Below are 279,229 nucleotides of genomic sequence, written 5' to 3'. Positions count from 1 at the left end.
ATGACTTTTTTTTCGACATACTACTATGACCTTTTTATGACTTTTTTCGACATGATGACTTTTTTTTCGACATACTACTATGACCTTTTTATGACTTTTTTCGACATACTATTCTATGACTTTTTTCGACATACTATACTAGGACTTTTTTATGACTTTTTTTGACATACTATACCATTACTTTTTTTGAAATACTATAACTTTTTTTTATTTTTTCGACATATAAGTTGACTTTTTTCGACATACTTAACTATGACTATTACTTTTTTTGACATACTATAACTTTTTTTTTTTTTTTCAACATAATTAACTGAATTTTTTATGACTTTTCAGCATATGACTTTTTTCGACATACTTAACTGACTTTTTTGACTTTTTAGGACATATTATACTATGACTTTTTTTTAACTTTTCGACGTACTATACAATTACTTTTTTAATGACTTTTTTCGACATACTATACTGTGACTTCTTTCGACATAATACACTGACTTTTTTGACATACTATGACTATTTTTGACATTCTTTACAACATAAATAATATGACTTATTAATGAGATTCTGACATTCATTAATGACTATCTGCCCTTCTATATGGTGCTGAGTGCTGGAGAATGACTGAAAGACACGTAGGCAAGCTTTCCAGCTTTCACAATACCCGCCTCAGAAAGATCATGAGGATATTCTGGCCGAGGATGATTACAAACCATGAACTACACAAAACGACAGGGTGCTTGGACATGGAAACAATATTGATAAGAAGATGGAGATGGCTTGGACATGTATTAAAGAAACCATCTGATGACATAGATACAGCTGGAACAGCATTGAGAAGAACGCAAACAACAGATGAGTGGAGATCCTTAGTCCTTGCCCTATGTGCCACCAGGCGCAATAAGGACTAAGTAAGTAATTAATAACATTCAGATACTGAGACCAACTTTTTCAACAAGTTTTATTATTTGTTGCCAAAATGTTTTCAAAAATGATCCAAAACTAACGGCACTTAAATGGTTTAACTCACTTGCCTGCAGTCTCAACACTGATACAACAGATACAGTAACATTTTGTTTTTCTAGTGAGGTATTCTTTACACCAACTTTGGTATTAAGTACAGTTTTTAGTACAACGCTGAGCTGAGCTGATCAGCTGGAAAATAAATCAATAAATATGTCCAGTCATTGTGTAGTGACATCTGCAGAGAGGAGCTCTGCGGCTTCATGCTCTGAAATTCATGTCTGAGAACTCTGCAGACAGTTTGTCATACAGGCAGAAAAGCCCGAAACACAGAGCAAGTCTATTTGCTTTTTTCACAAGAGATGCCAAGAGTGCATCTCAGAGCTTGAAACCAGAATGAAGAGCCACGATTCCACCGGTGAGGTTGTGGTACTTCACACAGTAGAAACCTGCGTCCTCAATCATAAATTTAAAGTCCTCCTGCAGAAGACAAAGAGCAAAGGAAATGTCTCAGTGACACTGAATCCGCAAAGCGACACTAGTGCATAGTGTTTGGCATCAAATAATTAAAACTAATGAAAATGTACAAGTTTGGCAATGTGGGAAATAGCAATGAAACAATTAGTTAATTAATCAAAATAATAATCTGCAAAGATTTTGATAATCAATTAACATTCACATCATTTATCACATTGGAAAAAAAAAACTATTCTGATTCCAGTTTTAACTGATGATTTGTCGCTTTTGTCTGTATTAATTCATTATTAAATAAATTATTATAAATTGAATATCTGCTGATCAGACAAAACAACACTTGATGACGTCTTGGACTCTTGGTGAACTTTTCTGACTATTTTTAAGAATTAATTATTAAAAAGAAAATCAATTAATAGAATCATTAAATTGTCATTAGTTACAGTCGCAGAAGTAAAATGAAAAATAAAACATCTGGGAAAGTTTTTTTTTTTTTTTTTTTTTAAAGCCTATATGTCTAATGAAATCATCTCTAAAAAAAAAATATGATGAGCAAAAATATCAAACTTAATTGACAGAATTTGTGTTTTCTGTGGGGAAGCGTAACTCCCTTTGGCGGTGACTATACAACACACTAAAGGAAAGGGAAAAAAGCACAAAAGCATAATAGGTCCCCTTTAACTTCAGGATTCCTACATATACCCTGAATTAGATCTATATGATCAAAAGGGAGATACAAAATAATTGAAAATAGCCCTAACTTGAGGTGAATCATCAGAATTGAGAGTAGCCACTGATAGAAATGTGGAGTAAGAAATAAAAGAATACTGTTTTTTCTCACCTGGTCCGGGAACTTGCGGATGCTTTCTACCAGATACTGGTACGACTTCCAGTCTCCAGCAATCACCTCTCCCAGAACTGGGATCATCTGGAAACTGTATGCGTCATAAAGCCTGAAAAATAAAAACAGAATACAGGGGAGTCAAAAGCTGCTTTCTCAGAGCTGAAACCTGTTGCTAACCCACCAAGTTTCCCACTAATCAAACATGGACTTACAACTAAATCTATGTTTGTAAGTCAAACATCTGCAGATTAAAGATTCAGTCAGTAACTTTGAGCAAATATGAAAAAAAACGTATTTTTATAAAACGGTCACTATATCCCCACAGTACAAGAGAGGTAGTTCACCAACAGTCTGCAGGTTTGAACTCAAACTGATCAACAGGTGATTTCACTCATGAATTCTTTCCCGCCATTTGAAGGAGTGCTAATCAGAGGTAGGAAACTATTGACCCTCCATGGCACACGTTTGGCCCTCCATGCTCTCTACAGTACTGTGCAGCCAGGTCATTTATGGCATTTATCAGGTAATCTGATGAAGTGCTTTGAGGTACAAAACCAGAAGAGGGCGGTGTTCGTCCAAACCACACAATGCAAACGTTTGTTGAGTTTCTAAAATTTGAGAAGCACGCAAAATCCACTCAGATATTTATATCTATATATATATCTATATATTTATAGATATATATATCTCAATCCGACTGTCAATTAACTATTGTCCATAGTTAATCGCGATTAATCACACATTTTTTATCTGTTCAAAATGTACCTTAAAGGGAGATTTGTCAAGTATTTAATACTCTTATCATCATGGGAGTGGACAGATATGCTGCTTCATGCAAATGTATGTATATATTTATTATTGTAAATCAATTAACAACACAAAATAATGAGAAATATTATCCAGAAACCCTCACAGGTACTGCATTTAGCATAAAAAATATGCTCAAATCATAACATGGCAAGCTCAAGCCCAACAGGCAACAACAGCTGTCAGTGTGTCAGTGTGCTGACTTGACTGACTTGCCCCAAGCTGCATATGATTATCATAAAGTGGGCATGTCTGTAAAGGGGAGACTCGTGGGTACCCAGAGAACCCATTTTCATCGCCGAAATTTAGTGCAAATTTGGAGCGTTATTTAACCTCCTTTGTGACGAGCTAGTATGACATGATTGGTACCAATGGATTCCTTCGGTTTTGTAGTTTCATATGATGCCACGATCTTCACTCTAGCTCTAAAACTGAGCCCGCTACAACCTAAAAATCACAAATTGCATTAATGCGTTAAATAAATTTGTTGCGTTAAAACTAATTTGCGTTAACCTTGACAGCACTAATATATATACATATATATATATATATTAACATTTGTGTTCAATAAAGTCGAGCATTTATGGGAAATGTCTCAATTTAGCAGGATATCCATTATAAAATAAAAATCCCTTCTCCTAGAAAAAGGTGAGACAGAAAAACTCTTAATTTGTTCTGTTATGCATTCATTTCCGCAGCAGCTTGGAGAAACACTCGGCACAGCTTGTCCATTAGCACACAACAAACCTCCAGGAGCAAAAACAAGCAGCAGCAGTTAAAATGTGTTGCTGGATTTGTGATGGCAGTAATTAATCTACAGAGACTTTCTGAGATTCACAAGGTTGATTCATTTTCACACCAAGTCATCCATCTGGAGTGAACACTCCTCCTCACCTTGCCAATACAGGATTTGTCACTTTGCTGAACTCTAAGCACATGAACCTGCCACCAGGCTTCAGGACCCGGAAAGCCTCCGTCAGTGCCTAAAGAAAAAAATGAATTCACGCTGACATGATTAACAGCAAATTTAATTATCATTTTAAGGCATTTATCTAGCAACATATCTGTTGGTTACAGCTTCTTAAATGTGAGGATTTGCTGCTTTTTCATGTTCAGTGTCATTGTAAATTGAGTGTCATTGGATTTTGGACAACTCAAAGACATCACCCCGGACTTTGCATAAGTGTGAAGGCAAAATACATGTTTTGTTTATCTCTGTGGAAGATATCTGACGTTTAGTTCCCACTTCTAAAAACAACGTTGGTATTACACAGTATCTCTGGGTCGTCAGTTAGTGTGGAAAAAAACGGATAAATGGCTGAGATTGACGGTAAGTGCCTGGCAACGGCTTGTGAAGTGAATGCAACAGAACGGGTGGAAGGAGAATGTGACATCTAGTGACTGAGTGTTATCAACAGCACCTTTAATCAAACAGATCACAATAAAACAGTTGTCAGTACTGGTGTCTATAAAGCAGGTAGCAGCTCAGTGTCCCTAATGAGTGACACACTGGCTGTTAACCCCGTTTTACTAACTGGCTGATAAGTGCAGAGCTGTAGCACAAACTGTCTTTATGGGATCATAGAGAAAAGCTGTAGTAACGGTCGGGTCAGTTACCTGATCTATACGGGTGACGTTTCGAATGCCAAAGGCGATGGTATAAATGTCAAACTGGTCATCATCAAAGGGCAGCTCCTCTGCGTCGCCCACCACCCACGACAGACCTGAAGCACAGAGGCGCAGACACTCGAGTCAAAAACTGTCTACATTTCAACTTTGCTTTCTACTCAGATTCAAAGCGCTGCTGGTTGATCGCAGCTTTAAAAAGAGCAAAATTATGATTTAACGTATCTGATCAAATAATAACTAAATAAGACCAAGATATCAATGCCAGCTTACACCACTGGACAGTATTTGATACTCTGTGTGTACCCGTGTATCGATACTGCAGAAAATGAGTATTGAAACCATTTCAAATATTCAGTATCGATATGTATCGATACTTCGGTATTTTTGACAACACTACCTTGACGTCATCCATTGGTTTGAGAGAACTGATACAGCGTTGTAGGCGGGCTCCCGTTCATTCCTATGAGAGTTGCTCAGCGGCGCATGAAGCCAAAATGGCTCGACTGCTGAGTGATAAAGCCTCTCAGCCCTCAGTCTGGGTCTCATTCACATGAACGGAGGAAGGAAAATAACTCTGGATTTGGCTGTTAGTGTGTTTTACAACTTTTAGGACCTAATGATTTAAATAAGGGCAATTCAAGTGTTCATACTGGGAAGTTGATTCACCTAAAAAAAAAATATCTGCCGAGTTACAGATGTCTCTTTCCCAATGTAAATCTATCTTCCTGGGAGCTTGGTCGCCATCTTGGTTATTTGCAACCAGAAGTGACATGAGAGCTAAGTACAACCAAACGCTGAATATGACATTTTTAGGCGACCAAAAAGGTTAGAATTCACTTTCATGAACTGAAAAAACACCGTGAAAGGTTTAAAGTTCCAAGACAAAAACACAGACAACTCCCAGACCGGACAACGCCGTGGTAGCGACCTGTCAATCACAAGGTAGCCACGCCCTAAAGCATCCCCTGCTTTATGGTCTATTTGACTCTAAATGGGACCATAATTTACTAAATGAACATCATGCTGTATTGAAGAAGACTTGAAACTAGTGATTGAGACCATAAACTCATGTTTATAATGTTTACTGAGGTAATAAATCAAGTGAGAAGTAGGGTCATTTTCTCATAGACTTCTATACATCAGACTTCTTTTTGCAACCAGAGGAGTCGCCCCCTGCTGGCTGTTAGAAAGAATGCAAGTTTAAAGTATTCCCACATTGACTTCACTTCTCAGACCCGGAGTTGCCCACTGGGGAAAATGCAGAGATTAGATGTTTTGCAGTTTTAAAGTCAAAAGCTCACCAGCACTGATGCCCATGTTGTCGGCCCTCTGCTTGCCCACTTTCAGCATCTCCTTGTTGATGTCACAGACCACAGCCCTGGATACCTGAGGCTCGCCCTCGTCCTCTGTGGAGTAGTTGTTGGTAATGTCCTGCCACGACGGTGTCTGCATGGACCGCGCCGCCCGCCGCTTCTGCCGCTCTTGCTGAGAGCGAACGTACTCCAGGAAACGGAAGGAAATGTCACCTGCAGGGGCGGATCATCACAAACAGAACAGATGTGTGACACCAGTCAGGGTTTCAGTTTGATGTTTTGCAGAGGTGCACACAAGCTGCTTTACCTGTTCCGCCCGCCACGTCCAGGAGACGCACCCCGGGCTGTGGGTGCATGACGTGCAGCAGCACGTCCTTCCACAGTCGATGAATCCCCAGACTCATGGCATCGTTCATATTATCATACTTCTGCGCCACATTCTCAAATACCTTATACACTGAAAAAGCAAAGAGAGAGATCATCTGTCAATATACTTGAGAGGTTTTATGTTTTTCTTTTGATGCTTTCACATTTTGTGTTTCAGGGAAATGTTTTTTTTATTTAACTTTTTTTTTTTTAAATTTATTTATGAGGTTTATGGTATTTTTTTTACATTTGAAGTGACAAATAAACTTGAACATGATGTCGATAGTGTGTTCAGTTTACTGCACCATTGCATATGGTTTACAGGGTTAAAGTCTTTATTATAAGTAAAGAAAATGGTTTTATATTCCTAAATGATGACACGCACCACTTTGATGGAAGGAACTTGTTTGAATGTTCCTGACTATGATGTTCAGTAAATATTCGGTATAACCAAAACACACAAGTGAGGAACTGTTCTTTATTTGTGAGGGGTGAAAGATGCCAACCTGTTATCAGCATTGTGTGTTTTAAACTGTGGAAAACAAGATGTGCCATTGTGATCAAACATATCCTTGCTGAGGAGAACTTTGGACTTCCCTGGCACATACTAGACTTTTGAGATTAAATAAAACAGTGTTTCCCAAATGTTTTCATCTCAAGGACCCTAAACTGACACAAATTAGACCACGGACCCCCATTTGAGAAGATTTTGTCCCGGGGTTTCCCATCTGATCGGATTTTTGCTTTTAGATGTATTATTACAGACAGCGTATGAAACCCATTACAAAAATAGTCATAGATTCTGATTAGATGTATTACTTATGAGGAATTATAGTGAAATTAAATTATTTCTCATTTTGCTGGGGACCCCCCGGAACCCTGTGAAGGACCTCTAGGGGTCCCCGGACCCCACTTTGAAACCCATGAGCTAAAACCCGGATGGTTGTAAGGCCTATTCTCTTGGACTGTTTTTGTTGTTATTGGCCTATGTAACATATTGAATGTGAATTTTTTTTAATTATCCTTTTAAGTAAAAAATTAAAAAAATAAAATAAAATATCAATAAAGGTTTTTAAAATAAAAAAATACCAAGTTTAGTGAGTCTCATCACCACACAATTGTAAAAAAACAACATATTAATAATTATATAAATAAATATATAATGCAAAACCATTCATAGTTGTGTGTCGCTCAAACAGTACCTAAACAACAGATGTTATTTAAAATTCCAGAAAACATTAGACTGAAAATAATACACATAATATGCTGCGTGCAAAATTATATTATCTTCCTTTATATTCTGCACGTACAATATGATTTAAAACGTTAGATAAATTACTTGTTGGCCTATGTAACATATTGAATGTGAATTTATCTTAATTATCCTTTGAAGTAAAAAAAATAACAAATAAATAATACAAAATTTCAATAAAAGGTTTTTAAATTAAAAAAAGTTTAGTGAGTCCAATCACCATACAGCTGTAAAATTAATAATTCTGTACGTACAATATGATTTAAAACGTTAGACGAATAACTTGTTGGCCTATGTAACATATTGAATGTGAATTTATCTTAATTATCCTTTTAAGTAAAAACATAATTAAATTAAATTAAATTTCAATAACGTTTTTTAAAATAAAAAAATATCAAGTTTAGTGAGTCCCATCACCATACAGCTGTAAAATTAATAATTATATAAAATAAATACAAAATACCACCATTCATAACTGTATGTCCCTCAAACAGTCCCTGAACAAAAGATGTTATTTAAAATTCCAGAAAAAATCAGACTGAAAATAATACACATAATATACTGCGTGCAAAATTATATTATCTTCCTTACTTCTGCATGTACAATATGATGTAAAACGTTAGACGAATTACTGCATGCCACTTTTAAATTCGGCCTACATATAATAAAGCATACATCAGACATTTCACTGCAAATTGGAGTGAATTTAAAACGTTTAGAAGTTTTTATTGGTACATAAGTGTTTCACTTCATGGTTCAAATGTATGTCGAATAGTCCAGCAAATCCTCACGATCACAAAAACATCTAAAACCCCGTCCCTCAAGGTTTGTACATTTAAAGAGAGGCAAATAGCTGTTAAATAGCAGGATGTTTTTAATGGAGTTCGTTAAAGGTCCCATATTATAAAAAAGTCAGATTTTCATGTTTTTTTTATTATAAAGCAGGCTTAAGACCTATATAAATACTGTGAAAGTATCGAAACACTCAATCCATAGGGAAATACACACAGCCCGTATGAAGAAACTCTGCATTTGAAACAAGCTGTGAGGATTTCTGCCCATTCGTGATGTCACAAATATACAATATTTATACCCTTGACACAATTTTAAACGTAAACGTTCTAAATGTGTCCCAGTTTATTCCTGGTTGCAGTGTATGTGAATGTCATCAGCTGACAGGAAGTACACATGGACCCAAGCTGTTGTCTAACAACACAATTCTGTTGCAATTTTGTCGCAATTCCGTCGAAATGCACTAAAACGGAGCGTTTCAGACAGAGGGTAAATACAGGTATATTCAGGCAGACAGTATGAAGAAAATAAAGTTGTTTTTTTAACATTACAGCATGTAAACATGTTCTACTAGAAACACTAAATACAAGTATGAATCTGAAAATGAGCATGCTATGGGACCTTTAAATAGCATGATTTGTGAATGTTCGTTATGCTACAGAAGGAACCTGAGAGTATCTTTGCTGCAGCTCACCTCTCTTCGCCTTCTCCGTCTCTGGCACCGTTTCAAACCCAAAATGTGTCGTTTTGTCTCCGGCTGCATGGCTGAAACAGCGACAGGTGGACGGTGCCCAGCAGCAGCCTGACCGGCCTGAAACCCCTCCAGCAGCAGCAGCAGCAGCGGCGGTGATGTTCCTGTGAGAGAGACGGAGCACCCTCCGGACCAGCAGTCTCATGGATGCAGACATGTTGGCTGATTAGATAACTAAGCGACAGTGTGTCGTAATCCACAGGCGACGGTACCATTCAGACTTCTTCTTCCTCTTCTTTGGTGTTTATTGGCTTTTGGCAAACAACGATTTGGTGCATTACCGCCACCAGCTGGTCTGGAGTGTAGATCAGACTGGCTAATAATTACTATATCCCAAAAAAAAATAGGAAAGAAAAGAAAAGAAAAAAGAAAAAAGAAAACAAACAACCTCATATTTTTCCAATCATATTAATTTGTCTAAGATACTGAAATAATATTCTATAACACTCATTTAGTGAGTTCTTTTGTAGAATATCTATTAAATCAAAGTGTACTTTAATCTCTTTGAGGCCTTGACTCAAATCTTTCTTCCTCATATCTCTCACAATGCAATATGACATCCTCCACCGTCTCCTCTTGTCCACAGTAATTACATTTACACTGTGTCATGTTTACCTATTTTAAATAGTGTGCTGTTTAGTCCAGTGTGTCCAAATCTAAGTCTTGATATGATTATCTCATCTCTCCGGTTCCTTCCTATTACACCTCATTTCTCCCACTTTCCTCTGAACTCTGTAAAACCACCGTCCTTTCCTCTCTTCCTCTCATTGCTTCTGCCATTTTTCCCTCAGTCTCTGGCTACGTTCCATAACGCATACTTTTTCTTTTTACTTCTAGTACGTACTGCAGCTGCCCTTACAAAGTACGTACTGTTGCATGCAGTATATGCATACAACTGGGACATACTACTTCTTCATAACATTGCACCTTGAACTTTGACCCTCTTGCTCATGTATCCCCATGCACAGAGGATTGTGGGTCAGAATAGCCAGAAAAACATGCTGGCTTGCATACTGAAAAAATGCGACTGGATGTAGTAGGACATCCTGGTATTTTTGGCATACTGCGTTTGACATATTATGTATTGGGACATACTAAATCTTTTTCTGGCATACTAAATAGTAGGGTAGTATGGGGTATTGGAACGCACAGTACGTACTAAAGGCACACTGTTATGCATACTGCATGCAACACTACGCAGCTGCAGTATGTACTAATAGTAAAAAGAAAAAGTATGCGATTTGGAACGTAGCCTCTGTTTAATAATGCTCTTCATTTCTGTTTCGCTGAAGCTAACTGTCAAATCAATGTCGTTATTTTTTGTAGCCTCCTTTGCAACCTTATCCACCATTTAATTTCCTTTGACCCCTTAATGTGTGCTGGTATCCATAAAATTATTACTGTAAGCCCCATCATTTGAATTCTGTATAATGTTTGTTGTATTTCAATTAAAATGTCTGGTCTGCTGTCTGAATGACTGAACTGTAAACTAACTAGTCTCTGGACTTCTTTTTGGTTTAATTTACAGAAGAACTTCGCAAAACATTTTGAAAAAGATATCATACTAACAAAGATTGAGTTATTACTCAATTTTAACAATCCCAGTTTTTCAGCTGATGAGATTTACATAATTAATTTGATTATTATTTTAGCAAAATATGATATACATAAAATGATAAAAGAATATCCTCATTTTATATTTTTAAAGATACTGATTTTAAAACATATTTGACTATGATTGATAATTTACAACTCAAAAATTCCTAATTGGGAAAAACGATTAAACTGTTAAGACATTTCAAATTTATTCCAATTGTTTTAACAGACCCCATTTGTTTTTTGTTTGTTTGTTTTTATTCATCTTACATTTTATTTGTTGTATAATTTATTTTATTTTTTACATCATTTTTATACTGTAAAATATATTTGCAGAATTGTAATAAAAAATTAAAAAAACATGTTTATGAATATACTGTATTGAACTTTTAGTTCTTTTAGAAATAAAGTCTTGACAGTTTGCAGGAATCCTGTAGGTTGTTTCAAGTTTCAGGTTATTTATTGTCATATATATGCACAACAATAACAGAGAAGCAGTCATTGGCAATGAAAATCTTGGATCTCAGGCTCCCCTCTAACAATGCTCAAACAAATATGCATCTATAAAAATAAATAAATAATGAGAATCTAAGACAAAAAAAATAGTGCATACGTTAAAATATAGTGATAAAATATAACATACTGTATGTAAAATATAAAGTAAGATAATGAATAGGCCTATTTCTGATTTATTGACAAAATGATAATATAGCCTACAAAGAATTCAGATAAATAGAAGCAGCACAGAACATATTAGAGTGGTAAAATACAAATAGACATGAGAAGTATAAAATAACTTTGAAGGTCTTATTGATAACATTTTTATGTAGAAACATGTTATGATTTTTGATAAAGTTTTCTTTTTTGCTTTATGATATGCTTTATGTTATGTTATGTTATGTTATGTTATGTTATGTTATGTTATGTTATGTTCTGTTCTGTTATGTGTCTTATCTTCTCTCATCTTATCTTATCTTGTCTTATCTTATCTTATCTTATCTTTACAATGACATAAAAGCTACAAATCCTCATGTTTGACAAGTTGGAGCCAGTGAATATTTAACATTTTTGCAGGGTAAATGATTTTTCTCCTGCAGGCGGAGGTGAAAAGGCAGTGTACATAAACAGCTTTCAGCAGCATAAAGCTACAATAATAGAAGATAAATCTCAAGCATCAAACAGGCCAATGCACGTACTGTAAACCACTGAAGGGCATGAGAGTGCCTTAATTGCACCAGGGTCACAGACGAGTTTGCAGAGCGAGGCGGATCAAAACAGACAAGTTCCTGCACAGCCAGTAAACCTCTTTCACACAGTTCTTTTCCAAATCCATCAAGGGAGACCTGCTCCTTTTCCCCCGAACAGTCTCTCTCTCCTAATCTACCTGACTTCAGTACCCTGAGTGCAGAAAGTGGCAGGTATTGTCTTCCATTCTTCTCACTTTCTCGTTCTGACAGTAACCAGACACTGCCCCGTATTGTCCCATTGTTGCCTTAATTACTGGTCGAGTCGGGTTCAGAGGGTTCAGCTTACATCGCTCTTTTCCTTGGCTATGGGAAGGTTGACTGGAAGGGGGGTGGGGGGGGTCTGCAGGCCAAGGCCTTTTCACAGGGACCCAGAGGAGTGATGATAAAGCTCAGAGTCTGGCTGAGGATTAATGTTACAGCTTCACAATTGCTTTTGAGGAAAAAAGAACATTTTCAGGTCAATGGGAGGGTGCGTAGAAGGCCACTAAGATTTGATATCTTACTGTGGTTGTATGGATGTCTGAACTTTTGCAGGAAGTCCTACTAAACCTCAGCTAAGAAGAAATATTCATCTTTTTGTAACATGCAGGTTGTTTGTGGCTAATACAGTTTCCTTTATTACCCATAGCAAGCAAAAAAAAAAAAGTATACCATTAGTACCAAGCATCATTATTGGGGTACTTTTGAGGAAATGTGCTCAAACATCATATCACCAGTAGAGGGAGGAAGAGAGTCGTTTTCAATTTTCTGTTTCCTGTACTGGAATGTGTGTGTTTCTGATAGAAGATGAAACTATTTCGTCTCCAAATGACCTGAAGCCAATAGCAGGTTTTATGTTGAGGCTCGCCCCCTCCTGCTGCCCCCATGTTTGGAAAAAACGCAGCAAAAGTGCCCTCTTGGATGCCCCTATGGTAGATAAAATGTGATAAAGTGCCCTCCAGGGTGCCCTTCCAGAGGAGGAAACATGATGCAGTACCATATAGGCATGCTAGAAAAACGGGTTGGAACTATTTTACCATAAATGCATCATCACTTCCTGCGCACTGGTGCCCCACAGTCTGCTACAGTTTGGGTTTAACTTTGGTAAGTTATCAAAAAAACGGAGAAACTAGTTTAGTGGATTTGCGGCTGCAAAACTGTTCTGCTAATCTTAGTGTTGATGGATAAACTAAATAATACAGCTGATTTTATTTGTTTGTGTTTTGGGTTAAAATAACTACAAACACAAAGACAACTACACATTGTTGGTTTCACACGGGATGCGTACTCCGGTGTTCTGGGTGAAAACTCTGTGTTTTGCGTCACCTACTTCCAGCCCTTACAGAGTTTCACGCTGTCCATACTACAGCGCCTGACTTCCACTTCTGCTCCTGTCATAATTACTACGGTCGCTTGAGGTCGCTGTCTTGTCGATAAAACATACTAGTGGGTGTAGTAGGCCCCTACTGACCCACATCTATGGGGCTTATAGCGACCGATAACGCCTATTTATTAGCCTGACAACAGTCAGCTGGATTTCTGAATGACTTTTCAATGTAGCATTAAGAAGTTCGGCACAAGGTTCTGAAGCATCAGAGGCTCACTGGTAATGTGATTTGGGATTTTTGGAAGCCTTACAGCCAAGACACTTTTCAGGAAACCTAGAAAGTTTCACCTCCGTGTTTTTGACAAATTGTGAGGTCTCGTTATTGCACATGCACTTCCATATGAGCCTGTTTGGACGCACTTGCAAAACATTTTAGAGAAACATTTTGCTGCTCCGTGGAGTTGCCAACAAATAGCGAGCGCACGCTGCTGCCCAGTTTCTCAGAAACAAAACCAGCTCTTAAACAGTTTGCGAGTGAGCACTTGATGAAAGAAACACCTTTCACGGATTAAGAAATCATCATTGCAAACATCCCAAGTGTTCCAGCTTATTACACGTCCTCCCATGTTTGTTTTTTTCACGGTGTTCCAGTTGTAAAGCCGAACTCCTGCTGTTACCCTCTAAAATGTGCAGGTTGCATGCATGACCTCATCCCGGAGAGGGGAACCAATGGGTTACACATGGCACTGCAAATCCTCCCTCCGTGTTTGTGCATCTCCAAACAGTCTGGGAGTCATTTCGCATATCTGATAAGTATTTAGCTCCACAGAAAAAAAAAAAAAAGAGGGTGCAGATGTCCCGCCACGCAAACAACACAGGCTTTTTCAAATGGAATGGTTTCAAATGGAAAAGTGAATGGGATTAGCTTGATCCAGTCTTTGTGGCCCATGTGCTTCTCAGCCACTTCGGTACGTAATATTGTGTGCGATTAAGAAATAAATGGAGTTTTATTAACAAAACAAAAGAAGAAGCACAACACAAGCTTAAGAAACATGCATACAGTGTTTATTTTGCAACCAGGACACATTAAATAAAACTACAAAGATACTTCACTTATACAAAAGATAGATTATATCCCATTCACATACAAAATAACAATAATTTACTGTATAAATTAAACATTTCACTATTTTTGCTATTTACAATTTCATGAAAACAATGATTTTGGCCCCTCCAGATCATTTCCCACATCATTTCACGTCTACAAGCTCTCCAGGATATTCACATCAACGACAGTTTGCACCGCTCAGAAGATGGCGAGGAATTTTCCGATCGACTGGAAGACGGGACAGAAAATGGGAGTTTGCATAATTCACCGGGCTATCCAAACAAATATGCCCTTGTTAGATTTTAACTGTCAGATTTCGTTAGCTTGTGTTTGATTTGAACGCACATTAATTTCCCATCGCTCTCACATCTTTGCTCTTTTTTTTTTTTTTCCTCCCTCTCTCTACGCATGGTCTGCCCTGAACATCACAGACCCAGGGGCATGTGCTCTTGTCTTGCAATAATTAACATGAGTTACAGTCGAGCAGACAGGCAGAACACACACATTTTTACAATCTTCTGATTGGGGAAAGAACGGTTCTTTCTTGTTTTATGCGCCTCAAATTCTGCTCTGATTCTTGGAAAGCTATTTGACTTGAATGTCACTGTGATGCTGCATCGTGTATAAAATGTGACCTTTTGTCTCAAGTGCTCAGGTTGCTGCACAAAGTACTTTTTCAATCTTTTCACTGAATGCAACAGTGAGTAAGTACTATTTCATCTTGTAAGTAGAAGCAAATTTAAGTGCATTGATGTTTCGAACCTCTCCTTTATATATCCTGTCACTGATTCGAAGAGTTTTTGCGGTGACCATCTGCAGAAACATCCACTCCCAAGACAGGAAAGGCCAATTACTATGCCAATGGCGGACTAGTAGATTTTGACCTTTCACAAGTAGTTTAAATGTCACAGCAATGCACAGAAACCATCACAGCTATAAACCAGCTGACGGCTTGTGCATCGTGCCATTGAGTGGTTATATTTCTGTCTGGGTATATTGTTTGCGCTCAACCTTATGGCCTGAAATCAAGGTGACAAGTAAAACCTTCCAGGTCTGCAGCATCTTGTAGAATTTAAGCAATTTACTGCCGTCTACAGAGAGAGAAAATGCATTCCACCTTTGAGCTAAGTTGACGAGGAAGTACTTTGACGGGTCTCTCAAATGCTTTGCCGAGGCACAAAATGAAAGAGCGGACATAAATATCATCATTCCCACACTGAATTACATAATATACAACATTATTCACCCCCCCCTGTAATCAAAAGACAACTTAATGTGAACAATATGTTCAGTAAATGTCCAAGACTACACACACAGAAATTAGAAACAAAGATTTCTTTTAAAGCCTCGACTACATGAAGAGTTCTATCCCAAAAGGCTGTGTGTTCATTTTGGAAAACAAACAAAAAAATCATCTAATGTCCATCATGTAATAAAAATGTAAAATATCTAGTCTGGAGAGGTGTTCAGTTGAGTGTACTATGTTTAAAATATTTTTAATGCTTTCAATCGCTGTACAAGATCATTTTTTTTTACTTTACATTTAAGTGGTGGAAATCCTATTTTGGAATGAAACTCTTCAAATCCACGCTGATTTTAAAGAAGTGCAGACTCTTGTGAGGGAGACCCATGAAAGAAACAGATGTGATGCAGCTGAGACAAGAGAAGAGGAGATCCTTAAGGCACTTGGACACCATCAAACCGGAAAGACTCCCTCCCACAACCGAGCAGGAAAAAAGCCCTCAGATCTTCCCAAGCCTCCCTAAATGGCAGTTTTTCTGCAAACTGCATCACCCAATCCCCCCCCCCAACCCTCCTTCAGTGAACAACGCTACTTATCTCTCCACCCAAATCCACATGAGCGCTGAGGGACCGAGTGGGCGAGTGCGCTCTCTCTCTCTCTGATCTTTTCATTTTATGGCGAGTGATTCATCCCCAAAGTGCTGTGATATCTACGTTGCGTTTCACGTTTTCCATGTCCTGTTTCCTTCTCCTCAGAAAGCTGGTTGTCACGTAGAACACATCAAAAAGAAACATTAGCACTTTGCATATGGAATCAAGAAGACAAATAAATATATAACTCTTTGGATGGGAGGATTCTGGTTTTTGGCTGCAGGTGTTCATCGTCCATATGAGGCAGTTAGAAGAGTTATACAAAACTGTTAAGTGTTACACCATACGTGTATCTTCATCCTTTCCTTGATGCTGATGAAGATTCGGTTGCCGCTGTGACTCTGAAGCACCAGGAAGAGGTAAACCTCTCTGTTTCGTAAAGTGAACAGCGAAGTTAGCTGTTATTCTGCACCCGGCTATGTTTGAGGTGATTCTGCAGTCTGGAAGGGTTTTTTGGAGGTATGTTGATTGACAGGGACATCCGTGGGTGATGGAAATGGAGCCTCGCTGAACCAGAGGCGCTTCCCGCATGTTAAAAGCGTCCTTGTGTCTTTGTCAGAGCTGCAGATCGTCCTCCATCTACTCCTTCACTCTCCTCTCCCACACTGAGGTCACTGACAGCCCTGCCTGACCCCCTCCTCTTTGGTGCTGAGCAGGATGGGAGGGCCCAGCCACTTCGGCCCACGGGCCACTTAGTAGCATTTAGTCAGTTGTCGTTAGCCACTCAGTTGTTGGCTTGTTGGCGTGGCGCCTCGTATAGTTTCATCGTCCGAGGGCATGGCATCTGACGGCCCTTGTACAGAGTGGTTGTGGGTGGCGGTAGCGTTTGGTTAACGATGGGGCGCAGCAGTGGCGCTAGTTGCCCACCAGGGGGCTGAGGTCGCCGTGGTGGTTCTTTAGCTTCTTCTTGAAGAGGGAGATGGTGGAGGGTCGGTACAGGATGATCCAAGGCTCGGAGGACGCCGTGCTTTGGCTGCAGCTGTCTGAACCGCTGACCGTTGGGATGTTCGGAGACCTGAGAGGGAAAATGAGGAGGAGATAAAAAGAGACAGAGAAGATGTAGAGAGAGAGAGAGAGAGAGGGGAAGCAGAGGAATTAGAAAAGAGAATCATGGACAGACAGTGATTTACAAAGGGGGTCATACTGATACTGATTTGAACAGCACCCACCAGCCCTTTTTTCTTTTGTAGTCTGCCTCACGCTTTTATTGTTATATTAATTGTCTGTTTATTTAACACATCCGGTTTTATGTTGCTTCCCTTTCCCGTAACAAGCTGGGTCTTCTTTCTAATTTGTTTATTCTTTTGTATTTCCTGTGTTGCTACAATGACGGGAATCTGTGAATTTTCCCTTTATAGCTGTAACTTCTTCAATTATGAGTCACTGACAGGAAACAAAACAAGCGTCACATAGTCTAACTTCTGTGTGTGATCATAGGAAGTCCCTCTGGGCCGAAGCTTGGCTCTCATTTTGTATGTTCCTAAGATGCTATAATCGTGGAAAAATGCAACAAATGTGTGAATGTCATCCTGTTCTTTCATCTTTTCCCAATATGACATGAATGAAGCATAACACTACAGATTACAGAATGCTTTGGCATCTTATGCTTGGTTGGTCATGCACACCTCGAACATCCTCGTACTTACTTGACCGTGATGTGCAGCAGCAGCTTCGCCACCATGGCTATGACTGTCAGAATGAGCAGAGCAGCCAGAGCGTAAATGGTCCACACTACAGAGAGGGAGCAACGCAGCAACAAGACATCAGATATCGAATCACGGTAATAAAAACAAACTGAAGCAGACTGAAGGGATTAGCAAGCGAAGGATTATTCGAGCACCGCTGGCGCACCTGTTAGCAGTGTTCAGCCAGCAAATTGTCAAGAAATGATGATGCATTCTCGATGCACATCTGTTCTCTTCGGGGTTGAGAAACACATCAGATCTCCCTTTGAGACAGAGCGCTCCGAGTTTGGAAAGAGTAATATTTGACGAAAGTAGGAAAGCACAGAACACGTCAGTCCACCCTGCACAGCTTTGACAAGAGGCCTGATTGTGATCAGCAGGGAGACCCAAAGTAACTTCAGTTATGAATCACTGACAGGAAAAAACAAGCGTCAAGCAGCATTACTTCAGTGTGTGATCACAGGAAGTCACTCTGGGCCAAAGCTTCCAGAAGCCTCTCATCAAACTAAGATGATTTTAATACTTTCAGAGAAACCAGGTCATGCAAAAACGGGAGCTCTAGCTCCGAGAAACCTCCCACAGCATCCCTGCAGAGGTAGAGAGAGGTGCAGTAGGTGCAGTGTATCATGGGTGTAAACATACTAGCGCTGTGGCCGGTGGTCTCGCCGCGTCCAGCCCACTGACCTGGCATGTTGTGCTCCGGTTTACCGGGGCTGGACGTGATCACGTAGAGGATTTGGGTGGAACGTCCGTTAGAAGTGCTGTTCGATCTCTCGGTGACGCCGCCAACTAGCCGGGGCCCCGCCGTGCTGGAGACGTTCCCTCCTTCATCCTCACCAGCTCCCTCAGCCTCCATTGTTCTGGTGTCTTGGCTTCTCAGTGCTGAGGAGACAAGAATAAGAGCAGATTTAGACAGGTTCATAGACAGTTGGATGTTGTTCCTTACTTATTTATTATATATTCGGGCTGTAAATCGATTTAATCGCGATTAATCGTATGGTTGTCCATAGTTAGTAGTTAGTTAGTAGTTCTATCTGTCCAAAATGCACCTTAAAGGGAGATTACTCTCTTTTCAACATGGGAATGGACAAATACGCTTGCCTTGTGCAAATGTATGTATTCATTTATTATTGGAAATCAATTAACAACACAAAACAATGACAAATATTGTACAGAAACCCCAACCATGTCATACTAGCTTGTCGCGAATGAGGCTAAATAATGCTCTAAACTTACGCTAAATTTTGGTGAGGAAAAACTGGCATGGCCATTTTTAAAGGGGTCCCTTGACCTCTGACCTCAAGATATGTGATGAAAATGGGTTCTATGGGTACCCACGAGTCTCCCCTTTACAGACATGCCCACTTTATGATAATCACACACTGACAGTTGTTGTTGTCTGTTGGGCTGCAGTTTGCCATGTTATGATTTGAGCATATTGTTTATGCTGAATGCAGTACCTGTGAGGGTTTCTGGACAATATTTGTCATTGTTTTGTGTTGTTAATTGATTTCCAATAATAATATATACATACATTTGCATAAAGCAGCATATTTGCCCACTCCCATGTTGATTAATTCTCTCCCAATTAATCACTATTAAATATTTTAATCGATTGACAGCCCTATCCTTTACACACCAAGTAGATACGAAGCAACATTATCAATCATTTGGAGTCGTGTTTTGGCCATCTATCTAATGCACATACAATATTCACTCTCATTATAGGTCTGTTTTTGGTCTCTACCAACTCTTGCGGGAAAAATCTGTCTCTTTAGCAGCTAAATGCTCCACGAAGTTCACTAGCTAATTTCTAACTTTGTCAGTCTACTGTTTGGTGTTAGACAGGTAGCATACAGTGAGTTGTTAGAGCTGCTGTGGCCAAAAACAATGCAGATGAGAGTGGTGAGCCAAAACTGTAAAGTTGCTGCTTTAAAGTACTTTTACATTTGTCAATAACAACAAAACAAACATCAACGCTGTTGCTAAGCGCCATCACTTTTACTTATATTGCAATCACTGACAATTGTGAAGAGTGAGTCTTTATTTAGCTCTATGTAATTTGCATATAATTATTCATGATCGGTAAAGCAGACAACAAAAGGAAAAGGGTGGATGGAAGAGGCAAACAAGCTGACATTTTCATCACTGAAGAAAATACATTATTCAATTTGTACATCTTGTAACGTCTGAATCGTTTCTCAGCCGTAAGTAATAAAGTTAGTCTTTCTATCTTCTTATTAATCTTGATAATATACTTAATTCCAGCCATATTGCCCAGCTCTAATTGGACTACTGTTGCCGTTCTCTGCAATGTGACATATCACCTCTTCAAAATGTGACTATTTCTATGTGTTACAGGCTTTCACAGCTCCGACGGAGAGGAGTGGTGAGCGGTGCATGTTGTGCCAGAGACACAGAAGAGGAAAAGCTCTGCCATGTAATTTCTACAAGCTGAGGACACATATCACTTAACGCCCCTTTAATTATCCCCGTGGGCAAACTGGGCTGTTGCAGCGAGCACGCAGTAATAGGATACATCATGTTGTTAAAAGAGTATACAGTGGAGTCACGAGTGAATATTTAATACTAACTGTGTTTGTTAAGAAACAGATTGACTCATGCGTGCTGTAAACATGTGGTGTTCAGAGCTTTTCTGTCATCAGTTAAAGAGTGTTTGCAATAAATTCAGTTTGTTTTAACCTGCTCACAGCACCAGATGTGGCAGCGTTTGCTTCATAAAACAACTGTGCCAGAGAGCGTGGACTATTTCAACTCATTTATGTGTTCCCAGAAGGAAACAACATCCCAAATAAGATCTCCTCTGCCTTTCATTTACTTCTCCCAAACATAGACACGATTTATTTAAAAATCACTGTGTGATTTTGAGAGTTTTTCTTCTTGCTCCTGAGAAACAAACAGTAGCATTGATTTGCCGTGTGGTTTGGTGAAGAGAAACATCTCAGAAATCTCTCAGCAGTCTGTGATTGTAGTCATCTCTAAATAAGATCAGCTTTTCTTATTTGCCTCAAACACATCTCGCAAAGAGGTCTCTTTCCTTTGCTCCGAAGTGGGAAGGAAGCAGGAATAATTTCAGATATTGGTGATTCCAAATGAATATAACTATTATTCTAAACTTGACACAACATCCTAAGGTTAAAAGTAGCTCGTAATCAGCCTAGTTAGCAGAGACAGTCAGTCCTAACTTTAAGACGGCTATGTGTTTTGTTTTAGAGTAATAGATCACTCAAAGCCTTTTAGCACTGAAACTAGCCCCTCAGAGAAGTTAGAGGTCGTCCAGAGGACTCACATGGACCTGCTCCCAATCAGTCATGTCTTTGAAAAATACGAGGATAATAAACTTTTAAAAGCATAGTTGGATGGTGGGAGAGTTAATAAAGATCCAGTCAGCTCACCGACAGATCAGAAACAGTCCAATAACACTGGAGATGATGGTTTACACAAATCAAACCAAACATATGCTTTTCAGACCTCAATGTGTACAATAAATAATCAACAGCTGCAATAAAATCAATCAAACCACCTACCTACGTATCTACCTATCTATCTATCTATCTATCTATCTATCTATCTATCTATCTATCTATCTATCGATCTATCTACCTACCTACCTAACTAACTATCTACCTTCCTTCCTTCCTACCTTCCTACCTACCTACCTACCTTCCTAGCTATCTATCTACCTACCTTCCTTCCTTCCTTCCTTCCTTCCTACTTACCTACCTACCTACCTACCTTCCTTCCTTCCTTCCTACATACCTTCCTAACTATCTATCTATCTATCTACCTTCCTTCCTTCCTTCCTTCCTTCCTTCCTTCCTTCCTTCCTTCCTTCCTTCCTTCCTTCCTTCCTTCCTTCCTTCCTACCTACCTTCCTAACTATCTAACTACCTACCTACATTCCTTCCTTCCTACCTACCTACCTACCTACCTACCTACCTACCTACCTACCTACCTACCTACCTACCTACCTACCTACCTACCTACCTACCTACCTACCTACCTATCTACCTACCTACCTACCTTCCTTGTCTTATTTCATTTGGTTAATATGTTATTTCACATTCGCTGCAGACATAGTGAGTAAGTTCATTCATGAAACATGATGTCATCCATAGCAACAGGGTCAACCCCACCTCTCCTCTTGTCTTAAAAGTAAAAGTTGCTATCAACATCGACTTCAGAGGTCTCCTAGTGGTGAGATGAGATACCCTCCAAACTAAATGTTCAACCCCACCCATCCTGTGTCCGATGTAAGTTAAATCAAACACCCAGAACTAATTCTAAATGCTGCTTGATCCAGGCCGGTTCCACTCATCCATGAATGGTGGTCGGATGTTAAAGCAGCGTGGGATTTTTTCTTTTCTTTTCACATAATAGTTCAACGTAACTGTGATGTTCCCAGAACTTCCCACATGTTCCCCATTTGCAAACAAAATACCATGCTTCAAACCCGGGCTCAGCTGAAATGCTCCACCGTCGACCGCCATCTGAGAGCGTTTATTCTGAAATTACCGCTTCGACTGCTCGGCGTGACACAGAGGAGATATTAGATGTATTATTCAGTGCCGACTCTTCGACTTTAACTTTGTTTAACTGTTGTCTTTCTGTTTCTTTTATTCGTCTCTGAACGCCAGTCACTGTGTATTTCTCTCTATCTTTCTGTAAAAAAAACCCTATTACTCCAGGAGGTGACCTTTTCTCATATTATGTCTCAGATTCCATTTCTTGGCTACATGATGCCTAACACAAAACAAGCACCAAGACGTGAGCAGAAAGGATCGTGCCTGTCCAGAGGTCAGAGGATTTTGACCTCCCGATATTGTTTTTACTGTAACGCCACCGGCGAGAAAAAAATGACAGGGGATTACAAATAGAGGCAGAGAGGAGGGGAGGAGCGGCGACAGATTGCCTCACAGTGAAGCGAGCTGTGAGCGTGAATGTCACCTACACTATCAGGGTGTGATCCTCTCATGCCTCCAGAAATTAAGCTATTAATTTTGTTTTTTCAGAGTTTTTATGCAGCTACTTTGAGAGAATGTACAGCAATATGAACATTTCGTTTTCCACATTAGTCTTTCTACAAGGGCTGTCAAGGTCAACGAGATAATAACGCATTAATGCAAATTTGTTTTTAACGCCACTAATTTCTTTAACGCATTAACGCAACTTGCGATTTTTAGTTTGTAGCGGGCTCAGTTTTAAAGCTAGAGTGAAGATACTGGTATCATATGAAACTAGAAAAACCTAATAAATACATTGATACCAATCATGTCATACTAGCTTGTTTCGAAAGAGGTTAAATAACGCTCCAAACTTACGCTTAATTTTAGCAAGGAAAAACTGGCATGGCCATTTTCAAAAGGGGTCCCTTGACCTCTGACCTCAAGATTTGTGAATGAAATGAAGTCATAGTCAAGTCAGCACACTGACACACTGACAGCTGTTGTTGCCTGTTGGGCTTCAGTTTGTCATTTTATGATTTGAGCATATTTTTATGCTAAATGCAGTACTTGTGAGGGTTTCATTTGTCATTGTTTTGTGTTGTTAACTGATTTCCAATAATTAATATATACATATATTTGCATAAAACAAGCATATTTGCCCACTCCCATGTTGATAAGAGTATTAAATACTTAACAAATCTCCCTTTAAGGTGATTAATTTGTGATTAATCGCGATTAACTATGGACAATCATGCGATTAATTGCACTATTTTAATCGCCTCCCAGCCCTAGTTTCTACATTTTCCACATTAGTCTGGAGAGAGAGATAAAAAATATTTGCTGTGAGGTCTTCGACTTTCTGTGAGCCATAGCTCCCCAGCTGTATGTCTGCTCTACAGCGAATTCAAGCTATCAGAAGGCGCGATGCATCACAGTATTTTGTATGTAGGTGGCATAAAAACTCGCAGTGCAATTCACCAAGGAACACTCTGGAGAAGCAAAGCAGCCTGCCGCGGCTTGATAAGAGAGCGAGTTCCTAGAAAAACAAAACATTATTTAAATATGCAGTATCACCCGGGGCTGTGAGACATTGACTAGCAAATGAAAAGAGAAAAGGGCCCTGCCAGTGGCGAGACAACTGCCTCACCACAGCTAAAAGGCATTAAACCAGGGCTGCAATGCAAAACTCCATCATGGAGCCAACAAGTCAGCACGCACCTGATCATGCAAATATAGCTCTCGGTGGGTTTGAGGGTGGGGATTGTAGTCAAACCAAACATGAGAAGGGATACGAGGCTTTGACACATTTTACAAAACTCTTCAAATTCTTCATTTGACGCAACGCTTCTCAGCAGGAATACTAAAAAGCAAGCGAAATCCTACCTTGGTAAAGCAGAGCAAATCCCTGGGCCTGGTTGGTGCGGTCTGAGTAGAAGTACAGGATGACATAGTCGCCTGTGACGTTCACCAGCTCCCTCGGCGGGCTGCGCCAGTCGAAGCGCGCCAACACCTTGTTGGTGTAGCCGTCCAGGAGCTCCACCATGTCCGTCTGGTCGGAGATCTCAAAGAAGGTGAAGTTGAAGAGGATGGCGTAGGATCCAGGAATACGGACAGTCCAGTAGCAAACGCGGCCAGCATTGTACTTGTCGGGGAAGTCAGGGGAGTAGATCACCCCTGATGGGTCGGAGTAGTTTCCACCACACGCCCCCACTCGGGCTGCAAGGAAGAAGAGAAAAAAATAGTCAGTGATGCTCTTAAAGCTTACAAGCGGTTGAGATTGTTAAGATTGTTCAGCCTATTAGCTGATTACTGGCTTATCTTTGGTCTCATGAGTACCTTGGTAACAGACATCATGTCTCAGGATTTCATGGCACTGAATGAGGATGCATCAATCTGATACACCAGATTGGTATCAGCCCCATTACTGACTTTAGTAAAGTAGCAGTGGGTAGAATTGGAGCAAATAGGATTAAAAAAAGTTATTTTAATAAAACGGTCACTAAATCCTGACAGTGGTGCATGAGACAGGTAATCTGAAAAAAATCATGTGCCTCTGTGTCCTCCGGTGCTCCTAATGGCATCTGCAAGATTTCACAGACCGGAGGAAAACAACCAATCAGAGCTGATCTGGAGCCTGCCGTCTCTGAGCAGCTGTCAATCACTCACTAACTCCGATCTAACGGTTAAACTAGGGAGCGCTGTTCAAATATGAATCAATATTCTGTTACTGTAATGCCTATTTCTCTCCTCACATGTTTTCAGAAACATCTTGTAGTGTACTGTTTCAGTCAAGTTTGAATGAAGTGTCTTTTACGACGATTAGCGAGGTAAAATGACTGTTTCCTGACTGGAGTCTGGTGTCTTTGAGGAGAGCATAGTAATTGTTGTTTTGTACGTTAATAAATTATAATAACTGTCCAAATCGCTGTTGATTTTATTTAATATATATTCTCTTCAACGCACATCACACAGCATCGCACCGGAAAAGGGGTGAATATAAGCGTGTCCACCCGGGTGTCACGTTTCCATCACTGCCGATCGGAGCTGGAGCCGATAAATACCTGTGACTACTGCAGAGCCATTTATCCCAGGAATCAATGACGATTGTAACCTTTACCAGATGTTAGTGGCTGTAAGTAGGTTTTTTGTCCAGTGGTAAAGGGGCTCAAGAGCACTAAGGGTTAATATTGTATAAGGGATTTACCTTATATTACTTTGGAAATCTTAAAATTAAAGTTGGTTGTATTCCCCCCCCCCCCGAATTCATTAGAATTCATACTAATAGATCACAGAGTCAGACCCAGAGCGACACTCACTGTCGAAGATGATGACCCAGCCGTCTCCACCGCAGGGCTGGGTGTGATCGCCGAAGCAAACATGGTTACACTCCATGCTAGGCGACTCGCCGTGGTCACGCTGGTCCACTTCGTTGCCACAGAAACAGGCATATCCTGACTCCATGCCGGCGAGCTGCAAAACACAAAAGGAGTTATGCAAATTATTGCATCAGCAATTCAAAACAAACTTCGGGCAACACTTCCCATTATGCTATTCATTTTAAATCCATTTGGCGTGGGTGCCGGCGGGGAAAGCAGAGAGCAAACTTTGCGGAGGAAACATGAAGATTGTGGATATTCAAAATGGCATTTTCCCCATAAAATTCGACACGATTACATGACAACTTTGCATCAAAATAAAATAAGTTTGCAAATACATAACACATTCAAATAAAAGTAGTTTTATAGGTTGTGTTTTTCATAACAGCTTTATGTGTGTTCACACTTAGTAAACAGTTCACTGCATGGAGCTCCTTCTCTCTTTGAAATGAAAGCGACTTCAGTCTGAAATGCCCTAATTGCTCTTTTTCTCATGATTACATGATGCTGTAATCTGAGTCTGGATAACCACAACCTCTCAGCTGATTAGAAGCCTTCTTTCAAACACACAGCTGCACACAGAGAATAAACCTTACAGAAATAGCACCTATCTATCTTTCAAACCACAACTGTTAGTTAAACTGTCCCTGAAAGCGTCGGAGCAGGAATGCGAAACGTCAAAAACCTTCACACATCTTGACCTCGCCACCACTGGCTGCTTGTTCTCAAAAGAGCTATTGTCCTTCATTCAAAAGGACACCATTGTCCAATTTTCAGGCCCTAAATGAATTCACACAACTGAAGGTACTGCATCATTTCCCACTCTGCGTCGTTTCTCATGGAATAGGAATTTATGGAGCCCCTGCTCTCGCCAAGATGTTCCAAGCTACGTCCTTTGTTGCATTATTCTATCTGATGAAGTAACACCAACGTGAATACTTCTGGCAGAGCGAAACAAGCGATGGATTGCTGTCTAACTCATCAGGCATGCTCTTTGTCAAAAAGTCACGCGGGATGCGTACTTCCGAGCACCGACGTCTCACATGCGCATTAAGGACGGTGACAGTCCAAGGGTAGGCAGACGATGCCAATCTGCCACCACATCCTGTAACATCTGCTGAATTTAGAGGGGAGGGGGGGGCTGTCAGTATCTGTCAATGCAGACGGAGCTGAACCGGATCTGCTGAGACAGAAAATGAACACCTGGCACTGTTTATAGCTGGGACAATGGCATGCCAGATACAGAGATGAGAAATATGTATTGAAGAGGAGGTGCCCACTGGGCTAATAACCATTCATTTCCAGCTGTCAGCCTTGATTGCTGTGATGATTTGTCATCTGCTGGTTGGTTTGAAACAGGATGTTTGATGGCTGAATAAAGAGGGTATAGACCGCACTGGGCACCATGGAGATAACTGTCAGGAAATTGCTCGTAAACGCAGATGATTTACATAAAAGCTTGATTATTGCTAGAGCCAGGTCGAGTCCATTTTAGACAGGACAAAGGCAACTGACTGGACACTTTCTCATCCGATGAGAAGACACATTTGAACTTTCCAGTACGAATGCCAGGATAAAGGACTCAGTAATTTGAGTCTTTTTTTTTAAATCTCTTTTAGTTTTTAATGTTTTGTTCCTGAACATCTCTTAGGTTAAAGACAGCGGGCAACATCCGGGTCTGAATTGTGAAGCCAATGTGGAAGTGCCTTAAACTTGCATTCTTTCTAATAGCCAGCAGGGGGTGTCTCCTCTGGTTGCAAAAAGAAGTCTGATTGTATAGAAGTCTATGATAAAATGAGCCTACTTCTCACTTGATTTATTACCTCAGTAAACATTGTAAACATGAGTTTATGGTCTCAATCACTAGTTTCAAGTCTTCTTCAATACAGCATGATGTTCATTTAATAAATCAAGACGGTGACGAACAAAATGCCGAACTCGAGGCTTCAAAACGGCAGTCCACAAACCAATGTGTGACATCCCGGGGACCGTGTCCACTTCTTAGATACAGTCTATGATTACAGGTTTCTACTTTAGGTTTAAATCTCACCTTGTATCTCTGCTTCCTACAGAAGCTAATACAGTTCTGGATGGTGAGTTTGTTGGAGGTCTCACTGGTGCCGGACAGAGTGGGCGGGTCACCACTGTCTTTGAAGCAGCCCAAGTTCCCTGGCACTGTAGGGAGACAAGAAGAGGGTGAAAAAAAAGATCAGTTACACACAACTTAGAGGCAATCTGTATCAAACGCTGATTATTAGCATATTAAGGGTTTCCTCTTTGATTCATTGCAGGGATCAGTCCCTGGTTTGTATTTTATGAAACACATCATCATACGCTGCATGCCTTGAACCCTCTTGTGCCTCGTCCAAGTTTTTTGACTCTAATAATCATGTTTGTGATTAACATTTTGCGTCATCATCCCGCCCCCAAAGAACAATCTATGGTGACACACTCTATAAAATATTCAGGCCTCTGTTTGAATGTTTTGGTGTGAATTGCCAACTGCCAAGCCAACAATTTGGCCTCTGAGGAAAAGAGAAGAGGAGGAGGAGGAAGAGAGCGGGAGGGAAGACGGGTGAAGGGGACAGGGATGTTTATGTCATAGCGAGAGAGAGCTGGAATCTAGAAAATGTACCCCGTCAGATGTGAGCGCAAGTTGCATCAGATTAGGAATACAATAACGTTTTCTACATGTGTGATATTGCGTGTGTGGTGTGTGCCAAGAAATGGAAAAAAAAATGTTATATAGCGCCTTTCCAGATGGTATTTGACATAATGGCAACATCTGGAAGGAGGCCAAGTCCAACACCATATGTCTGCATTAAAAGCAGGTTTAAAAAGCAATATTGGCGCGTGAGCAAATATTAATGCTGCAAAGTTTTCGGTTTCATTGCTGCTACCTGAGATAAACTTTCATACAACAATGCAAGCAGCAACTACATACAACTCCTACATCTCAGATTTACTTTTTTATACCCTCTTGGTTTTGACCGTTGTTGCAGCCCGTCACATCAATAACTATTGAACATTAAAATGTTTGTTAGGCAAGGCCTGGGGATGTATGACACAAATAGGCCAACAATCGCAGATGGATCACAGACCATACAGATGGAAGATGGATGCTGACACCTTTCCAGATCAAATTCAAGTCAGACAAATCAGCCCGCCTCCCTTAATCCGTTGTGTATTCATCAAATACTATGCAATCTTTCAAAATCCAGTGCAGTGATTAAACACTCCAAAGCCTTTAAATTCAAGGTAATGGCTCAGGAAGTGCCAACAAAGCCTCCAGCAGTCTATATCTCCCTTATGATTTGTTTTTCATTGCGATGCAAACAGGCTTACTCTTGTTTCATTTCAATGTTCTGTGGTGAAATGAATTTGACAAACAGAAGTAAATGCACAATCTCAAAGTCATTTCGACTGCAAGTACGAAAAGTCTGCCCCTAAAGCTCTTCAGTCTTATTGGAATTGGTGTCATCCGACAACCGTAGAGTACAAACAAACTCATTAGGAGAAGACAGAAAAGACGAGAGAAAAACGACAAAATAGCTCTCAGTGCTGCTCTGAGACACAATGCGGATGCAAAAATCAAAAGCATGTGACATTACAAAACGCCCTTGTTCTTTATCAAGCCTCTACGATTTCCAAATTCATTTTGATTTCCAAGTGCAAGTTAACTGACCCACAAACCAGCTTTAAAGGGGACATATCATGAAAAACTAACTTTTTCAGTCCATGTGCACATCCCACATGCCAAGCAGCACTGACCAAGCGGCGGTATTTGACGAGTTGGGAGTGAGAATGTGTTGCGCCCACAGCTTGAGAGCTACCTTTGCAAAAGTGCACCATATTTTTTCAAGCAAGCCAATCAGAGCAGACTGGGCACTTTCAGGAGGGGTTCTTAAAGAGACAGGCGCTAAAACGGAGCGGTGAATACGGGTATATTCAGACAGACTGTATGAGAAAAATAATGTTTTTTTTAACATTAAAGCGTGTAAACATGTTCTAGTAGAAACCCTAAATACAAATATGAACCTGAAAATGAGCATAACATGTCCCCTTTAATACTGAGCTCAAACTGATGGATGCTTCTTTAATATAATTTCTTGCGGTCTTGTAAACTCAAAATGACTTTCTGAAGCTGGAAAACAAATCATCAAAAAGAAAAAATCAGATATTTAAATTTTGTACTGCCTCTACAATAATAGAATCAGCAAAAATAACAGCATTGCACCTGTTGAGTTTTGAACATACGGCAACAAAAGATGATGAAATTCTTCCAGTAGGCCCAAGACAGGAGAGTTAATCGCATCTGTGTTGAGTTACTTTGAGCAATTTAAACATGAATGCAAATGCAGTTTAGCAGAGAACTCAGCAATGCCATTTCCTCACATATTGGTAAAAGACAACATTTGATCATGAGTTGGATATTACACAGGAGCATGTCCTGTCTATCTGTTTGCAACAACAGGCTTGCTTTGTGACAAGAAGCTCAGAGACTGTGGAGCAGTTTGTCCCCTGGTTCTGTGTACCAAAACTATCCTAGAACTGAATTTCTCTGGAGCTTTTCAGTTGTTGAGTGTGTCTTCGCTTCTCAAACATTTGCATATTGAAAGCTGCTTGTCTGATGACAGCCAGTTCCACCAGTGAACAACTGGCACACAGTTTTTGGCAGTAAGAGACAGAAAAACACTTGATTCATTTTTACAAGCTTGTCATGATTACATTTTGGAATATATTGGTATTCTGCGAAAGAAAAAGAAAAAAGTTATGCATACGTATAACATTATTGTAGAAGGGCCTTCATAAACTGAAATAACCTTGATAAAGACCACACATGTGCATTGTTTTTGGGGTGCCAGTTGTTGCCAATGTTAACTTTTTGGCTGGCACGAAAGCTCCTCTACTTGCACAACAGATGCTGCAGATTCTTTCTGTTTATGTAAGAATGAGGCACAAAGGTTTTTGGGGGAAAAGTGTGACATGTTTGAGATTCCACAAGAATGTCCACCACAGACTGGAAATGTGAAGGAGTGGGGGAGTTGGGGGGGTGTGAAGTGAAACAGACTGGCAGAGAGAGGGCCGCTCCCCGTTTCACCCACGTTTGCTGACCGTAAAGTGACCGGCGCGATTTTTGGCTGCAGCCACGATTCGCTGCTGCACGGAACTGTGTTTGACAGATGACTCAACACTAGAAGACAAAGTCCTCAGATTCTCTCAGACCAGCAATAAATCATGTGCAATATTCCTCTTTCAGTCACAACCATGCCAAAGCTTTATAAATGGATTAATATGGTTGTTTGAATCATTTAGCGAGACTCCACGGCGCACACTTGCAGAATGAAGGGCTGGATTATATGACAGGTTAAAGGCAAACATGACAGTAATAAGAATCTTCAATACGTCATATTTTTAGGGTGAGACGGGACAGTGCTGACAGCAGTTTCTTTTATATCCGCGACTTAAGTATACACTGGATTAACCCAAGTGAAGTGTGCAGGAAGGGAGATGAGAGGAGAGGAGAGATAAACACCTGGTTGGGAACCAGCAACCTCCCTCCGAGCAAGGCAGGCTGCCAGGTACTACTTCAATGGAGCTTTTGAAAAGCGGAGGAGAAAAATGCCACTGCAGGGCTTGACTACCAGATTAAAGGCAGCAGTGCTCCTTTTTCATTTTGCTTTGACAAGAAGATTGCAGACTGCAGTCAATTTGATCAGTCTTTGTCCTCTTCTCGTCCCAGGGGCTGTGAAGCGCTGGCTGAGGAGCAGCAGGTGGTGGGATCGTATCACACCAAAGCACTGGAGGTTTGCGTGGAACCGGAGACGAAGACGGCGGCAGCGTTTATAAAAAAGAAAATGTGTAAAATTGTATGAAAACTCCTGAGCTCAGCATTGTTCCTTAAAAACATCTGCTTTGCAGGCGCAACAAGTGCAAATATCTCCACGTACAATAAAAGAAAAAAAACACACAAACACACTTCAAAGCTGTCGGTGGAATTTAGACTTTAACGAGCCAGAGGGGAGAAACGGAGGAAACACAAGGTGCATAAATGCTCCAGTCAGCCCAGACCAGACCTCTGAAAACCTCAGGAGATCACAGCGGGAGGGGAGACTCCCACAAAGTAAAAAAAGAAAACAGACACAGAGAGCTAAACAAGGCTTGACTGCAGCCAGATCCCTCACAAGCCTGGCAGCACGCTGCCTGAGCTCGGAAAAGAGCAGTTAGTTAGCCTTCCCACAATGCAACACAGTGCAATGCAGACAGGGGGCAGCCGGCGAAACAACAAAGTTCATGGGTGTCTGTCTAGTAGTGAAAATGAGACACCTCCGTTGACACAGCAGACACAACAACAGGGCCGACCCAAAACACACAGGAGAGAGAGAAAACACTGAGGGATATAACAAACAGGGAGAGGGCAAACATGTTATTGAGGAAACATAATTACAGTTATAAATTGCTATGACATCTAGAGAATAAAGAGCAAAATAAATCCAAGAAAAAAAATTAGAAAGACACGGAGAGCGAGTTAAAGAAAGGTTTTTTCTTTTTAATGGGACTCTGTGTGTCTGCTTGCTTGCACCTCCCAGCACAGCGTGCCACATATTTTCACTTAAAAGACGAGGCAAGACACAGATAGAGAGAGAATATGAAGCCTTAAGGAACAATGAACCTTTAAAGTCTCTGCTTTATGAGCACAGTTGAAACACCGGAGGACTTCAGACTAGAAAAGCTATTCTCAGTCGGTTCTGATCTTATAATATACAAGAGAAGCCACGATGACACTGAAAAAAATATGGATATGTGTCTGGCTCTGGCTGGTGGGCAGTGCTTGGTATTTCCTCAACTGATCTCAATATGGCTGGGTCACAAACTTTCCCATTTTACAGCTAAACAGTACACTACAAGATGTTTCTGAAAACATCTGAGGAAAGAAATAGGCAATACAGTAACAGAATATTGATTCATATTTGATCAGTGCTGCCTAGTTTGACCGTTTGATCGGAGTTTGCGAGTGATTGACAGCTGCTCAGAGACGGCAGGCTCCAGCTCAGCTCTGATTGGTTGTTTTCCTCCGATCTGTGAAATCCTGCAGATGCCATTAGGAGCACCGGAGGACACCGGAGGACACAGAGCCACATGATTTTTTTCAGATTACCTGTCTCATACACTACTGTCAGGATATAGCGACTGTTTTATATAAATATTTTTTTTAATCATGTTTGCTCCAATATGCCTACTCCAGCTTTAAGCAGCACCATTGCTTCATTTACATCCAATTAAACTGTAACCAGAGACAGTTACAAAACAAAACAAAAAGTCATTAGTGCTACCACATTAGAGAAGGGATGTTAAAACCGCGAGGTTAAAAGAGGAGAAGTGGGATTTTATAAGCACAGTGCTAAAAGGCTTGATGTGAGTCATTTAAAACACAGGTATGTTGAAGACTTGGAAACACTCCCACCAACCCATTAATGCACCGCCAGCAGGTTAACCATCCAAATCTGATGCACACTTACACACACACTTCTTGGAACATACACTGCCTTCCCAGGAATGCTAAAAGCAACAAATCAAGGAAACAAACAACACTTATCACGGTCAGTGTTTATGTGATTTTTTTTCTCCCCTCCATCACGGTCTTTCTCTCTGCCTTTATTCCTCGCTCTGTCTCCCTTTCATTGTGTCTCGGCTCCATTTATTACGTACAGTATATCCAATACATAAACAAATACAGCTGCTGCGTTTCATCTAGCCTGTGATTAGTCTTGTCGACTGCACCACAGCCTGCGAGAACACAAGAGAAACGGAGAAATATGCCACTAACTCCCCCAGGACGAGCATTTCTGGAAACTCTGTATTGTTTGTGAGGAGGGTGGGAGTTGCTATTATGTGTTTCTGTTGGGGTTCATGCTTTGCTTTTCTATGGAGATCATAAATTATACAGCCTGTAAATGGGAACAGTTTACAGTTGGACAATAAGGGGCTTATTATTGGACCGAATGAGAGAAGTATTTGTATCCAGCGGACTGACTTTGCTAGTGGGATGTTCAAAACACGCTGCTGGGCTGTGAGTGTGTGAGAGAGAGAGAGAGAGCCTCCACTGTATGTTGTATACCACGTGCATGTTTACTGTATCTGCATGTCCTCTTTTATCCCGTTTAAACATTTGTACGTGTGTGCATGTGTGTGTGGAGGCCGTGTTTCAACAAGATAGAGATGGTGGAGATCAATGCCCCAGCCCGGGGCCCTGAGAGAGTGACTAACCATCTAATTAGAGGGAAGAGGGACGAGCCGGAGCTTTGAATGAATAATTAGTGCCTCCTCAGAGACCGGGCCGAACAATGCGGGGAAGAGATGAAAAATGTCCGCCACACTGCATCACTGACAAACCAAATAGTCTGTGTCCCGAGAAGTCCCGGGGGACACGATACCGAGGCGACTGGGAGATGAAAAGATGAGCAGACACTTTGTGACCACCTCAGGCGTTTGGATACGCACAGCGGTGCACTTCCATTCATCATCATTCACTTTCAAAGAGATCGACTTCTTGTGTGTCTGCTGTGGCAGGTTGTCCTGGTTATCTGGATGTCATTGACGGTGGCGAAGACCCCGGGAATGTGTAAAAAACAGTTTGCCAGATGTAGAAAATGTGTTACGATTAACACGGCAGCCATAAAAGTCCCTCACATGTGACATGAGGTTTTCTTTTCGGTGTGAACAGACTGCATTCAGATTAGGGCTGTCAATCGATTCAAATATTTAATCGCGATTAATCGCATGACTGTCCATAGTTAATCTGATTAATCGCATATTCAATTTTGAATCTGTTCAAAATGTACCTTAAAGGGAGATTTGTCAAGTATTTAATACTCAACATGGGAGTGGGCTAGTATGCTTGCTTTATGCAAATGTATGTATATATTTATTATATATATTAGTTATTTGATGCTATAAAAAGGGGGTCAGACGTCATGATTGACAGCTGCTCTGAGTGAAGTAGTCGCGCAGCCGGAGGCTCAGGAATTGTACGAGAGAGGACATGTAACTTTAACTTTCCATAACTGTCACGAGTCTGTGTAATAGAACATTGTGTCAATTTGATCATGAATGTAGTCGTGTAGAGATATTACGGTTAGTTGTTGTGTCTTTCTAGACAAACAGCTACCGTGGTGCTAACGTAGCAGCTAGGGATCATCAGTCAGTCAGCCCACCACTTTGATGCACACAGTATCTCAATTTTGTGTCCTGGATGGATTGAAAAAAAGGTAAAACACACACAACATGCACTGTGAGCTCCAATTACACTAGCTGAACAATATCCAGTAATAAAATGACATTTATTGCACCTGCTCAGTCAGAACCATGCCGGTCCGTCTACATTTGGCTGTGAGCCCTCGTTCCTGAGAGCTAAATTGGATGACCCGCTATTCATCTCCTCCTCTTTCAAAGGACAAGCACTAAACAATGGCCATCTACTTGTTCTCATTAGCAAACATTCTACACAACGGGCTCGCCTCGTAATCAATACCTTTAATTCCCTAATGGCCCCGGCTGATTTAACCCCAGCCATGTTGAGAGAGGGAAGGAGCCAGAGAGAGAGAGAGGCTGAGAGATTAAATCTACCTGATGTCCTACGGTTTGTTTTTGTAAGAGTCTCTACTTTCTAGTTTCTGTCTGAGAGTTTCCTCACATCACTGCAGGCAGGTATTTCCCCTGAGGGCAGGTGTGGGTGGAACTATGAGGAGGTCAGAGGTCAGATAACAATGAGCGTGTTCAAAGCTCCCCAACCCTCTTTACCAGGTAGAGCTGCAACTAATGATTATTTTCATGGTTGATTAATCTATTGATTATTTTCTCAATGAATCAATTAGTTGTTTGGTCTATAAAATGTCAGAAAATGCTGGAAAATGATGATCAGTGTTTCCCAAAGGGGACTCCCTAATAACTTGGTATTTCACCCTGGCGGTGCCTGACGTCCTGCGTCACACAGAGTGTTGTGTGCCTGATGCACGTTGTCATCGGCTCGCAGTGGGTTGTCTCGTCAGTTTTTGGATAAGATAGCAAAACTGTAACCTAAAAAGTTGTTTATTAACCTAATCTTTGCCGTAACGCCAAGATTAAACCTTACGTTACTGATCTCACTGATTTTACTTGACTCCCTCTCTCTCACACACACACACACACACACACACACACGCACCCACACACACATACATACACATACACACACCCACGCATGCACACACACACACACACACACACACACACACACACACACAATTCAACTCTCATACACTCACCAAGCGATTCACTTTAAATTTCTTGACATGATATGATTTTAGGGTTATATAATCTAACGTTAGGATTAACCAATTTAACATTAACAGTAGACTAGGGTGACTTGATTCTTAACGTTAATGTTACCAAGCGGAGGCCCTCCGGGTGAAATACCAATTTTTTAGGGAGTTTCATTTCCCAAAACCCAAGATGACATCCTCAAATGTCTTGTTTTGTCCACAACTCAAAGATATTCAGTTTATTGTCATAGAGGAATAAAGATTCAATCGATTATCAAAATAGTTGGCGATTAATTTAATAGTTGACAACTAACCGATTAATCGTTGCAGCTCTATCCAGGTAAGAACAGGCCTTATACAGGTGAAAGGGGACACATCAAACTGACAGATATTCAAAAATGAATACCCGTCAAGTGCCAAATAAGGGTAAAATTTGCATGATCATTATTTACTGAGAAATCAAACTCTAGTGGCAATATGGCTCCGTCAACAAGTCTAATATTAGCAGAAAGTTAACTTCATCCCCATGTGGATGTGGAGGCCAGCGGCAAGAAAAAAATGAAGAAAAAAACTTCCATTGTATGAGTGTGCAGGTTTTAAATTAAACCTCTGAATCTACTCGCACAGCACCTGTGGTAATTCTATACATAAAATATCTCTAAAAAGAAGGAGGTTGGATGAAAAATGTATGATAATTAATTTGGTTGGTAGGAAATAATCTCGCTAGGTAATTTTTTAATTTACATGCCTGGGGTGTTGAGGCCAAAAAGCTAATTATGGACACTGGTTGCATGCGAGTGCACACACATACTTTCCATTAAACACATTAGCTTTTTATGAATGTAATTATTTTATGAGGAGCCATATGATAAGCTTAGTAAAGTTAGAAATCTTTCTTTTTTTAACTTTTTTTTCCCCATTTTGAACTATACGATTGCCAACAGTCTCTTAAAGAGGTAAGGAATGGCCAAAATGAGCTCACTTCACAAAAATGTCCTCACTTTGAAGGTCTCAATCTCTGACCGGTTTTAACCCTGTCAAAAGAACAGGAACAAACACACACAGTAACACACAGTAAGACACAGACACACACACCCTTCTCCACAGTGATGCCTGAACCTGCCTCAGTATGCTGGTTGGGAGGGTTGGTTGTGGTGAAAGCTGGTATAAGACCACCTAGGGGAAATATTCTGCCTCTGAAAACAATGACAGAGAGTGAGATAAATACTGAAATAACAGAACCTGAAAGCATCCCTGGTTCAGGCAACCACAACGGCCACGAGGCAGGGCTGTGGTGCTTCAGTCTGGGCTCGGTTTCCAGACCACATGTCCGACATGTTCGGCTTGTCTCGGCCTCTCGCTTATTTTGACTCGCACTTGTTCTCGTCTCAGGCATTCAGTCAGCCGATTCCCTTTTCCTGCCTATCATTAAGTCTTCAAGGTTTTTTTTCTCAACCTGGTCCACATTCTCTTATTTTGGATGCACCTAGCTGGTGCAGAGACAGGTACACGTCTTCCTCTTTAAGAGGCTCATAAATCAATCTTTTTACACACAATTGTGTGTCCATTTTGGTCTTTAATATCTACTGATTTTGCTGTGCTTCAGTCTGACCATGGATGTTCATTCCTATGAGAGTTGCTCAGTGGCGCATGAAGCCAAAATGGCTCGACTGCCGAGTAATAAATTAACAGAATCATTCGGCGATCTTCCGCAGCCATTAGGCCCATAGAGCAGGGGCAGCAGCGTTTCCTTTAACTCCGCCTCCCAGCCCTCGGTCCAGCCTCAGTCTGGGTCTCATTCACATGAAAATAACTCTGGATTTGGCTATTAGTGCATTTTTTACAGCTTTTAGGACGAATGATTTAAATATGGGTTATTCGAGTGTTCATACTGGTGAGTTGATTTTCCTAAAAAAAAAAATGATACGCTGAGTTACAGATGTTTCTTTCCCAATGTAAGTCTACGGGAAAAAGTCTTTTTGGGCCCAATGGCATCACGTGACGTACATGGACGTTGTAGTACCACTGTATGGCCACTACGAACATTTGCTTCAAAGCCTGGCTCTCTTACTAGGGGCTTGGTCTTGACCCCTATCAGTCCCCTTCTTGTCTCAAACTCCACTATGCCTGGCCCTGGAACTGATCTGGACTCGGCTAACATAGCTTTGACTTACTGCAGAAACCACTAATCAATTGAATGAAAATAACTAAACAACAATTTCGACAATTGATTAATCATTTAAGTAATTTATCAAGACTAAACTCTCAACCCTCTGGCAACCAAAGATGTTTGTCCCAAATGTCATGGCAATCAGTTAAACAGTTGTGGAGACACTTCACTAAACATCAAAAATGTAAACCTCAAGGTGGCGCTGGAGGAGAAGTTCAGGGATTACCAAAGTCCGTAGCAACCAACCGACAGACCATCCAGAGAAATAATCCAACCAATAAATGAAATAATCCTTAATTGCAGCCCTATTTCGACTACAGCCCTGCTACCTGGTGTTTCTGTGTCAGGTATTCATACATTCACAAGAAGTGGTGGTATTTTTTGCATTTCATAAAACTGTAAATTTAACAGCTTGTACTTGAGCAAAGAAGACGGACATTTACAGCAATTGAGGCAGAGTTTAAAAAAAAAAAAAGACTTGAGAAATCTTGTAAACCCCTGAACCACGGACTACTACTCAGTTTCATCCAAAAGGTTGAGCAAGAACAACTTAGACAGATTCAATCAAGACTAGCTGTCGTTCTACTCAGGTGTCCCACACCTTCAAAGTGCCATTTAGTGGCTTCATAAATCACTCTTAATGAAGGCAATATCTCAACACCGCATATTTTCTTCAACGTTAGGTAATAAAACCTTGGGCCAAACACATAACTACTTTGCTTTAATGTCTTCAAGGTGTGGCTGGTTAGCTTGCCAGATGAATGTGGTGCCTCCGGTATTGGGACTATTGTTCCGTGGTGACAGACAAGGTTAATCAGATGTTCCCTCAATTGTTCAACTAGATGACAGCATTACATTTAAGTGAGGAATTCAAGTCATCACGTCTCTTAAATGTTCAGCTGCAAACACATTGATAGCTCTATAACAAAGACACATCTTAAAAATACCACAGAGTAGCTTACGGGAATTGGTGTACAGTTAATGAGACTCATTACCCAACACAGTAGGTATTGTCAGCCGCAATGATGATGTGTGAAATAAAGAGATACTGTAAACATACAGTACGGTACCACACTCTATTTATAGAAAATATATAACTTCAAGGTAATGTTTATTTTTTTATCTTTATGTCTAAATCAGTGGTGGAAGAAGTACTCAGATCTTTTACTGAAGTAAAAGTAGCAATATTAATGTGTTAAAATACTGTTTCAAGAAAAAGTTCTGCTTACTTAAAGTTACTATGAGGAACTATTAACCCTATCTGACCTACACGAGTAAACAAGACCATCAGCGAGCAGATTGGCTATTTCTATATAGTTATTCTTAATGCTTGTCATCGGCGCCACCGGGTCGGATCCGGCTTCACTGCCGCCTTTGACCTGCAGTCAAAGCTCCAGCGGGAGGTGGAGAACTCCACGCCCGGCAGGAGCAGCTCCTCCTCCGGCCAGGAGCAGAGCTTCGCCTCGTTGCTCCGCCGGTCCCCGCTGGGAGCCAACACCGACACCACACTGCTGTAGGCCCAGGCCGTATTGCTGGGCCCGCTGGAGGGAAGGGAGGCACGGGAGAACCAGAACCAGGACCGCGTGGGGAAGACTGTCAGACCCTGCTGCTACAGTAAAATGAGAGGTTTTCTAAAAGGACTCTGGTGCTCGGAAACACTACCGCTTTTGTCCACAGGGACCCGCCAAAATCAACACAAAATGAACGTTCTCTAGTAGCTTTCAGTAAAAGTGCAAAAGTGTGCAACAAAATACACCTAAAGTATTCCAAATAAAAGCACTCATTATGCAGAATGGCCCATTTTTAGAATAATATTAATTACTGGATTGTAATTATTGATGCATTAATGCGTTCATCACTTTAATGTAGGGCGGATAGCTGACTTATAATTACACATCATAACTCATCAGTTGATTTATGTTTTGTATCAATTATCTAAATCTGCAAAGTAACCTGTAATTAAAGCTGTCAAATAATTGTAGTGGTGTAAAAAGTACAATATTTGCCTTCAAAATGTAGTGAAGTACAGAAATATAAAATACTATGGCAGTTTCTCCCCATTTGACATGATATGAAGTGTGAATTAAACCTTTATAGCACAGATATTATAGGGAGTTTGGAGGTATTTACTTGGTCAGGTAAAAGGTTAAAAATGATCTTTATCGAACTCCTTAAATGTTCGTGTTGTGATCTTGCTTTAAAGCCATAAACATTGATGTTGAAAAGGTGGATAAACTTGATTCCTGCAAAGTAAAAGGAGATGTGGGAGTTTAAATGGCTTTGTTACCCAACATTATTCCTGGTTTCTTATCATTATCCTCCACATGCAGTATATTCCAAATGAGCATTTTCCTAAAAGGGCCGGTCCCATTAGGGGAAAGCCTCACAGCTGCTGCAAGTCTAAATTCTGTTGGAAAACACAGTGGAACAACAAGTTTTTCTTGGTTCTACAGTATGCTGTTGAGAGATGAGCTCCCGGCGTGCAGATCAAAGTGTCTTTGTCTTGGCAAACGCTCGAGGACTTCACCCTGACAGTTTCACTGTGTCAATCAAATTCAGCCGAGGCACATCGTGAAGCCAATACAATTTAGCTTAAAGGAGCCACACCAAAACAAAATGTCCTTCCAGTGTTCCAAGGAACACTCTGAAGAAGGAGAGGCTCAACAGGAACTTTTACATTGCCAGAGGTCAAATAAACAATTACTTTTTACATCCGCAGTGAGACATACAGTACAGCTATGGTTTAAATTTGGTTTTATTAACGTTATCTGAATCATTTTTAACCGGATTTTCTTTAAAATCTCATTTGCAAATCCTTTTCCATCTTGTCAGGCAGTAATATGAATGGATCTTTTATCACAAGGCAGTAAAATCTACTTTCAAGTTGAGCTAATTTGAAAAGAAACTGGCCTCAACACAAGTAACAAGAAAACTGATTTTCCAGACATTAATGGAATCATCTGGCTCTTGAACTTGTGTAAAACTAAAGTCCCTTAATAATGAATTGAGCTGTCAACTCTAGTTTTCATCTAGTGAACCTATGGTGTGTAGAAGCAGAGTCGGGATTTCCGGCACAATGACCCCGATGAAAGCCGAAACGCGTCGGCCTTACAATAAAGTTGTTCCGTAAACTACAAGTGTTGCTGGAGTTTAACCTCTTCGAACGTACTACTTTAGCCAGAGGCTCCACTGCAAAACTCTTCACACCTCATAAGAATCAGCACTGAGTCAGACAACATTAAGTCTTCTCTGCCATACGCACTGAGGCTTGATATAAATAAATGAGTATTGAAGTGACCTACAGTACAGGGAAATTTCACAATGAAAGTGTCTGAAAAAAGTCATGCTTCGCTGAGCATTTAGTGGCCTGGGAATGAGAAGAGCCTCAAAACCGGCGTCCACCGTGACACGCTGTGGAAATGTCAAATTGTACAGTAGTCGATGTGCCTCAACAGCGCGCCTTTTTGAAATGTTTAGATAATTCCACCACATGATAACTGCTGCCATGAGGGATTACTAGGATCAACAAATGTCGTGACCTACACTGTAATCCACCCTGTCCAACTATGTGCTTCTGGCCTCAAGTGACCTGCCTAACAGTGTGCACTCCAGCAGGGTGTGTCACCCTCACCAGGGTGGCATGACCCTAGATGACAGGGAACCCAGCTGGATAACAGACCGACCGCTGGCAGGCTCCAGGTGCCACCAACTACCAACCACGCGACATCAAACATAAGCAAAAAAACTTAGACAAAACTAAGGCGCAGACAAAACACAAGCCAGACTAAATGAAAACAAAGAGCACTGTTGCCCTTTCTCTGGCACACCGCTGTGTTTTTCAGCCTTCTATTGCCGGCCGCAGACTGAGAACACTGACACTGAGAGAGCATCGGCATTCTCTCACTTAGCAGCTGAAGCTTTCAAATGCAGCAGATTGAGAACAGGCACCGCCGGAAGGTGAGGCACCACGTGTCGATTGTCGTTTCACAATAGACGAGACAGAGCATTCGTGTCTGAAAGCTCCCTGGTTGCCCTGCAGGGAGAAACCGTCTCCGCTGAGCAGACATGTTTTCATGACACTGGATGCCTGGCTCACAGCAAAGCTCATCTCCTTTTCTTACATTACAGGGCTCTGGATAACTTTAATTGCCCCAAACAGAAAGAAAGGACGTTCATGTAAGACAGCATATGATACGGGCGAAGCTCTCTGCCATTGGATGGGTTACACGCTGCACAGCACTGGATCCTAGACAAAAACAAGGCTGACAGCACATGGTAAACCCATCTGGAACAAAAGCTGGCCTAATTTCACCAAAGATAAGGGACGAGCCCGGCTCCGCACAGAGTCGATGTGGGCTGCTCTCCTCTTTCCTCCCAAACCACAAAGGTTCGGGATATCGGCCTAGTAAAATGGAGCTAAATGGACAGTTGTCTGAAATAGGTCAGTCAAAAGTCTAATAGGATGCACGCAAGCTCCTATACACATAAACACGCGAGCCATTCAAACAGCAGGCTTTAGTCAAGCAGAATAATGGCGGGATAGCTAGAGGGGTTCTTGAGGCCTGGTGGTACCTACTGCAATGAAAAGTCACAACATCTCTAAAGGCCTTTACATACTGGCAGCTTTTTTTGTGTGTGATTAATTCGCAAGTCAATAATATTATTCGTCAAAAAAGCAAAGTACCTTTTAGGGCTGTTGCAATAACTGCAATATTGCAATGCTGCGCTATTTACAAGCCAACTGCAGGGGATGGCAAGTAACCGCCACAACTGCTATGTTTGCGTTTTTTCTTTTTTTAATTCTTTGCAATGGGAGCAATGGGAAACTGGGTAAAACGCTGTGCTCGTCACTGTCATGCATGACCCCATTTCAAGGCTATTTATATAGCATTAAAATCAGGATACAAGAATAAGTTTACAAAAAAGAGACAATAATATCACGCTGTTAAGCCGATAATTATCACCACAGGGGAAATTCTTCACGGCAACAGCACTAGTACCTTTTTTCGGAACGAGGTTGATTTTTCCTGAGCTTTTGCAATGCGAATAAAGGCATCAACAAATCACATTGTGCATAGTTATGAAACAACAACACAGAGGCTCTGTAGTTCAAAACAAGACGGCAAACATTATTACTCCTTTAAAACTTTGAGAAAAGCAAGGCAGACCAGATCCACTCTGTCTGTTCTTACCTTTCACAATAAAAGCCCTAGACATATAATATTCGCAGGCGAGTATTCCGTGTTGTTTATTCGTCACGCTCCCGGTGTGTAAAGACCTTAAGTCTCAGCTTTGGCCCTCCACTGTCTGATCACTACTGTCCACCAGATTACCTCAAGTTCAAACACATGCTGCATTTAATCTCTTTATCTGTTGTATTACAACAAAACTCCTGCAACACATAAAAATGCAGACGGATAAAGACGGGGGAGGAATGTTTAACCTCAGAGAACAATAGCAAAAACAAAAAAAGTAGCGATTGATTACATAAGAAAGGGGAATGTAATTCATGTTTGAATAGATAAATGAAATATTGATTTTAGTCAAACAGAATATTTGAGTTCTGCTTGGCAAAACTTGTGTGCAGTCACCAGATTCTTTTAGTTAAGTAAGAAAGTATGCAATAACACTTCTGACCTAATCGGCTTTGCAAAGTGAAGAACACATGGGAAATGTTGGAATAACATTAAGTTGCTTTGGAAATATAAGCTTGTGTGACAGTTAAAAAGAAAAAAACATGCTCGCAGCAAATCACTATATCTGAACCTCCTCTGCAGGAATTCTGATCTTTGGCATCAAAAACTGTTTTGGTTGATCTGGTTTTCAACAGCCGTGATTAAAAAGGTGGAGGGAATGAAAGTAATGGGATTAAAGACAGGCAGCTCTTTGTAAATGTGTGCCAAACCGGTAGATGAGACAGAAGCCCAAAATCTCCCAGTTTACATCACACACATTCACCCAGGAAATATTGGACAGGTACACTCTCACACCCTCGTGTGCACAAAACATACAAATTTATCCACAAACAGGTAGATGCTCATAATCACTCGCATCAAAAAAACGTGTCAAAACAAGCTACAAAGCCAAAGGGGAAACACACATATGTGCACACACACACAGAGGCGGTGTTTGACAGCTCGCATTAAAGTAAGGGCAGGTCCGGGCATGGCATGAGGAGGGGTGACGGGAGGCAATTAGAGACATTTTTTAGATGATAATAGATGTGTACAAGCCAACAGTCTATAAAAGCTATTCATAGCAGGCGAGCAGATGAGCATAGCAATGAAAATGGTTGGTGTCTATGATATGTCCCTGAGGGCATGGAAGGGTAGAACAGAGAGAGCAAGACAGATGAAGGAGTGGCAATAATCTCTTACTCTGGCAGGTAGGGATGTCGCAGTATCTCCAGTAGATCCCGTCGTCGTGATCTGCGATGTAGCACCACGGCTGAACGTCCCCATCAGGATTCCTGCAGACACACAGGGGTCAAAGTTAGATCATGTCCACACTAAGCTGGTTAAATCTGATTACTGTATCTTTTCTCTGCATTTTGGCTTCTGGTTGAAAGTCAGCAGAGTTTGTTTCGGACCAAGGTTATAATAGTTTTGAATTTTCAGTTAGTTTTTATTTTATTTTAGTTTTGACTTTAGTTTTGACTTTAGTTTTTAGTTAGTTTTCAGAGAGAGCTGAGGACTGAGCGGAGTAACAGGGTTGTGTCTGTCCCACTCTTCACCAGATGTTGGCTGAGATGCACGTTTTTTGTTTTCTGCTCATCAAAAAAGGTAACAAGGACGAGATTTAGATATTGTTTTGGAGTTTCAGAGTGGACAGAGATCTTAACAAATATGACAGTAGGTGCACATCATCGCTTTTACACTGCATTTTCAGATTTGTCTGTCTCAGTGTGGAGGCAGAGGTGTGTTGAGGTCGTGGTGAAAGGAGAGAGAAGGTAGAGAAAGGTAAAGTGGGAGAAGGGAGGGTAAACGGGGTGATGGCAGAGATATGAGGGCAAAACAACAACACAAAGACCAACTGAAAAGCTCGCTGCAGAGGGCTGAATACTCAATAATGTTTCAGAGGGAGATTATCTTGGCTGTGTCAATCATCCCCGGTAGCACCCCTTGGCGCTTGTTGGTTTAGCCTCTTCCTCTGGAGGCTTGACCATGCATGTCAGTCAAGGGCCAGACCAATGGGTCTTTGATGGGTGGAGATGGTTGGAGGTCGGGGAGGGGGAAGGCTCTTTGTTCCGGGGCCAGACGCAGACCTGAAAAAGGGGATGGGTGATGGGGCAACGCTTTTGTCTGAGGCTGCGGCCTCTTTTGAACCTCATCAAGGCACTTTTAACCCATCATAATAAGCCTGACAGGCCCCTCGGTGCTTTTGCTTTTCAGTTTCACTGACAAAAGCAATGAGAGGTGGGATTGAAGATGGAAAAGCTTTGAGCAGGCTCCATATCTCCTGGGTGATCATGCGACTTTGTACATCATGACCCTCACGGCAACTTCCAGATTGCTGATAAATGATATCAAAGTATGCAGAGGGAGCTCAGCTTGGTGCTGTTTCAGCTCTTTAAGCTCTATTTCAGGATTAGTGTGAACTGTAAAAAGTAGGGCTGTCAATCGATTCAAATATCTAATTGCGATTAATCGCATGGTTGTCCATGATTAATCGTGATTAATCGCAAATTCATTTTTAATCTGTTCAAAATGTCCCTTAAAGGAGGATTTTTCAAGTATTTAATACTCTTATCAACATGGGAGAGGGCAAATATGCTGCTTTATGCAAATGTATGTATATATTTGTTATTTGAAATCAGTTAACAACACAAAACAATGACAAATATTGTCCAGAAACCCTCACAGGTACTACATTTACTATAAAAAATATGCTCAAATCATAACATGGCAAACTCAAGCCCAACAGGCAACAACAGCTGTCAGTGTGTCAGTGTGCTGACTTGACTATGACTTGCCCCAAAACTGCATGTGATTATCATAAAGTGGGCATGTCTCTAAAGGGGAGACTCGTGGGTACACATAAAACCCATTTTCATTCACATATCTGGAGGTCAGAGGTCAAGGGACCCCTTTGAAAATGGCCATGCCAGTTTTTCCTCACCAAAATTTAGCGTAAGTTTGGAGCGTTATTTAACCTTCTTGGCGACAAGCAAGTTAGTATGACATTGGATTCACTGTAGCTTTAAGACTAGGCCCGCTACAACCTCCGAAAGATCAATTGCGTTAATGCGTTAAAGAAATTAGTGGCAAATTTGCGATAACGTGTTATTATCACATTAACTTTGACAGCCCTAGTAAAAATACACACACTGTCGACTAAAAATGCTCTCCAAGATGACATTGTTATTTTTTTTTCAGACCTGACTATAATTGCCAGAGACCTTTTCTCTTCTCTTTTGACACACCTCATTGTAGCATCTTGAAAAAGCCCTGGGGCGCTGCACTATCCCGTTTCGCCTTTTGTGAGCGAAGTTGTGAAGGGCGTTTCCATTTCTTTTCTTCTCCTATCAAAAACACTATCCTGAGTTTCCTCCTCTCTTTTCACACTCATAATGAGGTATTGACAAAGATGTCGTTGTAAAGACTTTTTCTGGGTTGAACTCAAGTTTAAGTGCCTTAAAGCTTTTCACTCTCAATATCTGGCAGTTATCTCTCTCTTTCTTGCTCATCGATGGGAATGTGTGAAGAAAGAGCTCATCTAGTCACATTTATTCTTTAGTTTAGCATTCTGCCATCAAAACAACTCAGAACTTCTCTTAACCTGAAATTTCCCCATGTTCACAGTTTTGTTTTCCAGTAAATTTCGACTCTTTATCATGACCCTAGATCTTTTCGTTGCTCCACCCAGTTTGGAAGCAGACACCTGTTTGTTTGGCCTGAGGCTACTGCTGAAATGAGAGCAAAACCATGGGTCCAACCATCAAAACATTGGATTATATACAGTTTCTCTATTTCTCTCCCCCCTTCTCTTTTTCATGCCTGTCAACGTGTAATAGCCCCATTTGAAATAAGACTCCCAAGAGCTCATCTATAGCCACTTATGTAATTTACTGCACTTTCTTAATCACCCCCTAAGGAGACAGAAATGAATTACAACCATCAGCATTAAAAAAAAAAAAAAAAAAAGATCCTCAGTAGCCAACCCATCCCATGTCTGACCCACCGGCATCTTTGATCATTAGATGACGTGGTGAGCCTCTCCAAGCTCTCTCTCCTAAACCCCTCGTCCCCAAATAGTGTTTCATCCCTCTCTTTCACACACACACACACACACACACACACACACACACACACACACACACACACACACACACACACACACACACACACACACACACACACACCTGCAAATACCCTTTTAGCAGAAGCATGGGAACATCATCCACAGGGCTGAGGTGAACAGGCCAGCCCACATGACAGAGAAACATAATCAATCCTGCCCCGAGGTGCCAGTGTGTGTGTGAGCGGAGGGAGGGTGGAAAGCAGACAGTGTCAGATTAGCCGAGGTGCCACCGTGCAGATAAGAGCAGACCTCAATGGACGAAAATCCATTCATTTAACCCGGCAGCACAGAGAAAGACTTTGGTCCTTGTGGTGTCACTCTGATAAAAGTTGCTGCCAGTGTGTGTGTGTATATATATATATATATATATATATATATATATATACATACACATACACATACAGTATATATATATATATACATATATATATATATGTATATATATATATATACAGCGGGTAAAATAAGTATTGAACACGTCACCATTTTTCGCAGTAAATATATTTCCAAAGCTGCCTTTGACATGAAATGTTCACCAGATGTTGGTAACAACCCAAGTGATCCATACATACAAAGAAACCAAAACAAATAAGTTCAGAAATTAAGTAATGTGTAATGATGTGAAATGACACAGGGAAAAAGTATTGAACACATGAAGAAAGGGAGGTGCAAAAAGGCATGGAAAGCCAAGACAACAGCTGAAATCTATCAGTAATTAGAAAGCAATCCGGCCCCTTATCAGTGCAAATTAATATCAGCTGGTTCAGTCCCAACTGATGGCCTATAAAAAGGTGTCTCAATACCAAGGTGTCAAGACCTTCGCAACCTTATTGTTGCAAAACATACTGATGACATTGGTTACAGGCACATTTCTAAACTTCTGAATGTTCCAGTAAGCACTGTTGGGGCCATAATCCAGATGTGGAAAGAACATCATTTCACCATAAACTGGCCACAACCAGGTACTCCTCGCAAGATTTCTGACAAAGGAGTGAAAATAATTATCAGAAGAGTTGTCCAAGAGTCAAGGACCACTTGTGGAGAGTTTCAGAAAGACCTGGAATTAGCAGGTACAATTGAAATCATAAAAATCTGCTGCCATCTACCAGGATGGTGATGATGATCATCCTGGTAGATGGCAGCAGATTTTTATCAAGAATGTCTCGGTACATTTTTCCATTCATCCTTCCTTCAATTATGTTAAGTTTGCCAGTACCGTATGCTGAAAAGCAGCCCCACACCATGATGTTCCCACCTCCAAACTTCACTGTTGGTATGGTGTTTTTAGGGTGATGTGCAGTGCCATTTGACCTCCAAACATGGTGTGTATTATGGCATCCAAAGAGTTAAACTTTGCTCTCATCTGAACAGACTATATTCTCCCAGTATTCCACAGGCTTGTCCAAATGTTGTGCAGCAAACTTTAAACGAGCTTCAACGTGCTTTTTCTTCAGCAATGGAGTCTTGCGTGGTGAGCGTGCATACAGGCCATGGCGGTTGAGTGCATTACTTATTGATTTCTTTGGAACAATTGTACCTGCTAATTCCAGGTCTTTCTGAAGCTCTCCACAAGTGGTCCTTGGCTCTTGGACAACTCTTCTGATAATTCTTTTCACTCCTCTGTCAGAAATCTTGCAAGGAGCACCTGGTCGTGGCCAGTTTATGGCGAAATGATGTTCTTTCCGAATTATGGCCCCAACAGTGCTTACTGGAACATTCAGAAGTTTAGAAATGCATCCGTAACCAATGTCATCACTATGTTTTGCAACAATAAGGTTGCGAAGGTCTTGAGAGAGCTCTTTGCTTTTACCCATCATGAGATTTTTCTTGTGTGACACCTTGGTAATGAGACACCTTTTTATAGGCCAAGGAGGCTAAATAACGCTCAAAAGTTTGCCATGTTATGATTTGAGCACATTATTTTTTTACACTAAATGCAGTACCTGTGAGGGTTTCTGGACAATATTATTCATTGTTTTGTGTTGTGAATTGATTTCCAGTAATAAATATATACATAGACTTACATAAAGCAGCATATTTGCCCACTCTCATGTTGATAAGAGTATTAAATACTTGACAAATGGTTCTTTAAGGTACATTAATTAATTAACCGTGATTAATCATTGAGAATCATATGATTAATCGGGATTAAATCTTTTTAATGATAGACTGCCCTAATATACAGTATAAAGGTATATATAAAGTATCATATATAAGGTTGCATTCACCTCCATGTTCGTCAGAGATGGCCCGCCAATTGTCTCTGAGCAGAAGGGCTTGTTGAAACACTCCCATACCCAGAGGTAGATCACAGAAGATGTTTGGACACTTAATTGGCACAATTACGCTTATTGACTCATTTAGCTCGGAGTGAGCCACACACTTTGGTACGGAGCCAATTATAGACACGTTGCATTTTGCCTCACAGGCTCTGTACACTTGAATGCAAGAGCGACTCACATCTGAACACAGAGAAAAACAGCTGTTCTTGGCTGGCTGCTGTTCAAAAGGTTTCCTTTAATAACCATTTTCCACGTACCTTAATCAGTAAATTTATGATCACCTTTAAAGTGCCTGGCACTGTGAAACTACATATAAAAATCTCAAAATCATTTACATCAAACTATGTGTGCAAATGCTGGGAATAACATGCTTCTAGTTGTTTCTCACAAGTTAAACTTTAAAGGAACAGTGTGTAGCATTTAGGGGGATCTATTGGCAGAAATGGAATATAATATTAAGACGTATGTTTTCTTTAGTATCCATTAGACGACTTTGTTGAATACTCGATTCTGATTGGTCAATCACGGCATTCTACGGTCTGTTATTTCTTTATAGCAGACCGTTACTATGTATAACAGACTGTTGCTATGGATGCGGATCTGACGTCAGACTCTGGTGGACCGTTTTTGTGTCAAATTATTGATTTCTTAAGCAAGTATCCGTGTAATAAGCGGGATAATGTACAGCTAGCCAGTCATTGTTGTGAAATAAACCCCTTCAGGGTGCCGCATTGCCCTGTCAAGGTTTATTTCACAACAATGACCGGCTAGCTGCACATTATCCCTTACTTAATCACCTGAAAATAAGAATTGTTGTTTTTTCGTTAGCTTAGAATGAGCCGTTTATATCTAGATAGGGCCATTTACATTTTCACGTCGGTAATCGTAGTTCTCCTACATGCTTTGCACACGAGAGAAGTTTCAGTTGGTTGCAATCTGCAACCTCACCGCTAGATGCTGCCAAATCCTACACACTGCACCTTTAAGTGAGACTCTAGAGGGACTTTTATTTAGTTAAAGGGTAACTTCTGCAACCCATTTTCCCATGTTTTTGTGTCTAATGTGGACAGCAATTTTGGAAATTGGTCCAGTATTGAGGGAAAGCGCTGCAGACGGCATCTGCAAAACGGGCTGCAATATAGGGGCAATTCCCCACCGTCAATGTGCACACAGCAGCCTGTCAGTGGCAAAAAAAAACACTTTTAGAGGACGTACATTGACGAGCGATTACATTGCAGCCTGTTAAAGAGTCTGCAGCGTTCTCCCTCAATACTGAACCAATTTCAAAAATTGCTATCCCCATTAGTAATTTAGACACAAAAAACATGGGTTGAAAAACATTGAAGTTACCCTTTAAACTAGTAGACACGTAAAACAAGATGAAAGCTAATTTTGCAGAATTGGAGAGAGGAGAATTGTTGATTGGAAAGTGGTGGTGAAAGGCTTGTCTGGATTGGGATTTGAGGTCAACAGCAGATCATAGTCTGGCAATTTACTGCCTGAGAGAAGAGACTCTTTAATTGACTTGGATGATTTAGCATGCAAACTGCTGCCTGCTGCTGTGCCGCATGAATGCATGTATTGAAGACGAGGGCTTGTCGGTTGTGGGCCGATATGTATAGTCTACTGTTGTTCTCTCACGGTCCACTTGTGCTAAATATGAGGTTGTGATGTTACAGTGTCATGTGTGGCCGGTAAACACATCAATATGTTTCTTGACTGATGTCTTTGAAGGGGCGATGCACCTAAATTACGAAAGGAACTTTTTCTCACTATTAGTATCTAGCCATGTAGATACTTTTGGTTTTATTTGCCCAGGATTTTAAGATATTTGTTTCTGAGATTTCTGCCTCCACCTTCATTCGAAGTGCTCACAACATTGAGGAATTGTCCTACTTTGGATAATCTACACATCTCACTGCCAACATTATATTTCTCAATAACATATAGTTGATTGAGTTCATTTATTCTGTGGGACCACTGCAGCAGCTAGACAGAGCCTTTAGCCCACTAACGTTAGCTACGCGAGCTAAGCAGGGTTAACTTAGCTGACTTGCTTGTTTCACCATAATAGGCTAACATTACGCAGCTGACAAATGCTCAGGTTCTTCACGGACTCTTAGACATCATCGTCAAAAGGAACATTACATAGAAAGTAAAGGTAAAAGTATAAAATTGTACACTTCTTTTAGGAAAGATTGCATTCAAACGTGCACGTATTGTAGGGAGACGCCACCGCAGTAATAGGGACCTGGTTATTTCCGGTACTTCCCCGGATTTGAGTATATCTATATGATTGCTACATAATTCGGGAGACTCTTTTGATTCTATGTTCAGTAACACAGTATAATGTCAAAGAAGCCTCCCTCTAACTATTATTTGGAGACAGAAATGTCTGAAAGTGATATCTCAAAACCCTGAGCAAATAAAACCAAAATTATCTGCATGGCGAAAAACCAAGTTCGAAAACACGTTTGTTTGTAATTAGGGTGAAGTGACCCTTCAAAGATGGGGTACGTTTTATTGCATGAAATTGGTCCCTATAGTTCTGAGATTTCTATGATGTTGATGGCTGATGCTTTAGCGCCACATAGTACATCTTCTTACAGGACACTTCTATTAACTTCCTCAATTTAACAAAGCAGCGCACTGGGATCGTAATGTAGTCATAAAAACGGTGGACAACTTGGCTGCAGTTTGCCTGACCTCCGATTTGCACCTGACATCCCGGAGATTCAATTACAATCAACTAAGGGAACACTATTCACTCTGGCATTTCCATTATCTCATCTGTGTAAGGGAAAAGCATTAGAAGCCATAGTGGACACTCATAAATTGTACAGTACACACACACACCTGCATATAAATAGCCAGGAAATGGCTGGCAAAGCTATTCAACCACCCACTGAACCGTCATGCACTTCACACCCTCATACTAATGCACCGGTGGGAGAGTCCAATATCAGCCTGTGGGAACAATAGATTGGAAGGAACAATAAATGAAATATAAATCAGGACTTTGATTTGTGCGATGGTCTTCGTATGAATGTTGTGAAGTATTCAGAAAAGGTTAAAGAAGTACTTAAGAAGTGAAAAAAAGCTTCTTGTTTAAGAGTAGGATTGCGAAATGACTGCAAAGCAACGCCTGAGCTCAATACCAGACTTAAGAATGGATCATTCACTTCCACTCAAAGATATGAATTGTGAATCGAACCACGCTGATGATAAGTGGTGTGATATCCGCTGGTGAAATGAGTCTCGCTAAGTCTCAGCTTAGACACGAGAGCTGTTGTCCCTTTCCTGAGGCTTTGTGCTCCCTTTTTTTTTGCAGGGGAACAATGTGACATTTCCCCTCTGCCCAGTTTCTCCCTGTTTTCACTGTTTTTTTTTATAGCAGGCTATAAAGATGAAATGTGGGGGCTGTTAGGGCTCTTTCTCCAGCACCACTGTGGTGCCCTCTCGACTGAATCACCACCGGGAAAACGCCAGTGATGGGACAAGAAGTGAGTTTGTAATCCTCTCTGCTTCTCAACATCTGATACGAGCTTAGAGCTGTGTGTTAAAGCTAAAACATGCAGCTTCACATTATCCACCTGTGCTTTGGCCTCAGCTCTCATCTCATAAAACCCCAATTGGCCTCAGGGTCAGACATGCCAAAACTGCCCTGGCTCTGCTTTTTTTTTTTTTTTTTTTTTTACCCCTCCTTCTCGCTTTCATTCTGCTACCTCCCCCTTTTGTCCAAGAATTACCACCTATTGTGTTCCAGCCAGAAACGACCACAAAAAAGTAAGCCTCGCATGAAAGACGGACAAAGCTATAAGAGTAGGAAGATGAGAAAGAGTTTGAAGGTTAAAGAAATCTAGGGAAACAGAATTTGAATTGCAAGTTGCGCTTCATGCAAATAAGGCGATTTGCAATTCAAATTGAGGGACAACGTCCAAGACATCTCACTTTCTGTGTTAAAACAAATCAAACATCCTGCTTTGCAGTGGGATAACCCTCTCCTCTGTACACGCTGTGTGCACACACACCAACACACACACGTGGGTGGACGATTGCACAAATACTTGACCCTGTGCAGACATGCCATAAATGCCCTCCCTCATCTTTTCACAATGAAGTGGCCACTTTGGTCCCCATAGCCCCGCTGATGGGTGCCTCTTTACAAGGAGGATGTCTGAGAGAGACTGAGAGTAGTTGTAGCTTCAGCCCTAAGTGACAGAAATCCCTCTGTCAGGAAGAAACAAAGCAATGAGCTGTCAGTGAGTCAGGAAAGCTGCTAACTGCATCCGCGGCCAAGAAAACAGCCAAATCCAAACAGTGAAGATGTCCATTTTGGATCGCTTGTTGGACATAATACACTCCTAATGTGCAGGGAAAGCCTTCTGCTATTCTCTGCTTGTATCCTTCTCATAAATCTTCCAAATTCCCATCCAGTTCAAGTAAAAACAAATCTGCCCAATGCCACTTCAAAGCATTGCTGCGTTATGAGTTTACAACCATGACTTAGAGAAATGTTTCAGAGGCTTTGGGCCGAGGAGGAGGGGGGGGGTGTTCTGTTTCTTACGGCTTGGCGATCTGGGCCAAGCCACTGTTCTGGACGTCTCGGTGAATTTGAACTGACTCACGAAAGAGTGTGGCTCCCTGCAAGTACACTAGTTTGACAGTCGTGCATACGACGCTGACAGTCGTACTTGGAGTGTGACTGACGGAGAGAAAGGGTTTTCTAGACACCCAAAGCCACCGTGTCCCTTCACATTCCAGGGATGAGGGATGGAGATCTGTTTACACAAACTCTTCAAGCGTGTTTTGCGTCCTTGTGATGACAGGGCTAAACGTTCTGCTTGGGTACCACCTATAAAATATTCAGTGGCGAATGTCTGAGCAGGTCCCCTTGTGCTCAAACCTCTTTGCAAAAACGACCTGGTTTTAAATTATTCAGAAAGTCAAATGCTTTGTCTAGGAAGTTCAAAGCACTGTCAAACATCGTCTGAGTTTGACATCAATAACATCAATCATGATTGTTATAACTGCTAAAAAAGATGGCAGTCTTACACTGTGAGCCAGTGTTTAGGATTGTGTGGTAAATCTGATGGATTTCCAGCATAAAAGGAGATTCAAATAAAAAAACGAGAGGGGACAGTTATTCTTCCAGTGCAGAGCGAGCTAAAGCTTACTTGAAATGCCTGGTGGTGAAATGAGTGAAAAGGCTTTCAGAATAATGTCTTACTAAACTTTTACCATTTGCTTTATGTGTAGCCTCTCTAAAACAAAGGGACATGGAGCGACAGCAGGTATGGTCTTCATTTCAGAATATACGTACAATCTGCGTGAGATAGGGACGAGCATTTGCATACAGGAAACATACCAACACAGTCTAATCAATTAATAATAAATACAACTGATGTTTAAAATGCTACATGTAACCCTCTGAGATGAGTGTGACCTCTGATGTTGCATTGTAAATACCATCAGACATTACAAAAGGTTTCAATTAGGCATCTTTTTTTCCATTGATCTCCACTTTTTCCTACTTTTTTCCAACTTTTCTCTATTCTGTGACTGTTTTCTTCTTAGTTTATTATTTAACTGAACTTATCTTACTTTTATTGTTATTCTATAAGGTACTGGTGTTTGTATTAGTTCTTGTACACTTTATATTTTTACTCATGTTTCTACGTATTCTTATGTTGTTGTAATTTACTTTTCTATTTTAGTTTACGTATATTACTAAATTTATCTTACACTTATTGCTATTCTATTTTGTACTGGTGTTAATATATTCGTACCCTTTATATTTATTACTCTGTTGTGTTTTTAAATTTCTTATGTTGTTGTAATTTTTGAGCAATCTCCTTGTCTGTGTGCACCTCCATGTACATATATTACTTCTCATCATGCATTTATATACTACATCCTGTTTACATTCAGTTTTCCCATCTGAAATACTGTCTTCAACAAAATTACAAATTTACATTTACATTACTATTTTGTATTTACTTACGTTTATATTTAAGCCTTATATTTTATTTTAACTGCACTATTTTATGCCTTAGATTATCATTTCGCTTTTACATTTATTTGTGTGATTTCCCCTTTTATATATACATATTTTATGAGGATTATTGAAGGTACCTGAGACCAAAGATTTTCATTGCCATGACTGCTTTGCTGGATTTAACATGTGACAAATAAAGAACCTTGAACCTTGAATTTCCTTCAGGATTATAAAGTGAACTCTTTATGTTGGTTAAACTTCCAGATGAAGAAAACGGACTGACCTGCAGTAGTTGTGGCTGCCCAAACCACCCTCTCCGTTGGGGTATTTGAGGGTGTTGTAAGGGTGCTGGAAGGTCTCGTTCCAGAAGAGGCAGGGTTTACCACCATGCAGGTTGGTCTGGTTCTGGAAGCCCCTGTAGTCCTCTCCGTTGGCAGTGTAACACTCTGAAAAGAGAGAAATGGGATGGAGAGAGTGAGAGAAATCACTGGTGTCTGCACTAAGGGATAAGATGGAAATCTAAAGCTTGGCGAGAGCTTTTAAATTGGCATGTATAAAAGACAGCCACATATGTGACCTGCTTTATTGAGAATCTGGATTCACTGAAATACTCTCGTGCTTATTTAAATGTTTTAATGTGTTTGGAATGATCATAGACAATAAGTTTGGAATAATTGTATTCTTTGCACACTTCATTTCAGCTCTGGCCAAACGTGGTAAAGCAAGATCAATCACTGTAATAATGTCAACGCATGACCATTGAAAAAGAAATTGCCCAGAGATATACAACAAAAGCAAACATGGCTTGAATTTCCAGGAAGTGTATGACAACCATATGGCTAAGTCAGAGAGAGAGTGAGAAAGAGAGAGAGCTGGTTTCCCAAGGCAAAACAATGGCTGATGGGAAGGCTTTTCTTCCCTGTAAGAGGGAATTCAAATAAACAATGGCTGATGGGAGCGTGATGAGCCTTCAACGCTCATCGCTCTCAGCCTCAGGAGGGGGGTTCCCGTCAAAGAGTTTTAACGGCTACAACTGAATTCCTCTTTTGATTGCATTAGGATGGAAAATATTAATCTATTATGTGACTGTTATGATTACTCCAGCCCTGTCTCCTAATAATTATATCCCCATACAACTAAACTGCATTCTCAATCACTTCTGAAGGGAAATGTATTTAAATCGCAGATTATGTTTATCTTTGACGTATCACATATATGTTTGTAATGATAGACCGTGGAAGGCTGCAGCAAGCGACGTAGTACAACTAAACCTCCAGGAAGAGTGCTGGCCTTTGAAGCAACTTTTCGTCAAATGGTGGAATTGAGCACTGAGCAACTCTCATAGGAATGAACGGGAGCTGCCACAAACGCTGTATCCAGTCCTCTTTATACATTCATGAGTACAACGAGCGACGCACAGAGCAGGTGACACAGTTTATCGAGCGATCGTTAATGGAAGTTTCGTTGTATAATATCTAGGGCTGTCAATTGATTAAAATATTTAATTGTGATTAATTGTATGATTGTCCATAGTTAATCCCGATTATTCGCAAATTAATCACACATTTTGTATCTGTTCAAAATGTACCTTAAAGGGAGATTTTTCAAGTATTTAATACTCTTATCATCATGGGAGTGGATAAATATGAGTGCTTTATGCAAACGTATGTATATATGTATATTTTGAAATCAGTTAACAACACAAAATAATGACTATTATTGTCCATAAGCCCTCACAGGTACTGCATTTAGCATAAAGAATATGCTCAAATCATAACATGGCAAACTGCAGCCCAACAGGCAACAACAGCTGTCAGTGTGTCAGTGTGCTGACTTGACTATGACTTACCCCAAACTGCATGGGATTATCATAAAGTGGGCATGTCTGTAAAGGGGAGACTCGTGGGTACCCATAGAACCCATTTTCATTCACATATCTTGAGGTCAGAGGTCAAGGGACCCCTTAGGAAATGGATTCCTTAGGTTTTCTAGTGTCATATGATACCAGTATCTTCACTCTAGCTTTAAAACTGAGCCCGCTACATCCTAAAATTCACACGTTGTGTTAAAGAAATTAGGGGCGTTAAAAAAATTTTTGTGGATGGGTCAAACAAACACAGGACTTTCCCCCAGGAGACCGCTGAAAATAAAAGTGTTGCGTTTTTGTTTTGTTTTGTTTCAAAGTCGTGGTCATTTTAAGCCAGGTCATGATGTTTTTTTACTTAACGTAACCCAGAAGTTTTGATGCCTAATCCTAACCAAGTACTTTTGTTGCATTTTTTGTTTTGTTTTGTTTCAATTTACAACTCAAACCAAATGTTTAAAATTGCTTAAAACCGCAACCGTAATCATGGAGAAAATACGTTTCTCTCTAAACGTAATTGAAGAATGCAGTTTAGTTGTACGGGAGTGCAATTTTGTAGGACACAGGGTTGTAAGATACTCCTTCAGTGTAGACAGTGGGGATTAAAACTTTCTTTTCACTGTCTATATACAGTATTTATTCATTAAGTTGCAAAGAGTAGATGCAAACGATGCTACAAGGGCAACAGTTTGACGTTCTAATATACAGTATACGCATTGACACTTTCTAGTGTTGGCTTATCTACTTTTCAAAATGTCAAGCAAAAGCACATGGAACTATTTCACCTCAGGCCTGTCAATCAAATACTACTAAGAAAAAGAACAATACTCGCTTGTTTGGCTCGTCTCCATGGGGTCTTGTTGCTATGTATGCGGTTTGTCAATGACCGGCCCCTTTCATCAAGTCAAGCTGTCTGGGCTATGAGTATGAGCTAATGCATTGCAATATGACAGTCATTACACCCCTTGGTGAACCAGCTGTGCTCCAAGGCTCTTTCTCATTCTCTTTCGAGTGCAAGGTTTCCCAACTTCCTCTCTCTCCCATCTTATCATATGTTCTCCTCTCTCACCACCCTCTACTCGTTTCTCCTCTGCTGCTTTGGCTTTTTCTGTCATCCCCTTTCAACTCTTTTACAGACAAACATATCTTTGGGGATCGCTTAGTCTCACAGCTAATGCAATTTCTGTAGTCTGTTGCCAGGTCCATCGTTAGATGGCAACCTCTAGATGCCATTCCCCAGGTTTAGAGGAGCCAGGTAGCGTCAGTAATGACAGTTAAATAGAGACCCTACAGGTAAAAACATTGTTTTTATGCAGTGGTCAATTTTGCGATTTTAATGTCTTCTTTCAGACTAGTGGAAAGAAAAACATACAAAATACACATTTAGGTGTTTATTTTACTACTTTGTCTAGCTGCGTGGGTAGATTTCTCCTAAATTTACCAAAAGTTAGCAGTAGATCAGGGGTCATTTGCAAATTTAAACATAAAATTTTAAAAAACTTGTAATGCAAAAAATAATTGTCTTAATGTAAGTAATCAACTGGGAAAGTTTCATGGTGATATCTCTTAGTTAAAAAGTTTTACCCTATTCACCTGTAGTGTGTTTACAATCCATATCTTTAAAGGCCGTTTTCTCACAACAAGTGTTTTCTCAGACGTTGAGCCAGAAATCTCCACTTCAGTAGCACTTACATACACCAAACTTTCCAGTTTCATTCCTATCTATATTCTGAAGGTTTTTACAGACGGGTTTGTTCTTATATCATTCACAGCCTGATTTATACAAAATTATATTATATTATATTAATACCTAAAAACATGGCGAAAATTGATTTCTTTTACGGCTGTTGACAGTTTTTTTCTGATTTATGGAGCGATAAAAATACATATCCAAAAAATCCCTTGTGTAAAAAAAATTTGACTCAAATATGTCAACAAAGTAAAACCAGAATTTTGAAACTGGTTTTATCCAATGTTTACATTTCGTCCTGGAAATGTATGCGCATATTTAATAAGATAACGCCTCATTTGCATGATTAAACATAGAATTTCAGAAAACTTGTAATACAAAAAACAATTGCCTTAATGTAAGTAATCAACTGGGGAAGTTTCATGGTGATATCTATTAGTTACACATTTTACCAGATTCACCTGTAGCTTCTCCCCTTAAAAGACCTAGAAAGGATTAGTCTTTTTGGGAGATCAATAAACTCCCAAATCAAACGTCTGTGTGTCGATTAAATTAGAAGATGTTCAGAAAGTGTATAATGCAGAATTAACAGAGACAAGAAATAGATGTTGTGAAAGTTTCCTGTGTTTAGTAATTAGCTCCCCATACTTTCGACCACGCTTTGCAATATTTACAGCAGTTAGCTTGCACGCAAACACGCATTCCAGGCTCGTGCATCCACCACAAAAGTGCTGCACTTAATTTTAGAGTAAATCAAAGGCCCCGGCTGTTCTCAGTGTGTCAGCCATACTTGCTTTTAATTAAAGTTGTTTCGGCTGAGCTGTTCAGTCAAGCTCGTCAGCCATCCATCGTCTGTTTGACAGGAGTTCAACAGCAGCAAGGAGCTGCAGGGTGTCAGGTTGCAATTATGATGCCACTCTATTGTCTGTAAATGGCTCTCTTAGTAAATTAATACCACCTCGGCATGCAAGGATATCAACCACCCGATCGTAAATCCACTTGTGTCTGAAGCGGAACACGACTCCATAAAATTAGAAAAACAGCTTAATGGTGTAACAACGGGGGTCGTGCTCTTGCTAGCCTTACACGAGGGAGCGATGAGAGTGGTGGAGGACACAAGTTATTGTTGGGTTTGACACCCAGAGGACAGGGGAGGCGTGTTAAATAATGCACGTTTGCAAGGTCTCAATTGTTGCATGTGCAAAGGAGGCAGATGGTAGCTTTGGAGAACTTAGTGTCAGCTGCCCTGGTATAGTTCAAGAATGATGGCATTCATTGTATAATATGATATATACATTACTAATTTGTAGGGCTGGGATGATTCACCTATCTCCTGATTCGATACTATCACGATTCGATATGTATTGCAATCGTTAAGTATTGCGATTGTTTGATTTTCAGCACGTTTGTAGTCAGAAATGTCCTAAAGGAATTATTTATTAATACATTTCCCTAACAACTTAGTGGTATTTTCTTTTTAATATATGAGACATGTTATGTTTTAAACTATTGGTGAATATAATCCATCAATCTTATTTCCATATATGTATTTTGTATATACAGTTCCCTTTGTCAACACCTTATTTTGGAAACCGCACGTAGTCAAACGTGTATACTTCTTCTAACTTCGCCAAGTTCGTTGCTAGCTCGCCCGTCAGCTCCATTTTCTTGAAACATCCATGGTCAGCTCCGTTTGACTGTATTTAACATAAATGTCAGTATATGGGTGCTCTACAGTTGTAGCGTCGGCTTCTTTGACCACGGAGATGAGACCGGCTTGACCGCACGTTACCACAATACGATAACGTTTCCTGTCCATGACAGAGGTAGCATGCAGCTCTAGCCGTGGTGTCTAGCTGTGTTTTTCCTGCAATGTGTGAAACCCAAAGTGTTTCCATACTTTACTGTATGTGTAGTATTTACCACGTTGGATTTAACATGTGAGGGTGCAGGTCGTATCCACGCGGACCCTCCGCCGTTTTCTACTTTTTGGTTTGTGTTGGTTGACAGATACAGAACGTCAGGTTACACTGACTACAACAATAAAAGCGGTAACTTCCTTCTACCTCCGTATAGACTCCAATGAAGCAAATACTGTATATCGATCCTGGCATTAAAAGAATCGATTTCAAAATCATAAAAAATAAATAAATAAATTGCTATACATAGGTGAATCGATTTTTTTCCCCACCCCCTACTAATTTGGGAGGACAGGAATCAGATTGCACATGGACATTGGACATGGATTTTCATTGCATTTACATTTTTCTGGATGCCGGCAGCCACGGCAACAGAAAGACAGAGAAGGAAACACTGCTATTGAGAGTTTGGCAGCGGCACAAGCACAATCATGAGTCACTGCTCCCCAAGAGCAATCACGACTGTTAGTGCCCCAGTCAGAGAGGATACCATCAGGCAGGGACAGGGCAGCCGGCTGCATCCCAAATGAGCTCACGTCCTTCAAATATCTTCTCCTCGAAAAGAGCGGGCATTAAAATGACTGAACTTGGCTGCATGCAGCGCTTCTCAACACACTGTATCAAAGAAGAAAGAGCCAAATGACTTTGTGAATGCCTCCTCTCCTCCTTCAGGAAACTTTACTCTGGTGTTTCAGGATGAAGCAGAGCCCGTCTGCACATGGTCCGCCTGGAACGAGCTGCTGCTGGCAATCATCCCACCCTGCTGTGGCCAAGTCGGCTTTCCAGGACGAGATGGTAAATATGGCAGCGTTTTGCCACCGGGAGGGAGATGGGGAGGCGGGGGGCTGTGGGGTTGTTCCAGGTGGTTTCGAGGCACCATTTGTTTGTGGTGGGAATGGGAAGTAGCGGCTCTGCAAGGACTCAGAGATAAGTGAGGCCATCGTTAAAGATGAATGGTCCGATTAAGAGCCCTGCGGACGGCCACACATCTATCAAGCTTAAGAGGAAAGGACAATTTTACTTTGGAGCGGCGTGGATATGAGCATTTTATCCTTGCCCTGGAGGAAATGAAGAGCTCATCCGCTGATTGGACCGTCACCACTCCAGGCCCACTCCCCTCCGAACACGGCCAGTCCCCATCTCACACCCCTTTCCTTGTCACCAAGCAACTGTTGCGCCCTCGTCACATGGGCCTGGGCTTTCTTGTGGTTTCATCATAGGCCGTGATGGGAAACAGAACCACCACCGCATGAAAGACGGAGAGAAGGGGGGGGAAAAAGCCTCCTATAAAATACATGCAGATCTACAAATAGAAAAAGTCCGGGAAAGGGAAGAGGCGGACTCGCCCTTGACCAAGCCCTGCGCTCACAGAACACTGCACCACCCCGGCGACGGGAGAAAAAGAAAAAAGGAAAACAGCAGAGGATCACTGGGAGAGAGAGAGAGAGAGAGAGAGAGAGCTAATCGCCCTGTTATTATATTGGTTGGGATTTGTGGCTAATGACTTCCACATTGCAACTTCAAATGCACTTGATGCTCCGGGAAAAGAGGGGGGGGAGAGAAAGAGAGAGAGAGAGAAATGAGTATGGGGCTTTGGTCATGTGATCTCAAGAACAAAAACAAACAAGCTTACAAACAAACGGTTTCTCTGAGCTCCGTTGCCAGGTCACACAAGAGCACTTATTTGTTGCTACGAGGGATGAAAAGCAGCGATAATTACAGACGACTGCTTCCTCACAGAGGGCTGACATAAAGAGCTTCCTTCCATCTTTATTATATGCTTCGAGCTCTGGGGACAGCAAAACAGGCTTAGTGCATGAGCAATATTTCCACTATAATAAAATTACACCGAATGAGTCTATAATAGAAACATGCGTGTGCAGTATTAAGCACAAAAAAAGCTAATTTGTACAGGCACTAACATCACCAAATACTGGAGGCTGCTCAGTGGGGATTCCGAGAGCGTCCAAAGTCTACAAACAAAGATGACAGAAACGGCAGATTATCAATGCACAACCTGCCACAATATGTTTCCCCTCCACTGTGTCCTGGTAGCCATTACTGTTGTGGGCCTCATTAATGTCAGTGTAGTAAGAACAGAGGGCAGGGCCGGGCCAAACCAGGCCAGATGTAGCGGGTTAGAGATTTCTTTTCAGGGGGGGGGGGGACGACGACACAGCTGGCTGCAACACAAGTCTGGTTCCCCTTTTCCCCAGCAGCATCCATTTCCACATCAAAACCACATCAGACTTCAGAGGACGCAGGAGGACTGCTTCGCATTTATTATCCAGGTTTCACAGATAGTCTCAGATTCAGTGAGGCTCTTTTAATGAAGTCGGATGTTGCTGAGGAGAAGTCAGTGATTTCTCAGAGGGGGGGTGTCTGCAGTTAATGGACCACACTACGCCTCCCTGCTCCTCTGATCTCTCCTCTCCTGTAAGAGTTTTTTTTTTTTTTTTTAAAAGTGCCCTCATGCAAGAGGGTCAATGAAAGTGCAATAAAAAAACAGGAGATGAGAACAGATGCCTCTAACTAGTTAAACGTGCAGACAATGACTCCTCAATGGGATTTTAAAGTCCTTATGCTTTTGTCATAGGTTGCAGCCCCAGATAACCAGGCCATAAACCAAGACCTCATTCAGTCCCAAAATAGCCTCCATCGCCACCATTCTTCCTCTGCAAAAACCCTCCGCTGCACCACCTCCTGAGTTCACTACCACAGTAGCCACAGACCCACAGGACTCCCTGCCAAAGTTGCTGGGTAGCACCTATAAAACATGGCCCCATCTCGTTCTAGTGCGGCCCCTATTATTTAGCTCCGTAATGGAAAGAGTCTAATCTGCTGGAGCCAGCGGTGGGCTGAACGCGCTGCCAAAAAAACCCTCTGTTTGAAGTTGCTTGTCACAAAAATGGAAAGCATAAAAGGATTTTTTTTTTTTTTTTTGCCGCAAGCTCTCTGGCCCTAAATTTAAGTGTTATGTCTCAAGGGATTTTGAAAAATCAATCAGGAAATATAGCAAAGCATATAAGACATCCACCTTTGTAGGATTTCCCATAGCGGCCGGGATGATCTCTGACAGCGCACAGCGCAGACTGACCAAAGGTTGGCTCTGTGAGCGGACAAGAATGGAACGAGGAGGGACGATTTTGAGTTTTACTTGGCAGACGTTCAGGGAGTGACTGATGGGCTGCAGACTCTGACAGTGACGTAAAGGACATTCAGGGACTTCCTGAAACCCTGGGGAAAAAAGCTGCTGCAGAATGTCGACATCAGAGACCCGCCAGCCAACCTGACACGAGGGCGGACGAGGTGTCGCGTTCAATTACCTCCCTCTGGCACCTCCTTACCGTTTCCGCAAGTCATAATCCACATCTGCTGCTAAAAAGAGGCTATATTTCCAAACATGATTAAAAGCGTCTTCACCTCTAACGCCGTCCTTGTTTTTTCTGCAGTTTGTCACACACCGACGCATACACACGATCACACACCTCGTACAATAAGAAGACAGCGGTTAAGCAAATAGAAGAGGGAATCTCCTGCCACTGAACCTGCCAACTAAACCAACTCTGACACCAGAGTAAACAAGACGTGTGCAGCCAGGAGAAAGCATAAGTGACGGAAGGAGGGAGGGTGCAGAGATAGAGAAGCCGAGGTGGGCTGAGGGTGTTCGGTTCAGAGCTTTCAAAAGGTGCACAATTAGTGCGTCTGGGATCGATCCATCCTAAATTAAACCAAACTGCAAATTAGAGCGGAGCAGTGAGACTGAAGGCAGGGTTGTGAAAGACAGAGCGGTGGCAGGGGAAGCAAAATGAAGCATAAAAGAAAGAAGAAAACAGAGAGGCAAACACAGAATGAGTCAGGGTGGGACAAAGACCGTTTTTATGATCCCGCAGATTGTTAACCCAGGCTCTAATTTTCTCCTTCTTGTGCACAGCACCAATGAAGTGAACACTGGGTTTATTTTACATTTCCCCCGTGTTATAGACAAGGTCGACAAAGAGCAGGATAGTAAAATTAACAGCAAACACAGAGCTAGCGTCTCCAACGCCACTTTGAAGGTACAAATCTCATTCCAGAGGAGCTCTGTGGCACAGCTGCGTGCTGGGGCCTTCTTACCAGCGAATAAACAACCGACGCAGGGCTTAAGGGAGAGAAAAAATATCTCGCTAATGCGTGTCTTCTGTGAAGAAAATAACACAACCCCATATGGGTTCCTCATCGCATGCAGCCTTTGATAACCGGAGGATCTACGGCTTGTGATACAAGTCATGAAGGCTCACTGTTGCTAATGGCTGTGCGTGCCTTGCATGGGGGTGTTTTAAGCTTGTCTTTTTTGTTTTTGCCTGTAAATGGATGGTAAAATGATCTCTCAGTCAACTTGCACTGTCAGATCCCCCCGATAAACATATGCAGCGACAAAACATGCGTTAATATGCACTCCTGCCCACATCATTCCAGCTCGTTTTTTTCCTCCCTCTCCCCCCCTCATACCCATACTCCCCCCCAGATGCACTTACAGTAAGAATGAAAGGGAGCAATTTTCATCAGTGGAGCAGCCGCAGTATTTTAAGATGGATCCGATGTGGAGGGAGAGGAGAACACACTCGCACACACACATTAACATGCACACAGGCTCCTTTGTTCCCTCGGTGGTAGGGGCCAGTGTCATTGTGGTGATGCCATTCTCACCCCCTCGTCTCTGTACTGTAGATATCACCCACTGAATGTGTGTGTGTGTGTGTCAATTCCCTAACTCCTGTCCTCACAGTGGGCCAACCTCTCGAAGGCAGTAATCAATTTGCGGTAACAGTATGTAAGCTGTGGGGCCGGTACGGCTTCGCCTGGCCTCCCGTCCGCTCTCTCGTAGGATGATTTCACGTTGCTCCGATGATAACATTTTGATTCACACACAGTGATGGACCCCAGATCCATACGTAGGCCCTTCGCCCCCTGTGTTAAGCCACTATAAGCTATAACATAAAAGCCAGATAGCACCTCAAAGAAAGGTGAACCATGAAAGAAAAAGGGTTGTCGCTAAACACACCTGTTTTCGATCGTCCTGTTTGTGCTCAGGTTAGCTGCTATCTGAGGAATGTAAATTATATGTGGTTTGGGCTGAAGGTCTGTCAGTACTGTTGCAAGGGATTGAGTGCAACCATTACAGCGCGCACACACACACACACCACCTCTTCTGTCTCTTCTATCCTGAGGTCCTGTGTGAATACAGGGTAGCGGGGAAGATGAGGTCTGACTCGGATAAATAAAGGCCTCGGGGCGAGGGGGAGGGAGCGATGTGACCTGCCCCGCTAATGCAAACTACAAAAAAAAAAACACATTGCTGCAAGAGATCAAAAGCTCAGCTCGTTTTCCTGTTTATTCTTAACAGACATTATTATTAAAACAGAATGATGCCTCCTGAGTGAATCACATCAAGACTTGAGGCAAGAGAAGCTCAAGCCATTGTGTAAAGCAGCAGAGGAGATTTAAAGGATCTGATAATCAAAGTAGTTTTGCCGATGGCAGCTTTTTGTTTGGTTCTGAGGATATAAACAGTTGACTGCTCACTTCCCATGTTCAATGCTGTAGCTGATGAGAGTGCAGGTGTTGCTGAAAATCCTTTTAGAAGAGCGTTCAAACAGGATCCTTTCTGGTTTCCCCTTTGCTGCTGTTTAGAGGCGATTCTGCTCTCCAGCTTTGATTAGTTATTTCCTGTTGTGGAGATTCCCTGCCAGCTGTCACATGTGACACCATAATAGTATAATCTGGGGAATGAGAAAATCTGGGGCATTTCATCTAGGGGAGGAGCTGCAACCATTTAAAATTTTTTAATTATGCTTTAAAAACTGACTAAATTAGTGAGTATCAAAATAGTTGCTGATTAATTTTCTGTGGTTTTTTACCCCCTAACGTCTATGTTTTATTGCAGCCCGTTCTCATTCCCAGGGCATAAAATACAGACGCTTTGTCACGGCTTTCAAGTAACTACAATGTAAACCTATCCCGGGCAATATTAAACGCTCAAAGAAAGTGCTCCGGGAGTGTGGTGACGTAGTTTAAAGAGCAAAAAGACACACATAGGGGGGGCGGGAGGGGAGGAGGACGGGTCCAACGAACACAAGGCTTTCATCCAGGAGACCGCTGTTCGTGTTACGTGCGGTAAGTGTCACTTTCACGTCACAATCAGCTGTTCTAATAGGGCTGTCAATCGATTAGAATATATAATCGTGATTAATCGCATGATTTTCCATGATTAACCGTGATTAATCGCAAATTACTTGCACGTTTTATTGGTTCAAAATGTACTTTAAAGTGAGATTTGTCAAGTATTTAATACTCTTATCAACATGGGAGTGGGCAAATATGCCTGCTTTATGCAAATGTATGTATATATTAATTATTGGAAATCAATTAACAACACAAAACAATGACAAATATTGTCCAGAAACCCTCACAGGTACTGCATTTAGCATAAAATATATGCTCAAATCATAACATGGCAAACTGCAGCCCAACAGGCAACAACAGCTGTCAGTGTGTCAGTGTGCTGACTTGACTATGACTTAATTTCATTCACATATCTTGAGGTCAAAGGTGAAAAGACCCCTTTGACCCCTTTACTCGCCAAAATTTAGCGCAAGTTTGGAGCGTATTTAACCTCCGTCGTGACAACAAACATGATTGGTACCAATGGATTCTTTAGGTTTTCTAGTTTCATATGATGCCAGTATCTTCACTCTGGCTTTAAAACTGAGCCCGCTACAACCTCCGGCGGCCCGTCGGACTTTTAAGAGGTTAATTAAAAATTGCAAGTTGTTAATGCGTTAAAGAAATTAGTGGCGTTAAAATGAATTTGCGTTAACGCCTTATTATCACGTTAACTTTTACAGCCCTAGTTCGTTCGTTTCCCTTGTTCACAATGTTCAGTTTCATTTTCACTTTACAAACATAGTAATTTTAAGCCAAACCATGATGTTTTATTCCTAAACCTAACTAAGTGGTTTTGTTGCCACAACCTAAGCAAATGTTCTTGTTTGAATTCACAACGTCTAGTTTACTGCGACCGTAAAGTGACACCACGGGGTCTCACAAAAACTCAGTACAGTATGTGACGAGTTGGGATGAGAACGTGTTGTTTATTGCTGTACAAATTGACAAAAAAAATAGAAAAACCTAAATTAGACCTCACTCAATCTGTCTTGATATTCTCTAGAATCCACCAAAGCCAAGTGTCATGTCAGCCTGGGAATCCTGAGCTTTACAGGAAGCTTTGAGAACAACACGGTTACTGGAAATTGTGCTTAAGTTGATCAAATGTCGGAGTGAGGCTTAGAGCCATGTGTTGTGATTAAATGTAACTGAAGCTGACCAGTGGTGGATTTCAGTCACCCTTTGGGCAGCGCAGAGAAATAGATGGACGGGAGGCAACATGGAAAGAACAGTAATAGATGATATTGAATGCTGTGGTTTAACTCAACTTTTACTTGTTGCTTGCAGTGGTGGAGGAACAGGCCCAATGTGTGGAGCACAAACACGCTCCCATCTGCATCCAATGAATCCCCAACGTGCTCGCTTGGAGAGAGCGGCAAACACATCAGAATAAAAAGGCACCAGTGTGTTTGTTTTGTCTAACTTTGTAAACTACAGATGGAGGTCTGTTCCTTCAGCATTCTTTGGCTTGTTTAGATTTTTTTAACACTTTAAATCCATGTACGTTGTGGAGAAAATCTCCTTTTGTGTCAAGACATTTTGCCTTAATCTCTCGCTACACTGAACCGCCGGTTGTTGGCTTTAGAACAATCGCCAATCATAATCGCTAAAGTACACATCTCAATTTGTGGATTGCACTCTATTATGTTTAAACCTTCCTTTTTTAATTATCTTGTCTGACTGACCTGGTCAGAGTATGAACGGAGCACACATTTCCACTGTATCAAATCACAAAAGGTTGTCAGATAAACCGCAACAGAGTGCACTTCTAAGGACACAATAACAGCGGCACAATAGGCTGCTGCAGAGGGGACCACAGCGCTCAACATTCAGACCCCTTTTAACCAGCCACGTCTCCAGTTCCTGATCTTGATTGTGAAAGCGATCCTTTTTCACTGTGGTTTTGTGCGGCTGTGGGAAGAGCAGCAGTACTGGGAACCAGATGGCTCTGGTAAAAAAGACAGGGGGCATCCCACTGGCCTCCCTGAGAAGGGGATCCATTACGGTGGATCTATTGAGGGCGGGCAGATTCTGTTTCATGGCATCGGCCGAGTGTGACCACCCCTCGGTTGGCGTTGGTCGTGGGCTGGTGCCGCGTAGGCTGCTGCAGACCCAGCCCTTTTTGTGTTCACCTAGGGGAGCTGTATTCACCTTCGATGCAGGACAGACAACTAAATCAGGGCCTCTTGGTGACTTGGGTTTCACCCCTTTTGAGTTCAGAACTCTTTCAAAGGGCCTCGCGTTGCAAGGGGATATCACTGGCTCCGTAGCTTGAGGGACAATGGTTGTTTGTGAAAACGGTTGACTGAGATGTTCCTGTTTGTGAGGTAGGGTCCATGAACTGTTTAAGCTCAGTCAACTGTCGCCGGGGTATCACAGCTCGGGTTAATTCACGTTTATTTCCATATTCTTTCAAAAACGACCACACTGAAACACGTTGTCCAACCTCTGTTCTGCGCTCTCTGATCCACTTCACATTTCCCCGTCACGGCTTCTTAGCTCTGCCCGCTACTGGCTTTGTTCCTTTGTTTGCTGTCCACTTAGCTACGTCTGCTCCCTTCACTTGTCCAAATGTTTGCTCTGTCCACTTAGCCATGTCCACTTGCTTGGCCTTGTCAAATCAGTGCCGTCTGTGGGCGTTTCCTGCAAGGAGGAAAGGCGACAATTTGCCTCTTCGGCCACAAACTGCTTCAGCTGGACACAAACCAGACCCCGGGGCTCAGCTTCGAAATTACTCTCCATTTATTTAAAGTGGTTGCCATTACTCTACCGCAGTAGAGCGCAGACCTCAGTGGCCCTGGCCCAACCATAACTACAGTATAAAAAGAACTAGGTTCGCCGGACAGGTCACGTCTCACACAGTAGCAATTCAATATCCTCCCGTTATGTTCTTGGTTACGCTTCTCAAAACTCAGAATTGAATGTGACACCACAAAAATACATGGTTGCTTTGAAACTCAGTCTGTGGAGATTCGTGTAAAAAAACAGCCAACCAATCACTGGCGGGATGTTTGGAACATGTTACATGTTTGAATCAAAGAAAGAATAACAGCTAATTTGCCTTAATCATACTATGTCAAAAGATTTATTAATAGTATGTTCAAAAAGAGAAATACAGAGACAGGAAGCCAGGGTGGTTTGGAGCTTGTACCAAAACAAATCAAACCAAAGTCTAATCGTTTTTTTCCTGTTCTCTTCGAAATGCAGAAATAAACGAGCGCTGTTAGGGAACAGCAAAGCTGCACTTCCTTCTATCAAGACGCCCAAAGCCGATAACGCTCTATTTTTATTTCACCTCAGTATATAACTCCAGCGATGAAGAAGAACGTTTTATTTTGTGTAATGTTTTCATGCATCAGCTACTTCCTGCCCGGGGCCTTAAAACCTTTAAAATTCCACTCTCCGTGAATTAAATTGAGTTTTGATAATGACAACAATTGTTTGTTTGAGAGTTAATAGAATTCATAGAAGAACATAAGGCTCTATGGTATTTCATTACTGTTCTCTCACTATTTGATTTACCCCCGTCACCCTGGAGTGTGTTCCAGCTGATGGGCTCCGACTGCTGCAGAGAGCACCAGCGAAGCTGAGAGAGAGAATGTCATTTGGCATTGACTGGAGTGGGCCTCCTCATGCATACGCAAATGTCAAGGTACACGAAGAGGCCAGGGAACACAGCTAATGCATAATAGTATTAAAATGTGCAAACGAGGGAAAGGGAAGAGAGAGGTGAATCGGTTGCGAGAGAGGGAGGAAGAAAACTTGGAGAACAATCTAGAGATGAAAAGAGTTGTGATAGAATAAGTAATGAGGTTACATTGCTTTACGGAGCTCCATCCAAAACCAACATGTCACAGCACATTCAGAAAAATACTCTGACTGGTCTTGACTGACCTTCGAGCAACAAAACCTCACAAACCACTATTCTGGCCACATGTGTGCGCTCTCCCACCTCAACATTGTTTATCTCTTTCAAGCCTGACAGTTTTGCACAGCCAGCAGCGGCTTGACAGCTTAATTCCATGTTGTCTCACGAGACCGCCTCCGTGGGTCAGGGACCGGACCGGAGCGACACACTCAACCTCGCACCACTTTGTTTGGGGACGCCCGTTTCTCTCTCCGCTCTGCAGCTTTACATGACTATCGCATCGGTCACGCCTCGTCACCTCTGAGGGGTGCTGCCCAGGCGCCACCATCGCCACCACAGATCCTGAAGCCTGGCTGCTTTGCATGCTGGGTCGCCCGACCAACCGCCTGAGCAGGTGGTGATTTGCACAAGGTGAGAGGAAAAAAAAAAAAAGAGTTGCGCTCAGCGGAAGTTCAAAGAGTGAATGGAGAGAGCGGGGAACGACACAGAGAGAGGCACTTTGATAAAACAAATGTAAGCCTTTGAACACGACAGGACGCGAAGCACAGTGGCACGATAATAAGCATGATTGTGTTTATAATAACAAGGTCTGTTTCTCCGTCTTAGTGGTTGGTGGTTTGGTGGGCGGTCCAATGCCTTGGCATGGAAGAACAAGGGCGTTGCCTGCAACTTGACCTTCCGAGGGCACCACCCAGAGGTCAACAGGAAGTAAATGGGCAGCAGCTTGACACAGCAGCACACATTTCTGACCTAGAGCTTTTTTTTCCTCTTCTTCTTTTGCCAACTGTGAGCCTGATTCAACTTTACTTTCGGCCAAGTAAATGAGGGAATTCTTCAAAACTTTGGCCTGTCTTCACAAGTCAAGACACGCTGAGTATCATGAGTGTCGGAATATGCAAAGAAGGAAAATACTCTGGTCTATTTTCTTCCATTTCAGCCTTTTTACTCTCGATGTCTGGTTTCTCAATGAGCGCAATTCTCTCTGTCTCCTCATCTATCACTACTAGGAAGCTACTGTGAGCTGGTGTTACTGTCAGACCTGGAGGTTTGTATGATCATGGCTTAGTTTATAATCTACCTTTGGGTGATGCTCAGAGGTAGAGAGTCTTCCTAGTCTGTTATTCCTCCGCCACGTAAACCTGGTAGCATTATTTTTCAAGGTGTTTTTAATAGTCCTAAACCTAAACATATTCAATTTACAACAATATATAACAGCAGAAAGCAGCAGAAGAGCTGGAAACAGCGCTCAACTATCAAAATGATAACTGGAAGACATTTTTTGTTTCAGCACCCATATTTTGAGTACACTTTAAAATAATTGAATCTCAAATTTCTGCTATTTTCATTCGGGTAACGATGTTAGCAAGGTGACATAGCTGCCTACTTTAGCGCATGTGTTACCCCATCAACACGGAGAGCTAATAGCAAAGTAGCATTCCAGCATCTCTCCACTGTAACTCCACAACCTGGTCTGTTGTCGGTCAACTTGCAGTCCCAGTGTCAGAAAAAGTCGATATGCGTCGTTGGTTTTTGTTGGTGTTTTTTGGTGTCTTGGTAAACTTCACCTCTTGGGGCATTCCATTGATTCGTGAGGGCTAAATATGGGCTGGTGTGGAGCTGATTGTGCATGGACACAACACAAAGAGGAGACAGGTTGACTGGGTTCGCTGTAAAAACAACCAGGACATAGTGAATGAACCTGCGTGCAACTCACAGGACATTTAAAAGGAGTATAAAGTTTTACAGAGTGTACAAAAGTTTTAGGGAGATTAGCCCTTTTGTCAGCTTACTCATGATCCCAACGAGTGATGAGAAACTACGCAGTAAAAGCAACCATGTGTCTCCGGTAGATTGTTCTGCCCTGTGATTGATGCAGGCACTTTTGCATGCCCTTGAGTAAAAGGCAAAGAACTCACATTGTCTCAAAAGTCAGAAAAAGAGAAGAGCTACAAAACTGATGTTTCCTCTTAAGGCCTTTACACACTGAGGGAGGGTTTTTTTGTGCAATTAATTAAATCACACGTCAATATATTTTTTTATATATTTATATATCGCCTTACTTACAGTATTGCTATATATTGAGTCGTAACCCCTGCATCATGATACGTATCGTATCACCAGATTCTTGCCAATACACAGCCCTAACACACACACACACACACACACACACACACACACACACACACACACACACACACACACACACACACACACACACACACACACACACACACACAGTACAGTACAGTACCAATCTACCTCGTGGTTTGTCTGTATTTGCGTCTGCAGCACAGAAGCTCACAAGGGGAGGAGAGGTTTCCATCTCCATCTCCGAACCGGAAAAGCGGGAGGGCCCACAAGGCCCACATCTGAGGCCCAGACCCTGACCCCATGCACCCTCTTCCCATAATGCCCTCTGACACTCCCCACACTGAGCACGGAGGGTTTACCCGCACACCGAGAGCCCTTATGTTAAACTCTTTAAGAACCCGCTGTCTCTCCTCAAACCAACGCTCCATCGCAGATCACCTCTGCCAACACAAGCTCGTGTTTCCTCAGATCGTGGCTGAAGATGGTCTGTTATTATCTTCAGAGACAGACGATTCAGAGCACCTCTCTCTCTCTCTCTCTCACACACACACACACGCACACACACATTCACAAAGATCCCTCTGTCTCAGGGGTTAGAAAGGTTGCTGGAGGCCAGTGATAAACTGCACTTTATGGACTGCGTTTACAAGTTGAGAGTGGATTAAGTCGAGACGGATAGGGTGATTGGCTGTATGAGGAAGAGTTGTGGATTGGGACAGACAGTTGTTTGTGTGTGGGAGTGTGTGTACGTGTGAATGTGTGTGTGTGTGTGTGTGTGTGTGTGTGCGGGAGGAGGGACATCAGATAGAGGATATGAGACCTCATGGTTTGGCACTGGACGTGGCCCCTTTAAAATCGAAAGCAGGAACGTCGGAGGTTTATAGAGGCTCCAGCTGGCAACAGCTGCCTCACGTTTGAACTTCACTCAAAAACACACATGTAGTGCTGAAATTATTAGCTGATTAATTGATTACTCAAGTGTCCTGAAAATATAAATAAAAGGTCCACACACTGTAGTTCCCTTAAGTGCAATTTATTAGCACATCCAAAAGTGACGTTTCGAGCAGATGCTCTTCTTCAGACTGCACTTCAGGGAGCTACAGTGTGCAGACCTTTATTTATGGTGAATGGACTTGCAGGGATCAAACTGCCGATGTCCCAAATAGCAGACGACCCGCTCTACCGCCCAATATTTTCATTGCTGTCATCTATTGGTCCAGCACCTGCCTACAACGGTTTTGGATGTGTGTTACGACTTTAAATTGTTACTCGAATGTCATAAAATCAAATGGCAAAATGAGCATTTTCACCCTCCTAAATGTGAGAATTTGCTACTTTTCTTTTTTTTATATCATTTGATCATTCCTTCAAAAGGAAATTTTAAGATCTACAATTCCATGACAACTTTGGTCAAGTGATATGATCAAAATCTACAGATGACTAAATGGACCTTGTGGTGGAATTGTTCTATCAACTGCGGTTTCCAAGTTGAATAATTAAACTTCAACAGATGATAATTGATAATAAAGATAATTGTAAGTTGCAGCCCTACACACGTGGGCAGGAACAGAAGCAGAAATATTCACACAGAAATACTCAATAATCCTGGACTTGCATACATGGAAATGTTGAAAAGCTTCTGGCATCCTTTCTACAGCGTTTTTCACAGAGAGGTAAGTATACACACGCACAAACACACGCAGTCAACGCGCTCTGAGTTGATGTTACGCCAAACATCTGAAAATAACATGTACTGTAGACTCCTATCAATCACACGTCCACCTGGTGAAAACAGAAGCTGCACGGCTGTTGGCAGCATCAATAACTACAATCCAAACCTCTGAGCGAGCTACAGGAGTTTTGCAGTGTTTTGAACCACGCTCTCCGCCGCCTCACCTCGCCTACTGCGCCACACAGCGACTCCCAGTTCCGTCTGCGGCCGAGTGCAATGATTCTGACAGAGTCATGGCCAACATCGTGCCCTGCTGGACAGCGATCAGACAGGGAGCAGGAAAGGGAGCGGGGTTGCCAGATAAAACAGAGGGTTGCCAGTTTATGCAGCAGCTTATATGCATGTCAGGCTACAAAGAAGAAATCCCAACACACGCTGTCATTCATCCCCCCATCACTCTATTTGGTGCCTGCAGTGCTTCAAGGAAGAAAGAGTGCCAGCGTTGAATGAGAGTAAAAAGCTTAAAAACCTCCAGTTTGGTCTGGAAATAATTGAGCTGATTTACCTGCGGCAAAGTTAGTTTTGATAAGATACCTCGCTGCACAGAGCGCAGCCTTTACAAATCTTCCCACTGTGGCCTTACAAGTTATTTCATGCATGTCTAGTTAAGTAGAGAGACTTGGCAAAGACTGCAGATGAAAAGAAAGCCCATAAGGTACCCCTTGCCTCCGATCAGTCCAAGATTCAATCGGTCGAACACAACCTGATATTAACCTGATGTTTTCTTCATTTGGCCTTATCTCTGACAGCTCTGTCTTCTGTGATCACATAATGAGAATGCATTTCATATTGCCAAAATGTCACAGCGTGCCCTTTTCAAGCCTCAGCCTGAGCCACAACCAAAGCTAACTGTTTTCCTTTAAAAGGTAATAGAAAGAAAGTCCAGCGATACACCGGTTGTGATCAGTTGTTGCTTACCTTCATCAATCAAAGCAATGCCTTCTTGCAATCCCTTGTAACAGGTTGTATACGACTATGAGCTGTGAGCAGTTCAATGAGGTAATTCTCCTTCGAGTAATTACCCATTTCCATTTCCATTTCAATTTAAATATTACTGTATGCTTGAATAGGTAAAACTATCCAGAAGATTCACGAGATTTTCACAGTCAAGACGACTGGAGAAAGATTGAAAAATTCGCTTCTACACTGTTAGAGCAACAGTTAAACATTTCGGGAAATACGCATATTCATTTTCTGACGGAGAGGTAGATGAGAAGATCAATACCACTCTCACATATCTCCATTAAATATAAAGCTTCAGTCAGCAGCTTGTTAGCTTAGCTTAGCACAAAGACTGGAAACAGGGGGAAACAGCTAGCCTGGATGTGTCACTAATTAACATGTTATATCTCGTTTCTGTGTGTAGCATTGCGGGGGATCTATTAACAGAAATATAATATAATATAATGTGTTTTCATTAGTGTATAATCACCTGAAACTAAGAATGGTTGTGTTTTCTTCAGCTTAGAATGAGTCCTTCATGTCTACATAGGGAGGAGGTCCTCTTCACGGAGCCGCAGAGCCACCGTCTGACTTCCGTTGCTCCTAAAGTAGTGTTATTATGGTGAGGATGGCCTCTGAGCGAAGCGAATGGCGATACCAGGGTTTTGCACTCGGTGGCTCACGTTACCGCAGTCTTCGAAAGGGAGGAGTGAGCGGAGGGGTACTCAGTTGGTTGCAATCTGCAACCAAACCACTAGATGTCACCAAATCCTACAAACTGTACCTTTAAAACGTACAAAAACCAAAGAGTAGAAATGTAAAAACTGTTTTACAGAGAGGCTATGTACCTGTTGACAATTGGCCTAGAAATCATTGTTTTTACACTTCAGTTTTTGTATAGTTTAAACAAACGCAATATAACATGTTAATTATTGACCTTCAGAGGTGCTGGTAGGTGGATTTTGTTAGCTGAGGACAGAGCCAGGCTAGCTGTTCCCCCCTGTTTCCAGTCTTTGTGCTAAGCTAAGCTAACCATCTTATGGTGGAAGCTTCATATTCAACAGACAAACATGAGAGTGGTATTGATCTTCTCATTCAACTCTCAGCAAGAAAGCCAATAACCATGTTTCCCAAAATGTTCCTTTAATCATCCCCCCGATCCCAGGTGGGGAAGGTAGATTGTAGGTTAGGTTATCTCTCTGCATGTGCCAACAGGAAAACAGCTTGATCACCCTGCTACTGAATTTAAAAAGGATCACTTTAAAGATGAGCCACCTAGCAAAACTTCATGCTGCCTCAACCTCAAAAAGATGCATCATTTACACAAACAAGAGACATACATGTAGGTGCACTGTGGGACTCTAACCACTGGCCCCCTTCACCAACCTGCCAGTGAGGCCGGTCATTGAAACCAGCAACATCAAGCACAAAATAATTCCCCCGCTGATTAACCAGCTCGAGCTTGTTCACGACAACAACACCGTGAGCTACATCATTACCGGCTTACAGAGCAACTCAATTACGCCTCATCTTGACAGCTCTGACAGGATTCAGCTTCCACTTGTGTGTACATTTGTACGAAGGACTGAAGCAGCTGCCAAATGAGCAACAGCAGACAAAATAAGCATGTGGGAGTCTGGATGAGTTCCTTTTATAAAACCTCCGAGTTCAGGTGGAAGAGAAATCGTATACATTAAAGGTAAGAGTCGGTGGTTAACTAACGCTCTATACTGGGAGCATGAAGCGTGCTGTACGGAAGAAGAGCCCATTCTCGTATTTATAGGTTGCATAAAGGCACTTAGCTGCTCCAGCTACAACCAACACATCATCTCTAACCCTTAGCTACATTTTCACTCCGTGTGTGCATACCCAGTGGTGGAAGAAGATCCTTTACTGAAAGGAACAGTGTGTAGGATCTGGCGGCATCTAGCGGTGAGGTTGCAGATTACAACTTCTGTGTGCCGAGCGTGTGGGAGAGCAACGTTGGCCGACGCGAAAACGCAAAAGGCCCTCTGTAGAACCAGTTGTTGTAAGAGAAGAGTGCGTAGAGTGTGGGTGTACGTGGGAAGTGAGTGGTGAAGCGCGAGAGAGAGAGCGGCGGCGAGGGGAGCGAGTAACGTTATCACCGGCCAAACAGTATTTGGTTTGTCCGTTCTGGGCTACTGTAGAATATAAACTTTCTATGTAGATATAAACGGCTCATTCTAAGGTTACGAAAAAACAATTCTTATTTTCGGGTGACATTTCTGCCAATAGATCCCCCTAATTGTTACACACTGGTCCTTTAAGTAAAAGTACTAATACAACAATGTAAAAATACTCCACTACAAGTAAAAGTCCTGCATTCAAAACTTAACTTAAAAGTAAAAGTATGTATAGTTAGTTTAATCTACAGCAATGCATCATATTCTATAAGACCATCATGTGTTTGTAGTGTCGTTGTCATGTGAGAAACCACGTATCTCTAAAAAGTCAACTTTTCATGGTGTCAGAAAAAACAGCCTGTTTTCAGCTTTGTGATGATGCATTTTCCAGCTGTTCCAAGAGGCTTTTTAAAGAGTTTATTGCGCTTAAGAAGTAGGAGGCTTTTCTCAACACATAAAGGAACACTTCATGCTTCAGTTTATCACAAACATTCAAAATCAACACATCTGGAGATATGTGGTTTTCACTGGACAGGAAAGGGATGAAAAACTGTAATCTGAAAAGTAACTAAAGCTGTCAGACAAATGTAGAGGAGTATAAAGTACAATATTTGCCTCTGAGATGTAGTGGAGTAGAAGTATTAAGATGCATGAAATGGAAGTAAAGAACAAGGGGATGCACCAATCCAACTGTTTCAATACCGATACCAAGTACTGATCCGATACCGGTGTTTAATCTTTTATGCGTACCCAATCCAGCTATTTGAGTCAGTATCGGCCTATCAGATCCGGTATCGGTGCATCCCTATTAAAAGAACAAGTACCTCAAATTTGTACTTGAGTAAATGCACTTAGTTTCATTCCACCACTGTATATACCGGCATCACTCAGCGCATTATTATCCCTCAGCGCAAGATGAAAAACACTCTTGCTGTTAATCCACTTCTGCTGGATGCGATGCTGCAGTCTACCAGGACAGTGAAAGCACTCCAGTGTAATTGTTTTAGACACTAGTCACAAAAGCAACAGCGGCTGGCTTTCTGCAAAGCATTAATAAGATGCTGCACGACCCAGCTTGAGAGAGTTAAAGGCAAATCACTCTGTGTTTAAGAATTCATATTTGCACACGCCCAGATTGTACTTCTTAATACCATCACAGACATGCCCGGGATTCTTCGGATACAGCTCACATTCATATCTGGACGATGCTAAACCACAAGAATAACATGGTAGCACCCTTTATAATATCCACATCAACTAGTTCAGTGCAATCCAGGGAGGTATTCTGCAGCCCCGCTTGTTTCAGTGTGTCCACTTTGCCCCTGAGGTTCCTACATTTACCAGAATGCCATTCACCAATCAACCACAAATCTCCTCTAATCTCTCCTGTTAAACAGGAGCACAAAACCGTATGTCTGGAAATACGCCCTTATTCTTTTATTCTGACACTAAATAACTGATCTTTCCACTCACATTTAACATTTATGAGCCGTTTTCTGCTTATTGTAGCTCCAGACATTTAGCAAATAATCTGTGACTGTAAGAAACAGAGTTGAACTAACAGTCTCTACTATAAGTGCAGAAGGGATTTAGGGTTTTTCCTTTATGTGTTGTTGGGATTCACATTCAGTTTGACCTGCACAGTCCAAACATATTAGGGGAAAACAGAGCCAGGAGAGCATCAAACAGTCTTCTCATTCACAACGAGAGACTGACTTCTTGTAGACGCATGAAATTATTGTTTTACTGTACAGTAAATATGGCACAGCTGACTTAAACTAAACTTGGCCCTTCTTTTTTTCTCTCCCCAGTGTTATGAGGGGGAATACCATTGCTTTAAATACTTTGTTAATACATAGGTACACATGGGAGTACTTACGCACTAGCCCAGATGGTGGACCCTCTAATTTGAAAGCCAAGGGTATAATTAAGAGACAAAAAAATTAAAAAGGAAAGCATGAGGATTTGCTGCTCCGACATGAAACGCGGCACAAATTACAGCAAGGAGAAGCTCGGTTTGTGTGGTCATCGTTATTAGGTATTCACATTCAAACAAAAATATTCAGCTTTGAAATGGCTGTAAACTTTGAAGTTCTGCAGACAGACGCGAGCATGTCCTTGCGTATTAATGGGAGTTTGATGGCAAATTAAATGGATGCTATCAGATCAGATGACTGAGCTGAGGGTGTCCAGTTCATTTCAGTGGGTGGGAGTGAGTGGGTGTGAGGGTGGGGGGTGATGTCTCTACGGTTCAATTAAAGACACAATAGCCAGTAATGCAGTGCAGCATTACATTTAATAGGCTTATTATGATGAAGGTTAAAAACATGGTAAAGATGTTCAGCCATGACTGTTAAAAAATGACCAATCTGTATGTGTTTAAGAGTAGATATATGTCATATATGACCATCTAGCCTTATTCAATGCTAAACACACACCCATTATCATTATCCACACACACACACTCACACATTCTTCAACCTGCTTTTATCCCCTTGTGTTGTTTTAGTTTTGTTTTTGTACTTTGTTATTTGTCTTTCTCTGTATAATATATGTTGGTCTTTTTATATATATGTCCCTATATGTCTTCACTTGTTTTGTAATCACTTTATAACACAATAAAATTTTTTAAAAAAAGACCAATCAAAAAGACTGCAATATACAAACAGCTGATGCAGAACAGGTAAACACACACACACACACACACACACACACACACACACACAGGACTATAGAGGTGCAGGATGTGCTGGAGAGTCCAGTGCGTAAAAGAAGCTGCTGGTTTCGGGGGTTTACAAGCCCCAACGTCTGCTTGATATTATATATATTTGCACTATCTGTTTATATCGTGTTTATAGCTTATTTTATATATTGTATATTGGTAGAAATTCAATTGTTTTATTCTTATTTTATTCTAACGTTTTTACCTATTATTTTGTTATTATACTGTTTGACTTGCACCAAAAGCAAATCCCTATTGTGTATACCTCACACCTGGCAATAAACACCATGTAATAATAAACACTGATTCTAAATCGAAACGCTTTCAGAGAGAAACACAACATCGTGGCTCCAGATGATTTCTTGGAAATTTGGAAAACACACAAGTGTTTACCCGGTAGGTGTGGAGGTTAACACTGCAAACTGTATAGTCTAATCAGACAAGACACTCCGCTCACAGAGCAGCAAAACAACATTTCTCCTTCTTGGCCGCCCTCTGTAAACACCCCCAAGCAAAGACATCAGGCAGTCTTTGAGGGAAACAGTGTCGTATTAGTGGGATTTGGACCCAAACTGAACTATGAATGAAGTTTAACTGCGACTGCAAATGCTGTGACATGTCCGATGGAAGCGAATTGGAAAAATATCCCAAATAAATTGTGTGCAATAGTGTGCTATATGACATTGATCATAACAGCCTGTCCGGTGCGCAACTTTTGGAGACGCTTAAGGCGAGTGGAAAAATAAAAGTTTGAAGACTCACCGGTGTCGAAAACACTAAACGCCGCAGAAGAAATAACCCCAGCGAGAAGAAGAAGCGCAGATGTGGATGTCCAGGAATCCATGGTGTGATTAAAGAGTCGGCTCTCAGGTGAAGTGCAGCACAGACGGACGGACGGATGCGCAGATGGTGGACTGACTCTCTCACTGACTGACTGTCTGACTGTCTGTCTGGGTCTGTGCAGGAGTCGCTCTTTATCCGGCGTTTAAAAGTCCCTGAACTTCAAGGCAGGTCCCACAGCTTCTACTACACTGACACCACAGAGACGGGAACAGATAGTAGTAAGCAGGGATCCTATTTCCAACCCATGTGACAGGAAATAGGGGCAATAGATTCAACCTGCAGCGCTGGGGAAGCAGCAGAAAAGGAACAGAGGAAGAGGAGGAGGAGGAGGAAGAGGAGGAGGAGAGGGTGGCGCTGCTGGGGTTGGAGGGTGGACTCAGTGGTGCAATGAACAGCAGGTTAATAAACGGATTTTCCCTCTTTAAAGAATGGATTTAAAAGCATATTCCCACAGCAATAACCGGATTATATTACAGCAAAACTAAAAAAACAAACTAAAAAAAAACAGGCAGGAATATCCTTCCAAAGCTATTCCAGATGGTAATAATAATAATAACTCACTTTAAAGCCTCAGTAGGCAGAATTTTTTTCCAACATCATTGGGCAAAAATGTCATAATAATCTTTTAGTTTATCGTAATTCAAGTGTTCTGAGAGATAACTAGACTTCAGCACCTCCTCTGTTTTCAGGCTTTAAAAAAATCTAGCCCGTGATGGGAGACTTTGGCCAATCACAGGTCATTTCAGAGAGAGAGTGTTCCTATTGAGCGTTCCTATTGGCTGTGCTCCGGCTGGTGGGCGGTGCTTGGTATTTCCTCAACTGATCTCAACGGTGCTGCCGGGTCGCAAACTTTCTCGTTTTACAGCTAAACAGTACACTACAAGATGTTTCTGAAAAGATTTGAGGCGAGAAATAGGCATTACAGTAACAGAATATTGTTTAATATTTGATCAGCGCTGCCTAGTTTGACTGTTTGATCGGAGTTTGCGGGTGATTGACATCTGCTCAGAGACGGCAGGCTCCAGCTCGGCTCTGATTGGTTGTTTTCCTCCGGTCTGTGAAATCCTGCAGATGCCATTAGGAGCACCGGAGGACACATGATTTTTTTTTTCAGATTACCTGTCTCATGCACTACTCAGGATATAGCGACTGTTTTATAAAAATAACTTTTTTTTAAATCATATTTGCTCCAATTCTACCCACTGCAGCTTTAAGCACCATACAGCCATTGTGCATTACTATTAGGTCCCTATAGAAATATTATAGGCACAGAAGTGATGATACAGGAGATCGGAACTACCATAAAGTATGACAGTCCACTGTAAACATGCCATGAGACGCACAAGAAGTCCTTTCTATATATGGGAGTACTGTCTTGGTTTTTATGTTGGGGTCTAAATCTAATTGGGGGTCCATTATGTTTGGAAACCCCTGGGCTACGACATACTCAATACTAAACTGCACACAAAGGCAAGTCAGAGGACTTCAGCAATACATCATCTTAATAGCTACATTATGGAAGAGAAGGAAGTGAGTGAGAAGGACGTGCTCATGATCCTAGTAGAGCAGTGGTTGCAGTAAAGGTAGCTCTGTGGCTCAATACAATAGAGATTCATTGAGGTGTGGATGAGGCTATTAGGAAATTACTCTACTTGTTTAAGGTGCTATTGATAACATTCAGCCACTGGATGTCCCACTCTCCCTCACGTTCCATTGCATTTACGTCACAACAAGTCGGTGCCAGGCAGCTACCATCAATCTCAACCATTTATCTGTTTTTTCCACACTAACTGATGACCCAGAGATACCACCTGATACCAACGTCGTTTTACTATAGGCTCACAAGCCTTGTTAGAAGTGGGAACCGAACGTCAGATATCTTCCAAAGAGATAAACAAAACATTCATTTTGGACCCGCCAACATTTTTTAAATGATTAATAAAAATCATAATACATTTTTATTATTTTATTTTATTATTTTTTAATTAAACTCTTATTCTGCACCTTTCTAAAGGCTCTGTGGATGTATTATATTTTAAAAAATATTTGACTACATAAAAATATTATCAATAAGACCTTTAATCATTTCAAGAAGAAATTACATTTTTTTGTTCCTGCGGCTGGAGATGTGATCAAAGAAAGATCACAAAACATTCATATGTGTTTTTATTTATTTGTCTGAGATTTAAGTCAATAGAAGTGAGTCTTTCGGCACATTAGGGGAATCGGAGACTTGAGAGAGTTGTTGATGCCCACAGTTAGGTATTAGATCATTCTAACTCACAGAAATGGGCGAGGTGTTTTACTTCCAAACTGAGCTGCAAACTAATGCAAATGAGCAGATTATGTTTAAATCTCAGGTATTCATTTTAAAGCTGCTGAATTGTCGGCATAAATGGAAACTCAATAGATTAGAATATAAAATCAGGATTTTAAAAATCCAAATTATACTCCTTGAATGACTTTCCCTTCACATGTGTCTATTGAAGCTTTTCTTATTTTATTCACTGGATAGAAACAGGTGCACTGTGTGTGTGTGTGTGTGTGTGTGTGTGTGTGTGTGTGTGTGTTTGTAAGCCCACTGGTGCTTCTCACCTCTTTGCCTCTTTCAGACAGTCATCTTAAGTGTGAAACAGCACCCTCGTGTGTTTCACTGCACGCATCATGCAGCACTTTGAAGGAGAGTCCACGGCAAACACAGCCAGCCCTAAAAATAGAAAACCCAGTATGAGCTCACCACTCTTGAAGAGAAAAAAAAAAAAAGGCTCAACATTTATTTTGTCAAAACCGACGGGTTGAGATGGGATGCACTGGGAAAGTAATCTAGCATGATGTGTGCCCTTTAGAGAAATGTAACTGTGTGGCTTCGAGATACTACTGGCTGGTAAAACCTGCACTTATATTACAGTGAAAGACTTAGATTGTTTGAGAGAAAGACATTTATTATAATTTAACCATATGAGTGAGATGTCCTATAACCTTTTCAGTCCAAAGTAACTCTCTGTCAATATATGCATTACATACCCATTACATATCGCATTAATAACAAAGTATATTTACTCAAGTACTGTACTTTAGTACAATTTTGAGGTACTTTCCTGGAGTATTTTCTTTTTCTGCTACTTTATACTTCCTCTCCACAACCGTTAAGAGGGAAACATTGTACTTTATTTTGCAGCTATAGTACTTTGCAATTTAAAGGTCCCATATTATAAAAAGTGAGATGTTCATGTCTTTTTATTATAAAGCAGGTTTAAGTGCTGTATAAATACCGTGAAAGTATCTAAACGCTCAATCCATGGAGAAATACACACAGCCCGCCCCGTATTCAGAAACTGTGCTTTTAAAACAAACTGTGAGGATTTTTGTAACTTTGTGATGTCACAAATATTCAATCTATATTACAATCAAAGTTTTAAACCGGTCACAGTGTATGTGAATGACATCAGCTGACAAGAAGTAAACATGGACCCAAGCTGTTGCCTAGCAACGCAATTCCACTGCAATTCCGTTGAAATTAGCTAAAACGGAGCGTTTCAGACAGACGGTAAATAGAGGCATATTCAGGCAGACATTATGAGGAAAATAAAGTTTTTTTTTTAACATTACAGCATGTAAACATGTTATAGTAGAAACACAAAATACAAGTATGAACCTGAAAATTAGCATTATATGGGACCTTTAAGATTTTAAATACAAAAGATATAATATGTTTAGAAAATATGATACATTTTTATAAATTAAACTACCTATCAGTACATAAAGTAGTTTACATGTAAGAGTATTAAATACTTGACAAATCTCCCTTTAAGGTACATTTTGAACAGATAAAAAAATGTGAAATTTGCGATTAATCCCGATTAAATATTTTAATCAATTGACAGCCTAATTGCTTTGCGTCGGTATGCAGCATCACCCTGTTGGGGTTTATTTCACAACAATGACCCGCTCGCTGTACATTATACCACTTATTACATGGCTACTTACTTAAGAAATCAATAATTTGACACAAAAAAGGTCTGCCAGAGTCCGAGATCAGAACTGCGTGGTCTGTTATACATAGCAACGGTCTGCTATTAAGAAATATAACATTGTGACTGACCAATCACAATCGAGTGTTCAACAAAGCCGTGTAATAACATTATTTAGTATGTGCGTGCTCATACAAAGCAGTCTTAGTGCCCTCAGACTGAATATTAACTACTGTGTCCATATGAAAATTAACCAGTATTGGAGTCCTGTCATTACCTCCCATCGTCTCTGCATCAGCAGTTGTGGTAGCAAGGCTTCCTTTGTCTTCTTTGTCTCTCTCTCTTTATCTCTATGTGTGTGCGTGGGTGTGTGTGCGTGTGTGTGCGCGTGTGTGAGTGTGTGTGTGCGATCACATGTTGGGCTTGTCTGTACACGCCGCCTGGCCACATTCCTTGTGGTCTGCCGGAGTTACTGTAATTCTGTTCTGTCTTTTTGCTCTCTCCAGATAAAACTCGGCACTTCCACACACAACATTCACACTTAATTCTTTTGGCATTTCGCCTTTTAGACAGTCCGACTGTTTTTCATTTGGTTGAGGACATCAGATAACGAGTATCCAGAGTTCTTCACGGTACCATGGGTGTACATCTTTATCATGGGTGGCCACGCAGCGAGAGCTGAGCCCTTCGCCCTGCCGGTGTGTCCTGCCCTGCTTTGTTATGCAAGACGGAAGGTGGAGGTCACAGCAAGAGTAATCCACTGAGATGTGTTAGAAAGTACTCTGGCATCCCTGACCTGCCTGCCAATGGGAAGTTATGCATAGTTGAATTAGAAATTGGCCCAGATGCTTTGAATTCACAAATTCAGGAGCCAAGACGATGTCATATCCTTGTTTTCTCTTGGGCAAACACGAGCGCCTTTCCCTGAATTTTAATGCCACATTTCTCTCCTTTGTGGTCAAAAGTATTTTGTCTTCTGCGCTGTGCTTTCTCTCCTTCTTGGCATCCGAGAGAATCTTTGGCTGCATTGTACCTGAAGCTATAAAGTCTTTTGACATGACATTTCATTTAATCTCATCTGAGAGAGAGGTACAAAATTAAAAGGGTCAGTTATTTCCCCTCTTTCCTGCAGTGCTATCAAATCATGCAGATTTTGTTTCTTATTCCATGAGTCTTTTGACATTTCTGCCACCACTTCAGTACAATAAAAGGTGAATGGAAATTTATTTGTGGTGCTCACAGCAATAAAATTGACATTTAAAAACTCAACCGCAGAAGCAGTTTCCTGGTTATTCACTATCAGTCACAGACATCACTGTATGCAGCTATTTTTATACTCAATGACATTTTTGATTTACAAACTCGAGTACAGAAATATCATGATTTGCTGCTTTTTGATGATAGTATACTGAATATATTTGGGTTTTCGACTGTTGGTTGGACAAAACAACAGTGTGACTAACTCAATTTGGGCTCTAGGATATTGTGGTCTGCATTTCATACTACGTTCTGACATTTTATAGGCAAATAAAAAACTTGATTAATCAAGAAAATAGAAAAATTCGCGAACGATTCGTTCAAAAGAACAATTCTTTTGGGTGAACAAACATTGACTGTATATAACAAGGGGACATAGTCGCAGTGAAATCACCCATTAGTTGGTGGACTGCCGTTTTGAAGCCTCAAGTTCAGCGTTTTGTCCATCACCATCTTGTTTTTTTGACATAAGACATTTTTTTGGTGACCAAAATGTTCACCGGATAGCGAGCTGCGCTGAAGGTTCGGCCGTGTTTTAGTTCAGTGAGTGGGACCACGCAGTTGGAGCTCCGGTCAAGCACTGCGAGGGAACGGTGGGCTACTACACAGTGAACAAGAGCCCTGAGTGAGTCGCCCAAGTCCGCCCCTCTCATGTCTTGAAGTCTCGAAGTAGGAAGTAAATATTTTATTTAACAATTAGGTGTCGCGAAAATATATGTGCTGTATATAATAGAGTAAGACTTCAGCTTTCAATTTGCAAACGGTATCTTTATCCAACTAAATTCTCTGTTCTCAGTTCACTAGTTAGCGAGCCAGGATAGTTTCTGGAAAGACCCTCAACAGTGAGCAATGGGAAATTTTTCAACCGCAATGTTGGGAAGGCAGCAGAAAGCTCAGACAAATATCTTAAAACCTGCGGATATAAAACAAAACTAAGTGATAAAAGGTTCCTTGGTAAATTGGGTGAACTGATCCTTTAAAACTAGTTTGTTCCAGCTCGCTTCTGACGCTAAATTCAGAGGATTGGGGACATCTGTCTTGCACCCTGATGAAAAGACCTTGTTTTCCCTTGTTTTTGGCAGCAATGTGACAAGAAGAAGGATGCTTATTTTATCTCCCTCTTTGACATCACCTCTGAGTCACTGTTTTCTGTCCGGATCATTCACCTCAGTGCCAAAATAATCTCCGGCATCGCTTGGCTCATTACATTAATTTAAAACAAAACGCCCTGGCACACACATTGACGCACAGCTTCTCGCGTCTACTCCTATGGGGGGGACGCAGTGAGTCAACGCGATTACTCAACCAAAGCATGTGGTTGTTGTCTGAAGTCTGTACGACCCGGCCAACAACCCCCATGCGGCCACATCAGTGTCTATATGATCCACATCATTAGTGGTTGCGCACACAACACAACACACATTATGGTGTCACTCTCTGACCCCGGCAAAGCTTTGTTGAAGTGGGCTCCCCTTGACAAATGACTGCCTCTGGCCCTATCTGTACCAGTAACAACCCCCCAACCACCATCTTCTCTCAACTCCGAACCCTTACACACACACACACCTGTGCAGGCCCCTGAGCCTACCCGTGTTCAAAGCCAAGATAAAAGCGAACGTTTACATCCAGCCACCTGCACGTAACCAGCAGCCGCTGCAGCACCACAACCCCTCCTCCTACTGCCTGTCTTCGCTGACACACACAGCAGTCATCCGTCTTGCTCGGCCTCCCGGGTCTCTAATTAGGCTCCGGGTGGGTGACACCCTCTGGAATGTTTATTGTAACATTGCTCAGCCTTTATCTCCTTCAAAAGAGAGACAAAAACAGAAGGAGAAATAATAGAAAACAGGCAGAGAAAGGATGGAACATGTTTGGGTACACACCAACATATTTATCAGGTTTATCAGATATACTGTTCATTACAGTTTATTACAACTTGGGTCTCATTGTCATATTTTATGCGTTTTTTCTATCAGTTACTGAATACGGAATACGGTGCAAGCTACAACAAAACCCAAGGGAAAGAAGCACCAACAGTGCGACAATCAGACAGCTAGTAAACAGGCCAACAGTTTGTAGTTGGTGGTAAAACTGAAAATCTGTCTATAATAATCCCACATTACACAATGTACACACACCTATAGTACTCTGAAGTACATTTATAGGTCAAAGTTGAACCAGGAGGTATGTCTGTAAACTGAGATGGATGTTTACAACGGTCAGTTTGAGTATTAAGTTTACAGTTTGCCCGTGTTTTCTCTTCCTGGCTAACCTGGGGGCTTTTTCAAAACATGTCTGACCGTGTTTCTGTGTCCTGTCAGATTTCTTTTGAGCAATGTCACCACCGTGCCATGAGATCTTAGCAGTTAACTTTATGCGTACAGATAGGAATGATGGCCAAACCTATGAAAATAACATCCAAACTGTGATGATTAATTATATTAAAATAACTGTATTATCCTTTTATAGCAGCACAGATGAGTCCATAACATGAATAACAAAATATAGAAACAAGTAAACTAGAATTGATGATGTGATTACTTTGCATGGGCTGTTTTGTTCGTCCAGTTTGAACAGAGGAGTAGAGGAGGCGTGAACTCTTGAGCACAAGATGAGAATGGCTGGCAAAACATCGACCCAGTAGCCATCATTCAACCACAGTGGACGCTGCCATTCATGTTTCTTGCGCCTTGTCTTCCAGCCTCAAAAGGGTAAAAATACCAACGGACTCAAAAGTTACAAAACCAAACCAAAACCCAAACCTGAAGCATCTCGGTCCTTGTAAACCAGAGCCTGGTGTCTGCATAAGTGATCATTCCATTTTTGGGAAATCCTATAAAAGTGACTGATTTATTGGGTGATGTAGTAAAATGCATTTGAAACAGGGTGGCAGCAGAAGCAGTAGTGCTGAAAAACTGCAGATAAAAATGACTAGAGACCATGTTGCGATGGGAATACACCAGCCGCGACTCCAAATCGGGCAGAGGCGTAAAGTGTGTGTTACGGCGCCCTTGCTCGCACCACACCCATCTTCGAACTTGACCTTCATTTTGATCTCAACTACACATCTGTAAAGTGACGGTTGCGACACTATCGCGGTGACACGATCTGTCCACAGACAGATATAATTTTAAACACCTGGTAAAGTACTCCAAACCACGTCTGTGGTAGTTCCCGCTACAGTAAGTGCCTCCAGGACCACATTTTGCCACGATGACACAGACTCACAAGGTGAAAACCATACCAGCGTCGCTGTCGCAGCTGGTAATAATATATTTAAAGTCTCCATGTAACAGAAGTTAGAGCTTCTCGAACTGCTGTACTGTGACGTATATCTCACAGTGAAACAGAATATTTGAGCGGTGTACAGTTAGAAAAGGGATTTAAATCAAATCATTTGCATTTGATTGGGCCGCTAAAAAGAAGACAGGCTTAGAGTTTAGCTCGATATGGAGCTACAGAGAAGAGGACTGTTGGCTCCACAAAGAAAAAACAGGGATTTTCTCAGATTTTGATACTGTTTTTGACATATATTCGGCATACAACAAGAGGTAAATGAACAATTAACACAGGGGCACAGGATTAAAACTTGGAAAATGTATTTTTCATTTCATTTAAGCCACAATGGGATATTCCTCTAAGAAGCCATAAGTCTTTATCACATACAAAAACTACAAAGCACAAGTGTAACACGCTTCTGGAAAATCTAGTCTACAGTGTTCTTAATGAACGTCCATTCCTTACTGACTGGAAGACTGTACAACTCAACTTTCCCATTCACCCTTTACTGCCAACAAAGATAAGGACATCATGGCTAACATCATCAACGTCATCTTTCTTCCAAGTCAGAAATATCTTCACATTAACTCATCACAGACCAGGAAAAGAGCCAGAAGCCGGGGAATTGCTGGCCAGCATTGCCACACTTCCCGCCATAAAACAATGTCCCCACCCAGTGCGGCGGTTTGTGGGAATCATCCTGAGATGCATCTCTGTTGTGGGCCGACTATGACAACACATTTGACTCAAACTCAAAAAGAGCTGCTAATGGTAAAGGAGCATCACCGCTATTCCGTACGTACTCGGAGGACGATACGGAGCACAGAGCTCAAATGAGGCCCCTAAACAACAAGTTTCCACTATTGGGCTGGAATGACAGATCTTAAATATCTACTTGGGAATGGTTGGCTCTGGAAAATTATGGGAAACCTTGTTTTGCTCAAACAGAACAAATCAAATTATAACGTTTTCTTTACATTTGGAGGTGGTGCGTTTTTTTCTTTTGAGAGATGTCTGAGACTGGTTTTCAAAGAGTTGTAGAAAGTGGTCTCCACACTAAATCAACTTCAATCCAAATGCTCGTTTTTGTGCACAAACAACTCCAGGGGCTTTTAGCTTTGTGGGGCATATTGAGGCCAGACTTGTTTTTACACTGTACCTCTGTTTTTCCCCCTCAAACTTGACAACATTGCAAACATCCTCTGATGGGCGTCTTTTTTCGTTTCATCCATTCCAGGGAATGCAATGTGAGAACCACAATCCACCATATGCAAAGTGTAAACTGCTGATGAGAAACACACTTTGAGGATGCCAACTTTGGTATGGCTGCAGTGTTTACAAGAGCTGAACAAAAAGAAGATGAAAAGCGTCTTGACGTCATGTTTCATTTCAGCAGCTAAACATTTTGTGGCCAAGTGAAAACATAAAAACAGTTCCGTAGTGTCACATATCGCCAGCGTCTCAATCCATGAGGCCACAGAATCCAGGAACCAATGTATGTTTGGAGGTTTATGGTTTCAAGCTGTAAACAAGCTGATCCCCTGCGCAGTCGCTGCTAATACACCATGTTGGGCTGATGTCTGGCAGGTCTCCCACTACATCTCAGTCCCAATTATGAAATGAAACTAGTGAAGGGAAACTGTGTCCTCCAAGCAATCTTCTAACACTCAATTCAGAAAGCATGACAAATCCTTGCCTGCAAATCATACTGAAACTGAAGGAAAAGCAAGTTGGAAGATTTCAGTTCGCATCCAGAGGATTACACTGTGCTGCACACTCAGACACTACACAGGAGTAGCGCGCATCAAGAGATTACTGCAGACTGTATTTGCATTGCATGAATTCGTTACATTCATAGTGTTTCAGTGAACTTCTGAAATGTATATCTCGTATGCTTACAAAAACAAACCCGTAAGGTGAAATTTCAAACTTATTTTTAAAGAACTCTCTTCAGATTCAGCTCACAGATTGGCACACATGGGACTTGGCCAAAGAGATGAGCAGGGCTCAGTGCCACATGGCTTGTGGTGGACTAACATGATGAGTGTTTGCACAGTGTTGGCAGCAAAGGCAGTAGTACCTTTCGGTTAGCACTTAGGGAATAAATGCTTCAGAGATGTATTGTTGGGGGTTTAGTCTGAAATCTTTGAAAGGACCGCCAAAGTAAAACGCAGTAGTGATCACTAAAAGTTCAAGCTATTGCTTTAAAAATATGCCATTCAATTTACATGGGTGGAATAGGGTAAAACAATTATTTTCATCTTTAATCAATTAATCGGTTTGTCTACATTACCACCTCGTGGTTGTATGCCTCCACCAACCAGTCAAGTTGCAGTTTACATCCATGTCTGTACAAAATGTCATAATTTCATCATTTTATCCTATTAGACATTTGTCTGAAATTGTCATAATTACCTCCGCCAAGGTCGAAGGCCTAAGAAGGAGGTTATGTTTTCACCGGTGTTGGTTTGTTGGCATAAATTTTAAGGAATAGTCGCTAAATATATATATAAATATTTCATTAGATTGTGGGTCGATCACCCTTTAATCCATCTTTTCTGCTGTTGGTGCAGTTTACTGCTCAACAACTCCTTGACATGCCGTGCTTTCTGCCCCCTAGCTGCATGCGCATCTCTCTGTGATGACGTTGCACAGAAAAACACATCTATGATTTACAGTTTTAATGATTGAACTCCTTCAAAGTCAAACCCATTTAGTGTGGGCAAAAAAAAATGCATTTTAAATACCTGCATAGTGTACTGAATAATTCATATGGACAGAGTACACGTGATGTATGTATAGCATTTTGATGAGCAAGTGCACTGTCGAAAACAACAAACCAGTGACTGTCCAACTGTTCAGAAGCCAGTGTGAATGACAGCACTGGAACAAAGTGAAACTCCTCTTCCTCTCCACATAAATATGAATAACAAGAAATGAACCTGCTGATGCTGCGGCTGCTGTGTCTTCTCTATTAGCGCAGGGCTGAGCGGGGACGGGGGTATGAATACTTCAACCTTGTGGGTTCAGACGTGCTGAGGGAGAGACAACAAATGATGAATCACAGCGTTGAGAATTCATTATAAGCCTTAGAGAGAAACATAAAGGGCCTTCAGTGCCCCCACGATAGGAATCGCACATTCACATATGCGCAGGCACACACTGAGAAAAACACACAGAGATACCACGATCAAGTGTGTCTAGACAGTAAACAATACCTGCCTCTAGGGCCTAAGAATGTGGGCTAACTAGATACAAAACTGAGTGCAGAAGTCTTGAAAGTGAACAAATGTCTATATAAACAACATGAGTTTGTCATCTCATGCACTCGTATTAAAATCAATAGGTTACAAACAGAGCAGACTGACACTCTGCTTGCGCCTAATGATCGTGAAAAAGCAGAGCATGTTGCGATCAGGGAATATTAAGATGTTCTTAATTAAGGCACTGATGTCAGTAAATATAAAAGATGAGACGGAGGCAAGTCTGGGCTGGTATCAACTGATGTGGCTTCATTTGAAAGGAGTCTGTGTACGACTACTACTACTGACAGGGTTTCAGACTGTATGCACACCCACACACGAACAAATCCTTAGATGAAACTCCACGTACACAGAGCAGAGATTTAATTCCTTCGTTATCATATCTGTGCATCGGACAAGTTCCACAGTGCATGATAAGAAGAAAAGAGGGGGGAGGGAAACACAGAACCCAAGCGTGGAGGAATATGTGCCTTTTGAAGTTGCCTTTCTTCTTGGAGCTAGCTTTGGCGTAACGCGGCTTGTTAAGCAGATCATTAAGCGTAATGGTTGGGGAGGATTGCAGAGCTTTATCGCTGATGGCAAGAACAAAGTGCTTGATGATCTGGGGGGATTCTGGAGCTGGATTTGATGGGAATTCCCATGCCTGCTGGGACAGTTTACTTGTGCTAACAGACAGGTGCTATCATAAATCTAGAGTCAAGGAATTACTCACTCAGCTTTACATACTGAGACTTATATGGGGATAAAGTTATCCTTTGACAGATTATATCTAGTGATTGAAGGATCTCCTTTATATAGACGCCATGTTAATGTCTGGCAGTGACATGTGATGATAAATTAATGACTTGAAGAAATACATTTCAAAAGATGGAAGAGAAACTTAATTTGTTTTTGTAAAACTTGTTGCTGCATTTTCCAGCCCCCCCGCGACCCCTAACGGGATAAGCGGTTGCAGATGAGGATGAGGATGAGGATTGTTGCTGCATTTTGCCAAATCCTAAAAGGTTAATGGAGAGGCAAAGTTTCAGAAAAAAATATGAACGGTAGTCAACTACGAGAGACAAAAATGTTTTGATCCCGTTTGAATTGCGCCATGAATCCCACATCTGATATTTGTCAATTTAATATTAGTATTTAGTTTCATTCAGTTTTGTGTGAAACCGCTCAGTGAACTACATCTCTTGTCAACAATAAGTCACAACAATATAAGTCACCAACACTAACTAGTTAGATAACTTAGCTATGTTCCACGCACAAATGTAACGTTATGCCTTACCTGATGTGTTTTATCCAGCGACTCGTCTCAATCCGCACACTTACGTACTTACACTTGCCATTTTGAGTGCATAAGTGCGTTCACACTAAGTACCTCTAAGTACCCAGATGTTGTACTCGAAACAGTCAAAATGTTGAGTGCGTTCACACTGGACACTTCTCACCCTCAATGGTCGCCATCTTTGCTACGCAGCGGTGGGGGAGGAGCCACCAACCTATTTAACCTGTGAAAACAGCGGGTGAGGAAGCTGCAGCGGTTGCAATTGAAACAGCGAACACCGAACTATACAAATTTAAGCTATACATGTGTTTTTTTCCCCATTAAGTACCACTATAGTGTAGTCGGATAGAAGTCATTATTGGGTTAATTTGTCAGTCTGATTTGAATTATTGCTGATATGGCGGGATGTCCGTGGCTGACTATCACCGGCTGATCTACTGAGCTTCCGGTAAGTGCATAACGGCCATGTGCGATTTGAGACAACGCTACCCTGTCGAAATTCATGCACTACGCAAGTAAGTACATGGCGTGCACAGTGTACTACATGGAAATGTACTAATGGAAATATCCAAATTGAGACACAGCACTGGTGGACGGCAAGACCAGTTGCTTGTGTGAGTACATCCTAGTACGAAACATGGCATTGTAGTTTCAGCGAGAGAGACTTCACTTACGCAACTTTTGGGTGTGAAGTCTTTCTAATTACGTATTTTAGGTAAAAGTTTTAGGACAAACTCCGACTTTCTTGACTTTTAAATCGCCAAACATCATATGTGTGATTCATGACGCAATTCAAACGACATGAATCTCGCCGTGCATATTTTTTCCCATGGTTGTCCACCAGAAGGGGTGGGACTTGGCCTCTCTATTGCCTTTGCCAATTCAGTATTGAGTAGATAAAAGACCACACAACAATAAAACATGTGGCTTTAAACGGGATCTGATTGAAGCAGATGAAACTAAATCACAAGACCTGCAGGTTGCGGTCAACTTTGTTAAAAAAAGACATACGGAGAGCAGAGAAGCAGGGTAACAGGAATTTGTGTTTGTGAGGAATTTACTTCTTCAAAGGGAAACAAACAACCAGGACTGTGCACAAGTTCCTCTTTGCATGCCGTGAAGAAGAAGTGCCACGATGCACATCTTTATTCATGAGAACACTTGAGCTGTGCATAAAAAATCTTTTGAAAATGGTTTGTATTCCTTTCAGTTGAGAAATCAGAGGGGAATGTTGTTTGAGGATTATCACCACTAAAATGATTTCTGAGGATGAGAATGAGCTTTGAAAATATTTCCCCTCTAGGCAAATAAAAGGCGAACGCTAACAAATCTTTATTTATTTCCTCCTCTCACTTCTCTTTTGTCCGTGCTCTCCACTGCTTTGCATTTGAATCACTCCGAATCGGGAAATCGCTTCCACCCAGTTCTCGTGTTTATGAAAACACAAGTTTCCAAGAGCCTGCAATGAATTTATATTTGGTACAAGCTACGTAGTGCATCTCACTCCCCTGGCAACGTGCCCCTCCACAAGCTTTCCATGGAGGTTTGTCCCCTCGGTTTCCACAGAGCCGACTGATTGATTTGCTCTTTAATGGCTTCCTGTGTTGGGCATGGTCTAAGACGAACATCTGTAAGGGTGGATTGGGCATGCTGGGTCTGTTTTGCTCTGCTACGCTCATCTGTGGTGTAGTAAAGTGAGGTATCTGCCTTTTCTGTGGCCTGGGAAAATGACGTGCTCCATTATAAAAAGAAGTGACTCCAATGAAAAATGAGCCTCGGGTCCTGCCGGCCGCTGGTCGCTGAGTGGATTACATTGCCTCAGGGGATGAAGTTCAGCCTCTGATGTTGATGACTGAGGAGGGGGAACACTAGTAGCTGGCCTGTGAGTGATAAAGTTATACTGAGTGTTAATGTCAAGAGCAGTTTGTGTTTGAAGGGCCACTTCTATGAGTCCTCACACAAGCTGAGGTTCAGCTTTGGGTCGTACAGTGGACTTCAGTGTGACTTGTGCATGCTTGGTGTTCCAACAGAGCTCAACAGCGACCGCCTACTTTTTGAACGGCTCCAGTTTCGGAAATGAAATTCCCAATCATTTACTCCGCTGACGTTTCAATGCTATTTTGGCTTTTGTTTTTTACAACCAGAAGTGACACAAGAGGGTGGAGCTAAGTACAACCGAACGCTGAACAAGACATTTTTAGGCGACCAAAAGGGTTATAATTAACTTTCATGAACTGAAAACACACTGTGAAAGGGTTAAAGTTGTAAGACGAAAACACGGACAACTCCCAGACCGGACAACGTTGTGGTAGCGACCTGTCAATCACAAGGTAGCCACGCCCTAATGCATACCCTGCTTTATGGTCTATTTGACTCTAAATGGGACCATAATTTACTAAATGAACATCATGCTGTATTGAAGAGGACTTGAAACTAGCGATTGAGACCATGAACTCATGTTTACAATGTTTACTGAGGTAATAAATCAAGTGAGAAGTAGGCTCATTTTCTCATAAACTTCTATACAATCAGACTTCTTTTTGCAACCAGAGGAGTCGCCCCCTGCTGGCTATTAGAAAGAATGCAAGTTTAAGGCACTTCAGCATTGGCTTAAATTTTCAGACCCCAGAGTTGTCCACTAACTACTCATCCCATAAACCATTGCGAATTATAAGGCCTTTACACACCTTATTCATACGTTTAAATCTCTTTATAGATTATATTTATGAAACGACAACACGGGGGCGCCGTAGTCTGAACCAAGATGGCCAACTTTATTATTCCTTTCAACCTTGACAAAGGCAGCGCAGACCAGATCCACTTCTTCCCTTCTTACACACAATACATCTTTCACAATAAAATCCCTAATAAGGCGAGTATTTTGCATTTTTGTCTCGTTTATTTGTTGATCTAAAATGAAGACAGATTCAGCAACTGCCTTATTTCTCACCTCAAATGTTCAGAAACACATTTCAGTTAACTATTTTCGTAATATAAGAGAAGCCCGGCACTCTTCCACGTAGCCTGACTATCCGCTCGTATAAGCTCCACCAATCAGAGACGTCGCTGTCACACTTTAGGAATGTGGGTAGTGTAGTATTACATGACATCGTGAATACAACATCTTTTCTTTCTTAAAACAAGGTTGATATCATACGGACTTGTGGCTTCTGCAGGAGCATATACCGTTGTTTCACACAATCTCATAGCTCGAGCTAAGTCTACCTTGGATGGTTACGACATTATGGCTAATAATCAAAATCCTCGATTCACAATATGAATGGGATTTTCCCTTCCGGAAACCCGCGGTTGAGCTCTATAGTCACAGCTCTGAACAGATTGGTAACACTGCTTAAGATCCCAGTAAATTAAGCTTGTGAATATTTATTTAGGATCTTTAGAATCACAGCACTGAAGCAAATCACAGGAAATTGGAAAAGGACAACACGGCAAGAGTAAATAAGTAGAAAAATACAATTCTGGAAGTTCAATAATGGAGAAATGAACTCGTAAAATACATATCATTGAGGATATATTAGAAAAAAAGGTGATGTGAAATTAGAATATCTTACACAGAATTAGTTTCTTTTATCTTTAAAATATAAATCGACCTTATTTTCCTGTTTTTCATTGTATTGGCAAAATGTTTGCATATATATGAATGTATTGTTTATTTATGCCGTGCTATATTGATATGTGCAAGAGATTTTTGTTTTCATGTGTCTTTGATTTGATTTTGACTAGCTGTGATGTTTTTCATTTATATTTTAATTGCTTATTTCTTTTAGGATTGTCCTTGGCAAGAAGAGAGTATAAAAATACAATAAAGGTATGACAAAAAAATTATACTTGTGTTTTTATCTACTTTAGGACTTTGCTCAAATCTTCTCCCCAACGTTGCCAGTAACAAACTCAAACACAAAACTCAGTGTTTGGGCCAACACCTTAATCCTGAAATCCATCTTTATTTCAACCTACGCCTTGAAATTAGGAGTTAACATCAGAAGGCGCTGCTCAACCATGAGGTATTAAGAGTTAAGGGACAAAGCACACCTGCAAAGCTGGAGTTGACATGAAACAAAAAAAAAAAAAACACACCCAAAACAAAAGCCTCATCCAAAAGCCACTTCAGAAGCCTTTCTTCATAATCCAGGGATGTGGAGCAGATCTGAGAAATGGGAAAAGTCCCACGTGAAGGCAACAGGCTTCCACAGAACACATTAGTATTTACTTGTGTTTGAATTTGATTGAACTAATTATGCCGGGTTGTTGATGATAAGCGAGCGTGAACATTCGCGGTTATAGAACAGGCCCCCGCAGAGAAATGAAAACCCTCTACTTTCATCCGTACGCAATTAATCAGCATCTGACTCTGCAAACAGACGCAGCAGCTTGCTCCGCTGCCTCTCTTATAAGCACTGACTGACACATGAAAGCAGGGAAATTTGCACCCAGTTAGGAGATTATACAGTGAGGGAGTCAAATCTGAGCTGATAGAAAGACCCCAGACAGCGGCACAGCAGGAGGCTTACTTGTCCTTTGTGAAGGTATCAGGACCTGTTTCATTACCAGGTAACACACATGTAAAGTGGGTGCATGTTATATACGCTTGTAAAGTACATTAAAGTGGCAGTAGACAGAATGTTTTTGGCATCACTGGGCAAAAAATCCATAATAACCTTTCAGCATATTGTAATTCAAGTGTTCTGAGTGAAAACTAGTATTCTGCACCTCCTCATGACTCTGCTTTCAGGCTTTAAAAAATCTAGCCTGTGACTGGAGACTTTGACCAATCACAGGTCATTCAAGAGAGAGAGCGTTCCTATTGGCTGTTCATTCAACGGAGGCAGCTGTCAATCACTCGTGAACTCCGATCAAACTGTCAAACTAGGCAGCGCTGATCAAATATGAATCAATATTCTGTTACTGTGTGTGTTTCTCGAGTGAAATGTTTTCAGAATCATCTTGTAGTGTACTGTTTAGCTGTAAAATGAGAAAGTTTGCTCCGGCTGGTTGTCTGTGCTTGGTATTTCCTCAACTGATCTCAACATGGCTGCCGGGTCACAAACATTCTCATTTTACAGCTAAACAGTACACTACAAGATGTTTCTGATTTATTTTTTTGCGTAAATAGGCATTACAGTAACAGAATATTGATTCATATTTGATCAGCGCTGCCTAGTTTGACCGTTTGATCGGAGTTTGCGGGTGATTGACAGCTGCTCAGAGACGGCAGGCTCCAGCTCGGCTCTGATTGGTTGTTTTCCTCCGCTCTGTGAAATCCTGCAGATGCCATTAGGAGCACCGGAGGACACCAGAGGCACATGCTTTTTTTTCAGATTACCTATCTCATGCACTACTGTCAGGATATAGTGACCGTTTTATAAAAATAAACTTTTTTAATCATATTTACTCCAATTCTATCTACTGCTGCTTTAACGTGTTTTTATGTGAAAAACAATAGGGTCCCAAGAGTCCCTGAAGCATAACAGAGCAGCAACAGCAGTCAGGTGTCTGCAGGAGCTAGTAATGGACAGAGCATTGCACAACCGCTAGTTAGGAAACAGTGTTCACATGTGGCAAAAAACTTCAAAGCCCTCCAAAGTCCAGCAGGCCAGGTTATTTCAATTAGACTCCAGCAAGAGCCCTTCTCCTTCCGCAGCTGAACCCCCACCTATCACTCCCAGGGATCAGCCACACAAGACCCTGTCGCTCTGTTTCCTTTTACCCCCCCTAAGAGCTTTGTTTTGGAAAAGGAGAATTGAGTCAGGTTCAAAGTAGAGGAGAAGACCGCGGAGTAACATGAGATGACGGTCTGTCCGGCGGGGCATGTGGCTGTGCCAGACGATGCATTCCTGCTGGCTTTGAAGAGGGTCGATTCTTTATTTCTGAGCTCTAAACGTAGACACAGAAAACACACCACTGGATAAAATCAAAAATCAAACTACGCAGGATCTTAACTCAATATCATTTATTGATTCCTTCATTAATTTCTAATGAATTATAGTTGCATTCAATCAATTTGTGTTTTCAAATACAGATATGCAACAGTGCAAAGACAACTCAGAAAGCAAGTGTTGATATTGTGCAAAAAGGTGACCTTTATGTAACATTTGTGGATTCTTCTTTCTCAGTCACTCAGCAAAGCCCTTCGTTTGACTGAAGGCTGTGTGAGCCCACACAAAGGCTGCATACGAGTTCAAAGTCTTTCAACCGAAAAATGATCAGGTTCGCTTCACGTCTGACATGAGCGTGTACACATCTGGTCCTATTTTAAAGTGAACAAGAGAAGGGAGTGTTGATTGTAATGATGATATCTCTGTGTAGTATTTATACAGTTCTCTGTCTAGCGAAGATCGGATGTTCGGTCATGCGAAAACGGGAATATAAAAACAATCATCAGCATTTTTTCCTTTACCTCAATACCCTCAATCCTCACCCCATGCGCCATTTACCACGACCTGGAGGTTTTCCAAACTAAACAAGAAGGAAAACAACATGCTGAAAGCCTAACTAGCGCCTGAGGCTTTTTCTCTGATAAGGTCAACAGGTCAGACCACCGTCCTAACGAACAACATGTCTGCATATGATTTCCAAATGCTGAGCTCTAAACACATTCGTTGCCATAGGCCACACGGTTGAAGGCTTCAACGTGGAGCGATCCATAATCCGAAAGGACGTTGATGGTTTAGCAAGTTTGTTCTTGAGTCACCATCTGGTCTTGTTTTTTCTCTCTGAAAATACAAATGAAGGAAGAGTCACTGAAACAACTTCAGAATTTAAGAATTCAAATTAAAAGGCAATCAACTAATAATAAGAAAAAGAAACATTCTTTTACAGCACCACTTCTATTTATGTCCTTATTTCAAAGCTGTTTATCCTCACCTTTACAGAGTTATTTTGGGGAAATAGCCATCCAGACTGCATGTACTGCTGCACCAGTGGAGTTGAATAAGTGACGTAATGAAACACTTGTTTAATCAAAACTGACCGCAGGAAAATCGTCTGGTGACCTTGCATCAGGGCAGGGATCATTTTCAACTTCTTAATAACAACACTTTATTGCTCTTATTAATAGTGTTTTATTAACGCTAAATATAAAACTTAGTCATTCATTCGGGACACTTTCAAAACAGGGGCCTAAATGTTGAGGGGCAAAAGTACTGAGCGCTCCCAGGGTATTTGAACTGGTAGCGCATTAGCTGGTTTTTGACATTATATCCATTAATTTACAGCGAAGATTAACAAGCTCAGGAGGATCATCCTTTGAACTTGATCAAGCAGCAGGCCACGAGGAGACACGTGTTGCTGTAAGCATCTGCTCAATGGCTGTTTGATTAAAACACCCACCACACTGCACTTTACTCAATCTGTATGAGGGCTGCCACTAACTGTTATTTTCACTGTTGATTAATCTGTCGATTATTTTCTCGATTAATCGATTAGTTGTTTGGTCTATAAAATGTCAGAAAATGGTGAAAAATGTCCATCGGTGTTTCCCAAAGCCCAAGATGACGTCCTTAAACGTCTTGTTTTGTTCACAACTCAAAGATATTCTGTTTACGGTCATAGAGGAGTAAAGAAACCAGAAAATATTCACCTTTAGGAAGCTGGAATCATCAATTTTTTTCTTAAAAAGTTATTCAAATTGATTAATTGATTATCAAAATAGTTGTCGATTAATTTATTAGTTGACATCTAATCGATTAATCGCTGTAGCTCTAATATGTATCTCATCAGAAATATTTCTTTCTGACATTGTGCACGTACCTTAAAAGATATATTCAAGTCTGTCTTAAAACAATACTAATACAGTACGTGCACTGAAAGAGTTTTTCCTAACGCATATCTAATGGAAGAGAAGGGGAACAAAATCCACAGCTGAGTTGAGTGAAGTTCAACTGATGCTAACATGAGGCTCCAGCCATCTCTGTTATCTTAGTTACAATCTTTATAGTATAAAATCTCTCAACACTGTCCAGGGAAACACAACAACGGATATTGTACCAAAAAGACTTTAGAAGATACCTAATTGATCTCAGACTGTCCTGAACGATGACTGGATGCTGACCTCCATCGCTTTGATTGGAAGCACGATAGGAAGAGATCTCCTAACATGGCCAGGTTCAGACAAAGCCCCACCCTTTACCTTTTTGATGTGTCATATAGCAGAAGAGGAGCAGACATGATGGTACACACACACACACACACACACACACACACACACACACACACACACACACACACACACACACACACACACACACACCCAAACAGACTCCCATCTTATGGTGTAATGACTTTCTTACTCCTGTGGTGAGCTGCCAGCAGACCTGTTGAAACCTGCGGAGTAACCCTAGATGTGGAAAGTACCCCTGCAAGTCTGAGACACAGGTTACTGAGGCACAGGAGGCCCTCACTATCTACCTGTCGTGCACACACAGACACACACACACACACACACACACACACACACAGTTGTGTAGTATCACTGCTTCTTCCCCCCAGACACGCAACCCAGACATGATCTGAAATACAGTAAGCGCTCCTCCGCTACTTCCATCCTGCTATGCTTCTGATGTTGTGAGGATTCAATGTGTCTGCACTTGTTGGTAGGGGAGTGTGTATGCAAGTGTATGTGTATGTGTGTGTGTGTGTGTGTTCATGCATGTCGGTGTGACCACTCACTCTCAAGGAATGTATAAGATTTCTCTTTACGCATTTAGGCTACCGTATGCACAGTATAGTTTCTCAATATTAGTTTCCTGGCAGTGTGTGTCCCGGGTCTCCTCTAATAGCATGTGTACCAGCATGTCGTGTGTGTGTGAGATCACCTCCCTCACATCTGCAGACCTCTTGACACCCTTCGTCTCTTTTGACACCTGGCCTCCCATGATCAAGGCTTCGAGAGAGGGCAGGTGTGCTCGCACCTTGCCCTCACGACTTGAAAACACAGCAGTTTCATCGCCCGACCTGCCCCAAGTGCTGCTGGGAGTGGGAGGTGGCTCTTGACTCCTGTCATCCATCTTTTTTTTTTTCCCCTGCCGGGGTTATGGCGGGGGAAAGCCCGAATGAAGTCTATGAGCCCATAAAACAGGCCTTTAATTTACTTGTATACGCCCAGGAGTAGCGTCAGCCTCTCGTTTCGCTGGACTGCAGTCACAAGTATGATCCCACGGGGTATATGGGGTTATTTGGTTTGATCAGATCAGGAAGACATTTTATGAGTAACGTTTAAGCGGCTGGGACTTGTTGGATATCAAACAGGCAGGTGGGATTCATTGCTTTTGTGTTTTTTTTGTTGGCACTGCAAAAACGTTTTGAGTATTGGGAGGAAATGGGAGGGAAAGAAGACCTCTAGCTATGTAGCGGTTTTCACAAGATAACAATTTCCTCCTATTTCCAACATGTAATCTATCTATTCAAAGACAGGATGAAAGATATATATATATGGGCGGCTATGGCTGGAGGCCTACCAAACAAAAAAAAAGCTGTTATTTGTGTCTTAATTCAGTGTTTGTCTGACCAGTGGAGACCTTTCCATCGGTGGTTTGTACTGAGAGAGGGCGATAGACAGAGGTCTTTAGTCTCACCTTAAAGTTGTAATCCTTAAAAGGGCGGGTCCATTATTTTTGAGTTTTTGGAGGAATTTATATCATTCTGTAGCTTCACAGCGATACACCTTATGTATTCAAATCCAAACATTACAATTTTGGTCAAAGTGTGTATGTTTTAGCATCAAAATGCTATTATCCAAAGCCTTTCTAAAAGCTTTTTCCCACATGACCTGACGTAGGTTTCTGCATGATGACGCTGCTACATGTACAGTATATATACATCCTTATAGTCAGTGTATTAACAACATGACATACGGTAATTTAGATGGCGGTCGGCACGCTCCCAGTTTGGGGAAGCAGACAGGATTACCGGCACGGAAGCTAAGCAATATACTGCTGTCACACAAAATCACAAACAAACCAATCGATGCAGCAATAGATCAGCAACTGGTCTGGGACCGCGATATAACGGCTTCAGTTCCCTGTCGGAAAGGGCTGTCTGATGGTGAGGTAAAGCGGTGAAAATATTATTAAATATAATATTAATATATATACCTATATAATAAGTAAATTAATTAAATATAGCATACATTTAAAATTATATAGATTTTTTTAGGTGGCAAAAATATGTTTTTCTGCTGCTCCCATCCACAGCCGCATTACCTCGTAACTGAAGCCGTTATATCGCAGCCTTCGAGACCCGACCAGACTCAATTCACAATTACCCTCGCTGAACGCAGGAGTATACATACAACCCAAATTCAAAAAATCATAACCAATCCTTTCAGTTATTTCCAAACTTGGCACAGCTAACGTTGACTCAGCTTCTGCGTTCACATTATTCATAACCTTATTGATTAACTTTGATTATCTTACTTTGGAAACCTACGTCACTGCTTTTTGTAACGGCTGAGTTGCAACGTTTCCATTTGAAAAAAAACGAAGGAGTTCACAGGAAACGATGCATGTATATGTAATCCAATTATTATTATTGTGATTTAATCTCATTGATGCCTCACTGCTTACTGTGCACTATATCAACTGTATTGCTGACTGTACTGCAAACATTTCCTACTGCTTTATATTAAAAGCGTTTCACTGGCGTAGCACTGGGTGGCTTTTATTGTGAAGCAGTCACTGGAAACGCAATGAATGCTCTGCTAACCGCTTTCGTTAATCAAAAATGCATTTACAAAACAAGACAGCGGTAATTTTCGGCAAGAAGGACCAGCCACAACGAGTTGGTAGATGAAGAGCTGCAGGCGACAGGCTGCAAACCTCCAACTTCTCAGCAAGGTAAGCACCTCCTTTTACTGTGCTCTGCCGTTGTGTGGAAAACTACTACTGTCTTCTTCATGAAAACAGTGGCTGTAAACAGATACACCAGCTTCTGACGAAGTAGCTGCTCAAGGAAAGTTAAGAAGAGCCAAGTGGAGGATGTAAAAAAATATTTATATTGTAGGTAGTGAAATGATATTTACAGTGTCGGCTGGGAGATAAAAACTAACTACGAATACAGCCTTTTTTTAAATTAAGAGATATAATTAATCTGCAGCAGCGATCAAGTGTAAAGGACAACTGAAGAGGGCATTATGAGTCCTAACACTGATTTAATAATTGCTTCTTTTATATTTCTTGTTTCCTATATTGGATTTTGCAGCACCAGTGGAAAAGAGGAATTGATTTTTCTGTGAAGTGAATCGTGTGTGTGAACCAACCTGTCTTGTTTCCTGTTGTGCAGGTTGATCATTACTCCCATCGTGATTAGCGCTGAGAGGGAACCAACAGCACCAAGTACAAACCCCACGTTCACATCTGTGAAAATCATACCAACACAGAATTAGTCTCTGCTATCAGCCATTGATCCTTCGACACAATCCATCCATCCCCCACAGCTTTTAATATCTGGATCAATACAAAGTCAAAAAGGCAACCAGGGAAGCACTGATGTTGGAAGTAAAAGCATGAAAGGAAAGATCAATCAGTCACGGTTCCTTTGAGCAAGGCATCCGGTGGAGCCGCCTAGTAGCCGACAGGAGAGGACTGTGGTTGAAGCACCCAGGTAAAGATGGGTGGAACAGTTTTGGCATGTTGATAGGTGTGGCTGAAACGTACCATGCATGTTGTTCAGTCTGTTTTATCTGGGTAAATAAAGGATTAGGGAGCATGTTCTGTAAACTACAGTGTGTGCATGAGCTTTAAGTTGTAATGCAGGAACAAACATTGATGCTACAACGAAGATGTGTTGTATTTTATTGCTTGAACAACACATTTTTTGGGTTGTTGTTCAGACTTCAGGGAGCGTTCACAAGCATTTTCCCAGTCCGGAACAAATTTTTCTGATTATTCCGACACCACATGAATGCAGCACAAATGCCCTCTCGCAATGTTACTGAAAGGTAAATGCGTATACAAACAAACAAACCGAGCCGAAAGTATATCCTCCTTGACAACTGTATGCTGACCTAACGCTGGCAGATGTGTTTTCTTGTTGGAAATGCGATCGTGAGTGACGGGTTGTATGCAGGTTTTGGCAGGCAGCTGCTGTCCCCTCTTCCCGGTATTGTGTACCGGCACTGAGTCTTTTAGTGGCACGGAGTACCGGACCGTACCGGCCTACTTTCACCCCCTGCCTATGAGCCTATTTTACATTAATATGCATAAATAAGTTTATGAGGAGTCTTTGTCCTTACACAGATTTTACATGCAGGCCAACAAAAGGTCATTATGTTCTGCCAGAATGTCAGCAAATGCATGAATCCGTTTTTTATAATTACCAAGGGGATCAAACAAAACAAAAATGATACATTGGCTTTGAACACACATATTGAGCACGATGCTGGATGGACCGCTTCCAATTGCTGGATTTTCCCACCAGTTGCCTTAACATTGTTTGCACTTGCTTAGGTAATATTGTGATCAAGTTAGAACATCTGAAACTTTCCTTGGGGTCTTGGCAAGTTCAGTGAACCGGTTTCCAATCTACCTGACTATTCATACAGTATACTGAGCCAGGAGTTATTTTTTTTTTGTTTTTTTAAAAGGCAGGCAAGTATACAGACGTTCTGAGGAAGATAATTATCAAAGCACCGTCATCCTCCAACGCATGAATGCACAGACATATGTCAAGTGTGGTAGATGTTTGTCAGGTAGGCCCTGCAGGTGCTGGTCCTTTAAAACATCATCAGCCTTCGGAACATCAAACACACACATGCATGCAGAAGCACAGTGAAATGCACACCCCCCATGTGTACAAATATTCCCTGAAGTTTCTAAACCAATCAGTTTCGCTACACACGGCCAGGCCTTGGACGCAGCATCACTGGCATCAAACTGCTGGACGCCGAAGCCTTCGGCATCAATGCGACAAGCTGCACAGAGTATAATTGTACCGGGAGCATGTGGAGGACTGGCAGTCAATCTGTGTTAACATTCACCTTTTTCCTTTTCTTCTGCTGGCAAAAGCCCAAAGCTATCTCATTACTCCACTGACTTCCCCCCACCCCTCCTGCATTGATCAAATAGTAAAGCTCCAGGGAGCAATAGCACTCATTTTGGACCATTACCCCTTCCAGTGCGAGGGGATTAACACATGACAGACATCATAGGGCTGTACTGAAAGATGGTAGCGTGTATCATTCATCTCTATCATCTGTACTTGGATGAAAAACAGATAAAAGTGATACGATTCTACATGTAAGTCTTACAATTTGCAACAAAATCAAACTCAAAGTTGAAAAGAGCTCATCATAGTTCAATCCCCTTTCCAGTGTTTATCTACCAGAGAACTTCTCCCAAACAGACGATACCAATCAGACTGTTTTCATAACCCTAGCACGCCCACAGACCCCTGAGCAACATTCTTATCACATAAAGCATTTCTTAAGATAGAGGTTTTTTTTTTTTTTTTTACAGAGCTGATATCATCTTAAAATAATTCTGTTGATGTGTTTCTCCTTGGTAACAGTGTGTGTCTCTGTACCAAGCTACTGTTGTCATCTGATATGTGTATCTCACCCTGTCTGACTTAATGTGATGGGTGGAAGTATTCTTGGAATTTGAACCATGTGTCATACGGCAGACATCAAATGTTCCATGTACTAACTTAACAAAACACCCAGTTGCATAAACACACTCATCTAAAAAACACAAAGCCAAGTAGCAGCCAACTAAAACATGTCTTGTCTCTAAACCTGCTTGTTTACTCCATCAATAGAGATTAGTACACTCTATATAACGTCTACACAGCAGCAGCTCTGGAAGATAAAAGTGTCCACAGGGATTAAACTCAACAGCTAATATAACCCTTCTTGTGGTCTGGGACCCTGAGGTCAGGTGTGTGTGTCTCTTAATGTAAATGTGTGTATGTTTTTTTTTTTTATCAAACTCTATATCATAGAGATGAAGAGATTTTTTTCCCTGTTATACATCATTGTTTTCTCTTCAGTTATGCTGGAAAATATACATATGTTAAAAGTTATTTTATTATTTTGTCCTGCACTCATTCCTTCAGTTAATATTATCGTAAACTCTTAAAGACATAGCTTCATGTGCAGCATTCTCTACCTGATGTGTACTGCAAAGCAATAAACTGCCATAAAACAATAATCTGATTTCTTAAAGATCCCAACACAATCCAAAATACAGTGTTGAGGCCAGTACTGGCTGTATATCTTGTAAGCAACAGACCTGTCATTCAGATTTAGACCTCACCACAGCACAGAAGCAGCCCTCATCAGATATGTATATATAACTGATGCTCTTGCAGAATCTACGGTAACCTCTTCAGGAGCCGCCACTGAAAAGTGAAGCCAATGTGGTAGTGCCTTAAACTTGCATTGTTTCTAACAGCCAGCAGGGGGCGACTTCTCTGGTTGCAAAACATTGCAAAACATTGTAAACATGAGTTTATGGTCTCAATCGCTAGTTTCAAGTCTTCTTCAATACAGCATGATGTTCATTTAGTAAATTATGGTCCCATTTAGAGTCAAATAGACCATTAAGCAGGGTATGCTTTAGGGCATGGCTACCTTGTGTTTGACAGGTCGCTACCACGGCGTTGTCCGGTCTGGTTGTTTACTGTGTTTTCGTCTTACAACTTTAACCCTTTCACAGTGTGTTTTCAGTTCATGAAAGTTATTTATAACTTTTTTGATCGCCTTAAAATGTCTTATTCAGCATTCGGCTGCTCCACCCTCTCGTGTCACTTCTGGTTGCAAATAACCAAGATGGCCAAAATGCCGAACTTGAGGATTCAAAACAAAGCCTGAGAAGATGGATTTTCGTGTGATATGTGATCCCGCGTGATCTTGTGACATTGCGAGAATCCAGCTGCCGTGCAAGGTAACCTTTCTGCATGTCATCCCCTCTCTCCCCTGCCTTTCCTGTCTGTCTCTCTCACTATCAAATAAAGCAAAAAATGCCTCTTTAAATAAAAGATATGTCAATGAACTGTGCATAAGCACAAACTCAAAGAAAGCTTTCCACTCATGTGTCTCTTACATCTCGCAACGCTTTTAGAGTGGAAAAGAGGGCGGACAGAAGTTGTGTTGAGATGGACTTGTCTTTAAATGGGAGAGAGAATTGTGGGAATATAGACAACAATCAAACAGCACTATCCGCTCTACAATGAAACAAGGAAGCGTATCCACGTCATCCGTGCCAGAGTAAAAGGCAGCCTGTAATGAAAACTAGAATTACCGCCTCACGGTTGTACAGTATGCCTCCCTCAACCAGACCAGTTGCAGTTTATATCCATGTCTGTCCAAAATGTCATCACTTCATCATTTTATCCTGTTAGACATTTGTGTAAAAGTGTCATAATTAGCATATGAATTCTTGAGTTATGGCCAAAAAATGAGTTTTGTGAGGTCACAGTGACCTTTGACCACCAAAATCTGTTCATCATGAGTCCAAGTGGATGTTTAAGCAACATTTTAAGAAATTCCCTCCAGGCCTTCCTGAGAGATCACGTTCACGAGAATGGGAAGGGCGAACGGAGGGCAACCCAAAAACATAATGCCTCCGGCCACGGCTGTCACCTGCGTGGAGGCATGAAAAGAATAGGAAATAAGGAAAGCGACTGGAAAAGGGAATTAAAGCATGACAAAGAGGTGAGAAAGCCTGTTTAGTGAACATTTGCACATTGACAGAAATGGCCACATGAAGACAGTGAAGTGTGAGCAACGTGACTGCTTTCAAAGTCTCAGGCTGCCCTTGGTTGGCATTTCAACAACTTTCATTTACGTAAGCTTCATTTACTGTACCAACCACCTCTGCCTCTCTCTCAGCTCTCGAACGCCTTATCTCAGGGGAATCTGAGAAGAGAACCACAGGCAGAAAATTGAGTGAGGCTTTGTGTTGCAACTCACGTCACTTTTTCCAGTAAAAATCACTCTATCCCTCTCTGGCAGCTGTCACCTTTCCTTTAATCATTTTCTTCTCCTCTGCGCAAGGAAGTCTATTAATATTATAATGCCATCAAGGTGGGGTGATCCTGTTATTGGTATGCATCTGATACTCAACCAGGGCTATTGTTTTTCAGAAGACCGTGACAAGGCGCAGCCGAGCTAGTAAACTCTATAACCTTATACTTCTCAAATCTCCCATGGACCTGTTTGAGCTCATATCAAAAACCCTCCAAGGACTTTCTACCTAAACCCAACCCTCACCTCTCACTCACTCACTCGCATCTTTCCAGCCAAATATATAAACATAGATCATCTCAGTACACCACACCCCTGTCTGAAGCGGTTAAAACGTACACTGACAAGTACGGTAGCAAATAGGTGGGGCTTTTAGTGATGGGAGATATTCATACGGAGATTCACTTTAACTGGAAGGGACTTAGTGTCACCTCTGCTGACGGCTCATTAAAGTGACTCAGATAAGAAGTCAAACTGGATGCAGTGGCATTTGTTGTTGCGCGGCACATCGTTTTCATCTTAACTATGAGTACAATTCTCCGGCTGTTCAGCTTAGACATCGTGCGGCAGTGATTCATATAAAGGGGAGGAGGAGAGATCAGTCAGGGCGTCTCCTGCTCGGTCTGTATTTAGCGTTGTTTACATGGCTAGAGGTCACGTTTGAATGGTGGAGGTAACAGCTCATGCAACACCTGCCATTGAGCCCCTCAGGTCACGTTGACAGTTGTTAGCTCTGATTTGTGTAATGAGAGTGTTCGAGCAAGTGTGATCATTGTCACATAGCTTACTTTTTATGTGTGTGTACAACATACACGGGTACAGCTGGAGCTCTACCTCATCCTGTATGATAGCATTTATCTGTACATCCATGCGAATGTGTGCGTATCAGGGCTCAAGTATAAGACTTGCCTGCTTGCCCGGGGCAAGTAAAATGCCACGTCAGGCTAGTAAATCTAGCAACTCAATTGCCCGTAAAAAAAGAATGAAACGTAGATTTTTCTGGAGCTGATGATGGAAGTAGCTAAGGAGTGAGCCGTCTTGCTTCCTTCTCATCTCTGCTGAGAGTTGCACATACATACAGGACAGGTAAAGACAAACTGTGCGTGTTGAAAACTCACTAGGATAGATACTTTCTAAACTTTCTGTCTGATTAGTCGCTGCAGTAAGGCCATAAATGACATCAGATGGTATGGCGTTAAGCAAAATGAAAAATGAAGGAAATAAGCAAAAAGAATTACCTGGCTTTATAAGAAACATTTCTAAACAGTTCTGCACTGGATAACCAAGTTATGAAACTATTATGTTTTCCTAATGAAGGAGTCAGGATCAATTGTGTCCAGCTGTGACCCAGCCGGTTGTTACGTGGGCCTCAACATCTGCCAGAAGAAGTTTATTCACCCGATTACTATCAAGAGGAAGTCTCTGTTTGCAGCTCTAAGAAGGAAAGGATGGAGGACTGGGGTGAAGCCATGAAGGGATGCAAGTAGAGGTGGATCACAAGTCAAGTGACTTTGTTTCTTTGCTTCCTTTCACTCCACTTAGCCGACAGGTTGATGAGACCAAAACCCTTGAAATTATTGAAACTTTTCCCCAACTAAGTGTTTAAAGATTTAATTTCATCCAATTTGCTGTGCTGTTACCACTTATTTTTCAAGGTTTTTCTAAAACCAGCCTGCTCCACACTACACAACAGCACAAGAAGAGGCATTAATCTGCTCTCTCACATTCGGGAATTTGGTGGGAAATACTGCCACCTGATGGCCACAGCTGACGACTACAACAATACTCATAGACTTCACGGTTGGGGTGATGGATGAAAGCATTAAAAGGACCCAGGTGCTTCCAATTTACAAACAGAAAGCCAAGCCAATCCAGGTTCAGAAGTTTATAGCTTTGCAGCTAATGGTCTGCATAAGCAAACCGAGAGCCGACTCTATTGAATCTTTGCTTTCAAAGAGACTGGGTGAGACGAAGAGGATTCCCAAAGTCCTTCTCGGTTTTCATTGGAGGATGCTGCCAATCATACTGAATATAAAACATGTGAGGAGTTAGTCAGTAATAAGTAAGTAACTTTATTTATGGTGTGCCTTTCTAGAGCAGTCGTGGGAAACTGTTTCACAAGTGAATAAAACAGAAATAGATACTAGATACTGCAATAGCGTCACTTATATCAGAAATGAAGAGTCGATGTTTTCGCCTTCAGTTAATTTAGTTTTCGTTAGTTTATGTTTATTTATTTGCACACACACAAAACTTAGTAAAATCCAGATTAAAAATAAGGTGACAGGAGAGGTCAAGAAGTCAAAAGCTTGTATGACGGACCTCTCTTAAACGAAAGGAGAAAAACAAAAGAAAAGAAAATTAAGCTAACATAATTTAAAAAAGACAAACAAGACAACATCAGTAGACAACAGTCCAATTAAAAACATATAACTACATTAAAAAAAAAAAAAACATAACAAAAAATCAAAGAAGAGAAAATATATAATTGACAGATGGTTCATCAAATCATCTGCCAAGTATTTTTTTGAAAGTGCCTGTCCTTTTTCAAAACAGTTTCCAATCACGGATGACAATGACAATGACGTTCTGTGAAACAAACCATCTGATGGGTAAGGTTAGTTGCCAGCGGGACTGTTTTGAACTGTCTGTGTTTAAGATAAAGTAGATTTGGTCGTCTGTTAATACAAAAAAAAGAAGAAGATCCAATTCACATTTTCCTTTTCACAACATCCATGTGTGCTAAACACTCAGTTCTCCTCTGGGATTGTTTCTAAAAGCATAGCTCATGAATGAAATGCTGTCCTGCAGCTGAGTGCTCGGTACTCGGATGTCAAAGTATCCGTTAATGTACCACCAAGAAGAGTTTCTCAAGAGTTATAGGTAGAGTTCTTAGGGCAGGTGATATTTATAGTAGACTTTACAGATATGAGATCAAAATATTGCTTGCTTTTCTCACACACATTACAGTTGACTTTGTTTAACTGAGCACTACCAGCTGGTGGTTTTGTTTCATATTGGAACCAACCTGTTATACAGTAGGGTTGCTCTCCCGTCCAGGTCCCATCATCCAGACAAGTGCGCTCTGTTGAACCGTACAGTATGAAGCCTTGGTTGCAGGTGAAGCTCACAGTGTTCCCCTCGAGGTAATGTGTCCCGTTCTTCTTCCCATTCCTGGGTGTGGGAAGCCAGCCACAAGACACCACTAAAGGAACAATAAACCATTCAAAAATCAATATTAAAACTTTATACTGTCAAAATGCTGCCAAATCCTACACACTGTACCTTTAATTAGTGACAAATTGAAAGATATGCAGATGTATGGAAATAGATAACTTTCAAAACTAATGTTTTTGCTCCATTAAGCTTTCTTACAGCACGATATGTTGGCTGAATTCATAACCAAACACACACACAAGCTCTTACAGGTCCTGCATGTTCAGGCATGCCGTTATTTATTTAAATATAAAACAAGCAACAACAAACATGTATGATACAGTTGCACTTTGGCATTAGCACACAGATCTTGTTTCACATGGTAGTGTACCTGGCTCCAGGGCTTCCATTAGGGCTCGATGATTTTGGTAGGCCCCGAGCGTGGCGTTTCCCATTGTGAGGCTCCGAGTGGTCAGGGTATCATATTTACAGAACTTTGCTCCTTCTCCAAAGCACATCGTCAACATGTCTGCCACCAGAGGGTCATCAGGTGTCTCAGGTAGAGAAAAGGCAGGAACAAAAGCAGGATCGTGGCTTGGTGGGAAATAGTAGGTATCCAAAAGGTACTTTGAGTCATATGTGAAAAGGGAAGACGTCTTTGAAATGTTCCCTGTGGAGAAAAATAAAACACAACACCATGTTAAAGCTGGAGATGCTAGTCATCTTCAAAAACATTTTTGTTATATATTTTTTTAAATTCTCATTACATCCCGACAGCAATCAATAAATCAAATGCTCTGACAAAAAAGAAAAAAAATCAGATATGTGTAGTTGTCGCAGAAGTCCGTCCAATCATTTCATTCAGCCCGAATGAAAAGATTGGACGGCCTACCTGCCTGCCCACGAGCACTCTGCCCGTGCACTCATTGTGCATCACCAGTCTTCCAGAAGCTGCTAGCTTGACAGCTGTGAGTAGTGACAATAGCCATGTTCGTTGCTTACATTCATAATGATCATTTTGATGGAGTGGCTTTGGATGGAGGCCTGAAGGAACGGACTGTCAGCGTTGCCGACTTGCCGACTTTCTCTCTAGATTGAGGGACTTTTGGAGCGAGAACTGCTCGCTACTTTCATTGGAAAAGATTTGGCAACACTGCTGGGTTTTTTGGTTGGATCATTTTTTTAAATCGAGCGTACTCTTACTGGTTTCTCAACATTACCGACCCTAGCTTTAAGATGTGCAACCATGTTGGATTATTTGTTACAAAAACAACTTACAAGTTCCAGACTGATCCTAAACCAACTGAAATGAATGTCTGTAGTGGTAGTTGTGATGTCAGAAGTATTTATTATCACAAGACAAACATCCTCAATTGACCCTTCGCTAAGTCCCGCCTGTCGAACGCAGACTGGCCAATCACAGCGTAGCTTCGGCCAGCTCTGACCAGGGTCCGACAACTATAATGGCTCTGCTTCGTAGACTCTAATGCAATCTTTTCAGATTTTCAGGCTGGTTTTGTGGATTTCGAGCTAGTCATGGTTAAACGTTGTGCCTGGGGCACGTGTACTAGTGATACTCGTTACCCGGAGAGGTTGGAAGGAGATCTAAGTTTCTAAAACAGTACGTTTCTACGTAAAAATCTGTGGAACTAACATTAGCACATCATTAACTACTGTAAGCACTATACCCAAGCTACTGAAGGTATACTAACTGTTTACACACAATGCTTTTGCTTTTTAATGATTGTAACATGGACTTAAGACCTATCCGGCTTTACAGGAATAGTGTTGCTCCTTAAATTTCATTGTATTCTGTCTCGATCGCCAGGTGATGTGGCGGTTCACTTTTACACTCTGATCTGTAGACTTTAGCTTCTATCTTTATCTTTTTAACCTGTTTTCCCTGCTGAGTCAGTTTGACATCCTGATATATCCTCCAAACGCAGAGTGTAGACCCTTCTGTCTGCTTCTCTCTGAAATTGTTTTTTTGTCTTTGTGTGTGGGCTCTCTGGCAGCTTGACAGAGTAGCAGCGGGGGGCGGGGCTTAGGGTTCAATTGCATTACAGCTTTTATGTTACAAACGCACAAGCAGTATCTGAAAAGTTCGAGCCAAAAGTAGTATAAGCAGAGCACATGTGGGAAAACATTAAAAACATGTCTAAGAACAAGTGAACTGAGAGCCAGACCAACTTACTGGGTTTTCATAGCAACCGATCAGACGTAGCTAACATTTATGGGAATTATAGCCACAGCAGCACATATTTGACCAAACAGACTGCTTGGCTCAAACTACCTATTTTCTAAAACACGGTATTAAAAATAAGAGAATACGAGGCACGCTATAATTTGGAGATAAGGACATAACTCTAAGAGATCAGTGCGGGACACACACAGCATGCTGTCATGGTTTTCTTTTGGCACAGACTTTGATGCATACAAAAAAATTCAGCAACAATAAATCTATTAGTTCCCACAAGCTTAAGCCGGGTGTTTGCTGCACTTACACTGAAGCAAACGATTTCGGTCAAAAGGTCAAGCGCATGAAATGTCAGCAACTCACCCGTCGTACTGTAATTAAAGCTGAGATATCATTATCATGTATGTATGCGGTCTGGCCCCAACAGTGTTCCAGAGATGTGGTTTCACTTGCACTGTATGGTCACAGCGCCTGATATCTCTCTGTAATCCATTAAAGCTGTGCTAACTCTAAACATGTGCCTTGTTTTTCTTCCTGTGCACTTAAAACGTTTGTCAAAGTTTTATCCAAACGTGGCTCAAGTCTGGTAGTCATTTATAAAGACACAATGATGGGTAATTATTAGCAAATCATAGAATCCTTTATCAGCTCCTGCCAAAACACGCAACATGGCTCTCTCTACACAAAATAGTTTGGTATTTATGCTGCTTTAGAGTCAAAACTGATAATTTCTGCATTGATAAATATACTGTCATTGATGTTTTCTGTACTTTCACACTCACAGCTAGCTCCAAAGGTGAATATTTCTTCCGGCGTGGCGTCGGCTGGGGAGATTATCTCGCCTAGTTGTGTCAACAGGTCATCTGATGGGTCAGAGTTCATCAGACCGAGGAGGCCCTGAGTGTGGTTGGTAAACTCTGTTGGAAGCAGGACGGTCACTGCCATGGCTCCTGCATGCTTGCGAACCTCCACGCCAACTCCGGAGAGGAAGATTACTGTCACATTCTGAAGACTGGGAGCGAACACAAATACTCCTAGAAAAGAGACACGGTGTTTGTATTCTCATCCCTTCATGAAAAGATTGACATGACGTGTCACAATCATATCAGAGCTTCTATTGGCCCAAAGCTAAAGCAACGTGGGCGGGAGTAATGGACACAATATGCTTGTTTTATTGTGCGCAAATGGTCCCCATCTGTAAATATGTACCTTTAAATGAAACAGCACAATTTTATAATTTATAGCAAATTATTTCGTGGACCCCTGGGGGTCCCTGGACCTCACTTTGAGAATCACTGATCTATGCTCTCGCCAAAGCCACCTCCCGTGGTCTGCGAGGTAAAATTGCAGTTTTTTTCTCAATGGAGTTCAGTCGCTTTGGCGAGAGCATAGCTTCAGTTCCCCATTGGAAACATAGACTGTATAGCTGTTTCATGGCAAGGTAAACCCGCGAAAATATTCTAAATATAGCATACAATTACATTGATATACAGTTTTTTAGGTGGGCCTTTCTTTTAGAAGGCTAAAATACGTTTCGCAGCAGTACGTTGCTTTGCTCCCGTGCTGTACTCCTGTCTGTTTCTCCAAGCTGGAGGCGTGCCGACCGCCATCTACTGTAGGTAATACACTGACTATGGATAAATAGTTCATACAACCCCACTTCAAAGCACCGAAACTATCCCTTTAACCTTTACCAGACATTAAAAACAACTACATTTGGAGAGTGATAAAGTGTTTCTGATGCCAGATTACAATATTTCATGGTATGAATCTCTTTAAATTGTCAATACAGCTATCTCTTGCTGCCAAAGTTAACATTGTGTCTAGTGTGCAGCTGGACAGGAGTTTCAAATCATCTCACCGTGTAGGCCCATCCACCTTTGCTCGGTGAAAGGTAGGACCTTTTGGTTCCTTAGCACCTGAAGGTGGCCCTCTGCTAGACGCACCTCGATGACATCAGAGGCCTTCTCCCTCATAGCCACGGATGACAGCCATGTGGCTTTGGCCAAGGTACCTTGGTGGTCAACATAAACATCCCATTGTTACAGATATGTAGTTAATGTTACTATGTAGTACGTATTCTGAAGTCAAGGATGGTTTCATCACTGCTCAAGTCTCTGCTTTATCAAATAATCCAGATGTTTGATTTTACTGATCTAATAAGGAGAATATTAATGACATCTGGCCATCTGCAGTCACTTGGCCAATGGCTGTTGGAAATTCCAAACAATGAAGCTAACATCTGTTCTACTTCACCACATCTGACCCCAAGAGATACTGAGCAAAAACAACAGGAAACCAGGGAAATAAGCTGTCATTTTACAGCGCCAACATGTTTCACTCAGACGAGGACCTGACATCGTTTAGGTCCCTCTTTAGAGAAGAGAGCAAGCAAAAGAAGACAAACAAAAATTCTGCAAGAAATACCAAGGTCATTATGTCTGAGTGAACTCTAGAGGCAGACAATCAATCTTGTGACTGTAAAATAAAACAACCTAAATCGAACCATAAGATAGGTCTCCTCTGAAGAGGTCCTGGAACAAGTTTCATCCAAACAAAGCTGCTACAGTAGTAGCATGAGGATGAAAGAGGGGACACAGACAGGGCTTTCACATCAAAAGTGGACTCACCGTTCTTAAGTTTCACCTGTTCTGTTCTGGCCTGAACACTCAGCTCTCTGTCTGGAGAAGTCACAAGATAGAACTCTCCTTTGCCATTGAAAGTGTAGCTGAGGCCGTCGAACGTTATGAAATGTGGATCCCCGAGGACAACACCTGTGAGGCGTCGAGAAACAACACTGATGCGTTTACACCGAATACACATTTTGGCTCAAACATTTTTATTTCAAACAGTACACCGCTGATCTCTCTTTCTCATAGCAGTATGCGACTTCTTCTTGCGTTTATAGTCTCTGGAGAGCAGGTAGTCAATTGTATGATCTAATATTTTTCCACATCTTAACGCTCAGCCACAGTCTGTAATTCATTTACGTCTCCTGCAAACTGATCTGGTTTTACCTGCTACTCTAATGTTCATTTGCAGAGTAGAGTGTGTGAGGCCACGCAGAGGCAGTTAAACACAGATAGACTTTCTTGCAGTTTGTGATGTACTTTCTGCAGTATCAGTTTTCTTCAGTCTCCTTATTCACCTATAAATAGGTTTGATGTTAAGAAATATATAATATCCTTATCTTGTCCAAAATTATTATGACATTCAAACAAATTTGAGTTAATTGATTTGACACCTTCTTCGTAACACTGGAGAAAAACTTTCCATTTGTTTTATTTTCAGATGTTAATGTTGACTAAAATAATAAACCACAAACGTTAAAGTTCAAGGTAGCTGAGAAACTAATGAACCAGAAATCTGAGTTAAGATTCAAATTAACTCAAATCACCATGCCGTTTTTTTCATACAGTATAACTGTATATTTCTGCATACTGGGGTCCTTAAACAGTCTTGGAATTGCATGAATTGGGTATCACTGTAAAGCTGAGACTCTTGTGGATCCAATGAGCCCAATTGTAGTCATGTGTGATGATGTTAGTCCCCATAGTAGCCATTTCATTGTAGTGAGACTATTTTTTTTAAACTTGACATCACTGTATAAAATGACCTGTGGTGACCTCTAGGATAATCACAGCCTCATGAAACTTTACAGCCACAAACTAGAGACCTGGAGCATTTAGAGGATGGATGTCTTTCCTAGGTATATTAACAATAAGGGGGTTTCTGAGCAGTTTCCAGAACAGAAGTGCTTGCCATCCAATCGCCGAAAAAAAGCTCCAAATGTCAAAAGTTTTTGATCCCAAATCCCAGCATGGCTTTTTCTATGGTGTTCCTGAAGGTCTTGGTGTCTTAATGTGGTATTTTGGAGAGATTATTGATCATTTTTATCAATTCTCGAGTGGTAAAAAATGGTTCAATTTAGCACCAAATCTGTGTAACAAATAGTATCAACGCAAAAATGATGTCACAATTTATGAGACATATCAGATCATGGGAATGGCCGTCATATTCTATCATAATGCTCTAAACCCTTATACACTTTCACAATTTATTTTAATTAATTTTTATTTCTGATTTATGACGAGAACAACTTGACACATAGTGCTGAGTTGCATCTTAAATGAATCTTCAGTTTTCCAGTTTTCAGATGATGTACACCACTTCTATGTGGCATATGTTGTTGACCAGCTATCTCCCCCTAAAGACCCCCTGTACCACACCCCTACCCCTCTAAAAAAGGAGCGGTGGTAAGATACAAGATACACTTGATTCGACTTATGAATGGTCTCACCAGCTCTCGGGGGCTCGTAGTTGCGACACCCGCTAGAAGGTCGATGGTTGAAGTAGATGTGGCAGTGGTCAGACCACAGGCAGCAGTAGTAGAAACTCATGACATCGTAAAGCCAGTGGGAGTACCCCGGCACTCGTGGCGGCTCCCTGTATGGAGGCGAGCCCCAGTCGTGAGCCCTGTCTGGGGTGCTGCCACCGTTCGAGTCTCCTGTCAGCACCAGAGAGCCTGTGCTGTCATAGCAGCACTGCTGCCCCGATCCATGCGTGGGACTGGAAATATGAGAAGAAAATCCTGTCAAAAAGTGAAGACTTGTAAAAAAAAAAGGTAAGAACTTGATCTGTCCTCTTGTCACTCCTACCTGGCCTGAATTGCTCTGACGCAGTGGACACTACCTGGGTGAAAAGTGCACACACTGCCCCTCTCAATGTCACAACTATAGTCAGTCTGAAATAACACAGTGAATCAAAAATCAGTCTAAGTAAGATAATACATGTGATTTAATATGATTTGACTATAAATACATTTAGGTTCAAGAATCAATACGTATTGGTCAGTGTCAATCCTGTTGACTTTAACAGAACTCTAATAAAGTAAGTGCCCTTCACGCTGATCACATGTCATGATTCAACACAAAGCATGTTCCCTAAATTAATCCTGACCGTCTTTGTTTCCTTATCATTAGAGGAATGAATTCCGATCATTCATACTACAGTATGCAATTGAATCACTGCTTTTGTTTACTTCCTCAAACTCAGGCTAACTAATCATACTCACCGGTCACAATGCGGCCGTCATCGTTTTAGTATAATTTGGTGTCATTTGTGGAAGTTAATTGCAATATTTGCCATACAAATTTGACCTTGAAAACATAATTCCTTTTCTGATTTATCTGGCTATTATGATCTTTGACTTGAACAGCGAATACAATTTATAACAGGAACTGTGCATAACCTTCATTATACAATTCACATTTCATTTTGGTCTAAAATAAACAGACTAGAGGCAAAGCATTTATTCGCCTTGACCATCTTTAATATTGCTTTCATATTTTTTCTCTAACAAAGGTCTCACGTAATTGTCATTGTTTTATTTTGCGTAACAGAGAAGGTCACTCTCAAAATATCTGCTAATGTCTTAGTTTAATCAGCAGATGAAGTCCGCCTTTAAATATTCAAACATCAACCGATTACTTGTTAGACAGTGCTATCATTTCTTTAAGCAAACAAAACATCCGATGCAGTAAAGCTGGTGAAATCACTCTTTTCTTCCTTTTATTTTGAAATTAGTTAAGAAAAGTGCATTTTTCTGTTATTATATGCACTAATTATAATACTGATAGGGTTATTATTGCTACTATAGCTACTATTATGACTACTTCTTCAAAAGAAAAACTAAAATAATAAATAATTTAAAAGATATATTATAATATTACATATATATTACTCATATAATAATACTAGAGTCATTGAAGTGCACTCACATGAAACCTAGCCGTGTCTGCCCGGGCCTGTGCCAGAGTGCAAGGACAATCAATGAGCTCGTCCAGGAAGTTGGGCAGCTTCTTCTCCAGGACGTCCCACTGCAGACATTTGCTCTTGGCCCAGGCTGCGGAGTCATCTCTGAAAGCCTGCTCCAGGTGCCAGGCTAAGACATGACCTCCGTTCCAGAGCCCCTCTACATCCCTGCATATAAACAATTACCAATCAGAGTTACTTTGAAATATTTCATTATTTTCCATGAAATATACTGTATATATTATATATATATAAACTTAAAATCAAAGTTCAGGCTAGGGCCTTAAATTAATTATGTGATGATTATTTTGTCCAATAATCGAGGTGACATCTTGATATTACTTATTTTGTCCAACTAACAGTAGAAAAAGCCCAAAATATTCCATTTATATGAAAGTCTTCAAAAAATCATCAAATTTAAGAAACTGGACCCAACAAATGTTTGGGATATTACATCACATAAAAAAAATGTTGTTGAATCATTACGCATTAACGCAAATTTGTTGTAACGCCACTAATTTCTTTAACACATTAACGTAACTTGTGATTTTTAGGTTGTAGTGGGTTCAGTTTTAAAACTAGAGTGAAGATATGGTATCATATGAAACTAGAAAACCTAAAGGATCCATTGGTATCAACCATGTCATACCAGCCTGTAGCGACGGAGGTTAAATGACACCCCAAACTTACTCTAAATTTTGGCGAGGAAAAACTGGCATGGCCATTTTCAAAGGGGTCCCTTGACCTCTGACCTCAAGATATGTGAATGAAAATGGGTTCTATGGGTACCCACGAGTCTCCCCTTTACAGACATGTCCACTTTATGATAATCACATGCAGTTTGGGGCAAGTCATAGTCAAGTCAGCACACTGACACACTGACAGATGTTGTTGCCTGTTGGGCTTGAGTTTGCCATGTTATGATTTGAGCATATTTTCTATTTTCTATGTGAGGGTTTCTGGCCAATATTTGACATTGTTTTGTGTTGTTAATTGATTTCAAGTAATAAATATAAACATACATTTGCATAAAAAAGCATATTTGCCCACTAGCTTGTTGATAATAGTATTAAATACTTGACAAATCTCCCTTTAAGGGACATTTTGAACAGAAAAAAGTGCGATTCATTTGCAATGAATCGCGATTAACCATGTGATTAATCACAATTAAATATTTTAATCGATTGACAGCCCTACTAAATATACGTTAAACCCAATTGCAAATACTGTCCCAGTCATTTTTGTTACCTTTAGGATTGTGCCGTCTATAACAGCTGTAAAATTAGCAGCACTACAATTAATCTGTAGTTGTTCCTGGTACCAGCCAAATATGAACAGAAAGAAAATGTTTCCTTTAGATGTGGGATATTTCTAAAATGTTTGATATGTATTATGGATACCTTGCTCCATCTGATGTAGAACTAGCAGTGATGCGGATATTCCCTAACTGCCAGTCAGAGAAGTCCTTTGAGGGCTCGGGGATGAAGCCGAAGGCCCCAGTGTTCGGCAGATTCCTGCCAAGAGAGTACAGATAGCTCAGCTCGGCCTGCAGAGAGGATGATCCGTTCGTCTCTGCCCCTGTGCTCCTGCTGAACTCTCTGTAACCCCACAGCTCTACGTTGACCCTCTCTGCTCCAATCAAAGAGCTGTTCCATGTCATCTTAAGCCGCCCTGCCATGTTCGGCGTGCCATAGTACTGCCACTGCGTTGCATTCGCCAGGGTGACTTCAAAGGCATAGTCCGCTTTACTGGGGTGGACTAACACAGTGAAAAACAAGGGGACACATAGGTAACCAGAGTTTTGCTGATCTAAAGTAAAAATATGTTGGGCAACTTTAAGAAAATAACAATAAAACTTTGCTCAATGAAAACTCTTTGTGAACAGTTACATAAATAGTTGCTTTCCTCCGGTCTGTGAAATCTTGCAGATGCCATTATGAGCACCGGAGAGCACCGGAGGACACCAGAGGACACCGAGGCACATGATTTCTTTCAGATTACCTGTCCCATGCACTATTGTCAGGATATAGTGACCATTTTATAAACATAACTTTTTTTAAATCATATTTGCTCCAGTCTCGCCTACTGCTGCTTTAAGCCAGATAACAAAAAGATACCCTGGATATGTTGATCTCGCTTCGTAGTAGAGGCCTCAGGTTAGGTTAACTGTTGACTCTAAATTGCCCGTAGGACTGAATGTGAGTGTGAATGGTTGTCTGTCTCTATGTGTCAGCCCTGTGATAGTCTAGCGACCAGTTCAGGGTGTACCCGGCCTTCGCCCAATGTCAGCTGGGATCGGCTCCAGCCCCCACGCAACCCTGAATAGGATCAGCGGTTACAGATAATGGATGGGTGATCCTAAACCAGTACAGTGTATAATGGATTCTAAATCAAACTCAGAGGTGAAAAACATTTCAGTAACATACCTGACAAGTACTCTCCAGATCTGTCAAAATGTATTCCGTCTGTTGAGACGGTAAAAGGTATCCAACCCGTCTCGTACAATAAAGGAGAGATACAGTAGCCGTGGCCTTCAGCATCAATAAATCCTTCTCGTTCAATCTCACCTTTGAACCTGTAACAGAAACAGAAAAACTGGATTTTGGTTTTTGGCTAGCTACGCAACACTAATACAGTACTTTATCCTTAATACCATTTCTCTTCTGTAAACACTCATACCACACCATAGAAGGTCAATGGTCAGTGGAATAACAATTGTATGTGCTTTCATACAACATAAGATTTAAGAACATTCTCTGAAAACAATATGTCTGTCTCAGGTTGGTATTCAAAGCTTTAAATGGGAGTCGATCACTGAAACATATCATGAGACAATAATAAATTAATTTACAGTTAAATTATTGGATATATTGAAGTTGTATTAATACTGCAATATCAGAGAATTAAATATGTAATTTCAACGCCAGCAACATCTTTTCTTCATATTGACAGCATGTTTCCATTTGCTTTAAATACAGGAATATTATTAAGGCATAGAGATTGCATGAGCAGCATACTTTCTAATCATGTTCATCATTTATTTGTTTTGAGACACTACCTCAATGAAAGAGAAACTCTACTGACATATTTAGTGCTTAACATCTACAAAGAGTGTTTGTTCAGTGTTACGACGTTTGCAAAGGTTATGAAAAAAAACATTCAACTCCTTTTTGCATGATTTTGTATTTTTAATCACACTAATAAAAACGTTTGTGTTTTTTTCAGTAAGCAAAACTTTTTTGGATTCTCAGGATTACTGTCTGCCTTTTTCTGAAGATAGAAATTTGTATACTTTGTATAGTACACACAAAACAAGATCTATTGTAAAACATATGCACTTAGTCAGAAAAAATTCTGTGAACTGTATACGCTTTCCACATTGTGAACCTGTAATGGAATGATGAGTCAGTGTATGCCAGATATAGATCATGACGTGCGTCCAAGGTCCCTCGTAGACACAAACCTGCAGAGAAGTCGCCCACCAGGATGAAGGACCAAGCTGAGGATCCTGAGAGCTCGTCCACCCAGCATGGAGCTGGAGTGAGGCGTCACCTGGAAACAGGACTGGTTGTAGTCTGCGCAGCAGTTCAGCAAAGACACACAAGTTGCATGGCAGGAGCATTCCTCCAATACATCTCCACACTTTCCCCTGCATGTTTGACCTAGTAAAAACAAAAACAAAATCATTTATCACAAAGGAAGCCTAATGCTCTCAAAATTCTTTAATAATTAAATTAACTAATTGCACTGAATTCTATGAAAATTCTAACTTATATACAACACAGTATTCAGATGTTTTACTTAAGTAAATGTAGTGGAGTAAAAAGTACACTATTTCCCTCTGAATTGTAGTAAAGTAGAAGTATTAAGTGGTAGAAAATGTAAATACGGTACTCAAGTACAGTACATTTACCTCAAAATAGTACTTAAGTAGCTTACAGTACTTGCGTAAATGTAGTTAGTGTACTTAAGTAAAAGTACTCATTATGCAGAATGGCCCCATTTCAATATATATTATACAACAGTATTGGATTATAATTATTGATGCATTAATGTGTGCATCACTTTAATGTTGCAGCTGGTAAAGGTGAAGCTCATTAGGTGAAGCTTATCTTATCATAACACATCATGTTTTACTGTATTTGTTGATTATATTTTGTATTGTTAATCTGAATCTAACTAGAGCTATAAAACAAATAGTGGAGTTAAAAGTACACTATTTCCCTCTGAACTGTAGTAAAGTAGAAGTCTTAAGTAGTAGAAAATGGAAATACAATACTCATACAGTACATTTACCTCAAAAATAGTTGCTTACAGTACTTGAGTAAATGTAGTTAGTGTACTTACTGTCCACCACTGCCTATACCTGCACACCACATTGCATTATTTAATTTTTATTAATCAACCTTAGTCTCTGACATATCTCAGAAAGTGACTTACCAGCTGTTTTAGATGAGAAAATAAGAACAATTCCACAGAGAAAAATGGTCTCTCTCAAATGGACTCTCATGTTTATCTTGGAGAACAAAACTAACACTGTGTGAACACACACATACCTGTCCTACACTAAGCCTGGCATTGAAGTTGTAGCAGAGTTTCAAAGGTCATTCGAAACGAGTTTCCGGTGGCAGTTATGAAGTTATTAATTAACAGATGTTAGTTAATTGAACGTAGGTCCGAAGGTTTAAAAAAAATAATCTTCAGGCATAACTTACTAACACAAAATATAGCTATATGCTTCACAATAAGCACGCTGTCATGTTTATAATTTCGCTTTTTAAGTCATTTTAGCTGGGATTTTAACGTTAGTGTCTGTGTTTATTCTAGTGATGTGTCGAAGCGAACGAGCCGGTTCAAAGAGCCGGCTCTTTTAAGTGAACAATAAGAGCCGGCTCCCGTCCGAGAGACGTTTTTTTTATTTTTTTTATTTAATTAATTCAAGGCAGAATGATAGGATGATCTTCTCTGCGCCATAGGCACTCCATGCACTGACTGTGACTGAATGTTGTGTTAATGACGTCCTTGCGACCAATCAGGTGATGACAGACAATGATCATACTATCAAGCAGGTAGGGGCGGGGGTGAGCTGCGCACTGACGGTCTACAGGTACAGAGCAGGAGGGAGAGGAGGAGAGAAAGAGAGAGAGAGGAGCGCGGTGCGCGAATAGCAGAGATGAGTGACAGTCGGAAACAAAGCAGCATGTAAAGTTATGGTATTCTGGAAATTATAAGGTTTTGTATAATTATATTGAATAATTTAAGTGATATATGTGCACACATACTAATCATAGGTCAAAACAGCGCTAAATTTGGCTGAATTATAAAAGGCAAAAGTGGTAAAAATGAAGAGCTGTTTGGGAGCCGAAAGAGCCGGCTCTTCTTGGTGAGCTGAGCTAAATGGTCTGGCTCACTAAAAAGAGCCGAAATTCCCATCACGACTGTGTTTATTCCTCAAATTGAAGTAATATATTCTCGCGAGACATTGCGGGATTTGATCATTTGGCGCATGGGCACTTCATGTGACTCCACTAGTGATGGGATTTTCGGCTCTTTTTAGTGAGCCAGATCATTTGGCTCAGCTCACCAAGAAGATCCGGCTCTTTCGGCTCCCAAACGGTTCTTCATTTTACCACTTCTGCCTTTTATAATTCAGCCAAATTTAGCGCTGTTTTGATTTTTGATTAGTATGTGTGCACATATATCACTTAAATTATTCAATATAATTATACTAAACCCTATAATTTCCAGAATACCATAGTTTGACATGCAGCTTCGTTTCCGACTGTCACTCATCTTGTCTGCTATTCGCGCACCGCACTCCTCTCTCTCTTACTCTCCTCCTCTCCCTCCTGCTCTGTACCTGTAGACTGTCAGCGCACCGTGCACCCCCGCCCCTCCCTGCTTGATGTTATGACCCTCGTCTGTCATCACCTGATTGGTCACGCGGACGTCATTAACACAACATTCAGTCACAGTCAGTGCATGGAGTGCCCGTGGCGCAGAGAAGATCGTCCTATCATTCTGCCTTGAATTAATTAAAGAAAGAAAAATAAAAAAACGGCTCTCGGACGGGAGCCGGCTATTATGGTACGTGTCCACAGCCTCCGTGCTTTCCAAGCTTCCCATTCATTGTCTATGTAAGCAGCTGCGCAATGCATTCTGGTAGCGTGGCGTCGCGATTCGAGAAACGAAGCGTCACAACGCCCGCTCCTCATTTACATAAAGTTGATGTCTAGTCTACTTTATGTAAATCACAGGCATCCGACGCGACCCGCCACCTCTCGAAACTCCCGAGAATCTTATAAAATAAACGTTGTCGATCCAAAATAAAGACAGATTCAGCAACTACATGGCTTATTTCTCGCCTCAAATGTTTTCAGAATAACATTTCGGTGAACTATTTTTGTGAAATAAGAGAAGAAAGTTTCCTAACGAGCCTTCATGTTGTTTCCGGTTTGAAAGCTGGGAGCAGCAGCCAACGGCGGGAAAGCGTTCGTCCAATCAGGTGGGGAGAGCCTGTGTCTAGTGACAGCCCACCAAGCATCCAATGTTGGGAAGCGTCGCGTCCCCTCGCAATAAAAAACGCCCCTGTGGACATGTACCATTATCGTTCACTTACAAGAGCCGGCTCTTTGAACCGGCTCGTTCGTGACCAACACATCACTACATTTGGCGCATGCGCCCTTCACGTGACTCTACATCCTGCAAAGTGACTAGAATGAATTGGAGGAGGGGGGTCGTCAAATTAAATATAACAACTGTCTTCTGTCGTGTTTAAATCGTCCTGCATGGATCATCTCCACCACGTTCACCGCGACAAGAACCGTAATGGAGGAACAGCAAAGGGGGCTAAAAGAATGACGTGTTTCAAGTCAAATAGCAATTTCTAACAAGCCAGCTGACGTCAGCTCATACAGCCAGCAGCATCATCAGCAACGTTACTGCTGCTGCTGATGATTAAAAGATAGGAGCATGTACTTTCTCTACACAATCATCGCGTCCTTAGTTTCTTTTTTCATTTTGAAATGGATGAAAAAGAGGAGGTACTGCACCGATCTGAAAAGACTTGATGGCAAAACAGTTCTTATAACAGGTAAATAAACATGTCTTGTTTCTTGCAGCAGCAGGGATCGTTTGTTACACAGCCTGTTCTCCATCCTGCCCTCTCTGCTAGAAGATACAGGTCATCCAGGACTCTCACCAGCAGACTGAGGAACAGTTTTTTCCCCCAGGCCATCAGTCTTTTAAATAGATAATACATACGACACCTTCTCACACAAAATACATCTTATACTGTATATTCTGTATATGTTCTTAATGTATATGTTCTTAATATGCCTGTATGTATAGATAGATAGATAGATAGATAGTGACTTTATTGTCCCGAGGGGAAATTCAAGTTTCCAGCATCACAGTTCCGTAGTGCAAAACATGTTAGTAAAAAGGCAGTAAAAAAGTTAGTAGTACAAAGTACACAAAAATATACCAGATATAAAAATACAAGGAGATGAAGAAAACTGTTAAAACTGAATATAGTGCAGGGTAACTCCAGTAGCTTAGTCTATGAAAGTCCTGCAGACCGTCTTCCTTTGTCCCCCTTCTCCTCCCTAGAGAGGTGTTGCACAGTTTGATGCCTCGGGGGACAGAGGATTTCCTGAGTCTGTCTGTGGAGCACTTGGGGAGCAGCAGCCTGCCACTAAACCAGCTCCACTAAACCAGCTCCTCTAAACCAGCTCCACTAAACCAGCTCCACTAAACCAGCTCCACTAAACCAGCTCCTCTAAACCAGCTCCACTAAACCAGCTCCTGTATATGTTCTTAATATGCCCGTGTACAAAGTATTTCCTTTTATAATTGTAATATAACTTATAATTTTTAATGGAGCTTCCCAGCAAAAAGCATTTCACACGATTGTACCTGTATAACCGGCGTGACAATAAACATCTTGAATCTTGACTTTTGTTAGTGGACTGTACTGTAATACATGAAGATCAGTATGAATTCTGATTATTGGAGGCAATATTACCGCTGTCCTCTCCCGAGTCATAATCCCATCCCATGAAAACAAACATGTGAAATGACTGTTTTTCTATTTTCTTTCTTTGCAGGTGGCAATTCCGGCATTGGCAAGGAGTCAGCTGTTGCCTTGGCAACGAGAGGCGCCCGTGTCATCATCGCTTGCAGAGACCCGGACAAGGCCGAGAAGGCGGTGAGGGAGATCAAGTTCAAGAGTCACAGCCTTAACGTCCTTCACATGGAGCTGGATCTGGCCAGCCTGCGCTCTGTGAGGGAGTTCTGTAAGAGCTTCCTCCAGAGAGAGAAGAGGCTTGACATCCTGATCAACAATGCAGGTGAGGGTGTCAACCACATGGAAGAGTAACACCAAAGTCAGAAAGAGGAGGAAAGGTGTTCCTTCAAGTTTTTCTGAGCATAGTGGTTACTGTATACTGTACAGATTGTGCAACAACATCAGCTAAAAGCCCTGTGTGGTGTTTCCTCAGGCATGCCCGGTGTCCTCGACTGGACGGACGACAGCTTCAGCATGTGTTTTGGCGTCAACCACTTGGGTCACTTCCTCCTAACCAATCTGCTTCTGCCTCGCCTGAAGGAATGTGGCCCCAGCCGTGTGGTCACCCTCACATGCTCCAGCTACAAATACCAGAAACTGGACTTCCAGGACCTCAACTACAACCTGTTGCCCTTCTTCACCTACTGCCGCAGCAAGCTGGCCAACATCTACTTCAGTCAGGAAGTGGCCCGCATGACTGAAGGGAAAGGAGTGACCTCCTATGCTGTGCACCCTGGTAAGAGGTGCTGCTTTGTATGCTGCTCTTGTCCTGAACCGGTACCCAACTTGGGGTGTACAGTATGTGCACGGTCACTATCCACCTTCTTTGCTTATAAAAGCTTACAAAATGATACGATTACTATAAAAGTAATTTAATGTAACAAAATGTGATGCTAAATTCACAGATGATTCTATTTTATTACATTTTATGGAGGAAAAAACAATCAAGAAAATAATAATAATCGATAATGTTCTCGTTTCAAATGGAGGACTTTTAAAACAGTTTTTAGATAAGTGTTGTATTAATAAATTGACTTGTCTATTTATATTTTTAAATTATATTTATTAATTATTTATTAATATATTTATTTACAATAAACATTTTTAAATTTATATATAATTATTATATATAATTAGGGTTGGACTGTTTACACTGAGGTAGCTCTCAGTAGTACAGTATGTGTGGTTGTATTAGGCCATTGTGGTCAATAATTAAGAATCTATGAGCAGGGCTTCTTTATGACAATATTGTATTTATTTACAGGCCTTTTGCATTATTTTGATATAGTAGATTAAAACTTAGATTTTTCACTATTTAAAGTTAGTAAGTTCAGTTATTTAAAATATTTGATCGCGTTAATCGCATGATTGTCCATGATTAATTGCGATTAATCGCAACTTAATCACTAATTTTGTATCTATTCAAAATGTACCTTTAAGGGAGATTTGTCAAGTATTTAATACTCTTATCAACATGGGAGTGGGCAAATATGCTGCTTTATGCAAATGTATTTATATATTTATTACAGAAAATAAGTTAACAACACAAAACAATGACAAATATTGTCCAGAAACCCTCACAGGTACTTCATTTTTAGCATAAAGAATATGCTCAAATCATAACATGGCAAACTGCAGCCCAACAGGCAACAACAGCTGTCAGTGTGTCAGTGTGTTGACTTGACTATGACTTGCCCCAAACTGCATGTGATTATCATAAAGTGTGCTCTTCTGTAAAGGGGAGACTCGTGGGTACCCATAGAACCATTTTCTGAGGTCAGAGGTCAAGAGACCTCTTTGAAAATGGCCATGCCAGTTTTTCCTCGCAAAAATGTAGCATAAATTTGGAGCTTTATTTAGCCTCTTTCACGACAAGCTAGTATGAAATGCGTTAAAGAAATTAGTGGCGTTTAAACAAAGTTGTGTTAACCTTATTATCGCGTTAACTTTGACAGCTCTACAATATATACGTAAATCAAGATATAAAATGACTAATCCAAAGCTAGTAGAGTTGAATCATATCGCCCACCTTGAACATACAGTGTGTATATTCCTCACACTACATATATCTCTCCTAATATCTCTGCTTCCATGTGTCGCTCCAGGTTTTGTCCAAAGCGGTTGGACGTGCCACTACTCCATCCTGTTCCGGATGCTGATGCAGGTGATCATGTGGATGTTTTTTGTGCCGTGTGAGATTGGAGCTCAGACTGTCGTCTACTGTGCTGTGTCAGATGAAGCTGCCAAACACAGCGGAGGTTACTTCGTCGACTGCCGACCAGCTACTCTGCGTCCTTTCGCAAGAGACGCTGGTGTGGCAAAGAAACTGTGGGAGGCCAGTGAGAGACTGGTGAAACTGGCCTGATGGTGGAGCTGATTCTTAGAGAGTTATTTATGGTTATGTACGTTTTTAAATGTTTGTTTTTCATTCACATTTTTGCTGCGTACCATGCATGAGTACATTTTTATTTAAAGAAAATATGATTTAATGATTTAACACTTTGGTTGAATAACACATGATTTGACATGGTGGTTATTTCTTAAAACATGTAAACATAAAATATTAAATTTGTGTTTTAACTAGGTGTTTCTGGAGTCAAACATTTATTTACAATGTCAACGCATTTTATTATGTAAGTTTTGTTTTTCACTTAAAAATAAATATTTTTTTAACCAAGTAACAATGCTAAGGCCCATTATGTGGAAAGCTTCTGTAAAATGTGTTAATTAATCAAATAGCACCATCTGCTGGTTAGAAAATTAAATGTCAGTTATTTACTTATAAGAATGGAAACTGAAACTTAAAGCTGATTTCAACATTGCTGAGACGCCATTACAGGGTGAAGGATCTCCACTGTAAACACAGATCAGAAGGATTGTAATCTGTCATTTAAAGGGACACAGATTTGGTGAGTCTTGCTGTTAATCGAGGAAATGGCTGAGAAAGTTGTTCTTTTTGAAAGTTTCCTGAATTGCCATGTGTGTTCAGAGACTTTCAGAGATCCTGTGTCTCTGAGCTGCAGCCACAGCTTCTGTTCAAGCTGCCTGAAGAAATTCTGGGAACAAGCTGAAAACAAAAACTGTCCCATTTGTAAAACAAAGTCCTCAACAGATGAACCAGCAGTGAACTTTGCTCTGAAGGAACTGGCTGACTCGTTTGCTGGGAGACAGAATGCTGGATCATCTGAGACAGAAAAAGAAGAGAAGAAAGAGGAAGTTGTGTGTGATAAACATCCAGAGGTCCCATATTGGTTCTGTGAGGACGAAGATAAAGCTGTGTGTCCTGTCTGTGAGTTTTCTCTCCACCAGAGTCACAAGGTGGTTCCTGTAGAACAAGCAGTCAGTGACCTGAAGGACCAGCTGAAATCTGACTTAGAGTCTCTACAGGACAAGAGGGACAAACACAAACAAGTAGAGAAAACATACGATGAAGTGATTCAACACTCCAAGAAGCAGCTGTTGTCCACAGAGAGGCAGATCAGAGCAGAGTTCAACAAGCTCCACCAGTTCCTGAAAGAGGAAGAGGAGTCCAGACTGGCAGCTCTGAGGGAGGAAGAGGAGCAGAAGGGGAAGACTATCAGCAGAGAGATGAAGATGATTCAGGAGCACATCTCCTCTCTGTCAGACAGTATCTCTGCTGTTGAAGAAGACCTGCAGAAACACAACGTGCCCTTCCTCAGCAGTTATAAAGCCACTCAGACCAGAGCCAGAGTCCAGTGCTCACTGTCAGATCCACAGCTGGTCTCAGGAGCGCTGATAGATGTGGCCAAACACCTGGGCAACCTGTCCTTCAGAGTCTGGGAGAAGATGAAGGACAAGGTCCACTTCAGTCCTGTCATTCTGGACCCAAACACTGCACACCGCTGGCTCTATCTGTCTGATGATCTGACCAGTGTGAGATGTGGAGACACAATCCAGCAGCTTCCTGACAATCCAGAGAGAAACACACAGTATGTCACTGTTCTGGGCTCTGAGGGCTTCAGCTCAGGGAAACACAGCTGGGAGGTGGAGGTGGGAGACCATCCTCACTGGTTTATAGGTTTGACTAAAGATTCAGTTGACAGGAAGGGAGAGGTAGGAGCTTCACCAGAAGATGGAATCTGGTGTTTAACTCATCGCAGTGGAAAATACACTAATGGTCTTTGTGAGATAGTCGGAGTGAAGAAGACTCTCCAGAGGATCAGAGTCCAGCTGGACTATGACAGGGGGGAGGTGTCCTTCTATGACCCTGAAGACATGACTCACATCTCCACTCACAGAGACACTTTCACTGAGAAACTCTTCCCATGGTTCAGTATTGGATCAGCTGGTGATGCTAAAACTGCTGATATCAAAATCTGTCAAACTGAGATTCTCTGTGATGTTCAGGGAGGGTGGTGAGGTCAAAGTGATTTATTAGGATTTTTATAACGGAGGTGTTTTCTTGTCAGTTACAGATAATTCCAGTTAGTTCTTTATAGGAGAGAATCTGTCATTTGAAAGTACATGAAGAAGATGTAGAGATCCAGATGAGAGAAAAAATAAGATTTGATCTCTTTCAGCAAATAACATGATGTGTTTGTGTCGTAGAACTGGGACGAGTAGATTTCATGTGATCATTTTATTTTTACTTTTATCTACAGATTTTTTTTAAATTATTTTCAAGTATGAACAAACTTCAGTTTGCATATTTTTTTCAAATAGTCTTTAATTTTAAATCATATAACCACAGAAAGCTTCACCTTACCTTGTTCCTTTTTGACATTTCAGAATTACTTTTCATCTTTTAATTATCCAGGTTGTGAAAGTAATTCAGTAAATAACTTTCTGGAAATGCATTTATATGATTACATTCAGATTTCTAAATGCTTTATAAAAATCAACATCATGTTTTACTTTGCAGAATGGACTAATGTTGATAATAATAATTCATCTGTAATTTGTTTACCATGTGTGACTGTTGACTGTCAGACATATTTTATATATTATCTGTTTTATCCAAACAAACTCAATTTACTTTCTTATTTGTGTTTCTTTGAATGTAGAAAATTCTGCAGAAAATGCTTGTTAATATTTATATTACTCTTCAATGTTTAAACCAAATTAGAGAAGCCTAAAATTGCAATAAAATTAAAAATATTGACTTTAAGATTGTATGGATTAGGGCTGCAACTAAAGACTGTTTCTATTATCAATGAATCTGTTGATTGAAATATCAGAAAACTGAAAAATGCCAAATAAAAACAACAAATTCTCAAATTGGAGCAAATGTTTGGAATTTTGTCTTGATAAATAATTTTCTCATTTCCAATAATACATATTAAATGTTGACGGCAAAGCCCTGACCTTGAATTGAATTGTGGATGTTGAATTTTAAAGGTTGCGAGCAGTGGTCACCTTAATCTTGATCTCTAACATTAATCTTTATCTTTCAGACTGCATAGCAGCATTTATTTCATAATTCTTGAACATTTATGAAGGCGGAGCTGCTGTTTGTTCCTCTGTGTTTATGTTAATTGTCCATTAGATGTGAAACAACCCATCAGCACATGAGACTGTGTTGGATGAACTGCAGGATTTCACACTGTGGATTCACTTCATGTTGGATTCAACAACTTGTATGTTTTCTACCTGGTCAGCAAATATTCTGGTCAGAAACATTAGGGACGCACCGATACCGGTACTGGATCGATATCGGGCCGATATTGATTCAAATAACTGGATCAGATATCGGTGACTGTTACGTGCCTGCAGGGCCAGACAGGCCTGCAGAGTTTTTCTCCTGTGTTGTTCTGCCCCTCCTCCTTGTCTTGCAGGTGCTTCCAGGAAAGAGTTAATGGAGGTGATTGGAGTCCACCTGTGCAGAGTTTGCCAGCTGCAATTAGCTCACACTAATTCCATCCAGCCAATCGCTGTCGTGGGCTGCCCATAAAAGAGGCACACTCTGGGTTCTCTCGCTCTCTCTCTAACTCATTTGTAATGAGGTATTTGTATGTTGAAGTCTCTTGTTTCCAGAGGGAAAGGACAGATAAGGTTTGTGGTAAGGAGGTAGAGGGCATAGGTAAGTCTGGGGTACCCTGTACACTTGCACGTAGGTTGTTTCATGTCTAGAAACACTAGGTTTAGTGGTTGTTGCCATCCCATGTATGTTTTGTAAAACTGCTGTTAGTAGAGAAGTTAGTCAGCCTTTTTGTTTGTTGTGTTAAAGAAGACAGATTTAGTTAGGCCTAGTTTTGGTTTCTTAATTTTGATTATTTGGCAAAACTATATTGTCCCTACCTCCCCCACATTTGTGAACCTTCCGTTGTACTGAAATAAACTGTTACAGTTTGAAACTTCACGTTGACTCTGTGTTAATTTGGTTGTTGTTTAGTTATTGTTCCACTTTGTGGACGTAACAAATGGGGGCTCGTCCGGGATCCTTTTTCCCATGAACAACTCAACAACCGAATTGATGATGAGTCACTGTGGTAGTTGGAAAAATGTGTTAAAATGGCGTTTAATCTAAAGGATTTTGTGAATAGTCCTAATTTGGAGCAAGTTGAGAGATGTCGTAAAGACGATTTACTTAGCATTGCGGCACACTTCAACATTGTAGTGTCCAAATATAGTGTAAAAAAAGAAATAAAAGTGAAATTAATTGAAAAATTGGTCGAATTAAATGTTTTAGAGGTTCTAGGAAACCCTGATTCCTCTGTTGATGGAAGTTTACATGAGGCAGGTTCCCTAGAAGAACCAAAGACTCCCAAGGAGGAGCAAATAGAATTAACTACTCCTACGAGGAAAGTAGCTGAAAGTGATCCCCCACCTGCAACATTACCACGCTTTGAGGCTTTCTCTCCAGGCAGTCGAGGTTCTAGCAGTGATGCTAAACTTAAGGTTCGTCTGGCTCGCCTTCAGTTAGAAGAGAAGGAAATGGTGCGTAAGGCAGAGTATGAACATCGATTACAGCTTCGTAAATTAGAACTGGAGGCAGAAGTTAGAATACGGGAGCTTGATTTAGAGGCCCTGAGAATCACTTCCAATCAGTCTCTAAAACCTTCATCTGAGGAGGGTGTACCAAAACATGATGTTCGTAAAACTAGGTTTGATGTCAGTAAGCATATTGCACTTGTGCCAACATTTAGAGAGCCAGAAGTTGATTCTTACGCCGGGGCCACACAGCGCGCATCATGCTCGCATGACGGCAGCGTCACGTCGTGGCCGCGTCATGCCCACCTAGGGTGTTCACACTAGACGCGAGTTACCCACGTCTCGGGAGCGTCCCGGAGCTACCTGTCAGCTGTGTTTTTGCTGTTGCTGACAGCCCTTTCTTTCTACATAGAGTTTGCCTTTTAATGGCCATTTAACTTCATAATAAATGTGATTTATATTTATTTAAGACAAAAAAGGGTAAGAACTGTGTGGTATTTTGTAAATATTATTAAAAACAAGCAAATAAATTCATACATAAATATTAATATATAGCCCATATAAATCCCTCTTTTCTGTCAGTGAAGAGGGATTTATATATATACAATGAGGAGGGATTTCTATGGGATATATATATATATATATATATATATATATATATATAAATCCCTCTTCATTGACAGTGAAGAGGGATTTCTGTGGGCTATATATTAATACAAAAAAATAAATACATTAGTAGTAAGAGAGAGCCTACAGCAATCCCTCTTCACTTTGACTGGCACAGTTTTAAACAACATTTCCAGGGGGTTTCGGGTTCCTGTTCTACAGCATTCCAGGTTGCGGCTTTTATCGAAAAGGACTTAATTTACATCTGGGGCGGGACAGCAATTTACATTATAAATGCTGATGTTCCGACATCTCAGGCAACTTGGAGCTTTTCACCACCTTGTTGCTGAACTGCGCCTTGATGGAGAAAAACACCTGAAGTATTTCAGAATGATATAAGTAAAGTGTTTTTTTTTTATTATTATAAAACAAAGCAAAATAAACAGTTTCGTTATTTGTTAACCTTTAGAAAACGAAAATTATTATTAAATATCTTTAAAAAAAAATTAAATAACACCTCTAAAAGAAAGAACAATAAAGTTACGTGATGAGAGAGAGAGAGAGATCACCTGATGTTCTTATAACCTATTAACCCAGTCTATTATATGTATAGCATATGTAGGGTTTCTGCTATGACTACTACATTGTTTACATAATTAAAAGCCTGTACTATATTAACTTGATGGAAACCTGCAAGTAGACAACTGCTTTATTTAGAGTATTTCAGAATAAAAGCATTGTGTTAATGAATGAATGATTCTGTGCACTAAAAACGCTAGAGGACTTTTATTTTGAAATCTAGATAGGAAGTGTAAAATATTGATGGTCAGTGACATATTCTACAGATGTCTAGACATGGAAACTGTAATCTTGCTCATATACTGTCAATAGATCACCTTCACTGTCTGTTGCTGCTGGGAGACGCAGCCGAGAGGTAAGCGGCAAGCGTGAAAAATAGGCGAGCCTTCTATTCTATAAAATAGACGTGCGTCTGACGCGCGTGTGACGTGCGTCTGACGCGCGTGTGACGTGCGTCTGACGCGCGTGTGACGTGCGTCTCATGCGGGCAGTGTGTCCACTCTAACCTGTTAACATGGACGCCGAAATAAAAAACAACACGTTGCCGTCACGCGAGCATGATGCGCACTGTGTGGCCCGGGCTTTACTTTGGTGCATTTGAACGGATTGCTACTGCACTAGATTGGCCCAAGGACATGTGGCCCATCTTATTACAGTGTAAGTTGGTAGGTAAGGCACAGGAAGTAGTATCATCTCTTTCGTTGGAAGACAGTTTGAACTACAAGGTTCTTAAGGAGTCTATTTTGCGTGCCTATGAGCTTGTGCCAGAGGCCTACAGACAGAAGTTCAGGAATCATAGGAAACTGGCTGGACAGACCTTTTGTTGAGTTTGAACGTGAGAAAGGTATTCTTTTTGATAAGTGGTGTGCAGCCAATGATGTTAAGAATAACTTTGTCCCTCCGTCAGTTGATTCTTTTGGAGGACTTTAAGGATGCTCTCTCAGAGAAAATGGTAATGTTCTTAAATGAACAGAAGGTGACCTCAGTGAGTAAAGCAGCAGTACTATCAGATGAGTTTGTTCTTACTCACAAGAATGTGTTTGTGTCTTCCTCTCGTCCAGATAAAGTCACTGTGTCGCGTCCTGTGAGACCTGATCCCTCACTGGAGAAAACCTGGGGACCACGGTCTCCTCCACGTAGTGAGCGTGAGTGCTTTTACTGTCGGAAAAAAGGTCATCTTGTTGCTGATTGTTTGACTCTAAAGCGTAAACAACAAAATCCGTATAACCCAACACAACCGAAAGGTGTGGGTCTGGTGAAGACTGTGTCCATGCCAGGAATCAAGAAAGTTCAGTGAGGATGTTGAACCTGATCCCTGTTTCAAACCTTTCATTCAAAAAGGTTTTGTTTCACTTACTGGTGATCCAAAAGACCAGCAGTCGGTAACGATTTTGAGAGACACAGGAGGTTCCCAGTCGATAATTCGAGCAGGTATCTTACCATTGTCGTCTATCTCATCATGTAACTCAAGTGCAATTGTACAGGGTGTTGGAATGAGTTATATTCCGGCCCCTTTACATAATGTACATGTTCACCATGCCCTGGTTAGTGGGTTATTCAAAGTTGCTGTTCTTCCTGCGTTACCAATTAAGGGTGTTGACTTTATTCTGAGCAATGATGTGGCTGGTGGTAAGGTTGTGCCAGTTCCTGAGGTGGTTGAAAGCTCTCCTACCACTTCTGAGTCTGACCAACTGGGACAACTGCTCCCCAGTGTCTTTCCGGCTTGTGCTGTTACCAGGGCCCAGTCAAAGAAGTATGGTCTTGATTTGTCTGACACTATCTTTGTTAATGACCAGGTTCCTGAGATTGCTGTGACACAGTCTGATAGTCAGCTTACTGATCGGCCCGCTGACATCATGTCTCAGTCCACTCGAGAGGTTGTTGAACTCCCGGCAAGTCGTGTGGAATACATTGCTGCACAAAAAGGTGATTCCACTCTTTCCAAATGTCTGTCTGCTGTCTTTAGTCAGGAAGAAGCTAAGAAAAAGAAAATGGCTTATCTGTTAAATGATGGCTTGTTGATGCGTCGCTGGACAAGTGAAGTTTCAGAGGATGTAGATGTAGACTGTAATGCAATTTACCAAGTTGTTGTTCCCACTGTGTATCGTTCACAGGTACTGTCCTTAGCTCATGATCACCATTGGTCAGGACATATGGGGGTTACAAAAACTTATAATAGAGTCCTTAGACATTTCTTCTGGCCTGGACTCAAGTCTGATGTTGTTCGTTACTGTCGTACCTGCCATGTGTGTCAGGTTTCAGGGAAACCAAATCAGGTGATTGCTCCTGCTCCTCTCAACCCGATTCCAGTGCTGGGTGAGCCATTTGGGAAAGTAATTGTTGATTGTGTTGGACCGTTGCCAAAGACTAAGAGCGGTAATCAGTTTTTGGTCACAATTATGTGCTCTTCCACCAGATTCCCAGAAGCCATTCCGCTACGGAAAATCACAGCTCCGGTTGTCACCAAGGCTCTTGTGAAGTTTTTCACGGTATTTGGTCTGCCTTGTGAGATACAAACTGACCAAGGTACCAATTTCAAGTCCAGAGTCTTTGCTCAGGCCCTGAAGGCCTTAGGAATTAAGCATGTAACCTCTAGTGCTTACCATCCAGAGAGCCAGGGGGCACTAGAGAGATTCCACCAGACTCTGAAATCAATGCTGCGCAAACACTGCCATGACAGTCAGAAAGATTGGGATGATGGCATTCCTCTTTTGATGTTTGCTGCCCGTGAAGCAGTGCAAGAGTCACTCGGCTTCAGTCCTGCACAGTTAGTGTTTGGACATGAAGTTAGGGGTCCATTAAAGGTTCTCAAAGAACAGTTGGTGTCTCCAACAGTCAAGATAAAAAGTGTTCCTGAGTATGTTGCCATGCTTAAAGTTCGTCTGCAGCGCGCCTGCTCATTGGCTAAAGAGGCTCTAGAATCTTCTCAGGTAAAGATGAAGCAGCACTATGACCAGAAGGCAGTCGCCCATTCATTTCAGCCAGGTGACAAAGTTTTGCTTCTCTTGCCTGTGTCCGGTTCGGCCCTCTCTATCAAGTTTTCAGGTCCCTATGTAGTAGAGAAGAAGCTTAGTGATACAAACTACATTATCCAGACACCTGACTGCAGGCGACGGACCCGAGTGTGTCATGTAAAAATGATAAAACTGTATCATTCTCGAGATGATCAAAGTGAGTCATCTCCAGTCCATGATGTGAAGACTATTGTTTCACCTGTTGTCTCTTTTGCAGGAGTGAGTAGTGCTGGTGATGAAGATGGGTTGGTGATGCGAAATGCCACACCACAGGGGGCAAGGTTGAGCAACTCTGAGGTATTGTCTAATTTGCCCCAATACTTATCTCATCTCCGTAGTAACCAGCGTAAAGATATTGAACAGATAATAGGTGAGTTTCCAAGTTTGTTTGGTGATGTTCCCTCCCGGACTTCTGTCGTCAGTCACGACATTGTCTTGACCTGCCCTCGGCCGATAAAGCGAAATGCTTATCGGGCAAGTCCAGCAAAAAGGGAGGTGATGAAAAAGGAGGTTGACTATCTTCTTAAGAATGGATTTGCAGACTGTTGCTGATGCATATCCTTTGCCACTTATGGATGACTGTATTGATGAGATTGGTCCGGCAAAATTTGTCACAAAGCTTGACATGTTAAAAGGGTATTGGCAAGTCCCTTTAACTCCACGTGCTTCAGAGATTTCTGCTTTTGTGACCCCTGATCATTTCCTTCAGTACACGGTGATGCCCTTCGGCATGTGTAATGCTCCTGCTACCTTCCAGAGACTGGTCAACAAAGTACTTGGAGGTGTCTCAAACTGCAGAGCCTATTTAGATGACATTGTTGTTTACACCGATGATTGGGAGAGCCACAAGGCCACATTAAGGGAAGTTTTCTGCCGACTTTCAGCGGCATCTTTGACCCTTAACCTTGCAAAATATGATTTTGGCAAAGGCACTGTTCTTTATCTTGGTCAGCAGGTCGGTCAAGGAAGGGTGCGTCCTGCAGATGCAAAGGTAGCTGCCATTGCTGCATTCCCTGTACCCACCACCAGGAGGGAATTACGGCGTTATCTGGGGATGGCCGGGTTCTTTCGTCGGTATTGTATGAACTTTTCCACTGTGGCGGCCCCACTGACTACTTTGACCAGTCCATCCAAGCCCTTTGTTTGGACGGATGAGTGCCAAAAGTCCTTCGAGAGTCTAAAAGCTCTATTGTGTTGTGGTCCAGTTTTGTCTGCCCCAAATTTTTCCTTGCCTTTCAAGGTAGAGGTTGATGCCAGTGGTGTCGGGGCTGGAGCGGTGCTTCTGCAGGAGGACACCCAGGGTGTTGACCATCCCGTGAGTTATTTTTCTCGCAAATTCAATAAGCATCAGCTTAATTATTCCACTATTGAGAAGGAGGCCCTCGCTTTGTTGTTGGCTTTGCAACATTTTGAGGTCTATCTTGCATCCAGTGTTGAACCCATTAGAGTCTACACAGATCATAATCCTTTGGTGTTCCTCTCAAGGATGTACAATCACAACCAGCGTTTAATGCGTTGGTCGCTGATGGTTCAGGGGTTCAACCTAGAAATAATACATAAAAAAGGGTCTGAAAATGTGGTAGCTGATGCACTATCACGTAGTTAACAGGTTTGTAGTATAGCATTGTGTGTATATAATTCCAGCCATAGTTGGAATCTTATGGGTGGAGGTGTTACGTGCCTGCAGGGCCAGACAGGCCTGCAGAGTTTTTCTCCTGTGTTGTTCTGCCCCTCCTCCTTGTCTTGCAGGTGCTTCCAGGAAAGAGTTAATGGAGGTGATTGGAGTCCACCTGTGCAGAGTTTGCCAGCTGCAATTAGCTCACACTAATTCCATCCAGCCAATCGCTGTCGTGGGCTGCCCATAAAAGAGGCACACTCTGGGCTCTCTCGCTCTCTAACTCATTTGTAATGAGGTATTTGTATGTTGAAGTCTCTTGTTTCCAGTGGGAAAGGACAGATAAGGTTTGTGGTAAGGAAGTAGAGGGCATAGGTAAGTCTGGGGTACCCTGTACACTTGCACGTAGGTTGTTTCATGTCTAGAAACACTAGGTTTAGTGGTTGTTGCCATCCCATGTATGTTTTGTAAAACTGCTGTTAGTAGAGAAGTTAGTCAGCCTTTTTGTTTGTTGTGTTAAAGAAGACAGATTTAGTTAGGCCTAGTTTTGGTTTCTTAATTTTGATTATTTGGCAAAACTATATTGTCCCTACCTCCCCCACATTTGTGAACCTTCCGTTGTACTGAAATAAACTGTTACAGTTTGAAACTTCACGTTGACTCTGTGTTAATTTGGTTGTTTAGTTATTGTTCCACTTTGTGGACGTAACAGTGACAATGAGGCTGATCTATTCAATTCAATTTTATGTTTATATACTATATACATGATATACTTATCTTACTTCTACATGTTTGGATTATTGTGTTCAGTATCATGGAATAAAACAATGGACTAATGTTACACTACAGCAGGCTGAGCAGGGACAACAACTGGTGAGTGAAACATCCACATTTAGTCTTTATTAACTTAAATTATAGTTATGAAGAAATCAGTCAGACTGTTAGATTAATGTGTTGTTCAACTCCCTGTTTACTTTATCTCGGCACCCGAGTGTGCACATTTTGACCCTGGCACTAGCAAGACGCAGGGCGTGCCTGAGGAGTTATCTGTAGCCTACAGTACCTCCTCATTTCACTACAAAAACCAAAATAAGGTGGCAGCTGGCTGGAGAAGATCACTAGATAACAACCTACTTGCTCTTGGCTATATCGTACGTTATTATCACAAATAAAACGTGTGTTTTCTGATAAAAAAAAAGTATGAACGTAGGAAGATAACAAGTACTACTAACCCATCTTTGGGTGGTTACGTCTTCAGCTCCAGTCTGATCTGGAGCTCACAGCTGATATGTTCCTGGTTTGTTTACATGATGTAACAGAAGTGCAGATTTAACGTATTCAGTGGACAGAGAGCGTCAGATGCACGATGCAGCGCGATAGTTGGACGCTCGCATCCAGTTAGGACACGGTGTTAGTTTATAACCTATTTTGTGGACAAAACAGCATGTGTGTGCGTGCGCACCTGTGCGCATAAGTGGCAGTATGTATACACTTCTCTGTCAGTTTATTTCTTTCATGAAACATGATGATGTTAAAGATACACTTAATAAAGGCTATATGAGGTGAAAAAAAATGCCCCCCCTGTCAAAGCTGATTGCCCGCCCGCCCCTAAAACTCTGGCCCTGACCCTGGCATCAATGTGGCCTCCATCTGAGTGTGTTGGTGCTTTACTTTGTGTGACTGCGCCCCCTGCTGGAGCTCATTCACTCTCTGAACTGCCTCTCATCTGTCAGTTGGACTCAAAGTGCTGTGCTATGGAGGTAGGAACCTGCCAAGATAAAAAACAAATAAATAAATGACTTGATAAATACATACATATGCCATTAAATGTACCAAAAATATTAAAAATAGATGTAGGCATTGATTAATTGATAAAATGTGACATAAAATGATATTTGCTGCTTTATTTATTTATCATTTTATTAATTCCCCTGTGTAATCTTTAATTACAGTTTTATTAACTTTTCCATTTCTTTCTTTATTTTAAATTAATTTTCAATATTATTTTTAAATTAATTAATTACTTATTAAATTGAATGTACTTGACATCAATATTTATTTATTTATCAAGTAATTTATTTATTCATTTTTTATTTTGGCCGGTTTCGTCCTCCATACTGTTCCTAAAAGTGACATGCAGGCAAAGTGAAGCAACAGTCACTCTTGGTGCTGATGGTCAACAAGCGCTCCTCGTGTTCTCTGAACTACGTACAAAAGGCAGCCATCCTGCACTGACAACACAGAGCCCCATAGCAAAGCATGCGAGATCATCTTCATCACATGTGAGGATTTAATGCTTTTCTCTGTTTCATATCAACTAGTGCAGTGCCCGTTGAAAACATGTCTGTTCAGAACGGGCTGAATGCTCGGCCTGTGGCGTTGCTGCTTGCAGCTTTCTCGAGAACTGCTCATACAAACAACTTCACACTCGACTTTGTGCTTCCTTGAGTCCTGAGCAGTACACCTGCCATGACATAGTTGCATCACACACCCAAGTTTCCCAACTACTAACAGTCAGAAACACCAGTGATAAACACTCTGGTTCACGAAGAAAAAACAGCCAGGAGCAGACTTTACTTTTAGACAACTGCCTGGGGCCTCCAATTTCCAAGGAAATTCACTTAGTTACATTCCACCACTGGAGAAGTGATTAAATGAACATGGTGCAGGATAAATATGTGAAAATGGTAAAACTGATGCAACAATCACAATCTGGTGCAGAAGGCAACCTTGGACAAATAAATACCAACACCTCCAAATACCAACAAATGCTGAATATTTACAACACAAATTGATCCAGTATTTAAGAGTATAGTAGCAAAGTAACACGACCACACAGACTGAGGAATGTACCATGCCTTGTGCTGCCTTGAGGTCTCCAGTGCTAGATTTAAATAGTACTAACTGTGAGCTGGATTCACTTTATGTTTAGCAATAACTGCAATGTTTGGGACATAACCATACAACCATTTAACCAGCCAACTGACAGTTTCATGCACGCATACATACACATGTCCACAGAGAAAAGACCCTCCTCCGCCTCAAGCTAGTATGAAATGGTTGATACCAATGGATTCACAAGGTTCGTTAATGCGTTAAAGTAATTAGTGGCGTTAAAACAAATTTGCGTTAATACGTTATTATTGCGTTAACTTTGACAGATATACGTAAATCAAGATATAAATTGACTAATCCAAAGCTAGTAGAGTTGAATCATATCGCCCACCCTGAACATACAGTGTGTATATTCCTCACATTACATATATCTCTCCTAATATCTCTGCTTCCATGTGTCGCTCCAGGTTTTGTCCAAAGCGGTTGGACGTGCCACTACTCCATCCTGTTCCGGATGCTGATGCAGGTGATCATGTGGATGTTTTTTGTGCCGTGTGAGATTGGAGCTCAGACTGTCGTCTACTGTGCTGTGTCAGATGAAGCTGCCAAACACAGCGGAGGTTACTTCGTCGACTGCCGACCAGCTACTCTGCGTCCTTTCGCAAGAGATGCTGGTGTGGCAAAGAAACTGTGGGAGGCCAGTGAGAGACTGGTGAAACTGGCCTGATGGTGGAGCTGATTCTTAGACAGTTATTTATGGTTATGTACGTTTTTTTATGTTTATGTTTTTCATTCATATTTTCACTGTGTACCATGCATGAGTACATTTTTATTTAATAAAAATATGATTTCATGATTTAACACTTTGGTTGAATAACACATGATTTGACATGGTGGTTATTTCTTAAAACATGTTAAACATAAAATATTAAATTTGTGTTTTAACTAGGTGTTTCTGGAGTCAAACATTTGTTTACAAAGTCAACACATTTTATTATTTATGTTTTGTTTTTGACTTAAAAATACATATTCTTTTAAACTGGTAACAATGCTAAGGCACATTATGTGGAAAGTTTCTGTAAAATATGTTAATTAATCAAATAGCACCATCTGCTGGTTAGAAAATTAAATGTCAGTTATTTATTTAAAAGAATAGAAACTGAAACTTAAAGCTGATTTCAACATTGCTGAGACGCCATTACAGGGTGAAGGATCTCCACTGTAAACACAGATCAGAAGGATTGTAACCTGTAATTCAAAGGGACACAGATTTGGTGAGTCTTGCTGTTAATCGGACGATTCACAAATCAGAGGAAATGGCTGAGAAAGTTGTTCTTGTTGAAAGTTTCCTGAACTGCCATGTGTGTTCAGAGACTTTCAGAGATCCTGTGTCTCTGAGCTGCAGCCACAGCTTCTGTTCAAGCTGCCTGAAGAAATTCTGGGAACAAGCTGAAAACAAAAACTGTCCCATTTGTAAAAGAAAATCATCAAAGGAATTTCCAGGAGTGAACTTTGCTCTGAAGGAACTGTCTGACTCGTTTGCTGGGAGACAGAAAGCTGGATCATCTGAGACAGAAAAAGAAGAGAAGAAAGAGGAGGTGGTGTGTAGTAAACATCCAGAAGTCCCATATATGTTCTGTAAGGATGAAGATAAAGCTGTGTGTCCTGTCTGTGAGTTTTCTATCCACCAGAGTCACAAGGTGGTTCCTGTAGAACAAGCAGTCAGTGACCTGAAGGACCAGCTGGAATCTGACTTAGAGTCTCTACAGGACAAGAGGGACAAACACAAACAAGTAGAGAAAACATACAATGAAGTGATTCAACACTCCAAGAAGCAGCTGTTGTCCACAGAGAGGCAGATCAGAGCAGAGTTCAACAAGCTCCAGCAGTTCCTGAAAGAGGAAGAGGAGTCCAGACTGGCAGCTCTGAGGGAGGAAGAGGAGCAGAAGGGGAAGACTATCAGCAGAGAGATGAAGATGATTCAGGAGCACATCTCCTCTCTGTCAGACAGTATCTCTGCTGTTGAAGAAGACCTGCAGAAACACAACGTGCCCTTCCTCAGCAGTTATAAAGCCACTCAGACCAGAGCCAGAGTCCAGTGCTCACTGTCAGATCCACAGCTGGTCTCAGGAGCGCTGATAGATGGGGCCAAACACCTGGGCAACCTGTCCTTCAGAGTTTGGGAGAAGATGAAGGACAAGGTCCACTTCAGTTCTGTCATTCTGGACCCAAACACTGCAACCTACAATCTCTATCTGTCTGATGATCTGACCAGTGTGAGATGTGGAGACACAAACCAGCAGCTTCCTGACAATCCAGAGAGACACACTAAGTATCACATTGTTCTGGGCTCTGAGGGCTTCAGCTCAGGGAAACACAGCTGGGAGGTGGAGGTGGGAGACCATCCTCTCTGGAATGTAGGTTTGGTTAAAGAGTCAGCTGACATGAAAGAGAAGGCAGGCGCTTCACCAGAAGATGGAATCTGGTGTTTAGCTCATCGCAGTGGAAAATACACTAATGGAGCTGGTAAGACAGTCAGAGTGAAGAAGAGTCTCCAGAGGATCAGAGTCCAGCTGGACTATGACAGGGGGGAGGTGTCCTTCTACGACCCTGAAGACATGACTCACATCTCCACTCTCAGAGACTCTTTCACTGAGAAACTCTTCCCATGGTTCAATATTGGAAAGGCTGGTGATGCAAAAACTGTTGATATCAAAATCTGTCAAACTGAGATTCTCTGTGATGTTCAGGGAGGGTGGTGAGGTCGAAATGATTTATTAGGATTTTTATAACAGAGGTGTTTTTTTGTCAGTTAGTTCTTTATAGGAGAGAATCTGTCATTTGAAAGTACATGAAGAAGATGTAGACATCCAGATGAGAGAAAACACAAGATTTGATCTCTTTCAGCAAATAACATGATGTGTTTGTGTCGTAGAACTGGGACGAGTAGATTTCTTGTGATCATTTTATTTTTACTTTTACCTAAAGATTTTTTATTTTATTTTCAAGTATTAACAAACTTCAGTTGGCATATTTGTTTTACAAATAGTCTTTAATTTTAAATCATATAACCACAGAAAGCCTCACCTTACCTTGTTTATTTTGACATTTTAGAATTACTTTTCATCTTTTAATTATCCAGGTTGTGAAAGTAATTCAGTAAATAACTTTCTGGAAATGCATTTATATGATTACATTCAGATTTCTAAATGCTTTATAAAAATCAACATCATGTTTTACTTTGCAGAATGGACCAATATTGATAATAATAATTCATCTGTTATTTCTTTACCATGTGTGACTGTTGACTGTCAGACATATTTTATATATTATCTCTGTTTTATCCAAAAAAACTCAATTTACTTTCTTATTTGTGTTTCTTTGAATGTAGAAAATTCTGCAGAAATTGCTTGATAATATTTATATTACTCTTCAATGTTTAAACCAATTTAGAGAAGCCCAACATTGCAATAAAATTGAAAATATTGACTTTAAGATTGTGTGGATTAGGGCTGCAACTCAAGACTGTTTCCATTATCAATGAATCTGTTGATTGAAATATCAGAAAACTGTGAAAAATGCTAAATAAAAACAACAAATTCTCAAATTGGAGCAAATGTTTGGAATTTTGTCTTGATAAATAATTTCCTCATTTCCAATAATACATATTAAATGTTGACTGCAAAGCCCTGACCTTGAATTTAATTGTGGATGTTGAATTTTAAAGGTTGCGAGCAGTGGTCACCTTAATCTTGATCTCTAACATTAATCTTTATCTTTCAGACTGCATAGCAGCATTTATTTCATAATTCTTGAACATTTATGAAGGTGGAGCTGCTGTTTGTTCCTCTGTGTTTATGTTAATTGTCCATTAGATGTGAAACAACCCATCAGCACATGAGACTGTGTTGGATGAACTGCAGGATTTCACACTGTGGATTCACTTCATGTTGGATTCAACAACTTGTATGTTTTCTACCTGGTCAGCAAATATTCTGGTCAGAAACATTAGGGACGCACCGATACCGGTACTGGATCGATATCAGGCCGATATTGATTCAAATAACTGGATCAGATATCGGTGACATTGAGGCTGATCCATTCAATTCTATTTTATGTTTATATACTATATACATTATATACTGTAATTTTAATTCGTTTAAGTTTTTACCAATTTGTTGCTGCATTAAAAAATGTTACACTTGAATTGTAATTACTGTTAATTTTGAAGATATTTTACCAAGTTACTGTATGATTTATTATTTAATAAAAAAGAACAATTAAATCAATTTATATCTATGTATTTATTGGTCACATTTTGTCTTACAAAGTTAGGAAAGCAATGTTTAAGTCAAGTTTGATGTTGCCTTTCACATAAAAGAATGATCCCAGTCACTTCCACACAGTGAGGCATACAGCTTCTTACTCACTGGCATCAGATCGGTACTCGGTATCGGCTGATACCCAAAGCCTAGGTATCGCTCTCGGTATCGGGACTGAAGAAGTCTGATCGGTGCATCCCTAAAAAACATTAACGAGTTCATTTCTGTCCCGAGTTTCTTCTATCAATATAAAATCAAAGCTGTGCTGCAACACAGAAACTGATTCACTTTTCTATTTAAATGATCATTTTATTGATAACACCTTAACACATTTTCTTGAAGTTATAGAAACACGTGTAGCATGTAAGAGAACAGAGCAATAATCCGAAGAATCAGAGAACTAGAGGATTAATATTATTATAGAGAAGAAACCCAAAGTGACAGAAAGAGACAAAGGGAAACTAGAAAGAGCCGACTGCAGAGAAATGATTGAATAAGGTTGGAAACAGAGGGAATGGGAGAAAGAGTGAAAGACGAAGAGAAGCCAACTCAGTGTTGTCAGTGCAACTTAGTCACTGGCTGGAGAAAGAAGATGGCAGAGGTTCAGAGTGAACACAGTGGCTCCAGTTTATCTCAGCGATGCTTCATCTGACTAAACAGCTGACAGGAAGGCAGCAGAGCTCGCACTGACCTCAAGAGACCAGAGAAGGACCGGTAATGTAGTTTATATGTAGAGCTGCACAATGAATCATTTTCTGTCATGATGTCAGCTTTGATCTTTCATACAGAATCAGGGTTTATTAGCGCTATTGGTGCATTTCATTTAGTTAAGAAAGTAAAAAGCATCTGGAAACAGTTGCTGATATTAGATGAATAAAGGAGAATGATTTTGTTCCTCAAAATCTCTGAGGAAAACAATCATGTATCAACATCATGATGTCGAACTGTAATCATTTTGGTCATAACTGTGATCAATAATTATAATGGGAGCTTTTTCTTATCCTACAGTGATAAACTGCTGTTGTCTCTGACTGCATTGTCTGATAGATTTAGAGACACTAAAGTCAACTTATTGTGCAGCTACATTAGAAGCATCAATGTGGCCTCCATCTGAGTGTGTTGGTGCTTTACTTTGTGTGACTGCGCCCCCTGCTGGAGCTCATTCACTCTCTGAACTGCCTCTCATCTGTCAGTTGGACTCAAAGTGCTGTACTATGGAGGTACGAACCTGCCAAGATAAAAAAAATAAAAAAAATAAATGACTAGATAAATACAGAAATATGCCATTAAATGTACCAAAAATGTTATAAATAGATGTAGGCATTGATTAATTGATAAAATGTGACATAAAATGATATTTGCTTCTTTATTTATTTATCATTGTATTAATTCCCCTATATGCTCTTTAATTACATTTTTATTAACTTTTCCATTTCTTTATTTATTTTAAATTAATTTTCAATAATATTTTTGAATTCTTTTTTGAATTAATTAATTAATTATTATATTGTATGTATTTAAGACATCAATATTTCTTTATTTATCAAGTAATTTATTCATTCATTTTTTATTTTGGCAGGTTTCATCCTCCATACTGTTCCTCACAGTGACATGCAGGCGAAGTGAAGCAACAGTCACTCTTGGTGCTGATGGTCAACAAGCGCTCCTCATGTTCTCTGAGCTACGTACAAAAGGCAGCCATTCTGCACCAACAACACAGAGCCCCATAGAAAAAAGCATGCGAGATCATCTTCATCACATGTGAGGATTTAATGCTTTTCTCTGTTTTATATCAACTAGTGCAGTGCCCGTTGAAAACATGTCTGTTCAGAACGGGCTGAATGCTCGGCCTGTGGCGTTGCTGCTTGCAGCTTTCTCGAGAACAGCTCATACAAACAACTTCACACTCGACTTTGTGCTTCCTTGAGTCCTGAGCAGTACACCTGCCATGACATAGTTGCATCACACACCCAAGTTTCCCAACTACTAACAGTCAGAAACACCAGTGATAAACACTCTGGTTCACGAAGAAAAAACAGCCAGGAGCAGACTTTACTTTTAGACAACTGCCTGGGGCCTCCAATTTCCAAGGAAATTCACTTAGTTACATTCCACCACTGGAGAAGTGAATAAATGAACATGGTGCAGGATAAATATGTGAAAATGGTAAAACACTGATGCAACAACCACAATCTGGTGCAAAAGGCAACCTTGGACAAATAAATATGACCAACAAATTCTGAATATTTACAACACAAATTGGTCCAGTATTTAAGAGTATAATAGCAAAGTAACACGACCACACAGACTGAGGAATGTACCATGCCTTGTGCTGCCTTGAGGTCTCCAGTGCTAGCTTTAAATAGTACTAACTGTGAGCTGGATTCACTTTATGTTTAGCAATAACTGCAATGTTTGGGACATAACCATACAACCATTTAACCAGCCAACTTACAGTTTCATGCACGCATACATACACATGTCCACAATGAAAAGACCCTCCTCCGCCTCAAGCTAGTATGAAATGGTTGATACCAATGGATTCCTTGTGTTTTTATAGTTTCATATGATACCAGTATCTTCACTCTAGTTTTAAAACTGATACCATACAACTTAAAAATCACAAGTTGCGTTAAAGAAATTAGTGGAGTTAAAACAAATTTGTGTTAATACATTATTATTGTGTTAACTTTGACAGATATACGTAAATCAAGATATAAAATGACTAATCCAAAGCTAGTAGAGTTGAATCATATCGCCCACCTTGAACATACAGTGTGTATATTCCTCACATTACATATATCTCTCCTAATATCTCTGCTTCCATGTGTCGCTCCAGGTTTTGTCCAAAGCGGTTGGACGTGCCACTACTCCATCCTGTTCCGGATGCTGATGCAGGTGATCATGTGGATGTTTTTTGTGCCGTGTGAGATTGGAGCTCAGACTGTCGTCTGCTGTGCTGTGTCAGATGAAGCTGCCAAACACAGCGGAGGTTACTTCGTCGACTGCCGACCAGCTACTCTGCGTCCTTTCGCAAGAGACGCTGGTGTGGCAAAGAAACTGTGGGAGACCAGTGAGAGACTGGTGAACCTGGCCTGATGGTGGAGCTGATTCTTAGAGAGTTATTTATGGTTATGTTCGTTTTTTTTAATTTCATGTTTTTCATTCATATTTTCACTGTGTACCATGCATGAGTACATTTTTATTTAATAAAAATATGATTTAATGATTTAACACTTTGGTTTTATAACACATGATTTGACATGGTGGTTATTTCTTAAAACATGTTAAACATAAAATATTAAATTTGTGTTTTAACTAGGTGTTTCTGGAGTCAAACATTTGTTTACAATGTCAACGCATTTTATTATGTAAGTTTTGTTTTTCACTTAAAAATAAATATTTTTTTAACAAGTAACAATGCTAAGGCACATTATGTTGAAAGTTTCTGTAAAATACGTTAATTAATCAAATAGCACCATCTGCTGGTTAGAAAATTAAATGTCAGTTATTTACTTAAAAGAATGGAAACTGAAACTTAAAGCTGATTTCAACATTGCTGAGACGCCATTACAGGGTGAAGGATCTCCACTGTAAACACAGATCAGAAGGATTGTAACCTGTAATTCTAAGGGACACAGATTTGGTGAGTCTTGCTGTTAATCGGACGATTCACAAATCAGAGGAAATGGCTGAGAAGGTTGTTCTTGTTGAAAGTTTCCTGAACTGCCATGTGTGTTCAGAGACTTTCAGAGATCCTGTGTCTCTGAGCTGCAGCCACAGCTTCTGTTCAAGCTGCCTGAAGAAATTCTGGGAACAAGCTGAAAACAAAAACTGTCCCATTTGTAAAAGAAAATCATCAAAGGAATTTCCAGGAGTGAACTTTGCTCTGAAGGAACTGTCTGACTCGTTTGCTGAGAGACAGAAAGCTGGATCATCTGAGCCAGAAAAAGAAGAGAAGAAGGTGGAGGTGGTGTGTGATAAACATCCAGAAGTCCCATATATGTTCTGTAAGGATGAAGAGAGAGCTGTGTGTCCTGTCTGTGAGTTTTCTCTCCACCAGAGTCACAAGGTGGTTCCTATAGAACAAGTAGTCAATGACCTGAAGGACCAGCTGAAATCTGACTTAAAGTCTCTACAGGACAAGAGGAACAAACACAAACAAGTGGAGAAAAAATATGATGGAATGGTAAAACACTCCAAGAAGCAGCTGTTGTCCACAGAGAGGCAGATCAGAGCAGAGTTCAACAAGCTCCACCAGTTCCTGAAAGAGGAAGAGGAGTCCAGACTGGCAGCTCTGAGGGAGGAAGAGGAGCAGAAGGGGAAGACTATCAGCAGAGAGATGAAGATGATTCAGGAGCACATCTCCTCTCTGTCAGACAGTATCTCTGCTGTTGAAGAAGACCTGCAGAAACACAACGTGCCCTTCCTCAGCAGTTATAAAGCCACTCAGACCAGAGCCAGAGTCCAGTGCTCACTGTCAGATCCACAGCTGGTCTCAGGAGCGCTGATAGATGTGGCCAAACACCTGGGCAACCTGTCCTTCAGAGTCTGGGAGAAGATGAAGGACAAGGTCCACTTCAGTCCTGTCATTCTGGACCCAAACACTGCAAGCCCCATTCTCTATCTGTCTGATGATCTGATCAGTGTGAGACGTGGAGACACAAAGCAGCAGCTTCCTGACAATCCAGAGAGAAACACTAAGTATAACACTGTTCTGGGCTCTGAGGGCTTCAGCTCAGGGAAACACAGCTGGGAGGTGGAGGTGGGAGACCATCCTCACTGGGCTGTAGGTTTGACTAAAGAGTCAGCTGACAGGAAGGGAGAGCGAATTCATTCACCAGAATATGGAATCTGGTGTTTAGCTCATCACAGTGGAAAATACACTGATGGTCTTTGTGAGACAGTCAGAGTGAAAAAGAGTCTCCAGAGAATCAGAGTCCAGCTGGACTATGACAGGGGGGAGGTGTCCTTCTACGACTCTGAAGACATGACTCACATCTACACTCACAGAGACACTTTCACTGAGAAACTCTTCCCATGGTTCAATATTGGAAAGGCTGTTGATGCTAAAACTGTTGATATCAAAATCTGTCAAACTGAGATTCTCTGAGATGTTCAGGGAGGGTGATGAGGTCGAAGTGATTTATTAGGATTTTTATAACGGAGGTGTTTTCTTGTCAGTTAGTTCTTTATGGTAGAGAATCTGTAATTTCAAAGTACATGAAGAAAATATAGAGATTAAGGTTAAAGAAAAAAATCAGATTTGATCTCTTTAAGCAAATTACATGATGGAACACATTCCTTGGTTGTTGTAAAATATATTTCCAAATCACAGAATTAGAAACTAAAGCATAAATGGAGGCAGAATAAGTTGTGTGAAGCATTCTCGCCAAAATGGTGTTTGTGATGTAAATATGCTGCAAGAACTGGGACGAGTAGATTTACTGTCATAATTATATTTTTACGTTTATCTACAGATTTTTTTATTTTATTTTCCAAGGACCTACAACATTAAGTTTACATTAAAAAAAGCAATAATTTTAAATTGCATAATCACAAAAAGCCTAATTTTACCTTGTTTATTTTTTACATTTCACAATTGCTTCATTGTGTTTCATAGTAACTGGTTACTTTCATAGATAAACGCTTCAGTTCCTTCACTTGTTTTATGTGCAAACAAATCAGTTTAGCAGTGATGATGCAGAATTACATTCTATTCATTTTATATCATTTTGAACAAATATTTTCAGAGTCAACATACCAAATAATACAGTTGATAGTGTGGATTTATGGGTATAATTTTCATTCTGTTTAGTTTCACAAGGTGGAGACAAAGTACACTTTTTTTTTACAGGCTGGCGAGCATTTTGATCATTTTATTTCCACTGTCACATTTTTTACATGGATACTATTGTTTCCTGCACAGTTTTGTAATTGTTCATGTAATTATCTCAGAAATCAGATACACAAATAGAATTATTTAGCACTAAAGAGGCTGCCTGTTAGTTTGTGTTACTGTAGCATCTTCTTTTAAATTCAGATGTTGTGGATACAGATTGCTAATAAATAAAATACTTTATCGTTATTTCCATGTTTCTTTTACATTCTTCCTTCTGTGTTTTTCTAATTCTTTCATTTTCTGTTGGTGTTAACCAAAAGAAAAACTCCACTCAGCTGTTTAGTGACATGTAGAAGTGCATACAGGTGGTGAGGGACACTGTGTGCACCAACACTGGTGTGCTGCAGTTAGATATTCCTGTCCTCTGTTAGAAGGTGCAGGTGACTGACTATGATGAAGAAACAAATGACTATCCACAGTCTTTTCCAACAAAACTCTCCAGGACTTAAATCCACTTTCAGCAGAACATGTGTAATGTTATCTGTAAATACACTAAAATAATAATCAATATATGTAATAAGGGATATTAAAGCTGTAAGGTTTTCTCTCCACATCAACATACTGTAGAATGAGTAGAGTGGAGCAGTGGTGGAAGAAGTATTCAGAGCCTTTACTTAAGTAAAAGTACTAATACAACACTGTGAAAATACTCCACTACAAGTTAAAGTCCTGCATTCAGAACCTTAAAGGTAAAAGTATGTATCAGCAAAATGTATTTCAAGTAAAAGTACTCATTGTGCAGTAAAATGTTCCCGTCAGTGTTTTACTATTATATCTGATGTTTCTAGATTAATATTCCTGCTACATTAATGTGTATGATGCATTTTACTGCTGTAGATGTTTAAGGTTGTGTTGATTTTAACTCCTTTATATACTGTTGGGTAGTTTAATCTACAGCAATGCATCATATTCTATAAGATCGTCATATGTTTGTTTGTAGCGTCGCTGTCCTAAAAAGTCAACTTTTCATGGTGTCAGAAAAACAGCCCCGTTTTCAGCGTTGTGACGATGCATTTTCCAGCTGATCCAAGAGGCTTTTTAAATACTTCAGTCTATTTAGTTTAAAGCTGAAATAGGAGAGATTGGCGCAAATATGATTAAAAAAAGTTATTTTTAAGAAACGGTCACTATATCCTGACAGTAGTGCATGAAACAGCTACTCTGAAAAAAAATCATGAGCCTCTGTGTCCTCAGGTGCTCCTAATGGCATCTGCACGATTTCACAGACCGGAGGAAAACAAGCAGTCAGAGCTGATCTGAGGCTTGCTGTCCATCTGATGTCTATGAGAGCCGGCTGTCAATCACACACGAACTCCGACCAAACGGTCAAACTAGGCAGCGCTGATCAAATATTAATCAATATTATGTGACGTTAATGCCTATTTCTCACCTCAAATGTTTTTAGAATCATCTTGTAGCCATGTTGAAATCTCTTGAAGGAACGCCAAGTACTGGTCACATGACCGAAGCACAGCCAATAGGAACGCTCTCTCTCTGAAATGACCTGTGATTGGTCAAAGTCTTCCGTCACGAGCTAGATTTTTTAAAGCCTGAAAGCAGAGCCATGAGGAGGTGCAGTAGTCTAGTTATCTCTCAGAACACTTGAATTACAATATGCTGAAAGGTTATTATAGAATTTTTGCCCAATGACGCCAAACATATACTGCCTACTGCCACTTTAAGAAGTACTGTAGGAGAAATGTCTCAACCCATAAAGGAACATTTCATCCTTCAGTTTATCACAAACATTCAAAATCAACACATCTGGAGATACAGTACATGGTTTTCAGGAAGAAAAAATTGTAATCTGAAAAGTAACTAAAGCTGTCAGACAAATGTAGTGGAGGAAATAGTACAATATTTCCCTCTGAGATGTAGTGGACTAGAAGTATAAAGTTGCATGAAATGGAAGTACTCAAGTAACGAACAAGTACAACAAGAACAAGTTTGTTCTTAAGTACAGTAATTGAGTAAATGCACCACTGGAGTGATGAATAAATATACATGGTGCAGGATAAATGTGCAAGAATAGTAAAGCACTGATGCAACAATCACAATCTGGATGTAATAAACAAAGTATCACTGACGTGTCAGTAGAACAGGTTTATTGTTACATGTTCCTGTTGGCTGCAAAATAAAAAATGTTGTTAAACTGGTTTAGTGTCAGTCAGCCTCATCAAATGTTCAGTCCTCACTGGAGGACTCAAGAAAAAAACTCTCCTTGTTTCTAGTTCAGGGTTTTTTAGGAGCTGTAGAAGTTAAATTGTTTATTAAGTAGACAAGAAAAAAAAAAAATGTTAAGACCTACAATTTGCCTACAGACAATGAATTTGTACTGTAGTGAATGAAGAGAGAAAATGTACCTCTGAAAACATCCTGACACCATCTGCTGATGACTAATTGACATGGCAGCATTTCCTCCTAATAATTCACCCTGTGACGGAGGTGAGTGACGATGAAAGAAGATTTTAGACATTGTTGATCAGAGCTGAGACGCCATCACAGGGTGTGAGATATCTGCTGGAAAACACACGTTTGGATTATTTGAAGCAATCAAGAGACGGGACAGTAACTCGGTGAGTCTTGCTTTTGAAAAACAATTTAGATACCAAGACAAATGGCTGAGAAAACCGCTCTTTTTGAAAGTTTCCTGAACTGCCATGTGTGTTCAGAGACTTTCAGAGATCCTGTGTCTCTGAGCTGCAGCCACAACTTCTGTTCAAGCTGCCTGAAGAAATCCTGGGAAGAAGCTGGAAACAAAAACTGTCCCAAATGTAAAACAAAGTCCTCAACGGATGAACAAGCAGTGAACTTTGCTCAAGAAAAATCCTCAAAGGGTTTTCCAGGAGTGAACGTTGAACTGAAGAAACTGTCTGACGCGTTTGCTGGGAGACAGAAAGCTGGATCATCTGAGCCAAAAAAAAAGAAGAAGAAGGTGGAGGTGGTGTGTAGTAAACATCAAGAAGAGACTAAACTGTTCTGTAAGGATGAAGAGAGAGCTGTGTGTCCTGTCTGTGAGTTTTCTCTCCACCAGAGTCACAAGTTGGTTCCTATAGAACAAGCAGTCAGTGACCTGAAGGACCAGCTGAAATCTGACTTGGAGTCTCTACAGGACAAGAGGGACAAACACAAACAAGTAGAGAAAACATACCATGAAGTGATTCAACACTCTAAGAAGCAGCTGTTGTCCACAGAGAGGCAGATCAGAGCAGAGTTCAACAAGCTCCAGCAGTTCCTGAAAGAGGAAGAGGAGTCCAGACTGGCAGCTCTGAGGGAGGACGAGAAGCAGAAGGGGAAGACTATCAGCAGAGAGATGAAGATGATTCAGGAGCACATCTCCTCTCTGTCAGACAGTATCTCTGCTGTTGAAGAAGACCTGCAGAAACACAACGTGCCCTTCCTCAGCAGTTATAAAGCCACTCAGACCAGAGCCAGAGTCCAGTGCTCACTGTCAGATCCACAGCTGGTCTCAGGAGCGCTGATAGATGTGGCCAAACACCTGGGCAACCTGTCCTTCAGAGTCTGGAAGAAGATGAAGGCCAAGGTCCACTTTAGTCCTGTCATTCTGGACCCAAACACTGCATACCCCTATCTCTATCTGTCTGATGATCTGACCAGTGTGAGACGTGGAGACACAAACCAGCAGCTTCCTGACAATCCAGAGAGAAACACTTATTCTGCCACTGTTCTGGGCTCTGAGGGCTTCAGCTCAGGGAAACACAGCTGGGAGGTGGAGGTGGGAGACCATTCTGTCTGGAATGTAGGTTTGGCTAAAGAGTCAGCTGACAGGAAGGAGAAGGCAGGAGCTTCACCAGAAGATGGAATCTGGTGTTTAGTTCATCACAGTGGAAAATACACTGATGGTCTCGGTAAGACAGTCGGAATGAAGAAGAGTCTCCAGAGGATCAAAGTCCAGCTGGACTATGACAGGGGGGAGGTGATCTTCTACTACTCTGAAGACATGACTCACATCTACACTCACAGAGACACTTTCACTGAGAAACTCTTCCCATATTTCAATATTGGAAAGGCTGGTGATGCTAAAACTGCTGATATCAAAATCTGTTAAACTGAGATTTCTCTGTGATGTTCAGGGAGGGTGGTGAGGTCGAAGTGATTTATTAGGATTTTTATAACGGAGGTGTTTTTTTCTTGTCAGTTAGTTCTTTATAGGAGAGAATCGTGTAATTTCAAAGTACATGAAGAAAATATAGAGATTAAAGAAAAAATCTGATTTGATCTCTTTAAGCAAATTACATGATGGAACACATTCCTTGGTTGTAAAATATATTTCCAAAGCACAGAATGAGAAACTAAAGCATAAATGGAGGCAGAATAAGTTGTGTGAAGCATTCTCGCCAAAATGGTGTTTGTGATGTAAATATGCTGCAAGAACTGGGACGAGTAGATTTACTGTCATAATTATATTTTGACGTTTATCTACAGATTTTTTTATTTTATTTTCCAAGGACCTACAACCTTAACTTTACATTAAAAAAAAGCTATCATTTTGAATTACATAATCACAAAAAGCTTCATTTTACCTTGTTTATTTTTTACATTTCACAATTGCTTCATTGTGTTTCATAGTAACTGGTTACTTTCATAGATAAACGCTTCAGTTCCTTCACTTGTTTTATGTGCAAACAAATCAGTTTAGCAGTGATGATGCAGAATTACATTCTATTCATTTTATATCATTTTGAACAAATATTTTCAGAGTCAACATACCAAATAATACAGTTGATAGTGTTGATTTATGGGTATAATGTTCATTCTGTTTAGTTCCACAAGGTGGAGACAAAGTACGCTTTATTTTTTTACAGGCTGGCGAAGATTTTGATCATTTTATTTCCACTTTGTCACATTTTTTACATGGATATTATTGTTTCCTGCACAGTTTTGTAATTGTTCATGTAATTATCTCACAAATCAGATACACAAATAGAATTATTCAGCACTGAAGAGGCTGTCTGTTATGTTGTGTTACTGTAGCATCTTCATTTAAATTCAGATGTTGAGGATACAGATTGCTAATAAATAAAATACTTAATCGTTATTTCCATGTTTCTTTTACATTCTTCCTTCTGTGCTTTTCTAATTTATTTATTTTCTGTTGGTGTTAACCAAAAGAAAAACTCCACTCAGCTGTTTAGTGACATGTAGAAGTACATACAGGTGGTGAGGGACACTGTGTGCACCAACACTGGTGTGCTGCAGTTAGATATTCCTGTCCTCTGTTAGAAGGTGCAGGTGACTGACTATGATGAAGAAACAAATGACTATCCACAGTCTTTTCCAACAAAACTCTCCAGGATTTAAATCCACTTTCAGCAGAACATGTGTAATGTTATCTGTAAATATACACTAAAAATAATAATCAATATATGTAATAAGGAATATTAAAGCTGTAAGGTTTTCTCTCCACATCAACATACTGTAGAATGAGTAGAGTGGAGCAGTGGTGGAAGAAGTATTCAGATCCTTTACTTAAGTAAAAGTACTAATACAACACTATGAAAATACTCCACTACAAGTTAAAGTCCTGCATTCAGAACCGTACTTAGGTAAAAGTATGTATCAACAAAATGCATTTCAAGTAAAAGTACTCATTGTGCAGTAAGATGTTCCCGTCAGTGTTTTACTATTATATTTGATGTTTCTGGATTAATATTCCTGCTACATTAATGTATATGATGCATTTTACTGCTGGGGATGTTTAAGTTTGTTTTGATTTTAACTCCTTTATATACTGTTGGGTAGTTTAATCTGCAGCAATGCATCATATTCTATAAGATCGTCATATGTTTGTTTGTAGCGTCGCTGTCCTAAAAAGTCAACTTTTCATGGTGTCAGAAAAACAGCCCAGTCTTCAGCGTTGTGACGATGCATTTTCCAGCTGATCCAAGAGGCTTTTTAAATAGTCTATTTAGCTTAAGAAGTACTGTTGGAGAAATGTCTCAACCCATAAAGGAACACTTCATCCTTCAGTTTATCACAAACATTCAAAATCAACACATCTGGAGATACAGTACATGGTTTTCAGGAAGAAAAACTGTAATCTGAAAAGTAACTAAAGCTGTCAGACAAATGTAGTGGAGGAAATAGTGCAATATTTCTCTCTGAGATGTAGTGGACTAGAAGTATAAAGTTGCATGAAATGGAAATACTCAAGTAAAGAAAAAGTACAACAAGAACAAGTTTGTTCTTAAGTACAGTAATTGAGTAAATGCACCACTGGAGTGATGAATAAATATACATGGTGCAGGATACATGTGCAAGAATAGTAAAACACTGATGCAACAATCACAATCTGATGCAAAAGCGCTGAATAGTTATAACACAAATTGATCCAGTATTTAAGAGTATAGTAGCAAAGTAACACGACCACACAGACTGAGGAATGTACCATGCCTTGTGCTGCCTTGAGGTCTCCAGTGCTAGCTTTAAATAGTGCTAACTGTGAGCTGGATTCACTTTATGTTTAGCAATAACTGCAATGTTTGGGACATAACCATACAACCATTTAACCAGCCAACTTACAGTTTCATGCACGCATACATACACATGTCCACAAAGAAAAGACCCACTGACCTGTCAGTAGTCAGCTCAACACTGTGGATGCTGACCTCTGTGACCTCTGTGAGATGTCTCCTTTCCAAATGAATCACCCGGAGCTTGTCAGGCTTGTGGTAACAGCTGGTTTATTCCACATCTGCATTTATGACAAAGGACACAGAGTAGAAAGGGTCGTCTCTTTTGGACAAACAGCACATGTCTAGTAGTAAATCCTCTGTTGCTTTGACATTACAGTACGGTTCCATTTTATTAAATGTATACTCTGCACAATACATTGACACAATGGTCATATAGTGGGTTTATATTAATGTAAATAAAATAAATGAAACAAACAGAAACTGTCCCTCTCTTAAATTTCATACAGAAAATATAAACAAATATATTTATACAGCTTTGTCACATCAGACTGTTACCTTTTTTTAGTATTTAACATTTTTTAATAGCAATTATGTAACTTAATTACATTAAAAAACACAGACAGTAACGTTACACTATAGAAAATACCTAATCAGCATGTTTAAAATATTGCCACACTCTATAAAGCGACATACTATAACATACCTGCTGTGGATAAACAGAGCATGCTCTGTCTGATCATCAACCAAATATCTGCTGCCTGAAAAGTGACGGTGGACAAATGGTGAGTAGTGAGTGATTCAATGACAATAATTCATGTGGTACTTACAGTAGAAAGGTGTTGTACAGTCAGTGGTGGAAGAAGTACTCAGATCTTTTACTTGAGTAAAAGTAGCAACATCACAGTGTAGAGATACTGTTACAAATAACAGTCAAAACTTTACAAAAATAAAAGTACAAAAGTATTAACATCAAAATAGACCTAAAGGACCAAAAGTAGAAGTATTCATTCCCCTAAATGGTTCATTTTGAGCATGATGTATGTTATTGGATTATAATTATTGATGCATTATGTGTTCATCACTTTAATTTTGCAGCTGGTTAACATGAAGCTCATTTTAATTGCTTTATATACTGCTGGGTAGCTTGTGAATTTCCCCGGGGATCAAAAAAGTCTAATTTCATCATTACCTATAATAATACATCATAATTTATTTATTGATTGTATTTTATACATGGTATAAAGTAAATTTAGTGAGGTAAAAAGTACAATATTTGCCTCTGACTTGTTCTATAATATTTTAGTAAATGTACTTAGTTACTTTACTCCACTGTGTACAGTACATTAACAGTCTGTGCAGCTTTTGTCTCAGAGTCGGCAGCAGATCTGCACTTTCAATAGTTTAATGTGTGACTGACGAGCTTTACACTGACTGTTGTGCAACATGTTGGTCTAATGTCGTCATTCAGAAGTGACTTTCTCTCTGAACAGACTCATAAAACAGATCACTGTCAGAGCAGCTTTGACATTTCAGTGCATTTAATGAAACAAGTGACCAAACAGAGACGTGTTAGTGAGAGTTTGAACAACATTTCCTAATGAAAGGAGAGAAAGGTCAAATGAGGGTTGAATTAAAAACTGACCATGTACCTGTATTTTAATTGTATGCCAAACATTTAATCATACTGGATGTGATAAACAGAGTCTCACTGACGTGTTAGCAGAACATGTTTTCTCTTGTTCCTGTTGGCTGAAAAATGAAAAATGATGTTAAACTGGTTTAGTGTCAGTCAGCCTTATCAAATGTTCAGTCCTCACTGGAGGACGAAAGAAAAAAACTCTCCTTATTTTCTAGTTCAGGTTTTTTTAGGAGCTGTAGAAGTTAAATTCTTTATTTAGTAGACAAGAAAAAAAAAGAAATGTTAAGACCTATAATTTGCCTACAGACAATGAATTTGTACTGTAGTGAATGAAGAGAGAAAATGTACCTCTGAAAACATCCTGACATCATCTGCTGGTGACATAATGACATGGCAGCATTTCCTCCTAATAATTCACCCTGTGACAGAGGGAAGTGTAAATGAAAGAAGATTTTTGACATTGTTGATCAGAGCTGAGACGCCATCACAGGGTGTGAGATCTCTGCTGGAAAACACACGTTTGGATTATTTGAAGCAATCAAGAGACGGGACAGTAACTCGGTGAGTCTTGCTTTTGAAAGACAATTTAGATACCAAGACAAATGGCTGAGAAAACCGCTCTTGTTGAAAGTTATCTGAACTGCCATGTGTGTTCAGAGACTTTCAAAGATCCTGTGTCTCTGAGCTGCAACCACAGCTTCTGTTCAAGCTGCCTGAAGAAATTCTGGGAACAAGCTGAAAACAAAAACTGTCCCATTTGTAAAAACAAATCGTCAAAGGTTTTTCCAGGAGTGAACTTTGAAATGAAGGAACTGGCTGACTCCTTTGCTGAGAGACAGAAAGCTGGATCATCTGAGCCAAAAAAAAAGAAGAAGAAGGTGGAGGCGGTGTGTAGTAAACATCAAGAAGAGCCTAAACTGTTCTGTGAGGACGAGCAGAAAGCTGTGTGTCCTGTCTGTGAGATTTCTCTCCACCAGAGTCACAAGTTGGTTCCTATAGAACAAGCAGTCAGTGACCTGAAGGACCAGCTGAAATCTGACCTAGAGTCTCTACAGGACAAGAGGGACAAACACAAACAAGTAGAGAAAACATACGATGAAATGGTTAAACACTCCAAGAAGCAGCTGTTGTCCACAGAGAGGCAGATCAGAGCAGAGTTCAACAAGCTCCACCAGTTCCTGAAAGAGGAAGAGGAGTCCAGACTGGCAGCTCTGAGGGAGGAAGAGGAGCAGAAGGGGAAGACTATCAGCAGAGAGATGAAGATGATTCAGGAGCACATCTCCTCTCTGTCAGACAGTATCTCTACTGTTGAAGAAGACCTGAAGAAACACAACGTGCCCTTCCTCAGCAGTTATAAAGCCACTCAGACCAGAGCCAGAGTCCAGTGCTCACTGTCAGATCCACAGCTGGTCTCAGGAGCGCTGATAGATGTGGCCAAACACCTGGGCAACCTGTCCTTCAGAGTCTGGGAGAAGATGAAGGACAAGGTCCACTTCAGTCCTGTCATTCTGGACCCAAACACTGCACACCCCGATCTCTATCTGTCTGATGATCTGACCAGTGTGAGAAATGGAGACACAAACCAGCAGCTTCCTGACAATCCAGAGAGATTCACTGAGTATGCCACTGTTCTGGGCTCTGAGAGCTTCAGCTCAGGGAAACACAGCTGGGAGGTGGAGGTGGGAGACCATCCTGACTGGAATGTAGGTTTGGCTAAAGAGTCAGCTGAGAGGAAGGGGGAGGCAGGAGCTTCACCAGAAGATGGAATCTGGTGTTTAACTCATCAAAGTGTAAAATACATTGATGTTGTTGGTAAGACAGTCGGAGTGAAGAAAAGTCTCCAGAGGATCAGAGTCCAGCTGGACTATGACAGGGGGGAGGTGTCCTTCTACGACCCTGAAGACATGACTCACATCTACACTCACAGAGACACTTTCACTGAGAAACTCTTCCCATATTTTGACATTGGATCAGCTGGTGATGCTAAAACTGCTGATATCAAAATCTGTCAAACTGAGATTTCTCTGTGATGTTCAGGGAGGGTGGTGAGGTCGAAGTGATTTATAAGGATTTTTATAACGGAGGTGTTTTCTTGTCAGATAGTTCTTTATAGGAGAGAATCTGTCATTTGAAAGTACATGAAGAAGATGTAGAGATCCAGATGAGAGAAAACATAAGATTTGATCTCTTTCAGCAAATAACATGATGTGTTTGTGTCGTAGAACTGGGACGAGTAGATTTCATGTGATCATTTTATTTTTACTTTTATCTACAGATTTTTTTTATTTTCAAGGATTAACAAACTTCAGTTTGCATATTTTTTTCAAATAGTCTTTAATTTTAAATCATATAACCACAGAAAGCCTCACCTTACCTTGTTTTATTTTTGACATTTTAGAATTACTTTTCATCTTTTAATTATCCAGGTTGTGAAAGTAATTCAGTAAATAACTTTCTGAAAATGCATTTATATGATTACATTCAGATTTCTAAATGCTTTATAAAAATCAACATCATGTTTTACTTTGCAGAATGGACCAATGTTGATAATAATAATTCATCTGTTATTTCTTTACCATGTGTGACTGCTGACTGTCAGACATATTTTATATATTATCTCTGTGTTATCCAAACAAACTCAATTTACTTTCTTATTTGTGTTTCTTTGACTGTAGAAAATTCTGCAGAAATTGCTTGATAATATTTATATTACTCTTCAATGTTTAAACCAAATTAGAGAAGCCCAAAATTGCAATAAAATTAAAAATATTGACTTTAAGATTGTGTGGATTAGGGCTGCAACTAAAGACTGTTTCTATTATCAATGAATCTGTTGATTGAAATATCAGAAAACTGAAAAATGCCAAATAAAAACAACAAATTCTCAAATTGGAGCAAATGTTTGGAATTGTTTCTTGATAAATAATTTTCTCATTTCCAATAATACATATTAAATGTTGACTGCAAAGCCCTGACCTTGAATTGAATTGTGGATGTTGAATTTTAAAGGTTGCGAGCAGTGGTCACCTTAATATTGATCTCTAACATTAATCTTTATCTTTCAGACTGCATAGCAGCATTTATTTCATAATTCTTGAACATTTATGAAGGCGGAGCTGCTGTTTGTTCCTGTGTGTTTATATTAATTGTCCATTAGATGTGAAACAACCCATCAGCACATGAGACTGTGTTGGATGAACTGCAGGATTTCACACTGTGGATTCACTTCATGTTGGATTCAACAACTTGTATGTTTTCTACCTGGTCAGCAAATATTCTGGTCAGAAACATTAGGGACGCACCGATACCGGTACTGGATCGATATCAGGCCGATAAATCAAAAAACTGGATCAGATATCGGTGACAATGAGGCTGATCTATTCAATTAAATTTTATGTTTATATACTATATACATTATATACTGTAATTTTAATTCCTGTTTAAGTTTTGACCAATTTGTTGCTACATTAAAAATGTTTACACTTGAATTGTAATTACTATTAATTTTGAGGATTGTTTACCAAGTTACTGTATGATTTATTATTTAATAAAAAAGAACAATTAAATAAATTTATATCTATGTATTTATTGGTCACATTTTGTTTTACAAAGTTATGAAAGCAATGTTTAAGTCAAGTCTGATGTTGCCTTTCACATAAAAGAATGATCCCAGTCACTTCCACACAGTGAGGCATACAGCTTATTGATTACTCACTGGTATCAGATCGGTACTCGGTATCGGCTGATACCCAAAGCCCAAGTATCGCTCTCGGTATCGGGACTGAAAAAGTCGGATCGGTGCATCCCTAAAAAACATTAACGAGTTAATTTCTGTCCCGAGTTTCTTCTATCAATATAAAATCAAAGCTGTGCTGCAACACAGAAACTGATTCACTTTTCTATTTAAATGATCATTTTATTGATAACACCTTAACACATTTTCTTGAAGTTATAGAAACACGTGTAGCATGTAAGAGAACAGAGCAATAATCCGAAGAATCAGAGAACTAGAGGATTAATATTATTATAGAGAAGAAACCCAAAGTGACAGAAAGAGACAAAGGGAAACTAGAAAGAGCCGACTGCAGAGAAATGATTGAATAAGGTTGGAAACAGAGGGAATGGGAGAAAGAGTGAAAGACGAAGAGAAGCCAACTCAGTGTTGTCAGTGCAACTTAGTCACTGGCTGGAGAAAGAAGATGGCAGAGGTTCAGAGTGAACACAGTGGCTCCAGTTTATCTCAGCGATGCTTCATCTGACTAAACAGCTGACAGGAAGGCAGCAGAGCTCGCACTGACCTCAAGAGACCAGAGAAGGACCGGTAATGTAGTTTATATGTAGAGCTGCACAATGAATCATTTTCTGTCATGATGTCAGCTTTGATCTTTCATACAGAATCAGGGTTTATTAGCGCTATTGGTGCATTTCATTTAGTTAAGAAAGTAAAAAGCATCTGGAAACAGTTGCTGATATAAGATGAATAAAGGAGAATGATTTTGTTCCTCAAAATCTCTGAGGAAAACAATCATGTATCAACATCATGATGTCAAACTGTAATAATTTTGGTCATAACTGTGATCAATAATTATAATGGGAGCTTTTTCTTATCCTACAGTGATAAACTGCTGTTGTCTCTGACTGCATTGTCTGATAGATTTAGAGACACTAAAGTCATCTTATTGTGCAGCTACATTAGAAGCATCAATGTGGCCTCCATCTGAGTGTGTTGGTGCTTTACTTTGTGTGACTGCGCCCCCTGCTGGAGCTCATTCACTCTCTGAACTGCCTCTCATCTGTCAGTTGGACTCAAAGTGCTGTGTTATGGAGGTAGGAACCTGCCAAGATAAAAAAAACAAATAAATAAATCTCTCGATAAATACAAACATATGCCATTAAATGTACCAAAAATATTAAAAATAGATGTAGGCATTAATTGATTGATAAAATGTGACATAAGATATTTTCTTCTTCATTTATTTATCTTTGTATTAATTCCCATATATACTCTTTAATTTAATTTGTATTAACTTTTCCATTTCTTTATTTTTTTTAATTTATTTTTATTATTATTTTTTTTTAAATTAATGAATTTATCAATTATTAAATTGTATGTATTTAAGACATCAATATTTCTTTATTTATCAAGTAATTTATTTATTTATTTTTTATTTTGTCCTGTTTCGTCCTCCATACTGTCCGTCAAAGTGACATGCAGGCGAAGTGAAGCAACAGTCACTCTTGGTGCTGATGGTCAACAAGCGCTCCTCGTGTTCTCTGAGCTACGTACAAAAGGCAGCCATTCTGCACTGACAACACAGAGCCCCATAGCAAAGCATGCGAGATCATCTTCATCACATGTGAGGATTTAATGCTTTTCTCTGTTTTATATCAACTAGTGCAGTGCCCGTTGAAAACATGTCTGTTCAGAACGGGCTGAATGCTCGGCCTGTGGCGTTGCTGCTTGCAGCTTTCTCGAGAACAGCTCATACAAACAACTTCACACTCGACTTTGCGCTTCCTTGAGTTCTGAGCAGTACACTTACCATGACATAGTTGCATCACACACCCAAGTTTCCCAACTACTAACAGTCAGAAACACCAGTGATAAACACTCTGGTTCACGAAGAAAAAACAGCCAGGAGCAGACTTTACCTTTAGACAACTGCCTGGGGCCTCCAATTTCCAAGGAAATTCACTTAGTTACATTCCACCACTGGAGAAGTGAATAAATGAACATGGTGCAGGATAAATATGTGAAAATGGTAAAACACTGATGCAACAACCACAATCTGGTGCAGAAGGCAACCTTGGACAAATAAATATGACCAACAAATGCTGAATATTTATAACACAAATCGGTCCAGTATTTAAGAGTATAGTAGCAAAGTAACACGACCACACAGACTGAGGAATGTACCATGCCTTGTGCTGCCTTAAGGTCTCCAGTGCTAGCTTTAAATAGTGCTAACTGTGAGCTGGATTCACTTTATGTTTAGCAATAACTGCAATGTTTGGGACATAACCATACAACCATTTAACCAGCCAACTTACAGTTTCATGCACGCATACATACACATGTCCACAAAGAAAAGACCCACCGACCTGTCAGTAGTCAGCTCAACACTGTGGATGCTGACCTCTGTGACCTCTGTGAGATGCCTCCTTTCCAAATGTATCACCCGGAGCTTGTCAGGCTTGTGGTAACAGCTGGTTTATTCCACATCTGCATTTATGACAAAGGACACAGAGTAGAAAGGGTCATCTCTTTTGGACAAACAGCACATGTCTAGTAGTAAATCCTCTGTTGCTTTGACATTACAGTATGGTTAAATTTTTTTAAATTTATACTCTGCACAATACATTGACACAATGATCGTATAGTGGGTTTATATTAACGTAAATAAAATAAATGACACAAACAGAAACTGTCCATCTTTTAAATTTAATACATAAAATATAAGCAAATATATATATACAGCTTTCTCATACGGGACTGTTACCTTTTTTTAATATTTAACATTTTTTAATAGCAATTATGTAACTTAATTACATTAAAAAACACAGACAGTAACGTTACACCATAGAAAATACCTAATCAGCATGTTTAAAATATTGCCACACTCTATAAAGCGACATACTATAACATACCTGCTGTGGATAAACAGAGCATGCTCTGTCTGATCATCAACCAAATATCTGCTGCCTGAAAAGTGACGGTGGACAAATGGTGAGTAGTGAGTGATTCAATGACAATAATTCATGTGGTACTTACAGTAGAAAGGTGTTGTACAGTCAGTGGTGGAAGAAGTACTCAGATCTTTTACTTGAGTAAAAGTAGCAACACCACAGTGTAGAGATAGTGTTACAAATAAAAGTCAAAACTTTACAAAAGTAAAAGTACAAAAGTATTAACATCAAAATAGACCTAAAGTACCAAAAGTAGAAGTATTCATTCCCCTAAATGGTTCATTTTGAGCATGATGTATGTTATTGGATTATAATTATTGATGCATTAATGTGTTCATCACTTTAATGTTGCAGCTGGTTAACATGAAGCTCATTTTAATTGCTTTATATACTGCTGGGTAGCTTGTGAATTTCCCCGGGGATCAAAAAAGTCTAATTTCATCATTACCTATAATAATACATCATAATCTATTTGTTGATTGTATTTTATACATGGTATGAAGTCAATTTAGTGTGGTAAAAAGTACAATATTTGCCTCTGACTTGTTCTATAATATTTTAGTAAATGTACTTAGTTACTTTACTCCACTGTGTACAGTACATTAACAGTCTGTGCGGCTTTTGTCTCAGAGTCGGCAGCAGATCTGCACTTTCAATAGTTTAATGTGTGACTGATGAGCTTTACACTGACTGTTGTGCAACATGTTGGTCTAATGTCGTCATTCAGAAGTGACTTTCTCTCTGAACAGACTCATAGAACAGATCACTGTCAGAGCAGCTTTGACATTTCAGTGCATTTAATGAAACAAGTGACCAAACAGAGACGTGTTAGTGAGAGTTTGAACAACATTTCCTAATGAAAGGAAAGAAAGGTCAAATGAGGGTTGAATTAAAAACTGACCATGTACCTGTATTTTAATTAAATGGCAAACATTTAATCATACTGGATGTGATAAACAGAGTCTCACTGACGTGTTAGCAGAACATGTTTTCTCTTACATGTTGCTGTTGGCTGAAAAATGAAGAATGTTGTTAAACTGGTTTAGTGTCAGTCAGCCTCATCAAATGTTCAGTCCTCACTAGAGGACTCAAGAAAAACCTCTCCTTGTTTCTAGTTTATGGTGTTTTTATGAGCTGTAGAAGTCAAATTCTTTAAATAGACAAGAAATAAAGAAAATGTTTAGACATGTTCCTGTTTGCCTACAGACAATGAATTTGTACTGTAGTGAATGAAGAGAGAAAAATGTACCTCTGAAAACATCCTGACACCATCTGCTGGTGACATAATGACATGGCAGCATTTCCTCCTAATAATTCACCCTGTGACAGAGGTGAGTGAAGAAGAAAGTAGATTTTGACATTGTTGATCAGAGCCGAGACGCCATTGTGACAGGCAAGAATAATGCAAGAATAATTAATTTTTCAGGCATAATTCATTTATTTAGAGAAAAGCTAATTTCTTTGTTGTCTCAGTTATTACTGTATCATTTTCAGGACATGTCATTTAATTTTTGGATGTAAATATGCATCAACACTGGTCACTGTACAGACTACGCAGCACATATGCAGTGAACCAGAAAGAGGAATAATGCAGATAGGTGATGCAGATCCTTGTGTGTGTGGGTTGATTGTGCGTTGATCTGTTGGTAATGCCTCGGGGTTCCAGTAGGGGGATCGCGCTCCTCTTCCTCACTCAATACAGAGACGAGTGAAGGGAAGAGCTGTGTGTGATTTATTCATCCTTCTCTCTCACTATTTCCCCTGTTTAAGGTAAATAACGTCCACAAAGCACTATAACGTTGTAAACACATGTTGTTAAGAATTCGTTATACGTCGTTGTTGTTCATTATAGAGGAAAAGTGCACATTTTGTACTCTGTATTATGTTTAAAAGTTTCTAGCTAACGCTGTTGCTATGTAAGCTAGCTGCCGGATGCATCGTGGTCCCGTCGTAGAGTCCGTCTGTTTACTTTGTCGGCGGCATTTAAGCTAGGTTGTTACGTTCATATATGTGTATGCAGTTGTTGATTTTATAACATTTAAAGGTGAATTCATGTGTCTAAAAAAGTTAAAAAGCTAAAAGGTTAAAATACATTTCATAAGAGAGACTTCATGCTGTATTTGAATTAAGAACATTTAGAAACAGTTAGAAAGATCATTTAAATGGTTTAGAGAAAGTTAAAAATGTAATTAAGCCATGATCACTGTGGTCCAGAAACTGAGTTCAGATGTTTAAATGTATGAGTTTTGTTTACATTGCATTACATTTCAAATGTGACTCAATACAGAGACGAGTGAAGGGAAGAGCTGCGTGTGTGATTCATTCATCCGTCTCTCTCACTATTTCCCCTGTTTAAGGGGCACAACATTTGGAGGCACCGCTGGGATGTTTAGCTTGAGGATCATCACTGAGCTACAAGTGGAATCCTCTGGTTGATCATCTCCTCAAACAACCCAGGCATCGGAGAAAGGAGTTGGCAAGGCGGTCGAGGTGATCTTCAGACAAACATCGGCGACTTGTATCCTGAAGTGAGCAAAGTGACCACTAGGGAGCAGCAAAGAACCAATTGAGTCAGATAAACCCTCGTTTCACTACTTCTGCCCGCTCCTTTGATAAAATGGAGTCTGAATTCGAGAAGCTAGAGCTGGAGATTAAAGGAGCATTATATAAACTGACTGTTGAACAACTGATTAAAGTGTGCAATGGACTTCAGATTTCTGGACCAGGAAAGGAACATGTGACTGGTAAAACACGCAGTCAATTAATTTCACACGTCATGAGGTACCTTGAACGGGTGCAATTGGATGATCGAGAGGATGAAGGTTTGTCAGAACTTCTTAACATTCAAGACATAATAGACAAAACCCAAATGGCAACAAACCTAACTGAGAGTGAGATTTTGCAACAAACTGACAGACAGGAAAACCTCCAGAAAGAGGTAGAGGAGCTAAGACTGTCATTACAAGAAAAAGAGAATGAAATGCATGACCTCATGAACATAAGCATGAACCCCCCTGCCAGTTCCAGCACTCCAGCAAAGAACATGGTGCTAGCATCCCCTAACAGCTCTATGTGGCGCAAAGATTTCAAGATGGCAGGCCAAATAGGAGAGCCAGGACAAAAAGATAAGCTAACCTTTTCCAGTCTGGCCAGACAAATTGAAAATGGGCTCAATAAGGGCTACCCAGAGTCAGAGATCATTGATGCTGTAATCCGCGCCATCACACCAGACCTTCAGTTACGAAGTTACCTTGAGGGGAAGGAAAAACTTACGCTGCCCGCTCTCCGCCGAATTCTCAGGTCTCATTACCAGGAGAGAGGTGCCACTGAGTTATATAAACACCTCACTTCTGAGGTCCAGAGCAGTAAAGAGACACCTCAACATTTCCTGATAAGGGCAATGGACATGAGACAGAAAATTCTGTTTGCTTCTCAGGAAGATGAGTCAAACTTAAAATATGACCCAGCACTAGTCCAGAGTCTATTCATGCATACTGTCCTGACTGGCCTACAGAATGACAATATAAAAAGTGACCTGCAGCCTTACCTCCTGCAGACAAACACCTCAGATGAGCTGCTGCTGGAGAAACTGAACATTGCATGCACCAATGAAAAGGAGAGACAGGACAAAAAGAAACATGCTGCCCCATCACGAGCAACAAATGTGAATACAGTCCAGGCCAGTGAAGTTCCAGTGGAAAAGAAAAGCAACACCCAGCAAAACACAGCCACTTCACTTCCTCCTGATCTGCTGACCGAAATCAAAGAAATTCGCTCTGACGTGGTGCTGTTGAAAGATCTGAGAGCTGAAATCTCCCAAATCAGGGAAACCATCCAAAGGTCCACACCTGCGCCCCCACAGTATCCCCCACCAAGCGGAGAACCAGCTAATATGTCTGCCACATATCCAGTGTTTTCACCCCCACAACCCTCACCTTATAAAGCTGAGTCAAATGCCATGCCAGTGTACCACCACCAGCAGCCACCAGCAGCAGCGCAGGAGTACCGACCAGCATTCAGACCTGCACAGATGAGGGAAACAGCTCAGTTCCAACAAAGGTTTGCACCACAGCGAAATTACCAAGCACCACGCCCCCGTCCTAGATGCTATGCTTGTATTCAAGCAGGCGAAGATTACTGTCAGCATTGCTTTAGATGTGGAAGCAGTGAACATTTCAGGGCAGGTTGCAAGGCACAGAGGGTAGTGGAACCCACTAGAAGGAGCCCTTTAAACTAAGGGAGGTTGCTTCCACGGGACATGGAGCAACCGGCAACATGGATAAGTCCCAACGTTGTGCAAGTTGCAAAGAAGAAAAAGACAGTGAGGAGCTAAAATGTTGCTCAATTTGTAAAACCACACTGTACTGCTCAAAAGACTGTCAGGAAACCCACTGGCCTGCACACAAAAGACATTGTAAGCCATATACATGTTCAAGTATTAAGAAACAGGCAACACGGTCATCTGAGAAACCCAAGGGCAAGGAAAATAGTGCTCCAGAGAAAATACCTACTGTAAGGGAGTTAGTAGGGAAGAAGTGCCTCATCAGGTGTTTCCTGCACAAACTGAAAACTCAGGCACTTTGGGATACAGGTTCACAAGTTTGTGCTATAGATGAGGTATTTAAAGGGAAACACTTACCTGATGTGCCGCTAAGGGATGTAGCTGAACTTGTTGACCCTCTTGACCCTTTACAACTTGAAGCAGCCAACGGGACAGACATGCCATGCAGTGGTTGGCTCGAAGTGTCCTTTAAACTTGCTGCTAATGATGATGAGTTGCTAATACCCATGCTAGTGCTAAAAGGCAGCCAACAACAATGTCCTATTATTGGCTTTAATGTCATTGAACGTCTTGTGCTGGACAGCCTGCAAAACCAGACAAAACATGGAGTCAAAGAGAAGCTTGTGAAGGCAGTAAAAATGGCTTTTCCTCATCTTAAGAAAAACAAAGCAAAGACCTTTATTAATGCTGTGAGTGTAGGACAGATGTGTAACCATAATGTAAGAACAGCAAATGAGAGGGTGAGTGTGCCTAAACGTAGCTCCGTTCAAATTGAGTGTCGAGTACAGGCCCCAGCTTTCAAAGAGGATAAGACTCTGATTTTCGAGCCTCATGAAAACCCACAGTGGCCTGAAGGATTAGAGTTTTGTGATACTCTTGTGTCAGTGAAGGCAGGCATGGCCCCAAAAATCATTGTTAGTGTGCAAAACCCTACGAGTCATGACATTACGCTGTCAGGAAGGACTGTTATTGGGACTGTACAATCAGTCAGCTCAGTATATCCTGCAAATATATTTAAAACAGACCACCTACCTACTGCGTCCATTCACCATGTCAAAGCCCAGAGCTCCAGTGAAAGTGCTCCTGTCCACGAACAGTGGGATCCTCCTGTTGATTTGGCTCACCTTGATGAACACCAGAGACCAATAGTCAGCCAGATGTTAAGAGAAGAGTCAGTCATTCTCCAGGTCTGATGACGAGATAGGCTGTGTGAAAAACCTGCAAATGAACATTTCACTAAAAGATGTTGAGCCAGTGTCAAGAAAATATCTCTCTGTTCCAAAACCCTTATACAAAGAGATGAAAGACTACTTACAGGACTTGATAGCACAAGGGTGGGTTGAAAAGTCTACATCTTCCTACTCCTCTCCAGTCGTCTGTGTGAGAAAAAAGGATGGCACTCTCCGCTTATGTATCGACTACAGGGAGCTTAACAGGAAAACTCACCCAGATCGCCACCCCATCCCCAGAGTACAGGACATTATGGACAACCTGGGAGGGAACACCCTCTTCTCACTGCTGGACCAGGGCAAGGCATACCACCAGGGGTTCATGACCGAGGACAGTAAGCATCTCACAGCTTTTGTGACCCCCTGGGGCCTGTATGAGTGGGTCCGAATTCCGTTTGGGCTTATGAATGCACCTGCAGCATTCCAGCGCTGCATGGAAGAGTGCTTGGACGGCTTAAGGGATGAAATATGTGTGCCATATCTTGATGATGTTCTTGTGTTTAGCAGAACATTTGAGGATCATGTCAGTGATGTCAGAAGGGTGCTGCAACGACTGAGAGGGCATGGGATAAAACTAAAGCCCAGAAAGTGTGACCTGTTTAAAGCAGAAGTACGGTACCTTGGAAGAATTGTGTCTGCTGAGGGGAACCGGGTGGACCCTGCCGATACTGCTGCTGTCAGGGCCCTGAAAAACAAACATCCAGGTACTGTTGGTGAGATAAGAGCAATCTTGGGACTATTAAGTTATTACCGGCAGTATATCAAAGATTTTTCACGTATTGCCAGCCCCTTGTATGACCTGTTTAAAGCACCTGTAGAAACCGAAACACTGAACAACAAAAAGAGGAAGTGGCAAACAAAACGAAACAGCAGAGGAGTTCCATCCAACACACCCATTAAGTGGACTGACATGCACCAGTCAATCTTGGAACAGTTGATAGACTGTCTCACTCAGCCTCCTGTTCTAGGCTTCCCAGAGTTTTCACAGCCATTCATCATACATACTGATGCTTCCAACCAGGGACTAGGTGCTGTATTGTACCAAAGGCAGAATGAAAAGCTTCGTGTGATTGCTTATGGCTCCCGAACTTTAACTACAGCGGAGAAAAACTACCATCTACATTCAGGAAAGTTGGAGTTCCTAGCCCTCAAGTGGGCGGTCACAGAACAATTTCGTGATTACCTGTACTATGCACCATTCTTCACCGTCTACAGTGACAACAACCCACTTACCTATGTACTGTCCACTGCCAAACTGAATGCAACAGGGTGTCGATGGGTAGCAGAACTGGCAGATTTCCACTTCACAATCAAATACCGTCCGGGTAAGGAAAACATTGACGCAGACAGTCTGTCCAGAATGCCTTTAGATATGGAAATATTCATGAAAGAGTGTTCAGAGGAAATATCACAGGATGTGATTGGAGCAGCTACACAGGCAGTGGAAAGTCAGGATGAATCCAGTGCATTATGGTCCATGGGTGTCTCAGTACAATGTGCAGCAATAGCTACAGACACGCCCCTCATTCCACTAACAGCAGGACAAATCAAACATGACCAAAGGAATGACCCCACTGTCGGACCAGTGATTCAGTTCAAACTTGCAGAAAAACGACCATCAGGTCCAGAACTCAAACAACTCAGTTCACAGATCTTATGTCTCCTTAGAGAGTGGGATAAGTTGGAGATTTCTGAGGGTGGAGTGTTGTTCAGGAAAACTGCAAGCAGAAAACAGCTGGTGCTTCCAGAAGCACACAAAACTACAGTGTTAAAAGAACTTCACGATGAAATGGGTCATCAGGGTGTAGAAAGGACTACATCCCTGGTACGGGACCGGTTTTACTGGCCGTATATGCAACGGGAGATCGAGGATTATGTCATGAGAAGATGTGTGTGCCTCAAGCACAAGAAGCCAAGCCATGGGACAAGAGCACCACTGACGAACATTGTAACCACTCAACCGTTTGAACTTGTTTCAGTTGATTTCTTGCACCTTGACAAGTGTAAGGGCGGTTATGAGTATATTCTTGTAATCATTGACCATTTTACACGTTTTGCCCAGGCTTACGCCACAACTTCCAAATCAGGCAAAACAGCTGCAGACAAGATCTTTAACGACTATGCACTGAAATTTGGCTTCCCAACAAGAATACACCATGATCAGGGTGGCGAATTTGAAAACCAACTGTTCGCTCAACTGAAAAAGTACTGTGGAGTTGCTGGGTCGAGAACCACTCCCTACCACCCCCAAGGGAACGGACAGGTAGAGCGGTTTAACCGAACACTGCTCCAGATGTTAAAGACCCTCACAGAGAGACAAAAGACTAACTGGAAAGACTCACTAAACAAACTGATTTACGCGTACAATTGTACTCGCAGTGAAGTGACTGGTTTTTCACCTTTTAACTTGTTGTATGGGCGCTCTCCACGGTTGCCAGTTGATATGTTGTTCAACTTGACCTCAGAACAAGGAGACAGTAATCATCATAACTACATGGAAAAGTGGAAGCAGGGCATGGAAGAAGCGTGCGAGATCACAAGACAAAATGCTCACAAAGCTGCCATGAGAAGCAAGAGACACTATGACAGTAAGGTGAAAAGCTCAGTGCTACAGCCTGGTGATCGTGTTTTAATCAGGAACATGACACCTCGTGGTGGTCCAGGAAAACTGAGAAACCACTGGGAGGATACCATCCACACAGTTGTGCGTCAAGTGAGTGAAGATATCCCTGTTTATGAACTCAGACCTGAGAAAGGAAAAGGTAGATCAAGGATTTTACATCGTAATCTTCTCCTCCCATGTGACCACTTGCCGCTGGAAACCCCAGTACAGCCACGCACAAAGAAGAAAAGTGTGGAGAGAAATGAGGAAGCGGAGCAGTCAGAGGAAGAGGAAGATGATGAGTATCATCTTGTGACACTTGAGCAGCAATCCAAGACATGCACACCTGAGACAGTGAATCCTGTGTGCACTAGTACACCTGTGGAGATTGAATGCAGACACCCTGAGGAAAACATAGCACCTGAACCAGAGAAAGAACAAGAAACACCAAACCAAATGGAGCACTTATTGGCGAGAGAGAATAGTTATGTGGAGGACCTACCTGTGGAGGATGCTCTTCCATTACCTGTTCCAAGTGATCTCAGCAGTGAGGAGCGTCAGCGGCCTAGACGACAACACAGACGGCCCAAGTTCTTCACATATGATAAGCTTGGCTCACCTGCATGCTACAACCTGAGGACAACACCTTGGCATACAAACTTTAAAGTGCCATGGACACTCACTGTGCCGCCATACCACTTCCAGCAGTGCTATTGACATGGAAGGTAGAAACATTGCACACCACTGGACTGAGTAAATGCACATACATTACACTCAAAGAAAGAAAAAAAGGGACTGTTCAACACATAATTCACATTCAAATGGACTGTTGAACATGAGGAACTTTTGACAGTGGATACACTCAATATACACATTTACATGACACTGTTGCAGTCTATCATATCACACTCATGGACCTGTATTAAAGGAGAGTGTAGTTGACTTGGACATGCTGCACAAATAGAACTGTTAACAAGGCGGCAATGGACTGTGTCGAAACAATGCGTAATGAAGGAGGTCAAACAAATGACCAAAAGAGAAAAAAATGGACACTGAACGACACTGGGTATTTACCCATGTCTGAAGGAATGTATGAAAAGAGTTCCAGTCTATAAAACTGCAAAACTGCACTATACAAGATAAAATGTAGCAGGATTGTTAGTCTGAAGTGGTAATAGGGAGATATTTTGATGGTATGCTCTTTAACCCCTGTATTTGCACTGAAGGTCAAAGGTTAGCATGTTGAGGACAACATCTGTTTTGAGGGGGAGTATGTGACAGGCAAGAATAATGCAAGAATAATGAATTTTTCAGGCATAATTCATTTATTTAGAAAAGCTAATTTCTTTGTTGTCTCAGTTATTACTGTATCATTTTCAGGACATGTCATTTAATTTTTGGATGTAAATATGCATCAACACTGGTCACTGTACAGACTACGCAGCACATATGCAGTGAACCAGAAAGAGGAATAATGCAGATAGGTGATGCAGATCCTTGTGTGTGTGGGTTGATTGTGCGTTGATCTGTTGGTAATGCCTCGGGGTTCCAGTAGGGGGATCGCGCTCCTCTTCCTCACTCAATACAGAGACGAGTGAAGGGAAGAGCTGCGTGTGATTTATTCATCCTTCTCTCTCACTATTTCCCCTGTTTAAGGTAAATAACGTCCACAAAGCACTATAACGTTGTAAACACATGTTGTTAAGAATTCGTTATACGTCGTTGTTGTTCATTATAGAGGAAAAGTGCACATTTTGTACTCTGTATTATGTTTAAAAGTTTCTAGCTAACGCTGTTGCTATGTAAGCTAGCTGCCGGATGCATCGTGGTCCCGTCGTAGAGTCCGTCTGTTTACTTTGTCGGCGGCATTTAAGCTAGGTTGTTACGTTCATATATGTGTATGCAGTTGTTGATTTTATAACATTTAAAGGTGAATTCATGTGTCTAAAAAAGTTAAAAAGCTAAAAGGTTAAAATACATTTCATAAGAGAGACTTCATGCTGTATTTGAATTAAGAACATTTAGAAACAGTTAGAAAGATCATTTAAATGGTTTAGAGAAAGTTAAAAATGTAATTAAGCCATGATCACTGTGGTCCAGAAACTGAGTTCAGATGTTTAAATGTATGAGTTTTGTTTACATTGCATTACATTTCAAATGTGACTCAATACAGAGACGAGTGAAGGGAAGAGCTGCGTGTGTGATTCATTCATCCGTCTCTCTCACTATTTCCCCTGTTTAAGGGGCACAACACATGCACGCATACATACACATGTCCACAGAGAAAAGACCCACTGACCTGTCAGTAGTCAGCTCAACACTGTGGATGCTGACCTCTGTGACCTCTGTGAGATGTCTCCTTTCCAAATGTATCACCCGGAGCTTGTCAGGCTTGTGGTAACAGCTGTTTTTTTCCACATCTGCATTTATGACAAAGGACACAGAGTAGAAAGGGTCATCTCTTTTGGACAAAGAGCGCATGTCTAGTGGTAAATCCTCTGTTGCTTTGACATTACAGTATGGTTAAATTTTTTTAAATTTTTCTCTGCACAATACATTGACACAATGATCGTATAGTGGGTTTATATTAATGTAAATAAAATAAATGAAACAAACAGAAACTGTCCCTCTCTTAAATTTCATACAGAACATATAAACAAATATATTTATACAGTTTTCTCATACGGGACTGTTACCTTTTTTTTATATTTAACATTTTTTAATAGCAATTATGTAACTTAATTACATTACAAAACACAGACAGTAACATTACACCATAGAAAATACCTAATCAGCATGTTTAAAATATGTCCACACTCTATAAAGCGACATACTATAACATACCTGCTGTGGATAAACAGAGCATGCTCTGTCTGATCATCAACCAAATATCTGCTGCCTGAAAAGTGACGGTGGACAAATGGTGAGTAGTGAGTGATTCAATGACAATAATTCATGTGGTACTTACAGTAGAAAGGTGTTGTACAGTCAGTGGTGGAAAAAGTACTCAGATCTTTTACTTGAGTAAAAGTAGCAACACCACAGTGTAGAGATAGTGTTACAAATAAAAGTCAAAACTTTACATAAATAAAAGTACAAAAGTATTAACATCAAAATAGACCTAAAGTACCAAAAGTAGAAGTATTCATTTCCCTAAATGGTTCATTTTGAGCATGATGTATGTTATTGGATTATAATTATTGATGCATTATGTGTTCATCACTTTAATGTTGCAGCTGGTTAACATGAAGCTCATTTTAATTGCTTTATATACTGCTGGGTAGCTTGTGAATTTCCCTGGGTATCAAAAAAGTCTAATTTCATCGTTACCTATAATAATACATCATCATTTATTTGTTAATTGTATTTTATACATGGTATACGGTCATTTAGTGAGGTAAAAAGTACAATATTTGCCTCTGACTTGTTCTATAATATTTTAGTAAATGTACTTAGTTACTTTACTCCACTGTGTACAGTACATTAACAGTCTGTGCAGCTTTTGTCTCAGAGTCGGCAGCAGATCTGCACTTTCAATAGTTTAATGTGTGACTGATGAGCTTTACACTGACTGTTGTGCAACATGTTGGTCTAAGGTCGTCATTCAGAAGTGACTCTCTCTGAACAGACTCATAGAACAGATCACTGTCAGAGCAGCTTTGACATTTCAGTGCATTTAATGAAACAAGTGACCAAACAGAGACGTGTTAGTGAGAGTTTGAACAACATTTCCTAATGAAAGGAGAGAAAGGTCAAATGAGGGTTGAATTAAAAACTGACCATGTACCTGTATTTTAATTGAATGCCACACATTTAATCATACTGGATGTGATAAACAGAGTCTCGCTGACGTGTTAGCAGAACATGTTTTCTCTTACATGTTCCTGTTGGCTGAAAAATGCAAATGTTGTTGAACTGGTTTAGTGTCAGTCAGCCTTATCAAATGTTCAGTCCTCACTGGAGGACGAAAGAAAAAAACTCTCCTTGTTTCTAGTTTATGGTGTTTTTATGAGCTGTGGAAGTTAAATTCTTTAAGTAGACGAGAAACAAAGAAAATGTTTAGACATGTTCCTGTTTGCCTACAGACAATGAATTTGTACTGTAGTGAATGAAGAGAGAAAAATGTACCTCTGAAAACATCCTGACACCATCTGCTGGTGACATAATGACATGGCAGCATTTCCTCCTAATAAATCACCCTGTGACAGAGGTGAGTGAAGAAGAAAGAAGATTTTTGACATTGTTGATCAGAGCTGAGACGCCATCACAGGGTGTGAGATCTCTGCTGGAAAACACACGTTTGGATTATTTGAAGCAATCAAGAGACGGGACAGTAACTCGGTGAGTCTTGCTTTTGAAAGACAATTTAGATACCGAGAAGAATGGCTGAAAAAACTGCTCTTTTTGAAAGTTTCCTGAACTGCCATGTGTGTTCAGAGACTTTCAGAGATCCTGTGTCTCTGAGCTGCAGCCACAGCTTCTGTTCAAGCTGCCTGAAGAAAATCTGGGAACAAGCTGAAAACAAAAACTGTCCCATTTGTAAAAGAAAATCATCTAAAGATGATCTTGGGTTGAACTTTGCACTGAAGGAACTGTCTGACTCGTTTGCTGAGAGACAGAAAGCTGGATCATCTGAGCCAGAAATAAAGAAGAAGAAAGAGGAGGTGGTGTGTGATAAACATCCGGAGGTCCCATATTTGTTCTGTAAGGATGAAGATAAAGCTGTGTGTCCTGTCTGTGAGTTATCTCTCCACCAGAGTCACAAGTTGGTTCCTATAGAACAAGCAGTCAGTGACCTGAAGGACCAGCTGAAATCTGACTTAGAGTCTCTACAGGACAAGAGGGACAAACATGAAGAAGTGGAGAAAAAATATGATGGAATGGTTAAACACTCCAAGAAGCAGCTGTTGTCCACAGAGAGGCAGATCACAGCAGAGTTCAACAAGCTCCACCAGTTCCTGAAAGAGGAAGAGGAGTCCAGACTGGCAGCTCTGAGGGAGGAAGAGGAGCAGAAGGGGAAGACTATCAGCAGAGAGATGAAGATGATTCAGGAGAACATCTCCTCTCTGTCAGACAGTATCTCTGCTGTTGAAGAAGACCTGCAGAAACACAACGTGCCCTTCCTCAGCAGTTATAAAGCCACTCAGACCAGAGCCAGAGTCCAGTGCTCACTGTCAGATCCACAGCTGGTCTCAGGAGCGCTGATAGATGTGGCCAAACACCTGGGCAACCTGTCCTTCAGAGTCTGGGAGAAGATGAAGGACAAGGTCCACTTCAGTCCTGTCATTCTGGACCCAAACACTGCAACCTACAATCTTTATCTGTCTGATGATCTGACCAGTGTGAGACGTGGAGACACACACCAGCAGCTTCCTGACAATCCAGAGAGAAACACTAAGTATGTCAATGTTCTGGGCTCTGAGGGCTTCAGCTCAGGGAAACACAGCTGGGAGGTGGAGGTGGGAGACCATCCTCATTGGCTTGTAGGTTTGGCTAAAGAGTCAGTTGACAGGAAGGGAGACCTACAGGTTTCACCAAAATATGGAATCTGGTGTTTAATTCATCACATTGGAAAATACTTTGATGGAGCTGGTAAGACAGTCGGAGTGAAGAAGAGTCTCCAAAGGATCAGAGTCCAGCTGGACTATGACAGGGGGGAAGTGTCCTTCTACGACCCTGAAGACATGACTCACATCTACACTCACAGAGACACTTTCACTGAGAAACTCTTCCCATGGTGCGGTATTGGAGAGGCTGGTGATGCTAAAACTGCTGATATCAAAATCTGTCAAACTGAGATTCTCTGTGATGTTCAGGGAGGGTGGTGAGGTCGAAGTGATTTATTAGGATTTTTATAACAGAGGTGTTTTCTTGTCAGTTAGTTCTTTATAGGAGAGAATCGTGTAATTTCAACATGAAGAAAATATAGAGATTAAGGTTTATGAAAAAAATCAGATTTGATCTCTTTAAGCAGATTACATGATGGAACACATTCCTTGGTTGTTGTAAAATATATTTCCAAAACACAGAATGAGAAACTAAAGCATAAATGGAGGCAGAATAAGTTGTATGAAGCATTCTCACCAAAATGGTGTTTGTGATGTAAATATGCTGCAAGAACTGGGACGAGTAGATTTACTGTCATAATTATATTTCTACGTTTATCTACAGATTTTTTATTTTATGTTCCAAGGACCTACAACCTTAAATTTACATTAAAAAAAGCTATAATTTTAAATTACATAATCACAAAAAGCTTCATTTTACCTTGTTTATTTTTTACATTTCACAATTGCTTCATTGTGTTTCATAGTAAATTTTTTACATGGATATTATTGTTTCCTGCACAGTTTTATAATTGGTTATGTAATTATCTCAGAAATCAGATACACAAATAGAATTATTCAGCACTAAAGATGCTGCCTGTTAGTTTGTGTTACTGTAGCATCTTCATTTAAATTCAGATGTTGTGGATACAGATTGCTAATAAATAAAATACTTTATCATTATTTCCATGTTTCTTTTACATTCTTCCTTTTGTGCTTTTCTATTTTTTTTTATTTTCTGTTGGTGTTAACCAAAAGAAAAACTCCCCTCAGCTGTTTAGTGACATGTAGAAGTACATACAGGTGGTGAGGGACACTGTGTGCACCAACACTGGTGTGCTGCAGTTAGATATTCCTGTCCTCTGTTAGAAGGTGCAGGTGAATGACTATGATGAAGAAACAAATGACTATCCACAGTCTTTTCCAACAAAACTGTCCAGGACTTAAATCCACTTTCAGCAGAACATGTGTAATGTTATCTGTAAATACACTAAAAATAATAATCAATATATGTAATAAGGAATATTAAAGCTGTAAGGTTTTCTCTCCACATCAACATACTGTAGAATGAGTAGAGTGGAGCAGTGGTGGAAGAAGTATTCAGATCCTTTACTTAAGTAAAAGTACTAATACAACACTGTGAAAATACTCCACTACAAGTTAAAGTCCTGCATTCAGAACCGTACTTAGGTAAAAGTATGTATCAGCAAAATGTATTTCAAGTAAAAGTACTCATTGTGCAGTAAAATGTTCCCGTCAGTGTTTTACTATTATATCTGATGTTTCTGGATTAATATTCCTGTTACATTAATGTGTATGATGCATTTTACTGCTGTAGATGTTTAAGGTTGTGTTGATTTTAACTCCTTTATATACTGTTGGGTAGTTTAATCTGCAGCAATGCATCATATTCTATAAGATCGTCATATGTTTGTTTGTAGAGTCGCTGTCCTAAAAAGTCAACTTTTCATGGTGTCAGAAAAACAGCCCAGTCTTCAGCGTTGTGACGATGCATTTTCCAGCTGATCCTAGAGGCTTTTTAAATACTGTAATACAGTGGTTCTCAAACTTTTCTCACCATGTACCACCTCAGAAAATATTTGGCTCTCCAAGGACCACCATTATGACCGATGTTAAAATACAGTAGAGTAGGCCTACCATATATGGCACTTAAACTCTCACACAACTCTCGTACTACTCAAGGGGAAGCCTGTCACACTAGGCCTGCACCATATGAGGAACATCTGCAATGTGCAGTAACACTGTTCAATATTGTGATGACGATATGACTTGCGATAAATATTCAAATATTGAAGTGTGCATATATTAGCTATACATATACATATACTCTATTTGTACTATAACTGGGCTAAATGTTGTTTCTAGAGCAGCAACAGTAATGTCCACAGCAGTAAAGTCACCATATAAACTCCTTAATATCTCACTGGAGACAAATCTAACATGTTAATAAAATAAATCATATTCCTGACATGAAAATACTAAGTGAAGTTTATAAAGACTGAAGAACACAGACATCAGTCAGTATCAGTCCTTCCTCTGTCCTCTGTCCTCTCTCCTCCTGTCCTCCTGTCCTCCTGTCCTCGGCCCTCCTGTCCTCTGTTCTCCTGTCCTCTGCCCTCCTGTCCTCTGTCCTCTGTCCTCTGTCCTCTGACCTCTGTCCTCCTGTCCTCTGCCCTCCTGTCCTCCTGTCCTCTGTCCTCCTGTCCTCCTGTCCTCCTCCCTCGGTCCTCCTGTCCTCTGTCCTCTGTCCTCTGTCCTCTGTCCTCCTCCCTATGTCCACTGTCCTCCTCCCTCTGTCCTCTGTCCTCCTGTCTTCCTGTCCTCTGTCCTCCTGTCCTCTGTTCTCCTGTCCTCTGCCCTCCTGTCCTCTGTCCTCCTGTCCTCCTGTCCTCCTCCCTCGGTCCTCCTGTCCTCTGTCCTCCTGTCCTCCTGTCCTCTGTCCTCCTCCCTATGTCCACTGTCCTCCTCCCTCTGTCCTCTGTCCTCCTGTCTTCCTGTCCTCTGTCCTCTATCCTCCTGTCCTCCTGTCCTCCTGTCCTCTGTCCTCCTCCCTCTGTCCTCTGACCTCTATCCTCCTGTCTTCTGTCCTCCTGTCCTCCTGTCCTCTGTCCTCTGTCCTCTGTCCTCTGTCATCCTCCCTCTGTCCTCTGTCCTCCTGTCCTCCTCCCTCTGTCCTCTGTCCTCCTGTCCTCCTGTCCTCCTGTCCTCCTGTCCTCTGTCCTCTGTCCTCCTCCCTCTGTCCTCTGTCCTCCTGTCCTCCTCCCTCTGTCCTCTGTCCTCCTGTCCTCCTGTCCTCCTGTCCTCCTGTCCTCTGTCCTCTGTCCTCCTCCCTCTGTCCTCTGTCCTCTGTCCTCTGTCCTCCTCCCTCTGTCCTCTGTCCTCTGTCCTCCTCCCTCTGTCCTCTGCTGCAGTAACACTAGGTCTGATAGAGTGAAGAGGATCTGTTTGGTTTCAGTCAGCTGATGAGTTAACTAGTGAGAGATGTGACAAACTGACCTAAACAGTGAGACTACACAGCCTACTGCAGCTTTAGCTTCAGCTGGTGTAGCCGAGGGTTTATGAGGGTTTATTTGGGTTTATGATACTTTATGAAGATGATAAATTAATAACACACAGAGGCTCACAGTCTGCAGCACATCACCGATTCACGTCTTCCGTTCCTTCACAATAAACTCCCCTGACACTGATACACTGGATCACTGCTGACCAGGGAACTGAAGTCAGTCACAACTCAACTCAATAACTTACACGTGTTTACAGTCAGCTGTCAGCCGTCGAGCTAACTGTGTCTGTCTATAGAGAGACTGCAGACAGAGCAGATTGAAACGCTGCTGTATTCCTCCATGTTTAACAGTCTCATCATGTTTATGCTTGTTGAACAGGTGTCATAGTAACGTGTCTTGGCTTTACACATGCAAAGTTTTATTGAACTCACAGTAACGAGTAGTTGTAGCCGTCTCTGATCAGCAGAGGAGAAGTGTTAACCATCCCTAAATATAATGATTGTTCTTATTCATCGTGTTCCAGACAGCCTTTTGAGATGTGTTTATCGCTCATGTTCATATGATGACGATGAAAAATACGATTTATGGGTCAGCCCTATTTCTTATTGATTTTAAAAAATATATTTTAAAGATTCCTCCTTGTACCACTACAGAGAGCTCCCGTACCACCAGTGGTACACGTACCACAGTTTGAGAACCACTGCATTAGATAATGCCTCATTTAAAAATGTAAACATAACATTTCAGCAAACTTGTAATACAAAAAATAATTACCTTAATATAAATAATCAGCTGTGGAAGCTTCATGTCGATATCTATCAGTTACATTTTTTACCCTATCCACCTGTAGTGTCTCTCGACAGAGAATCTCTTTTTTGTTGACCTCCAGTGGTGAAAGTTGATGTTGAATTTGTGATGAAGCAGATGGATTATAGTTACTCTCGCTCTGTCCTACTGTCTTACTGTCCTCCTGTCCTCTGTCCTCCTCCCTCCATCCTCTGCCCTCCTGTCCTCTGTCCTCCTCCCTCCATCCTCTGCCCTCCTGTCCTCTGTCCCTCTGTCCTCCTGTCCTCTGCCCTCCTGTCCTCTGCCCTCTGTCCTCCTGTCCTCATGTCTTCTGCCCTGCTGTCCTCTGCCCTCATGTCCTCTGTCCTCCTGTCCTCTGCCCTCCTGTCCTCCTGTCCTCCTCCCTCTGTCCTCTGTCCTCCTCCCTCTGTCCTCCTGTCCTCTGTCCTCCTCCCTCCTCCCTCTGCCCTCCTGTCCTCTGTCCCTCTGTCCTCCTGTCCTCCTGCCCTCTGTCCTCCTGTCCTCATGTCTTCTGCCCTGCTGTCCTCTGCCCTCATGTCCTCTGCCCTCCTGTCCTCCTGTCCTCTGTCCTGCTGTCCTCTGTCCTCCTTTCCTCCTGTCCTCTGTCCTCCTGTCCTCTGCCCTCTGTCCTCCTGTCCTCATGTCCTCTGCCCTGCTGTCCTCCGTCCTCCTGTCCTCCTCCCTCTGTCCTCTGTCCTCCTGTCCTCCTCCCTCTGTCCGTCCTCTGTCCTCCTCCCTCTGTCCTCCTGTCCTCTGTCCCTCTGTCCTCCTGTCCTCTGCCCTCCTGTCCTCTGCCCTCTGTCCTCATGTCTTCTGCCCTGCTGTCCTCTGCCCTCATGTCCTCTGTCCTCCTGTCCTCCTGTCCTCTGCCCTCCTGTCCTCCTGTCCTCTGTCCTGCTGTCCTCTGCCCTCATGTCCTCTGCCCTCCTGTCCTCCTGTCCTCTGTCCTGCTGTCCTCTGTCCTCCTTTCCTCCTGTCCTCTGTCCTCCTGTCCTCTGCCCTCTGTCCTCCTGTCCTCATGTCCTCTGCCCTGCTGTCCTCCGTCCTCCTGTCCTCCTCCCTCTGTCCTCTGTCCTCCTGTCCTCCTCCCTCTGTCCGTCCTCTGTCCTCCTCCCTCTGTCCTCCTGTCCTCTGTCCCTCTGTCCTCCTGTCCTCTGCCCTCCTGTCCTCTGCCCTCTGTCCTCATGTCTTCTGCCCTGCTGTCCTCTGCCCTCATGTCCTCTGTCCTCCTGTCCTCCTGTCCTCTGCCCTCCTGTCCTCCTGTCCTCTGTCCTGCTGTCCTCTGTCCTCCTTTCCTCCTGTCCTCTGTCCTCCTGTCCTCTGCCCTCCTGTCCTCATGTCCTCTGCCCTGCTGTCCTCCGTCCTCCTGTCCTCTGTCCTCCTGTCCTCCTCCCTCTGTCCTCCTCCCTCTGTCCTCCTGTCCTCTGTCCTCCTCCCTCTGTCCTTCTGTCCTCTGCCCTCCTGTCGTCTTGTCCTCTGTCCTCCTATCCTCTGTCCTCCAGTCCTCTTGTCCTCTGTCCTCCTGTCCTCTTTCCTCCTCCCTCTGTCCTAAAAAGTGTGATATTTAGTGTGCATGGACAAAGTAGTCACCTAAATGATGACGTAAACAAATATTTCCAGTATTTGCATGTTGGATGTTGCAGAATAACTGTTCTGATTCAGCTCCATTTTCCAGTAGGACTTATACCTTCTTGCTTTTCGGCTTTTTTCAGATACTGGATGACTGACGGCTTTCATATTGTATTTTCCACATTTTATATTTATATACAGTACAGTACATTTTCACAGATGGGCCTTCACACATTCAGTTACAGTTGTGTGTGGACATAAATTCCCTTTCTTTTTCTCCACAAGGGGGCAACCAAGCCTGCACCTTTCCCTGCAGGCTGCCCAGCATGTTCAACAGAAGTCAGTTTATTTCCACCAACTGTCTGTTTGTGAGTAAAACATAATGTAAAAAAATAAAAAAAACTGTGCATATAAAGTGCTGTGAAGTAAATCAACTTTAATGTTGTTGGTTGTTTCTTCATGCATCATTATTACCTGATTATCCCTGAAAAGAAATACTGTAACTAGGTTATATATGATTATGATCTGGCACAATCGTACATACCTTAAGAAAGAACAGCTATTTAGTTTAGGCCTTCCAAGGTATTGGAAGCTGTGAGCTGTGTTCTGCGCTCTCCGAGTGACATTCTAGTTTACAGTAGTTTTGAGGGTTTTTTCAATGAAAATAAATAAAGTGAAAATCAGATTAAAACATTTCTAAAGTTGTTGATCTTCAGGACTGTCACTTAATATTCGTGTGACCCTAAACAGAAACTTCTTCCAACTTCTATGGAGAAACAAAACACTGCACATCACAAGGAGGTATAAATGTTTGAGCTCAAAGGTCCTGCAATAATAATAAAAAAAAAAAAAAAGAACAAAGTCCAAAGATAGTGGGGTCTGTAATCAGTCATGAACAGGAGCACTGATCAAATATATGGTATGTAAAAGAGGCACATACATATAATGTACACATATAATGAATACATGAAACATCAGATGCAACATTTTGGAGGGATAAAAATGTTCTGCAGTGTTTATTTCTCACACAAGAGGGAAACAGACGGGTTAAAGGATGAACTTGAAAGTTTTCCAGGTTCTGAAGTACAGGTTGAAACGTAATCTGTTATCTGCTGGTAATAAAAGACAGATGACTGCATTTACTACCGTTATTGATTAACTAATGAAAGAGGTTGGTGAAGTTGTAAGCACATTCTGGCATTGTTGAACAGAGAAACAACTCCATTACACTGGGAGAGATCTCTATCGAACAATGCACATCATATTCGATAAGGTCGTCATATGTTTGTTTGTAGCGTCGCTGTCCTAAAAAGCCAACTTTTCATGGTGTCAGAAAAACAGACCAGTTTTCAGCGTTGTGACGATGCATTTTCCAGCTGATCCAAGAGGCTTTTTAAATAGTCTATTTAGCTTAAGAAGTACTGTAGGAGAAATGTCTCAACCCATAAAGGAACATTTCATCCTTCAGTTTATCACAAACATTCAAAATCAACACATACAGTACATGGTTTTCAGGAAGACAAACTGTAATCTGAAAAGTAATTAAAGCTGTCAGACAAATGTAGTGGAGGAATTAGTACAATATTTCCCTCTGAGATGTAGTGGACTAGAAGTATAAAGTTGCATGAAATGGAAGTACTCAAGTAAAGAACAAGTACAACAAGAACAAGGTTGTACTTAAGTACAGTAATTGAGTAAATGCACCACTGGAGTGATGAATAAATATACATGGTGCAGGATACATATGCGAGAATGGTAAAACACTGATGCAACAATCACAATCTGGTGCAAAAGTGCTGATTAGTTATAACACAAATTGATCCAGTATTTAAGAGTATAGTAGCAAAGTAACACGACCACACAGACTGAGGAATGTACCATGCCTTGTGCTGCCTTGAGGTCTCCAGTGCTAGCTTTAAATAGTGCTAACTGTGAGATGGATTCACTTTATGTTTAGCAATAACTGCAATGTTTGGGACATAACCATACAACCATTTAACCAGCCAACTTACAGTTTCATGCACGCATACATACACATGTCCACAGAGAAAAGACCCCCTGACCTGTCAGTAGTCAGCTCAACACTGTGGATGCTCACCTCTCTGACCTCTGTGACCTCTGTGAGATGTCTCCTTTCCAAATGAATCACCCGGAGCTTGTCAGGCTTGTGGTAACAGCTGGTTTATTCCACATCTGCATTTATGACAAAGGACACAGAGTAGAAAGGGTCGTCTCTTTTGGACAAACAGCACATGTCTAGTAGTAAATCCTCTGTTGCTTTGACATTACAGTACGGTTCCATTTTATTAAATGTATACTCTGCACAATACATTGACACAATGGTCGTATAGTGGGTTTATATTAATGTAAATAAAATAAATGAAACAAACAGAAACTGTCCCTCTCTTAAATTTCATACAGAAAATATAAACAAATATATTTATACAGCTTTCTCACATCAGACTGTTACCTTTTTTTAGTATTTAACATTTTTTAATAGCAATTATGTAATTTAATTACATAAAAAAACACAGACAGTAACGTTACACCATAGAAAATACCTAATCAGCATGTTTAAAATATTGCCACACTCTATAAAGCGACATACTATAACATACCTGCTGTGGATAAACAGAGCATGCTCTGTCTGATCATCAACCAAATATCTGCTGCCTGAAAAGTGACGGTGGACAAATGGTGAGTAGTGAGTGATTCAATGACAATAATTCATGTGGTACTTACAGTAGAAAGGTGTTGTACAGTCAGTGGTGGAAGAAGTACTCAGATCTTTTACTTGAGTAAAAGTAGCAACATCACAGTGTAGAGATATTTTTACAAGTAACAGTCAAAACTTTACAAAAATAAAAATACAAAAGTATTAACATCAAAATAGACCTAAAGGACCAAAAGTAGAAGTATTCATTCCCCTAAATGGTTCATTTTGAGCATGATGTATGTTATTGGATTATAATTATTGATGCATTATGTGTTCATCACTTTAATTTTGCAGCTGGTTAACATGAAGCTCATTTTAATTGCTTTATATACTGCTGGGTAGCTTGTGAATTTCCCCGGGGATCAAAAAAGTCTAATTTCATCATTACCTATAATAATACATCATAATTTATTTATTGATTGTATTTTATACATGGTATAAAGTAAATTTAGTGTGGTAAAAAGTACAATATTTGCCTCTGACTTGTTCTATAATATTTTAGTAAATGTACTTAGTTACTTTACTCCACTGTGTACAGTACATTAACAGTCTGTGCAGCTTTTGTCTCAGAGTCGGCAGCAGATCTGCACTTTCAATAGTTTAATGTGTGACTGACGAGCTTTACACTGACTGTTGTGCAACATGTTGGTCTAATGTCGTCATTCAGAAGTGACTTTCTCTCTGAACAGACTCATAAAACAGATCACTGTCAGAGCAGCTTTGACATTTCAGTGCATTTAATGAAACAAGTGACCAAACAGAGACGTGTTAGTGAGAGTTTGAACAACATTTCCTAATGAAAGGAGAGAAAGGTCAAATGAGGGTTGAATTAAAAACTGACCATGTACCTGTATTTTAATTGAATGCCAAACATTTAATCATACTGGATGTAATAAACAGAGTCTCACTGACGTGTTAGCAGAACATGTTTTCTCTTGTTCCTGTTGGCTGAAAAATGAAAAATGATGTTAAACTGGTTTAGTGTCAGTCAGCCTCATCAAATGTTCAGTCCTCACTGGAGGACGAAAGAAAAAAACTCTCCTTATTTTCTAGTTCAGGTTTTTTTAGGAGCTGTAGAAGTTAAATTCTTTATTTAGTAGACAAGAAAAAAAAAGAAATGTTAAGACCTATAATTTGCCTACAGACAATGAATTTGTACTGTAGTGAATGAAGAGAGAAAATGTACCTCTGAAAACATCCTGACATCATCTGCTGGTGACATAATGACATGGCAGCATTTCCTCCTAATAATTCACCCTGTGACAGAGGGAAGTGTAAATGAAAGAAGATTTTTGACATTGTTGATCAGAGCTGAGACGCCATCACAGGGTGTGAGATCTCTGCTGGAAAACACACGTTTGGATTATTTGAAGCAATCAAGAGACGGTACAGTAACTCGGTGAGTCTTGCTTTTGAAAGACAATTTAGATACCAAGACAAATGGCTGAGAGAGCTCTTCTTGAAAGTTTCCTGAACTGCCATGTGTGTTCAGAGACTTTCAGAGATCCTGTGTCTCTGAGCTGCAACCACAGCTTCTGTTCAAGCTGCCTGAAGAAATTCTGGGAAGAAGCTGAAAACAAAAACTGTCCCAAATGTAAAACAAAGTCCTCAAAGGGTTTTCCAGGAGTGAACTTTGAACTGAAGGAACTGTCTGACTCGTTTGCTGGGAGACAGAAAGCTGGATCATCTGTGCCAGAAAAAGAAGAGAAGAAGGTGGAGGTGGTGTGTAAACATCAAGAAGAGCCTAAACTTTTCTGTAAGGATGAAGAGAGAGCTGTGTGTCCTGTCTGTGAGTTTTCTCTCCACCAGAGTCACAAGGTGGTTCCTGTAGAACAAGCAGTCAGTGACCTGAAGGACCAGCTGAAATCTGACTTAGAGTCTCTACAGGACAAGAGGGACAAACACAAACAAGTAGAGAAAACATACAATAAAGTTGTTAAACACTCCAAGAAGCAGCTGTTGTCCACAGAGAGGCAGATCAGAGCAGAGTTCAACAAGCTCCGCCAGTTCCTGAAAGAGGAAGAGGAGTCCAGACTGGCAGCTCTGAGGGAGGAAGAGGAGCAGAAGGGGAAGACTATCAGCAGAGAGATGAAGATGATTCAGGAGCACATCTCCTCTCTGTCAGACAGTATCTCTGCTGTTGAAGAAGACCTGCAGAAACACAACGTGCCCTTCCTCAGCAGTTATAAAGCCACTCAGACCAGAGCCAGAGTCCAGTGCTCACTGTCAGATCCACAGCTGGTCTCAGGAGCGCTGATAGATGTGGCCAAACACCTGGGCAACCTGTCCTTCAGAGTCTGGGAGAAGATGAAGGACATGGTCCACTTCAGTCCTGTCATTCTGGACCCAAACACTGCAACCTACAATCTCTATCTGTCTGATGATCTGACCAGTGTGAGACATGGAGACACAATCCAGCAGCTTCCTGACAATCCAGAGAGATTCACTGAGTATGTCAATGTTCTGGGCTCTGAGGGCTTCAGCTCAGGGAAACACAGCTGGGAGGTGGAGGTGGGAGACCATCCTCATTGGCTTGTAGGTTTGGCTAAAGAGTCAGTTGACAGGAAGGGAGACCTACAGGTTTCACCAAAATATGGAATCTGGTGTTTAATTCATCACAGTGGAAAATACATTGATGGAGCTGGTAAGACAGTCGGAGTGAAGAAGAGTCTCCAAAGGATCAGAGTCCAGCTGGACTATGACAGCGGGGAAGTGTCCTTCTACGACCCTGAAGACATGACTCCCATCTACACTCTAAGAGATACTTTCACTGAGAAACTCTTCCCATGGTTCGGTATTGGAGAGGCTGGTGATGCTAAAACTGCTGATATCAAAATCTGCCAAACTGAGATTCTCTGTGATGTTCAGGGAGGGTGGTGAGGTCGAAGTGATTTATTAGGATTTTTATAACAGAAGTGATTTTTCTTGTCAGTTAGTTCTTTATAGGAGAGAATCGTGTAATTTCAAAGTACATGAAGAAAATATAGAGATTAAAGAAAAAATCTGATTTGATCTCTTTAAGCAAATTACATGATGGAACACATTCCTTGGTTGTAAAATATATTTCCAAAGCACAGAATGAGAAACTAAAGCATAAATGGAGGCAGAATAAGTTGTGTGAAGCATTCTCGCCAAAATGGTGTTTGTGATGTAAATATGCTGCAAGAACTGGGACGAGTAGATTTACTGTCATAATTATATTTTTACGTTTATCTACAGATTTTTTATTCTATTTTCCAAGGACCTACAACCTTAAATTTACATTAAAAAAAAAGCTATAATTTTAAATTGCATAATCACAAAAAACTTAATTTTACCTTGTTTATTTTTTACATTTCACAATTGCTTCATTGTGTTTCATAGTAACTGGTTACTTTCATAGATAAACGCTTCAGTTCCTTCACTTGTTTTATGTGCAAACAAATCAGTTTAGCAGTGATGATGCAGAATTACATTCTATTCATTTTATATCATTTTGAACAAATATTTTCAGAGTCAACATACCAAATAATACAGTTGATAGTGTTGATTTATGGGTATAATTTTCATTCTGTTTAGTTCCACAAGGTGGAGACAAAGTACGCTTTATTTTTTACAGGCTGGCGAAGATTTTGATCATTTTATTTCCACTTTGTCACATTTTTTAAATTGATATTATTGTTTGCTGCACAGTTTTGTAATTGTTCATGTAATTATCTCAGAAATCAGATACACAAATATAATTATTCAGCACTAAAGAGGCTGCCTGTTATTTTGTGTTACTGTAGCATCTTCATTTAAATTCAGATGTTGAGGATACAGATTGCTAATAAATAAAATACTTTATCGTTATTTCCATGTTTCTTTTACATTCTTCCTTCTGTGCTTTTCTAATTTTTTTATTTTCTGTTGGTGTTAACCAAAAGAAAAACTCCACTCAGCTGTTTAGTGACATGTAGAAGTACATACAGGTGGTGAGGGACACTGTGTGCACCAACACTGGTGTGCTGCAGTTAGATATTCCTGTCCTCTGTTAGAAGGTGCAGGTGACTGACTATGATGAAGAAACAAATGACTATCCACAGTCTTTTCCAACAAAACTGTCCAGGACTTAAATCCACTTTCAGCAGAACATGTGTAATGTTATCTGTAAATACACTAAAAATAATAATCAATATATGTAATAAGGAATATTAAAGCTGTAAGGTTTTCTCTCCACATCAACATACTGTAGAATGAGTAGAGTGGAGCAGTGGTGGAAGAAGTATTCAGAGCCTTTACTTAAGTAAAAGTACTAATACAACACTGTGAAAATACTCCACTACAACTTAAAGTCCTGCATTCAGAACCGTACTTAGGTAAAAGTATGTATCAGCAAAATGTACTTCAAGTAAAAGTACTTATTGTGCAGTAAAATGTTCACGTCAGTGTTTTACTATTATATCTGATGTTTCTGGATTAATATTCCTGCTACATTAATGTATATGATGCATTTTACTGCTGTAGATGTTTAAGACTGTGTTGATTTTAACTCCTTTATATACTGTTGGGTAGTTTAATCTGCAGCAATGCATCATATTCTATAAGATCGTCATATGTTTGTTTGTAGCGTCGCTGTCCTAAAAAGTCAACTTTTCATGGTGTCAGAAAAACAGACCAGTGTTCAGCGTTGTGACGATGCATTTTCCAGCTGATCCTAGAGGCTTTTTAAATAGTCTATTTAGCTTAAGAAGTACTGTAGGAGAAATGTCTCAACCCATAAAGGAACATTTCATCCTTCAGTTTATCACAAACATTCAAAATCAACACATCTGGAGATACAGCACATGGTTTTCAGGAAGAAAAAATGTAATCTGAAAAGTAACTGAAGCTGTCAGACAAATGTAGTGGAGGAATTAGTACAATATTTCTCACTGAGATGTAGTGGACTAGAAGTATAAAGTTACATGAAATGGAAGTACTCAAGTAAAGAACAAGTACAACAAGAACAAGTTTGTTCTTAAGTACAGTTATTGAGTAAATGCACCACTGGAGTGATGAATAAATATACATGGTGAAGGATACATATGCGAGAATGGTAAAACACTGATGCAACAATCACAATCTGATGCAAAAGTGCTGATTAGTTATAACACAAATTGATCCAGTATTTAAGAGTATAGTAGCAAAGTAACACGACCACACAGACTGAGGAATGTACCATGCCTTGTGCTGCCTTGAGGTCTCCAGTGCTAGCTTTAAATAGTACTAACTGTGAGCTGGATTCACTTTATGTTTAGCAATAACTGCAATGTTTGGGACATAACCATACAACCATTTAACCAGCCAACTTACAGTTTCATGCACGCATACATACACATGTCCACAGAGAAAAGACCCTCCTCCGCCTCAAGTTAGTATGAAATGGTTGATACCAATGGATTCCTTGCGTTTTTATAGTTTCATATGATACCAGTATCTTCACTCTAGCTTTAAAAATGAGTCCATACAACTGGAAAATCACAAGTTGCGTTAAAGCGTTAAAGCAATTAGTGGAGTTAAAGCAAATTTGTGTTAATACGTTATTATTGTGTTAACTTTGACAGATATACATAAATCAAGATATAAAATGACTAATCCAAAGCTAGTAGAGTTGAATCATATCGCCCACCTTGAACATACAGTGTGTATATTCCTCACACTACATATATTTCTCCTAATATCTCTGCTTCCATGTGTCGCTCCAGGTTTTGTCCAAAGCGGTTGGACGTGCCAATACTCCATCCTGTTCCGGATGCTGATGCAGGTGATCATGTGGATGTTTTTTGTGCCGTGTGAGATTGGAGCTCAGACTGTCGTTTACTGTGCTGTGTCAGATGAAGCCGCCAAACACAGCGGAGGTTACTTCGTCGACTGCCGACCAGCTACTCTGCGTCCTTTCGCAAGAGACGCTGGTGTGGCAAAGAAACTGTGGGAGGCCAGTGAGAGACTGGTGAAACTGGCCTGATGGTGGAGCTGATTCTTAGAGAGTTATTTATGGTCATGTACGTTTTTTTTACGTTTATGTTTTTCATTCACATTTTTGCTGCGTACCATGCATGAGTACATTTTTATTTAATAAAAATATGATTTCATGATTTAACACTTTGGTTGAATAACACATGATTTGACATGGTGGTTATTTCTTAAAACATGTTAAACATAAAATATTAAATATTTTTTTTAACTAGGTGTTTCTGGAGTCAAACATTTGTTTACAATGTCAACGCATTTTATTATGTATGTTTTGTTTTTCACTTAAAAATAAATATTTTTTTAAACAGGTAACAATGCTAAGGCACATTATGTGGAAAGCTTCTGTAAAATATATTAATTAATCAAATAGTACCATCTGCTGGTTAGAAAATTAAATGTCAGTTATTTACTTAAAAGAATAGAAACTGAAACTTAAAGCTGATTTCAACATTGCTGAGACGCCATTACAGGGTGAAGGATCTCCACTGTAAACACAGATCAGAAGGATTGTAACCTGTAATTCAAAGGGACACAGATTTGGTGAGTCTTGCTGTTAATCGGATGATTCACAAATCAGAGGAAATGGCTGAGAAAATTGTTCTTGTTGAAAGTTACCTGAACTGCCATGTGTGTTCAGAGACTTTCAGAGATCCTGTGTCTCTGAGCTGCAGCCACAGCTTCTGTTCAAGCTGCCTGAAGAACTTCTGGGAACAAGCTGAAAACAAAAACTGTCCCATTTGTAAAACAAAGTCCTCAACGGATGAACCAGCAGTGAACTTTGCTCTGAAGGAACTGTCTGACTCGTTTGCTGGGAGACAGAAAGCTGGATCATCTGAGACAGAAAAAGAAGAGAAGAAAGAGGAGGTGGTGTGTGATAAACATCCAGAAGTCCCATATTTGTTCTGTAAGGATGAAGAGAGAGCTGTGTGTCCTGTCTGTGAGTTTTCTCTCCACCAGAGTCACAAGGTCGTTCCTGTAGAACAAGCAGTCAGTGACCTGAAGGACCAGCTGAAATCTGACTTAAAGTCTCTACAGGACAAGAGGGACACATATGAAGAAGTGGAGAAAACATACAATGAAGTGATTCATCACTCCACGAAGCAGCTGTTGTCCACAGAGAGGCAGATCAGAGCAGAGTTCAACAAGCTCCACCAGTTCCTGAAAGAGGAAGAGGAGTCCAGACTGGCAGCTCTGAGGGAGGAAGAGGAGCAGAAGGGGAAGACTATCAGCAGAGAGATGAAGATGATTCAGGAGCACATCTCCTCTCTGTCAGACAGTATCTCTGCTGTTGAAGAAGACCTGCAGAAACACAACGTGCCCTTCCTCAGCAGTTATAAAGCCACTCAGACCAGAGCCAGAGTCCAGTGCTCACTGTCAGATCCACAGCTGGTCTCAGGAGCGCTGATAGATGTGGCCAAACACCTGGGCAACCTGTCCTTCAGAGTCTGGGAGAAGATGAAGGACAAGGTCCACTTCAGTCCTGTCATTCTGGACCCAAACACTGCATGCCCCATTCTCTATCTGTCTGATGATCTGACCAGTGTGAGACGTGGAGACACAATCCAGCAGCTTCCTTACAATCCAGAGAGACACACTAATTCTGCCACTGTTCTGGGCTCTGAGAGCTTCAGCTCAGGGAAACACAGCTGGGAGGTGGAGGTGGGAGACCATCCTGACTGGTATGTAGGTTTGGCTAAAGAGTCAGCTGACAGGAAGGGAGAGCGAATTCATTCACCAGAATATGGAACCTGGTGTTTAACTCATCGCAGTGGAAAATACACTTATGGAGTTGGTGAGACAGTCAGAGTGAAGAAGAGTCTCCAGAGGATCAGAGTCCAGCTGGACTATGACAGGGGGGAGGTGTCCTTCTACGACCCTGAAGACATGACTCACATCTACACTCTCAGAGACACTTTCACTGAGAAACTCTTCCCATGGTTCAGTATTGGATCAGCTGGTGATGCTAAAACTGCTGATATCAAAATCTGTCACACTGAGATTTCTCTGTGATGTTCAGGGAGGGTGGTGAGGTCGAAGTGATTTATTAGGATTTTTATAACAGAAGTGTTTTCTTGTCAGTTAGTTCTTTATAGGAAAGAATCTGTAATTTCAATGTACATGATGAAAATATAGAGATTAAGGTTAAAGAAAAAATCTGATTTGATCTCTTTAAGCAAATTACATGATGGAACACATTCCTTGTTTGTTGTAAAATATATTTCCAAAGCACAGAATGAGAAACTAAAGCATAAATGGAGGCAGAATAAGTTGTGTGAAGCATTCTCGCCAAAATGGTGTTTGTGATGTAAATATGCTGCAAGAACTGGGACGAGTAGATTTACTGTCATAATTATATTTTGACGTTTATCTACAGATTTTTTAAATTTTATTTTCCAAGGACCTACAACCTTAAGTTTACATTAAAAAAAGCAATAATTTTAAATCACATAATCACAAAAAGCCTAATCTTACCTTGTTTACTTTTTACATTTCACAATTGCTTCATTGTGTTTCATAGTAACTGGTGACTTTCATAGATAAACGCTTCAGTTCCTTCATTTGTTTTATGTGCAAACAAATCAGTTTAGCAGTGATGATGCAGAATTACATTCTATTCATTTTATATCATTTTGAGCAAATATTTTCAGAGTCAACATACCAAATAATACAGTTGATAGTGTTGATTTATGGGTATAATTTTCATTCTGTTTAGTTCCACAAGGTGGAGACAAAGTACACTTTTTCTTTTTACAGGCTGGCGAGGATTTTGATTATTTTATTTCCACTTTGTCACATTTTTTACATGGATATTATTGTTTCCTGCACAGTTTCATCAAACCTGACCTTTCTTAAGGGTATTGTAGAAAATGTCTTTTTTACTTATCCTTCAAAATATTTCTAACCATCCCTCTGGGTATCTGGGAGACAATCATAAGTGACTGTGCCTCTTGATATGTTGCTTCATTTAGTAATTGTTCATGTAATTATCTCAGGAATCAGATACACAAATAGAATTATTCAGCACTAAAGAGGCTGCCTGTTATTTTGTGATACTGTAGCATCTTCATTTAAATTCAGATGTTGTGGATACAGATTGCTAATAAATAAAATCCTTTATCGTTATTTCCATGTTTCTTTTACATTCTTCCTTCTGTGCTTTTCTAATTTATTTATTTTCTGTTGGTGTTAACCAAAAGAAAAACTCCACTCAGCTGTTTAGTGACATGTAGAAGTACATACAGGTGGTGAGGGACACTGTGTGCACCAACACTGGTGTGCTGCAGTTAGATATTCCTGTCCTCTGTTAGAAGGTGCAGGTGACTGACTATGATGAAGAAACAAATGACTATCAGTCTTTTCCAACAAAACTGTCCAGGACTTAAATCCACTTTCAGCAGAACATGTGTAATGTTATCTGTAAATATACTCTAAAAATAATAATCAATATATGTAATAAGGAATATTAAAGCTGTAAGGTTTTCTCTCCACATCAACATACTGTAGAATGAGTAGAGTGGAGCAGTGGTGGAAGAAGTATTCAGATCCTTTACTTAAGTAAAAGTACTAATACAACACTGTGAAAATACTCCACTACAAGTTAAAGTCCTGCATTCAGAACCGTACTTAGGTAAAAGTATGTCTCAGCAAAATGCATTTCAAGTAAAAGTACTCATTGTGCAGTAAAATGTTCCACGTCAGTGTTTTACTATTATATTTGATGTTTCTGGATTAATATTCCTGCTACATTAATGTGTATGCTGCATTTTACTGCTGTAGATGTTTAAGGTTGTGTTGATTTTAACTCCTTTATATACTGTTGGGTAGTTTAATCTACAGCAATGCATCATATACTATAAGATCGTCATATGTTTGTTTGTAGCGTCGCTGTCCTAAAAAGTCAACTTTTCATGGTGTCAGAAAAACAGCCCAGTTTTCAGCGTTGTGACGATGCATTTTCCAGCTGATCCAAGAGGCTTTTTAAATAGTCTATTTAGCTTAAGAAGTACTGTAGGAGAAATGTCTCAACCCATAAAGGAACACTTCATCCTTCAGTTTATCACAAACATTCAAAATCAACACATCTGGAGAAACAGTACATGGTTTTCAGGAAGACAAAATTGTAATCTGAAAAGTAACTAAAGCTGTCAGACAAATGTAGTGGAGGAAATAGTGCAATATTTCCCTCTGAGATGTAGTGGACTAGAAGTATAAAGTTGCATGAAATGGAAGTACTCAAGTAAAGAACAAGTACAACAAGAACAAGTTTGTTCTTAAGTACAGTTATTGAGTAAATGCACCACTGGAGTGATGAATAAATATACATGGTGCAGGATAAATGTGCAAGAATGGTAAAACACTGATGCAACAATCATAATCTGGATGTAATAAACAAAGTATCACTGACGTGTCAGTAGAACAGGTTTATTGTCACATGTTCCTGTTGGCTGCAAAATAAAATATGTTGTTAAACTGGTTTAGTGTCAGTCAGCCTCATCAAATGTTCAGTCCTCACTGGAGGACTCAAGAAGAAAACTATCCTTGTTTCTATTTCAGGGTTTTTTAGGAGCTTTAGAAGTTAAATTCTTTATTAAGTAGACAAGAAACAAAAGAAATGTTAAGACTTATAATTTGACTACAGACAAAGACGAATTTGTACTGTAGTGAATGAAGAGAGAAAATGTACCTCTGAAAACACCATCTGCTGGTGACTAATTGACATGGCAGCATTTCCTCCTAATAATTCACCCTGTGACGGAGGTGAGTGAAGATGAAAGAAGATTTTTGACATTGTTGAGCAGAGCTCAGACGCCATCACAGGGTGCCTGTGTGCAAACACTGCATGCCCCATTCTCTATCTGTCTGATGATCTGACCAGTGTGAGATGTGGAGACACAATCCAGCAGCTTCCTGACAACCCAGAGAGATTCACTAAGTATGTCACTGTTCTGGGCTCTGAGGGCTTCAGCTCAGGGAAACACAGCTGGGAGGTGGAGGTGGGAGACCATCCTGTCTGGAATGTAGGTTTGACTAAAGAGTCAGCTGACAGGAAGGGAGAGCTATATGCCACACCAAAATATGGAATCTGGTGTTTATTGCATCATAGTGGAAAATACACTAATGGTCTTTGTGAGCCAGTCAGAGTGAAGAAGAGTCTCCAGAGGATCAGAGTCCAGCTGGACTATGACAGGGGGGAGGTGTCCTTCTACGACCCTGAAGACATGACTCACATCTACACTCTCAGAGACACTTTCACTGAGAAACTCTTCCCATGGTTCAGTATTGGATCAGCTGGTGATGCTAAAACTGCTGATATCAAAATCTGTTAAACTGAGATTCTCTGTGATGTTCAGGGAGGGTGGTGAGGTCAAAGTGATTTATTAGGATTTTTATAACGGAGGTGTTTTCTTGTCAGTTAGAGATAATTCCAGTTAGTTCTTTATCGAAGGGAATCTGTCATTTGAAAGTACATGAAGAAGATGTAGAGATCCAGATTAAAGAAAAAATTATAATTTGTCATTGCTATTGGTGCATTTCATTTAGTTAAGAAAGTAAAAAGCATCTGGAAACAGTTGCTGATATAAGATGAATAAAGGAGAATGATTTTGTTCCCCAAAATCTCTGAGGAAAACAATCATGTATCAACATCATGATGTCGAACTGTAATCATTTTGGTCATAACTGTGATCAATAATTATAATGGGAGCTTTTCTTATCCCACAGTGATAAACTGCTGTTGTCTCTGACTGCATTGTCTGATAGATTTAGAGACACTAAAGTCAACTTATTGTGCAGCTACATTAGAAGCATCAATGTGGCCTCCATCTGAGTGTGTTGGTGCTTTACTTTGTGTGACTGCGCCCCCTGCTGGAGCTCATTCACTCTCTGAACTGCCTCTCATCTGTCAGTTGGACTCAAAGTGCTGTACTATGGAGGTACCAACCTGCCAAGATAAAAAAAACAAATAAATAAATGACTCGATAAATACATAAGTATGCCATTAAATGTACCAAAAATATTAAAAATAGATGTAGGCATTGTTTAATTGATAAAATGTGATATAAAACGATATTTGCTTCTTTATTTATTTATCATTGTATTAATTCCCCTACATGCTCTTTAATTGCATTTTTATTAACTTTTCCACTTCTTTATTTATTTTAAATTAATTTTCAATAATATTTTTGAATTCTTTTTTTAATTAATTAATTAATTATTATATTGTATGTATTTAAGACATCAATATTTCTTTATTTATCAAGTAATTAATTTTTTTATTTTGTCCTGTTTTGTCCTCCATACTTTTCCTCAAAGTGACATGCAGGCGAAGTGAAGCAACACTCACTCTTGGTGCTGATGGTCAACAAGCGCTCCTCATGTTCTCTGAGCTATGTACAAAAGGCAGCCATCCTGCACTGACAACACAGAGCCCCATAGCAAAGCATGCGAGATCATCTTCATCACATGTGAGGATTTAATGCTTTTCTCTGTTTTATATCAACTAGTCTAGTGCCCGTTGAAAACATGTCTGTTCTGAACGGGCTGAATGCTCGGCCTGTGGCGTTGCTGCTTGCAGCTTTCTCAAGAAGAGCTCATACAAACAACTTCACACTCGACTTTGCGCTTCCTTGTGTCCTGAGCAGTACACCTGCCATGACATACACTGTGTGCACAATTATTAGGCAAGTGAGTATTTTGACCCTATCATAATTTGTATGCATATTTTCCAACTCCAAGCTGTATAAACTTGAATGCTTATTGGATTTACGCTTATCAGGTGATGTGTATTTGTGTAATGAGGGAGGGTGTGGCCTAAGGAGATCAATACCCTATATCAAGGTGTGCATAATTATTTGGCAGCTTCTTTTCCTCAGCTAAAATGGGCCAAAAAAAAGATTTAACTGACTCTGAAAAGTCAAAAATTGTAAAAAGTCTTTCAGAGGGATGCAGCACTCTTGAAATTGCTAAGATATTGGGGCGTGATCACAGAACCATTAAACGTTTTGTTGCAAATAGTCAACAGGGTCGCAAGAAAAGTGTTGAGAAAAAAAGACGCAAATTAACTGCCAAAGATTTGAGAAGAATCAAACATGAAGTTACCAGGAACCCATTATCCTCCAGTGCTGTCATATTCCAGAACTGCAACCTACCTGGAGAGCCCAGAAGTACAAGGTGTTCAGTGCTCAGAGATATGGCCACGGTAAGGAAGGCTGAAACCCGACCACCACTGAACAAGACACATAAGTTGAAACGTCAAGACTGGGCCAAGAAATATCTGAAGACAGATTTTTCAAAGGTTGTATGGACTGATGAGATGAGAGTGACTCTTGACGGACCAGATGGATGGGCCCGTGGATGGGCCCGTAGCTGGATCAGTAACGGGCACAGAGCTCCACTTCGACTCAGACGCCAGCAAAGTGGAGGTGAGGTACTGGTATGGGCTGGTATTATTAAAGATGAGCTAGTTGGACCTTTTCAGGTTGAAGATGGACTCAAAATCAACTCCCAAACCTACTGCCAGTCTTTAGAAGACACTTTCTTCAAGCAGTTGTACAGGACAAAGTCTGCATCTTTCAAGAAGACCATGATTTTTATGCAGGACAATGCTCCATCGCATGCATCGAAGTACTCCACTGCGTGGCTAGCCAGTAAAGGCCTTAATGATGAAAGAATAATGACATGGCCCCCTTCCTCACCTGACCTAAACCCTATTGAGAACTTGTGGGCCCTTCTTAAACGGGAGATTTACGGTGAAGGAAAACAGTACACCTCTCTGAACAGTGTCTGGGAGGCTGTGGTTGCTGCTGCATAAAAAGTTGATCGTCAACAGATTAGGGAACTGACAGACTCCATGAATGGAAGGCTTATGACTGTTATTCAAAAGAAGGGGGTCTATATTGGTCACGGATATTTTTTTTGAAATGTCAGAAATGTTTATTTGTAAATTTTGAGTTGTTTGTTTATTATTCTCACTTTAACTGATGAAAATAAACAAGTGAGATGGGAAAATGTTTGTTTTTCATTTAGTTGCATAATAATTCTGCACACTAATAGTTGCCCAATAATTGTGCACACATAGATATTCTCCTAAGAAAGCCAAAACCTCACTTTTACTTTCTTAAATATTCAGGTTTGAGGTTTATTAACATTTTGGATTGTATCAAAAATACAACTTGCCTAATAATTGTGCACACAGTGTAGTTGCATCACACACCCAAGTTTACCAACTACTAACAGTCAGAAACACCAGTGATAAACACTCTGGTTCACGAAGAAAAAACAGCCAGGAGCAGACTTTACTTTTAGACAACTGCCAGGGGCCTCCAATTTCCAAGGAAATTCACTTAGTTACATTCCACCACTGGAGAAGTGAATAAATGAACATGGTGCAGGATAAACATGTGAAAATGGTAAAACACTGATGCAACAATCACAATCTGGTGCAAAAGGCAACCTTGGACAAATAAATATGACCAACAAATTCTGAATATTTACAACACAAATTGATCCAGTATTTAAGAGTATAATAGCAAAGTAACACGACCACACAGACTGAGGAATGTACCATGCCTTGTGCTGCCTTGAGGTCTCCAGTGCTAGCTTTAAATAGTGCTAACTGTGAGATGGATTCACTTTATGTTTAGCAATAACTGCAATGTTTGGGACATAACCATACAACCATTTAACCAGCCAACTTACAGTTTCATGCACGCATACATACACATGTACACAAAGAAAAGACCCTCCTCCGCGACAAGCTAGTATGAAATGGTTGATAGCAATGGATTCCTTGTGTTTTTATAGTTTCATATGATACCAGTATCTTCACTCTAGCTTTAAAACTGATACCATACAACTTAAAAATCACAAGTTGCGTTAGCGGAGTTAAAACAAATTTGCGTTAATACGTTATTATTGTGTTAACTTTTACAGATATACGTAAATCAAGATATAAAATGACTAATCCAGAGCTAGTAGAGTTGAATCATATCGCCCACCTTGAACATACAGTGTGTATATTCCTCACACTACATATATCTCTCCTAATATCTCTGCTTCCATGTGTCGCTCCAGGTTTTGTCCAAAGCGGTTGGACGTGCCACTACTCCATCCTGTTCCGGATGCTGATGCAGGTGATCATGTGGATGTGTTTTGTGCCGTGTGAGATTGGAGCTCAGACTGTCGTCTACTGTGCTGTGTCAGATGAAACTGCCAAACACAGCGGAGGTTACTTCGTCGACTGCCGACCAGCTACTCTGCGTCCTTTCGCAAGAGACGCTGGTGTGGCAAAGAAACTGTGGGAGGCCAGTGAGAGACTGGTGAAACTGGCCTGATGGTGGAGCTGATTCTTAGAGAGTTATTTATGGTTATGTACGTTTTTTTTATGTTTATGTTTTTCATTCACATTTTTGCTGCGTACCATGCATGTGTACATTTTTATTTAATAAAAATATGATTTAATGATTTAACACTTTGGTTTAATAACACATGATTTGACATGGTGGTTATTTCTTTAAACATGTTAAACATAAAATATTAAATTTGTGTTTAACTAGGTATTTCTGGAGTCAAACATTTGTTTACAATGTCAACGCATTTTATTATGCAAGTTTTGTTTTTCACTTAAAAATAAATATTTTTTTAAACGGGTAACAATGCTAAGGCACATTATGTGGAAAGTTTCTGTAAAATATGTTAATTAATCAAATATCACCATCTGCTGGTTAAAAAATTAAATGTCAGTTATTACCTTAAAAGAATAGAAAGTGAAACTCAAAGCTGATTTCAACATTGCTGAGCGGAGCTGAGACGCCAGGGTGAAGGATCTCCACTATAAACACAGATCAGAAGGATTGTAATTCAAAGGGACACAGATTTGGTGAGTCTTGCTGTTTATCGGATGATTCACAAACAGAGGAAATGGCTGAGAAAATTGCTCTTCTTGAACGTTTCCTGAACTGCCACGTGTGTTCAGAGACTTTCAGAGATCCTGTGTCTCTGAGCTGCAGCCACAGCTTCTGTTCAAGATGCCTGACGAAATTCTGGGAACAAGCTGAAAACAAAAACTGTCCCATTTGTAAAACAAAGTCCTCAAAGTGTTTTTCACAAGTGAACTTTGCACTGAAGGAACTGTCTGACTCGTTTGCTGGGAGACAGAAAGCTGGATCATCTGAGCCAGAAAAAAAGAAGAAGAAGGTGGAGGTAGTGTGTGATAAACATCCGGAGGTCCCATATTTGTTCTGTAAGGATGAAGACAAAGCTTTGTGTCCTGTCTGTGAGTTTTCTCTCCACCAGAGTCACAAGGTGGTTCCTGTAGAACAAGCAGTCAGTGACCTGAAGGACCAGCTGAAATCTGACTTAAAGTCTCTACAGGACAAGAGGGACAAACACAAACAAGCAGAGAAAACATACCATGAAATAGTTAAACACTCCAAGAAGCAGCTGTTGTCCACAGAGAGGCAGATCAGAGCAGAGTTCAACAAGCTCCACCAGTTCCTGAAAGAGGAAGAGGAGTCCAGACTGGCAGCTCTGAGAGAGGAAGAGGAGCAGAAGGGGAAGACTATCAGCAGAGAGATGAAGATGATTCAGGAGCACATCTCCTCTCTGTCAGACAGTATCTCTGCTGTTGAAGAAGACCTGCAGAAACACAACGTGCCCTTCCTCAGCAGTTATAAAGCCACTCAGACCAGAGCCAGAGTCCAGTGCTCACTGTCAGATCCACAGCTGGTCTCAGGAGCGCTGATAGATGTGGCCAAACACCTGGGCAACCTGTCCTTCAGAGTCTGGGAGAAGATGAAGGACAAGGTCCATTTCAGTCCTGTCATTCTGGACCCAAACACTGCAAACCGCTATCTCTATCTGTCTGATGATCTGACCAGTGTGAGACGTGGAGACACAATCCAGCAGCTTCCTGACAATCCAGAGAGAATCACTAAGTATGTCACTGTTCTGGGCTCTGAGGGCTTCAGCTCAGGGAAACACAGCTGGGAGGTGGAGGTGGGAGACCATCCTGTCTGGAATGTAGGTTTGACTAAAGAGTCAGTTGACAGGAAGGAGAAGAGAGACGCTTCAACAAAATATGGAATCTGGTGTTTAGTTCATCGCAGTGAAAAATACACTAATGGTCTTGGTAAGACAGTCAGAGTGAAGAAGAGTCTCCAGAGGATCAGAGTCCAGCTGGACTATGACAGGGGGGAGGTGTCCTTCTCCGACCCTGAAGACATGACTCACATCTACACTTACAGAGACACTTTCACTGAGAAACTCTTCCCATATTTTAATATTGGACCGGCTGGTGATGCTAAAACTGTTGATATCAAAATCTGTCAAACTGAGATTTCTCTGTGATGTTCAGGGAGGGTGGTGAGGTCAAAGTGATTTATTAGGATTTTTATAACGGAGGTGTTTTCTTGTCAGTTAGTTCTTTATGGTAGAGAATTGTGTAATTTCAAAGCACATGAAGAAAATATAGAGATTAAGGTTAAAGAAAAAAAATCAGATTTGATCTCTTTAAGCAAATTACATGATGGAACACATTCCTTGTTTGTTGTAAAATATATTTCCAAATCACAGAATGAGAAACTAAAGCATAAATGGAGGCAGAATAAGTTGTGTGAAGCATTCTCGCCAAAATGGTGTTTGTGATGTAAATATGCTGCAAGAACTGGGACGAGTAGATTTACTGTCATCATTATATTTCTACATTTATCTACAGATTTTTTATTTTATGTTCCAAGGACCTACAACCTTAAATTTACTTTAAAAGAAAACTATAATTTTAAATTACATAATCACAAAAAACCTAATTTTACCTTGTTTATTTTTTACATTTCACAATTGCTTCATTGTGTTTCATAGTAACTGGTTACTTTCATAGATAAACGCTTCAGTTCCTTCACTTGTTTTATGTGTAAACAAATCAGTTTAGCAGTGATGATGCAGAATTACATTCTATTCATTTATATCATTTTGAACAAATATTTTCAGAGTCAACATACCAAATAATACAGTTGATAGTGTTGATTTATGGGTATAATGTTCATTCTGTTTAGTTCCACAAGGTGGAGACAAAGTACACTTTTTTTTTTTTACAGGCTGGCGAGGATTTTGATCATTTTATTTCCACTTTGTCACATTTTTTACATGGATATTATTGTTTGCTGCACAGATTCATCAAAACCTGACCTTTCTTAAGGGTCTTGTAGAAAATGTCTTTTTTACTTATCCTTCAAAATATTTCTAACTATCCCTCTGGGTATCTGGGAGACAATCATAAGTGACTGTGCCTCTTGATATGTTGCTTCATTCAGTAATTGTTTATGTAATTATCTCAAAAATCAGATACACAAATAGAATTATTCAGCACTAAAGAGGCTGCCTGTTAGTTTGTGATACTGTAGCATCTTCATTTAAATTCTGATGTTGTGGATACAGATTGCTAATAAATAAAATCCTTTATCATTATTTCCATGTTTCTTTTACATTCTTCCTTCTGTGCTTTTCTAATTTTTTTATTTTCTGTTGGTGTTAACCAAAAGAAAAACTCCACTCAGCTGTTTAGTGACATGTAGAAGTACATACAGGTGGTGAGCGACACTGTGTGCACCAACACTGGTGTGCTGCAGTTAGATATTCCTGTCCTCTGTTAGAAGGTGCAGGTGACTGACTATGATGAAGAAACAAATGACTATCAGTCTTTTCCAACAAAACTGTCCAGGACTTAAATCCACTTTCAGCAGAACATGTGTAATGTTATCTGTAAATATACTCTAAAAATAATAATCAATATATGTAATAAGGAATATTAAAGCTGTAAGGTTTTCTCTCCACATCAACATACTGTAGAATGAGTAGAGTGGAGCAGTGGTGGAAGAAGTATTCAGAGCCTTTACTTAAGTAAAAGTACTAATACAACACTGTGAAAATACTCCACTACAAGTTAAAGTCCTGTATTCAGAACCGTACTTAGGTAAAAGTATGTATCAGCAAAATGTACTTCAAGTAAAAGTACTCATTGTGCAGTAAAATGTTCCCGTCAGTGTTTTACTATTATATCTGATGTTTCTGTATTAATATTCCTGTTACATTAATGTGTATGATGCATTTTACTGCTGTAGATGTTTAAGGTTGTGTTGATTTTAACTCCTTTATATACTGGTGGGTAGTTTAATCTGCAGCAATGCATCATATAAGATCGTCATATGTTTGTTTGTAGCGTCGCTGTCCTAAAAAGTCAACTTTTCATGTTGTCAGAAAAACAGCCCAGTTTTCAGCGTTGTGACGATGCATTTACCAGCTGATCCAAGAGGCTTTTTAAATACTGTAATACAGTGGTTCTCAAACTTTTCTCACCATGTACCACCTCAGAAAATATTTGGCTCTCCAAGGACCACCATTATGACCGATGTTAAAATACAGTAGCGTAGGCCTACCATATATGGCACTTAAACTCTCACACAACTCTCGTACTACTCAAGGGGAAGCCTGTCACACTAGGCCTGCACCATATGAGGAACATCTGCAATGTGCAGTAACACTGTTCAATATTGTGATGACGATATGACTTGCGATAAATATTCAAATATTGAAGTGTGCATATATTAGCTATACATATACATATACTCTATTTGTACTATAACTGGGCTAAATGTTGTTTCTAGAGCAGCAACAGTAATGTCTACAGCAGTAAAGTCACCATATAAACTCCTTAATATCTCACTGGAGACAAATCTAACATGTTAATAAAATAAATCATATTCCTGACATGAAAATACTAAGTGAAGTTTATAAAGACTGAAGAACACAGACATCAGTCAGTATCAGTCCTTCCTCTGTCCTCTGTCCTCTCTCCTCCTGTCCTCCTGTCCTCCTGTCCTCTGCCCTGCTGTCCTCGGCCCTCCTGTCCTCTGTTCTCCTGTCCTCTGCCCTCCTGTCCTCTGTCCTCTGTCCTCCTGTCCTCTGTCCTCCTGTCCTCTGTCCTCTGACCTCTGTCCTCCTGTCCTCTGTCCTCTCTCCTCCTTCCTCTGTCCTCCTGTCCTCTGTCCTCCTGTCCTCCTCCCTCTGTCCTCTGTACTCCTGTCTTCCTGTCCTCTGCCCTCTGTCCTCCTGTCTTCCTCCCTCTGTCTTCTGTCCTCCTGTCCTCTGCCCTCCTGTCCTCTGTCCTCTGTCCTGCTGTCCTCTGACCTCTGTCCTCCTGTCCTCTGTCATCCTCCCTCTGTCCTCTGACCTCTGTCCTCCTGTCCTCCTGTCCTCTGTCCTCTGTCATCCTCCCTCTGTCCTCTGTCCTCCTCCCTCTGTCCTCCTGTCCTCCTGTCCTCCTGTCCTCTATCCTCCTGTCCTCCTGTCCTCCTGTCCTCTGTCCTCTGTCCTCCTCCCTCTGTCCTCTGCTGCAGTAACACTAGGTCTGATAGAGTGAAGAGGATCTGTTTGGTTTCAGTCAGCTGATGAGTTAACTAGTGAGAGATGTGACAAACTGACCTAAACAGTGAGACTACACAGCCTACTGCAGCTTTAGCTTCAGCTGGTGTAGCCGAGGGTTTATGAGGGTTTATTTGGGTTTATGATACTTTATGAAGATGATAAATTAATAACACACAGAGGCTCACAGTCTGCAGCGCATCACCGATTCACGTCTTCCGGTCCTTCACAATAAACTCCCCTGACACTGATACACTGGATCACTGCTGACCAGGGAACTGAAGTCAGTCACAACTCAACTCAATAACTTACACGTGTTTACAGTCAGCTGTCAGCCGTCGAGCTAACTGTGTCTGTCTATAGAGAGACTGCAGACAGAGCAGATTGAAACGCTGCTGTATTCCTCCATGTTTAACAGTCTCATCATGTTTATGCTTGTTGAACAGGTGTCATAGTAACGTGTCTTGGCTTTACACATGCAAAGTTTTATTGAACTCACAGTAACGAGTAGTTGTAGCCGTCTCTGATCAGCAGAGGAGAAGTGTTAACCATCCCTAAATATAATGATTGTTCTTATTCATCGTGTTCCAGACAGCCTTTTGAGATGTGTTTATCGCTCATGTTCATATGATGACGATGAAAAATACGATTTATGGGTCAGCCCTATTTCTTATTGATTTTAAAAAATATATTTTAAGGATTCCTCCTTGTACCACTACAGAGAGCTCCCGTACCACCAGTGGTACACGTACCACAGTTTGAGAACCACTGCATTAGATAATGCCTCATTTATAAATGTAAACATAACATTTCAGCAAACTTGTAATACAAAAAATAATTACCTTAATATAAATAATCAGCTGTGGAAGCTTCATGTCGATATCTATCAGTTACATTTTTTAACCTATCCACCTGTAGTGTCTCTCGACAGAGAATCTCTTTTTTGTTGACCTCCAGTGGTGAAAGTTGATGTTGAATTTGTGATGAAGCAGATGGATTATAGTTACTCTCTCTCTGTCCTACTGTCTTACTGTCTTACTGTCCTCCTGTCCTCTGCCCTCATGTCCTCTGTCCTCCTCCCTCCATCCTCTGCCCTCCTGTCCTCTGTCCCTCTGTCCTCCTGTCCTCTGCCCTCCTGTCCTCTGCCCTCCGTCCTCCTGTCCTCATGTCTTCTGCCCTGCTGTCCTCTGCCCTCATGTCCTCTGTCCTCCTGTCCTCTGCCCTCCTGTCCTCCTGTCCTCCGTCCTCTGTCCTCTGTCCTCCTCCAACTGTCCTCCTGTCCTCTGTCCTCCTCCCTCCTCCCTCCATCCTCTGCCCTCCTGTCCTCTGTCCCTCTGTCCTCCCGTCCTCCTGTCCTCTGCCCTCCTGTCCTCTGCCCTCTGTCCTCCTGTCCTCATGTCTTCTGCCCTGCTGTCCTCTGCCCTCATGTCCTCTGTCCTCCTGTCCTCCTGTCCTCTGCCCTCCTGTCCTCCTGTCCTCCTGTCCTCTGTCCTGCTGTCCTCTGTCCTCCTGTCCTCTGTCCTCCTGTCCTCCTGTCCTCTGCCCTCTGTCCTCCTGTCCTCATGTCCTCTGCCCTGCTGTCCTCCGTCCTCCTGTCCTCCTCCCTCTGTCCTCTGTCCTCCTGTCCTCCTCCCTCTGTCCGTCCTCTGTCCTCCTCCCTCTGTCCTCTGTCCTCCTCCCTCTGTCCTCCTGTCCTCTGTCCTCCTCCCTCTGTCCTTCTGTCCTCTGCCCTCCTGTCGTCTTGTCCTCTGTCCTCCTATCCTCTGTCCTCCAGTCCTCTTGTCCTCTGTCCTCCTATCCTCTGTCCTCCAGTCCTCTTGTCCTCTGTCCTCCTGTCCTCTTTCCTCCTCCCTCTGTCCTAAAAAGTGTGATATTTAGTGTGCATGGACAAAGTAGTCACCTAAATGATGACGTAAACAAATATTTCCAGTATTTGCATGTTGGATGTTGCAGAAGAACTGTTCTGATTCAGCTCCATTTTCCAGTAGGACTTATACCTTCTTGCTTTTCGGCTTTTTTCAGATACTGGATGACTGACGGCTTTCATATTGTATTTTCCACATTTTATATTTATATACAGTACAGTACATTTTCACAGATTGGCCTTCACACATTCAGTTACAGTTGTGTGTGGACATAAATTCCCTTTCTTTTTCTCCACAAGGGGGCAACAAAGCCTGCACCTTTCCCTGCAGGCTGCCCAGCATGTTCAACAGAAGTCAGTTTATTTCCACCAACTGTCTGTTTGTGAGTAAAACTTAATGTAAAAAAATAAAAAAAACTGTGCATATAAAGTGCTGTGAAGTAAATCAACTTTAATGTTGTTGGTTGTTTCTTCATGCATCATTATTACCTGATTATCCCTGAAAAGAAATACTGTAACTAGGTTATATATGATTATGATCTGGCACAATCGTACATACCTTAAGAAAGAACAGCTATTTAGTTTAGGCCTTCCAAGGTATTGGAAGCTGTGAGCTGTGTTCTGCGCTCTCCGAGTGACATTCTAGTTTACAGTAGTTTTGAGGGTTTTTTCAATGAAAATAAATAAAGTGAAAATCAGATTAAAACATTTCTAAAGTTGTTGATCTTCAGGACAGTCACTTAATATTCGTGTGACCCTAAAAAGAAACTTCTTCCAACTTCTATGGAGAAACAAAACACTGCACATCACAAGGAGGTATAAATGTTTGAGCTCAAAGGTCCTGCAATAATAATAAAAAAAAAAAAAAAGAACAAAGTCCAAAGATAGTGGGGTCTGTAATCAGTCATGAACAGGAGCACTGATCAAATATATGGTATGTAAAAGAGGCACATACATATAATGTACACATATAATGAATACATGAAACATCAGATGCAACATTTTGGAGGGATAAAAATGTTCTGCAGTGTTTATTTCTCACACAAGAGGGAAACAGACGGGTTAAAGGATGAACTTGAAAGTTTTCCAGGTTCTGAAGTACAGGTTGCAACGTAATCTGTTATCTGCTGGTAATAAAAGACAGATGACTGCATTTACTACCGTTATTGATTAACTAATGAAAGAGGTTGGTGAAGTTGTAAGCACATTCTGGCATTGTTGAACAGAGAAACAACTCCATTACACTGGGAGAGATCTCTATCGAACAATGCACATCATATTCGATAAGGTCGTCATATGTTTGTTTGTAGCGTCGCTGTCCTAAAAAGCCAACTTTCCATGGTGTCAGAAAAACAGCCCAGTTGTCAGCGTTGTGACGATGCATTTTCCAGCTGATCCAAGAGGCTTTTTAAATAGTCTATTTAGCTTAACAAGTACTGTAGGAGAAATGTCTCAACCCATAAAGGAACATTTCATCCTTCAGTTTATTACAAACATTCAAAACCAACACATCTGGAGATACAGTACATGGTTTTCAGGAAGACAAACTGTAATCTGAAAAGTAACTAAAGCTGTCAGACAAATGTAGTGGAGGAATTAGTACAGTATTTCCCTCTGAGATGTAGTGGACTAGAAGTATAAAGTTGCATGAAATGGAAGTACTCAAGTAAAGAACAAGTACAACAAGAACAAGTTTGTACTTAAGTACAGTAATTGAGCAAATTTACCACTGGAGTGATGAATAAATATACATGGTGCAGGATACATATGCGAGAATGGTAAAACACTGATGCAACAATCACAATCTGGTGCAAAAGTGCTGATTAGTTATAACACAAATTGATCCAGTATTTAAGAGTATAGTAGCAAAGTAACACGACCACACAGACTGAGGAATGTACCATGCCTTGTGCTGCCTTGAGGTCTCAAGTGCTAGCTTTAAATAGTGCTAACTGTGAGATGGATTCACTTTATGTTTAGCAATAACTGCAATGTTTGGGACATAACCATACAACCATTTAACCAGCCAACTTACAGTTTCATGCACGCATACATACACATGTCCACAGAGAAAAGACCCCCTGACCTGTCAGTAGTCAGCTCAACACTGTGGATGCTCACCTCTCTGACCTCTGTGACCTCTGTGAGATGTCTCCTTTCCAAATGAATCACCCGGAGCTTGTCAGGCTTGTGGTAACAGCTTGTTTATTCCACATCTGCATTTATGACAAAGGACACAGAGTAGAAAGGGTCATCTCTTTTGGACAAACAGCACATGTCTAGTAGTAAATCCTCTGTTGCTTTGACATTACAGTACGGTTACATTTTTTAAAATTTATACTCTGCACAATACATTGACACAATGGTCGTATAGTGGGTTTATATTAATGTAAATAAAATAAATGAAACAAACAGAAACCGTCCCTCTCTTAAATTTCATACAGAAAATATATACAGCTTTCTCATACGGGACTGTTACCTTTTTTTTAAATATTTAACATTTTTTAATAGCAATTATGTAACTTAATTACATTACAAAACACAGACAGTAACGTTACACCATAGAAAATACCTAATCAGCATGTTTAAAATATTGCCACACTCTATAAAGCGACATACTATAACATACCTGCTGTGGATAAACAGAGCATGCTCTGTCTGATCATCAACCAAATATCTGCTGCCTGAAAAGTGACGGTGGACAAATGGTGAGTAGTGAGTGATTCAATGACAATAATTCATGTGGTACTTACAGTAGAAAGGTGTTGTACAGTCAGTGGTGGAAGAAGTACTCAGATCTTTTACTTGAGTAAAAGTAGCAACACCACAGTGTAGAGATAGTGTTACAAATAAAAGTCAAAACTTTACAAAAGTAAAAGTACAAAAGTATTGACATCAAAATAGACCTAAAGTACCAAAAGTAGAAGTATTCATTCCCCTAAATGGTTCATTTTGAGAATGATGTATGTTATTGGATTATAATTATTGATGCATTATTTGTTCATCACTTTAATGTTGCAGCTGGTTAACATGAAGCTCATTTTAATTGCTTTATATACTGCTGGGTAGCTTGTGAATTTCCCCGGGGCTCAATAAAGTCTTATTTCATCGTTACCTATAATAATACATCATAATCTATTTGTTGATTGTATTTTATACATGGTATGAAGTCAATTTAGTGAGGTAAAAAGTACAATATTTGCCTCTGACTTGTTGTATAATATTTTAGTAAATGTACTTAGTTACTTTACTCCACTGTGTACAGTACATTAACAGTCTGTGCAGCTTTTGTCTCAGAGTCGGCAGCAGATCTGTAATTTCAATAGTTTAATGTGTGACTGACGAGCTTTACACTGACTGTTGTGCAACATGTTGGTCTAATGTTGTCATTCAGAAGTGACTTTCTCTCTGAACAGACTCATAAAACAGATCACTGTCAGAGCAGCTTTGACATTTCAGTGCATTTAAAGAAACAAGTGACCAAACAGAGACGTGTTAGTGAGAGTTTGAACAACATTTCCTAATGAAAGGAAAGAAAGCTAAATGAGGGTTGAATTAAAAACTGACCATGTACCTGTATTTTAATTGAATGCCACACATTTAATCATACTGGATGTGATAAACAGAGTCTCACTGACGTGTTAGCAGAACATGTTTTCTCTTGTTCCTGTTGGCTGAAAAATGAAAAATGATGTTAAACTGGTTTAGTGTCAGTCAGCCTTATCAAATGTTCAGTCCTCACTGGAGGACGAAAGAAAAAAACTCTCCTTGTTTCTAGTTTATGGTGTTTTTATGAGCTGTAGAAGTTAAATTCTTTAAATAGACGAGAAACAAAGAAAATGTTTAGACATGTTCCTGTTTGCCTACAGACAATGAATTTGTACTGTAGTGAATGAAGAGAGAAAAATGTACCTCTGAAAACATCCTGACACCATCTGCTGGTGACATAATGACATGGCAGCATTTCCTCCTAATAATTCACCCTGTGACGGAGGTGAGTGACGATGAAAGTAGATTCTGACATTGTTGATCAGAGCTGAGACGCCATCACAGGGTGTGAGATCTCTGCTGGAAAACACACGTTTGGATTATTTGAAGCAATCAAGAGACGGGACAGTAACTCGGTGAGTCTTGCTTTTGAAAGACAATTTAGATACCAAGACAAATGGCTGAGAGAGCTCTTTTTGAAAGTTTCCTGAACTGCCATGTGTGTTCAGAGACTTTCAGAGATCCTGTGTCTCTGAGCTGCAACCACAGCTTCTGTTCAAGCTGCCTGAAGAAATTCTGGGAACAAACTGAAAACAAAAACTGTCCCATTTGTAAAACAAAGTCCTCAACAGATGAACCAGCAGTGAACTTTGCTCTGAAGGAACTGGCTGACTCGTTTGCTGAGAGACAGAAAACTGGATCATCTGAGACAGGAAAAGAAGAGAAGAAAGAGGAGGTGGTGTGTGATAAACATCAAGAAGAGACTAAACTGTTCTGTAAGGATGAAGAGAGAGCTGTGTGTCCTGTCTGTGAGTTTTCTCTCCACCAGGGTCACAAGGTGGTTCCTATAGAACAAGCAGTCAGTGACCTGAAGGACCAGCTGAAATCTGACTTAGAGTCTCTACAGGACAAGAGGGACACATATGAAGAAGTGGAGGAAACATACAATGAAATGGTTAAACACTCCAAGAAGCAGCTGTTGTCCACAGAGAGGCAGATCAGAGCAGAGTTCAACAAGCTCCACCAGTTCCTGAAAGAGGAAGAGGAGTCCAGACTGGCAGCTCTGAGAGAGGAAGAGGAGCAGAAGGGGAAGACTATCAGCAGAGAGATGAAGATGATTCAGGAGCACATCTCCTCTCTGTCAGACAGTATCTCTGCTGTTGAAGAAGACCTGCAGAAACACAACGTGCCCTTCCTCAGCAGTTATAAAGCCACTCAGACCAGAGCCAGAGCCCAGTGCTCACTGTCAGATCCACAGCTGGTCTCAGGAGCGCTGATAGATGTGGCCAAACACCTGGGCAACCTGTCCTTCAGAGTCTGGGAGAAGATGAAGGACAAGGTCCACTTCAGTCCTGTCATTCTGGACCCAAACACTGCATCCTACAGTCTCTATCTGTCTGATGATCTGACCAGTGTGAGACGTGGAGACACAGACCAGCAGCTTCCTGACAATCCAGAGAGAAACACTAAGTATCACACTGTTCTGGGCTCTGAGGGCTTCAGCTCAGGGAAACACAGCTGGGAGGTGGAGGTGGGAGACCATCCTCACTGGCTTGTAGGTTTGGTCAAAGAGTCAGCTGACATGAAGGAGAAGGCAGGAGCTTCACCAGAAGATGGAATCTGGTGTTTAGTTCATCGCAGTGGAAGATACACCAATGGTCTTGGTAAGACAGTCGGAGTGAAGAAGAGTCTCCAGAGGATCAGAGTCCAGCTGGACTATGACAGGGGGGAGGTGTCGATCTACGACCCTGAAGACATGACTCACATCTGCACTCTCAGAGACACTTTCACTGAGAAACTCTTCCCATGGTTCAATATTGGAAAGGCTGGTGATGCTAAAACTGTTGATATCAAAATCTGTCAAACTGAGATTTCTCTGTGATGTTCAGGGAGGGTGGTTAGGTCGAAGTGATTTATTAGGATTTTTATAACGAAGGTGTTTTTTTGTCAGTTACAGATAATTCCAGTTAGTTCTTTATAGGAGAGAATCTGTCATTTGAAGGTACATGAAGAAGATGTGGAGATCCATATGAGAGAAAACACAAGATTTGATCTCTTTCAGCAAATAACATGATGTGTTTGTGTCGTAGAACTGGGACGAGTAGATTTCATGTGATCATTTTATTTTTACTTTTATCTACAGATTTATTTTTATTTTCAAGTATTAACAAACTTCAGTTGGCATATTTTCCAAATAGTCTTTAATTTTAAATCATATAACCACAGAAAGCCTCACCTTACCTTGTTTATTTTTGACATTTCAGAATTACTTTTCATCTTTTAATTATCCAGGTTGTGAAAGTAATTCAGTAAATAACTTTCTGAAAATGCATTTATATGATTACATTCAGATTTCTAAATGCTTTATAAAAATCAACATCATGTTTTACTTTGCAGAATGGACCAATGTTGATAATAATTCATCTGTTATTTGTTTACCATGTGTGACTGCTGACTGTCAGACATATTTTATATATTATCTCTGTTTTATCCAAACAAACTCAATTTACTTCCTTATTTGTGTTTCTTTGAATGTAGAAAATTCTGCAGAAATTGCTTGAAAATATTTATATTACTCTTTAATGTTTAAACCAAATTAGAGAAGCCCAAAATTGCAATAAAATTGAAAATATTGACTTTAAGATTGTGTGGATTAGGGCTGCAACTAAAGACTGTTTCTATTATCAATGAATCTGTTGATTGAAATATCAGAAAACTGAAAAATGCCAAATAAAAACAACAAAATCTCAAATTGGAGCAAATGTTTGGAATTTTTTCTTCATAAATAATTTTCTCATTTCCAATAATACATATTAAATGTTGACTGCAAAGCCCTGACCTTGAATTGAATTGTGGATGTTGAATTTTAAAGGTTGCGAGCAGTGGTCACCTTAATCTTGATCTCTAACATTAATCTTTATCTTTCAGACTGCATAGCAGCATTTATTTCATAATTCTTGAACATTTATGAAGGCGGAGCTGCTGTTTGTTCCTCTGTGTTTATATTAATTGTCCATTAGATGTGAAACAACCCATCAGCACATGAGACTGTGTTGGATGAACTGCAGGATTTCACACTGTGGATTCACTTCATGTTGGATTCAACAACTTGTATGTTTTCTACCTGGTCAGCAAATATTCTGGTCAAAAACATTAGGGACGCACCGATACCGGTACTGGATCGATATCGGGCCGATAAATCAAATAACTGGATCAGATATCGGTGACAATGAGGCCGATCTATTCTATTAAATTTTATGTTTATATACTATATACATTATATACTATAATTTTAATTCCTGTTTAAGTTATGACCAATTTGTTGCTGCGTTAAAAATGTTTACACTTGAATTGTAATTACTATTAATTTTGAGGATTGTTTACCAAGTTACTGTATGATTTATTATTTAATAAAAAAGAACAATTAAATATATTTATATCTATGTTTTTATTGGTCACATTTTGTTTTACAAAGTTATGAAAGCAATGTTTAAGTCAAGACTGATGTTGCCTTTCACATAAAAGAATGATCCCAGTCACTTCCACACAGTGAGGCATACAGCTTCTTACTCACTGGTATCAGATCGGTACTCGGTATCGGCTGATACCCAAAGCCCAGGTATCGCTATCGGTATCGGGACTGAAAAAGTCGGATCGGTGCATCCCTAAAAAATATTAACGAGTTAATTTCTGTTTCGAGTTTCTTCTATCAATATAAAATCAAAGTTGTGCTGCAACACAGAAACTGATTCACTTTTCTATTTAAATGATCATTTTATTGATAACACCTTAACACATTTTCTTGAAGTTATAGAAACACGTGTAGCATGTAAGAGAACAGAGCAATAATCCGAAGAATCAGAGAACTAGAGGATTAATATTATTATAGAGAAGAAACCCAAAGTGACAGAAAGAGACAAAGGGAAACTAGAAAGAGCCGACTGCAGAGAAATGATTGAATAAGGTTGGAAACAGAGGGAATGGGAGAAAGAGTGAAAGACGAAGAGAAGCCAACTCAGTGTTGTCAGTGCAACTTAGTCACTGGCTGGAGAAAGAAGATGACAGAGGTTCAGAGTGAACACAGTGGCTCCAGTTTATCTCAGCGATGCTTCATCTGACTAAACAGCTGACAGGAAGGCAGCAGAGCTCGCACTGACCTCAAGAGACCAGAGAAGGACCGGTAATGTAGTTTATATGTAGAGCTGCACAATGAATCATTTTCTGTCATGATGTCAGCTTTGATCTTTCATACAGAATCAGGTTCTATTTCATTCTTACTGACCGCCAGAGGACGGTGCTTTAGCACTGGATATCTCCATCTCGCATATGCGCAGGTCGAGTAATTATACCAACAAAGTCACCTGTGACCATGTGATGACGTATGGCGCATGCCCCAGTATAAAACCCCTACGTCATCACGCAATCTGTTCCTTCTATCTTCTCGCCAGCGAGTATACTGGTAGCAGGTCAATCTGGCTCGTCGCTTGTAGCTTCGTAACCTGAGGGTTGGTGCCTCGTTTTTACGTCCACCAGAGGCTGCGACAAGCTTATATTGAAAGAAAGAAAGGAAAAAAAAAAAAAAAAAAAAAAAAAACTTTATTGTTTTCGGCGAACGGACAGCGGTGTTTCACCGTTACGGTTTGTGCTGAACTAACGTTACTATCCAGGTGAGTAGCCGGCGGCTCGCCGGACCCACCTGGTCCTTTTCCTGTGTTGTTAGCTCTCTGCTCTCGGAGGAATGCGACATCAACAGTGAGTACATTGTTTGAATCAGTTAAAGCTACTGCATGATAGCTGAGCTACTGCATGATAGCTTTTGTTTACAGCCTTGTTAAATTAAGCAGACAGTGCCTGAGTGCGCTGCTGCCATATGATAGCTTTGTTTAAAGCGTTATTAAGTTCATCGGCCAGTGCCTGAGTGCGCTGCTGCCATATGATAGCTTTGTTTAAAGCGTGGTTAAGTTATCGGCCAGTGCCTGAGTGTGCTGTTGCCGTATGATTGCTTTTATTTAAAGCCTTGTTAGGTTAAGCAGACAGTGCCTGAGTGCGCTGCTTCCATATAACTTTTGTTTAAAGCCTTGTTAAGTTGATCGCTTGTTAAGTTCATCGGCCAGTGCTTGAGTGCGCTGTTGCCGTATGATAGCTTTTATTTAAAGTGTTATTAAGTTCATCGGCCAGTGCCTGAGTGCGCTGCTGCCGTATGAGTGCTTTTGTTTAAAGCGTTTCAGAGGCACGCTCCGCCACGGTAGCAGCCTAGCTTGTGTGTAGAACAGCGGCACTGTGTTTTCGCTGTTGCCAGCTGGCATAGTAAGATAATTGTGTACTGTTGAGTTCGACAGTAGCTGTTAATAGTGACAGCATAGTATTAGCTGTGTACTAATATTGTGGATGACATGTTGGGCTCGCATGTCTGTAACACCTGTATGGCCCCCCTCCACACTGAGGATGGCCATGATCAGTGCCCTGCCTGTCTGGGGATTGAACACCTCAGGGCAGGTGTCTCTGACAACCCCTGTATGTGCTGTAGCTTTATGCCACTGTCTGTGAGAATGGCTAGAATTGCAGAGATAGGTGGTGATACTGGGCTGGCCCCTGCTAGTGGGCCTGCAGACCCAACAACATCTAAGAGACGCAGGGCGGTCTCACGTGGTCCACCAAAAAGACTCAAAAGAGTGGACACTTTAGCTCTCAAAGTCGGCAGTCTGTCATCAGAGTTTGCCCAGATTAAAGAGCTCCTGTTCAATCTCCAGCCTGTTAATAGGAGGCCAGTTACCGGTGGTGACTCCGCCACAAGGGACTCGCCTTCTCAGGATGATGATGATGATGATGTACTATCAACTGCAGCCTCCTGCAGTTTGTTTACAGACATGGGGCAGGACGTGGAGAAAGCCACAGCCTCTCAAGCCTCTGATGCCTTTTCTCAAGGGTCTAATGGCGGATCATTACATGGGTCAGCAGCTGGCCATGCCACAATGAAGCCAGCAATTCGGATGGCTTTAGCACGCCTGGGGCTGGACGAAGCGCCGGTTACAGCAGCTCCGTCAAGCGCCTTTTTCAGGCAAACGCCACAGTCCACTGCCTTTTCAGTCCCTCCTTCTAAGCCCTATATTGAAGAGCTCCAGAGGTGCTGGGCAGACCCTAAGTTGTTTTCCCATCACACCAGTGATTGCAGAAACTTGGCTGCCATGCAGGAGGCAGGTAGCTATGGGTTAGACCGTATGGGCCCGGTCGAGCCTGCCATTGCCTCTTTAATAGTATCCCCAGATGAGGCTCTCAGAACTGATGCCCGCTGTCCCCGTCCTCAGTGTCGACTGACCGATGATCTCCTTGCAAGGAGTTATAACATAGCAGCACGAATGGGGCGTATGGGCAATTCATTTTCCCACCTCATCCTGGCTCTGTCTCAGAGCCTGCAGGAAACTGGTACGGACCCCGCTGCTCAGACCCTCAGTGATGCATCCCTTCAGGCATTTGCTTTCATGTCTAGGGAGCTTGGAAGGTTGATGTCAACCATGACGCTGGCACGCCGCCAGGTCTGGCTAGCGCAGTCCCCTCTGGCGGAGGGGTGTCGTCGCACCCTCCGTTCCCTTCCAGTGGTTCCGGGGCAGATGTTTGGGCCGGCTGCTCAGCAGGCACTAGAGCGTAGTGCACAAGCAGATCAAGCCAGGCAGCAGTTTGCTGGCCTGCGGCGGGGCCCAATTCCAAGGCAGAGGGATCTTTTTACACCTGGTCCCAGCCATTCTTATCCACCTGCTCGCCCAGGTGGACGAGCTAGAGCCTCTCGCTATTCTGGGCAATATGATAAGCCGCGGCAGGCTCTTTCCCGGCCGGCTTTTCAGATGCCAAGAGGACCAGCCCCCAGGTTTCGCCCCCCTAAAGGCTTTAGGGGGCGGGGGGGTCGGACCTGAGGCTCGAGGGGCCGGTGTCGGACACTTCTCACAGCAGCACCTCAGCTACTGGGAGAGGGAGATCACAGACCCTTGGGTGGTGTCCACTCTGTCCAAGGGATACACGTTACAGTTCCGATGCCGGCCACCCACTTTCTGCGGGTTCAGAATGTCTGTGGTCACAGATCCCGCAAAATCCCTGGCCCTCAGCCAGGAACTAGTAACCCTCATAGAGAAAGACGCCATAGAGCCTGTAGAGTGGCATACACGGCTCAGTGGGTTTTATTCAGTGTATTTTCTAATTCCGAAGAAGGATGGCGGGTTCCGCCCAATCCTAGACTTGAGAGGGTTGAACAAGTTTTTAAAGGTCCGGCCATTCCGCATGTTGCGGATGACGGATGTTCTCCAGTCAATTGCACAAGGGGCCTGGTTTGTATCAATAGATCTCAAAGATGCCTATTTTCATGTGCCTATTGCCCCCCACCACAGGCAATTCCTAAGGTTTGCCTTTCGAGGACGGGCTTACCAATTCAAGGTGATGCCTTTCGGTCTCTCACTGGCCCCTCGCATATTTACGAGGTGCGTGACAGCTGCTCTTTCCCCCATGCAAGCCAGGGGTTTGACAATCTTGCCGTACCTGGACGATTGGCTACTCATTTCTCCAACTGTGGAGCACGCAGTCAGAGACACAGCTACGCTCTTAGGTCATGTAAGCCAGCTGGGCCTTACAGTGAACTACACCAAGAGCAATCTTACGCCCAGTCAGCGGGTAGATTACCTGGGCATGACACTCGACTCACAGTCAATGAGAGCATTCCTTTCCCCAAAGAGAGTGGAGGCTATTCTGCAACTTATCGGTTGCTTCCAGAGGGGCAGGGTTTTGAAGTACGGCCTCTTTCTCAGGCTGCTGGGCATGCTGACAGCAGCATCCATGGTCGTCCCTCTGGGTCTTCTTTCCTTACGGCCCCTTCAAATCTGGGTCAACGGACTCCACTTGGACCCCAAGTGGCACAGGGGCAGGAGCGTGAGAGTGTCCAACTCTTGCTGCCGAACATTGAAGCCGTGGAGGAGCAAGGTGTATCTGACCACGGGGGTTCCTCTGGGGGTAATCCCCTCCCGTCGAGAGGTTGTGGAGACAGATGCCTCTCTTTTGGGATGGGGTGCAGTCTGGCAGCGCAGGACCATCAAGGGCCGATGGAGCGTGCAGCAGAGGTTAGAACACATAAATGTGCTCGAACTCAGAGCAATATATCTGGCACTACGACATTTTCTCCCAGTACTGAAGAACCGGCATGTACTCGTCCGGACAGACAGCACATCAGCGGTATATCATATCAACCATCAGGGAGGCACCAGGTCCAGCAGAGTCTGCGAGTGTCACAGCAGCTCCTTACGTGGGCATTTCCCCACTTCCTGAGCCTCAGGGCCGTACATCTCCCAGGCGCGCAAAACATTGCGGCAGATGTTCTCTCCCGCCAGGGGCCGCCAGAGGGAGAGTGGAGACTCCACCCAGAGGTAGTGGGAGTGATTTGGAGCCGATATGGCAGAGCGGAAGTGGACGTCTTCGCCTCAGAAGCGTCAGCACATTGTCCCCTCTGGTACTCCCTAAGGGAGAGGACCAGCCCTCTGGGGCAGGATGCCCTCGCTCACAGTTGGCCAGCATGCCTTCTGTATGCCTTTCCACCGATTCCACTCATTCGTGTGACGCTGGACAGAGTCCAAGTAGGAGGCCACAAACTACTGCTGGTAGCCCCCAACTGGCCAGGCAGGCCGTGGTTTCCAGTGCTCCTGAAACTGGTCAATGGGGAGCCATGGCGTCTCCCAAGGAGACCAGACCTTCTCTCTCAGCTGGAAGGACGCATATGGCATCCGAATCCAGATCGCCTTCAGCTGTGTGTCTGGCCATTGGAAGCCAGGATCCCCTCCTGGCATCCTGTGACCAGTCAGTGATCCATACGGTGTTGAGTTCGAGGGCCCCCTCCACTAGGTCCCTCTACGCTAATCGATGGAAGCTTTTTTCCCAGTGGTGCAAGACAAAAGGTGAGGTACCAGAGAGTTGCTCAGTGGCCATTATTCTGCGTTTCCTGCAGTCATTGTTGGATGGTGGCAGATGTGCATCAACTTTGAAAGTATATGCAGCTGCCATTTCAGTGGGTCACTTGAGGGTGGACAACCAGACAGTGGGGTCACACTATCTGGTTAGTCAGTTCTTGAAGGGCGCACAGAGGCTTAGACCACCAAGAGTCACTGTAGTGCCATCATGGGACTTGAAATTAGTGTTAAGGGTTCTGTGTCAACCCCCGTTTGAACCGTTGGAACAGGCAGAACTGAGGTGGTTGTCTGCCAAGACAGCATTTCTGCTTGCCATCACATCAGCGAAGCGAGTGGGTGAACTTCACGCCCTATCAGTGAGCGAGATGTGCATACGTTGGTACCCAGATGGTTCAGGGGTTACTCTCCTACCAAATCCATCCTTCATGCCAAAGAGGGTGCCTCCCTCGCATGTAAACCAAGCCATTGAATTGGCGACATTCAGTCAGCCAGGTTCATCTGAGGGGCCAGAGGAACCGTCAGTGCTACTGTGCCCGGTTCGGGCACTCAAAGCGTATGTGGAGGCCACTGCCAACTTACGTAAAACTGACCAACTTTTTGTTTGCTATGGGGGCTGTAAGAAGGGCGAACCCCTATCAAAACAGAGACTATCTAATTGGATTGTGGATGTGATTCTACATGCTTATAGGTCAGAGGGCTTGCCTCTACCTAGTAATGTGAAGTGCCACTCTACTCGGAGTGTGTCCACATCTTGGGCAGCCTTGAAAGGAGTCTCTCTGCAAGACATCTGTGCTGCGGCGACCTGGGAGTCTTCATGTACCTTTGGTCGCTATTACCGTGTTAATGTGGCTGCTCCGCACGCTGTGGCAACAGCCGTCCTATCAACGGCTTCCATTCCTTAGTGCGGTAAGCATTCCTCGTGACTTTGCTGGTATAAGTCATCCAGTGCTAAAGCACCGTCCTCTGGCGGTCAGTAAGAATGAAATAGAACGTGAGTTACGGATGTAACTACGGTTCTATGAATTCTGGATGACCGCCAGAGTTGTCTGTCACTCGGAATCTGGGCGAGAAGATTCTGAAGGAACAGATTGCGTGATGACGTAGGGGTTTTATACTGGGGCATGCGCCATACGTCATCACATGGTCACAGGTGACTTTGTTGGTATAATTACTCGACCTGCGCATATGCGAGATGGAGATATCCAGTGCTAAAGCACCGTCCTCTGGCGGTCATCCAGAATTCATAGAACCGTAGTTACATCCGTAACTCACGGTTTATTAGCGCTATTGGTGCATTTCATTTAGTTAAGAAAGTAAAAAGCATCAGTTGCTGATATAAGATGAATAAAGGAGAATGATTTTGTTCCTCAGAATCTCTGAAGAAAACAATCATGTATCAACATCATGATGTCAAACTGTAATCATTTTGGTCATAACTGTGATCAATAATTATAATGGGAGCTTTTCTTATCCTACAGTGATAAACTGCTGTTGTCTCTGACTGCATTGTCTGATAGATTGAGAGACACTAAAGTCAACTTATTGTGCAGCTACATTAGAAGCATCAATGTGGCCTCCATCTGAGTGTGTTGGTGCTTTACTTTGTGTGACTGCGCCCCCTGCTGGAGCTCATTCACTCTCTGAACTGCCTCTCATCTGTCAGTTGGACTCAAAGTGCTGTGTTATGGAGGTACCAACCTGCCAAGATAAAAAAACGAATAAATAAATGACTCGATAAATACATAAATATGCCATTAAATGTACCAAAAATATAAAAAAAATAGATGTAGGCATTAATTGATTGATAAAATGTGACATAAGATATTTACTTCTTCATTTATTTATATTGTATTAATTCCCATATATACTCTTTAATTTAATTTGTATTAACTTTTCCATTTCTTTATTTATTTTAAATTTATTTTTGTTATTATTTTTAATTTATTTTTTAATTAATTATTATATTGAATGTATTTAAGACATCAATATTTATTTATTTATCAAGTAATTTATTTATTCATTTTTTATTTTGGCAGGTTTCGTCCTCCATACTGTTCCTCAAAGTGACATGCAGGCGAAGTGAAGCAACACTCACTCTTGGTGCTGATGGTCAACAAGCGCTCCTCGTGTTCTCTGAGCTATGTACAAAAGGCAGCCATTCTGCACTGACAACACAGAGCCCCATAGAACAGCTTGCAAGATCATCTTCATCACATGTGAGGATTTAATGCTTTTCTCTGTTTTATATCAACTAGTGCAGTGCCCGTTGAAAACATGTCTGTTCAGAACGGGCTGAATGCTCGGCCTGTGGCGTTGCTGCTTGCAGCTTTCTCAAGAAGAGCTCATACAAACAACTTCACACTCGACTTTGCGCTTCCTTGTGTCCTGAGCAGTACACCTGCCATGACATACACTGTGTGCACAATTATTAGGCAAGTGAGTATTTTGACCCTATCATAATTTGTATGCATATTTTCCAACTCCAAGCTGTATAAACTTGAATGCTTATTGGATTTACGCTTATCAGGTGATGTGTATTTGTGTAATGAGGGAGGGTGTGGCCTAAGGAGATCAATACCCTATATCAAGGTGTGCATAATTATTTGGCAGCTTCTTTTCCTCAGCTAAAATGGGCCAAAAAAAAGATTTAACTGACTCTGAAAAGTCAAAAATTGTAAAAAGTCTTTCAGAGGGATGCAGCACTCTTGAAATTGCTAAGATATTGGGGCGTGATCACAGAACCATTAAACGTTTTGTTGCAAATAGTCAACAGGGTCGCAAGAAAAGTGTTGAGAAAAAAAGACGCAAATTAATTGCCAAAGATTTGAGAAGAATCAAACATGAAGATACCAGGAACCCATTATCCTCCAGTGCTGTCATATTCCAGAACTGCAACCTACCTGGAGAGCCCAGAAGTACAAGGTGTTCAGTGCTCAGAGATATGGCCACGGTAAGGAAGGCTGAAACCCGACCACCACTGAACAAGACACATAAGTTGAAACGTCAAGACTGGGCCAAGAAATATCCGAAGACAGATTTTTCAAAGGTTGTATGGACTGATGAGATGAGAGTGACTCTTGACGGACCAGATGGATGGGCCCGTGGATGGGCCCGTAGCTGGATCAGTAACGGGCACAGAGCTCCACTTCGACTCAGACGCCAGCAAAGTGGAGGTGAGGTACTGGTATGGGCTGGTATTATTAAAGATGAGCTAGTTGGACCTTTTCAGGTTGAAGATGGACTCAAAATCAACTCCCAAACCTACTGCCAGTCTTTAGAAGACACTTTCTTCAAGCAGTTGTACAGGACAAAGTCTGCATCTTTCAAGAAGACCATGATTTTTATGCAGGACAATGCTCCATCGCATGCATCGAAGTACTCCACTGCGTGGCTAGCCAGTAAAGGCCTTAATGATGAAAGAATAATGACATGGCCTCCTTCCTCACCTGACCTAAACCCTATTGAGAACTTGTGGGCCCTTCTTAAACGGGAGATTTACGGTGAAGGAAAACAGTACACCTCTCTGAACAGTGTCTGGGAGGCTGTGGTTGCTGCTGCATAAAAAGTTGATCATCAACAGATTAGGGAACTGACAAACTCCATGAATGGAAGGCTTATGACTGTTATTCAAAAGAAGGGGGTCTATATTGGTCACGGATATTTTTTTTGAAATGTCAGAAATGTTTATTTGTAAATTTTGAGTTGTTTGTTTATTATTCTCACTTTAACTGATGAAAATAAACAAGTGAGATGGGAAAATGTTTGTTTTTCATTTAGTTGCATAATAATTCTGCACACTAATAGTTGCCCAATAATTGTGCACACATAGATATTCTCCTAAGAAAGCCAAAACCTCACTTTTACTTTCTTAAATATTCAGGTTTGAGGTTTATTAACATTTTGGATTGACTGAGAGCACTGTAGTTGTTCAATAATAAAGATAGTCCTCAAAAATACAACTTGCCTAATAATTGTGCACACAGTGTAGTTGCATCACACACCCAAGTTTTCCAACTACTAACAGTCAGAAACACCAGTGATAAACACTCTGGTTCACGAGGAAAAAACAGCCAGGAGCAGACTTTACTTTTAGACAACTGCCTGGGGCCTCCAATTTCCAAGGAAATTCACTTAGTTACATTCCACCACTGGAGAAGTGAATAAATGAACATGGTGCAGGATAAATATGTGAAAATGGTAAAACACTGATGCAACAATCACAATCTGGTGCAAAAGGCAACCTTGGACAAATAAATATGACCAATAAATGCTGAATATTTACAACACAAATTGATCCAGTATTTAAGAGTATAGTAGGAAAGTAACACGACCACACAGACTGAGGAATGTACCATGCCTTGTGCTGCCTTGAGGTCTCCAGTGCTAGCTTTAAATAGTGCTAACTGTGAGCTGGATTCACTTTATGTTTAGCAATAACTGCAATGTTTGGGACATAACCATACAACCATTTAAACAGCCAACTTACAGTTTCATGCACGCATACATACACATGTCCACAAAGAAAAGACCCTCCTCCGCCTCAAGCTAGTATGAAATGGTTGATACCAATGGATTCCTTGTGTTTTCATAGTTTCATATGATACCAGTATCTTCACTCTAGCTTTAAAACTGATACCATACAACTTAAAAATCACAAGTTGCATAATGCGTTAAAGTAATTAGTGGAGTTAAAACAAATTTGTGTTAATACATTATTACCGTGTTAACTTTGACAGATATACGTAAATCAAGATATAAAATGACTAATCCAAAGCTAGAAGAGTTGAATCATATCGCCCACCTTGAACATACAGTGTGTATATTCCTCACACTACATATATCTCTCCTAATATCTCTGCTTCCATGTGTCGCTCCAGGTTTTGTCCAAAGCGGTTGGACGTGCCACTACTCCATCCTGTTCCGGATGCTGATGCAGGTGATCATGTGGATGTTTTTTGTGCCGTGTGAGATTGGAGCTCAGACTGTCGTCTACTGTGCTGTGTCAGATGAAGCTGCCAAACACAGCGGAGGTTACTTCGTCGACTGCCGACCAGCTACTCTGCGTCCTTTCGCAAGAGACGCTGGTGTGGCAAAGGAACTGTGGGAGGCCAGTGAGAGACTGGTGAAACTGGCCTGATGGTGGAGTTGATTCTTAGAGAGTTATTTATGGTTATGTACGTTTTATTTTATGTTTATGTTTTTCATTGACATTTTTATTTAATAAAAATATGAATTCATGATTTAACACTTTGGTTTAATAACACATGATTTGACATGGTGGTTATTTCTTAAAACATGTTAAACATAAAATATTAAATTTGTGTTTTAACTAGGTGTTTCTGGAGTCAAACATTTGTTTACAATGTCAACGCATTTTATTATGTATGTTTTGTATTTCATTTAAAAATAAATATTTTTTTAAACAGGTAACAATGCTAAGGCACATTATGTGGAAAGCTTCTGTAAAATATGTTAATTAATCAAATAGCACCATCAGCTGGTTAGAAAATTAAATGTCAGTTATTTACTTAAAAGAATGGAAACTGAAACTTAAAGCTGATTTCAACATTGCTGAGACGCCATTACAGGGTGAAGGATCTCCACTGTAAACACAGATCAGAAGGATTGTAATCTCTAATTCAAAGGGAAACAGATTTGGTGAGTCTTGCTGTTAATCAGAGGAAATGGCTGAGAAAATTGCTCTTCTTGAACGTTTCCTGAACTGCCACGTGTGTTCAGAGACTTTCAGAGATCCTGTGTCTCTGAGCTGCAACCACAGCTTCTGTTCAAGCTGCCTGAAGAAATTCTGGGAACAAACTAAAAACAAAATCTGTCCCATTTGAAAAACAAAGTCCTCAACAGATGAACCAGCAGTGAACTTTGCTCTGAAGGAACTGTCTGACTCGTTTGCTGGGAGACAGAAAGCTGGATCATCTGAGACAGAAAAAGAAGAGATGAAAGAGGAGGTGGTGTGTGATAAACATCCAGAAGTCACATATTGGTTCTGTAAGGATGAAGAGAGAGCTGTGTGTCCTGTCTGTGAGTTTTCTCTCCACCAGAGTCACAAGGTGGTTCCTGTAGAACAAGCAGTCAGTGACCTGAAGGACCAGCTGAAATCTGACTTAGAGTCTCTACAGGACAAGAGGGACAAACACAAACAAGTAGAGAAAACATATGATGAAATAGTTAAACACTCCAAGAAGCAGCTGTTGTCCACAGAGAGGCAGATCAGAGCAGAGTTCAACAAGCTCAACCAGTTCCTGAAAGAGGAAGAGGAGTCCAGACTGGCAGCTCTGAGGGAGGAAGAGGAGCAGAAGGGGAAGACTATCAGCAGAGAGATGAAGATGATTCAGGAGCACATCTCCTCTCTGTCAGACAGTATCTCTGCTGTTGAAGAAGACCTGCAGAAACACAACGTGCCCTTCCTCAGCAGTTATAAAGACACTCAGACCAGAGCCAGAGTCCAGTGCTCACTGTCAGATCCACAGCTGGTCTCAGGATTGCTGGTAGATGTGGCCAAACACCTGGGCAACCTGTCCTTCAGAGTCTGGGAGAAGATGAAGGACAAGGTCCACTTCAGTCCTGTCATTCTGGACCCAAACACTGCAAAACCCGGTCTCTATCTGTCCGATGATCTGACCAGTGTGAGATGTGGAGACACAATCCAGCAGCTTCCTGACAATCCAGAGAGATTCACTAAGTATCACACTGTCCTGGGCTCTGAGGGCTTCAGCTCAGGGAAACACAGCTGGGAGGTGGAGGTGGGAGACCATCCTTACTGGAATGTAGGTTTGGCTAAAGAGTCAGCTGACAGGAAGGGAGAGCGAATTCATTCACCAGAATATGGAATCTGGTGTTTAACTCTTTTCAGTGGAAAATACACTAGTGGTTTTGGTGAGACAGTCAGAGTGAAGAAGAGTCTCCAGAGGATCAGAGTCCAGCTGGACTATGACAGGGGGGAGGTGTCCTTCTACGACCCTGAAGACATGACTCACATCTACACTCACAGAGACACTTTCACTGAGAAACTCTTCCCATGGTTCAGTATTGGATCAGCTGGTGATGCTAAAACTGCTGATATCAAAATCTGTCAAACTGAGATTCTCTGTGATGTTCAGGGAGGGTGGTGAGGTTGAAGTGATTTATTAGGATTTTTATAACGGAGGTGTTTTCTTGTCAGTTAGTTCTTTATAGGAGAGAATCGTGTAATTTTAAAGTACATGAAGAAAATCTAGAGATTAAGGTTAAAGAAAAAATCTGATTTAATCTCTTTAAGCAGATTACATGATGGAACACATTCCTTGGTTGTTGTAAAATATATTTCCAAAGCACAGAATGAGAAACTAAAGCATAAATGGAGGCTGAATAAGTTGTGTGAAGCATTCTCGCCAAAATGGTGTTTCTGATGTAAATATGCTGCAAGAACTGGGACGAGTAGATTTACTGTCATGATTATATTTCTACGTTTATCTACAGATTTTTTATTTTATGTTCCAAGGACCTACAACCTTAAATTTACACTAAAAAAAAGCTATAATTTTAAATTACATAATCACAAAAAGCTTAAATTTTCCTTGTTTATTTTTTACATTTCACAATTGCTTCATTGTGTTTCATAGTAACTGGTTACTTTCATAGATAAACGCTTCAGTTCCTTCACTTGTTTTATGTGCAAACAAATCAGTTTAGCAGTGATGATGCAGAATTACATTCTATTCATTTTATATCATTTTGAACAAATATTTTCAGAGTCAACATACCAAATAATACAGATAAGTGTTGATTTATGGGTATAATTTTCATTCTGTTTAGTTCCACAAGGTGGAGACAAAGTACACTTTTACTTTTTACAGACTGGCGTGGGTTTTGATCATTTTATTTCCACTTTGTCACATTTTTTACATGGATATTATTGTTTCCTGCACAGTTTTGTAATTGTTCATGTAATTATCTCAGAAATCAGATACACAAATGGAATTATTCAGCACTAAAGAGGCTGCCTGTTAGTTTGTGATACTGTAGCATCTTCATTTCAATTCAGATGTTGTGGATACAGATTGATAATAAATAAAATACTTTATCATTATTTCCATGTTTCTTTTACATTCTTCCTTCTGTGCTTTTCTAATTTTTTATTTTCTGTTGGTGTTAACCAAAAGAAAAACTCCACTCAGCTGTTTAGTGACATGTAGAAGTACATACAGGTGGTGAGGGACACTGTGTGCACCAACACTGGTGTGCTGCAGTTAGATATTCCTGTCCTCTGTTAGAAGGTGCAGGTGACTGACTATGATGAAGAAACAAATGACTATCCAGTCTTTTCCAACAAAACTGTCCAGGACTTAAATCCACTTTCAGCAGAACATGTGTAATGTTATCTGTAAATATACACTAAAAATAATAATCAATATATGTAATAAGGAATATTAAAGCTGTAAGGTTTTCTCTCCACATCAACATACTGTAGAATGAGTAGAGTGGAGCAGTGGTGGAAGAAGTATTCAGAGCCTTTACTTAAGTAAAAGTATTAATACAACACTGTGAAAATACTCCACTACAAGTTAAAGTCCTGCATTCAGAACCGTACTTAGGTAAAAGTATGTATCAGCAAAATGTATTTCAAGTAAAAGTACTCATTGTGCAGTAAAATGTTCCCGTCAGTGTTTTACTATTATATCTGATGTTTCTGGATTAATATTCCTGTTACATTAATGTGTATGATGCATTTTACTGCTGTAGATGTTTAAGGTTGTGTTGATTTTAACTCCTTTATATACTGGTGGGTAGTTTAATCTACAGCAATGCATCATATTCTATAAGATCGTCATATGTTTGTTTGTAGCGTCGCTGTCCTAAAAAGTCAACTTTTCATGGTGTCAGAAAAACAGCCCAGTTTTCAGCGTTGTGACGATGCATTTTCCAGCTGATCCTAGAGGCTTTTTAAATAGTCTATTTAGCTTAAGAAGTACTGTAGGAGAAATGTCTCAACCCATAAAGGAACATTTCATCCTTCAGTTTATCACAAACATTCAAAACCAACACATCTGGAGAAACAGTACATGGTTTTCAGGAAGACAAAACTGTAATCTGAAAAGTAACTAAAGCTGTCAGACAAATGTAGTGGAGGAAATAGTACAATATTTCTCTCTGAGATGTAGTGGACTAGAAGTATAAAGTTGCATGAAATGGAAGTACTCAAGTAAAGAACAAGTACAACAAGAACAAGTTTGTTCTTAAGTACAGTTATTGAGTAAATGCACCACTGGAGTGATGAATAAATATACATGGTGCAGGATAAATACGCGAGAATGGTAAAACACTGATGCAACAATCACAATCTGGATGTAATAAACAAAGTATCACTGACATGTTAGCAGAACATGTTTTCTCTTGTTCCTGTTGGCTGCAAAATAAAAAATGTTGTTGAACTGGTTTAGTGTCAGTCAGCCTCATCAAATGTTCAGTCCTCACTGGAGGACTCAAGACAAAACTCTCCTTGTTTCTAGTTCAGGGTTTTTTTATGAGCTGTAGAAGTTAAATTCTTTATAAAGTAGACAAGAAACAAAAGAAATGTTAAGACCTATAATTTGCCTACAGACAATGAATTTGTGCTGTAGTGAATGAAGAGAGAAAATGTACCTCTGAAAACATCCTGACACCATCTGATGATGACTAATTGACATGGCAGCATTTCCTCCTAATAATTCACCCTGTGACGGAGGTGAGTGAGGATGAAAGAACATTTTTGACATTGTTGATCAGAGCTGAGACGCCATCACAGGGTGTGAGATCTCTGCTGGAAAACACACGTTTGGATTATTTGAAGCAATCAAGAGACGGGACAGTAACTCGGTGAGTCTTGCTTTTGAAAGACAATTTAGATACCAAGACAAATGGCTGAGAAAACCGCTCTTGTTGAAAGTTATCTGAACTGCCATGTGTGTTCAGAGACTTTCAGAGATCCTGTGTCTCTGAGCTGCAGCCACAGCTTCTGTTCAAGCTGCCTGAAGAAAATCTGGGAACAAGCTGAAAACAAAAACTGTCCCATTTGTAAAAACAAATCGTCAAAGGTTTTTCCAGGAGTGAACTTTGAAATGAAGGAACTGGCTGACTCCTTTGCTGAGAGATAGAAAGCTGGATCATCTGAGCCAAAAAAAAAGAAGAAGAAGGTGGAGGCGGTGTGTAAACATCAAGAAGAGCTTAAACTGTTCTGTGAGGACGAGCAGAAAGCTGTGTGTCCTGTCTGTGAGATTTCTCTCCACCAGAGTCACAAGGTTGTTCCTATAGAACAAGCAGTCAGTGACCTGAAGGACCAGCTGAAATCTGACTTAGAGTCTCTACAGGACAAGAGGGACAAACACAAACAAGTAGAGAAAACATACGATGAAATGGTTAAACACTCCAAGAAGCAGCTGTTGTTCACAGAGAGGCAGATCAGAGCAGAGTTCAACAAGCTCCACCAGTTCCTGAAAGAGGAAGAGGAGTCCAGACTGGCAGCTCTGAGGGAGGAAGAGGAGCAGAAGGGGAAGACTATCAGCAGAAAGATGAACATGATTAAGAAGCACATCTCCTCTCTGTCAGACAGTATCTCTACTGTTGAAGAAGACCTGAAGAAACACAACGTGCCCTTCCTCAGCAGTTATAAAGCCACTCAGACCAGAGCCAGAGTCCAGTGCTCACTGTCAGATCCACAGCTGGTCTCAGGAGCGCTGATAGATGTGGCCAAACACCTGGGCAACCTGTCCTTCAGAGTCTGGGAGAAGATGAAGGACAAGGTCCACTTCAGTCCTGTCATTCTGGACCCAAACACTGCACACCCCGATCTCTATCTGTCTGATGATCTGACCAGTGTGAGAAATGGAGACACAGACCAGCAGCTTCCTGACAATCCAGAGAGATTCACTGAGTATGCCACTGTTCTGGGCTCTGAGGGCTTTAGCTCAGGGAAACACAGCTGGGAGGTTGAGGTGGGAGACCATCCTGACTGGAATGTAGGTTTGGCTAAAGAGTCAGCTGAGAGGAAGGGGGAGGCAGGAGCTTCACCAGAAGATGGAATCTGGTGTTTAACTCATCAAAGTGTAAAATACATTGATGTTGTTGGTAAGACAGTCGGAGTGAAGAAAAGTCTCCAGAGGATCAGAGTCCAGCTGGACTATGACAGGGGGGAGGTGTCCTTCTACGACCCTGAAGACATGACTCACATCTACACTCACAGAGACACTTTCACTGAGAAACTCTTCCCATATTTTGACATTGGATCAGCTGGTGATGCTAAAACTGCTGATATCAAAATCTGTCAAACTGAGATTCTCTGTGATGTTCAGGGAGGGTGGTGAGGTCGAAGTGATTTATAAGGATTTTTATAACGGAGGTGTTTTCTTGTCAGATAGTTCTTTATAGGAGAGAATCTGTCATTTGAAAGTACATGAAGAAGATGTAGAGATCCAGATGAGAGAAAACATAAGATTTGATCTCTTTCAGCAAATAACATGATGTGTTTGTGTCGTAGAACTGGGACGAGTAGATTTCTTGTGATCATTTTATTTTTACTTTTATCTACAGATTTTTTTTATTTTCAAGGATTAACAAACTTCAGTTTGCATATTTTTTTCAAATAGTCTTTAATTTTAAATCATATAACCACAGAAAGCCTCATCTTACCTTGTTTTATTTTTGACATTTTAGAATTACTTTTCATCTTTTAATTATCCAGGTTGTGAAAGTAATTCAGTAAATAACTTTCTGAAAATGCATTTATATGATTACATTCAGATTTCTAAATGCTTTATAAAAATCAACATCATGTTTTACTTTGCAGAATGGACCAATGTTGATAATAATAATTCATCTGTTATTTCTTTACCATGTGTGACTGCTGACTGTCAGACATATTTTATATATTATCTCTGTGTTATCCAAACAAACTCAATTTACTTTCTTATTTGTGTTTCTTTGACTGTAGAAAATTCTGCAGAAATTGCTTGATAATATTTATATTACTCTTCAATGTTTAAACCAAATTAGAGAAGCCCAAAATTGCAATAAAATTAAAAATATTGACTTTAAGATTGTGTGGATTAGGGCTGCAACTAAAGACTGTTTCTATTATCAAAGAATCTGTTGATTGAAATATCAGAAAACTGAAAAATGCATAATAGAAACAACAAATTCTCAAATTGGAGCAAATGTTTGGAATTGTTTCTTGATAAATAATTTTCTCATTTCCAATAATACATATTAAATGTTGACGGCAAAGCCCTGACCTTGAATTGAATTGTGGATGTTGAATTTTAAAGGTTGCGAGCAGTGGTCACCTTAATCTTGATCTCTAACATTAATCTTTATCTTTCAGACTGCATAGCAGCATTTATTTCATAATTCTTGAACATTTATGAAGGCGGAGCTGCTGTTTGTTCCTCTGTGTTTATGTTAAATGTGCATTAGATGTGAAACAACCCATCAGCACATGAGACTGTGTTGGATGAACTGCAGGATTTCACACTGTGGATTCACTTCATGTTGGATTCAACAACTTGTATGTTTTCTACCTGGTCAGCAAATATTCTGGTCAGAAACATTAGGGACGCACCGATACCGGTACTGGATCGATATCGGGCCGATATTGATTCAAATAACTGGATCAGATATCGGTGACAATGAGGCTGATCTATTCAATTCAATTTTATGTTTATATACTATATACATTATATACTGTAATTTTAATTCCTGTTTAAGTTTTGACCAATTTGTTGCTACATTAAAAATGTTTACACTTGAATTGTAATTACTATTAATTTTGAGGATTGTTTACCAAGTTACTGTATGATTTATTATTTAATAAAAAAGAACAATTAAATAAATTTATATCTATGTATTTATTGGTCACATTTTGTTTTACAAAGTTATGAAAGCAATGTTTAAGTCAAGTCTGATGTTGCCTTTCACATAAAAGAATGATCCCAGTCACTTCCACACAGTGAGGCATACAGCTTATTGATTACTCACTGGTATCAGATCGGTACTCGGTATAGGCTGATACCCAAAGCCCAGGTATCGCTCTCGGTATCGGGACTGAAAAAGTCGGATCGGTGCATCCCTAAAAAACATTAACGAGTTAATTTCTGTCCTGAGTTTCTTCTATCAATATAAAATCAAAGCTGTGCTGCAACACAGAAACTGATTCACTTTTCTATTTAAATGATCATTTTATTGATAACACCTTAACACATTTTCTTGAAGTTATAGAAACACGTGTAGCATGTAAGAGAACAGAGCAATAATCCGAAGAATCAGAGAACTAGAGGATTAATATTATTATAGAGAAGAAACCCAAAGTGACAGAAAGAGACAAAGGGAAACTAGAAAAGAGCCAACTGCAGAGAAATGATTGAATAAGGTTGGAAACAGAGGGAATGGGAGAAAGAGTGAAAGACGAAGAGAAGCCAACTCAGTGTTGTCAGTGCAACTTAGTCACTGGCTGGAGAAAGAAGATGGCAGAGGTTCAGAGTGAACGCAGTGGCTCCAGTTTATCTCAGCGATGCTTCATCTGACTAAACAGCTGACAGGAAGGCAGCAGAGCTCGCACTGACCTCAAGAGACCAGAGAAGGACCGGTAATGTAGTTTATATGTAGAGCTGCACAATGAATCATTATCTGTCATGATGTCAGCTTTGATCTTTCATACAGAATCAGGGTTTATTAGCGCTATCGGTGCATTTCATTTAGTTAAGAAAGTAAAAAGCATCTGGAAACAGTTGCTGATATAAGATGAATAAAGGAGAATGATTTTGTTCCTCAAAATCTCTGAGGAAAACAATCATGTATCAACATCATGATGTCAAACTGTAATCATTTTGGTCATAACTGTGATCAATAATTATAATGGGAGCTTTTTCTTATTCTACAGTGATAAACTGTTGTTGTCTGACTGCATTGTCTGATAGATTTAGAGACACTAAAGTCAACTTATTGTGCAGCTACATTAGAAGCATCAACGTGGCCTCCATCTGAGTGTGTTGGTGCTTTACTTTGTGTGACTGCGACCCCTGCTGGAGCTCATTCACTCTCTGAACTGCCTCTCATCTGTCAGTTGGACTCAAAGTGCTGTACTATGGAGGTAGGAACCTGTCAAGATATAAAACAAATACATAAATGACTCGATAAATACATACATATGCCATTAAATGTACCAAAAATATAAAAAATAGATGTAGGCATTGATTAATTTATAAAATGTGACATGAAATGTTATTTGCTTCTTTATTTATTTATTATTGTATTAATTCCCCTATATACTCTTTAATTACATTTTTATTAACTTTTCCATTTCTTTCTTTATTTTAAATTAATTTGTATTATTATTTTAAATTTATTTTTTAATTAATTAATTAATTAATTATTAAATTGTATGTATTTAAAACAACAATATCTCTTCATTTATTTATTCTTTTTTTATTTTGGCCGTTTTCGTCCTCCATACTGTTCCTCAAAGTGACATGCAGGAGAAGTGAAGCAACAGTCACTCTTGGTGCTGATGGTCAACAAGCGCTCCTCGTGTTCTCTGAGCTATGTACAAAAGGAAGCCATTCTGCACTGACAACACAGAGCCCCATAGCAAAGCATGCAAGGTCATCTTCACTGGAGAAGTGAATAAATGAACATGGTGCAGGATAAATATGTGAAAATGGTAAAACACTGATGCAACAACCACAATCTGGTGCAAAAGGCAACCTTGGACAAATAAATATGACCAACAAATGCTGAATATTTACAACACAAATTGATCCAGTATTTAAGAGTATAGTAGCAAAGTAACACGACCACACAGACTGAGGAATGTACCATGCCTTGTACTGCCTTGAGGTCTCCAGTACTAGCTTTAAATAATACTAACTATATACTAACTGATTCACTTTATGTTTAGCAATAACTGCAATGTTTGAGACATAACCATACAACCATTTAACCAGCCAACTTACAGTTTCATGCACGCATACATGCACATGTCCACAGAGAAAAGACCCTCCTTCGCGACAAGCTAGTATGAAATGGTTGATACCAATGGATTCACAAGGTGCGTTAATGCGTTAAAGTAATTAGTGGAGTTAAAACAAATTTGCGTTAATACATTATTACCGCGTTAACTTTTACAGATATACGTAAATCAAGATATAAAATGACTAATCCAAAACTAGAAGAGTTGAATCATATCGCCCACCTTGAACATACAGTGTGTATATTCCTCACACTACATATATCTCTCCTAATATCTCTGCTTCCATGTGTCTGTAACCCTCTGGGAAAACCAGTTGTTTCTAAAACATTTAGAGATATTTCCCTCACTGAGAATTCCTTTTATTTAATAAATAACCACATTCCTTATTTTATTCTGAAATTCATTTATCACTGTTTATTTTATTTCCGTTTTTGCTCAGAGTTCTAACTTTGCATCAGGATGTGTTCTACCGGTCAAAAACTTGACAACAAATAAGCTTATTGGTTCAAAGTGAAATAACTGTTGCTATTGGTGTAAAACATTCCAAGTTGAAAGCGCTCCTCAATCCAGGTGCTCAGCACGGGTAGCTCGCCATCCCCCTCGTCAGGGAGAGATTCCAATCCAAATCCGGAGTTCAAGGGTATCCAGAAAACCTAGCCTGTGTAAAATAACACGGCTTATATAGCAATATATGCAAATCTATCCAAGCTCTTAACTGTAGTTTAATTTTATCAATATCAACATATAATACAACTTTTCAATGCTTAACCCATGAATGTAGGATAACTGTTGTATCACAATATTAACTTGCATCATAATATTAACATATGAAATATGTCAACCTCACTATTATTATAAACCACTCAATAGTAAAGTGTAAACAACACTATTAAATGACTATTTAATAAGTGTGAACCCATTTGAGTTGTAGATTATTATGCAAACAACCTACAGTTTAAACATTAAATACTCACTATATGTGAATATTGTGAGTAAGGCAATGTGAATACTTTCCCTGTCACAACACTGACACCTTGCGTTGATGCACACAAGCAGCACAGGGATGAACAGAATCAAGCTAATCTCATAACCCATGAACTTCAGCTAAATAATCCCTATCTCTGTCCACACAATGTAAATAACACACACATATTACACATAAATATTTCTTTCTGCCTCTATCACCAAAGAAATACAAAATATAATTTTAGAATACAACTCAGTGGCAAAACATTTCGCTATGCTAGCTCACAGTGCATTTGGCTCGTGTTGCCATGTGCGGCGGCTGCTTTAATGTTTAGAACTCACTGAGAAAAGAAAAGAATAAAACGATGTTCTCAGGTCGCTTCAATAGGTGACGGAGCTCTTACTGGCTCATATATAGTTTTACTTCTCTCTGTTCAGTAGTATATCAAGTATAAGTAGCAATAATATCACTCTGTAAATCTAGCTTCTCCGCTGCTCTCTCATCAATCTCCGTTTTTTCCACACTCCACTGCGTCTCTAACTTGAGTGAGGAGGCGGGACTTGGAATGTTTTACACCAATAGCAACAGTTATTTCACTTTGAACCAATAAGCTTATTTGTTGTCAAGTTTTTGACCGGTAGAACACATCCTGATGCAAAGTTAGATCTCTGAGCAAAAACGGAAATAAAATAAACAGTGATAAATGAATTTCAGAATAAAATAAGGAATGTGGTTATTTATTAAATAAAAGGAATTCTCAGTGAGGGAAATATCTCTAAATGTTTTAGAAACAACTGGTTTTCCCAGAGGGTTACATGTCGCTCCAGGTTTTGTCCAAAGCGGTTGGACGTGCCACTACTCCATCCTGTTCCAGATGCTGATGCAGGTGATCATGTGGATGTTTTTTGTGCCGTGTGAGATTGGAGCTCAGACTGTCGTCTACTGTGCTGTGTCAGATGAAGCTGCCAAACACAGCGGAGGTTACTTCATCGACTGCCGACCAGCTACTCTGCGTCCTTTCGCAAGAGACGCTGGTGTGGCAAAGGAACTGTGGGAGGCCAGTGAGAGACTGGTGAAACTGGCCTGATGGTGGAACTGATTCTTAGAGAGTTATTTATGGTTATGTACGTTTTTAAATGTTTGTTTTTCATTGAGTAAATTTTTATTTAATAAAAATATGATTTCATGATTTAACACTTTGGTTGAATAACACATGATTTGACATGGTGGTTATTTCTTAAAACATGTTAAACATAAAATATTAAATGTTTTGTGTTTTAACTAGGTGTTTCTGGAGTCAAACATTTGTTTACAATGTCAACGCATTTTATTATGTATGTTTTGTTTTTCATTTAAAAATAAATATTTTTTTAAACAGGTAACAATGCTAAGGCACATTATGTGGAAAGCTTCTGTAAAATATGTTAATTAATCAAACACCACCATCTGCTGGATAGAAAATTAAATGTCAGTTATTTACTTAAAAGAATGGAAACTGAAACTTAAAGCTGATTTCAACATTGCTGAGACGCCATTACAGGGTGAAGGATCTCCACTGTAAACACAGATCAGAAGGATTGTCATCTGTAATTCAAAGGGACACAGATTTGGTGAGTCTTGCTGTTAATCGAGGAAATGGCTGAGAAAATTGTTCTTGTTGAAAGTTACCTGAACTGCCATGTGTGTTCAGAGACTTTCAGAGATCCTGTGTCTCTGAGCTGCAGCCACAGCTTCTGTTCAAGCTGCCTGAAGAAATTCTGGGAACAAGCTGAAAACAAAAACTGTCCCATTTGTAAAACAAAGTCCTCAAAAGATGAACCAGCAGTGAACTTTGCTCTGAAGGAACTGTCTGACTTGTTTGCTGAGAGACAGAAAGCTGGATCATCTGAGACAGAAAAAGAAGAGAAGAAAGAGGAGGTGGTGTGTGATAAACATCCAGAAGTCCCATATTGGTTCTGTAAGGATGAAGATAAAGCTGTGTGTCCTGTCTGTGAGTTTTCTCTCCACCAGAGTCACAAGGTGGTTCCTATAGAACAAGCAGTCAGTGACCTGAAGGACCAGCTGAAATCTGACTTAGAGTCTCTACAGGACAAGAGGGACAAACACAAACAAGTAGAGAAAACATACGATGAAATAGTTAAACACTCCAAGAAGCAGCTGTTGTCCACAGAGAGGCAGATCAGAGCAGAGTTCAACAAGCTCCACCAGTTCCTGAAAGAGGAAGAGGAGTCCAGACTGGCAGCTCTGAGGGAGGAAGAGGAGCAGAAGGGGAAGACTATCAGCAGAGAGATGAAGATGATTCAGGAGCACATCTCCTCTCTGTCAGACAGTATCTCTGCTGTTGAAGAAGACCTGCAGAAACACAACGTGCCCTTCCTCAGCAGTTATAAAGCCACTCAGACCAGAGCCAGAGTCCAGTGCTCACTGTCAGATCCACAGCTGGTCTCGGGAGCGCTGATAGATGGGGCCAAACACCTGGGCAACCTGTCCTTAAGAGTCTGGGAGAAGATGAAGGACAAGGTCCACTTCAGTTGGGTCATTCTGGACCCAAACACTGGATGCTCCATTCTCTATCTGTCTGATGATCTGACCAGTGTGAGAAATGGAGACACAAAGCAGCAGCTTCCTGACAATCCAGAGAGAAACACTAATTCTGCCACTGTTCTGGGCTCTGAGGGCTTCAGCTCAGGGAAACACAGCTGGGAGGTGGAGGTGGGAGACCATCCTCACTGGAATGTAGGTTTATATAGAATATGGAATCTGGTGTTTAGTTCATGAAAGTGGAAAATACACTAATGGAGCTGGTGAGACAGTCAGAGTGAAGAAGAGTCTCCAGAGGATCAGAGTCCAGCTGGACTATGACAGGGGGGAGGTGTCCTTCTACAACCCTAAAGACATCACTCCCATCTACACTTACAGAGACACTTTCACTGAGAAACTCTTCCCATGGTTCAGTATTGGATCAGCTGGTGATGCTAAAACTGCTGATGTCAAAATCTGTCAAACTGAGATTCTCTGTGATTTTCAGGGAGGGTGGTGAGGTCGAAGTGATTTATAAGGATTTTTATAACGGAGGTGTTTTCTTGTCAGTTAGTTCGTTTTGGGAGAGAATCGTGTAATTTTAAAGTACATGAAGAAAATATAGAGATTAAGGTTAAAGAAAAAATCTGATTTGATCTCTTAAAGCAAATTACATGATGGAACACATTCCTTGGTTGTTGTAAAATATATTTCCAAAGCACAGAATGAGAAACTAAAGCATAAATGGAGACAGAATAAGTTGTGTGAAGCATTCTCACCAAAATGGTGTTTGTGATGTAAATATGCTGCAAGAACTGGGACTAGATTTACTGTCATAATTATATTTCTACGTTTATCTGCAGATTTTTTTTTTTTATTTTCCAAGGACCTACAACCTTAAATTTACATTCAAAAAAGCTATAATTTTAAATTAAATAATCACAAAAAGCTTCATTTTACTTTGTTTATTTTTTACATTTCACAATTGCTTCATTATGTTTCATAGTAACTGGTTACTTTCATAGATAAACGCTTCAGTTCCTTCACTTGTTTTATGTGTAAACAAATCAGTTTAGCAGTGATGATGCAGAATTACATTCTATTCATTTTATATCATTTTGAACAAATATTTTCAGAGTCAACATACCAAATAATACAGTTGATAGTGTTGATTTATGGGTATAATTTTCATTCTGTTTAGTTCCACAGGGTGGAGACAAAGTACACTTTTGTTTTTTTATAGGCTGGCGAGGATTTTTGATCATTTTATTTCCACTTTGTCAGATTTTTTACATGGATATTATTGTTTCCTGCACAGTTTCATCAACACCTGACCTTTCTTAACGGTTTTGTAGAAAATGTCTGTATTACTTATCCTTCAAAATATTTCTAACTATCCCTCTGGGTATCTGGGAGACAATCATAAGTGACTGTACCTCTTGATATGTTGCTTCTTTCAGTAATTGTTCATGTAATTATCTCAGAAATCAGATACACAAATCTAATTATTCAGCACTAAAGAGGCTGTCTGTTAGTTTGTGGTACTGAAGCATCTTCATTTAAATTCAGATGTTGTGGATACAGATTGCTAATAAATAAAATACTTTATCATTATTTCCATGTTTCTTTTACATTCTTCCTTCTGTGCTTTTCTAATTTTTTATTTTCTGTTGGTGTTAATCAAAAGAAAAACTCCACTCAGCTGTTTAGTGACATGTAGAAGTACATACAGATGGTGAGGGACACTGTGTGCACCAACACTTGTGTGCTGCAGTTAGATATTCCTGTCCTCTGTTAGAAGGTGCAGGTGACTGACTATGATGAAGAAACAAATGACTATCCACAGTCTTTTCCAACAAAACTGTCCAGGACTTAAATCCACTTTCAGCAGAACATGTGTAATGTTATCTGTAAATACACACTAAAAATAATAATCAGGAATATTAAAGCTGTAAGGTTTTCTCTCCACATCAACATACTGTAGAATGAGTAGAGTGGAGCAGTGGTGGAAGAAGTATTCAGATCCTTTACTTAAGTAAAAGTACAAATACAACACTGTGAAAATACTCCACTACAAGTTAAAGTCCTGCATTCAGAACCGTACTTAGGTAAAAGTATGTATCAGCAAAATGCATTTCAAGTAAAAGTACTCATTGTGCAGTAAAATGTTCCCGTCAGTGTTTTACTATTATATCTGAAGTTTCTGGATTAATATTCCTGTTACATTAATGTGTATGATGCATTTTACTGCTGTAGATGTTTAAGATTGTGTTGATTTAAACTCCTCTATAAACTGTTAGGTAGTTTTATCTACAGCAATGCATCATATTCTATAAGATCGTCATATGTTTGTTTGTAGCGTCGCTGTCCTAAAAAGTCAACTTTTCATGGTGTCAGAAAAACAGCCCAGTCTTCAGCGTTGTGACGATGCATTTTCCAGCTGATCCAAGAGGCTTTTTAAATAGTCTATTTAGCTTAAGAAGTACTGTAGGAGAATTGTCTCAACCCATAAAGGAACACTTCATCCTTCAGTTTATTACAAACATTCAAAATCAACACATCTGGAGAAACAGTACATGGTTTTCAGGAAGAAATTTTTTTATCTGAAAAGTAACTAAAGCTGTCAGACAAATGTAGTGGAGTAAATAATGCAATATTTCTCTCTGAGATGTAGTGGACTAGAAGTATAAAGTTGCATGAAATGGAAGTACTCAAGTAAAGAACAAGTACAACAAGAACAAATTTGTACTTAAGTACAGTTATTGAGTAAATGCACCACTGGAGTGATGAATAAATATACATGGTGCAGGATAAATATGCGAGAATGGTAAAACACTGATGCAACAATCACAATCTGATGCAAAAGTGCTGATTAGTTATAACACAAATTGATCCAGTATTTAAGAGTATAGTAGCAAAGTAACACGACCACACAGACTGAGGAATGTACCATGCCTTGTGCTGCCTTGAGGTCTCCAGTGCTAGCTTTAAATAGTACTAACTGTGAGCTGGATTAACTTTATGTTTAGCAATAACTGCAATGTTTGGGACATAACCATACAACCATTTAACCAGCCAACTTACAGTTTCATGCACGCATACATACACATGTCCACAAAGAAAAAGACCCTCCTTTGCGACAAGCTAGTATGAAATGGTTGATACAAATGGATTCCTTGTGTTTTTATAGTTTCATATGATACCAGTATCTTCACTCTAGTTTTAAAACTGAGTCCGTACAACTTAAAAATCACAAGTTGCGTTAAAGCGTTAAAAGAAATTAGTGGAGTTAAAACAAATTTGCGTTAATACGTTATTATTGTGTTAACTTTTACAGATATACGTAAATCAAGATATAAATTGATTAATTCCGATCTAGTAGAGTTGAATCATATCGCCCACCTTGAACATACAGTGTGTATATTCCTCACACTACATATATCTCTCCTAATATCTCTGCTTCCATGTGTCGCTCCAGGTTTTGTCCAAAGCGGTTGGACGTGCCACTACTCCATCCTGTTCCGGATGCTGATGCAGGTGATCATGTGGATGTGTTTTGTGCCGTGTGAGATTGGAGCTCAGACTGTCGTTTACTGTGCTGTGTCAGATGAAGCTGCCAAACACAGCGGAGGTTACTTCGTCGACTGCCGACCAGCTACTCTGCGTCCTTTCGCAAGAGACGCTGGTGTGGCAAAGAAACTGTGGGAGGCCAGTGAGAGACTGGTGAAACTGGCCTGATGGTGGAGCTGATTCTTAGACAGTCATTTATGGTTATGTTCGTTTTTTTATGTTTATGTTTTTCATTCACATTTTTTAAAACATGTTAAACATAAAATATTAAATTTGTGTTTTAACTAGGTGTTTCTGGAGTCAAACATTTGTTTACAATGTCAATGCATTTTATTATGTATGTTTTGTTTTTCACTTAAAAATAAATATTTTTTTGAACAGGTAACAATGCTAAGGCACATTATGTGGAAAGCTTCTGTAAAATATGTTAATTAATCAAATAGCACCATCAGCTGGTTAGAAAATTAAATGTCAGTTATTTACTTAAAAGAATGGAAACTGAAACTTAAAGCTGATTTCAACATTGCTGAGACGCCATTACAGGGTGAAGGATCTCCACTGTAAACACAGATCAGAAGGATTGTAATCTCTAATTCAAAGGGACACAGATTTGGTGAGTCTTGCTGTTAATCGAGGAAATGGCTGAGAAAATTGTTCTTGTTGAAAGTTTCCTGAACTGCCACGTGTGTTCAGAGACTTTCAGAGATCCTGTGTGTCTGAGCTGCAACCACAGCTTCTGTTCAAGCTGCCTGAAGAAATTCTGGGAACAAGCTAAAAACAAAAACTGTCCCATTTGTAAAAGAAAATCATCTAAAGATCATATCTCAGTGAACTTTGCTCTGAAGGAACTGTCTGACTCGTTTGCTGAGAGACAGAAAACTGGATCATCTGAGACAGAAAAAGAAGAGAAGAAGGTGGAGGTGTGTAGTAAACATCAAGAAGAGCCTAAACTGTTCTGTAAGGATGAAGAGAGAGCTGTGTGTCCTGTCTGTGACTTTTCTCTCCACCAGAGTCACAAGGTGGTTCCTGTAGAACAAGCAGTCAGTGACCTGAAGGACCAGCTGAAATCTGACTTAGAGTGTCTACAGGACAAGAGGGACAAACACAAACAAGTGGAGAAAACATACGATGAAATGGTTAAACACTCCAAGAAGCAGCTGTTGTCCACAGAGAGGCAGATCAGAGCAGAGTTCAACAAGCTCCACCAGTTCCTGAAAGAGGAAGAGGAGTCCAGACTGGCAGCTCTGAGGGAGGAAGAGGAGCAGAAGGGGAAGACTATCAGCAGAGAGATGAAGATGATTCAGGAGCACATCTCCTCTCTGTCAGACAGTATCTCTGCTGTTGAAGAAGACCTGCAGAAACACAACGTGCCCTTCCTCAGCAGTTATAAAGCCACTCAGACCAGAGCCAGAGTCCAGTGCTCACTGTCAGATCCACAGCTGGTCTCAGGAGCGCTGATAGATGTGGCCAAACACCTGGGCAACCTGTCCTTCAGAGTCTGGGAGAAGATGAAGGACAAGGTCCACTTCAGTCCTGTCATTCTGGACCCAAACACTGCAAACCGCTGGCTCTATCTGTCTGATGATCTGACCAGTGTGAGACATGGAGACACACACCAGCAGCTTCCTGACAATCCAGGGAGAAACACACAGTATGTCACTGTTCTGGGCTCTGAGGGCTTCAGCTCAGGGAAACACAGCTGGGAGGTGGAGGTGGGAGACCTTCCTCACTGGCTTGTAGGTTTGACAAAAGAGTCAGCTGACAGGAAGGAGAAGAGATATGCCACACCAAAATATGGAATCTGGTGTTTATTTCATCACTGTGGAAAATACACTAATGGTCTTGCTGAGACAGTCAGAGTGAAGAAGAGTCTCCAGAGGATCAGAGTCCAGCTGGACTATGACAAGGGGGAGGTGTCCTTCTACGACCCTGAAGACATGACTCACATCTACACTCACAGAGACACTTTCACTGAGAAACTCTTCCCATGGTTCAATATTGGACCAGCTGGTGATGCTAAAACTGCTGATATCAAAATCTGCCAAACTGAGATTTCTCTGTGATGTTCAGGGAGGGTGGTGAGGTCAAAGTGATTTATTAGGATTTTTATAACGGAGGTGTTTTCTTGTCAGTTAGTTCTTTATAGGAGAGAATCGTGTAATTTTAAAGTATACGAAGAAAATATTGGGATCCAGATTAAAGAAAAATTCAGATTTGATCTCTTTAAGCAAATTACATGATGGAACACATTCCTTGTTTGTTGTAAAATATATTTCCAAAGCACAGAATGAGAAACTAAAGCATAAATGGAGGCAGAATAAGTTGTGTGAAGCATTCTTGCCAAAATGGTGTTTGTGATGTAAATATGCTGCAAGAACTGGGACGAGTAGATTTACTGTCATAATTATATTTCTACGTCTATCTACAGATTTTTTATTTTATTTTCCAAGGACCTACAACCTTAAGTTTACATTAAAAAAAGCTATAATTTTAAATTGCATAATCACAAAAAAGCCTAATTTTACCTTGTTTATTTTTTACATTTCACAATTGCTTCATTGTGTTTCATAGTAACTGGTGACTTTCATAGATAAACGCTTCAGTTCCTTCACTTGTTTTATGTGCAAACAAATCAGTTTAGCAGTGATGATGCAGAATTACATTCTATTCATTTTATATCATTTTGAACAAATATTTTCAGAGTCAACATACCAAATAATACAGTTGATAGTGTTGATTTATGGGTATAATGTTCATTCTGTTTAGTTCCTCAAGGTGGAGACAAAGTACACTTTATTTTAAAAAATGTCTTTTTTACTTATCCTTCAAAATATTTCTAACTATCCCTCTGGGTATCTGGGAGACAATCATAAGTGACTGTACCTCTTGATATGTTGCTTCATTCAATAATTGTTTATGTAATTATCTCAGAAATCAGATACACTAATAGAATTATTCAGCACTAAAGAGGCTGCCTGTTAGTTTGTGTTACTGTAGCATCTTCATTTAAATTCAGATGTTGTGGATACAGATTGCTAATAAATAAAATACTTTATCGTTATTTCCATGTTTCTTTTACATTCTTCCTTCTGTGCTTTTCTAATTCTTTCATTTTCTGTTGGTGTTAACCAAAAGAAAAACTCCACTCAGCTGTTTAGTGACATGTAGAAGTACATACAGGTGGTGAGGGACACTGTGTGCACCAACACTGGTGTGCTGCAGTTAGATATTCCTGTCCTCTGTTAGAAGGTGCAGGTGACTGACTATGATGAAGAAACAAATGACTATCCACAGTCTTTTCCAACAAAACTCTCCAGGACTTAGATCCACTTTCAGCAGAACATGTGTAATGTTATCTGTAAATATACACTAAAAATAATAATCAATATATGTAATAAGGAATATTAAAGCTGTAAGGTTTTCTCTCCACATCAACATACTGTAGAATGAGTAGAGTGGAGCAGTGGTGGAAGAAGTATTCAGAGCCTTTACTTAAGTAAAAGTACTAATACAACATTGTGAAAATACTCCACTACAAGTTAAAGTCCTGCATTCAGAACCGTACTTAGGTAAAAGTATGTATAAGTAAAATGCATTTCAAGTAAAAGTACTCATTGTGCAGTAAAATGTTCCCGTCAGTGTTTTACTATTATATTTGATGTTTCTGGATTAATATTCCTGCTACATTAATGTGTATGCTGCATTTTACTGCAGTAGATGTTTAAGGTTGTGTTGATTTTAACTCCTTTATATACTGTTGGGTAGTTTAATCTACAGCAATGCATCATATTCTATAAGATCGTCATATGTTTGTTTGTAGCGTCGCTGTCCTAAAAAGTCAACTTTTCATGATGTCAGAAAAACAGCCCAGTCTTCAGCGTTGTGACGATGCATTTTCCAGCTGATCCAAGAGACTTTTTTTAAATAGTCTATTTAGCTTAAGAAGTACTGTAGGAGAAATGTCTCAACCCATAAAGGAACACTTCATCCTTCAGTTTATCACAAACATTAAAAATCAACACATCTGGAGATACAGTACATGGTTTTCAGGAAGAAAGAATTGTAATCTGAAAAGTAACTAAAGCTGTCAGACAAATGTAGTGGAGGAAATAGTACAATATTTCTCTCTGAGATGTAGTGGACTAGAAGTATAAAGTTACATGAAATGGAAGTACTCAAGTAAAGAACAAGTACAACAAGAACAAGTTTGTTCTTAAGTACAGTAATTGAGTAAATGCACCACTGGAGTGATGAATAAATATACATGGTGCAGGATACATATGTGAGAATGGTAAAACACTGATGCAACAATCACAATCTGGTGCAAAAGTGCTGAATATTTATAACACAAATTGATCCAGTATTTAAGAGTATAGTATCAAAGTAACACGACCACACAGACTGAGGAATGTACCATGCCTTGTGCTGCCTTAAGGTCTCCAGTGCTAGCTTTAAATAGTGCTAACTGTGAGCTGGATTCACTTTATGTTTAGCAATAACTGCAATGTTTGGGACATAACCATACAACCATTTAACCAGCCAACTTACAGTTTCATGCACGCATACATACACATGTCCACAAAGAAAAGACCCACTGACCTGTCAGTAGTCAGCTCAACACTGTGGATGCTGACCTCTGTGACCTCTGTGAGATGTCTCCTTTCCAAATGTATCACCCGGAGCTTGTCAGGCTTGTGGTAACAGCTGGTTTATTCCACATCTGCATTTATGACAAAGGACACTGAGTAGAAAGGGTCATCTCTTTTGGACAAACAGCACATGTCTAGTAGTAAATCCTCTGTTGCTTTGACATTACAGTACGGTTCCATTTTATTAAATTTATACTCTGCACAATACATTGACACAATGGTCGTATAGTGGGTTTATATTAATGTAAATGAAATAAATGAAACAAACAGAAACTGTCCCTCTCTTAAATTTCATACAGAAAATATAAACAAATATATTTATACAGCTTTCTCATACGGGACTGTTACCTTTTTTTAGTATTTAACATTTTTTAATAGCAATTATGTAATTTAATTACATAAAAAAACACAGACAGTGAAGTTACACCATAGAAAATACCTAATCAGCATGTTTAAAATATTGCCACACTCTATAAAGCGACATACTATAACATACCTGCTGTGGATAAACAGAGCATGCTCTGTCTGATCATCATCCAAATATCTGCTGCCTGAAAAGTGACGGTGGACAAATGGTGAGTAGTGAGTGATTCAATGTGATTCAATAATTCATGTGGTACTTACAGTAGAAAGGTGTTGTACAGTCAGTGGTGGAAAAAGTACTCAGATCTTTTACTTGAGTAAAAGTAGCAACACCACAGTGTAGAGATACTGTTACAAGTAACAGTCAAAACTTTACAAAAATAAAAGTACAAAAGTATTCATTTTGAGCATGATGTACGTTATTGGATTATAATTATTGATGCATTATGTGTTCATCACTTTAATGTTGCAGCTGGTTAACATGAAGCTCATTTTAATTGCTTTATATACTGCTGGGTAGCTTGTGAATTTCCCCGGAATACTTAGTTACTTTACTCCACTGTGTACAGTACATTAACAGTCTGTGCAGCTTTTGTCTCAGAGTCGGCAGCAGATCTGCACTTTCAATAGTTTAATGTGTGACTGACGAGCTTTACACTGACTGTTGTGCAACATGTTGGTCTAATGTCGTCATTCAGAAGTGACTTTCTCTCTGAACAGACTCATAGAACAGATCACTGTCAGTGCAGCTTTGACATTTCAGTGCATTTAATGAAACAAGTGACCAAACAGAGACGTGTTAGTGAGAGTTTGAACAACATTTCCTAATGAAAGGAGAGAAAGGTCAAATGAGGGTTGAATTAAAAACTGACCATGTACCTGTATTTTAATTGAATGCCAAATATTTAATCAAACTGGATGTGATAAACAGAGTCTCACTGACGTGTTAGCAGAACATGTTTTCTCTTACATGTTCCTGTTGGCTGAAAAATGAAAAATGATGTTAAACTGGTTTAGTGTCAGTCAGCCTCATCAAATGTTCAGTCCTCACTGGAGGACGAAAGAAAAAACTCTCCTTGTTTCTAGTTTATGGTGTTTTTATGAGCTGTAGAAGTCAAATTCTTCATTAAGTCGATAAGAAACAAATAAAATGTTTAGACATGTTCCTGTTTGCCTACAGACAATGAATTTGTACTGTAGTGAATGAAGAGAGAAAAATGTACCTCTGAAAACATCCTGACACCATCTGCTGGTGACATAATGACATGGCAGCATTTCCTCCTAATAATTCACCCTGTGACAGAGGTGAGTGAAGAAGAAAGTAGATTTTAGACATTGTTGATCAGAGCTGAGACGCCATCACAGGGTGTGAGATCTCTGCTGGAAAACAAACGTTTGGATTATTTGAAGCAATCAAGAGACGGGACAGTAACTCGGTGAGTCTTGCTTTTGAAAGACAATTTAGATACCAAGACAAATGGCTGAGAAAACCGCTCTTCTTGAAAGTTTCCTGAACTGCCATGTGTGTTCAAAGACTTTCAGAGATCCTGTGTCTCTGAGCTGCAACCACAGCTTCTGTTCAAGCTGCCTGAAGAAATTCTGGGAACAAGCTGAAAACAAAAACTGTCCCAAATGTGAAAAAAAATCCTCAAAGGGTTTTCCAGGAGTGAACGTTGAACTGAAGGAACTGGCTGACTCGTTTGCTGAGAGACAGAAAGCTGGATCATCTGTGCCAGAAAAAGAAGAGAAGAAGAAGGTGGAGGTGTGTAGTAAACATCAAGAAGAGCCTAAACTGTTCTGTAAGGATGAAGAGAGAGCTGTGTGTCCTGTCTGTGACTTTTCTCTCCACCAGAGTCACAAGGTGGTTCCTGTAGAACAAGCAGTCAGTGACCTGAAGGACCAGCTGAAATCTGACTTAGAGTCTCTACAGGACAAGAGGGACAAACACAAACAAGTAGAGAAAACATACGATGAAATGGTTAAACACTCCAAGAAGCAGCTGTTGTCCACAGAGAGGCAGATCAGAGCAGAGTTCAACAAGCTCCACCAGTTCCTGAAAGAGGAAGAGGAGTCCAGACTGGCAGCTCTGAGGGAGGAAGAGGAGCAGAAGGGGAAGACTATCAGCAGAGAGATGAAGATGATTCAGGAGCACATCTCCTCTCTGTCAGACAGTATCTCTGCTGTTGAAGAAGACCTGCAGAAACACAACGTGCCCTTCCTCAGCAGTTATAAAGCCACTCAGACCAGAGCCAGAGTCCAGTGCTCACTGTCAGATCCACAGCTGGTCTCAGGAGCGCTGATAGATGTGGCCAAACACCTGGGCAACCTGTCCTTCAGAGTCTGGGAGAAGATGAAGGACAAGTTCCACTTCAGTCCTGTCATTCTGGACCCAAACACTTCAAGCCGCTGGCTCTGTCTGTCTGATGATCTGACCAGTGTGAGATGTGGAGACACAAACCAGCAACTTCCTGACAATCCAGAGAGAAACACTAAGTATCCCACTGTTCTGGGCTCTGAGGGCTTCAGCTCAGGGAAACACAGCTGGGAGGTGGAGGTGGGAGACCATCCTCACTGGTTTGTAGGTTTGACTAAAGAGTCAGTTGAGAGGAGGGAGGAGGCAGGAGCTTCACCAGAAGATGGAATCTGGTGTTTAACTCATGAAAGTGGAAAATACACTGATGGTCTTGGTGAGACAGTCGGAGTGAAGAAGAGTCTCCAGAGGATCAGAGTCCAGCTGGACTATGACAGGGGGGAGGTGTCCTTCTACGACCCTGAAGACATGACTCACATCTACACTCACAGAGACACTTTCACTGAGAAACTCTTCCCATGTTTCAATATTGGAGATGCTGGTGATGCTAAAACTGCTGATATCAAAATCTGTCAAACTGAGATTCTCTGTGATGTTCAGGGAGGGTGGTGAGGTCGAAGTGATTTATTAGGATTTTTATAACAGAGGTGTTTTCTTGTCAGTTACAGATAATTCCAGTTAGTTCTTTATAGGAGAGAATCTGTCATTTGAAAGTACATGAAGAAGATGTAGAGATCCAGATGAGAAAAATAAGATTTGATCTCTTTCAGCAAATAACATGATGTGTTTGTGTCGTAGAACTGGGACGAGTAGATTTCATGTGATCATTTTATTTTTACTTTTATCTACAGTTTTTTTTTTTATTTTCAAGTATTAACAAACTTCAGTTTGCATATTTTTTTTTCAAATAGACTTTAATTTTAAATCATATAACCACAGAAAGCCTCACCTTACCTTGTTTATGTTTGACATTTTAGAATTACTTTTCATCTTTTAATTATCCAGGTTGTGAAAGTAATTCAGTAAATAACTTTCTTAAAATGCATTTATATGATTACATTCAGATTTCTAAATGCTTTATAAAGAAATCAACATCATGTTTTACTTTGCAGAATGGACCAATGTTGATAATAATAATTCATCTGTTATTTCTTTACCATGTGTGACTGTTGACTGTCAGACATATTTTATATATTATCTCTGTTTTATCCAAACAAACTCAATTTACTTCCTTATTTGTGTTTCTTTGAATGTAGAAAATTCTGCAGAAATTGCTTGATAATATTTATATTACTCTTCAATGTTTAAACCAAATTAGAGAAGCCCAAAATTGCAATAAAATGAAAAATATTGACTTTAAGATTGTGTGGATTAGGGCTGCAACTAAAGACTGTTTCTATTATCAATGAATCTGTTGATTGAAATATCAGAAAACTGAAAAATGCCAAATAAAAACAACAAATTCTCAAATTGGAGCAAATGTTTGGAAGTTTTTCTTCATAAATAATTTTCTCATTTCCAATAATACCTTTTAAATGTTGACTGCAAAGCCCTGACCTTGAATTGAATTGTGGATGTTGAATTTTAAAGGTTGCTAGCAGTGGTCACCTTAATCTTGATCTCTAACATTAATCTTTATCTTTCAGACTGCATAGCAGCATTTATTTCATAATTCTTGAACATTTATGAAGGCGGAGCTGCTGTTTGTTCCTCTGTGTTTATGTTAATTGTCCATTAGATGTGAAACAACCCATCAGCACATGAGACTGTGTTGGATGAACTGCAGGATTTCACACTGGATTCACTTCATGTTGGATTCAACAACTTGTATGTTTTCTACCTGGTCAGCAAATATTCTGGTCAAAAACATCATGATGTCAAACTGTAATCATTTTGGTCATAACTGTGATCAATAATTATAATGGGAGCTTTTTCTTATCCTACAGTGATAAACTGCTGTTGTCTCTGACTGCATTGTCTGATAGATTTAGAGACACTAAAGTCAACTTATTGTGCAGCTACATTAGAAGCATCAATGTGGCCTCCATCTGAGTGTGTTGGTGCTTTACTTTGTGTGACTGCGCCCCCTGCTGGAGCTCATTCACTCTCTGAACTGCCTCTCATCTGTCAGTTGGACTCAAAGTGCTGTACTATGGAGGTACGAACCTGCCAAGATAAAAAACAAATAAATAAATGACTTGATAAATACATAAATATGCCATTAAATGTACCGAAAATATTAAAAATAGATGTAGGCATTGATTAATTGATAAAATGTGAAATAAAATGATATTTGCTTCTATATTTATTTATCATTGTATTAATTCCCCTATATACTCTTTAATGTAATTTTTATTAACTTTTCCATTTCTTTATTTATTTTAAATTATTTTTTTTTTTTATTATTTTAAATTTATTTTTTAATTAATTAACTAATTAATTAATTAATTATTATATTGTATGTATCTAAAGGGACTGTTTGTAACTTTTTAAGCGTATAAATGTAGCGGGTCGGCACACATGCGCGTTCGCATATGCGCGCTCGCGTGTGGCCAGAGCCTCGTCTCCACTGCCTGCTCTCCTTCACTCAGACAGCGTGCGCGTCCACCACCTCAAAACGTGAACGCACGCTCACTACACACTGCAGAAGAGTTAGTTTAGCTCTGAGAATATCTAGTGAATGCACAGGGGACGTTTGTGCAGAAATAAATGCTGCAGCTCCTCCAGACCAACAGAGGTTTCCCGTGTCTTGTGAAGTGACGGAGCTCCTTAGCTAGTAACGTTACCCTCTCGTTACCGACCGGGTGCCGGTGTCTCCTCTGCTCTCTCCGGCTGCGGGCGGAGAGAGCAGAGGAGACACGCTGCAGAGCCCCGCTGCTTCAACCTGCACTTAGGCAGGAAAAGCCAACACTAGGATCAGATCTAAATCATGTTCATGGAGAGACCTTCGTCTGGTCAGCTAACATTACTGCCAAGCAGCTGAAATATAGAGTGATATTGTGGTTTTAGCTGACGTGTGTCGCCTCACTGTTTTGAGCGATGCTCGTTCAGGTATATTTAGAGCGAGCAAGCGCCAGCCCGACGCTGACTTTCGTTGATTTCACGGCCACAGGTGTCACTGTTAAGAAGCATTTCTGAAAGTTACAAATAGTCCCTTTAAAACATGTAAACATAAAATATTAAATTTGTGTTTTAACTAGGTGTTTCTGGAGTCAAACATTTGTTTACAATGTCAACGCATTTTATTATGTATGTTTTGTATTTCATTTAAAAATAAATATTTTTTTAAACAGGTAACAATGCTAAGGCACATTATGTGGAAAGCTTCTGTAAAATATGTTAATTAATCAAATAGCACCATCTGCTGGTTAGAAAATTAAATGTCAGTTATTTACTTAAAAGAATGGAAACTGGCACCTAAAGCTGATTTCAACATTGCTGAACGGAGCTGAGACGCCATTACAGGGTGAAGGATCTCCACTATAAACACAGATCAGAAGGATTGTAATCTCTAATTCAAAGGGACACAGATTTGGTGAGTCTTGCTGTCAATCGGACGATTCACAAATCAGAGGAAATGGCTGAGAAAATTGCTCTTTTTGAAAGTTTGCTGAACTGCCATGTGTGTTCAGAGACTTTCAGAGATCCTGTGTCTCTGAGCTGCAGCCACAGCTTCTGTTCAAGCTGCCTGAAGAAATTCTGGGAACAAGCTGGAAACAAAAACTGTCCCATTTGTAAAACAAAGTCCTCAACAGATGAACAAGCAGTGAACTTTGCTCTGAAGGAACTGTCTGACTCGTTTGCTGAGAGACAGAAAGCTGGATCATCTGAGCCAGAAAAAAAGAAGAAGAAGGTGGAGGTGGTGTGTAGTAAACATCAAGAAGAGCCTAAACTGTTCTGTAAGGATGAAGATAAAGCTGTGTGTCCTGTCTGTGAGTTTTCTCTCCACCAGAGTCACAAGGTGGTTCCTGTAGAACAAGCAGTCAGTGACCTGAAGGACCAGCTGAAATCTGACTTAGAGTCTCTACAGGACAAGAGGGACAAACACAAACAAGTAGAGAAAACATACGATGAAATGATTCAACACTCCAAGAAGCAGCTGTTGTCCACAGAGAGGCAGATCAGAGCAGAGTTCAACAAGCTCCACCAGTTCCTGAAAGAGGAAGAGGAGTCCAGACTGGCAGCTCTGAGGGAGGAAGAGGAGCAGAAGGGGAAGACTATCAGCAGAGAGATGAAGATGATTCAGGAGCACATCTCCTCTCTGTTAGACAGTATCTCTGCTGTTGAAGAAGACCTGCAGAAACACAACGTGCCCTTCCTCAGCAGTTATAAAGCCACTCAGACCAGAGCCAGAGTCCAGTGCTCACTGTCAGATCCACAGCTGGTCTCAGGAGCGCTGATAGATGTGGCCAAACACCTGGGCAACCTGTCCTTCAGAGTCTGGAAGAAGATGAAGGACAAGGTCCACTTCAGTCCTGTCATTCTGGACCCAAACACTTCAAGCCGCTGGCTCTGTCTGTCTGTTGATCTGACCAGTGTGAGACGTGGAGACACAATCCAGCAGTTTCCTGACAATCCAGAGAGACACACTAAGTATCCCACTGTTCTGGGCTCTGAGGGCTTCAGCTCAGGGAAACACAGCTGGGAGGTGGAGGTGGGAGACCATCCTCTCTGGGATGTAGGTTTGGCTAAAGAGTCAGCTGAGAGGAAGGGAGAGGCAGGAGCTTCACCAGAAGATGGAATCTGGTGTTTAGTTCATGAAAGTGGAAAATACACTAATGGAGCTGGTGAGACAGTCAGAGTGAAGAAGAGTCTCCGGAGGATCAGAGTCCAGCTGGACTATGACAGGGGGGAGGTGTCCTTCTACAACCCTAAAGACATCACTCACATCTCCACTCTCAGAGACACTTTCACTGAGAAACTCTTCCCATGGTTCAGTATTGGATCAGCTGGTGATGCTAAAACTGCTGATGTCAAAATCTGTCAAACTGAGATTCTCTGTGATGTTCAGGGAGGGTGGTGAGGTCGAAGTGATTTATAAGGATTTTTATAACGGAGGTGTTTTCTTGTCAGTTAGTTCTTTATAGGAGAGAATCGTGTAATTTCAAAGTACATGAAGAAAATATAGAGATTAAGGTTAAAGAAAAAATCAGATTTGATCTCTTTAAGCAAATTACATGATGGAACACATTCCTTGTTTGTTGTAAAATATATTTCCAAAGCACAGAATGAGAAACTAAAGCATAAATGGAGGCAGAATAAGTTGTGTGAAGCATTCTCACCAAAATGGTGTTTGTGATGTAAATATGCTGCAAGAACTGGGACGAGTAGATTTACTGTCATAATTATATATTTACGTTTATCTACAGAGTTTTTATTTTATTTTCCAAGGACCTACAACATTAAGTTTACTTTAAAAAAAGCTATAATTTTAAATTACATAATTACAAAAAGCCTAATTTTACCTTGTTTATTTTTTACATTTCACAATTGCTTCATTGTGTTTCATAGTAACTGGTTACTTTCATAGATAAACGCTTCAGTTCCTTCACTTGTTTTATGTGCAAACAAATCGGATTAGCAGTGATGATGCAGAATTACATTCTATTCATTTTATATCATTTTGAACAAATATTTTCAGAGTCAACATACCAAATAATACAGTTGATAGTGTTGATTTATGGGTATAATTTTCATTATGTTTAGTTCCACAAGGTGGAGACAAAGTACACTTTTGTTTTTACAGGCTGGCGAGGATTTTGATCATTTTATTTCCACTTTGTCACATTTTTTACATGGATATTATTGTTTCCTGCAGAGTTTCATCAAAACCTGACCTTTCTTAAGGGTCTTGTAGAAAATGTCTTTATTACTTATCCTTCAAAAGATTTCTAACTATCCCTCTGGGTATCTGGGAGACAATCATAAGTGACTGTGCCTCTTGATATGTTGCTTCATTCAGTAATTGTTCATGTAATTATCTAAAAAATCAGATACACAAATAGAATTATTCAGCACTAAAGAGGCTGCCTGTTAGTTTGTGTTACTGTAGCATCTTCATTTAAATTAAGATGTTGTGGATACAGATTGCTAATAAATAAAATACTTTATTGTTATTTCCATGTTTCTTTTACATTCTTCCTTCTGTGCTTTTCTACTCTTTTATTTTCTGTTGGTGTTAACCAAAAGAAAAACTCCACTCAGCTGTTTAGTGACATGTAGAAGTACATACAGGTGGTGAGGGACACTGTGTGCACCAACACTGGTGTGCTGCAGTTAGATATTCCTGTCCTCTGTTAGAAGGTGCAGGTGACTGACTATGATGAAGAAACAAATGACTATCAGTCTTTTCCAACAAAACTGTCCAGGACTTAAATCCACTTTCAGCAGAACATGTGTAATGTTATCTGTAAATATACACTAAAAATAATAATCAATATATGTAATAAGGAATATTAAAGCTGTAAGGTTTTCTCTCCACATCAACATACTGTAGAATGAGTAGAGTGGAGCAGTGGTGGAAGAAGTATTCAGATCCTTTACTTAAGTAAAAGTACTAATACAACACTGTGAAAATACTCCACTACAAGTTAAAGTCCTGCATTCAGAACCGTACTTAGGTAAAAGTATGTATCAGCAAAATGCATTTTAAGTAAAAGTACTCATTGTGCAGTAAAATGTTCCACGTCAGTGTTTTACTATTATATCTGATGTTTCTGTATTAATATTCCTGTTACATTAATGTGTATGATGCATTTTACTGCTGTAGATGTTTAAGGTTGTGTTGATTTTAACTCCTTTATATACTGGTGGGTAGTTTAATCTACAGCAATGCATCATATTCTATAAGATCGTCATATGTTTGTTTGTAGCGTCGCTGTCCTAAAAAGTCAACTTTTCATGGTGTCAGAAAAACAGACCAGTGTTCAGCGTTGTGACGATGCATTTTCCAGCTGATCCTAGAGGCTTTTTAAATAGTCTATTTAGCTTAAGAAGTACTGTAGGAGAAATGTCTCAACCCATAAAGGAACATTTCATCCTTCAGTTTATCACAAACATTCAAAATCAACACATCTGGAGATACAGCACATGGTTTTCAGGAAGAAAAAATGTAATCTGAAAAGTAACTAAAGCTGTCAGACAAATGTAGTGGAGGAAATAGTACAATATTTCCCTCTGAGATGTAGTGGACTAGAAGTATAAAGTTACATGAAATGGAAGTACTCAAGTAAAGAACAAGTACAACAAGAACAAGTTTGTTCTTAAGTACAGTTATTGAGTAAATGCACCACTGGAGTGATGAATAAATATACATGGTGCAGGATACATATGTGAGAATGGTAAAACACTGATGCAACAATCACAATCTGGTGCAAAAGTGCTGAATATTTATAACACAAATTGATCCAGTATTTAAGAGTATAGTAGCAAAGTAACACGACCACACAGACTGAGGAATGTACCATGCCTTGTGCTGCCTTGAGGTCTCCAGTGCTAGCTTTAAATAGTGCTAACTGTGAGCTGGATTCACTTTATGTTTAGCAATAACTGCAATGTTTGGGACATAACCATACAACCATTTAACCAGCCAACTTACAGTTTCATGCACGCATACATACACATGTCCACAGAGAAAAGACCCTCCTCCGCCTCAAGTTAGTATGAAATGGTTGATACCAATGGATTCCTTGCGTTTTTATAGTTTCATATGACAGTATCTTCACTCTAGCTTTAAAAATGAGTCCATACAACTGGAAAATCACAAGTTGCGTTAAAGCGTTAAAGCAATTAGTGGAGTTAAAGCAAATTTGTGTTAATACGTTATTATTGTGTTAACTTTGACAGATATACATAAATCAAGATATAAAATGACTAATCCAAAGCTAGTAGAGTTGAATCATATCGCCCACCTTGAACATACAGTGTGTATATTCCTCACACTACATATATTTCTCCTAATATCTCTGCTTCCATGTGTCGCTCCAGGTTTTGTCCAAAGCGGTTGGACGTGCCACTACTCCATCCTGTTCCGGATGCTGATGCAGGTGATCATGTGGATGTTTTTTGTGCCGTGTGAGATTGGAGCTCAGACTGTCGTCTACTGTGCTGTGTCAGATGAAGCCGCCAAACACAGCGGAGGTTACTTCGTCGACTGCCGACCAGCTACTCTGCGTCCTTTCGCAAGAGACGCTGGTGTGGCAAAGAAACTGTGGGAGGCCAGTGAGAGACTGGTGAAACTGGCCTGATGGTGGAGCTGATTCTTAGAGAGTTATTTATGGTCATGTACGTTTTTTTTACGTTTATGTTTTTCATTCACATTTTTGCTGCGTACCATGCATGAGTACATTTTTATTTAATAAAAATATGATTTCATGATTTAACACTTTGGTTGAATAACACATGATTTGACATGGTGGTTATTTCTTAAAACATGTTAAACATAAAATATTAAATATTTTTTTTAACTAGGTGTTTCTGGAGTCAAACATTTGTTTACAATGTCAACGCATTTTATTATGTTTGTTTTGTTTTTAACTTAAAAATAAATATTTTTTTAAACAGGTAACAATGCTAAGGCACATTATGTGGAAAGCTTCTGTAAAATATGTTAATTAATCAAATAGCACCATCAGCTGGTTAGAAAATTAAATGTCAGTTATTTACTTAAAAGAATAGAAACTGAAACTTAAAGCTGATTTCAACATTGCTGAGACGCCATTACAGGGTGAAGGATCTCCACTGTAAACACAGATCAGAAGGATTGTAACCTGTAATTCAAAGGGACACAGATTTGGTGAGTCTTGCTGTTAATCGGATGATTCACAAATCAGAGGAAATGGCTGAGAAAATTGTTCTTGTTGAAAGTTACCTGAACTGCCATGTGTGTTCAGAGACTTTCAGAGATCCTGTGTCTCTGAGCTGCAACCACAGCTTCTGTTCAAGCTGCCTGAAGAACTTCTGGGAACAAGCTGAAAACAAAAACTGTCCCATTTGTAAAACAAAGTCCTCAACGGATGAACCAGCAGTGAACTTTGCTCTGAAGGAACTGTCTGACTCGTTTGCTGGGAGACAGAAAGCTGGATCATCTGAGACAGAAAAAGAAGAGAAGAAAGAGGAGGTGGTGTGTGATAAACATCCAGAAGTCCCATATTTGTTCTGTGAGGATGAAGAGAGAGCTGTGTGTCCTGTCTGTGAGTTTTCTCTCCACCAGAGTCACAAGGTCGTTCCTGTAGAACAAGCAGTCAGTGACCTGAAGGACCAGCTGAAATCTGACTTAAAGTCTCTACAGGACAAGAGGGACACATATGAAGAAGTGGAGAAAACATACAATGAAGTGATTCAACACTCCAAGAAGCAGCTGTTGTTCACAGAGAGGCAGATCAGAGCAGAGTTCAACAAGCTCCACCAGTTCCTGAAAGAGGAAGAGGAGTCCAGACTGGCAGCTCTGAGGGAGGAAGAGGAGCAGAAGGGGAAGACTATCAGCAGAGAGATGAAGATGATTCAGGAGCGCATCTCCTCTCTGTCAGACAGTATCTCTGCTGTTGAAGAAGACCTGCAGAAACACAACGTGCCCTTCCTCAGCAGTTATAAAGCCACTCAGACCAGAGCCAGAGTCCAGTGCTCACTGTCAGATCCACAGCTGGTCTCAGGAGCGCTGATAGATATGGCCAAACACCTGGGCAACCTGTCCTTCAGAGTCTGGGAGAAGATGAAGGACAAGGTCCACTTCAGTCCTGTCATTCTGGACCCAAACACTGCAAGCCCCATTCTCTATCTGTCTGATGATCTGACCAGTGTGAGACGTGGAGACACAATCCAGCAGCTTCCTTACAATCCAGAGAGACACACTAATTCTGCCACTGTTCTGGGCTCTGAGGGCTTCAGCTCAGGGAAACACAGCTGGGAGGTGGAGGTGGGAGACCATCCTGACTGGTATGTAGGTTTGGCTAAAGAGTCAGCTGACAGGAAGGGAGAGCGAATTCATTCACCAGAATATGGAACCTGGTGTTTAACTCATCGCAGTGGAAAATACACTTATGGAGTTGGTGAGACAGTCAGAGTGAAGAAGAGTCTCCAGAGGATCAGAGTCCAGCTGGACTATGACAGGGGGGAGGTGTCCTTCTACGACCCTGAAGACATGACTCACATCTACACTCTCAGAGACACTTTCACTGAGAAACTCTTCCCATGGTTCATTATTGGATCAGCTGGTGATGCTAAAACTGCTGATATCAAAATCTGTCAAACTGAGATTCTCTGTGATGTTCAGGGAGGGTGGTGAGGTCGAAGTGATTTATTAGGATTTTTATAACAGAAGTGTTTTCTTGTCAGTTAGATCTTTATGGGAGAGAATCTGTAATTTCAAAGTACATGAAGAAAATATAGAGATTAAGGTTAAAGAAAAAATCTGATTTGATCTCTTTAAGCAAATTACATGATGGAACACATTCCTTGTTTGTTGTAAAATATATTTCCAAAGCACAGAATGAGAAACTAAAGCATAAATGGAGGCAGAATAAGTTGTGTGAAGCATTCTCGCCAAAATGGTGTTTGTGATGTAAATATGCTGCAAGAACTGGGACGAGTAGATTTACTGTCATAATTATATTTTGACGTTTATCTACAGATTTTTTAAATTTTATTTTCCAAGGACCTACAACCTTAAGTTTACATTAAAAAAAGCAATAATTTTAAATCACATAATCACAAAAAGCCTAATCTTACCTTGTTTACTTTTTACATTTCACAATTGCTTCATTGTGTTTCATAGTAACTGGTTACTTTCATAGATAAACGCTTCAGTTCCTTCACTTGTTTTATGTGCAAACAAATCAGTTTAGCAGTGATGATGCAGAATTACATTCTATTCATTTTATATCATTTTGAACAAATATTTTCAGAGTCAACATACCAAATAATACAGTTGATAGTGTTGATTTATGGGTATAATGTTCATTCTGTTTAGTTCCACAAGGTGGAGACAAAGTACACTTTTTCTTTTTACAGGCTGGCGAGGATTTTGATTATTTTATTTCCACTTTGTCACATTTTTTACATGGATATTATTGTTTCCTGCACAGTTTTGTAATTGTTTATGTAATTATCTCAGAAATCAGATACACAAATAGAATTATTCAGCACTAAAGAGGCTGCCTGTTAGTTTGTGTTACTGTAGCATCTTCATTTAAATTCAGATGTTGTGGATACAGATTGTTAATAAATAAAACACTTTATCATTATTTCCATGTTTCTTTTACATTCTTCCTTCTGTGCTTTTCTAATTTATTTATTTCCTGTTGGTGTTAACCAAAAGAAAAACTCCACTCAGCTGTTTAGTGACATGTAGAAGTACATACAGGTGGTGAGCGACACTGTGTGCACCAACACTGGTGTGCAGTTAGATATTCCTGTCCTCTGTTAGAAGGTGCAGGTGACTGACTATGATGAAGAAACAAATGACTATCCACAGTCTTTTCCAACAAAACTGTCCAGGACTTAAATCCACTTTCAGCATAACATGTGTAATGTTATCTGTAAATATACACTAAAAATAATAATCAATATATGTAATAAGGAATATTAAAGCTGTAAGGTTTTCTCTCCACATCAACATACTGTAGAATGAGTAGAGTGGAGCAGTGGTGGAAAAAGTATTCAGAGCCTTTACTTAAGTAAAAGTACTAATACAACACTGTGAAAATACTCCACTACAAGTTAAAGTCCTGCATTCAGAACCGTACTTAGGTAAAAGTATGTATCAGCAAAATGCATTTCAAGTAAAAGTACTCATTGTGCAGTAAAATGTTCCCGTCAGTGTTTTACTATTATATCTGATGTTTCTAGATTAATATTCCTGCTACATTAATGTGTATGATGCATTTTACTGCTGTAGATGTTTAAGGTTGTGTTGATTTTAACTCCTTTATATACTGGTGGGTAGTTTAATCTACAGCAATGCATCATATTCTATAAGATCGTCATATGTTTGTTTGTAGCGTAGCTGTCCTAAAAAGTCAACTTTTCATGTTGTCAGAAAAAACAGACCAGTTTTCAGCGTTGTGACGATGCATTTTCCAGCTGATCCTAGAGGCTTTTTAAATAGTCTATTTAGCTTAAGAAGTACTGTAGGAGAAATGTCTCAACCCATAAAGGAACACTTCATCCTTCAGTTTATCACAAACATTCAAAATCAACACATCTGGAGATACAGTACATGGTTTTCAGGAAGAAAAATTGTAATCTGAAAAGTAACTAAAGCTGTCAGACAAATGTAGTGGAGGAAATAGTGCAATATTTCTCTCTGAGATGTAGTGGAGTAGAAGTATAAAGTTGCATGAAATGGAAGTACTCAAGTAAAGAACAAGTACAACAAGAACAAGTTTGTACTTAAGTACAGTTATTGAGTAAATGCACCACTGGAGTGATGAATAAATATACATGGTGCAGGATACATGTGTGAAAATGTTAAAACACTGATGCAACAATCACAATCTGGTGCAAAAGTGCTGAATATTTACAACACAAATTGATCCAGTATTTAAGAGTATAGTAGCAAAGTAACACGACCACACAGACTGAGGAATGTACCATGCCTTGTGCTGCCTTGAGGTCTCCAGTGCTAGCTTTAAATAGTGCTAACTGTGAGCTGGATTCACTTTATGTTTAGCAATAACTGCAATGTTTGGGACATAATCATACAACCATTTAACCAGCCAACTTACAGTTTCATGCACGCATACATACACATGTCCACAGAGAAAAGACCCTCCTTCGTGACAAGCTAGTATGAAATGGTTGATACCAATGGATTCACAAGGTGCGTTAAAGCGTTAAAGAAATTAGTGGCGTTAAAACAAATTTGCGTTAATACATTATTACCGTGTTAACTTTGACAGATATACGTAAATCAAGATATAAAATGACTAATCCAAAGCTAGTAGAGTTGAATCATATCGCCCACCTTGAACATACAGTGTGTATATTCCTCACACTACATATATCTCTCCTAATATCTCTGCTTCCATGTGTCGCTCCAGGTTTTGTCCAAAGCGGTTGGACGTGCCACTACTCCATCCTGTTCCGGATGCTGATGCAGGTGATCATGTGGATGTTTTTTGTGCCGTGTGAGATTGGAGCTCAGACTGTCGTCTACTGTGCTGTGTCAGATGAAGCTGCCAAACACAGCGGAGGTTACTTCGTCGACTGCCGACCAGCTACTCTGCGTCCTTTCGCAAGAGACGCTGGTGTGGCAAAGAAACTGTGGGAGGCCAGTGAGAGACTGGTGAAACTGGCCTGATGGTGGAGCTGATTCTTAGAGAGTTATTTATGGTTATGTTCGTTTTATTTTATGTTTATGTTTTTCATTCACATTTTTATTTAATAAAAATATGATTTCATGATTTAACACTTTGGTTGAATAACACATGATTTGACATGGTGGTTATTTCTTAAAACATGTTAAACATAAAATATTAAATTTGTGTTTTAACTAGGTGTTTCTGGAGTCAAACATTTGTTTACAATGTCAACGCATTTTATTATGTATGTTTTGTTTTTCACTTAAAAATCAATATTTTTGTAAACAGGTAACAATGCTAAGGCACATTATGTGGAAAGTTTCTGTAAAATATGTTAATTAATCAAATAGCACCATCTGCTGGTTAGAAAATTAAATGTCAGTTATTTACTTAAAAGAATAGAAACTGAAACTTAAAGCTGATTTCAACATTGCTTAGACGCCATTACAGGGTGAAGGATCTCCACTGTAAACACAGATCAGAAGGATTGTAATCTGTAATTCAAAGGGAAACAGATTTGGTGAGTCTTGCTGTTAATCGAGGAAATGGCTGAGAAAACCGCTCTTCTTGAACGTTTCCTGAACTGCCATGTGTGTTCAGAGACTTTCAGAGATCCTGTGTCTCTGAGCTGCAGCCACAGCTTCTGTTCAAGCTGCCTGAAGAAATTCTGGGAACAAGCTGAAAACAAAAACTGTCCCATTTGTAAAACAAAGTCCTCAACGGATGAACCAGCAGTGAACTTTGCTCTGAAGGAACTGTCTGACTCGTTTGCTGAGAGACAGAAAGCTGGATCATCTGAGCCAGAAAAAAAGAAGAAGAAAGAGGAGGTGGTGTGTGATAAACATCCAGAAGTCCCATATTGGTTCTGTGAGGATGAAGAGAGAGCTGTGTGTCCTGTCTGTGACGTTTCTCTCCACCAGAGTCACAAGGTGGTTCCTATAGAACAAGCAGTCAGTGACCTGAAGGACCAGCTGAAATCTGACTTAGAGTCTCTACAGGACAAGAGGGACAAACACAAACAAGTAGAGAAAACATATGATGAAATGGTTAAACACTCCAAGAAGCAGCTGTTGTCCACAGAGAGGCAGATCAGAGCAGAGTTCAACAAGCTCCACCAGTTCCTGAAAGAGGAAGAGGAGTCCAGACTGGCAGCTCTGAGGGAGGAAGAGGAGCAGAAGGGGAAGACTATCAGCAGAGAGATGAAGATGATTCAGGAGCACATCTCCTCTCTGTCAGACAGTATCTCTGCTGTTGAAGAAGACCTGCAGAAACACAACGTGCCCTTCCTCAGCAGTTATAAAGCCACTCAGACCAGAGCCAGAGTCCAGTGCTCACTGTCAGATCCACAGCTGGTCTCAGGAGCGCTGATAGATGTGGCCAAACACCTGGGCAACCTGTCCTTCAGAGTCTGGGAGAAGATGAAGGACAAGGTCCACTTCAGTCCTGTCATTCTGGACCCAAACACTGCAAACCGCTGGCTCTATCTGTCTGATGATCTGACCAGTGTGAGATATGGAGACACAAACCAGCAGCTTCCTGACAATCCAGAGAGAAACACTAAGTATGCAGATATTCTGGGCTCTGAGGGCTTCAGCTCAGGGAAACACAGCTGGGAGGTTGAGGTGGGAGACCATCCTGTCTGGAATGTAGGTTTGGCTAAAGATTCAGTTGACAGGAAGGGAGAGGCAGGAACCTCACCAGAATATGGAATCTGGTGTTTAGCTCATCGCAGTGGAAAATACAGTGATGGAGTTTGTAAGACATTCAGAGTGAAGAAGAGTCTCCAGAGGATCAGAGTCCAGCTGGACTATGACAGGGGGGAGGTGTCCTTCTACGACCCTGAAGACATGACTCACATCTACACTTACAGAGACACTTTCACTGAGAAACTCTTCCCATGGTTCAATATTGGATCAGCTGGTGATGCTAAAACTGCTGATATCAAAATCTGTCAAACTGAGATTTCTCTGTGATGTTCAGGGAGGGTGGTGAGGTCGAAGTGATTTATTAGGATTTTTACAACGTAGGTGTTTTCTTGTCAGTTAGTTCTTTATGGGAGAGAATCGTGTAATTTCAAAGTACATGAAGAAAATATAGAGATTAAGGTTAAAGAAAAAATCTGATTTGATCTCTTTAAGCAAATTACATGATGGAACACATTCCTTGTTTATTGTAAAATATATTTCCAAAGCACAGAATGAGAAACTAAAGCATAAATGGAGGCAGAATAAGTTGTGTGAAGCATTCTCACCAAAATGGTGTTTGTGATGTAAATATGCTGCAAGAACTGGGACGAGTAGATTTACTGTCATAATTATATTTTTACGTTTATCTACAGATTTTTTTATTTTATTTTCCAAGGACCTACAACCTTAGGTTTACATTAAAAAAAGCTATAATTTTAAATTGCATAATCACAAAAAAGCCTAATTTTACCTTGTTTATTTTTTACATTTCACAATTGCTTCATTGTGTTTCATAGTAACTGGTTACTTTCATAGATAAACGCTTCAGTTCCTTCACTTGTTTTATGTGCAAACAAATCAGTTTAGCAGTGATGATGCAGAATTACATTCTATTCATTTTATATCATTTTGAACAAATATTTTCAGAGTCAACATACCAAATAATACAGTTGATAGTGTTGATTTATGGGTATAATTTTCATTCTGTTTAGTTCCACAAGGTGGAGACAAAGTACGCTTTATTTTTTACAGGCTGGCGAGGATATTGATCATTTTATTTCCACTTTGTCACATTTTTTACATGGATATTATTGTTTCCTGAACAGTTTCACCAACATCTGACCTTTCTTAAGGGTATTGTAGAAAATGTCATGATTACTTATCCTTCAAAATATTTCTAACTATCCCTCTGGGTATCTGGGAGACAATCATAAGTGACTGTGCCTCTTGATATGTTGCTTCATTTAGTAATTGTTTATGTAATTATCTCAGAAATCAGATACACAAGTAGAATTATTCAGCACTAAAGAGGCTGCCTGTTAGTTTGTGTTACGGTAACATCTTCATTTAAATTCAGATGTTGTGGATACAGATTGCTAATAAATAAAATACTTTATCATTATTTCCATGTTTCTTTTACATTCTTCCTTTTGTGCTTTTCTAATTTTTTATTTTCTGTTGGTGTTAACCAAAAGAAAAACTCCACTCAGCTGTTTAGTGGCATGTAGAAGTGCATACAGGTGGTAAGGGACACTGTGTGCACCAACACTGGTGTGCTGCAGTTAGATATTCCTGTCCTCTGTTAGAAGGTGCAGGTGACTGACTATGACGAAGAAACAAATGACTATCCACAGTCTTTTACAACAAAACTATCCAGGACTTAGATCCACTTTCAGCAGAACATGTGTAATGTTATCTGTAAATATACACTAAAAATAATATATATATATATAATAAGGAATATTAAAGCTGTAAGGTTTTCTCTCCACATCAACATACTGTAGAATGAGTAGAGTGGAGCAGTGGTGGAAGAAGTATTCAGATCCTTTACTTAAGTAAAAGTACTAATACAACATTGTGAAAATACTCCACTACAAGTTAAAGTCCTGCATTCAGAACCGTACTTAGGTAAAAGTATGTATCAGCAAAATGCATTTCAAGTAAAAGTACTCATTGTGCAGTAAAATGTTCCCGTCAGTGTTTTACTATTATATTTGATGTTTCTGGATTAATATTCCTGCTACATTAATGTGTATGCTGCATTTTACTGCTGTAGATGTTTAAGGTTGTGTTGATTTTAACTCCTTTATATACTTTTGGGTAGTTTAATCTACAGCAATGCATCATATTCTATAAGGTCGTCATATGTTTGTTTGTAGCGTCGCTGTCCTAAAAAGTCAACTTTTCATGGTGTCAGAAAAACAGCCCTGTTTTCAGCGTTGTGACGATGCATTTTCCAGCTGATCCAAGAGGCTTTTTAAATAGTCTATTTAGCTTAAGAAGTACTGTAGGAGAAATGTCTCAACCCATAAAGGAACACTTCATCCTTCAGTTTATCACAAACATTCAAAATCAACACATCTGGAGAAACAGTACATGGTTTTCAGGAAGAAAAATTGTTATCTGAAAAGTAACTAAAGCTGTCAGACAAATGTAGTGGAGGAAATAGTACAATATTTCTCTCTGAGATGTAGTGGACTAGAAGTATAAAGTTGCATGAAATGGAAGTACTCAAGTAAAGAACAAGTACAACAAGAACAAGTTTGTTCTTAAGTACAGTAATTGACTAAATGCACCACTGGAGTGATGAATAAATATACATGGTGCAGGATAAATGTGCAAGAATAGTAAAGCACTGATGCAACAATCACAATCTGGATGTAATAAACAAAGTATCACTGACGTGTCAGTAGAACAGGTTTATTGTCACATGTTCCTGTTGGCTGCAAAATAAAATATGTTGTTAAACTGGTTTAGTGTCAGTCAGCCTCATCAAATGTTCAGTCCTCACTGGAGGACTCAAGAAAAAAACTCTCCTTGTTTCTAGTTCAGGGTTTTTTATGAGCTTTAGAAGTTAAATTCTTTATAAAGTAGACAAGAAACAAAAGAAATGTTAAGACCTACAATTTGACTACAGACGAAGACGAATTTGTACTGTAGTGAATGAAGAGAGAAAATGTACCTCTGAAAACACCATCTGCTGGTGACTAATTGACATGGCAGCATTTCCTCCTAATAATTCACCCTGTGACGGAGGTGAGTGACGATGAAAGAAGATTTTTGACATTGTTGAGCAGAGCTCAGACGCCATCACAGGGTGCCTGTGTGCAAACACTGCGTACCCCATTCTCTATCTGTCTGATGATCTGACCAGTGTGAGATGTGGAGACACAATCCAGCAGCTTCCTGACAACCCAGAGAGATTCACTAAGTATGTCACTGTTCTGGGCTCTGAGGGCTTCAGCTCAGGGAAACACAGCTGGGAGGTGGAGGTGGGAGACCATCCTCACTGGAATGTAGGTTTGACTAAAGAGTCAGCTGACAGGAAGGGAGAGCTATATGCCACACCAAAATATGGAATCTGGTGTTTATTGCATCATAGTGGAAAATACACTAATGGTCTTTGTGAGCCAGTCAGAGTGAAGAAGAGTCTCCAGAGGATCAGAGTCCAGCTGGACTATGACAGGGGGGAGGTGTCCTTCTACGACCCTGAAGACATGACTCACATCTACACTCACAGAGACACTTTCACTGAGAAACTCTTCCCATGGTTCGGTATTGGAAAGGCTGGTGATGCTAAAACTGCTGATATCAAAATCTGTCAAACTGAGATTCTCTGTGATGTTCAGGGAGGGTGGTGAGGTCAAAGTGATTTATTAGGATTTTTATAACAGAGGTGTTTTTTTTGTCAGTTACAGATAATTCCAGTTAGTTCTTTATAGGAGAGAATCTGTCATTTGAAAGTACATGAAGAAGATGTAGAGATCCAGATGAGTGAAAAAATAAGATATGATCTCTTTCAGCAAATAACATGATGTGTTTGTGTCGTAGAACTGGGACGAGTAGATTTCTTGTGATCATTTTATTTTAACTTGTATCTACAGATTTTTTTTTATTTTCAAGTATTAACAAACTTCAGTTTGCATATTATTTTTTAAATAGTCTTTAATTTTAAATCATGTAACCACAGAAAGCCTCACCTTACCTTGTTTTGTTTTTACAATTTAGAATTACTTTTCATCTTTTAATTATCCAGGTTGTGAAAGTAATTCAGTAAATAACTTTCTGAAAATGCATTTATATGATTACATTCAGATTTCTAAATGCTTTAAAAAAAATCAACATCATGTTTTACTTTGCAGAATGGACCAATGTTGATAATAATAATTCATCTGTTATTTCTTTACCATGTGTGACTGCTGACTGTCAGACATATTTTATATATTATCTCTGTTTTATCCAAACAAACTCAATTTACTTCCTTATTTGTGTTTCTTTGATTGTAGAAAATTCTGCAGAAATTGCTTGATAATATTTATATTACTCTTCAATGTTTAAACCAATTTAGAGAAGACCAAAATTGCAATAAAATTAAAAATATTGACTTTAAGATTGTGTGGATTAGGGCTGCAACTAAAGACTGTTTCTATTATCAATGAATCTGTTGATTGAAATATCAGAAAACTGAAAAATGCCAAATAAAAACAACAAATTCTCAAATTGGAGCAAATGTTTGGAAGTTTTTCTTTATAAATAATTTTCTCATTTCCAATAATACATATTAAATGTTGACTGCAAAGCCCTGACCTTGAATTGAATTGTGGATGTTGAATTTTAAAGGTTGCGAGCAGTGGTCACCTTAATCTTGATCTCTAACATTAATCTTTATCTTTCAGACTGCATAGCAGCATTTATTTCATAATTCTTGAACATTTATGAAGGTGGAGCTGCTGTTTGTTCCTCTGTGTTTATGTTAATTGTCCATTAGATGTGAAACAACCTATCAGCACATGAGACTGTGTTGGATGAACTGCAGGATTTCACACTGTGGATTCACTTCATGTTGGATTCAGCAACTTGTATGTTTTCTACCTGGTCAGCAAATATTCTGGTCAGAAACATTAGGGACGCACCGATACCGGTACTGGATCGATATCGGGCCGATAAATCAAATAACTGGATCAGATATCGGTGACAATGAGGCTGATCTATTCAATTCAATTTTATGTTTATATACTATATACATTATATACTGTAATTTTAATTCCTGTTTAAGTTTTTACCAATTTGTTGCTGCATTAAAAATGTTTACACTTGAATTGTAATTACTGTTAATTTTGAGGATTGTTTACCAAGTTACTGTATGATTTATTATTTAATTAAAAAAACAATTAAATCAATTTATATCTATGTATTTATTGGTCACATTATGTTCTACATAGTTATGAAAACAATGTTTAAGTCAAGTCTGATGTTGTCTTTCACATAAAAGAATGATCCCAGTCACTTCCACACAGTGAGGCATACAGCTTCTTACTCACTGGTATCAGATCGGTACTCGGTATCGGCTGATACCCAAAGCCCAGGTATCGCTATCGGTATCGTGAATGAAAAAGTCGGATCGGTGCATCCCTAAAAAACATTAACGAGTTCATTTCTGTCCTGAGTTTCTTCTATCAATATAAAATCAAAGCTGTGCTGCAACACAGAAACTGATTCACTTTTCTATTTAAATGATCATTTTATTGATAACACCTTAACACATTTTCTTGAAGTTATAGAAACACGTGTAGCATGTAAGAGAACAGAGCAATAATCCGAAGAATCAGAGAACTAGAGGATTAATATTATTATAGAGAAGAAACCCAAAGTGACAGAAAGAGACAAAGGGAAACTAGAAAGAGCCGACTGCAGAGAAATGATTGAATAAGGTTGGAAACAGAGGGAATGGGAGAAAGAGTGAAAGACGAAGAGAAGCCAACTCAGTGTTGTCAGTGCAACTTAGTCACTGGCTGGAGAAAGAAGATGGCAGAGGTTCAGAGTGAACACAGTGCCTCCAGTTCATCTCAGCGATGCTTCATCTGACTAAACAGCTGACAGGAAGGCAGCAGAGCTCGCGCTGACCTCAAGAGACCAGAGAAGGACCGGTAATGTAGTTTATATGTAGAGCTGCACAATGAATCATTTTCTGTCATGATGTCAGCTTTGATCTTTCATACAGAATCAGGGTTTATTAGCGCTATTGGTGCATTTCATTTAGTTAAGAAAGTAAAAAGCATCTGGAAACAGTTGCTGATATAAGATGAATAAAGGAGAATGATTTTGTTCCTCAAAATCTCTGAGGAAAACAATCATGTATCAACATCATGATGTCAAACTGTAATCATTTTGGTCATAACTGTGATCAATAATTATAATGGGAGCTTTTCTTATTCTACAGTGATAAACTGCTGTTGTCTCTGACTGCATTGTCTGATAGATTTAGAGACACTTAAGTCAACTTATTGTGCAGCTACATTAGAAGCATCAATGTGGCCTCCATCTGAGTGTTTTGGTGCTTTACTTTGTGTGACTGCGCCCCCTGCTGGAGCTCATTCACTCTCTGAACTGCCTCTCATCTGTCAGTTGGACTCAAAGTGCTGTACTATGGAGGTACGAACCTGCCAAGATAAAAAAACGAATAAATAAATGACTCGATAAATACATACATATGCCGTTAAATGTACCAAAAATATTAAAAATAGATGTAGGCATAAATTGATTGATAAAATGTGACATAAAATATTTTCTTCTTCATTTATTTATCTTTGTATTAATTCCCATATATACTCTTTAATTTAATTTTGATTAACTTTTCCATTTCTTTATTTATTTTAAATACATTTTTATTATCATTCTAATTAATTAATTAATTATTAAATTGTATGTATTTAAGACATCAATATTTCTTTATTTATCAAGTAATTTATTTATTCATTTTTTATTTTGGCCTGTTTCGTCCTCCATACTGTTCCTCACAGTGACATGCAGGCGAAGTGAAGCAACAGTCACTCTTGGTGCTGATGGTCAACAAGCGCTCCTCGTTTCTTTGAGCTACGTACAAAAGGCAGCCATCCTGCACTGACAACACAGAGCCCCATAGAAAAGCATGCGAGGTCATCTTCATCACATTGTCATTATCATCATCATCATCATCATCATCATCATCACTGTCAACATCCTCATAGTGCCACAGTCATTAACATCATCATCCTGATCATCTTCATTATATCATCTTGAGACAAAAATAGTTTTATGCACTTAAAAAGCTGAGAAAATAGACAGAGAAAGGTCGAGTACACCAGCATTCAGTAGAAAATGAGAAAACAAAAAGGAAAACACCAAAAAACAAGTGTCCCGTTGACCGTCAT

The 279,229-nt window shown here is 40.4% G+C and overlaps 18 protein-coding genes and 1 pseudogene across 21 annotated transcripts; 16 read left to right on the top strand and 3 right to left on the bottom strand.

The window, feature by feature from the left end:
• Nucleotides 1-936: 936 nt before the first annotated feature.
• On the bottom strand, nt 937-9,425 carry coq5 (coenzyme Q5, methyltransferase). Its single transcript, XM_074638946.1, has 7 exons — nt 9,129-9,425; nt 6,332-6,481; nt 6,013-6,237; nt 4,700-4,806; nt 3,977-4,065; nt 2,273-2,384; nt 937-1,437 (listed from the first exon to the last, which is right to left on the bottom strand). The coding sequence occupies exons 1-7, from the start codon at nt 9,340-9,342 to the stop codon at nt 1,336-1,338; spliced, it is 999 nt and encodes a 332-aa protein (XP_074495047.1). The 5' UTR covers nt 9,343-9,425; the 3' UTR covers nt 937-1,335.
• Nucleotides 9,426-14,383: 4,958 nt separating this feature from the next.
• kremen1 (kringle containing transmembrane protein 1) lies at nt 14,384-82,249 on the bottom strand. 3 transcript variants are annotated; one of them, XM_074638972.1, is made up of 9 exons: nt 81,856-82,248; nt 56,198-56,360; nt 44,712-44,803; nt 27,914-28,038; nt 25,804-25,957; nt 24,371-24,703; nt 18,663-18,902; nt 17,982-18,066; nt 14,384-17,350 (listed from the first exon to the last, which is right to left on the bottom strand). In XM_074638972.1, the coding sequence occupies exons 1-9, from the start codon at nt 81,935-81,937 to the stop codon at nt 17,191-17,193; spliced, it is 1,434 nt and encodes a 477-aa protein (XP_074495073.1). In that variant the 5' UTR covers nt 81,938-82,248; the 3' UTR covers nt 14,384-17,190. The 3 variants fall into 3 exon arrangements, with proteins under 3 accessions (XP_074495073.1, XP_074495074.1, XP_074495075.1); XM_074638973.1 differs by having other exon boundaries at nt 18,705-18,902; XM_074638974.1 differs by lacking the exon at nt 17,982-18,066 and having other exon boundaries at nt 18,705-18,902; nt 81,856-82,249.
• Nucleotides 82,250-98,931: 16,682 nt separating this feature from the next.
• On the bottom strand, nt 98,932-126,816 carry susd2 (sushi domain containing 2). Of its 2 annotated transcripts, none has more exons than XM_074638971.1 (14): nt 126,572-126,816; nt 125,595-125,793; nt 124,558-124,706; nt 123,532-123,889; nt 122,098-122,299; nt 120,976-121,061; nt 120,618-120,886; nt 118,948-119,091; nt 118,179-118,331; nt 117,100-117,351; nt 114,512-114,790; nt 113,993-114,169; nt 106,258-106,354; nt 98,932-100,877 (listed from the first exon to the last, which is right to left on the bottom strand). In XM_074638971.1, exons 1-14 carry the CDS (start codon nt 126,639-126,641, stop codon nt 100,865-100,867), a joined length of 2,448 nt encoding a protein of 815 aa, XP_074495072.1. In that variant the 5' UTR covers nt 126,642-126,816; the 3' UTR covers nt 98,932-100,864. The 2 variants fall into 2 exon arrangements, with proteins under 2 accessions (XP_074495072.1, XP_074495071.1); XM_074638970.1 differs by lacking the exon at nt 98,932-100,877 and adding an exon at nt 100,939-101,716.
• A 1,994-nt stretch (nt 126,817-128,810) lies between these two features.
• Nucleotides 128,811-132,782, top strand: LOC141769652 (retinol dehydrogenase 14). The gene is made up of 4 exons (XM_074638945.1): nt 128,811-129,224; nt 130,240-130,482; nt 130,633-130,935; nt 132,305-132,782. The coding sequence occupies exons 1-4, from the start codon at nt 129,104-129,106 to the stop codon at nt 132,562-132,564; spliced, it is 927 nt and encodes a 308-aa protein (XP_074495046.1). The 5' UTR covers nt 128,811-129,103; the 3' UTR covers nt 132,565-132,782.
• A 217-nt stretch (nt 132,783-132,999) lies between these two features.
• Nucleotides 133,000-135,444, top strand: LOC141769649 (zinc-binding protein A33-like). Its single transcript, XM_074638941.1, has one exon. It carries the CDS (start codon nt 133,134-133,136, stop codon nt 134,577-134,579), a length of 1,446 nt encoding a protein of 481 aa, XP_074495042.1. The 5' UTR covers nt 133,000-133,133; the 3' UTR covers nt 134,580-135,444.
• Nucleotides 135,445-146,892: 11,448 nt separating this feature from the next.
• On the top strand, nt 146,893-150,025 carry LOC141769650 (zinc-binding protein A33-like). Its single transcript, XM_074638942.1, has one exon. The coding sequence runs from the start codon at nt 147,056-147,058 to the stop codon at nt 148,499-148,501; it is 1,446 nt and encodes a 481-aa protein (XP_074495043.1). The 5' UTR covers nt 146,893-147,055; the 3' UTR covers nt 148,502-150,025.
• A 3,479-nt stretch (nt 150,026-153,504) lies between these two features.
• On the top strand, nt 153,505-156,147 carry LOC141769651 (zinc-binding protein A33-like). Its single transcript, XM_074638944.1, has one exon. The coding sequence runs from the start codon at nt 153,750-153,752 to the stop codon at nt 155,172-155,174; it is 1,425 nt and encodes a 474-aa protein (XP_074495045.1). The 5' UTR covers nt 153,505-153,749; the 3' UTR covers nt 155,175-156,147.
• Nucleotides 156,148-164,602: 8,455 nt separating this feature from the next.
• On the top strand, nt 164,603-196,613 carry LOC141769645 (zinc-binding protein A33-like). Its single transcript, XM_074638938.1, has 2 exons — nt 164,603-166,125; nt 195,699-196,613. The coding sequence occupies exon 1, from the start codon at nt 164,642-164,644 to the stop codon at nt 166,067-166,069; it is 1,428 nt and encodes a 475-aa protein (XP_074495039.1). The 5' UTR covers nt 164,603-164,641; the 3' UTR covers nt 166,070-166,125; nt 195,699-196,613.
• Nucleotides 183,222-184,739, top strand: LOC141769644 (zinc-binding protein A33-like). Its single transcript, XM_074638937.1, has one exon. The coding sequence runs from the start codon at nt 183,222-183,224 to the stop codon at nt 184,665-184,667; it is 1,446 nt and encodes a 481-aa protein (XP_074495038.1). The 3' UTR covers nt 184,668-184,739.
• A 2,004-nt stretch (nt 196,614-198,617) lies between the features above and the next one.
• On the top strand, nt 198,618-205,197 carry LOC141769643 (zinc-binding protein A33-like). Its single transcript, XM_074638936.1, has 2 exons — nt 198,618-200,777; nt 204,120-205,197. The coding sequence occupies exon 1, from the start codon at nt 199,317-199,319 to the stop codon at nt 200,763-200,765; it is 1,449 nt and encodes a 482-aa protein (XP_074495037.1). The 5' UTR covers nt 198,618-199,316; the 3' UTR covers nt 200,766-200,777; nt 204,120-205,197.
• Nucleotides 203,078-204,121, top strand: LOC141770148 (zinc-binding protein A33-like). The gene is made up of 2 exons (XM_074639809.1): nt 203,078-203,104; nt 203,555-204,121. Exons 1-2 carry the CDS (start codon nt 203,078-203,080, stop codon nt 204,080-204,082), a joined length of 555 nt encoding a protein of 184 aa, XP_074495910.1. The 3' UTR covers nt 204,083-204,121.
• Nucleotides 205,198-208,622: 3,425 nt separating the features above from the next.
• Nucleotides 208,623-211,164, top strand: LOC141769646 (zinc-binding protein A33-like). Its single transcript, XM_074638939.1, has one exon. The coding sequence runs from the start codon at nt 208,674-208,676 to the stop codon at nt 210,099-210,101; it is 1,428 nt and encodes a 475-aa protein (XP_074495040.1). The 5' UTR covers nt 208,623-208,673; the 3' UTR covers nt 210,102-211,164.
• A 7,924-nt stretch (nt 211,165-219,088) lies between these two features.
• On the top strand, nt 219,089-222,166 carry LOC141769648 (nuclear factor 7, brain-like). Its single transcript, XM_074638940.1, has one exon. The coding sequence runs from the start codon at nt 219,200-219,202 to the stop codon at nt 220,622-220,624; it is 1,425 nt and encodes a 474-aa protein (XP_074495041.1). The 5' UTR covers nt 219,089-219,199; the 3' UTR covers nt 220,625-222,166.
• A 10,757-nt stretch (nt 222,167-232,923) lies between these two features.
• On the top strand, nt 232,924-240,541 carry LOC141769642 (zinc-binding protein A33-like). The gene is made up of 2 exons (XM_074638935.1): nt 232,924-234,884; nt 239,068-240,541. Exon 1 carries the CDS (start codon nt 233,636-233,638, stop codon nt 234,809-234,811), a length of 1,176 nt encoding a protein of 391 aa, XP_074495036.1. The 5' UTR covers nt 232,924-233,635; the 3' UTR covers nt 234,812-234,884; nt 239,068-240,541.
• A 4,294-nt stretch (nt 240,542-244,835) lies between these two features.
• On the top strand, nt 244,836-248,073 carry LOC141769641 (zinc-binding protein A33-like; annotated as a pseudogene).
• A 2,009-nt stretch (nt 248,074-250,082) lies between these two features.
• On the top strand, nt 250,083-252,794 carry LOC141769640 (zinc-binding protein A33-like). Its single transcript, XM_074638934.1, has one exon. It carries the CDS (start codon nt 250,372-250,374, stop codon nt 251,794-251,796), a length of 1,425 nt encoding a protein of 474 aa, XP_074495035.1. The 5' UTR covers nt 250,083-250,371; the 3' UTR covers nt 251,797-252,794.
• Nucleotides 252,795-259,548: 6,754 nt separating this feature from the next.
• Nucleotides 259,549-263,166, top strand: LOC141769639 (zinc-binding protein A33-like). The gene has a single exon (XM_074638933.1). It carries the CDS (start codon nt 260,634-260,636, stop codon nt 262,077-262,079), a length of 1,446 nt encoding a protein of 481 aa, XP_074495034.1. The 5' UTR covers nt 259,549-260,633; the 3' UTR covers nt 262,080-263,166.
• A 2,678-nt stretch (nt 263,167-265,844) lies between these two features.
• Nucleotides 265,845-268,296, top strand: LOC141769637 (zinc-binding protein A33-like). The gene has a single exon (XM_074638931.1). The coding sequence runs from the start codon at nt 265,872-265,874 to the stop codon at nt 267,336-267,338; it is 1,467 nt and encodes a 488-aa protein (XP_074495032.1). The 5' UTR covers nt 265,845-265,871; the 3' UTR covers nt 267,339-268,296.
• A 2,474-nt stretch (nt 268,297-270,770) lies between these two features.
• On the top strand, nt 270,771-273,437 carry LOC141769638 (zinc-binding protein A33-like). The gene is made up of 2 exons (XM_074638932.1): nt 270,771-273,144; nt 273,288-273,437. Exon 1 carries the CDS (start codon nt 270,900-270,902, stop codon nt 272,325-272,327), a length of 1,428 nt encoding a protein of 475 aa, XP_074495033.1. The 5' UTR covers nt 270,771-270,899; the 3' UTR covers nt 272,328-273,144; nt 273,288-273,437.
• Nucleotides 273,438-279,229: the final 5,792 nt, after the last annotated feature.

This window comes from Sebastes fasciatus, chromosome 6, assembly GCF_043250625.1.
Source record: "Sebastes fasciatus isolate fSebFas1 chromosome 6, fSebFas1.pri, whole genome shotgun sequence".
Taxonomy (NCBI): Eukaryota; Metazoa; Chordata; class Actinopteri; order Perciformes; family Sebastidae; genus Sebastes; species Sebastes fasciatus.
Note: the sequence above shows the minus strand (reverse complement) of the source record. Positions and strands in the feature narration are given on the sequence as shown.

What these genes read in the sequence shown, in the direction of transcription:
- LOC141769646 (XM_074638939.1), top strand. Translation starts at nt 208,674, where the DNA reads ATGGCTGAGAAAATTGCTCTTCTTGAACGTTTCCTGAACTGCCACGTG.
- LOC141769642 (XM_074638935.1), top strand. Translation starts at nt 233,636, where the DNA reads ATGAAAGAGGAGGTGGTGTGTGATAAACATCCAGAAGTCACATATTGG.
- coq5 (XM_074638946.1), bottom strand. Translation starts at nt 9,342, where the DNA reads ATGTCTGCATCCATGAGACTGCTGGTCCGGAGGGTGCTCCGTCTCTCT. An exon ending in ACGTCACCCGTATAGATCAG is followed by an intron (nt 4,066 to 4,699) that starts GTAACTGACCCG and finishes TTTTTTCTTTAG; the next exon opens with GCACTGACGGAGGCTTTCCG. An exon ending in TCCGCAAGTTCCCGGACCAG is followed by an intron (nt 1,438 to 2,272) that starts GTGAGAAAAAAC and finishes TGTCTTCTGCAG; the next exon opens with GAGGACTTTAAATTTATGAT.
- LOC141769638 (XM_074638932.1), top strand. Translation starts at nt 270,900, where the DNA reads ATGGCTGAGAAAACCGCTCTTCTTGAACGTTTCCTGAACTGCCATGTG.
- LOC141770148 (XM_074639809.1), top strand. Translation starts at nt 203,078, where the DNA reads ATGGTGCAGGATAAATGTGCAAGAATG. An exon ending in AGGATAAATGTGCAAGAATG is followed by an intron (nt 203,105 to 203,554) that starts GTAAAACACTGA and finishes ATTGTTGAGCAG; the next exon opens with AGCTCAGACGCCATCACAGG.
- LOC141769644 (XM_074638937.1), top strand. Translation starts at nt 183,222, where the DNA reads ATGGCTGAAAAAACTGCTCTTTTTGAAAGTTTCCTGAACTGCCATGTG.
- LOC141769648 (XM_074638940.1), top strand. Translation starts at nt 219,200, where the DNA reads ATGGCTGAGAGAGCTCTTTTTGAAAGTTTCCTGAACTGCCATGTGTGT.
- LOC141769649 (XM_074638941.1), top strand. Translation starts at nt 133,134, where the DNA reads ATGGCTGAGAAAGTTGTTCTTTTTGAAAGTTTCCTGAATTGCCATGTG.
- kremen1 (XM_074638972.1), bottom strand. Translation starts at nt 81,937, where the DNA reads ATGGATTCCTGGACATCCACATCTGCGCTTCTTCTTCTCGCTGGGGTT. An exon ending in GTAGGAAGCAGAGATACAAG is followed by an intron (nt 25,958 to 27,913) that starts GTGAGATTTAAA and finishes TGTGTTTTGCAG; the next exon opens with CTCGCCGGCATGGAGTCAGG. An exon ending in ATTTGCTCTGCTTTACCAAG is followed by an intron (nt 18,903 to 24,370) that starts GTAGGATTTCGC and finishes TTGTCTCCTCAG; the next exon opens with CACTGAGAAGCCAAGACACC.
- LOC141769652 (XM_074638945.1), top strand. Translation starts at nt 129,104, where the DNA reads ATGTACTTTCTCTACACAATCATCGCGTCCTTAGTTTCTTTTTTCATT. An exon ending in CAAAACAGTTCTTATAACAG is followed by an intron (nt 129,225 to 130,239) that starts GTAAATAAACAT and finishes CTTTCTTTGCAG; the next exon opens with GTGGCAATTCCGGCATTGGC. An exon ending in CTCCTATGCTGTGCACCCTG is followed by an intron (nt 130,936 to 132,304) that starts GTAAGAGGTGCT and finishes GTGTCGCTCCAG; the next exon opens with GTTTTGTCCAAAGCGGTTGG.
- LOC141769640 (XM_074638934.1), top strand. Translation starts at nt 250,372, where the DNA reads ATGGCTGAGAAAATTGTTCTTGTTGAAAGTTTCCTGAACTGCCACGTG.
- susd2 (XM_074638970.1), bottom strand. Translation starts at nt 126,641, where the DNA reads ATGAGAGTCCATTTGAGAGAGACCATTTTTCTCTGTGGAATTGTTCTT. An exon ending in AAGGTGGATGGGCCTACACG is followed by an intron (nt 117,352 to 118,178) that starts GTGAGATGATTT and finishes TCTCTTTTCTAG; the next exon opens with GAGTATTTGTGTTCGCTCCC. An exon ending in GCAACCCTACTGTATAACAG is followed by an intron (nt 106,355 to 113,992) that starts GTTGGTTCCAAT and finishes TGATTTTCACAG; the next exon opens with ATGTGAACGTGGGGTTTGTA.
- LOC141769650 (XM_074638942.1), top strand. Translation starts at nt 147,056, where the DNA reads ATGGCTGAGAAAGTTGTTCTTGTTGAAAGTTTCCTGAACTGCCATGTG.
- LOC141769651 (XM_074638944.1), top strand. Translation starts at nt 153,750, where the DNA reads ATGGCTGAGAAGGTTGTTCTTGTTGAAAGTTTCCTGAACTGCCATGTG.
- LOC141769639 (XM_074638933.1), top strand. Translation starts at nt 260,634, where the DNA reads ATGGCTGAGAAAATTGCTCTTTTTGAAAGTTTGCTGAACTGCCATGTG.
- LOC141769637 (XM_074638931.1), top strand. Translation starts at nt 265,872, where the DNA reads ATGATTCACAAATCAGAGGAAATGGCTGAGAAAATTGTTCTTGTTGAA.
- LOC141769645 (XM_074638938.1), top strand. Translation starts at nt 164,642, where the DNA reads ATGGCTGAGAAAACCGCTCTTGTTGAAAGTTATCTGAACTGCCATGTG.
- LOC141769643 (XM_074638936.1), top strand. Translation starts at nt 199,317, where the DNA reads ATGATTCACAAATCAGAGGAAATGGCTGAGAAAATTGTTCTTGTTGAA.